Source organism: Triticum aestivum, chromosome 6B, assembly GCF_018294505.1.
Source record: "Triticum aestivum cultivar Chinese Spring chromosome 6B, IWGSC CS RefSeq v2.1, whole genome shotgun sequence".
Classification (NCBI taxonomy): Eukaryota; Viridiplantae; Streptophyta; class Magnoliopsida; order Poales; family Poaceae; genus Triticum; species Triticum aestivum.
In genome coordinates, this window is record NC_057810.1 from 420678960 (window position 1) to 420967317 (window position 288358).

The window sequence follows — 288358 nt, forward strand, 5'->3', positions numbered from 1 at the left end:
AGGCGGTCGAAGCTTGTCCATGACCCTTCGACCGAACGTGGTAAGGGGGTTGCGACCGCGACCCAGTTGACCAAGCGCCCTCGGACCACCTCTCCGGTGCCGACTGAAAAGGCGCCGAAGCAGCCCAGGGCGGCCCCGTCGAAGACGATCAAGCTCCTACCGAAGATGAAGGTGTCCATCCCTACCATATCAGGGTAATCGTGTTGTTTGAATCTTCTCATTTTGTGTGAACTTTGTCTCTGGTCGACGCTGAAATTAGTCGACTGATCCTTTGGAGTTGCAGTGCTGCTACTTCTGAAACCTCGGCCCGGGCTGATGACCACGAGATGGAGGACGCAGCAACTTCGAACCCAGGTACTGTATTCTTAACGCCGTTCTTAGTCGACTGACTCGCGATCTCTAATCATGATTCTTCTCCGCAGCTCCACCCAATACTGTTATTAATCTTCCTGATGATGATGAGGACGAAGAGCCGCTGAAGCGCAGGAGGAGTCGGAAAGCGTCCGCCAGTAAGGTGCCTCAGGATGTGACGGCGCCTGAGATTCTGACTGTGGAGGAAGAGAACACCACTCGACACACGGTGTCCTTCGCAAATCCGCTGACGAGTGCTCAGCAACCCTCCCTCTTCACGACGCACCACGTCCCAGAGGACCAAGCTGGAGCAGCGAAGGAGGCGATACGCCAGGCGGGAATCATGATGGAGCAGCTGAAGACCATCCGGGACGCGAGCCAGGCAGCTTATGACGCCAGTTCTGCCCTCCAAAGCAATGTTCAGGTCAGTCGACCACCGTTTGTTCTGTTGGATATGCTGCCACAAACTTTTCCTTTCCGGGATTTATAGTAGTCACCCGCTGGGTGTTGTCGATTGAGCTCCGTATTAGCGGGGGCACGCTGAGTGCACCCGCTGGGTGTAGTCCCCAAGGCTAAGGTCGACTGCTGGCAGTCGGCCTTAGGCTTTATAATTTCAGTCTTTCTGTCATTGGACCAAGTCGACTGGATTTCGCAAACCGGTGGGGGCACGCTGAGTGCACCCACTGGGTGTAGTCCCCGAGACTGTGGTCGACTGCTTGCAGTTGATCACAGTCTTAGAGAATGCATCTCGCACTTTTTTTTTGAGGTCGACTGGTCGACTTTGTCTTCAACAGGATTAGTGGGGGCACGCTGAGTGCACCCACTGGGTGTAGTCCCCGAGACTACGGTCGAATGCTTGTATTCGGCTGTAGTCTTAGAAACGTGTGTTTTTCCCTTTTTCACTCGGAAGTGGATTATATTTGACATTTAGTCGATTGGTTCTTCGCAGAACTCTTGTGATCTTGTGGCTCGCTACTCAGAGCTGGAACACAAGCATACTCAAGTCGAGCTGAGCTTGAAGCTGGTTCAGGAGAAGCTGACAAAGGCAAAGGAGGAGACCGAAGGTATGTTTTGTGAGACCCTGACGACTGCTTTTCCCCTTGCTTGTTTCAAAATCTGATCTTGCTGTAACTTGCAGGTAAGGTAAGGGAGGCCCAACAGAAGAAAGACCTTGAGCTAGCTGAGAAGATCAAGCTTGCTGACGAGAAGTTAGCTTCAGTCACCAAGCTTGAACAAGACAATACCAATCTGAAAGCTGCTCTTGGGATTGCCAACAAGGAGATCAGTCGACTGAAAACTGATAAAGCTTCCCTGACCGACCAAGTCAGCAAATTGACCGGGAAGAAAACTGATCTGGAGGCCTTCCTGAGTGGACTTGCCAAGAAGCTGTTTCTTATGCTTGAAGGTAAACCTCTATGCTTGGCAGACATTTCCAATTGTGATTATTCCATTCGACCATCCCCTTGACTTAGTGATCATCCTTGCAGAATTTTGTCAAAACTTTGAAGAAGAAACTAGCCGGCTGGAGCCAAACCTCGACCCCGTCAATTCTCCGGTGAACGACGAAGTTGCCATGGAAGTTTTCCGACTGGAGTCCCGTGTTGCAGCTGTCGTGGACTATCTTGCAAGGCTGAAGGCCTCCACATCGCGCATCGACTCGACGCTCTGGCCTGAGGAGACACTTCAGAATGACCTTGAGTCGCTGATGGACCGCTTGAACACGATCCCTGGTCGAGTGCAGGAGTGGAAGAAGTCCTCGGCTCGGTGTGGCGCAGATGTCGCTCTGTGTCTGGCCCGAGTCCACTGCAAAGATGCACGAGAAGAGAAGCTGGCGGCCCTTCGGGTGGCCAATACCAAGAAGCACGACTTCAGGTCCTTTATGGAAACTTTCCTTGCAGCTGCCACTCGGATCGCCGACGGGAATTGACCTTGATGAATTCGTTGCACCTTCCAGCCCTCCACAGGAGGGGTAAAAAACTTCTTCTGGCTCGACGCTTTAAATTTGCCTTGGTATGCCGAGTGGAATTGTAACTGACAAACCTTAACGGGCTTAACGCCTGAGCACTTTCGGTTCCTTTAGATATCGATTCAAACTTGAATTTGGTGCTTGAATACGATTGCCTTTGGCTTGAAATGTCTTTTGCAGGTTCAAAGCAAGGCGCCTTTATTGCAATCGACTTATTCTTCAGTCCACTTAGGCGAGCACTGGGCCGCAGCTAAGCCTCCGAGTGGAAGTCTGGCTTACCACTCGGTAGGATTTTTATAACTTAGGCGAGCACAGGGCTGCAGCTAAGCCTCCGAGTGAGAGGGTCGCTCTCCACTTGGTAGGATTTTTATAACTTAGGCGAGCACGGGGCTGCAGCTAAGCCTCCGAGTGAGAGGGTTGCTCCTCACTCGGTAGGATTTTTATAACTTAGGCGAGCACAGGGCTGCAGCTAAGCCTCCGAGTGAGAGGGTTGCTCTTCACTCGGTAGGATTTTTATAACTTAGGCGAGTGCTTGGACTGCAGCTAAGCCCCCGAGTGAGAGGGTTGCTCTTCACTCGGTAGGATTTTTATAACTTAGGCGAGTGCTTGGACTGCAGCTAAGCCCCCGAGTGAGAGGGTTGCTCCTCACTTGGTAGGATTTTTATAACTTAGGCGAGCACAGGGCTGCAGCTAAGCCTCCGAGTGAGAGGGTTGCTCCTCACTCGGTAGGATTTTTATAACTTAGGCGAGTCCTTGGACTGCAGCTAAGCCTCCGAGTGAGAGGGTTGCTCCTCACTCGGTAGGATTTTTATAACTTAGGCGAGTGCTTGGACTGCAGCTAAGCCCCCGAGTGTGAGGGTTGCTCTTCACTCGGTAGGATTTTGATAAACTTAGGCGAGTGCTTGCACTGCAGCTAAGCCCCCGAGTGGAAGGCTGGCTTACCACTCGGTAGGATTTTGATAAACTTAGGCGAGTCCTTGGACTGCAGCTAAGCCCCCGAGTGGAAGGCTGGCTTACCACTCGGTAGGATTTTGATAAACTTAGGCGAAACGGATTCGCGGCTAAGCCTCCGAGTGGGAGTCTGGCTCACCACTCGGTAGGATTTTTACAAACTTAGGCGAAACGGATTCGCAGCTAAGTCACCCACTGAGGGGGAATTTTATGTGGACAAAAATAAAAAGTGACAGAAATTATGGAGGGACTATGACACTATTATTTTGAGGTCCATGAACTACAAAAGTGCTTTATTGCAACTCATCCGAGTGATAAAACTTAAGTGTAGAATGGGCGGAGTAGCTCCGCGTTCCAAGCTCGGGGCTCGTCGATATTATGCTCGACGTTGTAAAGACGGTACGCCCCATTGTGGAGGACCTTGGTGACGATGAAGGGGCCTTCCCAAGAAGGAGCAAGCTTGTGTGGTTTGTGCTGATCCACTCGGAGAACCAAATCCCTTCCTGGAAGGCTCGACCTCTCACATTTCTGGCGTGGAAACGGCGCAAATCTTGTTGGTAGATGGTCGACCGGATCAGAGCCATCTCCCTTTCTTCCTCTAAAAGGTCGACTGCATCCTGCCGCGCTTGTTCAGCTTCTGCTTCGTTGTAGATTTCAACTCGGGGAGCATTATGGAGAAGATCACTCGGCAAGACTGCTTCAGCTCCGTAGACCAAGAAGAATGGAGTTCTTCCGGTCGACCGATTAGGTGTGGTCCGCAGTCCCCAGAGTACAGAGGGAAGTTCGTCGACCCAAGCTCCAGCCGCGTGTTTGAGATCACGCATCAGTCGAGGCTTCAATCCCTTAAGAATCAGTCCATTAGCTCGCTCTGCTTGTCCATTCGACTGCGGATGGGCGACTGATGCGTAGTCGACCCGTGTGCCCTGGGAGTCGCAGAAAGCTCTGAATTCCTCTGAGTCAAAGTTCGACCCATTATCCGTAATGATGCTGTGCGGGACTCCATATCTGAATATTAGTTCCCTGATGAAGCTAACAGCAGTACCGGTGTCAAGGCTCTTGATTGGTTTAGCCTCGATCCACTTGGTGAACTTGTCGACTGCCACCAGTACATGCGTGAAGCCACTTCGTCCTGTTCTCAAAGGGCCGACCATGTCCAATCCCCATACTGCGAAAGGCCAGACGAGTGGGATGGTCTTCAGAGCCGACGCAGGCTTGTGTGACATATTCGAGTAGAATTGACATCCCTCGCACTTATCCACTATCTCTTTTGCCATCTCATTCGCCTTTGGCCAGTAAAATCCGGCTCGGTATGCTTTGGCCACGATGGTCCGAGAGGACGCATGATGACCACAGGTCCCCGAGTGAATATCATTGAGGATGAGTCGACCTTCTTCTGGTGTTATGCACTTCTGACCGACTCCAGTCGCGCTTTCTCTGTATAATTGTCCTTTGATTACGGTAAAGGCCTTAGATCGACGGACGATCTGTCGAGCCTCTTCCTCATCCTCCGGAAGCTCTTTCCTCAAGATATATGCGACATACGGAATCGTCCAGTCGGGAATGACCACCAAAACTCCATGATCAAGTCGACCACCGCTGGGACTTCAACTTCAGTCGGATCTGTGGCACTCTTGGGCTGCGGAGTTTCTTCGGTGAAAGGATCTTCTTTGACTGACGGAGTGTGTATATGCTCCAAGAACACACCACTCGGAATGGCTTCTCTCTTGGAACCTATCTTTGCTAGATCATCAGCTGCTTGATTTTTCAGTCGGGGTATATGATGGAGCTCCAACCCCTCGAACTTCTTTTCCAGCTTCCTCACTGCACTGCAGTATCCAGTCATGGCTGGGCTTCTCACGTCCCACTCTTTCATCACCTGATTGACCACTAAATCCGAGTCGCCATAGACCATTAGGCGACGGACGCCGAGTGAAATGGCCATGCGCAACCCATATAAGAGGGCCTCATATTCTGCCTCATTGTTGGAGGAATCAAAGTGAATCTGGAGCACATATCTGAGCTTATCTCCTCTGGGGGAAACCAGGACAACCCCAGCACCGGAACCATTCAACATCTTAGAGCCATCAAAGAACATGGTCCAATGCTCCGAGTGAACTTCAGTCGGCTGCTGCTGTTCAATCCACTCGGCGAGGAAATCTGCTATTGCCTGGGACTTAATGGCTTTCTTTGCCTCAAACTTGATATCAAGGGGAAGAAGTTCAATCGCCCATTTGGCCACTCGACCAGTTGCATCTCTGTTGTGCAAAATCTCTGATAGTGGAGCGTCGCTGACGACTGTGATGGAATGGTCAGAGAAATAATGAGCAACCTTCTTTGTGGTCATGTATATTCCATACACAAGCTTCTGATAATGAGGATATCTCTGCTTGGATGGAGTCAAGACTTCAGACAAATAATACACTGGGCGCTGAACTTTGAGAGCTTTTCCTTCTTCTTCCCGCTCGACCGTTAGCACAGTACTGACGACTTGTCCTGTGGCTGCGATGTAGAGCAACAGAGGCTCTTTGCTGATTGGAGCAGCAAGCACCGGCTGGGTGGAGAGCAGAGCTTTTAGCTCGGCAAACGCTGCATCAGCTTCTGGAGTCCACTCGAACTTGTCTGCCTTCTTCATCAGTCGGTAAAGAGGCAATGCCTTTTCACCGAGTCGTGAGATGAATCGACTTAATGCGGCCAAGCATCCAGTAAGCTTCTGGACATCGTGCACTCGCACAGGGCGTTTCATTCGGAGAATAGTGCCAATCTTCTCTGGGTTAGCGTCGATTCCCCGTTCGGAAACGAGAAAACCGAGTAACTTGCCACCAGGAACTCCAAATGTGCACTTTGATGGATTGAGCTTGATATCATACCTTCTGAGGTTGGCAAATGTTTCGGCGAGGTCAGCGAGCAGGTCGGAACCTTTTCGTGACTTGACAACAATATCATCCATATAAGCTTCCACATTCCGACTGATTTGAGTGAGTAGACACTTCTGAATCATTCGCATGAATGTGGCGCCGGCATTCTTGAGGCCGAATGGCATGGTGATATAGCAGAAGCACCCGAATGGAGTGATGAAAGCTGTTTTTACCTCGTCGGGTCCGTACAGACGGATCTGGTGGTACCCGGAGTAGGCATCTAAAAAAGATAGCCTCTCACATCCCGCGGTCGAGTCAACAATTTGATCTATGCGAGGGAGAGGAAAATGATCTTTCGGGCAGGCCCGGTTGATGTGCTTGAAATCAATGCACATTCGGAGCGACTTGTCCTTCTTAGGAACCATGACGACATTAGCGAGCCACTCGGAGTGGTATATCTCTCAGATAAATCCTGCCGCCAACAGTCGAGCCACTTCTTCACCAATGGCTTTTCTCTTTTGGACGGCGGACCGCCGAAGATGCTCTTTGACTGGTTTGGCAGATGCGTCGACTCTTAGGCGATGCTCAGCCAGTCCCCTGGGAACACCTGGCATGTCAGCGGGCTTCCATGCAAAAATGTCCCAGTTCTCACGGAGGAACTGGATGAGCGCTTCTTCCTATTTTGGGTCGAGTGTTGCGGAGATGCGGGTCGGAGCTGCTTCGGGGTCGGTCGGATGAATGTGAACAGGCTTCGTCTCACCGGACAACTGGAAAGCAGACTCTGTGGCGGGCTTCTTGGATCGCAGCAAGTCACTCGGATCTGCGTTTTGCTTGTATTCTTCGAACTCGACTGCTGTCACCTGGGAATCGGCAATCTTGGAGCCCTTCTGAAAGCACTCTTCTGCCTTTTTCCTATCACCGGTGACAGTGATCACTCCTTTGGGACCGGGCATCTTCAATTTGAGGTATACGTAGCATGGTCGAGCCATGAACCGCGCGTAAGCTGGTCTCCCCAAAATGGCATGATATGCACTCTGAAAATCCACGACCTCAAACGTCAACTTTTCTTTGCGAAAATGCTTCGAATCACCAAACACCACGTCCAAAGCTATCTGGCCGAGTGACTCGGCCTTCTTCCCTGGTATAACTCCATGAAAGCTCATGTTACTAGTGCTCAGTCGGGACATCGGAATGCCCATACCTTTCAATGTGTCTGCATACAATAAGTTCAGCCCACTTCCACCATCCATCAGCACCTTTGTCAGTCGAGTGCCTTCGACAACTGGATCGACCACCAAAGCTTGCCTCCCAGGGGTGGCAATATGAGTCGGGTGATCAGATTGGTCGAATGTGATGGGTGTTTGAGACCACTTCAGATAATTTGCTTTTGCTGGGGCAACCATGTTCACCTCTCGGTTAATCACTTTCAGTCGACTTCTGCTTTCCACATCTGCAAAGATCATCAGAGTGGAATTAATATGCGGATATCCTCCCTCACTGTCCTCCTTGTCTTCGGCCTTGTCCGACTCCTTCTCCTTGTCCTTAGACTGTTTTCCCTGAAACTGCTGGATCAGGAGTCGACATTGGCGAGTGGTGTGCTTCGGGTAGATGATATTCCCCTCTTCGTCTTTCTTCGTATGAATGTGACATGGCATATCCATTACGTCGTTCCCCTCTTTATCCTTTACCTTCTTGGGGTTCCAGGATCCTTTTGGTTTCCCCTTAAACTTTCCTTGAGTCACGGCCAGAGCCTCTCCAGGAGCTGCCGGTTCAGCCTTCCGCTTCTGTTTCCGACTGGTGTTTCCTTTTTCCGACTGACTCGGCTTGTGCTTGCCGCTTCGGAGTCGGTCTTCTTCTTCGCCGTTGGCGTACTTGGTAGCAATCTCCATCATCCGACTCAAGGTCATGTCACCGATTCGACCAAACTTCAAACTCAGTTCTCTGTTCTTGACGCCATCTTTGAAGGCGCAGACTGCCTGATGATCAGACACATTCTCCACAGTGTGGTGCAAAGTGATCCACCTCTGAATATATTCTCTGAGAGTCTCATTGGCCTTCTGCACGCAGACTTGCAACTCTGTTAATCCAGCTGGTCGCTTGCAAGTTCCTTCAAACGTTCTGATGAACACTCGGGACAGATCTTCCCAAGTGTAAATGCTGCTAGGAGGTAATTGAGTCAACCATGCCCTGGCAGAACCTTCCAGCATGAGAGGCAAGTGCTTCATGGCCACCTCGTCGTTCCCACCACCGATCTGAACTGCCACTCGGTAGTCTTCAAGCCAAGTTTCAGGCTTAGACTCACCAGTGAACTTGCTGACTCCTGTCGCCAACCTGAAATTGGGAGGGATAACTGCGGCTCTGATAGCTCTGCTGAAGCATTCAGGACCAGAAACATGCACTCGACTGCTTGTGGGTACATCTCTGTCGAGTCCACCTCGATGGGCTCTGTTCCGGTCGACCAACCCTTGTACGATAATGGATCGCGCGTCGAAGCCTGGTTCTCTGGGGTCGACTGGAACCCTACGCCCTGTACTGTACTGACGCCTATCATCTGGCTGCCGAGGAGCGTAAGACCCTCCCCTCGGAGGGGAATTGGGCACTCGACGCCTGTCATCTCGGTCGAGTCTGTCGTCATATTGATCTCGCCGATTCCCGCGTCCTTCACGCCGCAGAGGCGATCGGGGGCTGTGCGCCGACTGAACCGTATTCACAGTGACGGATCGACTGTGAATTCTGTTGCGCGACTGAGACACGGCTGAATTCTGATCTCCTGCTGCCCGGAGCAAATCCCTGATCTGCAGCAAACCTCTGCCAGCTTCCAACTGCGAAGGCTGGATGGACTCTGCTATACGGGTCGCAGCTGCTAAATTCTGAATTGGGGTTCGATATACCTGAGTCAGCGGGAAGAGTTGACGTCGATTGGTGTCGGGAACTCGTTGCCGCGCGCGCTCGTCGAGTGCTCGCTGAAGGTTCTCCAGCCGAGTGCGCTCGGCCAAATTGGCCAGACGCGCCTCCTCCAAGGCACGAGCCTCGGGGGTTTCTCCTGCGATGGGAGTATGCAGGGCATCCACGTTCCTGCGACGAAGTTCCTCTCTTTGCAGAGAGTCGAGTGGCTCGGGCTAGTACTCTTCGTAGCCTCGTGCGGGGTCGTCTCCGTCACCTGCTCCACCGTAATGGGCGAAGCCAGGGGAACCGCGGGGCCCGTCGACCATCAAGATTTCTGCCGCTGGATCACTGCTACCGCACTCGGATGCAGTCTCTACGGAGCCAGTCGACAGGTCGAACAAGCCGTAGAGATATTCGTCGGGCTCGATTGCCGCGACTTGGGTGGTGGCTGATTGGCGAGCCACCGCGTGCCTCACCCATCGCTGAAGCCTCGACCGGCCCGAGCGCTTGCGCTGGCGGGAGACCGGGAGGGTGGACGATGGAGGAGCCGACCGATACTGGGTCGACGGTTGCCGCAGCAGAACGCCGCGGACACATGCGCGAAAATGCGTCGCACCGCGGACGGGGAGCGCATCTACGTCGAGTGGAGCCTCCTGGAGCCATGCGGAGTCGTCGGCGATGAAGGTGAGAGTGCCGAGACGGATCTCTTGACCCTCGACCAAAACTCCAGCCGGCACCACGATGAAAGTACTCGGAAGAATCGCAACTTCTCCACAAAATCGCTAAAACACCTGCCCCACGGTGGGCGCCAACTGTCGTGGTTCTAAGCCTGACAGTAGAGTGGGGCGTAGGTATGGAGAGGCAAGGTCCTAGCTATGGAGAGGTTGTAAACACAAAGGATGTACGAGTTCAGGCCCTTCTCGGAGGAAGTAATAGCCCTACGTCTCGGAGCCCGGAGGCGGTCGAGTGGATTATGAGTATATGTGCTACAAGGTGCCGAACCCTTCTGCCTGTGGAGGGGGGTGGCTTATATAGAGTGCGCCAGGACCCCAGCCAGCCCACGTAGGAGAGGGTTTAAGGTGAGTTAAGTCTGGGGCGTTACTGATAACGCCCCACATAAAGTGTCTTTACTATCATAAAGCCTACTTAATTACAGGCCGTTGCAGTGCAGAGTGCCTCTTGACCTCCTGGTGGTCGAGTGAGTCTTCGTGGTCGAGTCCTTCAGTCGGTCGAGTGAGTTCCTCGTTGGTCGACTGGAAGGTGACCTCTTCTAAGGGTGTCCTTGGGTAAGGTACTTAGATCAGGTCCATGACCCTACCTTAGGTACATGACCCCATCACACGATTCTTGTCTCTAGCCCGATATATTTGATTAAAGTCTCCGTTGACCAGCCATTTGGTCCCCGAGGCTGGCTTTTGCGAGGTGAGTTCCTGGAAGAAAGCCTCCTTATGGTTGCTGCGAGTGGGGCCATAGACTGTAGTTAGCTTGAAAGTTTTGTTATCAGTGGAGTTGTTGAGATTCACAGTCGCGGAGAGGAAGTACGCCCCAGTTTGTACATTGGTGACGGTAACAACTTCATTGTCCCATAATAACAGGATGCCACCTTTAGTGCCATCAGCCGGTCTATGAGCAAAGCTTTTGAGGCATTGACCGCCTAGATAAGAAGCGATGGACGGATCAATGGTCTGCAACTTTGATTCTTGGATGCAAACCAGATTACAGGAGGATGTAGCAATGGTTTCGTGAACAGCAGCGCGTCGGTCTGGACAGTTAAGTCCACGCACGTTCCAGCAAAGTATGGATAAATTGTTGTCTAACATAACTGAACCAGTGATACATCAAGCAGCAGAGACACAAAGATCATGCGTCGCTCATGGCCGCGTCGTTCGCGTCCAGACCTCCTTGTCCCCCATGTTGGACCAGAGCGTCTTCAACAACAGCAGAGAGATCGCAGTCAAGCCTGAAGAGGGCTCGAAGAGCAGCAATTGCAATGTCAGGAAGGCGCCCCTTGAACAGTGAGGCAAATTTTACTATTGCCGCCTCGGTGATCGGCTCTCCCTCGGCCACGATGCCCATTCGGTGACACAAGAGTTTCTCCGCAAGCTTGGCGATCGGCATGCTCCTGTTCTTCGCTTGAAGCCGCGGGCTGTGTCGAATTAGCTGGAGGCCAGAAACCCCTGCAAGAGTTTTTCTTCTTGCCTTCGGCGCCCTTGGCGGCGTGGAGCTTGCAATAGGGGAAGGTAGAAGCGCTGGCATGCGCGGGATGAAGATGGGCGTGCCCTCCTAGCCCTCCGTCCGCGCATTCAAGGAGGGAATGTGGATCGGTGTTGTCGCTTCCTGGACAGAGAGATCAGCATCCTCTTCAATGGCAGACCTTGTGGGCAACGACGATGGTGTGGTGAGGACGAGTTCTGGCGTATCGTCCGTCGGGTCAAGAGTGGCAACGACGATCTCCCTTGTTGTGCTTGATGAGACAATGGCCCCCTCCGTCGATCCAGGAGGGGAGGTTGCAGGGCCCTGGCGCGTCTCCGTACGCGGCACGATGGATTTGGGTGCCTCGCTATCATCTTGCATGAGGGACGCCTGGATCCTGGCATCCAGGCAAGCAGCGGATTCACAGAGCCGGTCCATGGCAGAGTTGGTGGTGTCGATCTCGATGATGTCCAGAGAAGTGGTGCGAGGCGATGGTGGAGGTGTGACCATGGAAAAACCGATAGTCACGATCTCAATGATGTCCCGAGAGGTGGTGCGCGGTGATGGCGGTGGCGAGCGAGCACAAGAGTTGGCATCATCATCTGGTTGTCGATGCAGGGTACACGAGCGACATGAAGATCTCCAGTCACCATCCCGGCCATGACGCGCGCCTCTCCCCCGGTCACCACCATCACGGACATAATTTTCATGGCGTTCGTTGACGTCGTCGCGGCGACACGGCGCCTCGAAGGGTCGGGGTTCGCCGTCGGTCGATCTCCAGTCGACCGCTAGCGACCGCGGGATTTGTAGAGAAGCAGGCGGGCGTTGCACGGCGGCCGCAGGCGACGATGATGCTGGCGTGTGTCTCTGCACGTCGCGAGGCCTCAAGTGGATCGACAGCGAGCGCATCCATGACTCCGCATAACATTTCCCAAGAAAAAGAAAACAAGCAATCCACTTAATCGGGAGACAGCGAGCAGCAAGCAGAGAGCTAGCGGTGGCGCGAGGAAGAGGAGACAGCGGCTGGGCACTTTCCGGCAGGGGCTTCCTCGTGTCCGGTGGGCTCAGAACGCCACCGACATCCCGTCTAGTCGTAGCCGCACGGACACAGGCCGCGAGCGCGTGCATGCACGGCCAGTCGGGTACGGGGCACGTTGCCGCTACACTGTGTGTGTGGAGGCGCGTCGCGTCGCGTTCCAGTCCAGTCCTGTCCTGTACCCGGCGCGCACCGCGATCACGTCGTCGGATCCGTTAGGTTTGACCCAGCTGAGCTGACTGCCTCTCCCTCCTGGCTCGCTGTCGCGGTACGTCTCGCTATGACGGCCTGGCAGGCCGGTTCTGTCGGGCGGCCTCCCAATGTTGTGACGCAGTACGAGTGTATGTTGCGTGCGCGCGTGTGTACCTGTACACAGTCCAGGTGCGATTCTAGGAGTACTCGCATGTGATTTTTTTAAAAATAATTTTATTATTTTTGTACGAAATCCGGAAACTATGATCCCGAACTGAGAACTTTCAAAAGTATGACCCCATCGGTTGCACCTGACCCGAACAAATTACTCTTTGGAAGGGTCACTTTTCGGTCGCGCCCGGGCCGAAGAGTCACCCTCTGGTCGCGCCGAGGCCGAAGAGTTAGGGGTTGTTTGGTTCCCAGCCACAGTTTGCCAAGCCAAAATTTGGCAGCCACAATTTAGTTGGCATGTGTTTGGTTTTTGCCACACTTTGGCTTGCCATAATTTATTGCCTCTATGACCTACTTGTCATAGAGATAATTTTTTTGCCAACTTTTGCCAAAGTTTGGCGTCCAATTTCTCAGCCACACTTGTGTGGCTTGCCATACTTGTGTGGCTAGCCACACTTTGGCTTAGTCACACTAGTCTCCAACCAAACATACCCTTAGTCTTTGGCCGAGGCCGGGCCGAGGAGCCACTCTTTGGTTTCATCGGAGCAGAAAAGCCATTTTTCGATCAAGGCACGAATGAAGATAAGGGCAACTCCAACGGACCGACGCATTTCGTCTTCCCGTATCATTTTCGTCCGCGCGAACAAAAATCACGGGCAAACGAGGTGATGCGAACGGACCAATGTACGTATTGCTGCCCGTTTTGACCCATTTCCAACACAAAATTTGGTCGGGCCTCCATTCGCACGGACACCCGCTGCGATGCAAACGGATATCTACTGTCCGTTTTGATCCATTTCTACCATAAATATGGGTTGGTTTGCGTCCACGCGGACACGCTATGGACACTCACAACGATGCAAACGGACCAATGTTTGTTTTGCTGTCCACTTTGACCCATTTCTAACACAAATTTTGATTGGATTTGCGCTCGTGCGGACACGCCTCTAGTGATGCAAATGGACCAATATTAGTTTTGATGTCTGCTTTGACCCATTTCTAGCACAAATTTGGGTTGTTTTTTCGTCCGCGCGGACATGTCGTGGACGCCTGCGGCGTCCTCCTCTGTCCCGCCCGTCAGTGGCACACAGGTCAGTTCTCCACCCATTCCACCGAGTTCGACCTCCCTCCCCGACCTCTTCATCACCCTCAAGGATCATGTTGGCCCGTTGGAGTTGTGTCCGCTTGCGCCATCCTATTGGAATTGCCCTAATTCTTCGCGTAATGTGGCAACCGAAGTTGCATGTCGGTCCTGGTGAGCCGAAGACCACTCTTCGGTTTAGGTGCGACCAAATTCAAAAATAACTTTTCTACAAAACTAATATGAGGACCACATTATGGTAATTGATATTTTAGATTCCATTTGGTTATTCCATAGGGTCATCCTTCCAATGTTGTTTTTATTGCTATTAGTAATTTGCAGTGGCACCCTCGAAGAGTGGCTCTTCTGCCCCGATGAAACCAAAGAGTGGCTCCTCGGCCCGGCCTCGACCAAGATTAACTCTCGGCTCGAGTGCATTTTACTGACTCTTCGACCCGAGCGTGAACAAAGTGTAGTGCGACGGACGGAGTCATACTTTTGAAATTTCCCAGTTCTAGACCATAGTTTCAGGATTCCATACAAAAATAATAATATTAAAAAAAATCCACTAGCATGTGACCTCTTTCTTATGACTACAACCCCTTACTACCATAAAACTTGTTGATAACTTTAAATTACTGATAGGGTAATGCTTCTCTTTCGAAAAAGAGGGTAACACCTCCGGCCTCTGCGTCAATGGATGTACATTTTTTGATAAAAGACGCTTTTATTAACTCAAAATTTAGTACAAATCATGATGAGTAACACGGTCTCTTCATAATCAAGATGCACATAGTCAAACACCAAAAGTTTTACAAAAAAAATAAACGAGAAACTGAAATATCTGCAATAGTAGAGTCATGTAGGACCGACATTTCCCATGTTGAAGAAGGTGGTGGACCGATCCAGAGATTATACTGCCACCCATATTGGGTAAAAACGTCCTTGCCCATTTGCTTCAATCGCGTACACACTGCCTTGAACAATGGTTGGTATTCCGTTCGATGTAGTGTGGACCACATAGAAAGCGAGTGTGTACAACAGAAAATAACCTGCAAAGGAGAAGAGTTTATTCTATTAAAAAACCAAATTAGTTCTACATAGCCAAAGTGACTATAATAAGGCATACACTCCCACCCTTAATAACGTTCTAAACTTATTTTGAATGCCATCCAACCAATGACCAAAATATTGGCAACACTTGTGGGCGGATATAAATTAGACGCTATTTGGATGATTGACTATGTAGAACACGAAGCTTGCACCGGAAAAAAGAGTTTTTGATTGTCTCGACGTGAGTACAAAACTACACTTCTTACTTCTGTGCAAGTTGCGACCGGCGAGATCCTCTTTGGTAAGCACAACTCCCCTCTGAAGATACCACATAAAGATTTTTAACTTTTAGTGTAATCTTCGACTTCTAAATTTTCTTGTTATTGTCCACTCGGATCTGTGAGTGCGTGAGCGCATGGTACATAGAGTTGACTGTGAAGGATCTAGATGTAGTGAGGTTCCAGCGAAACACATCTTGTCCTTGTGTCAGGTTATTCAAATCCAATCTAGATAAAAGATTTTGCCATGACATAAGATGAGGCCCGATCAAATCCTGCCTGGGAGAAATATCTAGCAGGGATGAATCGAGGACCTACGCAAGAGTAACATTCTTACTGCGAACAATGCGGTACAAAGCTGGATACTATTCTTGGAGGCTAGCATTGCTTAGGCTCTTGTCCTCCCAGAAACAAAATTTTGACCCATCATTTGTCGCGAAGGATCCAAAACAGAAAAGATGTTTCTTTACCGTTGTTAGACTAACCCCAAAGTGTGAGTAACCATGTTTCCAAGAGGCTAGAGACGCAGCCTTTTGACCTAGATACTTAATCTATGGATCTACATAGCCATATATTATTGATCATTTAGCAAAGCGAAGCGAAACAACACGTCAATATTGAACAAATTGGCTTATAGAAAAAGGAAAGAAAAAATGAATGCAAGTGCCACACCGCCCCCTGCTTCTGGTGAATGTCGCACCTCCCTTGATCTCGATCGATGGAGGGGAAGGAAAATTGGACAAAATCTGGTATTCAATCCAACCACCATTGTACCCATCTCGTAGATCACCATAGTTGGAGCAACCACGCGGATATGCCTCCCATGTTCTTGGGGCCACCACCTCGATGTTGTCAATCATGCCCCTCGTCGACGGGATCATGGTCTACATCATCCAATCCAGTATGCGCTAGCGCTGATGCATCACCACCAAAAAACGACACACACCATTTGAGTTGACCCGCGCCTTTGGAAGTTGGATTTGGCATCCCTCGGGATGTTTACATGAACGATCTCGCAAACGGGCAGCACCGTACGACCCTTGAGGACAATTATCCAGAGTGCCTTCTCTGAGTTGGGCGCCATGCACCCTCACCCATTGATTCTCCAGGCAGCATCAACTCTGGATCAACATGCACCACGACCGTCGATCACCAGCGAGTCGGTGGAGGCAGCAGGTGAGATGGAGTGCATCCTCCTTGGCCATGGCAAGAAAGCCACTTTGGTCCAACCCTTCTTGCTAGGACCGCCTCATATGCCTCCCTTGTGTGGACGATTAATTTTGCAAGCCCGATCTCATGGTTGTACTTTTTGATCTCGCAGGTGGAGAGGATGGTGAGGTCATCCTTGGAGAAGTGGAGGGTTTTCCCATTGACGGATTGGAAATCCGTCAGATCCTTGCATAGGGTTCCTCATGGGATGGAGCGCATAAAGGATCAGATTGGGTACACATAGGACACAGATTTACCCATGTTTAGGCATCCATGGTAGAGTAATACCCTACATCCCGCAACTCGGCCGTGTTTACCAGCTTTGAGCGCATGCTACGTTCTAATGCAAAAAACTTTCAAATTGCAACCTTGATAAAAAATGCCATCATGTGCCAAACAAGTATCTCACCAATCATACCATGTCGTTTGCACTAAAAAAAGACACAATAGTGACAGTATGGCCTGAACGAAAACATTTTCTATCATGGAAGTGACACTTTCATGCGATAATTATGACAAAAACATGTATCATCATGGATGTGGTGGGCTTCTACTTCTATGACAAAAGAATATGACAGAAAATGGGCCTTTTGTCTTGGGCAGGGTGAAGGCAGACCTGCATGACATTCTTTGTGCCGTCCATGACGTAAAATTTTTTGGTATAAGTGAGGGCGTGAAATATTTCAGGGATTTCCCTCTATGCGTGGGTTGTCGGGCCCGAGCGATCCAGTGGTGGTTGCGCGTTTTTTCTCGTACGCGCGGGCATGTGTGAGCCCTTCGCTTACTGAACCTGAGTGAGCCCGTCGCTCGCTTACTGAACCCGATCGATCGATCCCTTGACCACCTTATTGAACCCGAGCAATCGATCGCTCGCACTAAGCAATCCATTAGCTGCTTACTGAACCTGAGCGATCCCTTCGCTGTGTACTGAACCCGAGTGATCAATCACTCGCATTATATTGAACCCGAGTAATCGATCCCTCACACTATTGAACTTGAGTGATCCCTTAGCTGCTAACCGAACCCGAGCGGTCCCTTCGATGTGTACTGAAGCCGAGTGATCAATGCGAGACTCATGCACGTACATAGTTTGTTAGCCCGATTTTCACGCAAGACATGAGGTTACCTAGCGAGCAGTAGGTTGGCTGCTCTCGATGAATAGTCCGCTTTGCTACCACGCGTGATGTATAGATTGAGTTGAGACCAGCAGCTGGTTGCATTGGTCGAGCCCCTTGCACGAGACACGTTGACCTAGCCTGTTGGTTGGTTGTGGATGAACATTCCCCATTGCTGCCGCACGTGTGTACCCTCCATGCACCCCAGCCAGTGGGGGTTGGATGAACAGGACCCTGGTTGTGTAGTAGGCGGTTGCGTTGGATAAACAGGACCCCGACCGAGGAGGCCGTTTTGTGGTATACCACACCTAGCCGATGGGGGTTGGATGACCAGAACTCCGTGCTAGTAGGCGGTTGGCAGTGGTTGAAGAGGACCACAATCGATCGAGGAGGCTGTGCCATGGTACGCCACACCCACTAAAAAAGAGACACATTCGTGACATTTTGGCCCGAACGAAAAGTTTTCCTATCATGCTTATGACACTTCTATGACGATAATTGTGACAAAAGCATGCATCATCACAGATGTGGTGGGCTCCTACTTCTATGACAAAAAATCATGACAAAAAATGGGATTTTCGTCCTGGGCGGGCTGGGGACGCACCTGCATGACATTCTTTGGGCCGTCCATGACGGAAAAAATCGTGGTAGAAGCGAGGGCGAGGAAAATATCAGGGAGTTCTCGGTAACGGTGGGTGGTCGGGCCCGAAGGATGCACCAAGGTTTGCGTGTCTCTCTCATACACGTATGCGTGTGTGTGCGAGGCATTGGGCTCTAACTAAACCCGAGCGAGGCGTTCGCTTACTAAACCCGAGCGATTGAACTAGCTACGTCACTGAACCCGAGTGATCGATCCCTTGGCTGTGAACTAAACCCGAGCGATTCCTTCGCTACTGCTGCTAACTGAAGTCGATCGAACCAGATGCCTCTCAATGAACAGTGACCGTTGTTGGGGGTTGGATGAACAGTTCCCGGTGGGGGTTGGATGAACAGGACCCCATGGTAGTAGAGGTCATTGCCGCTGGATGAACAGGATCCGATCGAGGAGGCTGCCACACCCGAGCAGGTTGGGGGTGGATGAATAGGACCCCGTGGAGGGCTAGTTGAATAATAGCCGGTGGAGGCTAGATGAATAGTAGCCCATGGATGAACAGTTGCCCGTGGAGGCAGGAGGAAGACGCGGTGGATGAACAATAGCAGGTCGAGGCTAGAGGAAGTCGATGGTGGATGAGCAGTAGGCCGTGGGGGGGTGGGTGAGGTAGTAGATGGTGGATGAACAGTAGCTCGTGGAGTCCCATTTTGCGGTACGCCACACCCCTCCCAATGAACAGGACCCCGTTTCGACTGTAGGCTCTCCAACACAAGTCCATTTCCTCCATTTTGCGGTACGCCACACCCCTCCCGATCAACAGGACCCCATTCCGACCGTAGGAGCTCAAACAGAAGTCTGTTTCCTCTGTTTTGCGGTACACCGGACCCCTCCCGATGAATAGGATCCTATTTCTACCATAGCTAGTGGAACAGATGGCCGTTTCCTCCGTTCCGTTGTATGCTAGGCTCCGATTCGGTTGTTCTGTCCAAGCTGGTTGGCTCCCGATGAGCACGACGCAATCTGTTGCCTCCTGATGAACACGACACAGTTTCTCAGTTCTGACCCAGCCGGTTGGCTGCCGATGAACAGGATGCCATTGCTGCCGTCTGTTGCCTCTCCATGTACACGAGCCCTGGCCGTACGTATGCGCGAGTTGGCGTTCGAGACCCCGTCCGTATGTACGTATGTGGCCGTATTTTTTGGCATCTGGTTGTATGTACATGTAAACGGTTTAGACTGGACTGCCTGAACTGCTACGTCGGGGGCTCTACTACTATATGTGCCGCTGCTTGCTCGGCCACGGTTCATAGTTGCAGAGAGACCGATCTATCAGTATGTACATACATGTCGGTGCAACAAACCCTGGGTCTGTTGCCCAGACTGTGCACAGGCACGGGAACAAGGTCAAGTCACCAACCCAAGCCAGAGTACAAGGAACCAAAAGCATTGAAGGGCCAACATGCAGATGAAGAGGACCAAAGTCAACCCAAGGAAGCAAGATGCCACCAAGAGAAAAGCCTCCCTTGCCGGGCAGGCGAGCTCCACAAGGGCGGGATCACCCCCAGAAGCAGACGACCAAGACATCCCGGCAGGGCCTGCCGGGTCTCACAGAGGCGAAACCACCTCACCAACTACCCCGCCACAACCCATGTCATCAATCAATGCGGTGTCAAGCCGCAAAGTAACTAAGTGGCAGCCATTCTCCACATGGCTGCCTCTTTCTATCGAAGATACCTATAGATGACACCCGTCTTGTGACGTGCCAAGTGAGCAGGTGTGGAGCTGGCAAGATAGCCCCACAAGGCTTGCTGGGCAAGTGACGATGTCATGCTAAGTGGTGCATTTAATGCACCCTGTCAGCCTACAGTTAGGTATGATAGCACTATTTGCTATCTTATCAGTGCATAATGACTACTTTGCCATTGTGGTGACCCCTTAATCTATAAAAGGAGGCCCATGGCAACCGGAAAGGGTTAGAAGGTTGGTTAACTCACACCCCCATACGCGCGTAGCCACTGCCGCCCCTGCCGGGCAAGTGTACTACGCTCCACCACCACCTTTCCACCATCAATCCACCAAAGCAGGAGTAGGGTTTTACGCCTCACGGCGGCCCGTACCTGGGTAAAATTGCCTGTGTGATCTCTGCCGTGCTGCCCCACGCTCGTCTGCTCTTTCTGTAACATGACGCCCCCCTGCTGAACCAGCAAGGGGCCCTCTGGTCCCATAGGTGGCCGTGGTTTTCCCGTGACATCTTTGGCGCGCCAGGTAGGGGGATCCCTTGCGTGAACCTGAAGGCGTGTCCGATGACCCACAAGTGTAGGGGATCTATCGTAGTCCTTTTCATAAGTAAGAGTGTCGAACCCAACGAGGAGCAGAAGGACATGACAAGCGGTTTTCAGTAAGGTATTCTCTGCAAGCACTGAAATTATCGGTAACAGATAGTTTTGTGATAAGGTAATTTTTAACGGGTAACAAGCAATGAAAGTAAATAAGGTGCAGCAAGGTGCACTACAGGAATCAGCTACTTTGCCGCTAGCAGACGGCAAAGAGCTGGCAGATGGCAAAGTAGCTGATTCCAGTAGTGGTGGCCCAATCCTTTTTGTAGCAAAGGACAAGCCTGGACACATTCTTATATAGAGAAAAGCGCTCCCGAGGACACATGGGAATTATCGTCAAGCTAGTTTTCATCACGCTCATATGATTCGCGTTCGTTACTTTCATAATTTGATATGTGGGTGGACTGGTGCTTGGGTACTGCCCTTTCTTGGACAAGCATCCCACTTATGATTAACCCCTATTGCAAGCATCCGCAACTACAAAAGAAGCATTAAGCTAAACCTAACCATAGCATGAAACATATGGATCCAAATCAGCCCCTTACGAAGCAACTCATAAACTAGGGTTTAAGCTTCTGTCACTCTAGCAACCCATCATCTAGTTATTACTTCCCAATGCCTTCCTCTAGGCCCAAATAATGGTGAAGTGTCATGTAGTCGACGTTCACATAACACCACTAGAGGAGAGACAACATACATCCAATCAAAATATCGAACGAATACCAAATTCACATGACTACTAATAGCAAGACTTCACCCATGTCCTCAGGAACAAACGTAACTACACAAAGCATATTCATGTTCATGATCAGAGGGGTATTAATATGCATTAAGGATCTGAAGAAATAATCTTCCACCGAATAAGCCAACTAGCATCAACTACAAGGAGTAACCAACACTACTAGCAACCCACAGGTACCAATCTGAGGTTTTGGTACAAAGATTGGATACAAGAGATGAACTAGGGTTTGAGAGGAGATGGCGCTAGTGAAGCTGTTGATGGAGATTGACCCCCTCCCGATGAGATGATCGTTGGTGATGATTTCCCCCTCCCGGAGGGAAGTTTCTCTGGCAGAACAGCTCCGCCGGAGCCCTAGATTGGTTCCGCCAAGGTTCCGCCTCCTGCCGGCGGAGTTTCGTCCCTAAAGCTTGCTTATGATTTTTTCCAGGGTAAAAGACTTCATATAGCAGAAGATGGTCACCAGAGGGCTGCCAGGGGGCCCATGAGAAAGGGGGCGCCCCTAGGGGGTAGGGCGCGCCCCCACCCTCATGGCCAGGGGGTGGGCCCCCTCTGGTACTTCTTTCGCTCAATATTTATTATTAATTCCAAAAATGACTTTCATGGAGTTTTAGGACTTTTGGAGCTGTGCAGAATAGGTCCCCAATATTTGCTCCTTTTCCAGCCCAGAATCCCAGCTGTCGGCATTCTCCCTCTTCATGTAAACCTTGTAAAATAAGAGAGAATAGCCATACATATTGTGGCATAACGTGTAATAACAGCCCATAATGCAATAAACATCGATATAAAAGCATGATCCAAAATGGACGTATCAACTCCCCCAAGCTTAGACCTCGCTGTCCTCAAGCGGAGGCCGGTATCGAAAAATATGTCCACATGTTTAGAGATAGAGGTGTCAATAAAATAAAATACGGACATGAGGGCATCATGATCATTCTTATAACAACAACATTAATATATTTTGTCAAATGATTTCTTATGCTCAAGTAACAATCTATTCACAATATCAAGTATGAATCATAAACTTCGTTGAGAACCAACAAACTATGATCTCGGTCATTGAAGCGATTGCAATTTATCATAACATCGGAAAGAGTCAATATAAGAGCTTTTCAGCAAGTCCACATACTCAACTATCATTTAGTCTTTCACAATTGCTAACACTCACGCAATACTTATGGTTATAGGATTTTAATCGGACACAGAGGAAGATAGTGGCTTATTGCTGCCTCCCAACCTTTTACCTCAAGGGTAATGTCAACAATAATAGTTCATGCTAACTTACATCCAATTGGATATATATATCAGGATCTTTCCAACATGAGGTGCTTGCCAAAGGATAAAATGTAAAAAGGAAAGGTGAAGATCACCATGACTCTTAATGTAAGACAAGAAGTAAAAATAGGCCCTTCGCAGAGGGAAGCAGAGGTTGTCATGTGCTTTTATGGTTGGATGCACGAAATCTTAATGCAAAAGAACGTCACTTTATATGGCCACTTGTGATATGAACCTTTATTATCCAGTCCGTCACTTTTATTATGTCCATATCACAAGATCATATAAAGCTTATTTTCTCCATACTAATAAGTCATACATATTTACAGAGCAATTTTTATTGCATGCAACATGACAACTTACTTGAAGGATCTTACTCAATCCCTAGGTAGATATGGTGGACTCTCATGGCAAAACTGTGTTTAAGGATGTTTTTGAGCACAAGTAGTATCTCTACTTGGTGTAAGGAATTTGGCTAGCATGAGGGGGAAAGGAAAACTCAATATAACGCCCCGGATTCGATGCGCCGGGTGTTCGCCAGTTATTCGCCGTCATTGCCATGTCATTTGCTTGCGTGTTACACTTTGCCATGTCATCATATGCATTTCATATCATGTCATCATGTGCATTGCATTGCATACGTGTTCGTCTCATGCATCCGAGCATTTTCCCCGTTGTCCGTTTTGCAATCCGGCACTCCTATGTCCTCCGGCGTTCCCCCTTCTTGTCTCCTATTGTGAGCGGGTGTTAAAATTTCTCGGAATGGACCGTGATTTGCCAAGCGGCCTTGGTATACCACCGGTAGACCACCTATCAAGTTTCGTTCCATTTGGAGGTCGTTTGATACTCCAATGGTTAACCGGGGAACCGTAAAGCCTCTTTTGTGTGCAGCCCAACATCCCTCCAAAGTGGCCCAACAACCCATCCAAACTCCCTCCATGCTCTCGGTCGTTCGATCACGATCGTGTGGGCGAAAACCATGCCTCATTTGGACTCTCCTAACTCCCTCTACTTATAAATTAGCCCCTCCCCCCGAAATTTCGCGGATGAATCCCCCCGGAACCCTAGCCTCCTTCTTCCTTCCGCCGCCGAACGCGTCCGCCCGACGGCCGGACATGTACGTCCGCCCCCGCGCCCAATCCAGGCCTGCCACGTGTCCCGCGCCGCCATCCCCCGCCCGCGGCCACCGCGGCCCGCCCGAGCCCGTCTTGGGCCCGCGCAGGCCCGGCCAGCCGCCGTCCGCGCCCGTCGCCCGCCGCCGCGCCGGACCGCCCGCTCCCCGCCGGATCCGCCAACCCCCGCTGCCGGATCTCCTCCACCGTCCGCCGCCCGGTCGCCGGTCCCCGCCGCCGTCGACCTCTGCCTCCGCCGCCCGAAGCCAGCCGGCGCCGCCCCTCCTCGCCCCCGGCCGCCTGCGCCCGCCTCCGCCCCTCGTCGCCCCGCGCCGAAGGCCGCCGGTCGCCGCCGCCGTCGGCTCGCGCCGCCCCGGCCGAGCTCGCCGCCCGCGCGCCCCGGCCGAGCTCGCCGCCCGCGTGCCCTGGATCCGGTCGGGCCGGACCGGATCCGGCCGCCTCGACCTCGCCGGCCGCCTCCCCGCGCCTCCTCGTGCCTCCCCGGCTCTCTCGACCTCACCGGAGGCTCCCTCCGTCCACTCCGGCGAACTACTCCGGCGAACTCCAGATCTGGATCCCGAAGGTTGACCCCGTTTTTCGTCTAAGTCCCGAAATTATTTACATTATCATGTCATGTTCATCACATCATAACTTGTTACATGCTGCTCCGTTTTGGGCGTGTAGCGCATCAAATTGTTCGTCTCAACGAGTACTTCATTTCATTCCATTGCATCATATTCATTTGAGTCCATCTTGATTTCTGAATCATTGTTGCAAGTGTGCTATATAATATTATCTGCTGTCTGTTAACAGTACATGCTCATTTGTCATTTTTGCCATGTTTGATGTGTGCATCCTATGAGGTTGATGTATACATGAGTTTTGATCTATGTCATGCCATCTTTACAGAGGTGCTATCCATGTATTTTTGTGAGTTGCGTGGTGAGTGCATCAAGCTTATTAAGTAGAGTACTTGCTGTTGCTGTTTTGCTAGGCTGATTCTGTTATAATATGATGCTATGTTAACCTGCTGCTACAAGTCATTCCATGCATAATCTGGAGATGTTCACTAAGGATGTTTTGTTATACATGTCATGCTCTATCCATTAATGCCCCCGGTTGCATTTATAGCCGGCTTTAACATGTTGTTATCTTGCTCCAAACTTGCTAAATAATGTTGCTGTCAGCCTGTTAACATTAAGTTCAATGTTGCCATGATTGTTGTTAGTTATCCATGCACCCTATGAACTTTCTATTGACATGCTTAGCTTCATAAGCATGTCTTCTTACTGTTGGTTGCCTTGCCATGCCATGTATTGCTCTGTGGTGAGTTGTTCAAGCTCACCAACATGCCTACTTGTTGTTGTTCCTACCATGTATGAATCTGTCATATAACTTGCTATGTTTACATGGGTGCCATCATATCTTCTGATCCTTTTTGGCTCATGGTCGGTAAGGGACTTTTGTTATATGCAATTAGTAGATTCATGCCATGCCTTTTTTTGCCATGTTAAGTTCCTGTAACATGTTGTTTGATAGCTCTAAACATTGTAACCTGATATTATTTCCGCAAAGTCTGAAACTGTTAATATATGCAATCTTGCCATGTGTGTTTGAGCATGTTCTAGTGATTTCTGGAGTTAGCTCAGTGTTCATGTTTTGTCATGCTTTACCTGTACTTCATGCCCATGCCTTTTGTTCTTACGTTGGGATGCTTTAGCATATTGTTTTGACACTTGCAAGATGCCTAGTTGCTGTTTTGGACAGCTTGTCCTTTAAACTTGTATAGTCTATGTGTTGAACCGTTGCTCCGTTTTGAGTGTGCTCTATATGAAACTTGCTTGATTTTGCATATAGTTTCATATTATCATGTTGCATCCTTGCTTTGAGGTGTTTTCTTGATGTTTGGATGCATTTTGCATCAATGCAATGTTTAACTTGTTTTTCTCATATCTTCTAGGCCGTAGCTCCAAATCTAATGAACTTTATATGTAACTTGACTAGAATCTCGTGTAGATCATCTTGGTGCATCTTAACTTGCTGTTTAACAACTAGAACATAATGTTTATTCAGATCTGGACCAACTTCGAAATTTACATATGAGGACTTACCGGAATTGTTATATGTTGTTCCCGGCCTCATTTAAACTTGTTTTGATGTGTTGCTCTTGTATGCATTATCTCTTGCCATGAGTAGCTTCATGTAGCTGTTTCATGCATCATGCTTGGTTGTGCATCATGTAATGTATATGTGTGGTGTGTTTTGTTGCGATCGTGAGGATTCGTTCGTCTACGCTTGGTTCGTCTTCGTGGCTCCATCTTCTTCATGGACTCGTTCTTCTTCCTTGCGGGATTTCAGGCAAGATGACCGCTACCCTGGATCTCACTACTATCATTGCTATGCTAGTTTCTTCGTTCTATCGCTATGCTGCGCTTCCTATCACTTGTTCTTCAAGCCTGCCCAAATTGCCATGAACCTCTGACCTTTGACACCCTTCCTAGCAAACCGTTGTTTGGCTATGTTACCGCATTGCTCAGCCCCTCTTATAGCATTGTTAGTTGCAGGTGAAGTTGAAGATTGCTCCATGATGGACAAGATTATGTTGGGATATCACAATATCTCTTATTTAATTAATGCATCTATATACTTGGTAAAGGGTGGAAGGCTCGGCCTTATGCCTGGTGTTTTGTTCCACTCTTGCCGCCCTAGTTTCCGTCATATCGGGATTATGTTCCCGGATTTTTGCGTTCCTTACACGGTCGGGTGATTTATGGGACCCCCTTGACGGTTCGCTTTGAATAAAACTCCTCCAGCAAGGCCCAACCTTGGTTTTACCATTTGCCTCATCACCACGTACCTTTCCCTTGGGAGTAATTAACCCAAGGGTCATCTTTATTTTAGCCTCCCTGTCGGGGAAACTGATCCACGAACACCTATGGGACCGGCGGACCGAGCCCCTTTCGGTTCGGCGGGGGGCGGAGGTCGCACGAAGAGCGGATCGATGCAATGCACACGAACAGTTTACCCAGCTTTGGAGCTCTCCGGAGAGATAACACTCCTACAGCTGCATCTAAGTGTATATTCAGTTCTTGCTCAGGAGCGATCAGCGCTACCAAACTGAGCGTGAGAATGTTGCTAGCTTCGAATGAGTTGAACCCCTTCTACGTTGCACATGGGCCTCCTTTTATATGCTCAAGGGGTCACCGACAGGTGGCAACACAGACAGAAAGGGTAAAAATGGAAAAAGAGTGTGGTAGGTACAACTACCTCTACTGTAGCCATAGTGTATCATACCTAACCCTGACGGCAGGGGACAAGGGCATTAAATTCCCGTCTGTGTCGTCTAAACAGTGTAAGAAGAGACCGTCAGGGGCGCCACCGATCGCCACGATGGCCTTCTTGTCAGCGCCGCTTGCCACCGCGCACCGCTGGCTGCACAGCCTCCCGCCATGCGTGTCTGGAAGGGTCCCAGGGCGACACGTTGGTGGATGTGCTGGAGCCTGGGCGCGGAGCGACCGCTTGCCGCGGCAAGTGCCTTGCCGCGGCTGTCGTCTTGTCGGGCCCGGGAGCTTGTCGCTCACCGAGCCTTGCCGGGGCGCGTGGTGCGTCGCGGCAAGCTTTCTTGTGATGCCTTGGTTGGCCTTCCCGGCAAGCTCCTCTTGCCGGGGCCTTGTCTTCTTGACTTGAATACTTTGTTCTTGAATGGCTTCCCGGCAAGCTCCTCTTGCCGGGGTCTTGTTTCTTAAGGAGTCACGGAGGGTCTTGGCGGTGACCCGGCGAGCCTTGCCGCGGGGTGCTGCCACTGCCCGTGCACAAGTTCGGGATACTAGGGTACCCCTACTCTAGTACACCGACAGGAGCCCCCGGGCCTGGGCCACACACGATGCCGAGCGCTGTTGGGCCAGGCCCAAAACAGGGCACGGGCACACGCGGCCTGGGTTGTGCCATTTCCTACTCCGCATCCACCGCGCCCTCCCGAACGGCACACGTTGATTGCGGCATCATGGGAGAGATCGTGGGTGAATTGTTTATTCGAAAAATCGTAACGTCTGCCTCCTCCCTCTTTATAAGCAGAGGAAACAGAGGCCGTTGCTCACTTTGCCGATTACTACTCCAGAATCTCCGCCGCTCCCCCCTTCTCTGAGAGAGCAGTGCTCCGCCCCCCCATCTTCGCCGCCGCCACCAATGCCTTCAACCTCCTTCACCACCTTCGCCATGGCCCCGAAGACCGGGAAGGTCGCGAAATAGGCCGAGGCGCTGCGGCTCGAGGCGCTGCGAAAGGAGCGGGGCACTTTCCCCGCCGAGCTCGACGCGGCGGGGCTGAGGCAGTGGTTCTACCTGTTCTGGTCGACGGAGACGCATGCGCATCCGCACACGAGGGTACTCTCCGCCGCTGCTTCGAGACGGGCTCCATACGGGTATCCTTTCTTCCCGCTGTTCTTCTATTGTGGTCTCTGTTCGCCCTTCTCGGAATTCTTCTGCGACATCATGAACACCTACGAGTTTCATCTCCTTGATTTCACCCCCAACGCCGTCTTGACCATGTCGGTTTTCGCCCATCTTTGCGAAAATTTTGTCGGAGTCCACCCAAACGTAGCCCTTTTCCGCCATTACTTCATGCCCCGGGTCGAGAGAGGAGAGCCACTTTCCGGCGGAATCGCCTGGATCTCCAGGGCCGGCAAGAAGGAGGCGTATCTGGAAGGGGAGCTCCGTAGCAAGTGGGAGGAGTGGAGAGCTGAGTGGTGCTGGATCATGGAGGAGGACCCGCAGCCATTCACCGCCCTGCGCCAAGTCCCAGTGGTTCGCGGCAACGATTGGAGCAGCCTGGCCCCGGAGGATGCGAGGCTGAAGATTGCCACCACCAGAATCTTGCGTCTTAGGCTTGCCGGGCTGACTGTGGGCGCCGTAGGCGCAGATTTTCTCCGCCGCTGCATCGCCCCCCTGCAAGATAGGAGGAGACCCGCTTGGGAGTTTGGCGGGCCGGCAGATATCACGAGGTTGCGCCCGGGCCTCAATTTCAACTTCACCGTGCTGGAGCTGGACGCGATGCTCAAGGAGCTGTTCAAGCATGACCCCCAGCATCCAGAGTGGTTTAGGTTGCCGGCGGGAGTCGTTCCGCTGTGCAACAATTCTTCCCTCGACCGCATCCGCGCGATGATGCCGCTGTGCGACTCGCACGGCCTTGTCCCGACGTGGCAAGAGCCGGCGGACGATGTCGTGCAGCAATTCTTCGACGGATTGGTGGAGGTTGCGGTCCGCGCTTACGAGCAGAGGAGCCTCACCCGCTACACCACTGATGAGGAGCTGCGATGCATCGCCACCAGGGCGGAAGAGGCGGAGGCGGCCGCTACCGCGGGTGAGTTCGACTTCACTGTGGAAGAGGCAGAGGCAGAGGCGGCGGCAAGCATTGCCGAGCGAGAGTGGTTTGACGGCAAGGAAGAGCTTGCCGTGCCGGAGGTCGAGTCGAGCGAGCCCGCCGAGGGTGAGCCCGCCGAGGGTGCGAGCGGCCCGCCATCTCCAGGCCACTTGCCGCAGGCGGAGCCCACAGCGCAGCCCCCAGCTCAACCAAGAAGGCGCCTTCGCAGCGGCGGGGACGCAGCGGGGCGGCAAAGGAGTCAGCAGCCGACGCGCCGCGCGACACGCTCCACCGCGACAAGCGAAGTTGCCACGGGGGCGCCTCGTGCTGCCGCGGCAACTGGAGCTGAATCTTCCCGCGCCGCCGCCACCGCGCCTGCCAAGCGGACAAGGGATCCTAGTCCTCCGCCTCGTCGCACCGCAGGTGGGCCGGACTTCGACCTCTCTGCGCTCAGCTCCGACGAGGAGGAAGAAGAGTAAGATTTTTCTGCGTACTTGTATTTCTTAGATTTTGTTGCTTTATCTTGTATCTGACTTGCTTCGATCTGAACCTGTTCCTTTTCAGGACGCTGGCTCAAAGAGCGGCGAAGAGGGGCAAGGTACCGGTGGTTATCATTGAGGACGAGCCCACCGAAGCAACATGGGGAGCGCCCGAGACCACCTTGCCGGACCCGGCAACCACTCCGCGAAGCAGCCCCCAGCGCAGCCCCCAGCGTAAGTACATGATTCACTTTCTGCTTTTTGGGCACACACGGGTGCTCTTTTCCTTGCTGAAATCTGATCGCTGATTTGCTTGTGTAGGAGCAGGACAGATTCACCCGGAGGGCTCGGAAACTGCCTCCGACGTGCCTTCCGCTTCCACCACATCGCCAAGGGATGATTCCCTGGCAAGGGAGCGTTCCCCGGCAAGGGAACAATCTCCTGCAAGAGAGGAGTCTCCGGCAAGGGGCAGCACCAGCAAGCCTCCAGTGGTGGAGCCCATGGTCATGGATCCCAGTGCAGGTAATCCCTTGCTTGAAATCTCCCTTGTATTCTTCTGATCTTTCTTTTTGGATCTTGAGTTCTTGTCCTTCTCCGTTCGCCAGATCCACCTTCCACAGAGCCAATGGAGACCGAGGCGGGTGGCGAGGAGAATGTGCGCGGCGATGCTGACGATGCCGTCGCCGCCGAAGAAGAAGCCAGTGCTGATGACCCCGCCGGCGAGGAGGCCGCCAGGGCTGCTGGCGCGGGAGCTGGCGAAGGGTCCGGCGGTCGCACTGACGGCCCTGGGGCCGCAGGAGCGCCAGGCGCTGCACCAACTGCCGATCGCTCCGCCGCCGCCGCAGTGCCAGGCTCCGAGGAGCCCCAGCCCGGCGCCTATCTGAAGGCCGGCGAGGGTGTCTTCATCAAGCTCCCCTGGGCGTCGAGCTCCAGGGTGCCTGTTGAAGGAGAAGCTTTCGACGAGGAGGTGCTCGCCTCCGCTGGGCTATCACTGGTTGACGCGCCAAGCAGCAGCAGCGGCGAGTCTGAGGAGGAGCGGCTACTCCGGAAGCTGGTGTCGCTATACCGCGCCCGCCAAGCCAAGGTGGAGTCCCGGGAAGCGCTTGTCGCACAGGCGGGGGCGGACATTGAGAAGCGTGCGGAGGAGCTCCGGGAGCGCAACCAGGAGGCCCTCCGGGCCATCGCAGAGGAGCGCGCGCAGCTTGTCGAGGCCCGGAAGGCATTTATCCTTGAGAAGGCCGAAGCCGAAGAGCAGCAGCGGCTTGCCGCCGAGGAGTTTTCTGCGTGGGAAGGGGAGCTGACTCAGAGGAAAGTGAACCTCGACAGCCAGGAGGAGGATCTTGCCGCGCGCGAGCAGTCATTTGGCGGGGCGCAGCTGCCGAGGCCGCCAAGGAGGGATTGGAGGCAAAGGTGGCGCGGCTAGAGGCTGATCTGAAAGCAAGCGGCGAGGGGCTTGCCACGCTCAAGCTCGAGCGCGAGAAGGATGCCCTCGCCCATGGTGAGCTACAGGGTCAATTTGTCGAGAAGGGCGAGGAGCTGAGCGCCGCCAAGGATTCCAACGCCGATCTGGAGCTAAAGCTGGCCACCCTGACGAAGACGCTGGACGCCGCCAGGAAGCGGGAGGCGGATTTGAAGGAGGAGATCAAGGGCAACGAAGCGTTGCTGGCAAGGGCCGCCGAGACCCAGAACACCTTCAAGGATATCGTGGAGCTCTGGACGGAGGGCCTCGTGAACATCGCTGCTGTCATTGACGGGGAGCTGGCGCAGCTGGGGGTGGAGGACTTTGGGTACTCCTCCGATGAGAATCTCCCCCCAGCGCCAAGCTCACTATATTCTTCAAAGGCGTGGCGACAGCCCTTCAGCAGCTCCGAGAGAGGATCCCGAAGCAGCTGGCCGACGAGTCGCGCACGATCTGCGCCCGAGTCTTGGAGAAAGTGTTGGTGAAGGTGGCTTTCCGCAATCCAGGCCTCAATCTCGCCAACGTCCTCAAGAAGCTGCCGGCCGATGCTGATCTTGACGCGCTCAAAGCCCTTGTCGCACCCATTGTGGACAAGGTGAATGAAGTCAACAGGGTCGATGGCGGCCGCGTAGATTAGGCCACCCGTTTTCTTCTTTGCTTGCCGCTGATAGTCATGTCATGAGAACATTTCATTAGAGCCGCGACAAGTTACTTTTGTAATATAACTCTATCTTAGGTAATGAATGCCATGTTACTTCCTTTACTTGACTCTTGGCTGTGTATGTTTCTGCCCTACGCTTTTTAGGAAAACTTGCCGGCGCAGGCACCCTTGCCGCGAGCACTGAGTGCGGAACTTCAGCAGCCTGCTGGCGGTACCGCTACCGACAAGTAACCTTGCCGCAACTAGTCGCAGCTCACTTAAGTTGTTGAGCGGACTCGAAACAAAGTAAGGGCGCAACTAGCTGCGAGTTGGTTCCTTCGCGCACAGGTTTTTCATACAAAGCACGGTCGTTCAAGGAAAATAACTTAAAAACTTAAAAACCTAATTGCTCAAACTTTGGCAACTTAGCTTTTCTGTCGTTTGCTTCCCGGCAAGGCGAAACTTTCTTGAACGGCCCGGTCCACACCATTATCTTCTCCTTTCCCCCCGGCAAACCTTGTGTGCGAGGGAACCTTTCTTCCTTTGAGAAAGAGACAGAATGGAAAATAATGATATGGAGCCTTACGACTCGTTATCGCTTACCGGAGGCAGGTGTTGCACAAGATGTCAGATAACACATTCGAAAAAAGAGAGAATGTATGAAATTGACAAGATGTGCGAAGCACATGAGCTTTATTTATGCACGGGGTCTGCGCCCGGCTTTGTACAAAGGATTACATGCAACAGTGGCAAGACTTGTACAAAAGGTGGTTGCTGGAAAAGCTCCCGGCAACCGCGCCCTATGGGTAAAACTTACGAAGATGTTCAATGTTCCAGGAGTTGCTCACCGAAATGCCATCTTCGGTCTCAAGGCGGACAGCGCCAGGCCTAGTGACTCGTTTTACCCGATAAGGGCCTTCCCACTTCGGCGTCAACTTGTTGGAATTCTTGGCGGACTGAATGCACCGAAGAACAAGGTCGCCTTCCTCGAAACTCCTGGCCTTAACTTTGCGGCTATGGCAGTGACACAAAGCTTGCTGGTAGCGAGCGGCTCGCACAGCAGCCTGGAGACGGTCTTCCTCAAGGAGCAGCGCGTCATTTTGTCGCAGCTGCTCTTGCTCGAGCTCATCATAAGCGAGCACTCGAGGCGACCCGTAAACGAGTTCCGTGGGGAGAACTGCCTCTGCTCCATAGACTAGAGAGAAAGGTGTCTGGCCAGTGGCTCGATTTTGCGTCGTTCTGATCGACCAAAGAACCACTGGCATCTCCTCGGTCCAGTTGCTTCCGCACTTGCGCAGCCTATCGAAAGTTCTGGTCTTGAGTCCTCGCAGCACTTCAGTGTTTGCCCTCTCCGCTTGACCGTTGCTTCTTGGGTGAGCAACAGAAGCGAAGCAGACCTTGGCGCTAAGATCTTGGACATACTGCATGAAGGTGCGGCTCGTGAATTGCGTGCCGTTGTCGGTGATAATCCTGTTAGGGATCCCGAAACGGCAAACAATCGACCTGAAGAACTTGACTGCTGACTGTGCTGTCACCTTTCTCATTGGTTCCACTTCCGACCACTTTGTGAACTTGTCGATGGCGACGTACAAGAACTCAAAGCCCCCGACAGCTCGGGGGAAAGGGCCGAGGATGTCGAGCCCCCAGACCGAAAATGGCCAGGATAAAGGGATCGTCTGGAGAGCTTGAGCTGGCTGGTGTATCTGCTTGGAATGGAACTGGCACGCTTCACACTTGGTTACTTGTGCAGTTGCATCCTGGAGGGCTGTCGGCCAAAAGAAACCTTGCCGGAACGCTTTGCCGGCAAGTGCTCTTGCGCCAATGTGGTGACCACATATGCCTCCATGTATCTCTGCCAACAGCCGCTGTCCATCTTCCCAGCGAATACACTTCAATTTCACACCGTTGAGTCTTATTCTGTACAGTGTGTTGTCGACAAACTTGTACATACTTGACTGCCGGGCTACTCTTTCCGCTTCTTCTTGTTCTTCGGGAAGCTCTCCTGTCTGAAGGAAACGGACAAGCTGCTGTGCCCATGCTGGAGCTTGCGGCTCGACAAGAAGGACTAAAGGCATATTTGCTGCTGCGGGAACATCCGCTTCTACGGCAAGAACCTGCGGCTCAGCCGGAGCGTGATGTTCCCCGGCAAGGTTGCCGGAGCAAAAATTGTCGGGAGCGTCTGCTTCAACGGAACAAACCGTAAGGTTCGCCGGAGCAGACTGCTCCTCAGCACTCTTGGCATTGATCTTGGGGACCTTTTTGGTGGCGGCTTCGGGAAGCTCTGCCGGAAAGTAGTCACCAGAAATCAACTTTCTCTTCTTGCTCTGTCCAGTTGATGGTGTTACGGATGGTTGAGTCAGCTTGAGCACAAAGATCCCTGGTTCCACAGGTAACTTTAGTGCGGCGCACTTTGACAGGCCATCAGCAATATCGTTCTGAGCTCGTGGAACATGCTCCATTTGCAGGCTGTCAAAGTGTTCTTCTAGCTTTCTCACTTCATCAACGTAAGCTTCCATTAATGGACTCTGATAGCTCTTGTTCACTTGGCGAACGACAGGCTGTGAGTCACCCCTGACAATGAGCTTCTTGATCCCAAGGTCCGTCGCGATCCTGAGACCGGCAAGCAAGCCTTCATACTCTGCAGTATTGTTCGTTTCTTGCAACTTGGGAAAGTGCATCTGGACTACGTACTTGAGGTGCTCTCCGGTGGGTGCGATAAGCAGCACGCCAGCACCGGCGCCTTGCAGCGAGAAGGCACCATCAAAGTACATCAACCACTCTTTGCTTGCTTCCTTGACGGGGATGCTCGTTTCTGGAATTTCTTCGTCTGGTGTTGGCATCCATTCTGCTATGAACTCTGCCAATGCTCTGCTCTGGATAGTTGAAGTGCTCTCAAACTTGAGACCAAAGCTTGACAGTTCCAGTGCCCACTTGACAATCCTTCCTGTTGCTTCTGGATTCTGCAGTATCCTCTTCAGCGGAAAGCGAGTGACAACTATTATCTCATGTGCTTGGAAGTAATGGTGCAGCTTTCTCGAGGCCATGAGAAGGCCGAAAAGCAACTTATGCACACCAGAGTACCTTGATCTAGCCCCCTGCAGAAGGGAACTGACAAAGTAAACTGGGTGCTGCACCATTTTCTTCTGCACCTCCTTGCATGCCTGCGCAGATCTATCTTCGTCGGGACCAGAGCTTGTCGGCGAAGCCCCCTGCTTGTCGCTGGATTCACTTGCCGCGGTTGCTGGCTCATCGTCCGCCTCCCTCTCCGCTACTAACGCAGCGCTAACCACTTGATTGGTTGCTGCTAGATACAACAGCAACTTCTCTTGTGGCCTAGGTGCGACAAGTATTGGAGTGGAGGACAGGTACCTCTTCAAGTCCTGCAGCGCAGCCTCCGCTTCCGGAGTCCATTTCATCGGACCTGCCTTTTTCAATATTTTGAAAAACGGCAGGGCGCGCTCAGCAGACTTAGAGATAAACCCGCTGAGAGCAGCCACACAACCGGCAAGCCTTTGTACGTCCTTGACGCGCTTCAGTGCTTCGATCTGCTCGATGGCCTTGATCTTGTCGGGATTGGCTTCAATTCCCCGCTGAGACACAAAGAACCCGAGAAGCTTGCCGGAAGGGACTCCAAACACACACTTCTCGGGGTTGATATTGAGGTTGATCTTGCGCAAATTTGCAAAGGTTTCATCTAAATCTTGAATCAGGGTTGCCTTGTCTTTGCTCTTGACCACTATATCATCCATGTAGGCTTCCACATTTCTGTGTATCTGGGGCTCAAAAGCGACATGGACTACCCTTGCAAATGTCGAACCAGCATTCTTCAACCCGAAGGGCATCCGTACAAAGCAGTATGTGCCACATGGTGTGATGAATGCAGTTTTCTCCTCATCCTCTTCTGCCATGAAGATCTGATGGTATCGTGAGTATGCATCAAGAAATGAAAGCAAATCACATCCGGTTGTGGAGTCAACAATCTGGTCAATGCGCGGCAAGGGAAATGGATCTTTGGGACAAGCTTTATTGACATCAGTGAAGTCTATACAAAGCCTCCATTTCCCGTTGGCCTTGCGCACAACTACAGGATTGGCCAACCACGTGGGATGGAGCACTCCTCTGACAAGGCCTGCTGCTTCCAGCTTCTTGATTTCTTCTGCAATAAACTCTTGGCGCTCCACTGCTTGCTTCCTGACTTTCTGCTTGACGGGCCGTGCATGAGGACAAACGGCTAGGTGGTGATCAATTACTTTCCTGGGAACACCATGGATATCAGACGGTTGCCACGCAAACACGTCGACATTCGCCCGCAGGAAAGCAATGAGCGCGCTTTCCTATTTCGGGTCGAGAGTGGCACTGATGGTGAAGATACCACCAGTGCCGTCCTCCTTGGCGGATACTTTCTTGGTGTCTGGTGGAGCTGCCATCATCTTCTTGCACTTGCCGGTGGAGCTCGATGGTGCGTCCTCGACGGTAGCGCAGCACTCCGAAGAGGTGCGCTTGCCGGAATGGGCATCAGAACTCTTGCCGGACTTGGTCTTCTTCTTCCCCCTGGGAGCTTCAGCGGCAAGTGACTTGCGATCGGCTGCGGCTGCTGCTTCCCGGTAAATCTTGTCGGCGCAGATAAGGGCATCTTTCTTGTTGCCAGGGATAGAAATGACACTTATCGGGCCTGGCATCTTGAGCATGTTGTATGCATAATGAGAGGCTGCCATGAACTTGGCGAGTGCTGGACGGCCAAGGATCCCATTGTAGGGCAATGGAAAGTCGGCAACGTCAAAAGTGACCCTCTCAGTTCTGAAGTTCAGCTCACTGCCAAATGTGACCGGCAGCGCGATCTTTCCCTTCGGCTTGCTCCTTCCCGGGTTGATTCCTTGGAATGTGCTGGTTTCTTCGAGCTCGCTGTCAGGGATCTGGAGTTTCTGGAGGACCGCGGAGGAGATCAAGTTCAAGCCGGCCCCGCCGTCAACTAGCATCTTTGTGACTTTGAGGTTGAGGATAGTTGGAGAAACCAACATCGGCAAGCACCCGACCGCAGCTATGCGATCAGGGTGGTCCTCAGTATCAAAGATGATAGGCGTGCCGGACCATTTCAGGGGTTTGCGTGACTCTACGGATGGTTCTGCTGCATTAACTTCCCGCATCCACTGCTTGAGTTGGCGATGCGAAGTATGCAGAGAAGCACCACCGTCAACGCACAGGACCTCTGCGGCTTTCTGAAATTCCTGCTCATCGGCCTCGTCATCATCCATGTCTTCGTCGTCGTCGTCATCTTCATCCTTGTCGCGGCCGCGGGGAGGTCTGTCTCCTTGCCGCTGCTTGGCCTTGCCGCGGCGTCCTCCCCGGCCGGGGCGTTTCTTGCTAGCTCCTCCAGCACCTTCCTGGGCCTTCTCCTTGTCTCGTCGCTCGTATTTAGCTTTCTGCTGCTCAACAAGCTGCTCAACCTTCTTACAGCTCTGGAGGTCGTGGCCCTTGGTGCGGTGGATCTTGCAATACTGCTTGCCGGAGCTGTCCTGCTTGTCGGCGGCTGCCACAGCCTGGGCCTCCTTGCCGGAGCCACCATCCTTAACTTCCTTGGCGCCACTTCCGTTGCTAGTCTGCTCGACAGCTAGCACTTCCTTGCCCTTCTTCCTTCTGTTGTTCCGCCGCCAGCCTTTCCTTGCCGGGGCGGCATCCTCACTGTCGGATCCTACTGCTCCTGTATTCTCTCCGGGGAGCCTCCTCCCCTCTTCAGCGCGTGCACACTTGTCGGCCAGGGCATAAAGCTCGCTGACGTCCCTGATCTTGCACATCGCCATCTCCTCCCTCATCCTGCGGTTTCGCACGTTCTGATGGAACGCGCTGATGACCGCGGCAGGGTGGACGTCTGGGATGTTGTGCTGTACACGGCTGAATGTCTGAATGTACTTGCGCAGGGACTCTCCTTCCTTCTGGGCGAGCAGATGAAGGTCGCTCTCTTGGCCATGTGGCTTGTGGCCGCCTGTAAAGGCGCCGCCAAACTGATGGCATAGATCTGCCCAAGAGGAAATGGAGTTTTCTGGCAAGTGAATGAGCCAAGATCTGACGTTAGGCTTGAGCACTAGCGGGAAGTAGTTGGCAAGGATCTTATCGTCTCGTCCCCCGGCAGCCTGCACCGCGATGGTGTAGATGCTGAGGAACTCCGACGGATGCGACTTGCTGTCGTACTTCTCCGGTACATCTGGTTTGAAGTTTTTCTTGCTGGGCCACTGGACTTGCCGCAGCTCATGGGTGAACGCAGGGCAACCTACCGCGTACGGCAAGTCACCTGGTTCCCCCGGCGCATGCATGTCGACAGAGGGCCCAGCGCGCTGGTCAGATTGACGTCGCGCTTCCCTTCGGCGCTCGATGCGGGTACGAGCGTCCTCTTGCTGTCGTTCGTGGAGAACTTGGCGCTGATCACGACGAGCTCGTGGATTCGATGACGCGGTGGAGCCGCTGTCGGGGTGGATCCGGCGAGTCGACGATCTTGGCCTTCGAGGTGGAGAGTGCATGGAAGTCGCACCTCCATCGGTCTTGTTGCCATCGGCTCGCGTCCGGCAGTCTTGCCGCGGCAGCGAGGTGCTTGGTTGCCGCGCAGTGTCGCCGTTGGCGAAGCCGATGAGGCTCTGGATAGTGGCCCTCCACTCGTCAGTCTTGTCCGTCGTCGGAGGGTAATCTAGAAGCAGTTGAGCTCGCGCCAAGGCTTCCGCTGGAGTGGTGGGCGGCAGAGGTGACCGGTGCGAGGAGCGGGACATGCTCGGACTCCTAACCACGTTAGAAGGAGCAGTATCCCGTCCAGGCGACCGTATCTTGCTCGGGCCAGCATGTTGACGTGCATGCTGGTCTTGGACGCCACGAGAACCACCAGCTTGATCTTGGCCCAACGAACGTATGGCGCTGCGAACGCCATGACGCTGTTGGTCCTGCGCCTCCTGAGATGGGCGCGGCGCGCGTACGGACGTCGAGGTCTGCGCGGCCTTGTCCTTGGACTTGGCAGCGCTGTGAGCCCCCTCGTCGACGCCCGTTCTTCCGCCGGCGTCTACTCCACCGCCGTTTGCTCCCATGGCGGCGGAATCGACGCAGATGGAAGGGCTGCCTCCGAAGCCTTCTTCTTCGGTGGCATGTCGATGAAGACGATGAAGATTTAGCTCGTGTGCACGCCGGATCGGGTTCACACAATCTCGACGCCCCCTACCTAGCGCGCCAAAGATGTCGGGGAAACTGATCCACGAACACCTATGGGACCGGCGGACCTAGCCCCTTTCGGTTCGGCAGGGGGCGGAGGTCGCACGAAGAGCGGATCGAGGCAATGCACACGAACAGTTTACCCAGCTTCGGAGCTCTCCGGAGAGATAACACTCCTACTGCTGCATCTAAGTGTATATTCAGTTCTTGCTCAGGAGCGATCAGCGCTACCAAACTGAGCGTGAGAATGTTGCTAGCTTCGAATGAGTCGAACCCCTTCTACGTTGCGCATGGGCCTCCTTTTATATGCTCAAGGGGTCACCGACAGGTGGCAACGCAGACAGAAAGGGTAAAAATGGAAAAAGAGTGTGGTAGGTACAGCTACCTCTACTGTAGCCACAGTGTATCATACCTAACCCTGACGGCAGGGGACAAGGGCATTAAATGCCCGTCTGTGTCGTCTAAACAGTGTAAGAAGAGACTGTCAGGGGCGCCACCGATCGCCATGATGGCCTTCTTGTCAGCGCCGCTTGCCATCGCGCACCGCTGGCTGCACAGCCTCCTGCCACGCGTGTCTGGAAGGGTCCCAGGGCGACACGTTGGTGGATGTGCTGGAGCCTGGGCGCGGAGGTACCGCTTGCCGCGGCAAGTGCCTTGCCGCGGCTGTCGTCTTGTCGGGCCCGGGAGCTTGTCGCTCACCGAGCCTTGCCGGGGCGCGTGGTGCGTCGTGGCAAGCTTTCTTGTGATGCCTTGGTTGGCCTTCCCAGCAAGCTCCTCTTGCCGGGGCCTTGTCTTCTTGACTTGAATACTTTGTTCTTGAATGGCTTCCCGGCAAGCTCCTCTTGCCGGGGTCTTGTTTCTTAAGGAGTCACGGAGGGTCTTGGCGGTGACCCGGCGAGCCTTGCCGCTGGGTGCTGCCACTGCCCGTGCACAAGTTCGGGATACTAGGGTACCCCTACTCTAGTACACCGACACCCCCCTAGGCCAGTGCTTCTCTAAGTGTTGGTCCAAACTGAGATGCTTGCGGGGCCACCTCGGGGCAACTTGAGGGTTGGTTTTACTCGTAGCTAGTCTCATCCGGTGTTGCCCTGAGAACGAGATATGTGCAGCTCCTATCGGGCTTGTCGGGGCATCGGGCGGCTTTTCTGGTCTTGTTTTACCATTGTCGAAATGTCTTGTAAACCGGGATTCCGAGACTGATCGGGTCTTCCTGGGAGAAGGTATATCCTTCATTGATCACAAGAGCTTATCATGGGCTAAGTTGGGACACCCTGCAGGGTTTAAACTTTCGAAAGCCGTGCCCGCGGTTATGTGGCAGATGGGAATTTGTTAATGCCGGTTGTAGATAACTTGACACCAGATCCGAATTAAAACGCATCAACCGCGTGTGTAGCCGTGATGGTATCTTCTCGGCGGAGTCCGGGAAGTGAACACGGTCTTTGGGTTATGTTTGACGTAAGTAGGAGTTCAGGATCACTTCTTGATCATTGCTAGCTTCATGACCGTTCCTTTGCTTCTCTTCTCGCTCTTATTTGCGTATGTTAGCCACCATACTTGCTTAGCCGCTGCTGCAACCTCACCACTTTACCCCTTCCTTACCCATTAAGCTTTGCTAGTCTTGATACCCATGGTAATGGGATTGCTGAGTCCTCGTGGCTCACAGATTACTACAACAACAGTTGCAGGTACAGGTTATGCGATGATCATGACGCGAGAGCGATGTGTGTTTGTTTTTGAGTTCTTCTTCTGCTTCTTCTTCGATCAGGGGATAGGTTCCAGGTCGGCAGCTTGGGCTAGCAGGGTGGATGTCGTTTGAGTTTCTGTTTGTGTTTCATCCATAGTCGGATGGTGCCCTTATGTAAGATGATGTTGTATTCGTGTGGCATTGTATGCCTCTCGTATGTATCCCTATCTATTATGTAATGTTGATGTAATGATATCAACCTTGCAAAAGCGTATCGGTATGCGGTTCTATCCTTGGTGGGACCTTCGAGTCTCTTTAGGATAGTATCGCATATTGGGCGTGACACACAACATGTTGGACGATCCATGATAATATACTTTAATTAAGATGTGAGAAAACATAACCCATTACGTTGTCTTCCTTGTCCAACATCAACTCTTTAGCATGTCATACTTTAATGTGTGCTCACAATCATAAAAGATGTCTAAGATAGTATATTTATATGTGAAAACCTCTCTTTCTTTATTACTTCCTATTAATTGCAGCGATGACCAAAACTTTGTTTGCCAACTCTCAACAACTTTTAATCATCACACTCTTTATATGTGAAGTCATTACTCTCCATAAGGTCAATATGATCTCTTTTATTTCTTTTATTCTTTTATTCCCTTAAGATCAAAGCAATATAGAAAAGCCCTTGACTCAACAGTAATCTTTATTATATATAGCTCACGGACCCGATTACATAGAGGGGTCATAAAGCAAAACTCAAAACTAAATCATACCAAAACTTTATTCTACTAGATCAAGATATTACTAAAAGGATTGAACTAAGTAAAACGGTAAAGATAGAAGTGTGATGGTGATACGATATCGGGGCACCTCCCCCAAGCTTGACAGTTGCCAAGGGCAGTGCCCATACCCATGTGATTAATTCCTCGGAGGTGGTGATGATGGGGTTGTTGATGATGTAGGATTCTTCCTTAATTTGCACTTGAGGATGGAATTTTGCTCCCTTAGATCATCAATCTCGTGCTCAAGGCTTAATATCATTTTGCATAGTTCCTGTGTGTTCTCCTGCAAGAGACAAAAAGGAATAAACTCGATCTTTGGTTTCTTTGCTCTGTCAGGGAGGCTTGACTTTTAAAACTCCACATGCATGTCCCCAGGTTGAGGTAATGGGGCTTCATATTCATCTGAGCTCGTCTCCTCCTTTCCTTTATGCTCATAATCTTCTTATTATTCAGTAGTCCATCCATGATGCTCCAAGTCCCTGTAGATCTTAGGGTCTGCTAGGTAATCCACCACATAGCTTTCTCCCTCCGAATCCTGGGATGGCATATTGCTCTTATCTGCGGCAGAAATAGCTCAAGACAAAAAAAGAGGATTTTTGCGTGATATGGTGGACAAAACCTTTGGGAGATTATATAATGAATTTTTACTGACCAAAAGAAGTATCGCGCAATAAAACGGAGTCCGGAGAGCACACGAGGTGCCCACGAGGCAGGGGGCGCGCCCAGGGGGTAGGGCGCGCCCTCCACCCTCATGGATGCCTCGTGTCCTTCCCGGACTACTCTTATTTACCTATTTTCTTAAATATTACAAAACGGAGAAAAATTGCTATTAGAACTGTTTTGGAGTCGGTTTACTTACTGTACCACATACCCATTCCTTTTCGGAGTCTGAAACATTCTGGAAAGTGTCCCTTATGTATTCCTCTGGGTTTACAGTTTCAACAATAACATTAGTTTCAACATTTATAGGATTAACTGAGATATAATGTTTGATTTTTTGACCGTTCACCACCTTTGGATTTGTGCCTTCGAAGTTGTTGATTTTTATGGCACTGGAACGATAGACCTCCTCGATAACATAAGGGCCCTTCCCATTTAGAGAGAATTTTTCCTACAAAAAAAATCTTAAACGAGAGTTGAATAGCAACACATAATCACCTACGTTAAACTCATGCTTTTGTATCCTTTTGTCATGCCAGCTTTTAACTTTTTCTTTAAACAATTTGGCATTCTCATAGGCTTGGGTTATCCATTCATCAAGTGAGCTAATGTCAAACAACCTATTCTCACCTGCAAGTTTGAAATAATAACTGAGCTCTTTAATGGCCCAATATGCCTTATGTTCTAGTTCGAGAGGTAAATGACATGCTTTTCCATAAACCATTTTATACAGAGACATACCCATAGGATTCTTATATGCAGTCCTATAAGCCCACAATGCATCATCACGTTTCTTGGACCAATTCTTTCTAGATCTATTAACAGTCTTTTGCAAAATTAATTTGAGCTCTCTATTACTCAATTCTACTTGACCACTAGACTGTGGCTGATATGGAGATGCAATTCTATGATTAACATCATACTTAGCAAGCATTTTACGAAAAGTACCATGAATGAAATGTGAACCATCATCAGTCATTAAGTATCTAGGGACACCAAACCTAAAAAAATAACTTCTTTAAGCATCTTAATAGAGGTGTTATGATCATCACTACTAGTTGGAATAGCTTCTACCCACTTAGTAACGTAATCAACATCGACCAACATATGTGTATATCCATTAGAGGAAGGAAACGGCCCCATATAATCAAAGCCCAATCAAATGGTTCAATAACAAGAGAATAGTCCATAGGCATTTCTTGACGTCTACTAATATTACCAATTCTTTGAGATTCATCACAAGACAAGAAAAACTTACGGGCATCTATGAAGAGAGTAGGCCAATAAAAACCGGATTGCAATACCTTATGTGCAGTTCTATCTCCAGCGTGGTGTCCTCCATATGCCTCGTAGTGACACTTGTGTAGGTTCTGTTCCTGTTCATGCTCAGGTACACAATGTCTAATGACACCATCTACTCCTTCTTTACAAAGGTGTGGGTCATCCCAGAAGTAATGTATTAAATCATAGAAAACCTTTTTCTTTTGCTCGTATGTGAAACTAGGTGGTATAAATTTAGCAACAATGTAATTAACATAATCAGCACACCATGGAGCAGTATGAGAAGTATTTATGACAACTAATTGTTCATCAGGAAAGCTATCATCAATAGGTAGTGGGTCATCAAGAACATTCTCTAACCTAGACAAGTTGCTGCAATGGAGTTCTTAGCTCCCTTTCTATCAATAATATGCAAATCAAATTCTTGTAGAAAGAGAACCCATCTAATAATTCTAGGTTTAACATCTTTCTTTTCCATAAGATATTTAATAGCAGCATGATTAGTGTGAATAGTTACTTTAGAATCAACAATATAAGGTCTAAACTTATCATAAGCAAATACAACTGCTAAGAATTCTTTTTCAGTAGTAACATATGGGCAGTGTCTAAAGTTTTACGAGCATATTGAATAACATTTAGTTTCTTATCAACTCTTTGTCCTAGAACATCACCTACAGTATAATCACTAGCATCACACATAATTTCAAAGGGTAAATTCCAATCAGATAGCTGAACAATAGGTGCCGAAATCAAAGCTTTCTTAAGTATTTCAAATGCTTCTACACAATCATCATCGAAGACAAAAGGAATATCTTTTTGTAAGAGATTAGTCAGAGGCCTAGAAATTTTAGAGAAATCCTTAATGAACCTCCTATAAAACCGGCATTACCAAGGAAACTTCTTATACCTTTGATGTCATTAGGACACGACATGTTTTCAATAGCATCAACCTTAGCTTTATCAACTTCAATACCTTTTTCAGAAATTTTATGCCCCAAGACAATGCCTTCATTAACCATAAAGTGGCACTTCTCCCAATTCAAGACAAGACTAGTATCTTCGCATCTCTGCAAAACTCATCCAAGGTTGCTCAAGCAATCATCAAAAGAGGATCCATAAACGGAGAAATCATCCATGAATACCTCACAAATCTTTTCACAAAAGTCAGAGAATATAGCCATCATACATCTTTGAAAGGTAGCAGGTGCATTACATAAACCAAAAGGCATACGCCTATAAGCAAAAGTACCGAAAGGGCAAGTAAAAGTGGTCTTTTCTTGATCCTCTGCTGACACAGGTATTTGAGAGAAACCAGAGTAACCATCTAGAAAGCAAAAATGTGTATGTTTGGATAGTCTTTCTAGCATTTGATCAATAAAACGTAAAGGGTAATGATCCTTTTTAGTAGCTTTATTTAATTTGCGGAAATCAATTACCATCCTATAACATGTAATAATTCTTTGCAGGATCAATTCATCTTTATCATTAGGAACTACAGTAATACCTCCCTCTTAGGGACACAATGGACATGACTTACCCACTTACTATGAGCAACGGGATAAATTATACCTGCCTCAAGGAGCTTTAGTATTTCCTTTGTTACCACTTCTTTCATCTTAGAATTTAACCGTCATTGGTGATTAATAACTAGTTTGGCGCCTTCCTCCAATTTTATTTTGTGTTGACATAAAGTGGGACTAATCCCTTAAGATCATCAAGAGTATATCTAATAGCAGCACTGTGCTTCTTCAGAGTTTTCAATAATCTCTCCTCTTCCTGCTCTGAAAGGTTAGCACTAATAATAACAAGATATATCTTCTTTTCATCAAGATAAGCATATTTAAGAGTATCAGGTAATGGTTTAAGCTCAAACACGGGATCACCCTTGGGTGGTGGAGGATCCCCTAGGATTTCAACATGCAAGTTGTGTTTCAAAATAGGTCCCTGTGTAAAGAATCATTCATCTATTTCCCTTCTTTCATTCATAAACATATAATTTTCATGGTCTAACAAATATTGTTCTAAAGGATTAGTAGGAGGCACGACAATAGAAGCAAGACCAATAATTTCATCCTTACTAGGCAATTCCTTATCATGGGGTAGTCTACGAATTTAGCAAAATTAAACTCATGAGACATATCTCCCAAACCAATAGTAACAACATCCTTTTCGCAGTCTATCTTAGCATTACCAATGTTTAGGGAGGGTCTACCAAATATAATGGGACAAAAGTCATCTTGTGGGGAACCAAGAACTAGAAAATCAGCAGGATATTTAACTTTCCCACACAAGACTTCAACATCTCTAACAATCTCAATTGGTGAAATAGTATCTCTATTGGCAAGCTTAATTGTAACATCGATTTCTTCTATCTCAGCAGGTGCGATGTCATGCATAATTTCTTTGTATAAGGAATGAGGTATTGCACTAGCACTAACACCCATATCACATAAGCCATGATAACAATGATCTCCTATTTTAACAGAAATAACAGGCATGCCTATAATAGGTCTATGTTTCTTAGCATCGGCTCTAGCAATTTTAGCAGCTGCATCACAGAAATAAATAACATGCCCATCAAAATTATCAGCCAAGAGATCTTTAACCATAGCAATACTAGGTTCAACTTTAATTTGCTCAGGTGGTGTATATGTTCTAGTATTACTTTTACAAACCCACAGTTGAAGCTTTAGCATGATCCTTTATCCTAACAGGGAAAGGCGGTTTCTCAATATAAGTGGTAGGAACAATAGGATCATTATAAGTGATAGTCTTTTCTTCAACTTTAATAGGTGCAACTACTTTTACTTCAGTGGGAGGATTATATTTAAACCACTTCTCCTTAGGGAGGTCAACATGAGTAGCAAATGATTCATAGAAAGAAGCTACTATCTTAGAGTCAAGTCCATATTTAGTTCTAACTCCACGAAAAGCATCGGTATCCATAAAAGATTTAACACAATCAAACTTAGGTGTCATACCTGACTCCTTACCTTCGTCGGAATCCCAATCTTCAGAGTTGCATTTAATTCTTTCCAGTACATCCCATTTGAATTCAATAGTATTCATCATAAAAGAACCAGCACAAGAAGTATCGAGCATGGAGCGATTGTTGAGAGAAAGCCGAGCATAATTTTTTTGAATAATCATTTCTCTTGAGAGGTCATGAATATAACATTGACTTAATACTCCCCCAAGATTGAGAGATGCTTTCTCCTTCGCGAGGCCAAAAATTATATATATATAATTACGATCACGATGAACAAGATACATAGGATAAAACTTCTGGTGAAATTCCAATTTCAATCGTTTGTAGTCCCATGATCCCATATCATCACATAGCCTATACCATGTCATTGCATATCCCTTCAAAGATAAAGGGAAGACCTTCTTCTTGATAACATCATCGGGCATACCTGCAAGCTTAAATAATCCACAAACTTCATCCACATAGATTAGGTGTAAATCAGGATGCAACGTTCCATCTCCTGCAAAGGGATTAGCTAGCAGTTTCTCTACCATACCCGAAGGAATTTCAAAGTAAAATTTTTCAGTAGGTTCAGTAGGTTGAGGAGCAACTCTTTGCTCTACTGGTCGGGATGAAGATACCCCGAACAAGCCCCTCAAAGGATTATGTTCCATAGTAACAAGTGACAGTAAATTTCAGCACACTATATAAATTTTTCCTTACCAAGTTCCACTTACCAAAGGCGCTTCACTCCCCGACAATGGCGCTAGAAAAGAGTCTTGATGACCCAAAAGTGTAGGGAATCTATTGTAGTCCTTTTGATAAGTAAGAGTGTCGAACCCAACGAGGGGCAGAAGGAAATGACAAGCGGTTTTCAGTAAGGTATTTGCTGCAAGCACTGAAATTATCGATAACAGATAGTTTTGTCATAAGGTAATTTGTAACGGGTAACAAGCAATGAAAGTAAATAAGGTGCAGCAAGGTGGCCCAATCCTTTTTCTAGCAAAGGACAAGCCTGGACAAGTTCTTATATAGAGAAAAGCGCTCCCGAGGACACATGGGAATTATCGTCGAGCTAGTTTTCATCACACTCATATGATTCGCGTTCGTTACTTTGATAATTTGATATATGGGTGGACCAGTGCTTGGGTACTGCCCTTTCTTGGACATGCATCCCACTTATGATTAACCCCTATTGCAAGCATCCGCAACTACAAAAGAAGTATTAAGCTAAACCTAACCATAGCATGAAACATATGGATCCAAATCAGCCCCTTACGAAGCAACTCATAAACTAGGGTTTAAGCTTCTGTCACTCTAGCAACCCATCATCTACTTATTACTTACCAATGCCTTCCTCTAGGCCCAAATAATGGTGAAGTGTCATGTAGTCGACGTTCACATAACACCACTAGAGGAGAGACAACATACATCCAATCAAAATATCGAACGAATACCAAATTCACATGACTACTAATAGCAAGACTTCATCCATGTCCTCAGGAACAAACGTAACTACTCACAAAGCATATTCATGTTTGTGATCAGAGGGGTATTAATATGCATTAAGGATCTGAACAAATAATCTTCCACCGAATAAACCAACTAGCATCAACTACAAAGAGTAATCAACACTACTAGCAATCCATAGGTACCAATCTAAGGTTTTGGTACAAAGATTGGATACAAGAGATGAACTAGGGTTTGAGAGGAAATGGTGCTGGTGAAGATGTTGATGGAGATTGACCCCCTCCCGATGAGAGGATTGTTGGTGATGACGATGGTGATGATTTCCCCCTCCCGGAGGGAAGTTTCCCCGGCAGAACAGGTCCGCCAGAGCCCTAGATTGGTTCTGCCAAGGTTCCGCCTCGTGGCGGCGGAGTTCATCCCGAAATCCTGCTTATGATTTTCTCCAGGGTAAAAGACTTCATATAGCAGAAGATGGTCACCGGAGGGCTGCCAGGGGGCCCACGAGGCAGGTGGTGCGCCCAGGGGGGGGGGGGGGGGGTAGGGCGCGCCGCCCACCCTCATGGCCAGGGTGTGGGCCCCCTCTGGTACTTCTTCCACTCAATATTTATTATTAATTCCAAAAATGACTTTCGTGGAGTTTCAGGACTTTTGGAGCTGTGAAGAATAGGTCTCCAATATTTGCTCCTTTTCCAGCCCAGAATCCCAGCTGTCGGCATTCTCCCTCTTCATGTAAACCTTGTAAAATAAGAGAGAATAGCCATAAGTATTGTGACATAAGGTGTAATGACAGCCCATAATGCAATATATATCGATACAAAAGCATGATGCAAAATGGACGTATCAACTCCCCCAAGCTTAGACCTCGCTTGTCCTCAAGCGGAAGCCGATATCGAAAAATATGTCCACATGTTTAGAGATAGAGGTGTCGATAAAAAAATACAGACATGAGGGCATCATGATCATTCTTATAACAGCAACATAAATATATTTTGTCATATGATTTCTTATGCTCAAGTAACAATTTATTCACAATATCAAGTATGAATCAGAAACTTTGTTGAGAACTAACAAACTATGATCTCGGTCATTGAAGCAATTACAATTTATCATAACATCGGAAAGAGTCAATATAAGAGATTTTCAGCAAGTCCACATACTCAAGTATCGTTTAGTCTTTCACAATTGCTAACACTCACGCAATACTTATGGTTATAGAGTTTTAGTCGGACACAGAGAAAGATAGGGGCTTATTGTGTTGCCTCCCAACCTTTTACCTCAAGGGTAATGTCAACAATAATAGTTCATGCTAACTTACATCCAATTGGATATATATATCAGGATCTTTCCAACACGAGGTGCTTGCCAAAGGATAAAATGTAAAAAGGAAAGGTCAAGATCACCATGACTCTTAATGTAAGACAAGAAGTAAAAGATAGGCCCTTCGCATAGGGAAGCAGAGGTTGTCATGTGCTTTTATGGTTGGATGCACGAAATCTTAATGCAAAAGAACATCACTTTATATTGCCACTTGTGATACGGACCTTTATTATGCAGTCCGTCGCTTTTATTACTTCCATATCACAAGATCGTATAAAGCTTATTTTCTCCACACTAATAAGTCATACATATTTAAAGAGCAATTTTTATTGCATGCAACATGACAACTTACTTGAAGGATCTTACTCAATCCATAGGTAGATATGGTGGACTCTCATGGCAAAACTGGGTTTAAGGATGTTTGGAAGCACAAGTAGTATCTCTACTTGGTGTAAGGAATTCGGCTAGCATGAGGGGGAAAGGCAAACTCAACATGTTGGACGATCCATGACAATATACTTTAATTAAGATGTGAGAAAACATAACCCATTACGTTGTCTTCCTTGTCCAACATCAACTATTTAGCATGTCATACTTTAATGAGTGCTCACAATCATAAAAGATGTCCAAGATAGTATATTTATATGTGAAAACATTGCTTTCTTTATTACTTCCTATTATTTGCAACGATGACCAAAACTATGTTTGCCAACTCTCAACAACTTTTCATCACCATACTATTTATATGTGAAGTCATTACTCTCCGTAAGGTCAATATGATCTCTTTTATTTCTTTTATTCTTTTATTCCCTTAAGATCATAGCAAGATAGAAAAGCCCTTGACTCAACACTAATCTTTATTATATATAGCTCACGGACCCAATTACATAGAGGGATCATAAAGCAAAACTCAAAACTAAATCATACCAAAACTTTATTCTACTAGATCAAGATATTACTAAAAGGATCGAAATAAGTAAAACGGAAAAGATAGGAGTGTGATGGTGATACGATGCTGGGGCACCTCCCCCAAGCTTGGCAGTTGCCAAGGGGAGTTCCCATACCCATGTGATTAATTCCTCAGAGGTGGTGATGATGGGGTTGTTGATGATGTAGGATTCTTCCTTAATTTGCGCTTGAGGATTGAATTTTGCTCCCTTAGAGCATCGATCTCCTGCTCAAGGCTTAATATCCTTTTGCATAGTTCCTGTTTGTTCTCCTGCAAGAGATGAAAAGGAATAAACTCGATCTTTGGTTTCTTTGCTCTGTCAGGGAGGCTTGACTTTTTAAACTCCACATGCATGTCCCCAGGTTGAGGTAATGGGGCTTCATCTTCATCTGAGCTTGTTTCCTCCTTTCCTTTAGGCTCATAGTCTTCTTCTTCTTCAGTAGTCCAGCCATGATGCTCCAAGTCCCCGTAGATCTTAGGGTCTGCTAGGTAATCAACCACATAGCTTTCTCCCTCTGAATCCTGGGATGACATATTGCTCTTATCTGTGGCAGAATCACCTCAAGACAAAAACAGAGGATTTTTGCGTGATACGATGGACAAAACCTTCGGGAGATTATATAATGAATTTTTACCGACCAAAAGTAGTATCGTGCAAGAAAACGGAGTCCAGAGAGCACACGAGGTGCCACGAGGTAGGGGGCGCGCCCAGGGAGTAGGGCGCGCCCTCCACCCTCGTGGATGCCTCGTGTCCTTCCCAGATTACTTCTTATTTTCCTATTTTCTTAAATATTCCAAAATAGAGAAAAATTGCTGTTAGAACTGTTTTGGAGTCGGTTTACTTACCGTACCACATACCCATTCCTTTTTGGAGTCTGAGATGTTCTGGAAAGTGTCCCTTATGTATTCCTCTGGGGTTACGGTTTCAACAATAACATTAGTTTCAACATTATAGGATTACATGACATATAATGTTTGATTCTTTGACCGTTCACCACCTTTGGATTTGTGCCTTCTAAGTTGTTGATTTTTATGGCACCGGAACGGTAGACCTCCTTGATAACGTAAGGGCCTTCCCATTTAGAGAGAAGTTTTCCTGCAAAAAATCTTAAACGAGAGTTGAATAGCAACACAGAATCACCTACGTTAAACTCACGCTTTTGTATCCTTTTTTCATGCCATCTTTTAACTTTTTCTTTAAACAGTTTAACATTCTCATAGGCTTGGGTTCTCCATTCATCAAGTGAGCTAATGTCAAATAACCTCTTCTCACAGGCAAGTTTGAAATCATAATTGAGCTCCTTAATGGCCCAATATGCCTTATGTTCTAGTTCGAGAGGTAAATGACATGCTTTTCCATAAACCATTTTATACAGAGACATACCCATAGGATTCTTATATGCAGTTCTATAAGCCCACAATGCATCATCAAGTTTCTTGGACCAATTCTTTCTAGATCTATTAACAGTCTTTTGCAAAATTAATTTGAGCTCTCTGTTACTCAATTCTACTTGACCACTAGACTGTGGGTGATATGGAGATGCAATTCTATGATTAACATCATACTTAGCAAGCATTTTGCGAAAATCATCATGAATGAAATGTGAACCATCATCAGTCATTAAGTATCTAGGGACACCAAACCTCGGAAAAATAACTTCTTTAAGCATCTTAATAGAAGTGTTATGATCAACACTACTAGTTGGAATAACTTCTACCCACTTAGTAACGTTATCAACAACAACTAAAATATGTGTATATCCATTAGAGGAAGGAAATGGTCCCATATAATCAAAGCCCCAAACATCAAATGGCCCAATAACAAGAGAATAGTTCATAGGCATTTCTTGACGTCTACTAATATTACCAATTCTTTGACATTCATCACAAGACAAGACAAACTTACGGGCATCTTTGAAGAGAGTAGGCCAATAAAAACTGGATTGCAATACCTTATGTGCAATTCTATCTCCAGCGTGGTGTCCTCCATATGCCTCGGAGTGACACTTGCATAGGATCTGTTCCTATTCATGCTCAGGTAGACAACGTCTAATGACACCATCTACTCCTTTATAAAGGTGCGGGTCAACCCAGAAGTAATGTCTTAAATCATAGAAAAACTTTTTCTTTTGCTGGTATGTGAAACTAGGTGGTATAAATTTAGCAACAATGTAATTAGCATAATCAGCATACCATGGAGCAGTACGAGAAGTATTTATGACAGCTAATTGTTCATCAGGAAAGCTATCATCAATAGGTAGTGGGTCATCAAGAACATTCTCTAACCTAGACAAGTTGTCTACAACGCTGTTCTCAGCTCCCTTTCTATCAATAATATGCAAATCAAATTCTTGTAGAAAGAGAACCCATCTAATAAGTCTAGGCTTAGCATCTTTCTTTTCAATAAGAAATTTAATAGCAGCATGATCAGTGCGAATAGTTACTTTAGAATCAACAATATAAGGTCTAAACTTATCACAAGCAAATACAACTGCTAAGAATTCTTTTTCAGTAGTAGCATAATTTCTCTGGGCAGTCTCTAGAGTTTTACTAGCATATTGAATAACATTTAGTTTCTTATCAACTCTTTATCCTAGAACAACACCTACAACATAATCACTAGCATCACACATAATTTCAAAGGGTAAATTCCAATCAGGTGGCTGAACAATAGGTGCAGAAATCAAAGCTTTCTTAAGTATTTCAAATACTTCTACACAATCATCATCGAAGACAAAAGGAATATCTTTTTGTAATAGATTAGTCGGAGGCCTAGAAATTTTAGAGAAATCTTTAATGAACCTCCTACAAAAACTGGCATGGCTAAGGAAACTTCTTATACCTTTGATGTCCTTAGGACACGGCATCTTTTCAATAGCATCAACCTTAGCTTTATCAACTTCAATACCTCTTTCAGAAATTTTATGCCCCAAGACAATGCCTTCATTAACCATAAAGTAGCAATTCTCCCAATTCAAGACAAGACTAGTATCTTCGCATCTCTGCAAAACTCGTTCAAGGTTGCTCAAGCAATCATCAAAAGAGGATCCATAAACAAAGAAATCATCCATGAATACCTCACAAATCTTTTCATAGAAGTCAGAGAATATAGCCATCCTATAACCTATTATAATTCTTTGCGGGATCAATTCATCTTTATCATTAGGAATGACAGTAATACCTCCCTTCTTAGGGACACAATGGACAGGACTTACCCACTTACTATCAGCAATGGGATAAATTATACCTGCCTCAAGGAGCTTTAGTATTTCCTTTCTTACCACTTCTTTCATCTTAGGATTTAACCGTCATTGGTGATTAATAACTAGTTTGGCGCCTTCCTCCAATTTTATTTTGTGTTCACATAAAGTGGGACTAATGCCCTTAAGATCATCAAGAGTATATCTAATAGCAGCATGGTGCTTCTTCAGAGTTTTCAATAATCTCTCCTCTTCCTGCTCTAAAAGGTTAGCACTAATAATAACAAGATATATCTTCTTTTCATCAAGATAAGCATATTTAAGAGTATCGGGTAATGGTTTAAGCTCAAACACGGGATCACCCTTGGGTGGTGGAGGATCCCCTAGGATTTCAACATGCAAGTTGTGTTTCAAAATAGGTCCCTGTTTAAAGAATAGTTCATCTATTTCCCTTCTTTCATTCATAAACACATCATTTTCATGGTCTAACAAATATTGTTCTAAAGGATTAGTAGGAGGAACGGCAATAGAAGCAAGACCAATAATTTCATCCTTACTAGGCAATTCCTTATCATGGGGTAGTCTATGAAATTTAGCAAAATTAAACTCATGAGACATATCTCCCAAACCAATAGTAACAACATCCTTTTCGCAGTCTATCTTAGCATTAACAATGTTTAGGGAGGGTCTACCAAATATAATGGGACAAAAGTCATCTTGTGGGGAACCAAGAACTAGAAAATCAGCAGGATATTTAACTTTCCCACACAAGACTTCAACATCTCTAACAATCCCAATTGGTGAAATAGTATCTCTATTGGCAAGCTTAATTGTAACATCGATTTCTTCTATCTCAGCAGGTGCGATGTCATGCATAATTTCTTTGTATAAGGAATGAGGTATTGCACTAGCACTAGCACCCATATCACATAAGCCATGATAACAATGATCTCCTATTTTAACAGAAATAACAGGCATGCCTACAACAGGTCTATGTTTCTTAGCATCGGCTCTAGCAATTTTAGCAGCTGCATCACAGAAATAAATAACATGCCCATCAAAATTATCAGCCAAGAGATCTTTAACCATAGCAATACTAGGTTCAACTTTAATTTGCTCAGGTGGTGTATATGTTCTAGTATTACTTTTACGAACCACAGTTGAAGCTTTAGCATGATCCTTTATCCTAACAGGGAAAGGTGGTTTCTCAATATAAGTGGTAGGAACAATAGGATCATTATAAGTGATAGTCTTTTCTTCAACTTTAATAGGTGGAACTACTTTTACTTCAGTGGGAGGATTATATTTAAACCACTTCTCCTTAGGGAGGTCAACATGAGTAGCAAATGATTCATAGAAAGAAGCTACTATCTCAGAGTCAAGTCCATATTTAGTTCTAAATCCATGAAAAGCATCGGTATCCATAAAAGATTTAACACAATCAAACTTAGGTGTCATACCTGACTCCTTACCTTCGTAGGAATCCCAATCTTCAGAGTTGCATTTAATTCTTTCCAGTACATCCCATTTGAATTCAATAGTCTTCATCATAAAATAACCAGCACAAGAAGTATCGAGCATGGAGCAATTGTTGAGAGAAAGCCTAGCATAAATTTTTTGAATAATCATTTCTCTTGAGAGCTCATGAATATAACATTGACTTAATACTCCCCCAAGCTTGAGCGATGCTTTCTCCTTCGCGAGGCCAAAAATTATATATATAATTAAGATCATGATGAACAAGATGCATAGGATAAAACTTCTGGTAAAATTTCAATTTCAATCGTTTGTAGTCCCATGATCCCATATCATCACATAGCCTATACCATGTCAATGCATATCCCTTCAAATATAAAGGGAAGACCTTCTTATTGATAACATCATCGGGTATACCTGCAAGCTTAAATAATCCACAAACTTCATCCACATAGATTAGGTGTAAATTGGGATGCAACGTTCCATCTCCTCCAAAGGGATTAGCTAGCAGTTTCTCTACCATACCCAAAGGAATTTCAAAGTAAACATTTTCAGTAGGTTCAGTAGGTTGAGGAGCAACTATTTGCGCTACTGGTCGGGGTGAATATACCCCGAACAAGCTCCTCAAAGGATTATGTTCCATAGTAACAAGTGACAGTAAATTTCAGCACACTATATAAATTTTTCCTTACCAAGTTCCACTTACCAAAGGCGCTTCACTCCCCGGAAAAGGTGCCAGAAAAGAGTCTTGATGACCCACAGGTGTAGGGGATTTATCGTTGTCCTTTCGATAAGTAAGAGTGTCGAACCCAACGAGGGGCAGAAGGAAATGACAAGCGGTTTTCAGTAAGGTATTTGTTGCAAGCACTGAAATTATCGGTAACAAATAGTTTTCTGATAAGGTAATTTGTAATAGGTAACAAGAAATGAAAGTAAATAAGGTGCAGCAAGGTGGCCCAATCCTTTTTCTAGCAAAGGACAAGCCTGGACAAGTTCATATATAGAGAAAAGCGCTCCCGAGGACACATGGGAATTATCGTCAAGCTAGTTTTCATCACGCTCATATGATTCGCGTTCGTTACTTTGATAATTTGATATGTGGGTGGACCGGTGCTTGGGGTACTGCCCTTTCTTGGACAAGCATCCCACTTATGATTAACCCCTATTGCAAGCATCCGCAACTACAAAAAAAGTATTAAGGTAAACCTAACCATAGCATGAAACATATGGATCCAAATCAGCCCCTTACGAAGCAACTCATAAACTAGTGTTTAAGCTTCTGTCACTCTAGCAACCCATCATCTACTTATTACTTCCCAATGCCTTCCTCTAGGCCCAAATAATTGTGAAGTGTCATGTAGTCGATGTTCACATAACACCACTAGAGGAGAGACAACCTACATCCAATCAAAATATCGAACGAATACCAAATTCACACGACTACTAATAGCAAGACTTCACCCATGTCCTCAGGAACAAACGTAACTACTCACAAAGCATATTCATGTTCATGATCAGAGGGGTATTAATATGCATTAAGGATCTGAACAAATAATCTTCCACTGAATAAACTAACTAGCATCAACTACAAGGAGTAATAAACACTACTAGCAACCCATAGGTACCAATCTAAGGTTTGGGTACAAAGATTGGATACAAGAGATGAACTAGGGTTTGAGAGGAGATGGTGCTGGTGAAGATGTTGATGGAGATTGACCCCCTCCCTATGAGATGATCGTCGGTGATGATTTCCCCCTCCCGGAGGGAAGTTTCCCCGGCAGAACAGGTCCGCCAGAGCCCTAGATTGGTTCTGCCAAGGTTCCGCCTCGTGGCGGCGGAGTTTCGTCCCGAAAGCTTGCTTATGATTTGTTCCAGGGTAAAAGACTTCATATAGGAGAAGATTTTCATCGGAGGCTGCCAGGGGGCGCGCCCAGGGGGTAGGGCACGCCCCCACCCTTGTGGCCAGGGTGTGGGCCCTCTCTGGTACTTCTTCCGCTCAATATTTATTATTAATTCCAAAAATGACTTTCGTGGAGTTTGAGGACTTTTGGAGCTGTGCAGAATAGGTCTCCAATATTTGCTCCTTTTCTAGCCCAGAATCCCAGGTGCCGGCAGTCTCCCTCTTCATGTAAACCTTGTAAAATAAGAGAGAATAGCCATAAGTATTGTGACATAACGTGTAATAACAGCCCATAATGCAATAAATATCGATATAAAAGCATGATGCAAAATGGACGTATCAGCGTGCAGCGCGTCATCTTCGTCACCGCCTTCGCCTTCGATGGCGCCATCGACCATGGCTCCCAAGAAGAAACCCGGTGCTTCGGCTCATCTATCCACCTTGAAGGCTCCGCCGCCCGCGGCCTCTAATGACACGGGGGATGCGGAGGCTCGCGAGGACATGGACGCTGTTGAGGATGTGGTTGGAGCAGGTGGCACCGTCACCACTTCCCCCGTGGCCGACATGGGAGCAGGTTACAACAGAGGAGAACAATATCAGCAGCGCCTCGATGGCCATGCTCCGCAAGGTACGGGTGAGGGGGTTTCTCCATCCGTGCCCCCTCCTCTTGCCGATGGGCACAGCCGTAGCAAAAACGCTTGGACCGGGGAAAACCGCCGCCCTCCGGCCGCCCCCACCACAGGAATGACTGCAGCGCGTGCGCCTCCCCTGGGATGGGTCGACCAAGTCGATGTGCCCGACGGAGCCGCTGACCCTCGAGCGCTATCACCGCACCCCCTATCGTCCAGGTCGCCACCCTGTAGTAGTGGGGGTGCGGTGCCACCACCGCCAGCACCATGAGGAGCCGAGCGACGGTGTGCTCGACTTCATCATCACCCATGCCAAGTACAGCCATGGAGGCCATGGCGTGGGCTCAGCTGCTACTGAGGTTTCCGCCAGCGGCCGGGCAGATGGACGAGTGGAGTGCCACAATCCAAAGTCTGCTCGGTTTCTTTGAAGCTGGGGGCTCACAGCGAGCTGGCCCGCCACAGCCTCCCCAGGCGACGACAACAACTCGTGCTGCTGGCTGCACGGGAGGGGCCAATCCCACTATGCAGTCCCCGCCATGACAGCCAGCGCGAGCGCAGCAGAATCCAGACCCCGACAACGTCTCGATGGCCTCTTCTGACCCTCGAGCACGTCCAAGCCGACGACGAGCCCCAAATGATAGACGGATTGGAGACACGCGCGTCATTGTTGACCAACACCGCGGTGACCCCCCACCGAACCGATGGGTGCGATGGCCCCGACATCGACGAACCCGCGCTCGGTATTGGCGGGTGCCTACCTTTCGAGGTTGGCCGCCCTGCCTTTACTCGTGAGCTGCGGCAAGTCCGTTGGCCGTCCGTTCGCACGTTCAAGCCAGAGATACCTGAGAAGTGCGATGGGAGGCTGAAGCCGGCAGAGTTCCTGAGCATCTACACCATCGCTGTTCAAGCTGCCGGGGGAAGAGATGAGAAGGTGTTTGCCAATTACTTCCCTTTGGCTCTTAAGTCCAATGTGAGGTCTTGGCTGATGCACCTACCAGAGAACTCCATTTCATCATGGGCTGGCCTGTGCCATGAGTTCATTGGCTCCTTCACTGGCGGGCATCAAGAGCCCGGCAGGCCCAGCAACTTGCAGCTTCTCCAACAGAAGGAAGGAGAAACCCTCCGTAAGTATTTACAGAGATTTAGCAAAGTTCATAGAAATATCCAAATATCCATCCATCAGTTGTGATAGCTTCCAATGTGCGCAACCGCTAGATTCATTCCAAGATGAACGTGCGGTTGCCCAAGACTGTGAAGGAGCTCTACACCTTGGTGGATAAGTGTGCTTGGATGGAGGAAGGAAGGAAGTTGCCCGGAGAAGAAGATTGCATTAACGTCGATTCAGAGGATGATGATGAATCAACCATTCAGAAGAAGATCAAGAAGCGGAGAGATAAGGCAGTGATAACCATTGAAGGATCGGGTACACCTAGTACTGGAAAGAAGGCCAAGGCTGAGGCCCCCGGCAAGGAAGCTACCATGTGCACTGACTGCCAGGACGCCGTGGCTGCTGAGAAGGCCGGGAAGGGTGATGGGCTACACTGCAAGATTCATCGGACCAAAGGCCACAATCTTCATGAGTGTTATCAGGTTGAGCAGCTTGCCAAGAGACAGAAAGCAGAGTATGAGAAGAGTGACAAGGAAAAGGTTCAAAATGTTACTGGCGGTAAGGGCCGAGGTGGTGAAGTAAATCGCCCCGGCAAACCCTTTCGGAACCAAGGAAAGCCCGCTAGAGGTCAAGAGAAGGAAGTCTATGATGATGAGAGTGATAGAGGGGATGAAGAGGAAACCAGTGAGCAGGAGTTTCAGAAGGCCACTGACGCCCTGTGCATTGATGGGGGTGCATCTTTTCACACCTCTCACCGCCAGCTCAAGCGATGGGCATGAGAAGTCAATGTCGTGGAACCAGCGCCAGAGGCCCCGAAGCTGCTCAAATGGTCCCGCACACTCATCATCTTTGACGAAGAGGATCATCCTAACCGCACCACAGCGGTAGGGTGTTTGCCATTATTGGTCTCCCCAACAATTCGCAACCTCAAGGTCACAAAGATGTTGGTGGACAGCAGGGCCGGGTTGAATCTGATCTCCCCAGCAGTTATCAGCAGGCTTCAGATAGCATAGGAAGAACTAGAGGTTACCGGCACATTTCAAGGAGTTAATCCCATCAGGAGTCATCCTAAGGGAAAGATCACGTTGTCGGTAACGTTCGGGGGAGAGCTGAACTACCAGATTGCGAAGATTGTATCTGATGTGGTTGACCTGCCACTGGTACAGCGAGGTGCTATACAAACGGTTTTTAACCCCTTTCCAAGACGACTTTTGGAACCGTCGCCAAGTGAGTGTGGGTGATAGGGGGGGGTCCTTCCCACACAACCCAGAAACCGTCGGGGATATGCCCTCCTGGCACACACGCTCGGCAAAATGAGGTCATGTGCGACCGGCGAGCGAGCAAATAAGGTTATACGTACAATAGTGCTCAAAAAATAAAATTATACAAGCGAAATCGTTTTTGGTCGTAAGTACATCCCACACAGTCAGTCCCCGCGAAACGTTTCTGTTTGTATATACATCCCACAGAGTTGCTCCAAGGAAAAGGTTTCCATTCGCAGGTACATCACACACAATTTTCCCTGTCAAATCAATTTGTGATAGCGTGGCCATCACACACGATATTAACAATTTTATCTTTTGCATTATTGAATGCATCACACATGGTGCGTAGAAGAAATTGTGTGGCAAAGGCTGTCCATCACACACAGTTTTTATGTGGTACACGTTTGCACAAGGTGGCCTAACGCAAACAGTTTTGAAGAGAATGTCGTGTGTGATTGTTCATCGATCCAACACGGTTTATTCCTAAAAATTGTGTGCGTTGCCTTAGGTCATCGGCCACGGTATTTTCTCAATAACCGTTTGCAATAGTAAAAACCAATTAGCAGGCTAATTCAACATTAGCAGGCTAATTGCCATATTATTAATAATCCATTTATTAATATAATTGACATTCATATTAAACACATAATATATGTCATTCCCATATTAAGGAAGCAGATTTCATAATTGAAATACATCAGAGTACAACATGATATAGCTTCATCACTCAGCCACCCCATTACACAACTGCACCAGCACCAAGTTCCACATGCAACATCTAGAACCTTTCGAAATTAGTATCATAGATGGTACATAGACAGATGCATCTCATCAGGTAAACCGCTGAAGCGGAAGGCCTATATTGAGCCTTCATTCATGTTGAAGGTCTTTGCAACTTTAGGCCAGTGCCTGTAGATGATTGACCGTCCATACTTCATCCTCTTCAGGAACACTTCAATATTGAACCATGGGTGTTGTATGAAAAGCTTCCTCGCCTCCTGACCATAGAGGTGGTTTGAGAGGTAATCATCAGTGAACTACTTTGGAAAGGCCTGAAAACAAGGATGTGCATAAATATCTTCTCTATATTGGAAATGGGGCAAAGGAATAAAAAAAGGTATGGTGTAATAGTTATTACCATCTTGTAGTGAACTGATGTCTTCTTCATTGTGCAGACAAAGATCTAGTTATTTTTTGTCGCTAATTTCTTTATCCTAACAATCTTTCTGAGTTTCTTGACTTGATTGATATTCATGGACAACTCATTTCCCCATATGCAAAAAGGGTTAAACAGTGAGTCAAAACCTACGGCAGTAGGATCTACATGTGCAAGACCAAATTGTTAAAAACCTAAATATTAGAATGGTTCCTGCAAATGCACAATAATGTGCTATTAGACAACGGACCATGCACGTGCTAACCTTGATTGTAAACCTCAGTGCTTCCCATTGTTTCCCTGCAACACATTTAAGGTAGTTAGTCATCAGGTTAAGTAAGGGTTCTCATGATATAAGTAAAATATGTTGATGAAAAATAAGCACATTGTAGATTCATCAGATTAATTCAAGCCACATGTAGAACCCATTTATCCAAACCAAACATGATTAAGAACTAGGAAATATAGCACTTGTATATGTTCTCATGTATTAAGTGCAGCCAAATTTGATTTATTCCTCACATGCACAACAATACAAAATTCTACCCACGACAATTGGACATTGCATTATAGAATTGAACCAAGCAGTTAACTAAACACCACATTAACTGAGCACCACATTGCACAATATAACATACTCCTAATAGAAGATCAGACAGTTAACCAAACCAAGCATGCTTAACAACTTGGAAATATAGCAATTGTGTTTCTCATGTATTTAGTACAGCCAAATTCGATTTACTTCTCACATGGTATATAATAACAGAATGCACCCACAACTATTGAAGATCGCATTGCAGAATTGAACCAAACAGTTCACTAAACACCACAACACAAATGAACCAAACATTAACCGAGCACCACATTGCACAATGTATAACCAAACCAAGCATGCTTGACAACTTGGAAATATAGCAATTGTATTAGTTTCTCATGTATTTTGTAAAGATGAATTCGATTTCTCACATCGAAGACAATACAAAATTGCATCCTGAAGCATTGAACATCACATTTTCAAAATTGAACCAAGCATTTAACTGAAGACGACAACTAATTAACCAAATAGTTAATAAGTGAGCACCACACTGCATGACATATAGAACATATACACAGAAGCAACAGATTGCATGGTAAAATTAGATAGCACAATTCACTAGAATTTGTTAAGGAAAGGCAGGGGCAGCACACGCAAGAGGTAAACCGAGCATGCTTAACCAGCGCATCTAGCAAATGGCAAGGTGCTCCTCCAAGATCTAGGGGTTGGCACGAATGGTAGCCATCGCGACCTCATCCGCGTGTGCGACCGCGATTTGCTTCTCCGCTGCCAAATTCTCCTTGAGCTCCTGGCTATACTGCATGCACCATGGCTTAGGGCGGCGCTTATTTGGTGGAGGGGTCGGTGATTTGGATGGAAGGTGTCACGCCGGCGGTCGGGGCATGTGGGATGTGGAAGGAGGAGGAGGATGGGGGTCTAGTGTGGATTATCTGCCTAGATAGACGAGGCCGAGCAGCGTGAAAGAGGGTCGCCGGCGAGGGGGGCGGTGCTTCAAGCAAGGAGTGATGGGAATCATGCACGGGCCCACACCCATGCACGACCGTACGTAGAGAGCGCAACTGCACAGCAAGAGGGGATGCTTGATCGGACCGGCACACATGCACGTACGATTCCGGAGGATACTTCGGCGCAGTCTGAGCTTGGGCGCGCCACGGTCACTGAGACTGAGCAGGTGGGGATGGGTGAGCTCGCGCTCAGCTTGGCTGATATTGCGGATGAAGCGGAGGATGGGACAACAGCGAAGGAAGTGGAGCTCGCAGCGCTAACCGAAGGTATGACAAGACAAGAGGCAGCGGCGTTCGCCAAATTCAAGACCTTTTGCTCCAACATTGTCAAGCGACTCGCCCCACCTCTACTCAAGGAAGTCCAGGCCTTGGCGCTAAGGGTGGAGCCAAAGCCATGCACTCCTAGGCGCACCACGAGAGCCTCAAAGAGATCTTCAACAGTGTCGGTGACGAAAGCCACCCCGGCTGAAAATGTGCTACTATGGGCTCTTGGATTAGTCCCGGCTGATCTAGTGCCTCATGAGGAAGACGTGCAAGAGCTCAAGGACCTATTCGACTCGCCTTTGCATGATCAACATGTTTGGATCATTGCGGCTTTGTTTGGCAATCCGGTGCCATCCTTTGAGATGGAAGAGGAGACAAGGGTGATGGTGGAGGCTCGGTGAGCTGCGCTGTGTCTAGGCGTTGGAGTGCTTATGGTTTCCATGGATACACACCCATCTATTGTATGTTGGAACATGCGAGGGTTGAACAATCCGGCGAAAAGGAAGGCGGTTAAGGAGTTCCTAGATACCACTAAAGCTAGCTTAGTTTGTCTTCAAGAAACCAAGATGGATGTAATAGATTCCTTTGTAGTAATGCAACGCATGGGGCCGTCGTTTGACGGATTTGCGTACTTGCCGGCGATGGAGACTCATGGTGGCATTCTTTTAGCATGGAACTCTTCGGTGATTGACGTGCAAAACCTACAAATGGACATGATCTCACTCACTGGTATGGTTTGCCCAAGGGTGGGAGTGGCGTGGTGGGTTACTGTTGTGTATGGACCACAAGGAGATGCTAGAAAAACTAGCTTTCTCGCAGAGTTGGCGCAGAGAAGGATGTTTTGCCTAGGGCCGTGGATGGTGCTTGGCAATTTTAACATGATCTTGAGAGCTTCGGAGAAGAATAAGGCGAACATCAACAGGAACATGATGAACAGGTTCCGACAGTTTGTGGACGATCAGGAGCTTAAGGAGTTGTACATGCACGAACGCTTATTCACGTGGATGAATGAAAGGGCCAGCCCGACATTAACTAAAATCAACAGAGTACTCGTAACAGTCGACTGGGAGTTGGAATACCCGGACTGCTTACTTCAAGCGCTGTCCACTGGCATCTCCGATCATGCACCTCTCTTTCTAACAACATGTGCGCCTTTTGCCTAGAAAAAGAGGTTCAGGTTCGAGCTCTATTGGACGAAACTAGAGGGTTTTGAAGAGGCTGTCCAGAGTGCTTGCAGATGCGACGAGGCGATCACTGATCCCTTTAAGAGACTGGATGCACTTTACAGGAATGCGGGTGCGGCCTTGCAAGCGTGGGGCAGAGGAAAACAGGGAACATCAAGTTGTCTATGGCGGTGGCCACATGGGTGATCTTCCGGTTAGACAAGGCCATGGACCATCACCAGCTTTCGCCTATGGAAACCTGGCTGCGGCGTACGCTGAAACTTTGCCTGGTTGGGTTGGCCTCGCTAGAAAGAACCATCGACAGACAAAGATCTCGCTTCCGATGGCTCAAAGAACACTACTAGAAAAACCCCTACTAATGGCGCACCTATTATGGCTATTAATGGCGCATCTGTGGTGCGCCATTGATAGCACGCCATTAGTAATTTTTACTAATGGCGCACCACCTGGTGCGCCATTAGTATCTGGTATACTAATGGCGCACCTCGGGTGCGCCATTAGTATATGCCAGGGTGCGCCATTAGTATGCCTCCCAGGGGCCATGTATACCCAGGTGCTTTGGCATACTAATGGCGCACCACCTCTGGATGCGCCATTAGTAACCGCGGCATACTAATGGCGCACTGCCCAGTGATGCGCCATTAGTATGCACTGTCATACTAATGGCGCACTGTCATGTGATGCGCCATTAGTATGAATATTAGGTTTTTTTTATTTTTTTATTTTCTGTTTTTTGCACAGGTTACAAAATGTATAGTTTGACAAAATATAGACAGCACACATCAACAACAGATTCATCAAATGTATAGTCTTTGAATACAATTCATCATATTAGTCTCCGAATACAATTCATCATATTAGTCTCCGAATTGAAAAGACCGAACAAAGATAGAACATTATATTACAAGTCTCGAGACCGCGAGTAGCGAGTCTGTCTTCACATTACAAGTCGATATCGATCATCTAAACTACCATCACATAGAAGAGAGCTGCGGTCATCACGATGAGCATCATCACGATGAAACTCGTCTTCATCCGGTTCCTCCAACGCTCCCTCCCCTCTCCCGCTAGATAGCGGGCGTATCTAGATTCGGCCTCGGCCCTAGTGGTGTACCCTTTGTAACTGTTACCGCTGAATCGGTGAACCTGTCTCCGACACTCCTCCCAGTCATCGTAGACTCCGGGAACCTTACCCTTGTACACGACATACGTCGGCATCGCTATGCACTAGCCAAACGAAACGTTAGTACCAATTCACAGACAATACATAAGCAATATATAAGTATGCAACAGAACGATCGGAAGAGAAAAGCAAGACATTAATAGCATCGATTACATCTAAGTTGAACGACTCTCGAAACCAAAGAGACATACTACAAGTTCATTAAAGTTTAATTACAACATGAGCCAATCGATGTTTCAGAACTAGACAACTCGACTCAAGGGACCGGAGCGTGGATGAAGCCGCCGTCTATCGTGGGAGTCATGAAAGAACGGGCGTTGTCATCCTGCATTTGTAGCATTGTGTCGATGTCACTGTTGGACGGTTGATTTCTGAGGTAGAACTGCCCCGAGGTACGAAGGACATCTTGATGGATGATTTCCGCAAACTCCGACTGGATGCGAAAGAATTCTTGTCGGAGGTCCGCGTCCTGGATTGCCGACACGCTCGCGGCCCAATCTTTGAGTTTACTCGGTAGAAGAAGTTGATGATGGTCCCGTACGATCGCCCGCATGTGATGGATGGCGTAGTAGGCACCCTTCTGACCGCCAGGCGGCTGCTTGACGCAGCAGAACGTCGTATTGTGGGAGAACACGTGCTTGCCGTACTTACGAATAGGCCTGGTGAAGGTGCCTCCAGATTGGGCGTAGCCGGGGAGAACATCATCAAGAACCTTCTTGACATTTGTGTAGTCTACGTTCGACTGACGGTCCGGGTCGAAATACGTGGCCATAGAATATTTGGGGCTTAGGAGGATGAGCGTGCAACGTGTGTCACTGCAGAAAACACGGAATGTTAAAAGAAAAACGATCGAAATGTAAGAATTCATATGTTACGGGCCGGTTGAGGGGAGGACTTACTCGGGAAAGTAAGGCACGAGGAAGTTATCCTTATCTTGGTTTGCCAGAATGACGCCTTCGAGGTAAGAACTCGCGACTTGCCGGTCCCCAGCGCTGCCCAAGATCTTGGCACGCATGTAGAAGGGGTCGACTATCACGATGTCCGGGGTCTTGTCGCGAATGATCCGCATCTCCATACTCAGCGAAAATAGCCGAACGAAGGTGTAGTGCAGCGGATGAAGGTTCAACATAGCGTGGATGTCATCAAAACGCAGGACGATCGTACGCCCGATGGAGTTATCCACAAAGCCCTTGCCCTCTGGCACCTTGGCCGCGAAAACCGGGTATGCCACATCCTTCTCTCTGAGACGCCGCTTCTCCAAAGCAAGAACACTGTCATGCAGACTCCGCATAGCACCGGTTGCAGCATTGAGCATATTTGTCGGTAGCATCGCCCTACCCGCCACATGCACCCTCCTCGAGATATCCTGCGGTGAAGGTGGCCCGTCCTGAGCACGGATCGTACTCGGTGCCGGCTGGCTCGCACCCTTCTTAGTCTTTCTTTTGCGTGCCTTCTTCTTCTCCTGTAATGGGACCGAGTTCTGCTCACAGACCGCCTTCTTGAGTGTGTTGGGGCTGATAATATTTCGCACCTCGCCTATCTGAGGCTCGGTGAAGTCGGCAGCTGGAGGCGTCTCCTGAGAGCTGAACGCCAGACGGCGCCTGTTGCAACTTGGCTTCTCCGCGGTACGAGCTAGATCGCACACGTCTTTTGTTGGGTTTGGTTCTTGAGAAGGAGGCCCCATGAAGTCGCCATCGTACCCATGCTCGGCAAAGTACTGATCGACATTGCCAAATGTATCATCGTCGTCGTCGTCGTCGTTCTGATCCTGTGCCATATGCATGTTTGGATCCAGTGGCATAGGGATGTCCGGCACCGTTACGGCGGTCTTGCCATGGGGCCGACTTGGCGCCGGCACGACTGGCGGTGTTGTCTTTGGGGTGGTGTCCCCCGCCCCCAAACGAATCTGGCTCTTCGGCCAAAGCAGGGGCCAGCTCAGGCAGGCGCTGAGGGTCATCACGTCTTCATCGTCGGCCCCGACGGGTCGAATCGGAGGTAACAAGTCGTCGCAGCCTGGCAGCACCCGAACCAGTTGAACCCTAAACAAGTTGGGTGGCATCTGGGTACCGTGGAACAAGGGGTTGCCCGGTTGAACGATTTTGCCCTTGGCGACATCGACCAACTCGTTGTTCACGAAGTGGAGGAGAGTGCACGGAACGTCGGCGGCGCCCTGCGAAAACATGTAGGGCGTCAGGGATGCCCAGTCAAAGGCAAGGAGATGAAGTCCTCGGCCGAGAGAGGCTTAATTAGTTACCGTGATGATGGCGTCGAGCTCGGCTAATGTCGAGGCACCGCCAACGGCGGGCGTGCAGTTGACGGAGGGGCCGCTTGCTGAAGAGGTGCCGGCCGGCGTACACCCGGGTGCATTAAGCTCCCGTGCCGGCGTCGGAGACACCAATGCCGCCTCCGCCGGAGGCACCAATGGCCCCGCCATCGCATTATGCGAGTTGCTGGCCGTGAAGCTAGGAATCGGGGGCGGCCCCTGTTGGCCGCCCGCAATCCACGCACTCAACCCCGAGATCAAGGTAGGCACAAGGGCGGTGATCGTCGCTCCGAGTCGTTGTTCCACTTGCTCTTGGACAATCTCCGGAATCCGCGCCACCTGTGCCTTGAGTTCTTGAACCTCTCGCGCCTGGCTTTCCGAGCTGGTCTTTTTCTCCTTCCGCACACCAGCGGTATAGTATGACCCCCATTTTGTCGACAAGCCTTTGCCGGCCACACGACCAGCTGACGTCGGCTTACTGAGCTTATCCTTGTTCTTCATTACATTCAACCCCCTATTTAGAGTGGTGTCCCAAGGGTTGCTCTTAGTCGACTCCGCGCTACTGCTTTCAGTCGCCTGCGGAAGGAATGTGAACCATTTAGAAATTTGGCTTCATTAATTAGAATGCAACCATATGGAGCTAATTACGCGGGGGTGTATTCCTTACCAGAACAAGCTCAAGCGCCCTGGTCTTCGGATCCGTGGTAAGCTCCTTTGTTATCGGGTCCTCCTTGTACCGGGCCCTGACATAGTTCCTAGTCTGCTTGTTACCGCTGTATTTCTCGAAGCGGGGCGGTAGGCCTTGCTCGGCACGGTCCGCGTCCTCCTTGTCCCATATAGGCTCCGCCACTCTGTAACCGCCGGGACCGAGTGTGTGTTCCCCTATGTTCAGCTCCCGCATTTGTTTCCCCCACTCACTTGATTGGGAGCTTGCGGTGCTCGAGCAATTGATCTTGAAGTCGTTGTAGTCATCTTCGGTGATCGAAGGATTTTTCTCCTTGATCTTCTGATAACTCTCACCTTTCTCGATCATTCTCTTCACATTGCTTTTCCAAGTAGACAGGGCCTTGCTCATCTTCGTGAGGGCAGCATTGTTCACTTTATTCCCTTTGAGGCTTGTGTTTTCAAATTCAGCGGGGAACTTGTATCGTTCGTGCAGCTTCGTGAAGAGGAGGTTGCGCAAATTCCCTCGGTCAGGATGCCTCAGGTTCTCGGTGTTGATCGAGACGGTGCTCCGGACAATGCACCCGAGCTGAAGCGAGTACCCCTTGACTATTCGTTCGGGCGCCGTTGGATTCCCGTTGGAGTCCACTTCAGTAACTTCCTCCTTGAGGGTGCGGAGCACGATCGGGCGCCGGTCCTTCCGTTGCCTCTTCGGTTGGCTGCCATCTGTGCGTGCGCCGCCATCATCAGTGGTGGCATCCTCGGCGGCACCATCAGTGGTGGCATCAGTGTGGTCATCCTCGGCGGCACCATCCGTGGTCTCAGGATCGGTGGGGAAGGCGGCGGCCTCATACAAGTGAGGTTGTTCCTCCATCTCCTGGGACAGCTCCCAGAATGCCTTGCCGCCCGAACCCCCGGCCTCATCGTTGTGGGCCATGTTTCTCTCTAAATAGAAACAAAGTTTGGTCAAAAAGTTGGTTATTGTCAAGGAACAAGATCTCTAAGTTGACCAAATAACCTAATTCTCGAGGAATGTCGCCAAAAAGTTGGTTATTGTCAAGGAACAATTGAGAGATGTTTGTGATATTGCCTAGGTGTTTTGGGATAGAACCTGTTAGTGTGTTGTTGCTAAGGTCCAAGTCCACGTTCTCAGGGTAACCTAGTTCTTGAGGGGTGTGTCTAGAAAGTTCACTCTTCTTTTTAGAAGACAAGCGTCTGAAATGGTATTGCCTTTCCTTAATTTGTACTATTTTTTCATTGTGTTGAATACTTATGTGGGTGAGTGTATCTGTAATTACTTTTTACTACACCGCAGGGTGTTCAAACACGCGGAGAGGATAAACGCTAGCAGGCTGATCATTGCATATCATTCATAACCATGAATGAAGGCTCAATGGACCAAGGAAAGAAAACCTACACAAACACAAGGATGACTATTGGAGACACTCAGGCCTGCTGCTTTGTGTTGATTGTTCAGAAGCTAGGGAATGTCCATTATATATAGATGCAGAGAAGCTTCGGCCGTGGTGAAGGTCAACCCCTATATTTTAATTGGAGGGCCAAGAGATAAGCTAAGCTGCAAATTATGAATCTGCGTCGAAAATTGCACCACATTCAGCATAGGGCAGGAGACGCCTACCCTAATGAATATGTTATTCTCACACCTCATCACTTGCTGAACTTGTAAATCATTTCCGTGAAAACAATCAAACGGTTTTCAGCGACAAGTGATACAAGGAACTAAACTGGGTTTCAGCTCTACATGGGCCAGAGTGGACTTGAGCAAATGTGTGTATGTGATGTGCCCCAACAGGGTAAACTTATTAAGATATACTCCAATCTTCATCAAGTTGCAGTTTTGAAACGTTGGCAGTTTTTCTAGCTGATGAAAGGAAACGATTTCCTTCCTGGACCATCGAGTCATGCACACGTTGGGTTAATGCGCAGTCGAACTCCGATGAAGAAAAATAGAAAGTATATGGCATAAAGGGGTCTAGACTTGTGCAATTTTGACATTTAGGGTTACCCAAATGCATGTGTTATGACTTCTGAAGCCAGACAGAAACTCCGATTATTTTTGGTTCTGTACATGATGCAAAATGGATGGATGGATGAATATAATGAAGCAAGTAATTGTCCTGCCTTGGAAATTAAGCTGGTGCCTACAGGTATATGTATGTATTGTTCGGTTGGTCCTGAAAAACAAAAGCTATCTAGCTAGTATGCAATGCAAATTAAGCTGCAGATAGCTTATTGTCTCCTCTCACTATCTCTCTATCACACATGGCAAGCAAGGGTGTCTGAGTGTGTGAATAAAATACTAAACTAATCCAACCACTAAAGCAAATTAATTTTTATTTCGGTTGAGAATCGGGCACCTTCTAGGTCAAGAAAATTGGGCATGACCTTTGCTAATTTTCTTGACCTAGGAGTGCCCCATTTCTCAACCGAAACGGAAATTAATCAACGTTTCAGGAGAAAGGGGTTATTTTAGAAGATCACAAGTAGCAGCAGCATCACTTGACAAAATCACAACTAGCAGCAACAACTCGCAGATAGCAGCAGCAGCATCACTTGACAAGTAGTACAGCAGCAGCATGCATGCACTGGTCCATGGCACAAAGTCCATGACCCAGAATAGAGCACTTTACTAAAAATGAAGAAGAAAAAAGGCATGCATGCACTGGTTGTAGCAAATCATCAGTTAATTAAGAATAGTTTTAGAGGTAACTAACTGAAACTATTTATCATGTTGACAACAGTAGCATGTGGACCTATCATGGTGATTTCATATCAAAATAGAGGAGTACTCCTGTTCATTTGGAGAACTCATACAACAATTGTTATGCATCAAACTTGGGATCAACAGTAGCATGTGACAAACAAATTATACATCAGGAATAAAGCATCAACTTTGTCAAGCGTATGAAATTGCTTAGGTTCAACAGAAAACAAAAATGCCCTGTCAATTTTCAATGCCCTGTTTAATTGACCGAACAAGTGTTTTTATAGGCATAATACAGCAGCACAGCCCCATAATGATACCACGGGCCCCCTGTCTCATTGTAAATAGACAAGTAGTACTGTCCATCATGTATTATCTAATACTGTATATTCTTGCTAGGAGGAAGACCAACTTTCTGGGTAACTAGTGTATAAACTAAACAGTATAGTCAATATCAGCCTGACAAAACAGAACTGAAAGCATTCTGAGGTTGAACAGAAACCTAATCAGGCAGTTTTACTAGACAAAGACGGCAGCAAACAAAATAACAGGCCAACCAATGAAACCTAAAGAAGAATGATCCAATTGACATCAAAGTACGCATTGACACCCACATTCCACAAGAAAATTGACAGCATGACCAATGAAACCTAAAGAAGCATGATCCAATTGACAGCAAGTATACATCAGCACACCTAGCATCACCATCTAGTCATAAAGCGCGTCCAGTTCATAATTACACCTAGTCAAGAGTCAAGACAAGCTTAACTTTCAGGAAAGTTGATGCACATTTCCACGAAAGCCCACCAAACAAATTGCATCAGTTTCATAATTTGTAACGCAAAGGTGCAATGGATCCAAATAAATTCAGATGCAAAATGAGTACATAGGTGCCGAGGGGAGGAGAGGAGGAGAATTCAGATGCAAAAGCTCACCTTAGCAGCAGCTTGGATTCAATGGAGCTTGGAGGGGAGGAGACGGTGCCGAGGCCGTGCGGGAAATGACGGCGCTGCGCGGGTTTCTCCTCTCCTCTCCTCCTCGAGAGGAGTGTGGCGGGCTGCTGCAATGGAGAAGGGGCTAGGGTTAGGATGGATAGAAGCAAGCAGCCGAGGGGGGAGGGGGCAGCTCACCTGGCTTGGCGTCGAGGGAGAGGAGGAGCCGCTCTGCTTGCTTGGCGTCGAAGGGGAGGAGGAGCCGCTCTGCTTGCTTGCTGTCATGCATTGTTGTCATAACACTTTAATCAATCAACACATATACTAATATAGGCTAATCTGACCATATATTTGACATACATCAACACAGTTTGTATTATTGCAGCAAGAATTCACACAAATATGGCAGCAATAATTCACACAAACACAACAACAATACGGTATCTATCTCACATATGGAAGCAAGCACAAACAGGGATTTGTACATCAGAAAAGTAGATTTTTTACCTCACAGAGAGCTGCCGGGACGGAGCTTTGGCGAGGTAGGTGGTGCAGCTTGGATTAGCAGCAGCAGCAAGTTCCCGGAGTGAAGAGGCTCGTCGGGCGAAGGAGGAAGGGGGGATGGAGGCGTCCGTCGGTGGTGGCTGGCCGGTGCTCCTCTCCTCTTGTAGCTGCAGCGGCAGGAGAAGAGCCCCTGCCCGCGGAGTGGAGGGGATCTTCACTCGGACGGGGATAGAGCTCGAGGTGGTCCGCGGACGGCGGCGCCTAGTCGTCGCGGCGGAGGAGGGCCGGTGGTCGCGGGGACGACGGTGGTCGCGGGGACGATGTCGGGGTCGCGGGGTCGCGGGAGAGAAGAAGCACGCGAGCAGCGGCGTGGTCGATGGGTGCAGCTCGAGCAGAGGTGGCGGCGGATCTGGCCGGCGTCGAGGGCGGCGGGCGGTGGGCGGCGGCGTCGGGAGAGGAGAGGGGAAGGGGATCGAGGGCGAGGGCTCGGGCGAGGGAGAGGAGAGGGGAAGGGGAACGAGGGCGAGGGCTCGGCCGAAGTAGGGGGGCACAATACTAATGGCGCACCACCCCTCGGTGCGCCATAAGTATATACATGCTAATGGCGCACCTCGGCCTGGTGCGCCATTAGTATTTTTTTTATTTCCGCTCGAGCCAACAGGTTATCACCCACGTGACCTCATCCACATCAACTCCCCTCTACTAGCTCGACTGGTCAGGTGCCAGTTCTCACACCAGGAGGTCCTGGGTTCGATTCCTAGGCTCCACAAATTTTTTTTATGCATTTTAAAATGCTGTTTGATACTTATTTGTTTTTAAATATGTTCAAACTTGTTTAAATCATAACAGTAATTTTTTTTATAAGACAGTAATATTTTTTTATAAGACAGTAATTTTTTTATAAGACAGTAATTTTTTTATAAGACAGTAATATTTTTTTAAAAATATCATCAAACAGTAATGCCGGTGGAGCGGGGGAGGGTGCGGGGGGTCGGTGGCGGCGGTTGAGTAGGGGAGGGGTGCGGGGGGTCGGCGGCGGCGGTTGAGTAGGGGAATCGAGGGTGCGGGGGGTGCTCGGCGGCGAGGGGGACCGGATCTGGCGAGGTGGGATAGCGATCGAGATGGAGGGGGATCGAGATCGAGTGTCCATGAAATTTAAAAATATTCATGATAGTTCAAAAAGTGCCCATGAAATACAATCGAGAAATGAAGGCTGCGATTTAAATACAATCGATCTTAGCTAGCTATCTGTTAACAATCTTCTTGCCCTTCTTTTTCGCAAATGGAGTTCTTCTGTGGAACGGACGTCCTTTAGGTAGGGTGGTCCTGCTTCTTCTTGTGGTGTATGCTGCTACTTCATCATCGTCGTCATGTTCGATCCTCGGGTCGCCGTACTTGTCGAAGTCTTGCTCATTGGCTACTCCATCCATTCCGATGATCTTCCTTTTGCCTCTCCTCACGACAACACGACTGGGCTTTGGCGGGTCGGTAATGAAGAAGCATTGGTCCACTTGGGAAGCCAGTACCCATGGCTCATTTTTCGCGGTGACGTTTGCGCCCGCGGTCTTGGATTTGGCTTCGGGTATAACCATGGTGGTGAAATATCGGTCTTCTTTTATGACGTTCTTGGCCCATCTGACACGGAACATCGGGACCTTCTCTCCAGCGTAGCTCAGCTCCCAGATCTCCTCGATCCTTCCGTAGTATCTGTCCTTGTCGTTACCGGTGTAGGATTCCATCGTTACCCCGGAGTTCTGATAACCATCGCTCTTCATGTCCTTGGCCTCGGTGTAGAATGTGTAGCCGTTGATATCGTACGCCTCATAGGTCATCAGGTTGTGCTCGGCGCCCTGTGACAAGGCGAATATGAGTTGTTCTTCCGCGGAAGAATCCTCATGTAAAGGGTACGACAGAAGCTTCTGCTTGAACCAACGCGTGAAACATGAGTTGTGCTCTTTGAGTATATCTCCGTCCGTCCTCTGTTGGCCTCGGTCATTGTACGTCTTCTTAATAAAGGTTTTGTGCTCTACCACCCAAGGATCGACCACGTCTATGTGTTGTAGCGCGACTAGGTTTGCTCTTTCAAAGTCGGCGAGTCGACCCTCGAAGTCGACATGCATTTCGCGGCGACCCTCACGGTGACCCCATCCAGCGAGCCTGCCGAGGTGCCTGTTGACGGGCAGACCAACGGGGTTCTCGATGCCTAGATAATTCGTGCAGTAGGAGATGCACTCTTCGGTCAGAAAGCCCCTGGCTATGCTTCCCTCTGGACGTGACATGTTGCGAACGTATCCTTTGATGACACCATTCATCCTTTCGAATGGCATCATGCTGTGCAGGAACGTCGGCCCGAGTTGGATGATATCCTCCACTATATGGACCAGCAGATGCACCATAACGTCGAAGAATGCGGGCGGGAAGTACATCTCAAGCTCGCATAGTATCACCACGATCTCTTCCTGTAGCCTTCTGAGTTGCCTCACGCCAATCGACTTCCGAGAGATGACGTCGAAGAAGTTGCATAGGCCAAATAGCGTTTCACGGACGTGCGCGTCCATGATCCCACGGATTGCAACTGGAAGTATCTGCGTCATCAGCACGTGACAGTCGTGAGACTTCATCCCGCTGAACTTCTGCTTCGCTGGGTCTAGGTATCTGCTTATCTTCCCCGCGTAACCGTAAGGAAGTTTTACTCCTAGGAGGCAGGTGAAAAACTGCTCGATCTCCTCCTGACTTAGAGTGAAGCACGCGGGAGGGTAGTCATTTCCGGTCTTCTTGGCCTTTTTGCCTTTGCGACGACTTTCTGTGTCCTGCTTCGCCTCATCATCATCATCATCATCATCATCATCATATATAGCGTGAAGCTCCTGCCTGATGCCCATTGATTTCAAGTCTGCCCTTGCTTTCGGCCCATCTTTGGTCCTCTCTGGCATGTTGAGCAGGGTACCAAGCAGACTCTCGCACACGTTCTTCGTGATATGCATGACATCAAGGCTGTGAGGCACACGGTGGATCTTCCAGTACGGCAAGTCCCAGAAAACAGACCTCGTTTTCCATACCTTCAGCAGCGGCTCTGGCGCCTTTTGCTTCTTTCCCGGCAGTGGGCAGTCTTTCCAATTTTTCAACAGCTTGTCTATTTCCTCGCCGCTCCTCGTACACGGGCGTTTTCGGGGTTCGGTTTCACCATCGAACAGATCCTTGCGTTTCCTCCACGGGTCATCGTCGCGAAGCCACCTTCGATGTCCCATGAACACGGTTTTCGAAGACCCGGGATCTCTATCTAGCTGGCGATACGTTGTGTCATCCATGCACCTTACGCATCCAGAAAATCCGTGGACTACCTGCCCCGCAAGATATCCGTAACCGAGATAGTCGTGCACCGTCGTGAGCAGTGCGGCTCTCATAGGGAAATATTCTTTCTCTGCGGCGTCCCACGTATTGGCTGGCGTTTTCCACAGCGTGTCAATCTCCTCTTTCAGCAGCCCCAGATACAGATTGATGTCGTTCCCTGGTTGTTTCGGCCCTTCAATTAGCATACTCATGTGAATGTACTTCCTCTTCATGCACAACCAGGGGGAAGGTTGTACATCCACACGAACACAGGCCAGGTGCTATGTGTGCTTCTCTGGCTGCCAAATGGATTGACTCCATCGGTGCTCGCGCCCAGCATGATGTTCCTTGGATCGTTCCCAAATTCTGGGTATTCGAAGTTCAACGCTTGCCACTGGCTCGCATCCTTAGGGTGACTCAGCATCTTGTCTTTTTTATCTATCTCCGGATCATTTGCGTCATCTTCTCGCTTCTTCTCCTCCCTATCCGCGTGCCAACGCAGGAGCTTTGCTACCTTAGGGTCCGCGAAATACCGCTGCAGACGAGGAGTGATCGGAAAGTACCACACCACTTTTCGAGGAGCTTTCTTCCTCTTCTTGTATCGAGTGACACCGCACACCGGACATATGGTAGACTCCGCGTGCTCATCCCGATAAATGATGCAATTGTTCATGCACACATGGTATTTCACGTGCGGTAAATCCAGAGGACACACGATTTTCTTTGCCTCCTCCAAACTAGTCGGGCACTTGTTCCCCTTGGGAAGACGTTCGTGCCAGAATGACATGTTCTCGTCGAAGCATGCGTCGGTCATTTTGTGTTTTACCTTCATCTCCAGAGCCATGAGCGTTACTTTCAGGCGGGTATCCTCGGGCCTGCATCCTTCATACAATGGAGTAACCGCGTCTAACTCAAGTTGATCCATCTTGGCTTTCTCTCGGGCGGCAGCTCTTGCGTTATCCGTCTGCTTGAGAAGCAGCTCTTGAATATGAGGGTCCTGCACCCAGCCCATCGATGGTCCAGCGTCGTCTGCTCCGCCGGCATCATCATCATGTCCTGCATCTTCTACATGATGACTGTGTACAGCATCACCGTCGTGATCATCTCCTGGGGATTCTTCGTCTTCTCGCCCCCCCCCCCCGAGCCGCGGTGGTTGTCTTGTTGCCCTTCCTCATTTCTTGCCCGGCCCCCATGGACGACTTCGTAGTCATCTTCATCACCTTGCCACCGATAGCCATCCATGAAACCACGCAAGAGCAGGTGGTCCCGCACCTGCCCGGAATCCGGGTCCGCAATAAGGCTATTCAGCTTGCATCTTCGACACGGACATCTTATCTCCGTCTCGTTCTTTTGAAGCATCTCGGCCTTCGCGGACCTCAAAAACCTATTCACGATGCCTTCGGTCATCGTGCGGACCATGGTCGCCTGCGGGGTAGAGCAAAACGATATTTTAGAACCAAGAAAAAAATTTGGCATGACTTTCCCTAAAAATAGGACCAAAAAGAATGCTTAATGCCAAAATTCTCGCCGAAACGGAAATGAATCAACATTCCGGCAAAATATTGGCAACTATCGCATTTCAAATACCGGTACACCTCCAAACACAAACACATATGCAACACCACAAACATATGCAACACCACGAACATACATAGATCTAGCTAGGCCATAAAAAGTGCATGTGCACATTGTTGTAGGGAGAACAACATAAATATAGCTTCCCCCCTTACTTACCTAGCAAAACAAGGTAACTTAACCACTTAATTTGAATGAATCTATGGTGGAAATGAGGTGAAAAAGAGGAGGCACCCGAGACAAGGAGGAGGCGGTGGAGAGAATGAAGTGGGGAGAAAGTGAGTGTGGGAGGAGAGGCTGTCCAAAATATCTTGTTGCTGCCCACTTACTAATGGCGCACCAGCAACAAATGCGCCATTTGTAATCCAGGTTACTAATGGCGCACCCCCAGATGGTGCGCCATTAGTACTTTTGCAAAAAAAGGAATAAATACAATAATAAAAAAATAACATTAGTGGCGCACCTTCCGGCCGGTGCGCCATTACTAGTTACAACTAGTAATGGCGCACCACCAGAGGATGCGCCATTAGTATGTTTGGACAGGCGCACTAGTTAAAAAAAATTCGGTACTAATGGCGCACCGTGAGCAGGGTGCGCCATTAGTAGTTTCAACACTAATGGCACATCAGGGTGTGGTGCGCCATTAGTATATACTAATGGCGCACCACATGTCTGGTGCGCCATTAGTGTCAATTCCATCTATAGCCCTTTTCCTAGTAGTGGAAGGTGATGCGAACTCTAAATTATTTCAAGCTGTGGCGAATGGGCGGAGAGCTAAAAACTTCATTCCACACATCAAATGGGAGGATGAAATCATAACAGAGCAAAGTAGAATGGAAGAGGTTTTCTCTGATGCTTTTCATGCTCTCATTGGCACGGCCCAGGCCAGACCCTATACGCTAGACATGGACTTCTTGGGCATGGAGGCGCAGGATTTACAAAACTTGGAGGCCATTTTCACCGAGGATGAAGTGTGGGCTGTGATCAAGGAGCTTCACCCTGACCGCGCCCCTGGACCGGATGGTTTCATTGGGAAATTTTACCAGTGTGCTTGGCCTGTCATTAAACACGACATCATGGCTGCGATCATGAAGCTCTATGTGGGAGATGGGAGAGGCTTTGCCAAACTAAACAGAGCGCTAACCGTGCTGATTCCCAAGAGGCCAAATGCAGAGCAGGTGAATGATTTCCGCCCGATCAGTCTTCCTCACAGCCTATCGAAGTTCTTCGCGAAGCTCTTGGCTGTCCGAGTCAGGCCATTCATGAAGGACTTGGTCACTTTCAACCAGTTGGCTTTCATCAAAGGACGATGCCTTCATGACAATTTTCTCCTTGTTAGACAAGTGGCCAAAAAGATCACGTCACGGAAATGCAAGGGAGTCTTCCTCAAATTGGATATCTCGCGGGCGTTCGACTCCCTTTCCTGGCCATTCTTATTTGAAGTGCTCAAGGCGAAAGGTTTCAGGCACAAGATGATCAAATGGCTGTCCATACTTCTGCATATAGCGTCCACGCGCATCCTTGTCAATGGCAGGCCGGGAAGAAGCATCATACATGCGCAAGGTCTTAGGCAAGGTGATCCTATCTCCCCGCCGCTGTTTGTTATTGCAATGGACGCTCTCACAGCCACAGTCTCTAGAGCATCGGAGGAGGGAGTGCTCAGTTCTTTTAGAGGAATCTCTGCGGCTCAACGCATCTCTATCTACGCCGATGATGTCGCTTCTTCATTCGCCCCACGCTCCAAGACCTTCTTTTCGTCAGGGAGGCGCTACTTGTGTTTGGGTCGGCCTCGGGCCTGAAGGTGAACTATGGCAAGTCGACGGCGACGGTGATCAGAGGGAATCAGGAAGACAAAGCCAGGGTGACCAATCTACTGCAATGCTCGCTGGTGGAGTTTCCTATAAGATATCTTGGATTCTAGCTGGCCACTAGACAGTTAACGAGAAATGAGTGGCAGCCGCTGCTCGACATGGTGAGGAAAATGGTCCCTGACTGGTAGAGAGGGTTCATTCAGAGATCGGGGAGACTGGTGTTGATCAAGTCTGTGGTCCCTGCCAGGCCTGTACATCAACTTCTTATCATGGATGCTCCAGATTGGGTATTTGAAGAGACTGATGCATGGATGAGATCTTTCTTCTGGGCGGGCAAAGACAAAACAAATGGAGGTCAATGTTTGGTGGCATGGAACACCATATGCAGGCTTACTTGCTTCGGTGGGTTGGGAGTTAAAAACTTGAAACTCCAAGCCCTTGCGCTTCGAGTCAGATGGGAATGGTTGAGAAGAGTTGATAATGACAGGCCATGGAGCAACCTTGCGCTCTCGGTGGGCGACGATGCCACAAGGGTGTTTGATAGCCTGGTTGGAATTGAGGTCGGGCGTGGAGATCGCGTCCTCTTCTGGAAGGATAGATGGATACAAGGCTTCAAAACTCAGGATTTTTCCCCATCCATACAAGCCATGGTGGCAACTAGAGTGATCAACACGAGGACCGTGCAGGAGGCATTGGCGGACAACAGGTGGGAGCAGGACATACAAGGTGATATGTCCTTCATGGCACAACTACAACTTATGCATCTCAGGCATGCGGTAGCCACACTCCGGAGAGATCCCGTGGAGGAGGACAAGTTCACGTGGCCTTGTGCTGGTGAGGAAGGCACTTATTCGGCTAAGGCCACCTACGGAAGGCTCTATCAAGGTCTAGTCAGAGCTCCAGTAGCCACCGCCATTGGGAGAAGTTATGCGCTGTTAAAGCTTAAGATCTTTGCTTGGCTGGCATCGCAACATAGGATCTGGACTTCGGATCGGAGAGCTCGACATGGTTTACAAGAGCTCCCCTCGCCTTGTTTTACCTGTCTGCAAGAGGAAGACAATGTGGAGCACATCCTTGCTTGCTGTGTGTATGCCCAAGAAGTCTGGTTCACGTGCATGGACAGGTTGCAGTTGCCAACCACGGCTCCATCGACGGAGGACACGATCGTGGAATGGTGGCTACTGAAGCGCAGAAGCTTTCATGGCAAGGAGAAGCGAGGTTTCGATAGTTTGGTCATATGCACGGCGTGGGCATTGTGGAAGCAACGAAACGCGAGAGTCTTCAACAGAAGAGAGTAGCAAATGGTGGCTAAAGATCTAGCTGGCGTTATCTTAGAGGAGATTAGAGAGTGGAACTTAGCGGTTAGCGGAGTAGGAGGTTTGCAACATTTTGTGAGACATTAGCCTAGATAGCCGCGTGGAGAGGGTGCCCCACGATGATGTTTGCATTGTCATGCGGGATCTTGTAAATCTTGATTCTCCTTCTTCTATAAAACTATGGTACGCAATTGCGTACTCTCGAAAAAAAAGGTTTCAACTTGGAAAGGAAGGCGGTAACAGGGGAAATGTGGCTTTTGGTAAGGGGGAGCGGGCTGGGAGGTACATATTTCTGCGAAAGCCGAAAATTTTGAATCGGTTCAGTGAAAAAACTGGCACGCAAAGTGTCATCAGACACGGTCCCTTATTTAGAACTGTGTACGATATGTGAACATCACAAACAAATCAGATAGCTTAACCCGTCTGTGATGAGTTTGAACGTCAAAATTTTTGGTTCCAATTTCCCTGGTTACAGTGGTCATCCACGTCATTGTATAATTTGGGTACACAAAGGAGACTACAACACACCCACACTTCTTAATCAATGCGTTTATGTGCATAATTCAAATTTGAACACATGCTCTAATGCATATAAATTGGTTGAAAATTCAAATCTGTGTCCTTGGTTGCATGCTTAGGTCCCAAGCAAGAAATGGGAATGAATGTCAAATACTCTGCCACCGTCACTCGGCCGCAAACATTGAGATTCCTGGTTTTTAAATTCTAGTAAATCCAAAACTCGTCTGAAATCCATGAAACTTGGCATGCTATCATGGAGCGCTATCAGCATGTCGTGGTAAATTTTTTGTCCCATTTGGGGCAGGTTCGGGTATAAGCTTCTCACAACAAGCTTGATGGTTCCGGTAGGGAACGTCCCACCATTGGGGACGAAACGATATCCGCTGCCTCTTATTGCTTTCAAAAATTTTCTAGTGTCAACATAGTACAACAGGAGTGTTGTGTCAATTTTTGGGATTTTTCAGGGTTCATTTGGACATTTTTATGCATTAATTGAGTTTATAATCCAAATTTGAACTACATGCACATGCTCTAATGCATATAAATTGGTTGAAAATTAAAATATGTGTCCTTGGTTGCATGCTTAGGTCCCATGCAGGAAATAGGAATGAATGTCAAACACCCTACAACCGTCACTCGGCCGCAAACATTGAGATTCCTGGTTTTTAAATTCTAGTAAATCCAAAACTCGTCTAAAATTCATGGAACTTGGAATGCTATCATGGAGCAGCATCAACATGTCGTGGTAATTTTTTATCCCATTTGGGGCAGGTTTGAGTATAAGCTTCTCACAAACCAGAGCTTCTCACAACAAGCCTGATGATTTCGGTAGGGAACGTCCCACCTTTGGGGACGAAATGATATCTGCTGCCTCTTATTGCTTTCAAAAAATTTCTAGTGTCAACAGAGAACAACATGAGTGTTGTGTCAATTTTTGGAATTTTTCAAGGTTCGTTTGGACATTTTTATGGATTAATTGAGTTTTCAATGCATTTATATGCATAATTCAAATTTGAACTACATGCACATGCTCCATTTCATATAAATTGGTTGAAAATTCAAATCTGTGTCCTTGGTTGCATGCTTAGGTCCCAAGCAAGAAATGGGAATGAATGTCAAATACTCTACCACCGTCACTCGGCCGCAAACATTGAGATTCCTAGTTTTTAAATTCTAGCAAATCCAAAACTCGTCATAAATCCATGAAACTTGGCATGCTATCATGGAGCGGTATCAACATGCCGTGGTAAATTTTTTGTCCCATTTGGGGAAGGTTTGATAAGCTTATCACAACAAGCCTGATGGTTTCGGTAGGGAACGTCCCACCATTGGGGACGAAACGATATCCACTGCCTCTTATTGCCTTCAAAAATTTTCTAGTGTCAACATAGTACAACAGGAGTGTTGTGTCAATTTTTGGGATTTTTCAGGGTTCATTTGGACATTTTTATGCATTAATTGAGTTTATAATCCAAATTTGAACTACATGCACATGCTCTAATGCATATAAACTGGTTGAAAATTTAAATATGTGTCCTTGGTTGCATGCTTAGGTCCCATGCAGGAAATGGAAATGAATGTCAAAAACCCTGCAACCGTCACTCGGCCGCAAACATTGAGATTCCTGGTTTTTAACTTCTAGTAAATCCAAAACTCGTCTAAAATTCATGAAACTTGGCATGCTATCATGGAGCAGCATCAACATGTCATGGTAATTTTTTATCCCATTTGGGGCAGGTTTGGGTATAAGCTTCTCACAAACCAGAGCTTCTCACAACAAGCCTGATGGTTTCGGTAGGGAACGTCCCACCTTTGGGGACGAAATGATATCCGCTGCCTCTTATTGCTTTCAAAAATTTTCTAGTGTCAACAGAGTACAACAGGAGTATTGTGTCAATTTTTGGAATTTTTCAAGGTTCGTATGGATATTTTTATGCATTAATTCAGTTTTCAATGCATTTATGTGCATAATACAAATTGGAACTACATGCACATTCTCTAATTCATATAAATTGGTTGAAAATTCAAATCTCTGTCCTTGGTTGCTTGCTAAGGTCCCATGCAAGAAATGGGAACGAATGTCAAACACCCTGCCACCGTCACTCGGCCGCAAACATCGGGATTCCTGGTTTTTAAATTCTAGTAAGTCCAAAACTCGTCTGAAAATCATGAAACTTGGCATGCTATCATGGAGCAGTATCAACATGCTGTGGTAAATTTTTTGTCCCATTTGGGGCAGGTTTGGGTATAAGCTTATCACAACCCAGAGCTTCTCACAACAAGCCTGATGGTTTCGGTAGGGAACGCCCCACCTTTGGGGACGAAATGATATACGTTGCCTCTTATTGCTTTCAAGAAATTTCTAGTGTCAACAGAGAACAACAGGAGTGTTGTGTTAAATTTTGGATTTTTTGGGGTTCATTTCAACATTTGTATACATTAACTGAGCTTTATAGGCATTTTATGTGCATAATTCAAATTTGAACTACATGCACATGCTCCAGTACATATAAATTGGTTAAAGAATCAAATATTTTTCCTTGGGTGCATGCTTAGGTCACATACAAGAAATGGGAATTAATTTCAAACACCAGGGCACTGTTGATTGCCGGCAAAACGTTGAGATACTTTGTTTTTAAATTCTAGCAAATCCAAAACTCGTCTGAAATTCATGAAACTTGGCATGCTATCATGGAATGGCACCGACATGCTGTGGTATTTTTCGTGTCCATTTTGAGAGAAGAAGCACTCGAATAACTGCCAACAAAGGCATTTTGAAACAAATAATTGCCACTCTAACATCGCAAATGTTTCTATAATTCAAATCGTGTGCGTTATGTTATCCATTCACGTGACACACCATGTGTCTTGGTTTTAATGGCCATAGGAGGTGCCATGCGGAAAACTACTTGACTGAATGGGAGGCGTGCGAGCGCACCTGACCAAGAGGCGTGCAAGCTGTCCTCCAATGCGCAGGCTCACCGGGAAGCGTGTGAGCTGTACGCTGCGCAGGCTCATTGGGAATTGAGCCCTTTGACTTCCATGGCCGCCTTCCTCTCCATTAATGGCGCCCGAGCCGCTGCATAATACGGGCCGCCTTACTGTTCGCCTCCCATTCCCTTTCCTCCCGCAGACCTCCAACAATGCCATGATGCAGAAGAATCATCTGCCACTAGTCTTCAAGTTTGGTGAAGTCGACTCCGAGCCGGAGGACATAGAAAATAAGGAGGAATGGGGCCTCATGGACATGGCCCAGAACGAGCTGGCCGCGGCGGTTGTTGCTGCCGCTCCGGTCCCAGCTCCCATCCCCGCGCCCGCGCCAGCGACCATCCCCGTGGCATTGACTGGTTGGTCGCCGAGCACTATCGCATAGCTGGAAGCCGCGGGCGTCAGCGAGGTCTCCGCGGACCCGCGCAAGCTCGTGTACATGCCAGCGCCCATGCCCGTGCCCGTGCGCGCCCCTCCACCCACCTCGGCGCCGGTCCCCGTGCGTTTGGCTGCACCCGCCGCGCCCGTGCCTGTGCGCGCGCCCCCTCAGCGGCATGGGATGCCATCATCGTCCGCTACCTGTCAGCGCCGCCAACCGCCATCCTCCCGCGCCCCGCCCGTCTATCGCGCGACGACATGATGTTTGATTTACAAGTGAAGAACATTCTGTGCTGCCTTGAAGACTTCAACAATGGCGTCCCAGAGGACGGCACGACACGCCGCCTCCGCCGCCTTCGGAAATAGTTTTTTTCTTGGGTTTAATATTGTATCTCGATCATATGAATATAAATTCGCAGTGTGAGTGAATGAAATATATGGTTTGAGCAAACTTGCGTTTTCTCTCTCTTAATGTACAGACTTATCTAACGATTTTCTTTTGAAAAAAGTCAATGATTTTTAAATATAAAACACTCATCGCAAACATTTTAGTTAGAACACCCGTATGCAAACCGACAGCTTCCCTAGGAAGCCAAGGGAAAATGGGCCGAGCAGGATTTGTGCAGCTCTTGGTCACAAACGTTTTAGATAGAACACCCGTATGCAAACAGTTTTTCTTGATTAACCGTTTTCCACTCGTCCAATGGAGGGAAGCTTCTACATTTGTGGGGGACGTGGCATTGACCATTGGGCGGCAACAGTCGGTCATCCGGGTGCGCAATAAAGGATGCAAAGAGGGATCCTACAACAGCAAGGACCAGCTTCCCTATCGATAGCTCATCTAACAGAACTTCCAAATTAACTGTGCTGAGGCTGGAGTAGTAATGAGATGGGTGACCAGATGGGAAGTGGACTCGACATTGACTAGATGGATTATAAACCTTTGCAGTGACCCATCCATCTAGTTAATATCGAGGTCTTTGTTTTGTAATTTTTGACATTTTTTATTTTTTGAACACATGTTGATTGGCTTGAAGAAGGTCTATCTCGTTATTTTTTGATAATTTTTGTTTTTTGAACATATGTTGATTGGCTTGAATGATGGTCTATCCCGTTACTTTATGACATGTTTCCAAAACATAGACCTCGAGGTTAATTCAACTAATAGGACGAAGCACTATATACATTCAACGCAATTAAATGTTTTCCAAAAAAGTGATATGATTTCTGTGTAACTTATAAGTCATGTATGTCAAATTAACCTTTGTGTACTTGTTCTCAAATTAACCTCCAGGCTTGTTTGCCGTGTATCACACACATCTTGTGAAGTTGAACCGTTGATGTTCTCTTACCTACTACAAAACATTTCATTCGAGTGAACCGTATGCCGTATATCACTCACACCTTGATTTGGCTGACTGTTTCTGTTGCTTTCCCTAATAGCAAACAGTTCATCGGAGCAAACTATATGCTATATATCGCACACACATTGATATGGCTGCCCATTTCTGTTGTTCTATCTAATCGCAAACAGTTCGTCTGGATCAACCGTATGCCCATCATCGCACACGCAAGTAAAATCTGAACCATGTTTGATGTACCTACCATCACAAACGTTTTGCACCTTTTTTGACGGTTATTTTACATCACCATTTTGTGATTAATGAATCACACAATATCGTCAAAGGGTCTCTGATCGTAGTGTCGCGTTAGCAGCATCCTGCAGTAGTGTCCCCCTGCCACACAATGGGATTCTTGGGTGCCCAGCCCTGGCTGGATTCATGGCGGCATCACACTATGCCTACAACACCTTGAAGATGCCTGGGCCCTTGGGGTTTATTACCATCCCATCAGATGAGAAGCATGCAATCATTTGTATGGACAAGATGTACCGGGATGCGGTCATGGCAGAGGCAGCGGCAGCAACAGTTCCCACCAAGGAGGACAAAGGAAGGAAGAAAGGTTGTAGGGACTCCGACAAAGAGTACGGGAAGCATGCCCCCACTGAGTGCACAACACCCATTGACGACGTGCCGGAGTGTTCCAACAACAAGAAATCCAAGGTCACTGCACCCCAAGTAAAGAAGGTCCCAATAGGGCTGGCTGGCGTTGATGGTACTTTCACTATCAGCGCCACCCTTGATGGCAAATAGGAAAGCGCGCTCGCTGCCTTCATGCAGGCGAATATCGATGTGTTTGCCTGGCAACCATCTGATATCGCTGGTGTTCCCAGGGAGGTAATCGAGCACCACCTTGCTGTCTGCCCACACGCCCGACCTATCAAGTAGAAAGTCCATAAGCAGGCCTTAGAGAGGCAGCAGTTCATTGGAGAAGAGATCAAGAAACTTGAGGCAGCTGGTTTGGTCAGAGGAGTGTTACACCCCACGTGGTTGGAAAATCAAGTGGTAGTCCGTAAGGCTAACGGGAAGTGGAGGCTTTGCATAGATTTCACAGATCTCAACAAAGCTTGCCCAAAAGGACCCGTTTCCCTTGCCGTGTATCGATCAGATTGTGGATTCTACTTCAGGTTGTGATTTGCTCTCCTTTCTGGACGCATATTCTGGGTATCATCAGATCTTCATGTCCAAGGAAGATGAAGAGAAGACATCGTTCATCACTCCATGTGGTACGTATTGTTTTGTCTACATGCCACTCGGATTAAAGGGTGCCGGGTCCACTTTTGCAAGGGTAGTCTAGATTGGTTTTGAGCCATAGCTGCACAGAAACATAAAATCTTATATGGATGATATTGTGGTCAAGACCAAGGATAGGGCCACCCTTATTCAGGATTTGGAGGAAACATTTGCTAACTTGCGCAAGGTCAACTTGAAGCTTCACCCGGAGAAGTGTGTGTTTGGTGTTCCCTCCGACAAGCTACTTGGGTTCTTCATGTCCCATCACGGGATCGAAGCCAACCCCGACAAGATCAAATCCATCAAGCAGATTCAAGCACCAAGGACAGTCAAGGACGTGAGGCGTCTGACAGGGTGCGTTGCCACGCTTAGCAGATTCATCTCCAAGTGTGTCGAGCGTGACCTGTCGTTCTTAATTTTTTTAAGAAGGAAGGGCCCATAAAGTGGACCCCGGAAGTAGATGCAGCTTTGCAAGAGTTGAAGACCTACTTGTCCTCTGTGCCTACCCTGGTTGCCCCCAAACCGCATGATCCATTGTTGCTATACTTAGTGGCAACCAACCAAGTGCTTAGTGCGGCCTTGGTGGCGCAGCAGGAAGTGGATGAGGCAGAGAATGAACAAGGACCGGCAGAGTCATAAAAAGATTAGGACAGTCATGGGCACGGCAGCGAGAGAAACCCCAAGGACTCGGCAAGGAAGAAAGTGGTGCAGCGCCCAGTGTACTTCGTTGATAACCCACAAGTATAGGGGATCAGTTGTAGCCTCTTTCGATAAGTAAGAGTGTCGAGCCCAACGTGGAGCTAAAGTTAGAACAAATATTCCCTCAAGTTCTATCGACCACCGATACAACTCTACGCACGCTTGATGTTCGCTTTACCTAGAACAAGTATGAACCTAGAAGTACTTTGCAGGTGTGATAGGATAGGTTTGCAAGATAATAAATAGCACGTAAATAAAAGCTAGGGGCTGTTTAGATAAAGAAGTAATAAAGTAAGTATAGAGAGTGTGGAAAAGTGGTGGTAGGAGTTGTGAAATTGTCCCTAAGAAATTGACTACTTTACTAGACCGATAGCAAGTTTTATGTGGGAGAGGCATAAGCTAACATACTGTCTCTTCTTGGATCATATGCACTTATGATTGGAACTCTAGCAAGCATCCGCAATTACTAAAGATCATTAAGGCAAAACCCAACCATAGCATTAAAGCATCAAGTCCCCTTTATCCCATACGCCACAACCCCCTTACTCGGGTTTATGCTTCTGTCACTCAAGCAACCCACTATAAGCGAATCATGAACGTATTGCAACACCCTACAGCGGGAATCCCTCACGCTTGCGTGACACGGAGGGCGCAATAGGACAGCAACATAACCACAAGCAAATTAAACCAATCATAGCAATTCATCAATCACCTATAGGACAACAAAAATCTACTCAGACATCATAGGATGGCAACACATCATTGGATAATAATATGAAGCATAAAGCACCATGTTCAAGTAGAGGGTACAGAGGGTTGCGGGAGAGTGGACCGCTGAATATAGATGGGGGAAGGTCATGGAGATGTTGGTGAATATGGCGGAGGTGTTGGTAAAGATCGCGATGATGATGATGGCCCCCGGCGGTGTTCCGGCGCCACCAGAAGCAAGGGGGAGAGAGCCCCCTTCTTCTTCTTCTTCCTTGACCTTCTTCCTAGATGGGAGAAGGGTTTCCCCTTTGGTCCTTGGCTCCCATGGCATGGGAGGGGCGAGAGCTCTCCGAGATTGGATCTATCTCTCTGTCTCTCTTTGTTTCTGCATTCTGGGATTCTGCCCTTTCACCGTTTCTTTTATATCCGGAGATCTGTAACTCTGATTGGACTGAAACCTTCGCCAGGATTTTTTTCCGAAATTAGGTTTCTTGCAGAAAAAGAATAGCAGCAACCACCTTACGAGGGGCCCAAGAGGGTCAGGGGCGCGCCCAGTATAAGTGGGCGCGTGGGCCACCCTTGTGGGCACCTCGTGCACCGTCTCGTGTTGATTCTTCCTCCCATATTTCCCAAATATTCCAAAAATAAGCTCTGTACATTTTTATCCCATTTGGACTCAGTTTGATATGGGGTTTCTGCGAAACATAAAACATGCCACAAACAGGAACTGACACTGGGCACTAGATCAATATGTTAGTCCCAAAAAATAGTATAAAAAGTTGCCAAAAGTATATGAAAGTTGAATAATATTGCCATGGAATAATCAAAAATTATAGATAGGACGGAGACGTATCAGCATCCCCAACCTTAATTCCTGCTCGTCCTCGAGTAGGTAAATGATAAAAAAGATAATTTTTGATGTGGAATGCTACCTAGCATAATCTTGATCATATATCTAATCATGGTATGAATATTAAGACACGAGTGATTCAAAGCAATAGTCTATCATTTGACATAAAAGCAATAACACTTAGGGCATCCCAACAAACAATCATGTATTTCAAAATATCAATGCTTCCTTTTCTTAACACAAGGTACCCCTCATGCCTATCCCAGTGTCAGCCAAGCAATTGTTTCATACTTTAGTATTCTCAAACTTTTTCAACTTTCACGCAATACATGAGCGTGAGCCATGGATATAGCACTATAGGTGGAATAGAGTATGATGGTGGAGGTTGGGTGGAGACGACAAAAAGGGAGAAAGTCTCACATTGACGATGCTAATCAACGGGCTATGGAGATGCCCATCAATTGATGTCAATGCGAGGAGTAGGGATTGCCATGCAACGGATGCACTAAGAGCTATAAGTGTATGAAATCTCAAACTGAAACTAAGTGGGTGTGCATCCAACTTGCTTGCTCATGAAGACCTAGGGCATTTGAGGAAGCCCATCGTTGGAATATACAAGCCAAGTTCTATAATGAAAATTCCCACTAGTATATAAAAGTGACAATATAGGAGACTCTCTATATGAAGAACATGGTGCTACTCTGAAGCACAAGTGTGGTAAAAAGGTTAGTAACATTGCCCCTTCTCTCTTTTTCTCTCATTTTTTATTTTCTCTCTATTTTTGAATGGGCTTCTTTGGCCCCCTTTTTTATTTGGCTTGTTTGGCCTTTCTTTTTTTTTTGTCATTAAGTCCGGAGTCTCATCCCGAGGGGGAATCATAGTCTCCATCATACTTTGCTCACTAGGGCTGTCACACTTTTATTTACTTATAACTCAATATTACAACTCGATATCTAGAACAAAGATATGACTCTATATGAATGCCTCCGGTGGTGTACCAGGATGTGCAATGATCTAGTGTAGCAATGACATCAAAATGGACAAGCCATGAAAACATCATGCTAGCTGTCTTACGATCATGCAAAGCATTATGACAATGAATGCTCAAGTCATGTATATGATGATGATGGAAGTTGCATGGCAATATATCTCGGAATGGCTATGGAAATGCCATGATAGGTAGGTATGGTGGCTGTTTTGAGGAAGATATAAGGAGGCTTATGTGTGATAGAGAGTATCGTATCACGGGTTTTGGATGCACCGACGAAGTTTGCACCAACTCTCGAGGCGAGAAAGGGCAATGCACGGTACCGAAGAGGCTAGCAATGATGGAAGGGTGAGAGTGCGTATAATCCATGGACTCAACATTAGTCATAAAGAACTCACATACTTATTGCAAAAATCTATTAGTCATCGAAACAAAGTACTACGCACATACTCCTAGGGGGATAGATTGGTAGGAAAAGACCATCGCTCGTCCCCGACTGCCACTCATAAGGAAGACAATCAATAAATAAATCATGCTCCGACTTCATCACATAACGGTTCACCATACGTGCATGCTACGGGAATCACAAACCTCAACACAATTATTTATACTAATCCACAGTCGCCCACTAGCATGACTCTAATATCACCACCTTTGTATCACAAAACTATTGCAAGGAATCAAACATATCATATTCAACGATCTACAAGTTTATGTAGGATTTTATGACTAACCATGTGTATGGCCAATTCCTGTCATCTCTCTAAATAGATATAAGTGAAGCAAGAGAGTTTAATTCTTTCTACAAAAGATATGCCCATGCTCTAACAAATATAAGTGAAGCAAAAGAGCATTCTACAAATGGCGGTTTTCTATGTGAAGAGAAACAGGCAATCCAAACTTCAAATGATATAAGTGAAGCAAATGAAGCATTCTATAAAGCCATACTCAAAATATTTAAGTGAACTGCAATGAGCATTCTATAAATTAACCAAGGACTATCTCATACGAGCATGGTGCATAAAATAAAAGTGAAAACTAAATGCAAAAGACGCTCCAAGACTTGCACATATCGCATGAACGAAACGAATCCGAAAACATTCCGATACTTGTTGAAGAAAGAGGGGATGCCTTCCGGGGCATCCCCAAGCTTAGACGCTTGAGTCTCCTCGAATATTTACTTGGGGTGCCTTGGTCATCCCCAAGCTTGAGCTCTTGCCTCTCTTCCTTTTCCTCATATCGAGACCTCCTCGATCAAACACTTCATCCACACAAAACTTCAACAGAAAACTCGATAAGATCCGTTAGTATAATAAAGCAAATCACTACTCTAAGTACTGTTGCAAACCAATTCATATTTTGTTTTTTCATTGTGTCTACTGTAATATAAATTTTTCATGGCTTAATCCACTAATAGAAATTGATAGTTTCATCAAAACAAGTAAACTATGCATCAAAAACAGAATCTATCAAAAACAGAACAATATGTAGCAATCTGAACATTCACCATACTTCGTTTACCCCAAAAATTCTACCAAATTTAGGAAAAATAAAAAATTTGTATAGCAAGACAGTGCAAAAAGAATCAGAACCGTTTGACGTTCCAGTAAAAAAATGTGAAATCGCGCACTATAGCCAAAGTTTCTGTCCTGCACCGTACAAACCAACAAGCATTGTAATCCTAAAGGCAAACCTTAGCGCATTATTTTTATGATACAATGGAATTGTACAAGGGGATAATTATTTTTGATGAAAAGTTTCTGTAATTAAGATTCACAAAGTTTCCATGAGCATGAACAAAGTTCAAGGCTAGCTCCCACTTTCACAATGGTTGTCTCTCTCACTTTCACTTTCCTTTTTAAAAAGTGTTGGGTTCCCCTCTTTGTTTTTTTGTTTTTAAACTATATAAAATCACTCAACAGAAATAAACGACTCTCTAAAACTTCCGGGTTGTCTCCCTGGCAGCGCTTTCTTTAAAGCCATTAAGCTAGGCATATAGTGCTCAAGTAATGGATCCACCCGGATCCCAAGGTATATCAAAGCCAATTCTAATTAACAATGATTTATAATTTAGTAGTGAGCACAAAGTAACATATGTCAAGCAATAACGAAGTCTAACTCTCTTCCTATGCATCGGCATGTCATAAAAGAACAATTCATGCACATATAGTAAAGGCCAATGCATAGTCTAAGCAGTTTCTTGCAATTTTATCATATTGGAAACATAGAGAGGTGGAGATATAGTTCCTCTCTCATAATAATTGAAAGTAGGAGCAGCAAGCACATACATTTAATATCTATCAAAATTATCATGTGCAATGGTAAAAGGCAACCCATCTATATAATCCTTAATAAGCACAAACTTCTCCGATATGGTGTAGTTTGGAGAATTCAAAAAGATAATAGGACTATCATGCGTGGGTGCAATAGCAACAATTCATGTTTATCATAAGGAACTATAGCAAGTTCATCTCCATAAGTATAATTCATATTGGCATCTTGGCCACAAGCATAGCAAGCATCATCAAAAAGGGATATTTCAAGAGAATCAATGGGATCATAGCAATTATCATAGCAATCATCCTTCGATAAGCACGAAGGGAAATTAAACAATGTATGAGTTGAAGTGTTACACTCATTAGAAGGTGGGCACGGGTAGCTAATACGCCCTTCCTCCTTTTGTTCTTCGCTCTCCTCCTCTTCTTTTTCATCCAATGAGCTCACGGTTTCATCAATTACTTCTTCCATAGACTCCTGCAAAATATTAATCTCTTCTTGGACAGCGGAGGAGTCTTCAATATATGGTTTAACATAGGCATTAGAAGCATAATTATCATAGAAATATTCAAGTATGACTAAATTTTCAGATTTGTAAAGAGTGGCATCATACTTTTCAATCAAAGAAGCAATTTCATAAGCACCCTTAAAAGCAACAAATTCTTCAATTTGTTGAACATCATAGTAATTATAAACACACTTAGCATACGAAGATACGATCCCATTATCAATAAACTCACATTGGTAGGGAAGGTGTTTCTTAGGGTTTTCAGAACAACAGGTAACATCATAAATTTCACATAAATTCCAAGCATAGCATTGCAAACGATGAATTTAATCCAGTAAAAGTTTCCCTTTTTCAGATATACAATGTTGCACATAACAAGCATGCTCATCTAAATATTTGCCCTCAACTAAGCTAGTGGGGGTTTCAGCACGAGAACAAAGGGATCGAAGATGGTCCAAGTAAAAAGCTTTGGGAGTGTGATAGATTTTGAGTGGTTCTTCAACCATTGGTGTAGTAGGTACAACTAAATTTTTTGGTATTTTGCGTTTCCTACCCATAACTAAAGATAGAAAACAACTAAGAACAGCAAATAAAAATTACTTAGTGATAAAGCAAACAAGCACACACGAGAATATTCAGCCCACGCTATGACTCCCCGGCAACGGTGCCAGAAAAAGGTCTTGATAACCCACAAGTATAGGGGATCAGTTGTAGCCTCTTTCGGTAAGTAAGAGTGTCAAACCCAACGAGGAGATAAAGGTAGAACAAATATTCCCTCAAGTTCTATCGACCACCGATACAACTCTACGCACGCTTGACGTTCGCTTTACCTAGAACAAGTATGAAACTGGAAGTACTTTGCAGGTGTGATAGGATAGGTTTGCAAGATAATAAAGAGCACGTAAATAAAAGCTAGGGGCTGTTTAGATAAAGAAGTAATAAAGTAAGTATAGAGAGTGTGGAAAAGTGTTGGTAGGAGTTGTGAAATTGTCCCTAAGCAATTGACTACTTTACTAGACCGATATCAAGTTTTATGTGGGCGAGGCATAAGCTAACATACTTTCTCTTCTTGGATCATATGCAATTATGATTGGAAGTCTAGCAAGCATCCGCAATTACTAAAGATCATTAAGGTAAAACCCAACCATAGCATTAAAGCATCAAGTCCCCTTTATCCCATACGCCACAACCCCCTTACTCGGGTTTATGCTTCTGTCACTCAAGCAACCCACTATAAGCGAATCATGAACGTATTGCAACAACCTACAACAGGAATCCCTCACGCTTGCGCGACATGGAGGGCACAATAGGACAGCAACATAAGCACAAGCAAATTAAACCAATCATAGAAATTCATCAATCACCGATAGGACAACAAAAATCTACTCAGACATCATAGGATGGCAACACATCATTGGATAATAATATGAAGCATAAAGCACCATGTTCAAGTAGAGGGTACAGCGGATTGCGGGATAGTGGACCGTTGAATATAGATGGGGGAAGGTGATGGAGATGTTGGTGAAGATGGCGGAGGTGTTGGTGAAAATCGCGGTGATGATGATGGCCCCTGACGGTGTTCCGGTGCCACCGGAAGCAAGGGGGAGAGAGCCCCCCCCCCCTTCTTCTTCTTCTTCTTCCTTGACCTTCTCCCTAGATGGGAGAAGGGTTTCCCCTCTGGTCCTTGGTTCCCATGGCATGGGAGGGGCGAGAGCCCCTCCGAGATTTGATCTATCTCTCTGTCTCTCTCTGTTTCTGCGTTCTGGGATTCTGCCCTTTCACCGTTTCTTTTATATCCGGAGATCCGTAACTCCGATTGGACTGAAACCTTCGCCAGGATTTTTTTCCTGAAAATTAGCTTTCTTGCGGCAAAATAATAGCAGCAACTGCCTTACGAGGGGCCCACGAGGGTTAGGGGCGCACCCAGTATAAGTGGGCGTGTGGGCCACCCTCGTGGGCACCTCGGGCACCGTCTCGCGTTGATTCTTCCTCCCATATTTCCCAAATATTCCAAAAAATAAGCTCCGTCTATTTTTATCCCGTTTGGACTCTGTTTGATATGGGGTTTCTGCGAAACATAAAACATGCAAAAAACAGGAACTGACACTGGGCACTGGATCAATATGTTAGTCCCAAAAGTAGTATAAAAAGTTGCCAAAAGTATATGAAAGTGGAATAATATTCGCATGGAACAATAAAAAATTATAGATATGACAGAGACATATCATTCGTCAGCTCCTTGTTACAGGGTCTAGATCAAGGTACTCTGGCATGCAAAAGTTGATCTTTGTCTCATTATGGCCTCAAGGAAAATGCGGCACTACTTCCAAGTCCATGAGATCATGGTTGTCACTCGCTTCCCTTTGCAAAGGATACTCCAAAACCCTGAGGCTACCGCAGAATAGTGGAATGGGCTTTGGAGCTATCTAGTTTTGGTTTGAAGTTTGAGAGCACATCAACAATCCAGAGCAGGGCATCGGCAGAGTTTATTGCAGAATGGATGCCAACCCTTGATGAGGAAGTGACAGAGACAGTTATCCCCGGCAAGGAATCACCCCAAGAATGGATCATGTATTTCGATGGTGCCTTTTACCTGTAAGGTGCATGGCCTAGTGTGCTTCTTGTCGCCCCCTCCGGAGAGGACTTGAAGTACGTCATCCAAATGCATTTTGCTCGGGAAGAGGCAACCAACAATACAACAGAGTATGAAGGGCTCCTTGCCGGGCTCAGGATTGTAGCAGAATTGGGAATTAAGAAGTTGATCATTCGAGGAGACTCACAGTTTGTGGTGAGACCAGTCAACAAGTATTACCAAAGTCCATTGATGGAGGCATACATTGAGGAAGTGAGGAGATTGGAGGAACGCTTTGACGGATTGCAAACAAAGCACGTACCCTGTGTGGGATACAGCATAGCTGATCATTTGTCAAAGTATGCTGCACAGAAGCTTCCTATGGAACCAGGGACTTTTGTTCTCCATCTCACTCAGCCCTCCGTATCCCTGGCAACAATGCCCCAGAAAAGGAGAAAGTTGGACACCGGTAAGCCTCTCCCGGTAGAGCCATCCGCTCCTGGCAGAGACCCTGCCGAAAATAACTCCTCGCGGCCTGCTGGACCACACCCTCCAGCCGGGCCCATGGACCCCATGAATGAGGCATGTGCTCCCGCAAAAGAGGAGATGTCCCTAGTCCTTGTTGTCGGGCCCCATGCTCCAACTTGGGCGAGGCACATTGTCCACTTCTTCCAAACCGGAGAGCTTCCCGGCGACCCAGATGAAGCTAAAAAAGTAGCCCGGAGGGCCAGTATGTATCAGTTTTTTGATGGCACTCTGTACAGAAGGAGGCCCAACGATGTGACATTGAAATGCGTCTATCGGGAAGAAGGAAAGGAACTACTGGCTGAGATACACAAAAGCATGTGCGGCTCCCACATTGGATCAAGGGCATTAGTTGGGAAAGCATTTTAGCATGGATTCCATTGGCCCACAGCCCTCCAAGATGCGGTTGAGCTAGCCACCAAGTGTGAAGCCTGTCAGTTCAATTCCAAGAAAACCCACCTGCCTGCCCAAGTTCTTCAGACAGTCCCTCTATCATGGCCATTTTCGGTCTGGGGGCTGATATCCTCGCCCCTTCCCCCAAGCAATCGGGGGCTTTGAATTCTTGTTCATTGCCAACGACAAGTTTACAAAGTGGCCAGAAGTGACTGTCGTGAAAAGCGTGACTGCTTAGTCAGCTATCAAGTTCTTGAAAGAATTGGTGTGTCGTTTTGGAGTTCCGGCAAGGTTCATTACCGACAATGGCACCTAGTTCATGAGCCGCGCCTTCATGCAATATGTTAATGCCCTCGGATGCAAGATCTCATTTGCCTCTGTGGCACCCCCCGAGCAACGGACAAGCTGAGAGGGCGAATGCTGAAATGCTGCGAGGACTCAAGACAAGAACCTTTGATACACCACAGAAGCACGACAGGCGGTGGATTGAGGAGCTTCCGGTAGTTCTCTGGTCCCTCAGAACGACACCAAACCGAGCTACCGGGCAGACTCCCTTCTCCCTGGTCTACTGGGCGGAAGCAGTTATCCCCACAGAACTCATTTACGTGTGACAGCCTGGTTTTTGCCTTCTCTCTTTTTCCGGACTTCATTTGCTTCTGCTTTTAATTTGGAATTTTTGAATCAATTCAAATGGACTTATACACTTGGGCATGTCCTTGATTTTGACCCAAGTGACTCATCCACCTCTAACTCCTGATTCTTTCTCTGAAAAATCCCAAAAAGAAAAATATTCATTTTCTACTTTGAAACCCACTTCAGAAACTTGTGCTCCAAAGCAACCCTCATTTTTATTGCTCCAAACATCCTGAGAAAATTCCCAAATATTCTTTGAACCCTAGGGCACCTCCCTGAGAAAAAATATTGCATAACTTTTTGGGATATTTTTGCTATAGAAAATCATTTCTGTTCTGGACAAAAAAGTCACTTTGCACAGAAAGTATACTTTTCCTTGATCCAATGAGGCTGATTTTTCTTGAGCTTCATTACATTCCTAAGAGACTACTAAACCCGAAAGCTCAACCCTAAACTCTTACCGGATCTCTCATAGTTAACCTCACAAGTTACTGTCCAGAAACTTACCATGAAGTAAACCACGCCCACAAAGCTCTTGGGTTCAACTCAAAGCTTTGGAACAACTCAAACCACCAAGGACTACACGCCAGACATGAAGTTTATGCTTAGCGCGGCCTGATGTCATAGTTCACACAGTGACCGCGTTCGTCCACACGTGCTGGCATGCCGATGACGTGCTCTGCGTCGCGCCTAAGCCTCTGTTGAGCTCGTGCTCGCTTCCCCGATCGCCGCACCTTGCGAAACTGCACCACAATCATTGTCCCAACTCCCTTAACTTGCCTCTGCCGCTTGCTAATGCCGAAGCTCGCGCAGTGGGCATGGGCACGACGCGACCAAGCGTACAGTGCACTCGTGCCACTGTGCTTGTCGCCACCCGCGCTCATGTGCTCGTCTCCACCCTCCCATAGTGGCCGCATGAGTTGCACAGCCATCTCCCCCTCTCGCTATTGCTGTTCGTCGCCGGGTGATGTCTGCTAGAACTATGTCGTATTTCCCCAAAGAGGAAGGGATGATGCAGTATAGCGACGGTAGGTATTTCCCTCATTGATGAGACCAATGTTATCAAACCATTAGGAGAACCTCCTCACACCACGTAAACAACACCTGCACACAAATAACAAATACTCGCAACCCGACGTGTTAAAGGGGTTGTCAATCCCTTCCGGGTATGGTGCCTCAAGATAGGCAAATAACGTGAGGTAAAAGTGGTAGATAGGATAAATAGTTCGCGGAACAAATAAATTGCAGCAAGGTATTTTTGTGTTTTTGGTTTAATAGATCTGCAAATAAATGCAAGGGAAAATAGATCGCAAAGGCAAATATGATGGAAAGAGACCCGAGGGCCGTAGGTTTCGCTAGTGGCTTCTCTCGAGAAAAATAGCAAATGGTGGGAAAATAATTACTATTGGGCAATTGATAGAACTTCAAATAATCATGACGATATCCAGGCAATGATAATTATATAGGCATCACGTCCAAGATTAGTAGACCGACTCTTGCCTGCCTCTACTACTATTACTCCACACATCGACCGCTATCCAGCATGCATCTAGTGTATTAAGTTCATGGGAAAATGTAGTAATGCAATAAGAATGATGACGTGATGTAGACAGGATCCATTTATCTATTGCGGAGATATAGATCTCATCTTGTTATCCTTAGTAGCAACGATACATACGTGTCCGTCCCCCTTCTGTCACTGGGATCAAGCACCGTAAGATCAAACCCACTACAAAGCTCCTCTTCCCATTGCAAGATAAATAGATCAAGTTGTCCAAACAAAACCCAAATATCGGAGAATAAATACGAGGCTATACACAATCATGCATATAAGAGATCAAAGAAGACTCAAATAACTTTCATGGATAAAAAGATAGATCTGATCATAAACCCAAAGTTCATCGGATCCCAACAAACACACCACAAAAAGGCTTACATCATATGGATCTCCCAGAGACCATTGTATTGATAATCAAGAGAGAGAGAGAGAGAGAGAGAGAGAGAGAGAGAGAGAGAGGAAGCCATCTAGCTACTAACTACAGACCCATAGGTCTACAAAGAACTACTCATGCATCATAGTAGAGGCACCAATGGAAGTGGTGAACCCCTCCATGATGGTGTCTAGATTGGATCTAGTGGTTCTGGACTCTGTGGCGGCTGGAATTGATTTTTGTCGACCCCCTAGGGTTTCTAGAATATTGGGGTATTTATAGAGCAAAGAGGCAGTTCAGGGGGCACAAGAGGTGGGCACAACCCAGCAGGGCGCGCTTGGGCCTCCTGGCACGCCCTGGTGGGTGCTGCTCCCATCAAGCCACCCGTAGGTGCTTCCTTGGCCCACTGGATGTCTTCTGGCCCAAAAAATCCTCCAAGAGTTTCGTTGCATTTGGACTCTGTTTGGTATTGATTTCCTGCGATGTAAAAAACATGCAGAAAATAGCAACTGGCACTGGGCACTATGTCAACAGGTTAGTACCAAAAAATGATATGAAATGACTATAAAATGATTTTAAAACATCCAAGAATATAATATAATAGAATGGAACAATAAAAAATTATAGATACGTTGGAGCCGCCCCGACCCGAGCTCGCCAGCGATTCCCCGTAGGTCCTCCACCTCACTCTAGTTCCTCTCGAGCTCCACCCACTCCTCTGGCGACTTGCTGGTGGGGAACTGGTGCAACCCCACGTCACCGTCGTTCCCAACTCCGACGAACCCCACATTCTGCAGCCGTAGGAGAGGCTAGTTCGATCCACGTCCGACCACCCCTGGCCAAACCACGGGTACGGGAAGGTGCTCCTCAACCCCCTCTCTCTTCCTATCCCTCCGGTTCCAACCACCGGGCACTCCTTGCCAGAGACCGCGCCGGTGAAGCGCCGCCCGCCTCTGTTTCTCTCTCTCTCTCCCCCTAACTTGACGCGTGGGGCCCGCTGTCAGCCCCACAGCTCACACGCGAAGCGGTATGAGTGGTGGCGTATTCTAGGAATACGCCATCGATGTCACCCCCTGGTTTTCTTTTTATTCAAATTAATTCAAATTTTGACCAAAAACTTTGACCCGCTGTAACTTTTTAACCATAAGTCCAAATGAGTTGATTCTTTTTGCATTGTGTTCTTATCGAAAAGATCTAGCAACACAACAAAAATGATAATTTTCTCTGCGGTCTAGATTTTCTAGTAATTTTCAGAAGTGTTCTTGATATTTTCTTTTTGAGATATTAATTGTTTTTAGAAGGAGAAGCTTGTCTTGAAGAGACCCAGGAGGAGTGTGAAGCTCCTCTAAACTAAGGCAAGCCACACCAACATTTTTATGGTGTCATTGCAATATTCATGAATTTTCCAACTTGAAAATGAGTTATTTCTGCATATAATCATTTAATGAATAATGCTTGTTTTAGTTATTTTGTCATGGGTAAAATGTTTAGTTTACATAAGTGAGTACATAGACTAATGTGAGAAAGCATGAGTAGTGACTATGTGATTTTTGCTATGGCTACTAGTGTTGGTATTATTTTCTTATGTGAATACTTGGTTTCATATGGTAATGATAAAACTAAAAATGATGAGTGATAATAACCAGTGAGAAAGAACCAGTAGAGTTTAATGATGACTTGTGCAAGAAGAACTTTTGATGATGTTGATCTGTTTATTCTAAGTGATATGTGATGCATGTTGTACGGTTGCATGATCATGGCATATGGTGACTCGATTATTTTCATTTCAAGTTTAACCTGATATTAATTGAACTTGAACATAAAGTTGATCGGGTCATGGTGCCACTGAATCGAGTTTCCCCGGTGCAACCACATTTGCCTTTGTGGGAAGGCCTTTAGTCGGTCCGTTGTCATGCCTCTGGTCCGTGCCTCCAACGAGGGAAGGTTATGGGCGTGCGGGACCATGGACCGGTAAGCAGACATAACCTTGTGTGCCCGTTGTTGTTGATGTTATGGTACCTTGTTCCCGTTTGGTACCGTTTGAGTTTTTCCACGACGGTGGCCATTGATGCCTTTGGTAGGCACGGGGCCAGCCATGACTTAGCCCAGTGGAGAGTTAGTCAGAGTGGACGAGAGAGTGTCATGGCAATGGGGGAGTTTTGTCGGAATGCCGTTGGTCCACCCGAATGGGAGTGAGAGGCTATGGGTTCCGTGGTGTGGGTATAGTGTGCTACCTCTATAGAGTGTATTTAAATCTATCGATAGCTGCGTCCTCAGTTATGGACACAACTCATGAGTAAGTCACACCATAGATCAACATTAATAAGTAATCTTGCACTCTAAGTTATATGTTTGGCACTGGTTAAGTGATGATGAGATTAGTGAGACTGATGTGGTGGAAACCAAAGTGTTGGTTTTATTTGTGATCTGCAAATTATCACCGTTTGGTTACGAGGTAACCCGTTGGTAAGAGAGTCCGATGGACTTGGTGCACAAGTTTGGTTGCATGGCATGAGTAGTATGCGGTTATCTGCATTCAACTTGATTAAATGTCTTGATATTTCTTGCCATTATGTTTATGCTTGTTGTGAGCTTGCAAGTACATTCAATGTACTGACCTAGCGTGTTATGCCAGCTTTCAGGAAAGTCTAACATTATCGGAGTGCTGCCGTGTCTAGATCGTTTCCACATCGGTGTCCCTGTGCTATGGAGTCCCACTTCATCGTCGTTCTGCTGCCGCATAGTTGTCGTGATCGAGGTCCCTTTATGTTCACTAAATTATGTACATATTGTTCAGCCACACCGTGTGTGCCGCTTGGCCTCGCTACTTGATGTAATATCGCACTATGTTTACGCTAGCATCAATAAAGCGATTGTTTTCTGTACCAAGATGTTGTGTGTTGCCAGAAGACTTGATCTCTGGGCTAGCAATGCACAGTAAACCGGTTGCTCTGAGCCAGGGTGCCACAATGCTTGGTATCAGAGCCGCACTGACTGTAGGACACGCTAGACTCCCGACACGTTAGTTGAACATTAGCTAGCTTGCTAATTGAGTGCCGGTAGTGTTTGCATCTGGTTGCTGCATTGCATGCACTTGGTTTATTGTTGTTTCTAACCGGCTAATGGTTGTGAGTGTAGATGACTCCAGTGCCGTATCCGCGCCAGTGGGAGCTGTTGCCATACACTTCACCGCATCTTCTTCGGAATGTATGGCGTTGACTTTACCCTCATGGTGATGACCCAACATATCGGATGTACCGGGAGCATCTAGTCGACTCAGTGTACGAGTATCACGTTGCGGTTACTCTGCGCACCAGTTCGCCATCACGCTCTTAAACTCATACCTCTTGGAGCCGTTATGCTTCCACCGCCGCTCTGGCCGTTCAGTTTGCAGTGTTCGAGGTCCTCATTGAGCTACGCTATACCGAGGTCCAGATGCAGACCCACCTAGGTTTTCGCTACTATCCATCCCTGCACGATGATGGTCGTGTCCATTTTCCTGTCATTGATCCAGCGTCCGATAGTGATACTAGCCACCTTTCTCGATACATCACTGCTAGTTATCTTCTGATTCACGAGCTCGCTCGAGAGTTGACTTGTGCTCGCACTGCTTTAGTAGCCGCTAGGTCCTATCCTACTCCCCCTTCTTTGGGATTTACTCCTTATATTGTGCCCGGTTCTAGCTCGCCTATTTCCCCGGTTACTCCTCCAAGTAGCTCGGGCACCTCGACCGTGACTCCACACAGTGCCCCTGCTGAGTGGGCGTCTCTTCTCGCTACCCCCGCATCCCCCATGCTCCCTTTTCATCCTACGGCTACCCCTGAGGGAGAGCCCTCGAGGCAGCGCCGTCGTGTTACCTTTAACCCGAAGATCTTAGTTAATGCCGTAGTTCAGGTTCTGAGTCCGACCCAGGAGATGACCCAGCAGCGCCGGCAGAGCCATAGAGCATCGGAGTATCCGCAGTTGTCATGTGATGTAAGGATGTAGTTGTATGAGCCATGATGTATCGTTTCATGTATGAGAGTAGTCGTACCCGTCATGATGTCTACCTTTCATGAACGAGTCTATGTATAATTATGTTGGAACTTTTTATTATTTGTTGTGTTTCTCGATATTTTGTTTCACTTCTTTCGGGTTTGTCGCTGGCTTTTCTTCCCATTTTTGGATGTTGCTTAGCGCGGTTGCTTTCTATTGGGAAAAACAAACAGTAGGATGACACTGGGAGGCAGCAGCACGCAGGCTTGTGAGGATGTCCCAGTTCGTCGCTCAGCAAGACAACAAGGACATTCTCCCGAGCCATATTGCCAACCACCGCCTCCACCGCCACATCCGCCCTCCATTGAACAAATTTTATGCGCATGTTTGAAGAAAGAAGGAACAACGATCTGATTGAGTTGTTAAAAAGTTTGCAAGGTATGGTTGGGCAGAACGGAAATCATAATGGCCATCACTCAAAGCTGTCAGATTTTCAAACGACTAAGCGTCCCAGTTTCAGTCAAGTGGTTGACCTTTGGAAGCCGATGATTGGTTGCGAACTATTGTGAAGAAGCTTGAGATTGCTGGTACTGAAGAAGCTGACAAGGTTCCATTTGCTACACACTATCTTGAAGGAGCTATTGCTATATGGTGGGATAATGCTAAAGCTATGTTGCCTGCGGGCGAAGAAATCACTTGAACTAATTTCAAGGACCATTTCCGCAAGTACCATATTCCCGCCGGTATTATGAAGGTCAAGCAACATGAATTCCTCACTCTCACTCAAGGAAATCTGTCAATAAGTGAATGTTTGCACAAGTTCAACTATTTGGCCTGTTATTCTCTCTATGATGTGGCCACGGAAGAAAGGAAGATCGACAGGTTTCTTGGAGGATTAAACCAACACCTCAGGTGCACTCTCAGTATGCTCGACTTTCCAGACTTCTAGACTTTGGTAAAAATATCCCTCATTGCAGAAAGGGAGTACAAGCCTGTGCATGACAACCAACCCGCGAATAATGACCACAAGCGTAAATTTGAGCCTAAAAGGACGGACAACTAGTGCAGAAGGCTCGTACCTGGCAGTAGATGCAAGTTGAATACAAACCAAATTGGCAACAAAATGTGAACAAGACCACTACTCAAGTCAAGAACGCCATGACCAATCCAATGCGCAAAGAGTGTCAGAGCAACAACTCTTGCTTCAATTGTGGAAAAACCGGACATTATGCCGGACAGTGCCCCAAGAACAACAAGTCAAATGTGTCATTCCAGCAGCAAGTCAACCACATGGGACCATACCCTGCCCAGAGGATCATCCAAGGGCAAGTTCATCACCTCTCCACAGACGAAGCCCAACAAGACCCATAAGTCATCATTGGTATGTTTCCTGTTAATAACATACCTGCAATAATTTTATTTGACTCTAGGGCTTCCCACTCTTTTGTTTCTTGGAGTTTCGTTGCCCAAAACAAATTTCCTTATTCAATTTTGGGAAAAAGTATGATGGTTCAATCCCTGGGATCCGTGCTTAGAAGCAATCTGGTCTGCCGTAATTTGGAAATTGATATCAAGGGAGTCTGTTTTCCAACTTCTTTGATAGTCATCGAGTCTGCCAAGCTGGATGTTATTTTCGGAATGAACTGGTTGACCCAATATCAAGTATGCATCAACTGTGCGAACCGAGAAGTCACCTTGACAACTCAGGAAGGGCGATCCACAAAATTCTATGCCCATAGAAGCATACCCAAGAGAGAATTTGTCTTTACCGCTGTAGTTGAAGTATTGGATTTAATTCCTATGGTCAGTGAGTTCCCCGATGTATTCCCTGAAGAATTACCAGGAATGCCACCAGACCGAGAGGTCGAGTTTGCAATTGACCTTGTGCCCGGGACAACACCATTATACAAGAAGTATTATTGAATGCCTTCGTCCGAACTCGTGGAATTAAAGAAACAACTTGATAAGATGCTCCAGAATGGATATATCCGTCCGAGCTCTTCACCATGGGGATCAACCACAATATTTGTGGACAAGAAAGACGGCAGTCTCAGAATGTGTGTGGACTACCGTCGGTTGAATGATGTCACCATAAAGAACAAATATCCACTTCCAAGATTTGATGATTTCTTCGATCAACTCAGTGGGGCAAAAGTATTTTCCAAGATTGATTTAAGGACCGGATACCATCAACTCAAGATCAAAAAGGAAGATATTCCTAAGACCGCGTTCACTACCCGATACGGTCTTTACGAATATATAGGGATGTCTTTCCATCTCACAAATGCCCCTGTCTTTTTCATGCATATGATTAATAAGGTATTCATGGATTTCTTGGATAAGTTGTTGGTGGTCTTCCTCGATGATATTCTCATATACTCAAAAAGTGAAGAAGAGCACAAGGAACATCTCAGAGCAGTCTTGCAGAGACTCCATGACCATTAGCTATATGGAAAATTCAGCAAGTGTGAGTTTTGGCTCAAGCAAGTCAGATTTTTTGGCCATGTTCTATCAGCGGAAGACATAGCTGTGGATCCCAGCAAGGTGAAAGACATGCTTGATTGGGCAGCACCCACGACCGTATCCGAAATCCGAAGTTTTCAGGGATTAGCCGGAAACTACTACCATTTTATCAAAGGCTTTTCCAAGATTGCCAAGCCAATGACAGAACTCCTCAAGAAAGATAAGAAGTTTGAATGGACTGAGGACTGTGAGAAGAGCTTTAACGAGCTAAAGACCAGATTAACATCAGCACCAGTATTGACTCTCCCAGACATCTATTGCAGCTTTGATGTGTACTGTGACGCATCCAGGAAAGGTATTGGATGCGTACTCATGCAAGATGGCAAGGTTGTAGCCTACGCATCTTGCCAGCTACGACCACACGAAGGAAATTATCCTACGCATGATTTGGAGTAGGCCATAGTTGTGCACGCTCTAAAAATTTGGAGACATTACCTTATTGGAAAAAGCTGTCAGATATTTACCGACCACAAGAGTCTCAATTATATATTTACTCAGCAAGATTTGAACCTTCGACAACGAAGATGGCTTGAGTTGGTCAAGGACTATGATCTGGGAATAAATTACCATCCGGGTAAGGCCAACTTGGTTGCTGATGCTCTAGGTCGCAAGTCTGCCAGTTTAAATGCCATGATGGAGTCCTTGCCTCCTGAACTCCAACAAGAGATTGCTCAGCTTAACTTGGTAATTGTAGATGTCGGCCTTGCAAATATATTGGAAATAGCTCCTACCCTCGAGGATGAGATTCGCATGGCCCAGGCAGACGACTCAATTCTACAAGGTCATATCAAACGTGTGCAAGAAGGCAAGACCCATGATTTCTCTAAGGATCCGCAAGGTACACTAAGGTTTCGAGGACAGATATGTGTACCTGAGCAAGCAGACTTGAGAAAGAAGATTTTGGTAGAAGCACATGAATCCTTGTATTCAATTCACCCCGGAGGTACCAAAATGTACGAAGACCTTCGACAGATATTTTTGTGGGATGGAATGAAAAAGGACATCGCATACTTTGTCGCTTGTTGTGACGTATGCAACAAAGTGAAGGCGGAACACCAGAAACCCGCCGGACTTCTTCAACCCCTACCCGTCCCGCAGTGGAAATGGGATGATGTCTGCATGGACTTTGTCACCAGTCTACCCAGGACTCACCAAGGCAACGATGGAGTATGGGTCATAGTGGACACACTCACTAAGGTAGCTCATTTTATTCTCATCCGCACCACATATCGCGCCAATCAACTCGCACAATTATATGTGTCCAGAATAGTCAGTCTGCATGGAGTGCCAAGAACAATCACTTTAGACTGAGGTTCACTCTTTACCTCCGCATTTTGGTCACGCCTTCATCATGCGTTGGGGACCGCCCTCAAATACATCACAACCTATCACCCACAGACAGACGGTCAAACTGAGCGAGTAAGTCAAATACTTGAAGATATGCTTCGAGCATGTGCATTAGCCCACGGACCCAAGTGGGAAGATTGTCTGCCATATGCGGAGTTCTCATACAACAACAGTTTTCAGACCAGTCTGAAGATGTCCCCATATGAAGCTTTGTACGACCGCAAGTGCCGCACTCCGTTAAACTGGTCCCAAACTAGAGATAGCCGCATTTTCGGAACTGATTTAATATTAGAGGCTGAAAAACAACTCAAGGAGATCCGCGATAGACCGCAATTGGCTAAGTCACGACAGAAGAGTTATTATGATGCCAAACACCAACAAGTCAATTTTGAACCTGGAGAGCATGTGTATCTCCGAATCACACCCATGAAGGGAATCAAGAGATTTCAGACCCGAGGAAAATTAGCACCAAGATATATTGGTCCGTTCCCAGTTATGACCAGAGTTGGCATAGTTGCTTATCAGTTGGAATTGCCACCGGAATTGTCAGAAGTATGCAATGTGTTCCATGTTTCACAGCTGAGAAGGTGTATTTTACCACCCGAGAAAAAGGACTGATATGTCAGAAATAGAGCTTGCCAAGGATTTAACCTATGAATAGAGGCCGTTCAGAATATTAAATGAGATAGAAAGAGTCACTCGCTGTAAAGTGATCAAGTTTTATAAGGTTCAGTGGGAGCATCACACCGAAGAAGAAGCAACCTGGGAAAGAGAGGAATTTTGAAGGACAGCCTACCCAGAATTGTTTTCCCGAGCAACCAAATCTCGAGGATGAGATTCATCCTAAGTGGGGGAGGTTTGTGACAGCCTGGTTTTTGCCTTCTCTCTTTTTTCGGACTTCATTTGCTTCTGCTTTGAATTTGGAGTTTTTGAATCAATTAAAATGTACTTATACACTTGGGCATGTCCTTGATTTTCACCCAAGTGACTCATCTACCTCTAACTCCTCATTCTTTCTCTGAAAAATCCCTAAATGACCCAAGGAATATTTTTCATAAAAGAAAAACTTTCAGTTTCTTCTCTGAAACCCACTTCAGAAACTTGTGCTCCAAAGCAACCCTCATTTTTATTGCTCCAAAAATCCTGAGAAAATTTCCAAATATTCTTTGAACCCTAGGGCACCTCCCTGAGGAAGAATATTGCATAACTTTTTGGGATATTTTTGCTACATACAGTCATTTCTGTTCTCGACAGAAAAGTCACTTTGCACAACAAGTATACTTTTCCTTGATCCAATGAGGCTGATTTTTCTTGAGCTTCATTACCTTCCTAAGAGATTACTAAACCCCAAAGCTCAGCCCTAAACTCTTACTGGATCACTCACAGTTAACCTCACAAGTTATTGTCCATAAACTTACCATGAAGTAAACCACGCCCACAAAGCTCCTGGGTTCAACTCAAAGCTTTGGAACAACTCAAACCACCAAGGACTACACGCCAGACATGAAGTTTATGCTTAGCGCGGCAAGATGTCATAGTTCACACGGTGACCGCATTCGCCCACGCGTGCTGGCATGCTGACAATGCGCTCTGCGTCACGCCCAAGCTCGTGCTCGCTTCCCCGACCGCTGCACCTTGCCAAACTGCGCCACAATCATCGTCCCGACTCCCTTAACTCGCATCTGCCGCTCGCCGACGTCGGAGCTTGTCGCAGCGGGCACGGGCACGACGCTTCCAAGCGTACAGTGCCACTGTGTTCATCGCCGCCCGTGCTCCTGTGCTCGTCTCTGCCCTTCCACAGTGGCTGCATGAGCTACGTCGCCTTCTCCCCCTCTCGTTGACGCTTTTCATCACTGGGCACCATGTCCAGAAGATCTCCGGCGGAGCCTGATCCCCCTATTCGCTCGCCTATAAATACAGCCCCCTCCCGCCTCCTCGAGCATCACTGCACACCCACCCAACCTCCATGAACACGTAGCTAAGCCACAGCCCAGTCGGACAGGCCTCTGGTCGCCACCCTGACCCGAGCTCGCCGAGATTCCCCGTAGCTCCTCCATCTCACTCCGGTGCCTCTCGAGCTCCAACCACTTCTTAGGCGACTTGCTGGGGGGGCACTGGTGCTGGCTGACCACGTTGGAGCCCTGGTGCAGCCCCACGTTGCCGTCATCCCCAACTCCGGTGAACCCCACGTTCTGCAGCCGTTGGAGAGGCTAGTTCCAGCCACGTCTGACCACCCGTGGCCAAGCCACGCATATAGGTAGGTGCGCCTCGACTCCCTCTCTCTTCATGTCCCTCTAGTTCTGGTCGTCGGGCACTCCTCGCTGGAGCGCGCCGGCAAAGCGCTGCCCGCTTATGTTTCTCTCTCTCCCCCCCCTGACCTGATGCGCGGGGCCTGCTATTAGCCCCATAGCTCACACCTGAAGCGATATGAGTGGTAGCATATTACATGAATATGCCATCGACGTCACCCCTTGGTTTTCTTTTTATTCAAATTAATTCAAATATTGACCAGAAACTTTGACCTGCTTTAACTCTTTAACCATAAGTCCAAATGAGTTGATTCTTTTTGCATTGTGTTCTTACTAAAAACATCTAGCAGCAAACCAAAAACGAGAATTTTCTCTGCTGTCTAGATTTTCTGGTAATTTTCAGAAGTGTTCTTGATATTTTCTTTTTGTGATTTTAATTGTTTTCATAAGGTGAAGCTTGTCTTGAAGAGACCCATGAGGAGTGTGAATCGCCTCTAAACTAAGGCAAGCCACACCAACATTTTCATGGTGTCATTGCAATATTCATGAATTTTCCAACATGAAAATGAGCTATTTCTTGCATATAATCATTTAATGAATAATGCTTGTGTTAGTTATTATGTCATGGGTAAAAATTTTAGTTTACAGAAGTGAGTACATAGACTAATGTGAGCAAGCATGAGTAGTGACCATGTGACTTTTGCTATGGCTATGATATGACTAGTGTCAGTATTATTTTCTTATGTGAATACTTGGTTTCATATGGTAATTATAAAACTAAAGATGATGAGTGATAATAACCAGTGAGAAAGAATTGGTATTGTTTAATGATGACTTGTGCAAGAAAAACTTTTGATGGTGTTGATCTGTTTATTGTAAGTGATATGTGATGCATGTCATACGGTTGCATGATCATGGCATATGGTGACTCGAGTATTTTCATTTAAGTTTAACCCAATATTTATTGAACTTGAATATAAAGTTGATCGGGTCATGGTGCCACTGAATCGACTTTTTCCCAGTGCAACCACATTTGCCTTTATGGAAAGGCCTTTAGTCGGTCCGTTGTTATGCCTCTGGTCGGTGCCTCCAACAAGGGAAGGTTATGGGCGTGCGGTACCCTGGCCCGGTAAGCAGACATAACCTTGTGTTCCCATTGTTGTTGATGTTATGGTACCTTGTCCCTGTTTGGGATCGTTTGAGTTTTGCCATGACGGTGGCCGTTGATGCCTTTGGTAGGCACGGGGCCACCCATGACTTAGCCCAGTGGGGAGTTAGTCGGAGTGGTCGAGAGAGTGTCATGGCAATGGGGGAGTTCTGTCAGAATGCCATTGGTCCACCCGAATGGGTGAGAGGCCATGGGTTCCGTGGTGTGGGTACAGTGTGCTACCTCTGTAGAGTGTATTTAAATCTATCGATGGCCGCGTCCTCGGTTACGGTCGCAACTCGTGAGTAAGTCACAGCATGGATCAACATTAATAAGTAATCTTGCACACTAAGTTATATGTTTGGCACTGGTTAAGTGATGATGAGATCAGTGAGACTGATGTGGTGGAAACCAAAGTGTTGGTTTTGTTTGTGATCTGGGAATGATTACCGTTTGGTTACGAGGTAACCCGTTGGTTAGAGAGTCCGAGGGACTCAGTGCACACGTTTTGTTGCATGGCATGAGTAGTATGTTGTTATCTGCATTCAACTTGATTAAATGTCATGATATTGTTTGCCATTATGTTTATGCTTGTTGTGAGCATACAAGTACATTCAATGTATTGACCTGGTGTGTTATGCCAGCTTTTAGGAAAGTCTAATTGGATCAGAGTGCTGCCATGTCTAGATCGTGTCCACATCGGTGTCCCTCTACTATGGAGTCCCGCTTCTTCGTTGTTCCGCTGTCGCTTAGTTGTCGTGATCGAGGCCCCTTTATGTTCACTAAATAATGTACATATTGTTCAGCCACACTGTGTGTGCCGCTTGGCCTCGCTACTTGATGTAATATCGCACTATGTTTCTTCTAGCATCAATAAAGCGGTTTTTTTCTGTACCAAGATGTTGTGTGTTGCCAGAATACTTGATCTCTGGGCTGGCAATGTAAGGTAAACCGGTTGCTCTGAGCCATGGTGCCACAACGCTTGGTATCAGAGCCGCACTGACTGTAGGACACGCTAGACCCCCGACACGTTAGTTGAACGTTAGCTAGCTTGCTAATTGAGTGCCGGTAGTGTTTGCCGGAGTCAGGGTAGTCGCCCTCCCGCCCGCTGCCATCATCATCACCGTCACTGTCCTCCTCGTCACTTTCGCTCGAGGAGGAGCTTTCATTGTCGGTAGAGCTCTCCGGGCAGCACCCTAAGCGACCTCCCGAGCACCTGAAGATCTTGACGGAGAGCAGGCCGGTCTCCATTAATTTGAATTGGAGAACGTGCCCCTCCGAAAAGCCATGGGCACGGGCAAAAGTCTTCCAACCACGACGGAGATACATCACGTGAAGGGCAGGGAAATCAGCATCAACCCACATGATGTCGTTCCCACAACCCCTCATGTGCAATCTCAGAGCACGTGGTTGTTCGACCTCCATCTCCCGCGCAAAGGGAGTTGGAAGGAGAAGATGACCACCCAAAGGCTTGTACAGCCTAATGATGAACTCCCTTGGCTGGTCCCCGACATGGCATTCCGCCGGGGGAGGGGCCGCCGGTGGGGACGCAGCCAAGGCGCCGCCCCGCCCTCCTCTTCCCCGGGCACCGCAGCGACCTCGGCCTCGCCCCTCCCTCCTCCTCTCACAGCGGGCTCCGCCACCGCAGGCTCCGGAGGAGGATGGATGCACTGTCGAGTAGAAGCCCTCATCGCCGCCGCTGGGTCACCGCTGCACCCTCGCCCCCTCACCATGGCTAGAAGGGAAGGATTGCAGAGGAAAAGAGGAAGAAGTGTGGGTAGAGAGGCGCTGCCCCTGCCCCCTTTTAAAGGAGGGCGAAGCAGGAGGCTGGCTCCTCACACAAGAAATGGCCGCCTCGCTCCTCCAATGCGGCCTCTCTGCACCCTCCGTGGCTCTAAGAATCAAGGCCGACCCTCTGCTCCAACCATCGGCGCCCAGTTTTCGGCCATGACACTCCTCCCAGTGCCCTCCGCATCCACCACCTACCATGCCCAATGCATGCAAAACACGTGGCAGGTGCATGCAAAATGGGAGGCAAATGGCATGGCAGTTTCCGCCCTATGATCGTGGGGTGAGGCGAATCCATAGGTCATGATCGAAGTTCTTCCATAGCATTACGCACAACACACAGGGAAATCAGAAACTGGCCTGAAATCAAGATTAATGAAGAAGCAATGAAGACCTCAAGAGACCAACCCCTTCAGCACCCTCTCATGTGCACTTATTAGGCCCTACCCCGACGACGCTCGGCAGCGCGTTTGGGGCAGGCCGCGGGGCTTCTGTCGGTGCAACAAACCCTAGGTCTGTTGCCCTGACTGTGCACAGTCACGGGAACAAGGTCAAGTCACCAACCCAAGCCAGAGTACAAGGAACCAAAAGCATTGAAGGGCCAACATGCGGATCAAGAGGACCAAAGTCAAGCCAGGGATGCAAGATGCCACCAATAGAAAATCATCCCTTACCGGACAGGCGAGCTCAACAAGGGCGAGATCACCCTCGGAAGCAGACGACCAAGACGTCCCGGCAGGGCCTGCCAGGACTCACAGAGGCAAAACCACCTCACCAACTACCCCACCACGACCCATGTCGTCAATCAGTGCGGTATCAAGCCGCAAAGTGGCTAAGTGGCAACCATTCGCCACATGATGGCGTCTTTCTACAGAAGATACCTACAGTTGACACCCGTCCTGCGATGTGCCAAGCAAGCAAGTGTGGAGCTGGCAAGATAGCCTGACAAGTCTTGCTGGGCAAGTGACGATGTGTGACGCTAAGTGGTGCATTTAATGCGCCCTGTCAGCCTGTAGAGTTAGGTATGATAGCACTGTTTGCTATCCTATCGGTGCATAATGACTACTTTGCCATTGTGGTGACCCCTTAATCTATAAAAGGATGCCCATGGCAACCATAGAAAGGGTTAGAAGGTTGGATAACTCACACCCCCATACGCGCGTAGCCACTGTCGCCCCTGCCGGGCAAGTGTACTACGCTCCACCACCACCTTTCCACCATCAATCCACCAAAGTAGGAGTAAGGTTTTACACCTCACAGCGGCCTGAACCTGGGTAAAATTGCCTGCGTTATCTCTGCGGTGCTGCCCCATGCTCGTCTGCTCTTTGTGCATCACGAGGCCCCCTGCCGTACCAGCAAGGGGACCTCTGGTCCCATAGGTGGCCATCATTTTCCCGTGACATCTTTGGCGCGCCGGGTAGGGGGATCGCTTGCGCGAACCTGAAGGTGTGTGCAGCGCGTCATCTTCGTCACCACCTTCGCCTTCGACGGCGCCATCGACCATGGCGCCAAGAAGAAACCCTGTGCTTCGGCTCATCCATCCACCTCGAAGGTTGTGCCAGCCGCGGCCTCTAATGCCACGGGAGATGCGGAGGCTCGCGAGGACGTGGACGCTGCTGGGGACGTGGTCGGAGCAGGTGGCACTGTCACCACTTCCCCCGTGGCCGACATGGGAGCAGGAGACATCGGAGGAGAACATCATCATCAGCGCCTCGACGGCCACGTCCGCAAGGTACGGGTGAGGGAGTTACTCCATCAGTGTCCCCTCCTCTCACCGACGGGCACAGTCGCATCAACGACGCTTGGACCAGGGCAAATCGCTGCCCTCTGGCCGCCCCCACCATGGGAGCGACTGCGGCGCGTGTGCCTTGATGACCCACAAGTATAGGGGATCTATCGTAGTCCTTTTGATAAGTAAGAGTTTCGAACGCAACAAGGAGCAGAAGGAAATGACAAGCGGTTTTCAGTAAGGTATTCTCTGCAAGCACTAAAATTATCGGTAACAGATAGTTTTATGATAAGGTAATTTGTGACGGGTAAAAAGTAACAAAACTAAACAAGGTGCAGCAAGGTGGCCCAATCCTTTTTGTAGCAAAGGACAAGCCTGGACAAACTCTTATATAAAGCAAAGCGCTCCCGAGGACACATGGGAATTATCGTCAAGCTAGTTTTCATCATGCTCATATGATTCGCGTTGTTACTTTGATAATTTGGTATGTGGGTGGACCGGTGCTTGGGTACTGCCCTTCCTTGGACAAGCATCCCACTTATGATTAACCCCTCTCGCAAGCATCCGCAACTACGAAAGAAGAATTAAGGTAAACCTAACCATAGCATGAAACATGTGGATCCAAATCAGCCCCTTACGAAGCTACACATAAACTAGGGTTTAAGCTTCTGTCACTCTAGCAACCCATCATATACTTATTACTTCCCAATGCCTTCCCCTAGGCCCAAACAATGGTGAAGTGTCATGTAGTGGATGTTCACATAACACCATTAGAGGAAAGATAACATAGTACTCATCAAAATATCGAACGAATACCAAATTCACATGACTACTTATAACAAGACTTCTCCCATGTCCTTAGGAACAAAGGTAACTACTCACAAATCATATTCATGTTCATAATAAGAGGGGTATTAATATGCATAAAGGATCTGAAGATATAATCTTGCATCGAATAAACCAACTAGCATCAACTACAAGGAGTAATCAACACTACCAGCAACCCACAGGTACCAATCTGAGGTTTTGAGACAAAGATCGGATACAAGAGATGAATTAGGGTTTGAGAGGAGATGGTGCCGGTGAAGATGTTGATGGATATTAACCCCCTCTTGATGAGAGGATTGATGTTGATGAGTATGGTGACGATTTCCCCCTCCCGGAGGGATGTTTCCCCGACAGAACAGCTCCGCCGGAGCCCTAGATTAGTTCTGCCAAGATTCCGCCTCGAGACGGCGGTGCTTCATCCCGAAAGCTTCCTTATGATTTTTTCCAGTGAAAAACACCATATACCAGAATGTGGGCATTGGGGGGCTGCCAGATGGCCCACGAGGCAGGGGGTGGGCCTAGGGGGTAGGGCGCGCCCTCCATCCTCATGGACAGTGGGTGGCCCCTCTGGTTATTTCTTTGCCCAATATTTTATATTCCAAAACTGACTTTCATGGAGTTTCAGGACTTTTGGATTTGTGCAGAATAGGACTCTAATATTTTCTCCTTTTCCAGCCCAGAATTCCAGCTGCCGTCATTCTCCATCTTCATGTAAACCTTGTAAAATAAGAGAGAAAAGGCATAAGTATTGTGACATAATGTGTAGTAACAACCCATAATGCAATAAATAACGATATAAAAGCATGATGCAAAATGAACGTATCAACTCCCCCAAGCTTAGACCTCGCTTGTCCTCAAGCGAAAGACGATATCGAAAAATATGTCCACATGTTTAGAGATAGAGGTGGCGATAAAATAAAATACGGACATGAAGGCATCATGATCATTCATAGAACAATAACATATATATTGTCATATGATTTCTTATGATAAAGTGAAACTCTATTCACAATGTAAAGTATGAATCAGAAACTTCATTGAAAACTAGCTAACTATAATCTCAGTCATTGAAGTAATTGCAATTTATCATAAGATCAGAAAGAGTCAATATATAAGAGCTTTTCAGCAAGTCCACATACTCAACTATCATTTAGTCTTTCACAATTTCTAACACTCACGCGATATTTATGGGTATGAAGTTTCAATCGGACACAGAGAAAGATAGGGGCTTAGAGTTTTGCCTCCCAACCTTTTACCTCAAGGGTAAAGTCAGCAATAATACTTTACGAAAACCTACATCTAATTGGATATATATATATCAGGATCTTTCCAACACATATCACTTGCCAAAGGATAAAGTGTAAAAAGGAAAGGTGAAGATCACCATGACTCTTGTATAAGGTAGAAGACAAAAATAAAAGATATTCCCTTCACAGAGGGAAGCAGAGGTTGTCATGTGCTTTTATGGTTGGATGCACAAAATCTTAATGCAAAAGAACGTCACTTTATATTTCCACTTGTCATAGGGACCTTTATTATGTAGTCCGTTGCTTTTATTTCTTCCATATCACAAGCTCGTAAATCTTATTTTCTCCACACTAATAGACCATACATATTTAGAGAGCAATTTTTATTGCTTGCAACAATGTCAACTTACTTGAAGGATCTTACTCAATCCATAGGCAGATATGGTGGACTCTCATGGCAAAATTGGGTTTAGGGATGTTTGGAAGCACAAGTAGTATCTCTACTTGGTGCAAAGAATTTGGCTAGCATGAGGAGGAAAGGCAAGCTCAACAAGTTGGATGATCCATGACAATATAATTTATTTCAGATATAAGAAAACATAACCCATTATGTTGTCTTCCTTGACCAACATCAACCTTTTAGCATGTCATATTTTAATGAGTGCTCACAATCATAAAATATGTCCAAGATAGTATATTTATATGTGAGAAACTCTCTTTCTTTATTACTTCCTATTAATTGCAACGATGACCAAAACTATGTTTGTCAACTCTCAACAACTTTTATTCATCATACTCTTTATATGTGAAGTCATTACTCTCCATAAGATCAATATGATCTTTTTATTCTTTCTTATTATTTTATTCCCTCAAGATCATAGCAAGATAGCCAAGCCCTCGACTCATAACTAATCTTTATTATATAATATATATAGCTCACGGACTTGATTACATAGATAGGGATCAACACAAAAACTCAAAGCTAGATCATACTAAACTTTATTCTACTAGATAAAGATATAACCAAAAGGATCGAACTAAGAAGAATGGTAAAGATAGAAGTGTGATGGTGATACGATACCGAGGCACCTCCCCCAAGCTTGGTAATTGCCAAGGGGAGTGCCCATACCCATGTGTTTATGTTTCTTTCTTCGGGGGTGGTGATGATGGAGTTGTTGATGATGTAGGCTTGTCGTCCATCTTCCAAGGCATAGGCTCACCATCATATAAGGATGATCGAGTCTCTGGGATCCTCACATCTGCAGCCAAACTCATCTTCTTGAATCTATATTCATACTCACAGTTTTTGTTTTGCAGGTTCATAGATCTGGGCTTGGAGGTGCTCGATTTTCTCGTGAAGCTTGAAGATGGTATTCCCAATGTTCTTGGCATCTAGCTTGTGGTTGTTGGTGAACTCCGCGATCATCATGTGGTTAGCGTTGAGTCCGTGTTCCACCATCCCTTGGCACTTGAAAACTTGTTGCTCCATTGCTTCGAGTCTTGTCTCCATGCTTCCGGTCCTCCTTGGTCCCTCAACATCGCGGATGTGTAGCACCCCCTCACGCATCTCAATGGTTTGAGGGTGTTGCAGCACCTCCGCGAGGTAGGGGTTGATGACCTTCTTGAAAAACTTGTCCTTGGGGGCGCTTGAAGACGTCATGGTGATCTAGATCTGTCAGAAAAACAGCTCGAAACAAAAGCAGAAGATTTTGTCCTGTTACGGTGGTCAAGACCTTCGGGAGATTATATAATGAATTTTTACTGACCAAAAGAAGTATCATGCAAGAAAATGGAGTCCAGAGGGCACATGAGGTGTCCACGAGGCAAGGGGCACGCTCAGGGGGGTAGGGCGCGCCCTCCACCCTCGTGGATGCCTCGTGTCCCTTTCGGACTACTTCTTAATTTCCTATTTTTTTAAATATTCCAAAACGGAGAAAAAATGTTATTAGAATTGTTTTGGAGTCGGTTTACTTACCGTACCACGTACCTATTCCTTTTCAGAGTCTGAAACATTTTGGAAATACTCCTCCAGGGATACGGTGTCAATAACACTGGTTTCAACATTTATGGGATTACCTGAGATATAATGTTTGATACTTTGACCGTTTACCACCTTCGGATTTGTGCCTTCGGCTTTGTTGATTTTTATGGCACCAGAACAATAGACCTCCTCAACAATGTAAGGACCTTCCCATTTAGAGAGAAGTTTTCCTACAAAAAAATTTAAACGAGAGTTGTGTAGCAAAACATAATCACGTACATTAAACTCACACTTTTGTATCCTTTTGTCATGCCATCTTTTATCTTTTTCTTTAAACAGTTTGGCGTTCTCATAGGCCCGGGTTCTCCATTCATCAAGTGAGCTAATGTCAAAAAGCCTCTTCTCACCGGCAAGTTTGAAATCATAATTGAGCTCTTTAATGGCCCAATATGCCTTATGTTCCAGTTCGAGAGGTAAGTGACATGCTTTTCCATAAACCATTTTATATGGAGACATACCCATATGATTTTTATATGCAGTTCTATAGGCCCATAATGCATCATCAAGTTTCTTGGACCAATTCTTTCTAGATCTATTAACAGTCTTTTGTAAAATTACACAATTCTACTTGACCACTAGACTGTGGATGGTATGGAGATGCAATTCTATGATTAACATCATACTTAACAAGAATTTTAGGAAAGCACCATGAATAAAATGTGAACCACCATCAGCCATTAAGTATCTAGGGACTCCAAACCTCGGAAAAATAACTTCTTTAAGCATCTTAATAGAAGTGTTATGATAAACACTACTAGTTGGAATAGCTTCTACCCACTTAGTACCGTAATCAACAACAACTAAAATATGTGTATACCCATTAGAGGAAGGAAAAGGTCCCATATAATCAAAGCCCCAAACATCAAATGGTTCAATAACAAGTGAATAGTTCATAGGCATTTCTTGACGTCTACTAATATTACCAATTCTTTGACATTCAACACAAGACAAGACAAACTTACGGGCATCTTTGAAGAGAGTAGGCCAATAAAACCAGATTGTAATACCTTATGTGCAGTCCTATCTCCCGTGTGGTGTCCTCCATATGCCTCAGAGTGACACTTGCGTAGGATCTGTTCCTGTTCATTCTCAGGTACACAACCTCTAATAACACCATCTACTCCTTCTTTACAAAGGTGTGGGTCATCCCAAAAGTAACGTCTTAAATCATAGACAAACTTTTTCTTTTGCTGGTATGTGAAACTAGGTGGTATAAATTTATCAAAAATGTAATTAGCATAATCAGCATACCGTGGAGCAGTACGAGAAGCATTTATGACAGCTAATTGTTCATCAGGAAAGATATCATCAATAGGTAGTGGGTCATCAAGAACATTCTCTAACCTAGACAATTTGTCTGCAACGGGGTTCTTGGCTCCCTTTCTATCAATAATATGCAAATCAAATTCTTGTAGCAAGAGAACCCATCTAATAAGTCTAGGTTTAGCATCTTTATTTTCCATAAGGTATTTAATAGAAGCATGATCAGTGTGAACAGTTACTTTGGAATCAACAATATAAGGTCTGAACTTATCACAAGAAAATACAACCGCTAAACTTTTTCAGTAGTAGCATAATTTCTCTGGGCACTGTCTAGAGTTTTACTAGCATATTGGATAACATTTACTTCCTTATCAACTCTTTGTCCCAGAACACCACCTACAACATAATCACTAGCATCACACATAATTTCAAAGGGTTAATTCCAATCGGGTGGTTGAACAATAGGTGCAGAAATCAAGGATTTCTTAAGTATTTCGAATGCTTCTACACAATCATCATCAAAGACAAAAGGAACATATTTTTGTAAGAGATTAGTCGGAGGCCTAGAAATTTTTGAGAAGTCTTTAATGAACCTCCTATAAAAACCGGCACGACCAAGGAAACTTCTTATACCTTTGATGTCCTTAGGACACGACATCTTTTCAATAGCATCAACTTTAGCTTTGTCAACTTCAATACCTCTTTCAGAAATTTTATGCCGCAAGACAATACCTTCATTAACCATAAAGTGGCACTTTTCCCAATTCAAGACAAGATTAGTTTCTTCGCATCTCTACAAGGCTCGATCAAGGTTGCTTAAGCAATCATCAAAAGAAGTTCCATAGACGGAGAAATCATCCATGAAAACCTCAACAATCTTTTCACAGAAGTCAGAGAATATAGCAGTCATACATCTTTCAAAGGTAGCAGGTGCATGACATAGACCAAAAGGCATACGTCTATAAGAAAAGGTACCGAAAGGGAAGTAAAAGTGGTCTTATCCTGATCCTCTTTTAACACAGATATTTGAGAGAAACCAGAATAACCATCTAGAAAGCAAAAATGTGTATGTTTGGATAATCTTTCTAGCATTTGATCAATAAAAGGTAGAGGGTAATGATCTTTTCTCGTAGCTTTATTTACTTTGCGGAAATCAATTACCATTCTATAACCTGTAACAATTCTTTGTGGGATCAATTCATCCTTATCATTAGGAACAATAGTAATGCCTCCCTTCTTAGGGACACAATGGACAGGACTTACCCACTGACTATCAGCAACAGGATAAATTATACCTGCCTCCAGAAGCTTTAATATCTCATTTCTTACCACTTCTTTGATTTAACCGTCGTTGGTGATCAACAACTAGTTTAGCATCTTTCTCTAGCTTTATTTTGTGCTGGCATAGAGTGGAACTAATGCCCTTAAGATCATCAAGAGTATATCCAATCGCAACACGGTGCTTCTTCAGAGTTTTCAATAATTTCTCTTCTTCATGCTCTGAAAGGTTAGCACTAATAATAACAGGATATATCTTTTTTTCATCAAGATAAGCATATTTAAGAGTATCAGGTAAAGGTTTAAGCTCAAACACAGGATCACCCTTGGGTGGAGGAGGATCCCCCTAGGATTTCAACAGGCAAGTAGTGTTTCAATATAGGTCCCTGTTTATAGAGTACTTCATCTATTTCCCTTCTTTCATTCATAAACATATCATTTTCATGGTCTAGCAAATATTGTTCTAAAAGGATCATTAGGAGGCATGGCAATAGAAGCAAGACAAATAATTTCATCTTACTAGGCAATTCTTTATCATGGGGTTCTCTACGAAATTTAGCAAAATTAAAGTCGTGAGACATATCCCCTAAACCAACAGTAACAATATCCTTTTCATAGTCTATCCTAGCATTAACAGTATTCAAGAAGGGTCTACTAAATATAATGCGACAAAAGTCATCTTGTGGGGAACCAAGAACAAGAAAATCAGTAGGATATTTAATCTTCTCACACAAGACTTCAACATCTCTAACAATCCCAACTGGTGAAATAGTATCTCTATTGCCAAGTTTAATAGTAACATCAATACCTTCTATTTCAGCGGGTGCGATATCATGCATAATTTCTTCGTATAAGGAATGAGGTATTGCACTCGCACTAGCACCCATATCACATAAGCAATGATAACAATGATCTCCTATTTTAACAGAAACAACAGGCATGCCAAAAACAGGTCTATGTTTATTTTTAGTATCGGGTCTAGCAATTCTAGCAGCTTCATCATAGAAGTAAAAAACATGCCCAACAATATTATCGACCAAGAGATCTTTACCCATAGCAATAGCATGGTCAACTTTAATTTGCTCAGGGGGTGTAGGTGTTCTAGCATTACTCTTATGAACCACTGTTGAATCTTTAGCATGATCCTTTATTCTAAAAGGGGAAGGTGGTTTCTCAATATAAGCAGTAGGAACAGTAGGATCAACATTATAAGTGATAGTCTTTTCTTCAACTTTAATAGGTTCTACTGCTTTAACTTCAACAGGAGGATGATATTTAAACCACTTCTCCTTAGGGATATAAACATGAGTATCAAATGATTCACAGAAAGAAGCTACTATCTCAGGGTCAAGTCCATATTTAGTGCTAAATTCGAGAAAAGCATCGATATCCATAAAAGATTTAACAAAATCAAACTTAGGTGTTATACCTGACTCCTTACCTTCGTCGAGTTCCCAATCTTCAGAGTTGCGTTTAATTCTTTCCAATAAATCCCATCTGAATTCAATAGTCTTCATCATAAAAGAACCAGTACAAGAAGTATCGAGCATGGAGCGATTATTGAGAGAAACCCAAGCATAAATAATTTGAATAATAATTTCTCTTGAGAGCTCATGATTGGGGCATGAATAACATTCACTTAAGCCTGCCCCAAGCTTGAGCGATACTTTCTCCTTCGTGAGGCCAAAAATTATATATATAATTATGATCACGATGAACCAGATTCATAGGATAAAACTTCTGATGAAATTCCAATTTCAATCAGTTGTAGTTCCATGATCCAATATCATCACATAGCCTAAACCATGTCAATGCCTTTCCCTTCAAAGATAAATGGAAGACCTCTTCTTGATAACATCCTCGGGCATACCTGCAAGCTTAAATAATCCACAAACTTCATCCACATAGATTAGGTGCATATCGGGATGTAATGTTCCATCTCCTGTAAAAGGATTAGCTAGCTGTTTCTCTATCATACCCGAAGGAATTTCAAAGTAAACATTTTCAGTAGGTTCAGTAGGTGGAAAAGCAACTCTTTGCTCTACTGGTTGGGGTGAAGATACCCTGAACAAGCCCTCAAAGGATTATTTTCCATAGTAACAAGTGATAGTAAATTTCAGCACACTATATAAATTTTTCCTTACCAAATTCCACCTACCAAAGGCGCTTCACTCCCCGGCAATGGCGCCAGAAAAGAGTCTTGATGACCCACAAGTATAGGGGGTCTATCATAGTCCTTTCAATAAGTAAGAGCGTCGAACCCACGAGGAGCAGAAGGAAATGACAAGCGGTTTTCAGTAAGGTATTCTTTGCAAGCACTGAAATTATCGGTAACAGATAGTTTTGTGATAAGGTAATTTGTGACGGGTAACAAGTAACAAAAGAAAACAAGGTGCAGCAAGGTGGCCCAATCCTTTTTATAGCAAAGGCCAAGACTGGACAAACTCTTATATAAAGCAAAGCGCTCCCGAGGACACGTGGGAATTATCGTCAAGGTAGTTTTCATCATGCTCATATGGTTCACGTTCGTTACTTTGATAATTTGGTATGTGGGTGGACCGGTGCTTGGGTATTGCCCTTCCTTGGACAAGCATCCCACTTATGATTAACCCCTCTCGCAAGCATCCACAACTACGAAAGAAGAATTAAGGTAAACCTAACCATAGCATGAAACATGTGGATCCAAATCAGCCCCTTACGAAGCAACGCATATACTAGGGTTTAAGCTTCTGTCACTCTAGCAACCCATCATGTACTTATTACTTCCCAATGCCTTCCCCTAGGCCCAAACAATGGTGAAGTGTCATGTAGTCGATGTTCACATAACACCACTAGAGGAAAGACAACATACTACTCATAAAAATATCGAACGAATACCAAATTCACATGACTACTTATAACAATACTTCTCCCATGTCCTCAATAAGAAACGTTACTACTCACAAATCATATTCATGTTCATAATCAGAGGGGTATTAATATGCATAAAGGATCTGAACATATGATCTTCCACGGAATAAACCAACTAGCATCAACTACAAGGAGTAATCAACACTACTAGCAACCCATAGGTACCAATCTGAGGTTTTGAGAAAAAGATCGGATACAAGAGATGAATTAGGGTTTTAGAGGAGATGGTGCTGATGAAGATTTGATGGAGATTGACCTCCTCTCGATGAGAGGATCGATGGTGATGATGATGGTGACGATTTCCCCCTCCCGGAAGGATGTTTCCCCGACAGAACAGCTCCGTCGGAGCCCTAGATTGGTTCCGCCAAGGTTCTGCCTCGAGACGGCAGCGCTTCCTCCTGAAAGCTTCCTTATGATTTTTTCCAGGGGAAAAGACACCATATACCAGAAGATGGGCATCGGGGGGCTGCCAGGTGGCCCACGAGGCAGGGGGCGCGCCCTCCACCCTTGTGAACAGTGGGTGGCCCCTGTCTGGTGCTTTCTTCACCCAATATTTTTAATATATTCCAAAATTGACTTTCGTGGAGTTTCAGGACTTTTGGAGTTGTGCAGAATAGGTCTCTAATATTTGCTCCTTTTCCAGCCCAGAATTCCAGCTGTCGGCATTCTCCCTCTTCATGTAAACCTTGTAAAATAAGAGAGAAAAGGCATAGGTATTGTGATATAATGTGTAGTAACAACCCATAATGCAATAAATATCGATATAAAAGCATGATGCCAAATGGACGTATCACGCCTCCCCTGGGACGGGTCGACCAAGTCGCTGCACCCGAGGGCGCCGCTGACCCTCGAGTGCCATCACCGCACCACCCTATTGTCCAAGTGACCTCCCCACAGCAGCAGGGGCGCGGTGCCACCGCCGCCGTCACCATCAGGAGCCGAGTGACGGTGCGGTCAACTTCATCATCACCCATGCCAACTACAGCCAAGGAGGACATGGCGCGGGCTCAGCTGCTGCTGAGGTTTCCGCCAGCGGCCGAGTAGATGGACGAGTGGCGTGCCACCATCCAAAGTCTTCTCGGTTTCGCCGAAGCTGGGGGCTCACAACGAGTTGGCCCGCCACGGCCTCCCCAATCGACGACAACAACTCATGCTGCTACCTGCTACAGCTAGTGCGAGCGCAACAGAATCAAGACCCCGACGACGTCTTGATGACCTCTTCTGACCCTCGAGCACTTCTAGGATGATGGCGAGCCCCAAAGGATAGGCGGAGGGGAGACACGCGCGTCATTGTCTAGCAACACCGTGATAACCCCCGCCTAACCGATGGGTGCGACGGCCTCGACATCGACGAATGCGCTCTCGGTATTGACTAGTGCCTACCTTTCGAGGTTGATTGCCCTGCCATTACTCGTGTGCTGCGGGAAGTGTGTTGGCTGTCCGTTCGCACGTTCAAGCCAGAGATACCTGGGAAGTACGATGGGAGGCTGAACCCGGCAGAGTTCTTGAGCATCTACACCATTGCTGTTCAGGCTGTCGGGGGAATAGATGAGAAGGTGTTTGCCAATTACTTCCCTTTGGCTCTCAAGTCCAATGTGAGTTCTTTGCCGATGCACCTACCAGAGAGCTCCATTTCATCGTGGGCTGACCTGTGCCATGAGTTCATTGGCACCTACACTGGCGGCAATCAAGAGCCCGGCAGGCCCAGCAACTTGCAGCTTCTCCAATAGAAGGAAGGAGAAACCCTCTGTAAGTATTTACAGAGATTCAACAAAGTTCATAGAAATATCCCAAATATCCATCCAGCAGCTGTGATAGGTGCCTTCCAGTCCAATGTGCGCAACCGCCGGATTCATTCCAGGATAAACGTGCAGTTGCCCAAGACTATGAAAGAGCTCTACACCTTGGTGGATAAGTGTGCTCGGATGGAGGAAGGAAGGAAGTTGCTCGGAGAGGAAGATTGCACTAATATCGATTCAGAGGAGGATGATGAATCAACCAGTCAGAAGAAGAGAAAGAAGCGCAAGAAGCAGAGAGATAAGGCAGTGATGACCGTTGAAGGATCGGGTACACCTAGTACCGGCAAGAAGGCCAAGGCCGAGGCCCCCGGCAAGGAAGCTGCCGTGTGCGCTGATTGCCGGGACGCCGCGGCTATCGAGAAGGCCGGGAACGGTGATGGGACGTACTGCAAGATTCATCAGACCAAAGGCCACGACCTTCATGAGTGTTATCAGGTTGAGCAGCTTGTCAAGAGATAGAAAGCAGAGTATGAGAAGCATGACAAGGAAAAGGGTCAGAATGTTACTAGCGGTAAGGGTCGAGGTGGTGAAGTAAATGGCCCCGGCAAAACCTTTCGGAACCAAGGAAAGCCCGCCAGAGATCGAGAGAAGGAAGTCTGTGAAGATGAGAGTGATAGAGGGGATGAAGAGGAAACTAGTGAGCAAGAGTTTCAGAAGGCCACTGATGCCCTGTGCATTGACGGGGGTGCATCTTTGCATAGCTCTCACCGCTAGCTCAAGCGATGGGCACGAGAAGTCAATCGCGCCCTGCGTCTGCCTCAACTTCATAGGCCCACAAGTCAGCCTCCAAATAAGGTGGGTCCCAACTAGTAGTGGGGTATTCATTTTTGTGTGCATAATAAGGAGGCACTTCCTTGCGTGCGAAGATATAGCTGGTGGGTCCGGACTGTCAGCGGGGGAATGTTTCTGATGAAATATAGAGGCCCTTCCGGTGGGTCCCCACTGTTAGGTGGAGGAATCAATATTTTGCACGTAATAATGAGGCACTTCCTACTCGCAAAAAAGGAGGCACTTCCTTGCGTGCGACCGTGGACCCAGCTGTCAGCCTCTCCACGTACAGTCCTCTTCTGATGGAAGTCTTGCCTTGACCACGTTGACCATGCCGCGCCGAGAGCACCAAGGTGGTGGACGACGGCAAGGCCTAGGAAGGGGATGATGCGGCACTGGGGAAGATACGGTAGTGGATGCCCACGCGGAAGGGAGTACAAGGCTTGACTGGTTCGGCTACGGTGTGAGGTTGCGGTCGCCGTATAATAACAGGGGTTGTGGGTGAGTAGAGGGATGACCTGGCCAGTGGTTGGAGTAGGAGGGGCGGTGAGGCCTGCGCGGCAGCGTAGCCGGCCACGGGAGGCAGGAGCAGGTGGCATGGCCGGTGCTGGTTTGGGCGGCTGGAGCAAGAAGACTAGAGCTTGAAGAAGCACGAGGGTCGTTGGACGAACATCTTATGGTCACCGCAACTAGAATCATTGATATTATAAGTTGACAATGCCGTCCGTCCGCATCAACTTAGTAGGCCCATAAGTCAGCCTCCAAATATGGTGTGTCCCACCTAGCAGCGTGGGTATTCACTTTTCTTTTCTATGTAATAAGGATGCACTTCCTAGCTGGTGGGTCCGAGCTATCAGCGGGGGGGATGTTTTTTCACAAAATACAGAGGACCTTCCGGTGGGTCCCCATCAGGTGGAGGAATCATTATTTTGTGCGTAATAAGGAGGCACTTCCTACTCGCAAAAAAGGAGGCACTTCCTTCCGTGCGGCCATGGACCCAGCTGTCAGCCTCTCCATGTACAGTCCTCTTCCGATGGATGTCGTTCATTGGCTACGCCATGACGATAGCACCAAGGCAGTGGATGACGGTGAGGCCAAGTAAGGGAATGACCCAGAGCCGAGGAAGACTCAGCAGTTGTTTCCCACACCGAGTGGGTACGAGGGTTTACTAGTTCTACTACAGTGTGAGGCTACCGTCGCTGGAGAATAACAAGAGGTGTTGCTGAGTAGAGGGATGGCCAGGCCAGGGATGAGAGTAGGTTGGGGCCATGAGGCCTACCCAGCGGCACAGCCGGCCACGGGAGGCAGGAGCAGGCGGTTTCATCGGCGCTGGTTTGCGTGGCTGGAGCAGGAAGATCAGACACTAAAGAAACATGATAGCCGTTGGATTGACATCTAACGGTGTGACGCTGGTAGAGTTGATTGTTGACTAAGTTTCTTTTTTTGAGAAACCTTGTGTACGCATGAACATAGTAGGTCCATAGGCCAGCCTCCAAATCTGCGCCCAGTTGGTACTTTTTTAATAATTTGCAACCCGTTTGCTAATTCTTAAGGAATTTATTACAACCCATTTTCTGCCCAGGACCACGGTCAAAAATTCAAACCTAATTTTGCATATTTTGGTGGAGTTTGAACTCTTTTAATCCAGAAATGATAAACATTTATTTTTATGAAATTATTGATTTGCCAAATAAAATATTGTTTTATTTTTGTAAGCCAATAAGACATGGGACAATTGAGTTGCTTTTAGGGGAAACCAGTGGTATAAAATTAGCGCTGGGAGGGAAAACAACAACAAAATATAAGGATGTAAATCTGAAAAGGGAACTTTACATATTTTCAATATATAATACATGTATATGAAGTAGTAAAACTATAGGTAGAGATTACAAAATTAAAGTAGGACATGGCGTTTCAAGAGGAAAATAGAACTAGGTTGTGTGTTTTCTTTAGTAAAAAAACTGTCTGCGGATGTTCTAAGAGAAAATATAACTAAGGCTGGCAGGCCACAGGCTAGTTGATACCTGCTAGATCTTTGTGCCCCATTGTCTTCATGGCTGGGCTTGTTAAAAACAAAACCAAGCTTGGGAAGTCTACAGCCAGTTGAAACTTGCTTGACCTAAAAAAACAATAGACCTACTGGATCCTAGTTATCAGTCTGTACTTGAAGAATTCTCTGGTTTATTGACTACGTTGAAAATTTCATGGGTGTCTCAGACGTTAGCATTATTTTTCCATCGTGATAATAAGTGCATGCACTTGTTTGCATACGGCCATGGACCTGGTGGTTCCGTACGGCTAGGCTCCGTATGGACAGCCGTCTTGTGGTTCCACAGACAAATTTCATGCAAATTAGATAGTTTTGAGTGAAATCGGACTAAATTCATTGCAGTTTACATACTTATTTTTATTATGGAATATTCTACATATTTCAACAAATAATAACCGACTAGACCTTTTTTAGTCCATGGGAGGCGCTTCACGCGATCGAGGTCGTGACACTTAACTATTCTGGAAGGCCCAAATCCATCGCTCCTCTCTTTTAACAATTTGCAGCTAGGCTTGGCATGCCACAACCCAGTTCGGACGTGCTGCGTCCAACTATCAGCCTATGAAACTGGATGGATCCCGTGCGTACTTCGAAGATGTAAAAAATTTGGAGAACTGGGAATTTGAACGGCAGGTGCTTATGCTACCCATCAAATAAAAACCAGGTGCCTGAAAATTCATTTCGAAACAAATGATTCAACTTTATATCCACGTCGACCCTCGACATGATGGTTGGCAGCAAATGCCAAGTTCATACCGAAAGATCCTTAACAACAATACCAACATGCAGACGACTACGTAGTACGAGTATACCAATACCAAACTAACTTATAATATTTTTAGTCTTGGCCCTAATGTTCGTGTGGTAGAAAATCTTGTAGACGACCAGCTCCCGCTCCTTCTCTTGCTCCAGGTCCCCGAGGTGATACTTGTGCATCACCCAGTTGGTCCTCTGCTGGTCGAAGTTCTTGTTGGTGTGAAGCACCAAAACCTTTTTGCTGCCCATCTGCCGGCCGTTGACCATCACCGGCAAGATATTGTCGGTCTTGTGCCATATCGCGTGCATGCCACACTCCGACTGTATCTTGTGATGCGTCCGCATGCCCTGATAAATCTCCAATGTATCTATAATTTATGAAGTATTCATGCCATGTTTACAATAATTTTATATGGTTTTGGTATGATTTGCATGGAACTAACCCAGCCTGACGCTTTTTCAGCATAACTACCGTGGTGTTGTTTTTTGTGCAGAAATGAAAGTTCTCCAAATGAGTTGAAACTTTTTGACGATTTTTTTGGAACAAAAGAGACCCCCGAAGCTTTGTGGAAGGACCAGAAGGTGAAGGAGTAGGGCACAAGACACCGGGGTGCGCCTGGTGGGCCAGGCTTGCCCCGGTGGGTTGTGTTCACCTCGAGGCCCATCTTAGCGTGAAACCAACACCAAAAAATCCTATAAATAGAGAAACCATCAGAAATAACCTTAGATCAGAAGTTCCGCCGCTGCAGTCCTCTGTAGCCATGAAAAATCAATCTAGACCCCATTACGGTACTTCATCGGAGGGGGAAATCATCACCGGTGGCCATCTTCATCATCCCGGCGGCCACCGTGATAAGGAGGGAGTAGTCCACCCTCGGGGATGAGGGTTTGTACCAGTAGCTATGTATTTAATCTCTCTATATATCTCTCTCTCTCTCTCGTGTTCTTGAGATGTCACAATCTTGATGTATCACGGGCTTTGTTAATATAGTCGGATCATATGGTGTTTCCCCCTCTCTACCTTGTTGTGATGAATTGAGTTTTCCCTTTGAGATTTTTGTTTTATCGGATTGAATACTTCTACGGATTTGAGAGCACTTGACATATGTCTTGCATAAGAATACCCATGGTGACAATGTGGTGTTATATTGATTCACTTGATATATGTTTTGGCACTCAACTCACAGATTCCTGAGGTGACATTGGGGTAACATATGCATAGGGGTTGATGCACGTTCTCATCTTTGTTTCTCCGATAGAAATCTTGGGGCACTCTCTGAGGTTATTTGTGTTGGATTGAGTATTATGAATCTGAAATTGTTTGATGCATGTCGCATAATCAACTCACGGATACTCGCGGTGACATTGGAGTATCTAGGTGACATTAGAGTAGGTTGATGTGTATCATATGTTGTTATTTTAGTATGAACTCTTGGTTAGATCGATCGGAAAGAATAGTTTTGAGGTGGTTCCGTACCCTCCAAAAAATTTCTAATTATGTTCTCCGCTAGATAAGAACTTCGGAGTGATTCTTCATCGCACACTGAGGGCGATGGTTATATGATCCAATTAGATTAGCATTATTGAGAGATTGCACTAGCGAAAGTATGGACCCTAGGCCTTGTTTTCAAGCATTGCAATACCATTTGTGCTCTGTTTTATCAATACCCTAGGCCTTGTATCTTAAAATTTCTAATAGGCACAAGCTGTGCCTATATAACGAGGCTAGATCTTCAAAACGCCATCTCGCACCGCAACAAGAGCAACAGAGCAACCCACGAAAAAAATTCAAACCATGGCTAGTGTCTCTGGCTCCTCCACGCATCGTCATGGCCCTCAGGAGGGGGATTGGCAGAGTTGCTCCATATCCCATCTCCAGCTCAATCGGCTCCAGAAGCAAGGATATCCCCCCCCCCCCCCCCGCGCGGATCTAGTCCCCGTACGGGTAGGGTTGACTTCTATGGGCGATGACGCATTGGCAGAAAATTTCCCCAATCCCAGCCAAGGAGAGAGGGTGTGCTTCATCTCGTTCCTTCTGAGGGGCATGGGATTCTGAATCACCCCTTCCTCAGGGGTCTACTGGAATACTACAGGGTCCAACTGCACAACCTCACACCAGGTTCTATTTTGCACATCCGGTTTTGTCACCCTTCGCGAGCTATTTTTAGGCTGCGAGGCTCATTTTAAACCTTGGAGGAAGTTCTTCTGCCTCGTTCATATTTCAAGTGGGCAGCGCCGAAGTATGGCGCATAGAATGGTCTTCGGAATGGTTCTACATTGATGATGTTCCTCTTCCGGACCCTGTTCGGTGCGGGCTTCCCGAATTCTCTAGCGCTCCTTTAAACAAGCTGTTCAGCTGGCACCCCAAGTCTCCTAGACAAGAGGATAGTCCGGAAGTAAAGAGATTGGTCAGCAATGTCAGATTATTGACCCATTCCGGACTCTCCATTGTTGAAGTCATGGCTATCGGAATAAAGCGATGTATCCAGCCTCTTCAGTCCAGAGTGGGTCCTTTGTGGAACAACAACAAGGAGGACGATGCATCTTGCTATAAGCGAAAGGGTCTGGATAATCAAGCCGCATTGGCCGCCATGATTATGGACCTTTATAAGGGAGAGGAAGAAGACTTCGTCGGCCTACAATGCTGGGACGGCTTCTCCAAGTACAACCCTGTTGACTGGGTAAGTTTAGTCATTCAGCACCTTTTTTTGTATCATTGAGGAGCGTTAACTGAATATTCTGGTTGTTTCAAAAATAGCATGGAGGAAGGTAGTCGAGAACATCTATTGCCCTCCTTCATAACCAAAAGACCATGCACGTCACAAAGACCACGGATTCCGTGAAGATCCAGAAATATTTGTTGAATTTCAAGACGGAGTCTACTACCAGGCGAGCCTTGACTGCTCGGAGGTAGCCATTATGGTTGATTACCCTGATCTCTACCCCTTCGTCAAGGTAAGTGTCCGGAAATAAAAAAGGAGTGTCATTTCCGCACATAAATTATTCTCCGCACTGGGCCGCACTTCACAGGATCGACACTCAGCGAACCGTACCCAAGGACGGGCAACAAGAAGAAGAAGGACACCTTCAATGGGTGGTCGTGCGAAGAAAAAGGAAGCCGGGAGCGCCACTGAGCCTGCTCCATCACCCAAAAGGTATGTTCCTTATTTCATATTTAGGCACGAAGCCAAATTGTCATTTTTATCCTCCTATTATCTTAGGAGGGGTACCCGGCGGACCGTAAACAAAATTCCAGCCAGCCGGGCCGCAACCAATCCGGCGCCGGAGACATCAACTAGGACCGGGGCGCACACTGACATGGCGTAGACCCATCTGCCCTAGAGCCGACTGCCTGTAGGAATCCCCTTTCCAACTCCTTGGCCGAAGTCGAGTCTAGACGTTGCAAAAACTTTTACTAACTTGGCTGTGCGGCCCATGGGCCCACGTCGCCAATTGGGTGGTATTAGGATCTTTTATTTCTCGACCTATACTCTAGGACTCTAATCTCTCCTCTATTCGGGTTAAATGATTTTACTAAATCTGACTCTAGGTTCTCGTAAATACTTTCTCCCGAAGAGCCCCTCACTCTAGATGATCGCTTGCTGCACCAGAAGATTCCGAAGATACGCTTCGAGGTTTTTCCGAGACCCTTGTGCCCATCGACTTTACAATCCCCTACCACCGATATGCCCTTATGGATAAGTACCTACAATTGTCATTCATACCTTCATCCCCAGTTGTTCGTATGCTTCATAAGATACTCTGAAATACTATCCGACCTTCCGAGCATCCTCTTCAAACTATTGCTCTGCAAATACTTGTATGCTTACATTATGGATGCTCCCATATCACTAGCAATATTCACCAGTATCTTTTGACACTGTCATTTTGATCCTATTGATTCAACATGTGTGCGAATGCACACAATCATCAATTGATTCTTTTAAAATTATCCTTCCGGCTGAGATGTCATTTTGAATATGATCTGCTTATCAACCAACCAAATTGTCATCGATTGTACCCCTAAGTCTATTCAGTTTACCCATCCTTAATCAGAGCGTTTGTTTCCGATCCCTTGAATTTGAAATCATAATTCATTTGCATTGAGTTTTGAATTATCCATTTGCTTCTATAATCCAATGCCTTCGCATTGTTTCTTCCTCTGGTTGTGTGCTAATACTCACATCAGCTTTGCTATGGACCGTCAGATCCTTTGTTGAAATATCATCCGACAGTGTCCTTCGTATACAAAACCTCGAGAAGTTCTTTTCCTGATACATAATGCCTTCGGTAAATTGTATCTTCTTGTTTTGTCACCCATGCTCTACTATCGAGCTTGTGTTAATTACTATCGAAGTTTGTAGTATATATTCCTAAGATGCCCTGGTGGGTTGAACCTACGCGTTCCCTAATCCGTGCGAACCCGAAAGATTTCACGGGTCATACTTATCTGGTATTGCACCAGGTAAAACTTTCAACAACTAATAACATTTTTATCTAGAGTAGTGAATGAATGGTCATGCATTGGAGAAGTGGGAGTCGACCTTGGACATTGTGTTCATGCCCATGGACACGATGTAGAAAAGCTTCTCTTAAATTAAGTATTCCCTTGGTATAAGTTCATCTTATATCTGGGATCTGGCCTTTTGCAATCATGGTTCCGACCATGTCCTCCTTTAAATACCTTTTCTTGTGCAAGTTTAAGTACTTGTCTTCTGCAGATCATTTCATGTGTCCACCATCTACTCTGCTCTACCCTCGAGTATTACCCCCCTAGTATCTTGAGATTATCTTGGAACTGCATAACTTCTTATGAGTTCTTCATCAAGTACTACATTCTCACTGATTACAATTTTTCACGGGCTTCGAGTTATTAAACACTCAAAGACACCGATAACTGAACCGAGTCCGCACTATGGTTCAACAACTCTTCAGTAAGCTTCTATAAGTACGAGTTTGTACCCAATCACGCCATTCCTAGCCTGTTTGGCTATATCATTGTCGTGATGATTCTAACTGTGCTACCTGGTCCTTATTCTCAGAGCACGAATTTGCGTCGATAGCTAAGCTTACATCGATTTTCCTCATCATACCTTTCACCTTAAACAACAAGCTTGAGTTTGAGTTGTGTCGTAACTGTGGTTCCAATAACCTCTTGCTTCATCATTCCTTTGACTTGATGTCATCGCTGATTGATTACATCTTCATGAAATCTCTCGACAAATGTGTCGTGATCATCATCAACATTATGAGCTCTTCCAGGATATCAACCGGATTCATGAAGAGAAATACCATCCTTGCCCTCGATGAGTTGTGTTATCATTGGCCACTTTATTGCCTTCCCTCCAACACAAACTTGTTCGTGTTTTGCGTTATGCCATAAGTTCCTTGCTACCCAGCATTGTTCTTCTTTACCTTGGAGAATCACCACCTTTTATGTCAAGAATGTTGTGGGAATTTCACCACCTCTTAAGAATTCTTGGTATAGTGATACCTCTCACCATCACCATTCTTTCATGCTCCTCGTGTTGATTCCAACCGGGGTACCAACAAGTGAACGGTGCTGTTTGGATCCTGCACTTCTAGCAACCCTATTACTTTGAAGTTAATGGTCGGCCTTTCATTCTTAGTCTTGATTATTGAATCACCATTCTGACATTGGTCGTGCAACCCAACCCATATTTCGGGTGCACCCTTCAACCAATGTTTAATTGTGTATGTTCTCCTCGAGCATACTTCCTTATATCATTTGGTCTGACAAATGTTATTTCCTTGTTCATTTAATTGTGGAAATCCATCTTTCTAAATATTTTGATGGGTTGTCGCTGAGTCCATCAGCCACCTCCTTATCCTCTCCTTGGTTTAATGATGAACTCTTGTTTCGGAACTCACTTCCATAGTTCAATTCCCAAGAATATTACAATATCATCTTGACAACTTGTGTTGCACCTTTCTTCTCAGGCATCCCGTGTCTGAGGTATCTTGACACCAATCAGATCTGAATCTCGGTCAGATATGATGGTTGGGACATATTTCCAAGACTAATAACATTGGTCTTTATATGACCCGGTAAGGTGATATCGTGCCTAGCACACCTGGCCGGAGGAACTATGGTTATAGTTTCCTTTTGGCAAGGTTAGTCATTCTTCCGTGAGGAAATTGTAAGACTTATTCTACAAGTTGTCCCTGATGGTCCTTTGGGTATCCAAAGTCTGATCTTTACCCAGTGACCATGTCATGCTATCTCGAAGCATGTATGTGGTACTCCGATTTTCAACAAGAGCATTTGAAGCACAATGCTAAATTTTCTTTATCATTTATCCTAACACCGTTGTATGGGTAATGTCATGATATTTCTCTCCCCTTTCCTAAAAGGGTTTTCCATGTTATATCCTGTCATGGATATCATGCTCTGCTTGTCTTTGGGAAGGATATACCCCCTGAAATATGTGTTTAATCACATTTTTTCTTTCCATTGTTCTGTTTAACCAATGATCACATTTTCCTTTCCATTGGTTTGTTTGACCTTTCTTGTGATCTATATAAACTAAGTAGTAATAATTCACTACTTATGTAAACTCTGTCAGTAAGACCCTGTTACTATTGTTGATGACATTCCGGTAACCACCGATGGACGAGAACTTTGCCTATTGGTCCACCTCGTTCCACGAGCAGGAAGATGGTTCTCTTCGTCCCTCGCCCTTGGTACCGACGTTGTTGCCGACATAACTGACAAGCTATCCGCTGACACGTCTTGCCTACATGGTCATCCAAGACGTCATGCCCTTCCTACTTTAACCACGTGGTGGGCCCATAACCCACAGTTCCACAGGATCGAAACCCGACTCTCCTATAGAACCTATTGCCAAAGATATTCCTTGAGCTTGGCTTCGTTTGCAATTCACGAGCCACATTCCTAGTGATCTATTCTGGTAACAAACGCAATACTTAGTCACGTTGCCCTGAAACCCTTTCACCTTCTGACTAGGCATTGAACGATTGCCTGGCTGCTTGGAACTTCTTATTGGACCTTCGAACTCTTCTCTCGATGTGTTTTAATTACTCTACTCGAGAGGTACTCATATGCTCATTCTTGGGTTAATCCCATATTACTACCCATATAGCATTCTTTCATTGTCGATCTGCCCCGTTACCAATTCGTAAGTACAATGGAACCCCCGAAGAAAGGAAGACGACTTCATAATGATGACCTGAAGCAGTGGATTGAAGACATCAATACAATGGATCAATCTCTTCGAGAAGAGGAACCAACACCGAGAAGATCTGTTAGAATTTCGTAACTAGACCTCCCCCCTTCTTTACCTCTTAAATCTCAGGACGAGATTTCTAGTAGTGGAGGAGAATTGTGACGCCCGGATAATCAAGCTACAGTAACCTCTGCTAATAACGCCACATCACCTCCGTTACTGTCGCGAATCTCGCGTCGAAACCGATTCAAAAATCAATTCAAAAAATTGGTAAAACAGCAAAAGTTTTCAAAAATTGAAACAAAAGTGTTCGGTGGTTGCCGAATATTACAAGGGTAATTATGGTGCAACAAACACATTTTTATAAAATGCCTAAAATGATTTAAAATGGTTTAAAACAGAAAAGAAAATAAATAAAAGGAAAAGAAATTGCAAAAACAAAAAACAAACAAAAAAGGAAAGGAGAGAAAGACCCCCCCCGGGCCAGCCGACCCAACTGGCCGGCCCATTCGGCACAGGCCCAACCGGCCACCCCCCCCTTATCCACCGAAACCCTAACCTACCTCACCCCCACCACTCCCACTCGCTTCCCCCCACTCCCCTCGATTGGATCTGGATCGGGAGGAGAACCCGATCCCCTCGCCCCTCCACCCCCGACGCCGGCGGCCGGAGCGCTCCATCACCGGCCTGCCTCCTCCAACGTCGACGTCGAACCCGTCCTCCTCCACGACGGACCTCCCCGAACTCCCCCGCACCCACTGCCCCATTCCCTATAGACACCCGGTGAGGTCCCGGCCTCCTCTCTCTCCCTCGCCTCGACGTGCACCCCGCGCCACGCGCGCTCACCGTGAGCGCCGCATCTGCCGCCGCATGCGGGAAGCCCGCGCTGGCTCATTGCCCGCGACCCCCCTTGCTCCGACCGGCTCCGGCCGCTCCTAAGCCATTCTGCGCGCGCGACCCGCGCCCTCCTGGCCTGCCCGGTCCTGGCCTCCACCGCACCCCCACTCTGGCGGCGCCTCCTACTGCCGCCGCGGCCAAGCCGGCGCCGTCCCTTGCCCGCTGACGCTGCTCCACTCGAAGCGGCGGCTATGCCGAGCCCACCCACCGTCCAGCCATCGCCGGAGATGGGCGCGCCGGCTTGCCCCGCTCGGGTGCCCAGCCGGGTCCCGGCGCCCACCCGCGCCCGTGTGCCTGCAAGGCCCTGGACCACTTACACGCGGGCCCCAGCGCCAGAACATTTGTAAAAAAAGGATTTTAAAAAAAGAATAATAAACAGATAAATAGTAAATAAAATTAAACTTAATTAATTAATTAATTAATTAAATTAATTAAGTTAATTAATCCTAGTTAATTAATCTAATTAATCTATTAGTTTAATTAACCAGTAGTTTGTTTAGCCTAGACCCTAATTAAGTCTAAACAGTGGATGACACGTGGGTCCCACTAGACCCACTCGTCAGGTTGACCAGTCAACCCTATTGACTGCTAACGACAGCATGACATCATGCTGATGTCATAAATACATTTTCGAATTAAATTAAATAATTAATTAAATTCCAGAAATTATTAAAACCTTTAGAAAATCATATCTTTTAATCCGTAACTCGGATTAAATTAGTTTTAACATGAAAATTGCTTAGCACGACGAGACGATTTCGGATACGCAACCCGTTCGTCCGCCACACCCCCCTAACCTATTGAATCTGCAACATTTCACCTCTGGTTCATCTGTTCGAAAACGCGAAAGACCGGGAATACTTTCCCGGATGTTTCCCCCCTTCACCGGTATCACCTCCTACTGCGTTAGGGCACACCTGGCACCGTTACTTGTTATGTCATGCATCATTATGCATCTGTTTGCATTGTATTCATTGTTTCTTCCCCCTCTTCTCTCCGGTAGACTACGAGACCGACGCAGCTGCTACCCAGTACGACTGCGGTGTTGACGACCCCTCCTTCTCAGCTGAGCTTCCAGGCAAGCCCCCCCTTGATCACTAGATATCGCCTATTCTTCTCTATACTGCTTGCATTAGAGTAGTGTAGCATGTTATTATTGAGATTACTACTATTCTGTTGCATAGCCTGTCATTTTTGCTATAGTCATTGATACCCTACCCGCAATCCTAAATGCTTAGTATAGGATGCTAGTTTATCATCATTGGCCCTACATTCTTGTCAGTCTGCCTTGCTATACTATTGGACCGTGATCACTCGGGAGGTGATCACGGGTATATACTATACATACATACATATTATACAGATGGTGACTAAAGTTGGGTCAGCTCGTTGAGTACCCCGCAAGTGATCCCGATGTGGGGGCTGAAAGGAGAGGTGGCTCCATCCCGGTAGAGGTGGGCCTGGGTTCCCGATGGCCCCCGACTGTTACTTTGTGGCGGAGCGACAGGGCAGGTTGAGACCGCCTAGGAGAGAGGTGGGCGTAGCCCTGTTCGGCATTCGCGGATACTTAACACGCTTAACGAGATCTTGGTATTTGATCTGAGTCTAGCTACTGGCCTATGCTCACTAACCAACTACGGGAACAGTTATGGGCACTCGGCATCGTGGTATCAGCCGAAGCCTTCGTGACGTCAGCGACTGAGCGGCGCGCGCTAGATTGGATCGTGTAACGTGACTTCCTTAGTAATGGAGGTTGCTAGGTCTGCTTCCGGCCGCCCACGCAACATGCAGGTGTGCAATGGGCGATGGGCCCAGACACCTGCGCGCATAGGATTTAGACCGGCGTGCTGACCTCTCTGTTGTGCCTAGGTGAGGCTGCGACGTGTTGATCTTCCAAGGCCGGGCATGACCCAGGAAAGTGTGTCCGGCCAAATGGGATCGAGCGTGTTGGGTTATGTGGTGCACCCCTGCAGGGAAGTTAATCTATTCGAATAGCCGTGATCTTCGGTAACAGGACGACTTGGAGTTGTACCTTGACCTTATGACAACTAGAACCAGATACTTAATAAAACACACCCTTCCAAGTGCCAGATACAACCCGGTGATTGCTCTCTAACAGGGCGACGAGGAGAGGATCGTCGGGTAGGATTATGCTATGCGATGCTACTTGGAGGGCTTCAATCTACTCTCTTCTACATGCTGCACGATGGAGGCTGCCAGAAGCGTAGTCTTCGACAGGATTAGCTATCCCCCTCTTATTCTGGCATTCTGCAGTTCAGTCCACTGATATGGCCCCTTTACACATATACCCATGCATATGTAGTGTAGCTCCTTGCTTGCGAGTACTTTGGATGAGTACTCACGGTTGCTTTCTCCCCCCTTTTCCCCCTTTCCTTTCTTTCTGGTTGTCGCAACCAGATGCTGGAGTCCAGGAGCCAGACGCCACCGTCGATGACGACTCCTACTACACCGGAGGTGCCTACTACTACGTGCAGCCCGCTGACGACGACCAGGAGTAGTTAGGAGGATCACAGGCAGGAGGCATGCGCCTCTTTCGATCTGTATCCCAGTTTGTGCTAGCCTTCTTAAGGCAAACTTGTTTAACTTATGTCTGTACTCAGATATTGTTGCTTCCGCTGACTCGTCTATGATCGAGCACTTGTATTCGAGCCCTCGAGGCCCCTGGCTTGTATTATGATGCTTCTATGACTTATTTATGTTTTTAGAGTTGTGTTGTGATATCTTCCCGTGAGTCCCTGATCTTGATCGTACACGTTTGCGTGCATGATTAGTGTACGATTGAATCGGGGGCGTCACAAGGTCGAGAAGACCCGTTAGAATTTCGTAACTAGACCTTCCCCCCCTCTCGACCTCCTAAATCTTGGGACAAGATTTCTTGTAGTGGAGGAGAATTGTGACGCCCGGATAATTAAGCTACAGCAACCCCTGCTAATGATGCCACGTCACTTCGATTATTGTTGCTAATCACGTGTTAGTTCGACACCGATTCAAATTTAAATCTAAAATCAAGCAAATAATAAAAGTTTTCAAGTTTAATAACTAAAATGATCGGGTTGTGCCAGATAAATCATAAGTAGTAATGGTGGAGAAACCCCATTTTTATAAAATGTTTAAATACTCTAAAAATAAATAAACTGCAGCATAAGCAATTATTTAAATACCTTTGGTAGTTAATAAAATGTTAAACTATTTTATTTGGGGGTTAAACTTTTTCGTGGCGGTGATGTATTTAATAAAACTAATTTAGGTACTACCATAACTGAAGTAAATTAAAAACAAACAAAGAAACAAAACAAAAATAAAAGGTTAATAGAACCCCCCCACCCCACTAGGTCGTGGCCCAACTGGCTACTCAAGCCGGCCGGCCCAGGCGGCCCATCCGCTACCCACTGGCCTATATGGCCTAACCCCCCACACCCCAAACCCTAACTACCCCCACGACCCACCCCACATTCTCCCCCGATCCCCCACTCTCTCCTCGCGCCCCCTCCTCTTGGTCCCGATCTGGATCGGGGGCAGGCGACCCCGTCGCCTCGTCTCTACCTCACCGGCGCCGCCTCCTCGTCCTCCTCCCCGCCGGAAACGCCCCGAGCCCGGGGCCGCTCGACCCCGACGCCAGCACCTCCCCCCGAACGACGCCGCCCCGTGCTGGGCTTCCTCCTCAGCCCCGCCGTCGCCGGCCATCGTCGCCGCCCGGAGCCCCACACCTTGCTGGGACCTTACCGCCGGCATGCTTCCCCTCTGTTGCATCGTCTCCGTCCTCCTCCTCGCCCCCCGTTGCCCTGGACCCTACACGCCCCTCGTGGGCACCTCTCCTCCTCTTCCCTTGGGTTCCCGCTCGACGACCGCGGCCATAGCTGCCGTGCGCATGCGCGCTCGCACTCCCGCTGTGTGCCTCGCCTCACCTGCCCTCCCTGTGAGCCGCTGCGGCCAGCCTCGCCACTACCTCCACCACCGCGCCACCCGCGGCCCTCCGCCCCCTCTCCTGGCCGGCGTCGTGGGCGCAGGCGGCTTCGTCCATGGCCTCGCCCGAGCACCCTCTGGGCTTGCCTCGCGCTAGGCGCCCCTGCTCCCGTTAGCCCGCACGCCCGCAAGCCCTTGCGCCCGCTTAGGCCCCTGGGGCCAATGACAGCCGGGGCCCAGCCCCCAGAACTATTAAAAATAAAAAATGAATCAATAAAATTTATATTTAATTAATTAATTAATTAGTGAATTACTTTAGTTAATTAATCCTATTTAATTAATCTGATTAACTTGTTAGTTGAATTAAACAGTAATTGGTTTAGCTAATCCCTAATTAAACTAATTAGAGTATGACAGGTGGGTCCCACTGGACCCACACGTCAGTTTTGACCAGTCAACACCTATGTTGACTGCTGATGTCATGCTGACGTCATGATGATGTTAGCATGCACTATTCTGGATAATGTTGAATTAAATAAATTAAATAAATTCTAAAAATGATTTAAAACTTTAGAAATCATATAAAATAAACCGTAGCTCAGATGAAAATACTTTCTACATGAAAGTTACTCAGAACGACGAGATGAATCCGGATACATAGCCCGTTCGTCCGCCACACATACCAATCCTATCGAACTCGCAACTTTCCTCCTTCGGTTAATCTGTTCGAAAACGCGGAACACCAGGAATACTTTCCCGGATGTTCCTCCTTCACTGGTACAACCTCCCACCGCGTTAGGGCACACCTAGCACCGCACTTTGTCATGTCATGCATCGTCATGCATTTGTTTGCATTGTATTTATTGTTTCTTCCCCCTCTTCTCTCGCTAGACACCGAGACCAACGCCGCTGCTACCCAGTACGACTACGGTGTTGACGACCCCTCCTTGCCAGAGCAACCAGGCAAGCCCCCCCTGATCACCAGATATCGCCTATTCTTCTCTATACTGCTTGGATTAGAGTAGTGTAGCATGTTAATGTTCGGTTACTCCTATTCTGTTGCATAGCCTGTCATTGTTGCTACAGTCATTGATACCCTACCCGCAATCCTAAATGCTTAGTATAGGATGCTATTTTATCATCATTGGCCCTACATTCTTGTCAGTCTGCCGTGCTATACTATTGGGCCGTGATCACTCGGGAGGTGATCACGGGTATATACTATACATACATACATATTATACAGATGGTGACTAAAGTCGGGTCAGCTCGTTGAGTACCCGCAAGTGATCCCGATGTGGGGGCTGAAAGGACAGGTGGCTCCATCCTGGTAGAGGTGGACCTGGGTTCCCGACGGCCCCCACTGTTACTTTGTGGCGGAGCGACAGGGCAGGTTGAGACCACCTAGGAGACAGGTGGGCCTGGCCCTGGTCGGCGTTCGCGGTTGCTTCATAATAACACGCTTAACGAGATCTTGGTATTTGATCTGAGTCTGGCTACTGGCCTATACGCACTAACCAACTACGCGGGAATAGTTATGGGCACTCGGCGTCGTGGTATCAGCCGAAGCCTTCCTGACGTTAGCGACTGAGCGACGCGCGCCAGATTGGACCGCGTAACATGACTTCCTTAGTAATGGAGGTTGCTAGGTCTACTTCCGGCTGCCCACGCAACGTGCAGGTGTGCAATGGGCGATGGGCCCAGACCCCTGCGCGCATAGGATTTAGACCGGCGTGCTGACCTCTCTGTTGTGCCTAGGTGGGGCTGCGACGTGTTAATCTTCCGAGGCCGGGCATGACCCAGGAAAGTGTGTCTGGCCAAATGGGATCGAGCGTGTTGGTTTATGTGGTGCACCCCTGCAAGGAAGTTAATCTATTCTAATAGCCGTGATCTTCGGTAACAGGACGACTTGGAGTTGTACCTTGACCTTATGACAACTAGAACTGGATACGTAATAAAATATACCTTTCCAAGTGCCAGATACAACCCGGTGATCGCTCTCTAATAGGGCGACGAGGAGAGGATCGCCGGGTAGGATTATGCTATGCGATGCTACTTGGAGGACTTCAATCTACTCTCTTCTATGTGCTGCAAGACGGAGGCTGCCAGATGCGTAGTCTTCGATAGGACTAGCTATCCCCCTCTTATTCTGGCATTCTGTAGTTCAGTCCACCGATATTGCCTCTTTACACATATACCCATGCATATGTAGTGTAGATCCTTGCTTGCGAGTACTTTGGATGAGTACTCATCGTTGCTTTTCTCCCGCTTTTCCCCCCTTTCCTTTCTCCCTGGTTGTCGCAACCAGATGTTGGAGCCCAGGAGCCAGACGCCACCGTCGACGACGACTACTACACTAGAGGTGCCTACTACTACGTGCAGGCCGCTGACGGCGACCAAGAGTAGGTTAGGAGGATCCTAGGCAGGAGGCCTGCGCCTCTTTCGATTGTATCCGAGTTTGTGCTAGCCATCTTATGGCAAACTTGTTTATCTTTTGTCTGTACTCGGATTTTTTTGCTTCCGCTAACTCGTCTATGATCGAGCACTTGTATTCGAGCCCTCGAGGCCCCTGGCTTGTATTATGATGCTTGTATGACTTATTTATGTTTTTTGCTTCCGCTAACTCGTCTATGATCGAGCACTTGTATCCCATGAGTCCCTGATCTTAATCGTACACGTTTGCGTGCATGATTAGTGTACGATTGAATCAGGGGCGTCACATGTCCCTCACCAACTCCTAAGTAGAAAGTGTGATGAATCATCGGTACTTTAAAGAAGCTCTGAGCACTCCTGCTTTGGCAGAGCCGGAGTTTACCGCTCTTAGCACCATGGGCGCATACATCTGAGCTGCCCAGGACAGATTTACAGGAGTTGCTCACCTATTCTCAAAAGATATACAGGTATAAATTTATATAAACTTAGTAGATAGACAACAGTAGCCCCCGAGACTTAAAGCGACTGGAAAAATCCGATTTGAGGATCGTTTATGACCGCAAGTTCTCAAGGAGAAGAACAGTGCATTTCCCAGGAGCTCGAGACAAGCCGGACACAACTAAATGCCGCTGTCTCCGAGCTTCAAGAAATGAAGAGTGCCACAATGTATTTTGGCAAAGATAAAAATACTAGAAGAAGAAGTGAAGAAACAGGCCGAAGAGATGAAGAGCTTACATGCTCAACTCTTGGAGGCACAACAGGAAAACCAAAAGCTAAAGGGCGGCATATTCGGTATGACTTGTGAACCGTCTGGATTATTAATATAATCATATAATGTGGAATGTTATAGTTCAGTTGATGCAGGTATGTTGACCGGCTACCCCGAGGAGGAAGTGTCCGGGATGCAAAGCGACGTTCTAAAGGAACTGGCGAAGCTGCATGAGCATGCGCGGAAGGCCATGAAGGATATGGCCAAAGCCTTATGGCCCTCCGACGTCCCTCCAGAAAGTATGGAGGGGTTGGTAGACCTGTTCAAGGGCGCTTGGCGCCGCTTCGAGCTGTGGAAGACATCCGCATGCCATGAAGGTGCACGAGAGGCATGGGCCATGGTGAAGACACGCTACACCAGACTTGATCCGAACCATATGGCCCGAGTTGGACCGCAAGGACCTGACGAGAAGGTAATTCCTGTAAGCATGGTATACGACCAAGTAATGACTGCGGCAAAAATTTTGCGCCAAGATTGCAAATTAGATAGTCTACTAGATGGCATAGAAAGAGAGTAGGCATCCAATTCTATGTAACAATGTACTTTATGACCGAACTTATCTCATGCGAACTTATAAATTTTTTGTCATCGCAGACCTTCAGCTTCCACCTCCGAACCAAGAAGTTTGAGTGTTTCCATATGCCACGTCTAACTAAGAAATGTTTAGTATTTGGAAACAAGGCAATCCGGTCATATTGCTCGAATAGACAAAAGTGTTTGGGGGGTTATGTTATATTACTTTTTAACATAAGAAACATCTTCCAAGGAAAATAGTTCCGTTAGGGGTTCCTTTCCTTGGGTTAGGCTCGTACCCGAAGTACAGGCAGCCAATTTCATAGTTTTTTCCACAAACAGTCTGTTGTATATGTGGCGACCAATTATTCCCTTAAGAACGCTAGCTTTCGGCTTCACCCGTCTGAGGTACAGGTCCGGATAACCCGGTTGTAGCAATTGCAGAGGTACTCCCTTTACACCCTAGCCGAACAATCGGGAACGCAGGGTATAAACACAGGAGCAAGGTAACCCAGCTTGGCAAAAACTTAACTCATAGAGGTGCATAAAATGGCAGAAACAACAACCATTATGGACGAAATAAGCTTGTAAGCTTTTCAATAAAATGCTTCTTTAAAAGAAGCCCCCATGTATGGTGGGGTGTATACATTTAAATATGTGTACCCCGAACAATGCGGGTGCTCTGAACATACATTTGAGAAGAAAAGGGAAAACATTAAAAAGGGAGAGAAAAAAACTAGTTTAAAATGAAACCTATGGAGGCCGAACTATGCGTAAAATCTTTGAAGCCGGGCGACGTTCCATGGGTTCGGCTCAAGGCGCTTATCCTCTGCATTGCGAAGTCGATAGGATCCTCCAGTAAGGACTTCATCTATGACAATGGGGCGCTCCCATTTGGGTTTGAGCTTATCCTTTTTCTTCTCCGGGAGGCGTAGAACAAGTTCTCCGACATTGTATGTTTTAGCCCGCACTTCTTGTCGGTGTTCTGGGAACGGGGGTCCCCAGACTTGCCTGCCTGCGGCCTGTGGCGTGGCTCAAGTGGGGGCCCAATGCAGCCCAGCTTCATCAGCTCAAGTTCAAGACCCTCGCGAGGGGCCAAGCCTCGCAGGGCGGACGACAAGGAGCTTCCTGAGGAGCAGCCTCCTCAGGCGGGCTCCCGAGGAGGCGGAGAGATCAAGGCGGGGCACCTCCCGAGGGGACCGTGACGCAAGCCATGGCGATCGGAGGCCAGGCGGGTGCCAGGCGGGTGCCGGCCTGCGCAGTGTCCTTGTTTCCCTTTTGGTGCTAAGGGGGCAAGCACAGGCCAAGGCATCATGCAAAGGTTACCTTTTTGGTGCAACAAGACCAAGACCAGCAGAACGGCAGGATGGAGGTCATCGTGGAGCCCAGGGCGGCGTCACCATCAGAGCCTTTGGCAGCCAAAGACCAACTTTAGTCAGGATAAGTGTACCAGATGTTCCCCTTCAAAATGGCCAATTCTTGGCACCCTTCCCACTCATTATTTGGGGAGAGGCCCAGAGCCTCGCTCTATAAATAGGACTAGCCACCACAAGGTAGAGGTATCTGGAGATCAACCAGAGAGAGAGAGAGAGAAGTGACTGAACTCACCCAAGCAGTTCATCGCACCAGCTCAAGAACAGCCCCTCGCGAGGCTGTTCTCCCTTTGTACTGTTCATCATCAGCCCCTGAGGCAATCCACCACACCACACACAGGAGTAGGGTATTACACCACAATGGTGGCCTGAACCAGTATAAATCTCGTGTCCTCTGTGTGTTCATCTTTCTTGCCTAGATCTTTGCGAGACTTCGAGATGTGAGCTGGTAGGGGAGAGATCTTCGTGCACACCCTAGTGTTCGAACCTCAAGGGTCTGCCGGAACCCGAAATCCGACATTTGGCGCGCCGGGTAGGGGTGCGCCGGAATCTTTTCTTCCGCTAGCCGCAACTGATCTTCCGCCGTGACCATGGCTGACGCTCGCCGAGCTCGCGCCCAGTGTCGGGCTGCTCTCGCCATCCGCGTCGCCCAGACGGCGCCCGTCGGCGGACGCCCCCGTTGTAGGACCTTGAGAAGAGGTGTCTAGAGGGGGGGGGGGTGATTAGACACTAAGTACCAAAGTTGCAGTTTTTAAGTTCTTTAAGTTTAAGTGGAGTTTAGGCACAATTTCAACATTCACAATACATATCAAGCAACCATCCAAAGAGTATATGAGCAGCGGAAAGTAAAGCATGCAACTTGCAAGAAAGTAAAGGGAAGGGTTTGGAGGATTCAAACGCAATTGGAGAGACGGATGTTTTTGGCGTGGTTCCGATAGGTGGTGCTATCGTACATCCACGTCGATGAAGACTTCAACCCACGAAGGGTAACAGTTGCGCGAGTCCACGGAGGCTCCACCCACGAAGGGTCCACGAAGAAGCAACCTTGTCTATCCCACCATGGCCGTCGCCCACGAAGGACTTGCCTCACTAGCGGTAGATCTTCACGAAGTAGGCGATCTCCTTGCCCTTACAAACTCCTTGGTTCAACTCCACAATCTTGTCGGAGGCTCCCAAGTGACACCTAGCCAATCTAGGAGACACCACTCTCCAAGAAGTAACAAATGGTGCATTGATGATGAACTCCTTGCTCTTGTGCTTCAAATGATAGTCTCCCCAACACTCAACTCTCTCTCATAGGATTTGGATCTGGTGGAAAGAAGATTTGAGTGGAAAGCAACTTGGGGAGGGCTAGAGATCAAGATTAATATGGTAGGAATGGAATATCTTGGCCTCAACACATGAGTAGGTAGTTCTCTCCCAGAAAATGTGTGCTGGAAGTGTAGGTTCAGTCTGATGGCTCTCTCCACGAATGAAGAGGAGGTGGAGGGGTATATATAGCCTCCACACAAAATCTAACCGTTACACACAATCTACCAAACTCGGTGGGACCGAATCGTTAAACTCGGTCAGACCGATTTAGCAAATAATGTGACCGTTAGGGTTTTCGATGGGACCGAAATGCAACTCGGTGAGACCGATCCGATTAGGGTTAGGGCATAACGTAATCTCGGTAAGACCGATTACACAAACCCGGTGAGACCGATTTTGGTAATAAGCTTTCTAGAGAGTTGGTCAGGGAAACTCGGTGGGACCGATTACTCAAACTCGGTGGGACCGATTTTGGTAATAAGTTATCCAGAGAGTTTGCATTGTAATCTCGGTAGTACCGATTGCTCAAACTCGGTGCGACCGATTTTGATAATGGACATACACAGAGAGATTACAATCCCATCCCGGTGAGACCGAGATACCTATTGGTAAGACCGATTTGCTTAGGGTTTGTGGCAGTGGCTATGACTTTTGGAATCGGTGGCGCCGGATAGGAAGAATCGGTGTGACCGATTTTGGCTTTGGGTTTAGGACATTTGTGGAAGTGGGAAAGTAGCTGAGGGTTTTGGAGCATATCACAAAGCACATGAAGCAAGAGGCTCATTAAGCAACACCTCATCCCTCCTTGATAGTATTGGCTTTTCCTATAGACTCAATGTGATCTTGGACCACTAAAATATAAAATGAAGAGTCTTGAGCTTGAAGCTTGAGCCAATCCTTTGTCCTTAGCATCTTGAAGGAGTTCCCACATCCTTTAGTCCATGCCACTCCATTGTTGAACTTATCTGAAACATACTAGATAAAAGTGTTAGTCCAACAAGAGATATGTTGACATTAATTACCAAAACCACCTAGGGAGCACTTGTGCTTTCAATCTCCCCCTTTTTGGTAATTGATGGCAACATACATCAAAGCTTTTAGATAATGATATAAAGAGTAGCAAGTAAAGCTTTGGAAAGACATCTAACAAACATAGGCTCCCCCTACATGTATGCAATCATGTGAATGTGGAATAGAGAGGCATGTGAGAGCATAAACATGATAGAGCAGGCAATGTGTTACATGTATCTTGGCCATATGCATCAGAGCAAATAATATTAAGGAAAATACCTTCATGCTCATGAGTCCTTCTTGCAAAGAATATGTACATCAGCAAGAATTCCTCATACACATGATTGTGATGCATACACTTACCTTGTAGTCTTGAGTTGGCTTAGGATGGCATGAACCTGCGCAAATAATGTTAGATAACACAGATGCACCTACTAGCTAGAGCAAACAAAAGAAACTACAAGAATACCAAGACTGGGATGACATGTAGGGAGTGAGTACTAAGTACCACATTGGATTAGACATGTCCCCAAGAGTAAAGATATGCAATGAATTTAAATGATTTCTTTCCCTTAGATGTCTTGCTCCCCCTGAATCTAACATGGGATACTGGGAGAAGATAGGGAAAAGAAAATCAGAGCTGAAAAAAAACAGAGCTGAAAGATATGAATGATGATCAGAGCTATATGAATGCTAATGCAAAAGATCATATGGACATGTCTCTCCCCTCAAGAAGACATGTGAGCATCTCTCCTCTTGAATACCAAGCATCTGGGATCCTTGAGAAATACTTTTCTGCTAAGTATTCTCTCCCCCTGGAGATCTCTCTCTCCTTTGAGGGTCTCTCCCCCTAGAAGATCTCTCTCCCCTTAAGCAGGTGATAAACTCTTTCTTCTTTGATGTGATCTCTTTCTAAATGATAAGCTTTGATGTTCTCTTTCTCCCCCTTTGACATCAATTTCCAAGAAGGGTCTTATGGAATCCGTCTAATAGGTTTGGTCCTTGAGACAGAGCACAAAACAAAGATAAAAATGTGATGCTTGTAGAGGACAAGATTCATTGAGTGGAGCTGGATTAGAAGAAACATAGAATATGTGGCAAACTGTTTTTCCTGATGTGAAATCGGTGGCACCGAGTGGTATGCTTCGGTTGTACCGAAAGGATTCGGTTGGACCGAAAGCAACAAATCGGTGAAACCGAGTTCATCGCAGGAAAAACACTTGTCACCTCAGCTCACTAGACTAGTAAGATCTCACAAAGATTTGCAAGGAATTTACCGAAAGATGTGCAATGAATCGGAATGCAGAAAATGCAGAGCAAACAAAAAGAAATCTAGATGAAGTTTTTTTTGAAAGGGGAAACAAATATGCATGTTGCAAATGCAAAAGCACAGAAAAGAACACAAGAGAACTTCATCTAGAGATGGTCGGCGACAAAGTCACCTATGTTAGAGTATATTGACTTAGGAGTCAAGTGAGATCACTTGATCATAGGTCATGCTCATTGTTTAAGCTCAAAATGAGGTTGCCATTTTTCGTTTAAGCGTCTTGATGTATTCACATCTTGTCAAGTTGCTTTAGCTCATGACTTGGTGTAAAGCTTCTCTAAGATGGAATGACATACCTTGGTTGGTGGTGTTGTCCATGTAGTTGAACTTGTGTGGGTTGCGCAAGGTTCATGTAGCTCATCAAGAATTGGAGCACCACTTGGAATTTGAGTCCATCTACCTACATGGGTTAGTTCTTGCAAGGAAGAGCACTTGTGTATCCAAAAATGACAATCATGAAGGTCAACATAGAATTTGTCAAAGGACATGTTTGAGTGGTTCCGTGCTTCCTTGTATTCAACCACCATAGTGTAGAGACTTGGTGATGTAGAGATTGCTCAAGATATGAGTAGATTACAATCTCATGGAATGTGATTCCACCAAGTACCTGCATGGGTTAGATAACATGCAAGATACAAATATATCCAAGACATAAGATTTCCATCATAAGAGAAATATCAAGGATTAGTCATAAGCTCATGTCTTGCATGTATCCAATGGAGTTTCTACTCCAAGTTTGAAGCATCAATGATGTTCAATTCTCCTCTTAGTCTGCAAAACACTTTCTCATCAAGAGGTTTAGTGAATATATCCACTAATTGCTTTTTGGTGCGAACATGTTTAAGATCAATGTCACCCTTAGCAACATGATCTCGAATGAAATGATGACGAACTTCAATATGCTTAGTTCGAGAATGTTGCACATGATTATGACCAATTTGGATAGCACTTTCATTGTCACAATGCAATGGAACATGTCTCACATATACCCAATAATCCTTAAGAGTTTGGGTCATCCAAAGTAATTGAGAACAACATGAAGCAGCGGCAATATATTCAGCTTCAGCGGTGGATAAGGATACCGAGTTTTGTTTCTTGGAGGACCAAGACACAAGAGATCTACCAAGAAATTGACAAGTACCCGAAGTGGACTTTCTATCAACCTTGTCTCCGGCATAGTCCGAGTCGGAATAGGCAACGAGATCGAAAGAGGCCCTCTTAGGATACCAAATGCCAAAGTTTGGTGTATGGATTAAGTATCTCACTATCCTTTTCACGGCCTTAAGATGACATTCCTTAGGAGCAGCTTGATATCGTGCACACATGCACACACTTAACATGATATCGGGACGTGAAGCACATAGATATAACAATGAACCAATCATAGAGCGATAAACCTTTTGATCAACCGGTTTACCATCTTTGGTCAAGTCATTATGTCCACTAGTAGGCATGGGTGTAGACATACCTTTGCAGTCTTGCATATTGAACTTCTTGAATAAGTCCTTGGTGTACTTCGTTTGAGAAACAAAGGTGCCTTCCTTAGTTTGCTTGATTTGCAACCGAAGAAAGAATTTGAGTTCACTCATCATAGACATCTCAAACTTCTCTGACATTAGCTTCCCAAACTTTTCACTAAAATGAGGGTTAGTTGAACCAAATATAATATCATCAACATAAATTTGGCACACAAATAGTTCTCCATTAACCCTTTTAGTAAAAAGAGTAGAATCAATTTTCCCAATTTCAAAGCCTTTTTCTATAAGAAACTTGGTCAAGTATTTATAACAAGCTCTAGGACCTTGTTTAAGTGTAATGCCCCGGACACACCCGCCGGTGGTCGTTACTCCTGGCGGGATCTAGAGTGCCCTTTTCGACATGTCATAACTCCATGCATACTGCTCCATTTCATGCGTGTAATATGTCAAATTGTTCGTCTCGACGAGTACTTCATTTCATTCCATTGCATCATGTTCATTTGAGTCCATCTTGATGCCTGAATCATCGTTGCAAGAGTGCATGTTGCTGTTAACCTGCTGAAACTGTTATAACATGCTTATTTGTCATTTTTGTCATGTTTGATGTGTGCATCCTATGAGGTTGATGTCTACATGTGTTTTGATCTATGCCATGACATCTTTCCAGTCGTGCCATCCATGCATTTTTGTGATTCTTTTACTGAGTGCATCAAGCTTGTTAATTAGGGTACTTGTTGTTGCTGTTTTCCTGACTGATTCTGTTACATTTTGTTGCCATGTAAACCTGCTGCTACAAGTCATTGTATGCATAATCTGGAGATGTTCACTAAGGATGATTTGTGATACATGTCATGCTCTATCCATTCATGCCCCTGGTTGCATTTATAGCCTACTGTAACTTGTTGTTATGTTGCTCCAAACTTGCTAAATAATGTTGCTATCAGCCTGTTAACATTAAGTTCAGTTTTGTCCATGTGTTCTACTAGTGATCCATGCTCCCTATGAAATTGTTCTTGCCATTCTTAGCTTCATAAACATGTCTTCTTGCTGATGGTTACCTTGCCATGCCATGTATTGCTCTGTGGTGAGTGATTTAAGCTCACAAACATGCTTACTTATTATTGCTCCTGCCATGTATGAATCTATCATATAACTTGCCATGTTTACATGGATGCCATCATTTCTTCTGATCCTTTTTGGCTCATGGTCAATAAGGGACTTTTGTTCTATGTAATTAGTAGATTCATGCCATGCCTTTGGTTGCCATGATAAGTTCCTGTAACATATTGTTTGATAGCTCTAAACGTTGCAACCTGATGTTATTTCTGCTAAACCTGAAACTGTTATAATTTGCAATCTTCCCATGTCCTTTTGAGCATGTTCTAGTCTTTTCTGGAGATAGCTCAGTGTTCATGTTTTGTCATGCTTTACCTGTACTTCATGCCCATGCCTTTTGTTATTACGTTGAGATATGGTAGCATGTTGTTTTGATGCTTGCAATATGCCTAGTTGCTGTTATGGACAGATTGTTGCCATATCTTGTATAGTGTGTGTGTGTTGAACCGTTGCTCCGTTTTGGGTGTGCTCTATATGAAACTTGCTTGATTTTGCATGTAGTTTCATATTATCATGCTGCATCCTTGTTTTGAGGTGTTTGCTTGATGTTTGTATGCATTTTGCATCAATGCCATGTTTAACTTGTTTTGCTCATATCTTCTAGGCCGTAGCTCCGAATTAAATGAACTTTATATGTAACTTGACTAGAATTTCGTGTAGATCCTCTTGGTGCTCTTTAACTTCATGTTTAACAACTTCAACTTAATGGTTGTTCAGTTCTGGACCAATTTCTAAATATGCATATGAGGACTTACCGGAATTGTTATATGTTGTTTCCGGCCTCATTTAACCTTGCTTTGATGTGTTGTTCTTGTTTGCATCATCTCTTGCCATGAGTAGCTTCATGTAGTCTTGTCTTGCATCATACTTGTTGTGCATCATGTCTTGTCTATGTGTGGTGTGTTTACTATGTTGTGTGCTTCTTATCGATAGTTCCTGTTTCGTTGCGATCGTGAGGATGCGTTCGTCTACGTGTGGTTTGTCTTCGTGGCTTCATCTTCTTCATGGACTCGTTCTTCTTCCTTGCGGGATTTCAGGCAAGATGACCGCTACCCTGGATCTCACTACTATCATTGCTATGCTAGTTGCTTTGTTCTATCGCTTTGTTGCGCTACCTATCTTTTGCTCTTCAAGCCTCCCAAATTGCGATGAACCTCTAACCTTTGACACCCTTTGTAGCAAACCGTTGTTTGGCTATGTTACCGCTTTTCTCAGCCCCTCTTATAGTGTTGTTAGTTGCAGGTGAAGTTGAAGATTGCTCCATGGTGGACAGGGTTATGTTGGGATATCACAATATCTCTTATATTATTAATGCATCTATATATTTGGTAAAGGGTGGAAGGCTCGGCCTTATGCCTGGTGTTCTGTTCCACTCTTGCCGCCCTAGTTTCTGTCATACCAATGTTATATTCCCGGATTTTGCGTTCCTTATGCGGTCGGGTGATTTATGGGACCCCCTTGATAGTTCGCTTTGGATAAAACTCCTCCAGCAAGGCCCAACCTTGGTTTTTCCATTTGCCTCACCACCACCTACTTTTCCCTTTGGATTCGCTCTCTCGAGGGTCATCTTTATTTTAGCCCCCCCCCCCGGGCCAATGCTTGTCTAAGTGTTGGTCCGAACCGAGCCGCCTGCGGGGCCCCCTCGGGGCAACTCGAGGTCTGGTTTTACTCGTAGCCTGTCTCATCCGGTGTTGCCCTGAGAACAAGATATGTGCAGCTCCTATCGGGATTGTCGGCGCATCGGGCGGTCTTGCTGGTTTTGTTTTACCATTGTCGAAATGTCTTGTAAACCGGGATTCCGAGACTGATCGGGTCTTCCTGGGAGAAGGAATATCCTTTGTTGATCGCGAGAGCTTATCATGGGCTAAGTTGGGACACCCCTGCAGGGTTATAAACTTTGGAGAGCCGTGCCCGCGGTTATGTGGCAGATGGGAATTTGTTAATGTCCGGTTGTAGACAACTTGACACCTGATCCGAATTGAAATGCATCAACCGCGTGTGTAGCCGTGATGGTCTCTTCTCGGCGGAGTCCGGGAAGTGAACACGGTCTTTGGGTTATGTTTGACGTAAGTAGGAGTTCAGGATCACCTCTTGATCATTGCTAGCTTCACGACCGTTCCTTTGTTTCTCTTCTCGCTCTCTTTTGCGTATGTTAGCCACCATATATGCTTAGTCGCTGCTGCAACCCCACCACTTTACCCCTTCCTTTCCCATTAAGCTTTGCTAGTCTTGATACCCATGGTAATGGGATTGCTGAGTCCTCGTGGCTCACAGATTACTACAACAACAGTTGCAGGTATAGGTTGTGATGATCTTGACGCGAGAGTGATGTTTGCTTGTTTTGGAGTTCTTCTTCTGCTTCTTCTTCGATCAGGGGATAGGTTCCAGGCCGGCAGCCTGGGCTAGCAGGGTGGATGTCGTTTGAGTTTCTGTTTGTGTTTTCACCCGTAGTCGGATGGTGCTCTTATGTATGATGATGTTGTATTTGTGTGGCATTGTATGCCTTATGTATGTATCCCCATCTATTATGAAATGTTGATGTAATGATATCCACCTTGCAAAAGCGTTCCAATATGTGGGTCTATCCTTGGTGTGACCTTCGAGTTCCTTTTGGATAGGGTCACATATTGGGCGTGACATTAAGACCATAGAGAGCTTTGTGAAGTTTGTAAACATGGTTGGGTTTCTTAGGATTGACAAAGCCGGGAGGTTGCTTAACATAAACTTCCTTCTCTATTTCACCATTTAGAAAAGCACTTTTAATGTCCATTTGGTACAAGGTGATGTCATGATGATTAGCATAGGCAAGTAAGATGCAGATGGACTCAAGTCTAGCAACGGGGGCGTAAGTCTCACCATAGTCCTTACCTTCGACTTGTGTGTAGCCTTGGGCGACGAGACGTGCTTTGTTGTGAACTACTTGTCCATCTTCATCTTGCTTGTTGCGAAACACCCATTTGGTACCGATGATGTTGTGGTTGTTGTCAGGCTTCTCAACCAATGTCGAGACTTGATTCCTCTCAAAGTTATGTAGCTCTTCATGCATAGCATTTATCCAATCCGGATCTTCCAATTCTTCTTCAACCTTCATAGGTTCAATGCTAGAGATGAAAGAATAGTTTTCACAAAAGTTAGCTAAACGAGTTTTAGAGCGAGTGATTCTCCCGGTTTGAATGTCATGTAGATTTTCTCGACGGGATGATCTTTAGCAATTCTTGCTCGAACTCGTGAAAGCTTTTGCTTGGGTCTTCGTTGAACATCTTCATCTTGTTCTTCTTCTCCTTGGCCTTCTTCATTGTTGGCATTGTCATTCTCTTGTCGTGGTGGAGGAGGCTGTTGACGTTCATCTTGATGCACTTCCTCATTTTCTTCATCTTGGTGTGTCCCGCTTGTGGATGCTTCTGTATCAACTCTTGGTTCACCTTGTTGTGAAGTTGAAGCTTCCACTTGGACGGACGAGGTACTCTCCTTCACCTCCGTTGGACGAACCTTGCCAATAGCCAAGTCTTGAATTGCTTCCGAAGGATCTTTGTCACCTACATCAATTGGCAATTGTTGTACTTGCGAGCCGTTACATTCATCAAACTTCACATCTACCATCTCTTCAACCTTCCGAGTGAAATTGTTGTAGACACGGTAAGTGCGAGAGTTTGAGCCATAACCTAGTAGGAAACCTTCATGAGATTTAGGAGCAAATTTAGAGCGACGATGCTTATCAAGAATGTAGCACTTTGAGCCGAATACTCGAAAGTATCCAAATTGGGGTTTGTTACCGGTGAGGAGCTCGTATGCCGTCTTGCCGAGTAGCATGTGAGGATACAAGCGATTTGTTGCATGACAAGCTGTCTCAACCGCTTCCGCCTAAAAGTGCTTCGGCGTCTTGTACTCATCAAGCATCGTTCTCGCCATTTCGATGAGCGTGCGGTTCTTCATCTCAACAACTCCGTTTTGTTGAGGTGTGTACGTAGCCGAGAACTCGTGTGAAATCCCTTCTTCATCAAGAAAGGTGTCCACATTTGCGTTCTTGAACTCCATTTTGTTGTCGCTACAAACCTTCTTGATCTTCACTTCAAAAGTATTTTGGGCCTTCCTAGCGAAGTTTTTGAAGATCTTTTGGACCTGTGATTTATCATCGAGAAAGAACACCCACGTAAATCTTGAAAAATCATCAACTATAACTAGACCAAAAGAATTTCCACCGAGACTCTTGTAAGAGTTGGGACCAAAGAGATCCATGTGAAGTAGCTCGAGTGGCCTCCTTGTGGTCATGATGTTCTTCACGGGATGCCTTCCTCCAACCTGTTTACCTGCCTGACAAGCGCCGCAAAGTCTATCCTTATCAAATATGACAGCGCAAAGTCTATCCTTATCAAATATGACATCGTTAAGTCCAAGGATATGATTTCCTTTAATAAGCTTGTCAAGGTTTCGCATACCAACATGACATAATCGTCTATGCCATAACCAACCTTTTGAGGATTTAGCAATGAAGCAAGTTTTAGGTTGAGCCTTTTTAGTGAAATCAACAATGTATAGATCACCTCTATGCACATCGGTAAAGACCATTTTATGATTATCTCGACGAAACACTTGGCAGTCTACTTCAGTAAATAGAACATTGAAACCGAAATCAGCAAGTCTAGATACTGAAAGTAAGTTGTAACCAAGAGATTCAACGAGCATGACATTTTGTATGGAGCTTTCATGTGATATGGCCACCTTACCGTGGCCAACCACCTTACCCTTTGAGTTGTCACTGAAAGTGACATACTTTCGAGGACTATCATTATCAGCAAGCTCACGAAACATGTCTTTATCTCCGGTCATGTGATCGGTACATCCACTATCAAGAACCCATTCCTTTCCTCCTGACATATATCCCCGAAAATTTTCCATAAGACCAAAATGTCTCATTGCATCATCAAGATCGAAGTCACTATCATCATCCTCATCATAGTATCCATGTTCAACATCGTCATGTGGTGGAGCAAGTCCTAGAGAGGGTGATTCATTAGAGTGAGTTTGACAATGATCTTGCTTATGAATTTTTATAGCTTCGGAAATAATATCACTAATAATACCAAAATTTCCTTTGGCACGCATAAGGTTTGTAAGCTCAAATAGACGATCACCAAACATAGGATCACTAGTATTCATCTTACTCAAGGCAATAGACTTATGGAGAATTTCATCAAGATTCTTCAAGGAATAATCTAGAAATCGTTCCTCAAGAAATTTCCATATGGTCTAGGCACACTTAAAAGTAGGCAAACATCCAATCAAGTTTCTTGGCAATCCTCTAATGATAAGTTCGGCAGTTCTAAATTCCTAATCATGTCAATTGACTCATCATGGGTAGGATGGATAGGATCAACATAAGGTGCACAAGGGCTAGCAATGTACTTGTTCAAATGATATTGATTAAAAATAACAAGCATCTCATTTTTCCACTCATGAAAATACTCCATCAAGAATAGGCACTCTATGTCTAAGACTCTCAATAGTAGACTCATCCATCTTCCTCCAATGGTGATTAAACCAAAGCAATGGAGACCAATGCTCTGATACCACTTGTAGGACCTTGAGAAGAGGTGTCTAGAGGGGGGGTGATTAGACACTAAGTACCAAAGTTGCAGTTTTTAAGTTCTTTAAGTTTAAGTGGAGTTTAGGCACAATTTCAACATTCACAATACATATCAAGCAAGAATGCAAAGAGTATATGAGCAGCGGAAAGTAAAGCATGCAACTTGCAAGAAAGTAAAGGGAAGGGTTTGGAGGATTCAAACGCAATTGGAGACACAGATGTTTTTGGCGTGGTTCTGATAGGTGGTGCTATCGTACATCCACGTTGATGGAGACTTCAACCCACGAAGGGTAACGGTTGCGCGAGTCCACGGAGGGCTCCACCCACGAAGGGTCCACGAAGAAGCAACCTTCTCTATCCCACCATGGTCGTTGCCCACGAAGGACTTTCCTCACTAGCGGTAGATCTTCACGAAGTAGGCGATCTCCTTGCCCTTACAGACTCCTTGGTTCAACTCCACAATCTTGTCGGAGGATCCCAAGTGACACCTAGCTAATCTAGGAGACACCACTCTCCAAGAAGTAACAAATGGTGCGTTGATGGTGAACTCCTCGCTCTTGTGCTTCAAATGATAGTCTTCCCAACACTCAACTCTCTCTCTCTCTCTCATAGGATTTGGATCTAGTGGAAACAAGATTTGAGTGGAAAGCAACTTGGGGAGGGCTAGAGATCAAGATTCATATGGTAGGAATGGAATATCTTGGCCTCAACACATGAGTAGGTAGTTCTCTCTCAGAAAATGTGTGCTGGAAGTGTAGGTTCAGTCTGATGGCTCTCTCCACGAATGAAGAGGAGGTGGAGGGGTATATATAGCCTCCACACAAAATCTAACCCTTACACACAATCTACAAAACTCGGTGGGACCGAATCGTTAAACTCGGTCAGACCGATTTAGCAAATAATATGACTGTTAGGGTTTTCGGTGGGACCGAAATGCAACTCGGTGAGACCGATCCGATTAGGGTTAGGGCATAATGTAATCTCGGTAAGACCGATTACACAAACTCGGTGAGACCAATTTTGGTAATAACCTTTCCAGTGAGTTGGTCAGGCAAACTCAGTGGGACCGATTACTCAAACTCGGTGGGACCGATTTTGGTAATAAGTTATCCAGAGAGTTTGCATTGTAATCTCGGTAGTATCGATTGCTCAAACTCAGTGCGACCGATTTTGATAATGGACATACACAGAGAGATTACAATCCCATCTCGGTGAGACCGAGAATCCTATCGGTAAGACCGATCTTCTTAGGGTTTGTGGCAGTGGCTATGACTTTTGGAATCGGTGGCGCCGGATAGGAAGAATCGGTGTGACCGATTTTGGCTTTGGGTTTAGGACATTTGTGGAAGTGGGAAAGTAGCTGAGGGTTTTGGAGCATATCACAAAGCACATGAAGCAAGAGGCTCATTAAGCAACACCTCATCCCTCCTTGATAGTATTGGCTTTTCCTATAGACTCAATGTGATCTTGGACCACTAAAATATAAAATGAAGAGTCTTGAGCTTGAAGCTTGAGCCAATCCTTTGTCATTAGCATCTTGAAGGAGTTCCCACATCCTTTAGTCCATGCCACTCCATTGTTGAACTTATCTGAAACATACTAGATAAAAGTGTTAGTCCAATAAGAGATATGTTGCCAAAACCCCCTAGGGAGCACTTGTGCTTTCACCCGTTGTTCCCCGTCGCCGGCTGCCAACGCCGCCACCGGCCCGGCGGGGAACGAGCAGCAGGCCTCATCCCTGCATCCTTCGGTGCGGCTTGATGGCCGCACCGCCACCCCGTCACCGACTCCTCCCGGATTGTCGTCTCGCGCCCGTCGCGCCTACGGAAGCGCCGCCCGCTCCAACAACCAACGCCGATGCTGGGGCCAGGGGGCTCCGAGCCTTGGCCCCCGCCTTGCGGCAGGTGCGGTGGCCGCCCAAGTTCAGCCCAAGATGCGGCCGTGCTACAACAGTGCGGTGGACCCGCTAGTTTTCCTACTGGCATACAAGGAGGCTATCCTCAATGCTGGGGGCGACGACAGGGTGATGGCCAACTGGTTTCCCATGGCCCTCAACGGCGTCCCGCGCCAGCACCCCCGGTCATCGCAGCTCTCCTGGGCAGCTCGTAGGCGCCGCCCGCGAGCCGCCACGTCAAGCCATTCACCTGCCAGATCGGTGTCACCTCCAAGCGCCAGGGAGCTCCCCCAGGTTGGGTGGCGCCCGAGGCCAATCTGACCTTCAACTCGGACGATCACCCCACCAACCCCGCCAGTTCGGGTGCGCTCCCGATGCTGTGCACCCCCACCATCTGCCAAGTGGCTATCACCAGGACCCTCATCGACAGCGGAGCTGGCCTCAACGTGCTCCCAGCGAAGGCCTTTAGCCTCGTCCACGTGCCACTCGAGCGGCTTCAGCCCAGCAGGCCCTTCTCGGGTGTCGAAGCCGGTTCCACTATCTCCTTAGGGCAAATCCGCCTCCAGGTGACCTTCGGCACCTACGACAACTTCCACACAGAGCTGATCGACTTCGGCATCGCTCCCATCGGCCTCCCCTACAACGCCATCCTTGGCTACCCGGCCTTGGCCTGGTTCATGGCAGCAACTCACCCGGCTTACAACCTCATGAAGATGCCCGGGAGCAGCGGCGTCCTCACCATGTCAGGAGACACAAGAGATGCGCTGCAGACACTCAAGCTTGTCTTCAAGACAGCCGCGGCGGCACAGCCTGCCAGCTCCGACGACGCCACTGAGCCCAAGGGGGCCGCACTAGCCAAGAAGAGGCAGCTATTCACCGAAGACAAGGCGAAAACCAAGCAGGTACCGGTCGATGAGGACGGGTCCACTAATGCCACCTTCACCATAGGCGCCAACCTTGAACCCGAGGAGGAGGAGGCCTTGGTGCAGTTCCTGCATGCGAACAAGAAGGTGTTTGTGTGGGAACCTGATCAGCTAGCAGGGGTCCCGAGGGGCGTGATTGAGCATCACCTCAACGTGTGCCCCAACGTGCGCCCCGTGAAGCAGAAAGCGAGGCGGCAGTCCACTGAGAAGCAAGCTTTCATCGTCCAAGAGACCCATAAGCTAGAGGCGGCAGGGGTTATTCGTGAGGTCCGCTACCCAGATTGGTTGGCTAACCCGGTTGTCGTGCCAAAGAAGGGGGGAAAGGAACGCATGTGTCTCGACTTCACCAACCTCAAGAAGGCCTGCCCGCAGGACCCATTTCCGCTTCCTCGCATCGACCAGATCATCGACTCCACCACTGAGTGTGACCTGTTATGCTTCCTGGATGCCTTCTCGGGCTATCACCAGATCAAGATGGCGGTAGAAGACGTGGAAAAAACGGCTTTCCTGACCCCGTGTGGAGTGTACTGCTATACATGCATGCCGTTTGGGCTACGCAATGCAGGTGCGACCTTTCAGCGGCTGATGCACATCGCCTTGGGTCGGCAGCTCGGGAGGAATGCTGAGGCTTACGTCGATGACATTGTGGTGAAGTATTGGGAGGCAAAAACCCTGATACAGGACTTGGAGGAAACCTTCGCGAGCCTCAATGAGTTGGACCTACGGCTCAACCCGGAGAAGTGCGTGTTTGGAGTCCCCTCGGGCAAGCTCCTAGGTTTCCTCGTATCTCACAGGGGCATCGAGGCCAACCCGGAGAAGGTCAAAGCATTCGAGGACATGAGCCCGCCGAAGACCCTCAGAGAGATGTAGAAGCTCACCGGGTGTGTGACCGCGCTAGGACGCTTCATCTCCAAGCTGGGGGAACGAGCACTGCCCTTCTTCAAGCTGATGAAGAAGAAGGGCCCCTTTGAATGGACTGAAGAGGCCAACAAGGCGTTCCAGGACTCAAGAGGTACTTAACCAGCCCTCCGGTGATGGTAGCCCCGCGTCCTCGAGAGCCCCTGGTGCTCTACCTTGCAGCCACCCCCTACTCCGCCAGCGCAGCCCTGGTGGCAGTTAGGGAGGAGCGTCAGACCAAGGCCGCAGCAACCGTCCGGGTCGAGGCAAAGCAGAGCCAAGAAGGCTTAACGAAGACCACGACTGCAGCCGAAAAGGTTCAGCCGTAGCAGGGGAGCACACCCAGAATAGAAGAGGCCCCTCCAAGCGATCAATCGCTGGGGGCTCCATCGTCTCAGGAGGCACCCCAACCTCCGGAGGACGCAAGCAGCGCCAACACTCTCAACCTCGTCAAGCACCCCGTGTACTTCGTCAGCATGGTGCTACGAGACGTAAGGGCGTAGTACCCCATGCCTCAAAAACTCCTCCTCGCACTGCTGGTGGCCTCACGCAAGATGCGGCACTACTTCCAAGGCCATACCATCAAGGTCGTCTCAGCATACCCCTTGGAAAGGGTACTCAGGAGCCCCAACTCAGCTGGGAGAGTCGATGAGTGGAACATTGAGCTGCAAGCGTTTCAGCTAGAGTTTAGCACGACCAGAGTCATCAACGGGGCTGCACTTGCGTACTTCATGGCGGAATGGGCAGAGGCGCCAGGCCTCGAGGCTGGTGAGGATCGATCGCTTTCCCCAGCAAGTGAGGCACCGGATGGCTGGGTCATGTACTTCAACGGGGCGTTCTCCCGACACGGCGCGGGGGCTGGCGCGGTGCTCGTATCTCCCACTCAAGACAAGCTCTACTACGCCGTACAACTTTGTTTCCAGCACGGAGAAAAGGTCTCCAACAACATAGCAGAGTACGAAGGCCTGATAGCAGCCTGAAAGCTGCAGTCACCTTGGGGGTAAAGCGCCTCACCATCAAGGGCGATTCACAGCTCCTCGTCAACTTCTCCAACAAAGTATATGAGCCGAAGGACGAGCACATGGAAGCCTACCTCGCGGAGGTCTGCAGGATGGAGAAGCAGTTCTGGGGGCTGGAGTTGCAGCATGTGCCTTGCGGCACCAATCAAGAGGTTGATGACATCGCCAAGAGGGCATCCAGGCGGCTGCCTCAGGAGCCTGGCGTCATCAAGGAGAGACTCTTCAAGCCCTCGGCGGCGCCATCACTACCAAGCACGGCGCAGCCTCCGGAAGAGCTCCCTCAGCCGCCTGCCTCAGGAGCCCCGGTCTGCGTCCTGGCCTCAGGGGCACACCTGCTCCTGGCGTTGGAGCCTTAGGAAGGATGCTGGATCGCAGAGCTCAGGAACTACCTGACACAAGGGACCATACCGGAGAAGGAGGAGGAAGCAGAGCGCGTGGCGCGGCAGGCCATGGCCTACTGCATCAAGGAAGGAGAGCTCTACCAGAGGCGACCAAATGATGTGTCCCTGCTTTGCATTTCCAGAGAGCAAGGGAAGGAGCTGCTGGCAGACATGCGCGGTGGAGATTGTGGGTGAGGGAGTCCTGGATTAGGGGGTGTCCGGATAGCCGAACTATCACCTTTGGCCGGACTCCTGGACTATGAAGATACAAGATTGAAGACTTCGTCCCGTGTCCAGATGGGACTTTCCTTGGCGTGGAAGGCAAGCTTGGCGATACGGATATGTAGATCTTCTACCATTGTAACCGACTCTATGTAACCCGAACCCTCTTTGGTGCCTATATAAACCGGAGGGTTTTAGTCCGTAGGACGAACAACAATCATACCATAGGCTAGCTTCTAGGGTTTAGCCTCTCTGATCTCATGGTAGATCTACTCTTGAACTACCCATATCATCAAAATCAATCAAGCAGGAGTAGGGTTTTACCTCCGTCAAGAGGGCCCGAACCTGGGTAAAAGCATTGTGTCCCTTGTCTCCTGTTACCATCCGCCTAGACGCACAGTTCGGGACCCCCTACCCGAGATCCGCCGGTTTTGACACCGACATTGGTGCTTTCATTGAGAGTTCCTCTATGTCGTCATATTTAGGCCCGATGGCTCCTCCGATCATCAACAACGATGTGGTCCAGGGTGAGACTTTTCTCCCCGGACAGATCTTCGTATTCGGCGGCTTCGCACTGCGGGCCAATTCGCTTGGCCATCTGGAGCAGATTGAAACCTACGCCCCTGGCCATCAGGTCAGATTTGGAAGTTTGAATTACACGGCTGACGTCCGCGGAGACTTGATCTTCGACAGGTTCGAGCCATAGCCAAGCGCATCGCACTGTCACGAGGGGCATGATATAGCTCTGCCGCTGAATAGTGCCCTGGAGACCGCACCGGTGTCTGCTCCGACCCTTAGCTCGGAGCCGACTGCGCCGCTCGAGGACAGGTGGTTGGACACTGCCTTGGGGGCTGCTATCTCAACGACGATTGAGCCGAACATCAACCCTGCCCTTTGCGAAGCTCGTGACTCCAAGGTGCCGGACTCCTCTCCGGACTCCGAACCTTCCGCGCCCCTGCCAATCGAATCCGATTGGGCGCTGATCATGGAGTTCACTGCCGCAGACATCTTTCAGCATTCGCCCTTTGGCGACATCCTGAATTGACTAAAGTCTCTCTCTTTATCAGGAGAGCCCTGGCCGGACTATGGTCAGGAAGGTTGGGATGCGGACGGCGAAGAAATTCAAAGCCCACCCACCACCCACTTCGTAGCCACTGTCGATGATTTAACCGACATGCTCGACTTCGACTCCGAAGACATCGACGGTATAGACGACGATGCAGGAGACGACCAAGAACCAGCGCCTACAGGGCACTGGAAGGCCACCTTGTCATACGACATTTACATGATGGACATCCCAAAAGATGGGAATGGCGATGGAACAACCTAGGATGACCCCTCCAAGAAACAGCCTAAGCGCCGGCGTCAGCGGCGCCGCTCTAAATCCCACCACAGCAAAAACAGTGATTCCGGCAGGGGAGACAATAACACCCCGGACAGTGCCGAAGACAACCCCCTCCAGCAAGATTCAGTGCAGGAGGATGGAGAAGCCAGCCCTCATGAGAGAGCGGCGGGCAGAGAGGTAGAGGACGATAATTACATGCCTCCCTCCGAAGACGAGGCAAGCCTCGACGACGATGAATTTCTCGTGCCTGAGGATCCCATCGAAAAAGAGCGTTTCAAACGCAGGCTTATGGCCACGGCAAGCAGCCTCCATAAAAAGCAGCAACAGCTTAGAGCTGACCAAGACTTGCTAGCCAACAGATGGACTGAAGTCCTTGTGTCCAAAGAGTATGAACTCGAACGCCCCTCCAAGAGCTACACAAAACGCAGGCTGCTACCCCGATTAGAGGAGGAAGCACCTAAACTTACATCACCAGTGCACGATAGGGCCGACCGGCCACCTCGTGGCCGCGACAGAGAGGCCTCTCGGCCCTCCACTCAAGCCGCACCCTGGTGCCGCTCAAAAAATACCAAGGCGCGGGAAAATGCGCCAGACCTGCGGGATATACTAGAGGACAAGGCAAGGCAAACAAGATCGATCTACGGATCGCGTGGGCGCCCCACGATACGTGATGATAACCGTCACGCCGGATATGGTAATTTCGGCTGGGCTGAACACATTAGACAAAGCTCATTTGAGCTGCGTCGTGATATAGCCCAATACAGAGATGCCGCACACCCACTATGCTTCACAGACGAAGTGATGGATCATCAAATCCCTGAGGGTTTCAAACCCGTAAACATTGAATCATACGATGGCACAACAAATCCTGCAGTCTGGATCGAGGACTATCTCCTTCATATCCACATGGCCCGCGGTGATGATCTACACGCCATCAAATACCTCCCACTCAAGCTTAAAGGACCAGCTCGGTGTTGGCTTAACAGCTTGCCAGCGGAGTCAATTCGTTGTTGGGAAGACCTGAAAGCCGCATTCCTCGACAACTTCCAAGGCACCTATGTGCGACCACCAGACGCCGATGACCTAAGCCACATAATTCAGCAGCCAGAGGAGTCAGCCAGACAATTCTGGACACGGTTCCTAACCAAGAAAAACCAGATCATCGACTATCCGGATGCAGAGGACCTTGCGGCCTTCAAACATAACATCCGCGACGAGTGGCTTGCCCGATACCTAGGACAGAAAAAGCCGAAATCCATGGCAGCCCTCACAACACTCATGACCCGCTTTTGCGTGGGAGAGGACATCTGGCTAGCTCGTAGTAACAACATGACCAAGAGCCCTGGTAATTCGGATACCAAGGACAGCAACGGCAGGTTGCGTCGCAACAAGCACAAGCGCCGCATTAATGGCGATAATACTGAGGATACGGCAGTCAATGCTGGATTCAGAGGCTCTAAACCCGGTCAGCGGAAAAAGCCATTCAAAAGAAATACTCCGGGCCCGTCCAATTTGGACCGAATAGTCGATCGCTCGTGCCAGATACACGGCACCCACAAAAAACCAGCCAACCACAACAACAGGGATTGTTGGGTGTTCAAGCAGGCAGGCAAGTTAAATGCCGAAAACAATGAAAAGGGGCTGCATAGTGACAATTAGGAGGAGCTCCGGCCGCCGAACAATAGAGGACAGAAGGGCTTCCCCCTACAAGTGCGGGGCGGTAAACATGATATACGCAACCCACATACCCAAAAGGGAGCGGAAGCGTGCACTAAGGGACGTATATGCGATGGTGCCAGTCGCCCCAAAGTTCAATCCGTAGTCCTCCTGCCCGATCACTTTTGATCGAAGGGACCACCCCACTAGCATCCGCCATGGCAGATTCGCTGCATTGGTTCTAGACCCAATCGTTGACGGATTTCACCTCACTAGAGTCCTGATGGACGGCGGCAACAGCCTGAACCTGCTTTATCAGGATACAATGCGCAAAATGGGCATAGACCCCTCAAGGATTAAACCCACAAAGACGACCTTTAAAGGCGTCATACCAGGTGTAGAGGCCAACTGTACAGGCTCAGTTACACTTGAAGTGGTCTTCGGATCCCCGGATAACTATCGAAGCGTGGAGTTAATCTTCGACATAGTCCCGTTCCGCAGCGGCTATCATGCACTGCTCGGACGAACCGCATTTGCAAAGTTCAATGCGGTGCCGCACTACGCATACCTCAAGCTCAAGATGCCAGGCCCTCGAGGAGTCATTCCGGTCAACGAAAACACTGAACGCTCTCTCCGAACAGAGGAGCATACGGCGGCTCTCGCGGCGGAAGTACAAAGCAGCCTCTCAAGGCAATTCTCGAGTCCGGTTATTAAACTCCGGACATCGTCAAGCGCGCCCGGAGTAACCTACAACAAGGCCGCCTGGCACGTCCAGAGCACGCGTAGCAATGCGGCCCCAACCCCAGCCCTCGCAAAATTGCGAAACCAATACTACGGGTACATAATTACGCTCTGGAAATACCATGGGCATAGGGGGAGGGGCACGATCACGGCAGGCCCAGAATGCGGCTCAACCGCACCAGGGGCTCCCGATTGTGTAATTCTTTTTTCTTATTTTCAGGACTCCTTTATCAAGAAGCCCTTTCCAGAAGTAGAATCGCCGAACATACGATGCAATAGCCAGGGAAGCAGAGAGCTACGTCGAGTATCCAGGTGGTCTCTATAACGAGCAGTATACTTGTTTTACATATCATCCCGCAGCTCGCTCCTGGAGGGGGACATGTCAAATAGTCCCGTCCCTTGCTTATCGCACTATTTGTATCGTTCTGCTTTTACCGCACCTTTTTTAATAAACAATGCACAACTTTTGCCTATTATTGCATTCCTTTTTCTTATATATATATGTTCACTCATGACATGTTGCATCCGTACGCTTTGGTACGGCCAAATACACCAGGGGCTTAAGTACCCAAAAATATGGTGTGATAAGTCCGAACACTTTCACAAGTGCGGCACCCCGAACTTATAGCATTATATTCATCAGCTCCGAATCATGTCTTGGGTCAATAGTTGGGTTTGCCCGGCTCCCATGTTTTGGTACCTTACGTTCCATTATATTGGCTAAGGTAGCGCTGGGAGAACCACTACGATTGTGCCCCGGTTGAGCTGGGTTAAGCACCTCAGTGGAGAAAGCTAAAACTGACAGTCATGATAGGCAGAGCCGATCGCTGTTCGAGAGGTTTTTCGAGTCCCTAAAGACTTATGCCGCTTAGAGCGAGGAGTCGGCTTTTTCGGGCCCAGGCATGGATAGCGCCCCGAACTCGGTCTTCCGAATACTAGGGGCTTCGCCGAAATTTAAAATTATAGAATTCTATGGCTAAGTGAGAGTGTTCAAGCATTATAGTCCGGTTGCCTCGTTCATTGCGTTGAGCGCCTCCCTCGAAGGACCCATGAATGGGAAAAAGAGCGCTCAAGTTTATCCCGAACACCCCAGCACTCACGGCATGGGGGCAGAAGCCGACGACTCGCCATCTCTCAAATTTAATGAACGGTCACACAGAAGGAAATATTTTAAATTCACAAGCGTTGCTTAGCGCATATGAACAAGTTTTCAAGCGTACAAGATAACAAATGCGAGTTTACTCAAAAATTACATCTTTGGAGCATTCACCCGCTATAAGGAGGGCACCCTTCAGGACGCCCGGATAATACATCTCGGGCTTGCGATACTCCCTGCCCGGCGGTGGAGCGTCCGCCACAAGCTTATCAGCGTCCATCTTGCCCCAGTGCACTTTAGCACGGGCAAGGGGCCTACGGGCACCTTCGATACAGACGGAGTGCTTGACGACTTCAATCCATGGACAGGCGTCCAGCAGCCGCCTCACCAGCCCGAAGTAGCTCCCAGGCATGGCTTCCTTAGGCCACAGCCAAACTATGAGGCACATCATGGCCTGTTCGGCCACCTTATGGAGCTCGACCAGCTGCTTCAGCTGGTCGCTCAAGGGCACCGGGTGTCCGGTCTCAGCATACTGAGACCAGAACACCTTCTCCGTCGAGCTCCCCTCCTCGGCCCGGTAGAATGCGGCAGCGTCGGACACACTGCAGGGCAGATCTGCGAATGCTCCTGGAGAGCTCTGGATTCGGGTAAGTAACAAGTAATTCACTTTCACGTGCTTGCATTGCATGAAGAATGCCTTACCCGCCGCTATCTTCTTCATCGCCTCAATTTCCTGGAGGGCTTTCTGGGCTTTGGCCTTAGCGGCTTTGGCGCTCTCAAGAGCCGAGGCAAGCTCAGACTCTCGAGTCTTTGAGTCACGCTCCCTCTCGTGTTTTTCCACGAGAGCCTGGAGCTCTTGCCGCACCTCCGCCACCCGCGCCTCCTGCTTCTCTCACTCGGTGCGCTCCGCGGCCGCATTTCTTTCAGCCTTGGACAAGCCTCCTTCAGGGTCGCCACCTCGTTCGTGGCCCCTGCAATTCTTATGTTATTCCTGTCATTTTTTGCAACCACATCTTTAATATACTTCCATAAGGTATTACTTACCTTCCTTGTCCTCGAGCTGCTTATTGGCAAGGCCGAGATAGTTCTTGGACCGCTCGAGGCTCTGCTTCAATGCATTGACCCTCGCAGCTAGTGCGGCAGAGGTCAGCAGCGCAGCCTGCATCCCCCATATTGACATACTCCCTCCGTCCGGGAAAAGTTGTCCCCAATGACATTTTGCGAAAATCACCTCCCCTTTCTTCCGACAAACTATGCAGCCCTCCCACTGTCTGCTTCTCTGCTCCATCGCCTCACCACGTGTCGGCCGCCTGCTCCGTCACCTCGCCGCCTACTCTGTCGCCTCGCCGCCTGCTCCGTCGCCTCGCCGCATGTCGGTCGCCTTCTCCCCCTCGTCTCGCCGCTTCTCTCCGTCCGCACTAGGAGATCAAGAGGGAAGGGATCCCCTTTTTTGTAAAGCTCGCGCCTTGACGGCTCCATCGGCGGCGCTCGATGACCCGCTCCTCGTCCTCGAGCACCTCCTCCAGACCTCCAGCTCCGGCGGCGGCGCTCTATGACCCGCTCCTCGTCCTCGAGCACCTCCTCCAGACCTCCAGCTCCGGCGGCGGCGCTCGATGACCCGCTCCTCGTCCTCGAGCACCTCCTCCAAACCTCGAGCTCCGGCGATGGTGGCGTGGGAAACATGACCCGGGCATGGGGAAGACGAAGACTTGCTCCAGCAGCTTGTCTTGCTCCTCGAGCTGGTGGGATGATGATGAAGGACCTGCACTCTTGGCTCCACCAGCGCCGCCGCTGCCGCTTCTGCTTTTGCTCCCCGCTCTCCCACAGTGCAGGTTTGTCTTCTGAATTTACAGGTGATGTCTGTCTGTTGAAGCAAGCAGGTGAGCTTATTTTTTGCAGCGATTGGTTTGTGCAGCGATTGGAGGAGGAATAGAGTATTGCAGAGGAATGGATGCTGCTTCTTTTGGTGCAGGTGAGCCATAGAGTATTGGGAATACGAGTAAAGTACTGACAAAATTCTGTTAGCCATGGAGTGCAATAGATGAACATACAGTATAGATTCAGTTAGCCTTGCACTTTGCATGCTTCCAGTATTGGTGAACATAAAGTAGATAGGCATACAGTATAAATTCAGTACAAACAGTATTGGTGATAATTGAATTCAGTTGGTGACAAAATCACTACTTTGTGTACACATTGACTGAATTTAACTTGGGAGTACAGTCACTACATTGCTTCTCTGCTTACAAAATTCAGATTGAATTTCACTATCAAAAGAAAAGAAGTGGAGATTAAATGCACAAGCACTTCAATTGTGTGCTCAGTAAAATTACCAAGTTCAGTAAAATTCAGTCTATGAATTCAGTTTACTGTGTGCTCAATTGTGTGCATCATTGAGACAGTTACTGTTCATGAATTGGAGTAGATCTCTAGTTTCATGTTTTAGGTAGCATCATCCATGGATGCATTCACTATTTCAATCAACTCCTGTAGATTGGATTCAGTAGAAAATTCAGTTAACTCCTATAGAAAAGAGAGATTCCAACTTAATCAATTTAATTCAGTAGAATTTATTTCCACCTAGTCCCCTGTTTCCAGGTCAAAATTGAATGTTGACACTAGTAGTAAGAGTAGAAGAAGAATAATTCCAAATAAACTCAAATAAAGTTAGTCAAAAGTGGCTACACAAAAATTTAGTCACAAGTTTACTTTAGTATATGCAATTTGTAATGTTAACTAATTCAAATAAGCTAAGATCAATACCAGAACATGCCAATTATTGATGCTTATTTTTTGTTTTCCTCTCTGTAGGAGCAGATTTGCTCCTGATCTTTATTCTACAGGAGCAGCTTCTTGTTAGTCCTTGTAGTATCCCTGTTGATATTATTCCAAATAAATTTAAATAAAATCAAAAATTCAGTCACTAGTGATGGATTATGCTCAGTAAAATTACCAAGTTCACTAAAGTCAGTCTAAAATTGACAGCAAACTGCTGTTAAAACATCCACATTTTGTTATTTTGGTTAATTGAAAACAAAAGCTATGTGATGCAGGTTTGCATGTGAAGACCTTCACTCTGTGCTCATCATGTAAGCCACTTTGTACTCTTATTGTGTTGTCTTTTCTCCGTCTTTCTGTCTGGAAGGATTTGGGGATGTTTTCAGAGATGTTGTCCTTCTCTCATTTTAGACCATGATCATTTTAGTGATACAGTTCAGAAACAAGGAAATTTAGTTGATGAAAGCACATTCCATGAACATCAAGGAAATTTTAGTAAACTGCAGTAGGGTTTTTCCAAGTTAGTGCTTGCAAAATTTGTCACTGTCAACTGAAACATGAGTTTATGTTTTCATTTTCCAAGCTAGTGCTTGCAAAATTTGCAAGCATTATTGTTTTTTTTTCTTTGTACAATATGGCAGTAGAGACCATGACAGTACTGAACATATACTCCCATGAATTTTTTATGCTCCTACTCCACTTTATGAGTTTTTTTAAACTGCCAAATGACAATTTACTGAAGATGCAGAGAAGATGCTAGTAGTATCTCTCACAAGTTAACTTAATCTTGGAAAGTTCACTTTATGTGCTCACATTCGATCGTGTGTAATAGTTCTACGAAGGTAATCTTGTAGAGAATAAGCTTAACAACCCTGCTTTTATGTGCTCATATTTTGAAAGCTTTTCCTCCTGTGGGCGCTCTAACAGCTCAAAAAAAAGTGATCACATATTAAATTCCTGAATAATGTTCTTTTATCTTGAGGAAATTACATAATCAATATTAGTACCCGCCTAAAGGGGAAGTACTATGGGGTAAACATTTAGCCAAATGCAATTTAGAGCCGACTTGAATGTTGTTGCTTTAGACTTCAGAGTTATGTTTACATCTTTGACATAGGATAAATGATTATAAATGCAGAGCCCACCTGAATGTTGTTGCTTTAGACTTCAGAGTTGCTTTATTTTTTACATAATCAATCTTCAGAATTTAGCCAGGCTTATCGAGCCTTAATCATCATCCAACCACTTAGCCATCATTCCTTATAGCGTTATAATCTACTGCAATTTGATCTTGATGCAGAGAAGATTCTAGTAGTATCTCTCACAAGTTAACTAGAACAATTGACAGCAAATTGACAGCAACAGTAGATCAGAAATTGCTTCTACTCTAGGTGAGGTTCAGAAATTATCCAAAGATTCAGTTAACTTTTGTTAACATTCAGTTAACTGATGAACTTTGGACATTGAGGGACACATTCAGTTTACTTCTGTGTTAACTGAATCTTTTTTGCAACATTTCTGCAGAGTACTCTGACCGGCAGCATGATCAATTGTGTTTGAAATTAATGAACAAGTGCAAGGATCAGAAATTGGATCTTCTTCTCACCGGCAGCATGATCGACTGTGTTTGACATTAATGAACAAGTGCAAGGATCGGAAATTGGAGCTTCCTCTCACCGGCAGCAACACAAGCAGGGTAGCTCCAGGCAGCAGCACGAGCAGGCCCGCCTGGGAGGAGCAGCAACTTGCAGACGAGCAGCAGGTCAAGGAGAGGAGTGGGGGAGACGACAGGGGCCTCGAAGTTGAGGATGAGCTTCAATTCCAGGCCCGCCAGGAGCTCAAGGGCTAGGTGCTCGAGACCCAGGCGCGCGCAGGTCCTGGCGGCAACGCAGGCCCTGGCTTGCGGGAGGGGATAGCAGCGCAGCCTTGGGCGGCGGAAGGGGTGAAGACGGGAGAGGATGGCGGCGGTGCATCGCCATTCAGCCGTGGAGCCGCCGCCCGTCGAGGTTGTCGCCGTGGAGGAGTAGGTGGATGGCGCAGCTCGCCTCGGGCGGCGCAGGTGGGCGCGGGCGGCGTTGGTTCACAGCGGTGGTGCAGCTTGCCTCGGACGACGTAGGTGGGCAAGGGCGGCGGTGGTTCACAGCGGCGGCGCAGGTCGTGGCCGTCGTCAACGGGTGCCGACGGTGGCTTGGGCGATGGATGGAGAAAGGAGGAAGAAGCAACCGGGGGCTGATTAGCAAGAGATTTGAAGATGGAAGGTTTTTTTGCAAATTTAAAAATGAACTAAGCGCTGGACAACTTTTCTCGGACGGAGGGAGTACTTATGTTAGACTCCTGCATACATCTTTTTAGATCCTCAATTCGTTTTTTTTTCGAACACCAAACTGAGCATCAGGGGCTACTGTCTATGCGGTAATATTTTTACATATCTTAAATACATACCTCAAAGCCTGTTAGAAGGCTGGCACAGGCTTCAGTCAGCCCGCTCTTGGCGGACTGAACTTTCTGGATCACCACACTCATAACAGTGCGGTGCTCCTCGTCGATGGAGGCGCCGTTAAGCGCCTCCAGCAAATTATCCGGTGCCTCCGGTTGGACGGACGTCACCGGTGTCACAGTCTTTCCCTTCTTACGAAGGGGCCGCCTACCGGACTCCGGAACCACTGAAGGTTCTGGTGCGGAGTCCGGCCCAGGGCCGGACTTAGAGCCCTTTGGGGTTTGATCCCCCTTGTGCCCAGAGTCCGGGAGGTTGCCTTGCGGCCCCTCCGGGACCCCCTCCTCCTGGCTGGGCCCCTTTTTGGACCCCACCTCGGCGTCATCCGCAGCGCGAGGAGAGGAGGTGGCCAGAAGCGAAGTGCTATTCACGTTCGACGAAGCCAGGGAGCCGCTCGTTGAAGTGTCGAGCCCGTCCTTGGGTGGGTTGCAGGGTTATATTCGGCGTTAGAAGATTCTGTGCGACAAATGAAACGCCATGAGTGATTCTGGTATCCGGACACTTACGATTTCTCCAGGGGCTTAGCCCTCGTGGCCACTCCTCTTCGTCGTCGGCGGCGTTGGTGGAGTAGTCCGGAGGAAGGGTCCTTCCCTTCTTGGACCCTTCGGCCTCCCCAGTTGGGGCGGCCTTCCTTTTCTTCTCTTCCCCCGCTGGGGGAGAGGCCTCTTTTTCCTCCTCCTCGTCTTCGTGGGAGGAGTCCGCCTCGGAGTCATCGGACGATGAGTCCGATAACACCTGACGCCGGGAACTCTTTCAGGTTCCCGTGGCCTTCTTCTTGGCCTTCTTCTCCGGCACCACATGAGGTGCCGGAGCCAGCAGCCCCGTCAATCGAGCGTCCGCTGGGTCTTCTGGCAAGGGAGCCGGACAGTCAACCTGCCCGAACGTCTTCTGCCAGGCCTGTCAAAGGTAAGGGAGTTTAGATCCTGCATAGAGTCAAACTATGGAAAACAAGTGTCCTGTAAAGGGTAAAATAGCTTACCTCGCCAGCTTGACACTGCGAGCTAAATCCGCGATCTTCGGTAGCGGATGCGGGAGCCTCGGCACCCTTGAACAACACCTTCCAGGCATCTTCATACGTAGTGTCAAAGAGCCTGCTCAAGGTTTGGTGCTGTGCCGGATCAAACTCCCACAAGCTGAAGGCCCGTTGTTAGCATGGGAGGATCCGGCGGATCAGCATGACCTGGACTACGTTGACGAGCTTGAGCTTCTTGTTCACCAGGCTTTGGACGCGGGGTTGGAGTCCGGTCAGCTCTTCCGAATTACCCCATGTTAGGCCCGTCTCTTTCCAAGAGGTGAGCTGTGTAGGGAAGCCAGATCAGAATTTGGGGGCCGCTGCCCAGTTAGGGTCACGCGGCTCGGTGATGTAGAACCACCCCGATTGCCACCCCTTTATGGTCTCCACGAAGGAGCCCTCGAGCCATAGGACGTTGGGCATCTTGCCCACCATGGCACCTCCGCACTCCGCTTGGCGGCTGCCCACTACCTTCGGCTTGACATTGAAGATCTTTAGCCATAAGCCGAAGTGGGGCTGGATGCAGAGGAAGGCCTCGCACACGACGATGAACGCCGAGATGTTGAGGATGAAATTCGGGGCCAGATCATGGAAATCCAGGCCGTAGTAGAACATGAGCCCTCGGACAAATGGGTGAAGTGGAAAACCTAGTCCGCTGAGTAAGTGGGGGAGGAACACCACCCTCTGATGGGGCCTGGGGGTGGGGATAAGCTGCCCCTTGTCGGGGAGACGATGCGCGATGTCACTGGACAAGTATCCGGCCTTCCACAACCTCTTGATGTGCCCATCCGTGCGGAGGAGGCCATCCACTTGCCTCCCGCTCCGGACATGGCTGGGGAAGGTTGAGGCGAGATGTGCGGACTTGGGCGCTGGAACTCGAGTGCACGGAAATGGATAAGCAAAGGAGGAAGAAGGCGTAAGTAAAAAGGTGGATCCTTATCCCCTTATATGGACGGACGAAGCTATGCATCCCCACCAGCCTGGTAAAACTCGCTTATCTCCCAAGCGTCGTAATCAATGGCACGCCCGTATTGATGAGAATCCTGAAATAAGGGGACACGATCTCTGCTTTGACAAGGCGTGCCAAGGAAACCGCCTCGCTAAACGCGCTGAGGAGGGACAGTAAAAATGATTCGAATAAAGGCTTGGCCGTGGTGTGATGTCACGCCATGGAATACGTCAGCAGATTGAATTTGTGTAAATGTTATTCTCTCTACGGTGGTATGTGGAACTTATTTTGCAGAGCCGGACACTATCCTTGTGTTCAAAATCTTCTATGAAGTATTCATAGGAGGAACCCTCCTTGCAATGCCGAAGACAATATGCGCGCCGGACTCGTCGTCATTGAAGCCTGGTTCAGCGGCTACTGAGGGAGTCCTGGATTAGGGGGTGTCCGGATAGCCAAACTATCACCTTTGGCCGGACTCCTGGTGAGGGAGTCCTGGACTAGGGGGTGTCCGGATAGCCGGATCACCATCATCGGCCGAACTATCATCGGCCGGACTATCATCATCGGCCGGACTCCAAGACTATGAAGATACAAGATTGAAGACTTCATCCCGTGTCCGGAGGGGACTTTACTTGGCATGGAAGGCAAGCTTGGCGATATGGATATGTAGATCTCCTACCATTGTAACCGACTCTATGTAACCCTAGCCCTCTCCGGTGTCTATATAAACCGGATGGCTTTAGTCCGTAGGACACAACAACAACCATTACAATCATACCATAGGCTAGCTTCTAGGGTTTAGCCTCCTTGATCTCGTGGTAGATCTACTCTTGTAACATCCACATTATCAATATCAATCAAGCAGGACGTAGGGTTTTACCTCCATCAAGAGGGCCCGAACCTGGGTAAAACATCGTGTCCCTTGTCTCCTGTTACCATCCGCCTAGACGCACAGTTCGGGACCCCCTACCCGAGATCCGCCGGTTTTGACACCGGCATTGGTGCTTTCATTGAGAGTTCCTCTGTGTCATCACCGATAGGCTTGATGGCCTCTTCAATCAACAACGACGCAGTCCTGGGTGAGACTTTTCTCCCCGGATAGATCTTCGTATTCGGCGGCTTCGCACTGCGGGCCAACTCACTTGGCCATCTGGAGCAGATCGAAAGCTACGCCCCTGGCCGTCTGGTCAGGTTTGGAAGCCTAAACTTCACGGCAGATATCCGCGGAGACTTGATCTTCGATGGATCCGAGCCGCCGCCAAGTGTGCCGCACTGTCACGATGGGCACGACCTAACTCTGCCGCCAGACAGTACCTTGGAGGCCGCACATGAATCCGCTCCGACCCATAGTCCGGAGCCGATCGCGCAGATCGAGGATGGGTGGCTGGACACCGCCTCGGGAGCCGCAACTTCCACGGTGATGGAGCCGAACACTGACCTTGTCCCTTATAAAGCTCATGACTCCGAGGTGCCGGACTCCCTTCCGGACTCCAAACCTCCTACGCCCCTGCCAATCGAATCTGATCGGGCGCCGATCATGGAGTCCACCGCTGCGGACATCTTTTAGCACTCACCCTTCGGCGACATCTTAAATTCGCTGAAGCATCTCTCGCTATCCAGAGAGCCCTGGCCGGACTACGGTCAGGATGGTTGGGACGCGGACGACGAAGAAATTCAAAGCCCACCCACCACCCACTTTGTAGCCACCGTCGACGATCTAACCGATGTACTCGACTACGACTCCGAAGACATCGACGGTATGGACGACGATGCCGGAGACTATCAAGAACCAGCGCCTACATGACACTGGAAGACCACCTCGTCATACAACATATACATGGTGGACACCCCAAAAGATGGGGACGGCGAAGAAGCAGCGGAGGCAGATTCCTTAAAGAAACAGCCCAAGCGCCGACGTCAGCGGTGCCGCTCTAAATCCCGCCACAGCAAGAATGGAGATTCCGGCACAGGAGATAACAACACCCCAGAAAGTGCCGAAGACAACCCCCTCCAGCAAGAGTCAGCGCAGGAGGATGCAGAAGCAAGCCCTCACAAGAGAGCCGCAGATGAACAGGTCGAGGATGATAATTACATACCTCCCTCTGGAGACGAGGCAAGCCTCGACGACGACGAATTCGTCGTGCCTGAGGATCCCGTCGATCAAGAGCGTTTCAGACGCAGGCTAATGGCCACAGCAAATAGTCTAAAGAAAAAGCAGCAACAACTTCAAGCTGATCAAGACCTGCTGGCCGACAGATGGACCGAGGTCCTCGCGGCCGAAGAGTATGAACTCGAACGCCCCTCCAAAAGCTACCCAAAATGCAAGTTGCTCCCCCGACTAGAGGAGGAAGCATACAAACCTTCATCACCAACGCACAATACGGCAGACCGACCACCTCGTGGCCACGACAGAGAGGCATGTAAGCCCTCCACCAAAACCGTACCTCGGCACCACTCAAAAAGTGCGAAGCCACGGGGGAACGCGCTGGACTTGTGGGATATATTGGAGGACAAGGCAAGACAATCCAGATCTATCTACGGATCATGTGGGCGCCCCAAGACCCACAACGAATACCGTCGTGCTGGATACAACTACTCCGGCCGGGCCGGACACAGCAGACAACGCTCTCTTGAGCTACGTCGTGATATTGCTCAATACAGAGGCGCCGCACACCCACTATGCTTCACTGACGAAGTAATGGATCATCAAATCCCTGAAGGGTTTAAACCCGTTAACATCGAATCCTACGATGGCACAACAGACCCCGCGGTTTGGATCGAGGACTATCTCCTTCATATCCATATGGCCCGTGGCGACGATCTTCACGCCATCAAATATCTCCCGCTCAAGCTTAAAGGACCAGCTCGGCATTGGCTTAACAGCCTGCCCACAGAGTCAATTGGGTGCTGGGAAGACCTGGAAGCTGCATTCATCGACAACTTCCAGGGCACGTATGTGTGACCACCGGACGCAGATGACCTAAGCCACATAATCCAGCAGCCAGACAAATCGGCCAGACAATTCTGGACACGGTTCTTAACAAAGAAAAATCAAATCGTCGACTGTCCGGATGCAGAGGTCCTCGCTGCCTTCAAACATAACATCCGCGACGAGTGGCTGGCCCGGCACCTAGGACAGGAAAAGCCGAAATCCATGGCAGCCCTCACATCACTCATGACCCGCTTCTGTGCGGGAGAGGATAGCTGGCTAGCTCGTAGCAACAACCTCAGTAAAAACGCTGGCAGTCTGGATACCAAGGACCGCAATGGCAGGTCGCATCGAAACAAAAACAAACGCCGCATTAACGGCGACAGCAATGAGGATACGGCAGTCAACGTCGGATTCCGAGGCTCTAAACCCGGTCAACGGAAGAAGCCATTTAAAAGAACCACTCCGGGCCCATCCAATTTGGACCGAATACTCGACCGCTCTTGTTAAATACATGGAACCCCCGAAAAGCCAGCTAACCACACCAACAGAGATTGTTGGGTATTCAAGCAGGCAGGCAAATTAATTGCCGAAAACAATGACAAGGGGCTACACAGCGATGACGAGGAAGAGACCCGGCCGCCGAACAACAGAGGACAGAAGGGATTCCCCCCTCAAGTTCGGACGGTAAATATGATATACGCAACGCATATACCCAAGAGGGAGCGGAAGCATGCACTAAGGGACGTATACGCGATGGAGCCAGTCGCCCCAAAATTCAACCCATGGTCCTCTTGCCCGATCACTTTCGATCGAAGAGACCATCCGACCAGTATCCACCATGGCGGATTCGCCGCATTGGTTTTAGACCCAATCGTCGATGGATTTCACCTCACGAGAGTGTTGATGGACGGCAGCAGTAGCCTGAACCTGCTTTATCAGGATACAGTGCGCAAGATGGGCATAGACCCTTCAAGGATTAAACCTACAAAGACGACCTTCAAAGGCGTCATACCAGGTGTTGAGGCCAATTGTACAGGCTCAGTCACACTGGAAGTGGTCTTCGGATCCCCGGATAATTTCCGAAGCGAGGAGTTAATCTTCGACATAGTCCCGTTCCGTAGTGACTATCACGCTCTGCTCGGACGGACCGCGTTCGCAAAATTCAACGCAGTGCCGCATTACGCATACCTCAAGCTCAAGATGCCAGGCCCTCGTGGAGTCATCATGGTCAATGGAAACACGGAACGCTCCCTCCGAACGGAGGAACATACAGCGGCTCTCGCGGCAGAAGTACAGAGCAGCCTTTTAAGGCAATTTTCGAGTCCGGCCGTTAAACGACCGGACACGGCCAAACGCGCCCGGTGCAACATCAACCAAGACCACCTGGCATGTTCCAAGCATGCGTAGCAATGCGGCCCCAACCCCAGCCCTCGCACAATTGCAAGACAAACTCTCCGCGTACATAATTACGCCCTGGAGATACCATGGGCATAGGGGGAGAGGCACGACCACAACAGACCCAGAGTGCGGTTCGACCACACCAGGGGCTCCCAAGTGTGTCGCTCTTTTTATCTTTTATTTTTCTCCTTTTTTATACAGGACTCTGTCCGGCGGCGAACCTGCCGAACTAATGATGCAACAGCCAGGGAGGGATAAAGGTTGCGACGAACACTCAGGTGGTCTCCATTGCGGGCATTAAATTTGTTAAATACACCATTCCGCGGCCTACCCCTGGAGGGAGACGCCTTTAATTAGTCCAATCCCTTGATTTCCGCACTATTTGTATCATTCCGCACTCATAGCAGATCTTCTTGAATAAATAATGCAGCATTTTTTGCCCATAATTGCATTACTTTATATATGTTCATTTACGACATGTTGCATCCGTATATTTTGGTACGACCGAATACACTAGGGGCTTATGTTCCCCGCATTATGGTGTGATAAGTCTGAACACTTTCACAAGTGCGGCACCCCGAACTTATAGCATTATATGAATCGGCTCCGAATCATGTCTTGGGTCAATAGTTGGGTTTGCCCGGCTCCCATGTTTGGCACCTTACGTTCCGTTATATCGGCTAAGGTAGCACTGGGAGAACCACTGCGATTGCGCCCCGGTTAGGCCGGGTTAACGCCTTAGTGGAGAAAGCTAAAACTGACTGTGATGATAAGGCGAGAGACTGGTCGCTGTTCGAGAGGTCCTTTCGAGTCCCTAAAGACTCATGCCGCTTCGAGCGAAGAACCGGATAATGTCCGGCCAAGGCGTGGATAGCGCCCCGAACTCGGTCTTCCGAATACTAGGGGCTTCGCCGAAATTTAAAATTATAGAATTCTATGGCTAAGTGAGTGTGTTCAAGAATTATAGGTCCGGTTGCCTTGTTCGTTGTGTTGAGCGCCTCCCTAGATGGACCCAAAAATGGGAACAAGAGTGCTCAAGTTTATCCCGAACACCCCAGCACTCGTGGCATGGGGGCTGAAGCCGACGACTTGCCATCTCTCAGATTTAATAAACGGCCGCACAGAAGGTAATATTTTAAATCAATAAGCGTTGCTTAGCGCATATGAACGAAGTTTTCAGTGCACAGGATAACACATTGCGAATTCACTCAATAATTACATCCCGGGGGCACTCATCTGCAATCTTGCAGGCACCCTTCAGGATAGTGTTATATTACATCTCGGGCGTACGATACTCCTTGCCCGTTGGTGGCGCGTCAGTGATAAGCTTCTCCGCATCCAGCTTGCCCCAATGCACCTTTGCGCGGGCAAGGGCCCGACGAGCACCTTCAATACAGGCGGAGCGCTTGATAACCTCCACCCAGGGGCACGCATCCACCAACCGCCGCACGAGGCCGAAGTAGCTCCCAGGCATGGCCTCTCCAGGCCACAGCCAGACTATGAGGCCCTTCATGGCCTGCTCGGCTACCTTGTGGAGCTCGACCAGCTGCTTCAGCTGGTCGCTAGGGGGCACCGGATGGCCAGCCTCAGCGTACTGAGACCAGAAGACCTTGTCCGTTGAGCTCCCCTCCTCGGCTTGGTAGAATGCGGCGGCATCAAATACACTGCAAGGCAGATCTACAAACGCCCCTGGAGAGCTCCGAATTCGGGTAAGTAACACGTAATTTACATTCACATGCTTGCTTTGCATGAAAATTGCCTTACCCGCTGCTATCTTCTACACCGACTCAATCTCCTGAAGGGACTTATGGGCCTCGGCCTTGGCGGCTTTGGCACTTTCGAGAGCCGAGGCAAGCTCGGACTCTCGAGTCTTTAAGTCACGCTCCAAACTCTCATGCTTTTCCATGAGAGCCTGGAGCTCTTGCCGAACCGCCGCCACCCGCGCCTCCTGCTTTTCTCGCTCTGCCCGTTCCGCGGCCACGTTGCGTTCGGCCGCGGACACGGCCTCCTTCAGGTTTGCCACCTCGTTCGTGGCCCCTGCAGTACCCATGTTATCCTTGTTATTTTTTGTCGCAACCTAAATCCTTTTTTGTAAGGTACAAATTCAAAGTGGTGTTACTCACCTTCTTTGTCCTGGAGCTGCTTCTTGGCACGGCCGAGCTCTTTCTCGGACCGCTCGAGCTCCTGCTTCAAAGCACCGACCTCCACAGTCAGTGCGGCAGAGGTTAACAGCGCAGCCTCCAACCCATATTGACATAATTTTTTAGCAACTTTGCGTATATCTTTTTTAGATCCTCAGTCCGGCTTTTCTTTCCGAACACCGAACCGAGCATCAGGGGCTACTGTCTATGCGGTATTACATTGCATATTTTTAACTTCTTACCTCAAAGCCTGATAGAAGGCTACTGCAGGCTTCGGTCAGCCCGCTCTTGGCGAGCTGTACCTTCTGAATCACCGCACTCATAATAGTGCAGTGTTCTTCCTCGATGGAAGCGCCTTGGAGCGCCTCCAACAAATTGTCCGGCGTCTCCGGTTGGACGGAGGCCGCCGGCGTCACGGTCTTGCCCTTCTTGTGAAGGGGCCACCGGCCGGACTCCGGAACCACTGCAGGTTCCGACGTAGAGTCCGGCGCAAAGTCCGGGAGGCCGCCTTGTGGCGCCTCCGGAGCCTCCCCCTGATGGGTCCCTTCTTGGGATCCCACCTCGGCGTCCTCGGCGTCGCGAGGGGTGGAGGCGTTCGGGATGGAATCTACAATCGACGGAGCCAACGACCCGCTCGATGAAGTGGGGAGATCATCATTGGCCGGACTACAGGCAGCATGCGGCATTAGAATGACACTATGTGACGCAAAAGAGAAATTATAAATCATTCAGGAATCCGGATACTTACGATCTCGCCGGAGGCCTGGCCCTTGAGGGCCATTCTTCGTCGCCAACGTTGACGTTGGCGGAGCTGTCCGGGGGAATAGTCCTTCCCCTCTTGGACCCTTCGGCGTCAACTGATGGGGAAGCCTTCCTCTTCCTCTCTCCCGCCTCTGGGAGAGAGTCCTCTTTCTCCTCCTCGTTTTCGAGGGAGGAGTCCGCCTCGGAGTCATCGGACACCTGAAAACGGGAACTCTTTCGAGTACCCGTGGCCTCCTTCTTGGCCTTCTTCTCCGGCACCACGTGCGGTGCCGGAACCAGCAGCCCCGCTAGGCGGGCGTCTACTGGGCTTTCTGGCATAGGAGCCGGACAGATGATCTGCTCCGCCTTCCTCATCCAGTCCTGTCAAAAGAACAGGGGAAATTGAAACCCGCATAGAGTCAAACTATGAATAGCAAGTGTCCCGTAAAGGGGTAGAATCGCTTACCTCGTCAGCTTGGTGCTGCGAGCGAAATCCACGATCTTCGGTGGCGGATGCGGGGGCTTCGGCGCCCTTAAAGAGCACTTTCCAGGCATCTTCGTACCTAGTGTCGAAGAGCCTGCTCAAGGTCTGGTGCTGTGCCGGATTGAACTCCCACAATTTAAATGCCCGTTCTTGGCACGGGAGGATCCGGCGGATGAGCATGACCTGGACCACGTTGACAAGCTTGAGCTTCTTGTTCACCAGCCTATGGATACAGGCTTGTAGTCTGGTCAGCTCCTCCGAATTACCCCAAGTCAGGCCACTCTCCTTCCAAGAGGAGATCCGCATGGGGATCCCAGATCTAAACTCGGGGGGCTGCTGCCCATTTAGGGTCACGCGGCTCGGTGATGTAGAACCACCCCGATTGCCATCCCTTGATGGTTTCCATGAAGGTACCCTTGAGCCAGACGATGTTGGGTATCTTATCCAACATGGCGCCTCCGCACTCCGCCTGAGTGCCCTTCACCACCTTCGGCTTGACGTTGAAGGTCTTGAGCCACAAGCCGAAGTGAGGCTGGATGCAGAGGAAGGCCTCGCACACGACGATAAACGCCGAGATGTTGAGGATGAAGTTTGGCGCTAGATCGTGGAAATCCAGGCCGTAATAGTACATGAGCCCTCGGACGAAGGGATGCAGTGGGAAGCCCAGTCCACGGAGGAAGTGGGGAAGGAATACGACCCTCTCATGGGGCCTGGGGGTGGGGATGAGCTGCCCCTCGTCGGGCAGCCGGTGCGCGATGTCGCCGGATAGATATCCGGCGCTGCGCAGTCTTTCGATGTGCCCCTCCGTAACGGAGGAGATCATCCATTTGCCTCCCGCTCCAGACATGACTGGAGAAGGTCGAGACGAGATGAGCGGGCTTGGGCACTGGAGCTCGAGTTTGCGGAGATGGATAAGCAAAGGAGGAAGAAGGCGTAGGTGAAAGGGTGGATCCTAATCCCCTTATATGGGCGGGCGAAGTCTACGCGTCCCCCACCGGCCTGGTAAAACTCGCTTATCCCCCAAGCGTCACCATCAATGGCGCGGTTGGGTTACCCACGTCCGTATTGATGAGAATCCCGGATTAAGGGGAACACGATCTCTGCTTCGACAAGACGTGCCAAGGAAACCGCTTCGCTAAATGCGCTGAGGTGGTAGAGTAAAAAACGATTCAAGTAATGGCTTGGTAGTGGCGTGACGTCATGCCGCAAAAAACGTCAGCAGATTGAACTTGTGTATATATTATTCTCTCTACGGTGGAATGTGGAATTTATTTTGCAGAGCCGGACACTATCCTGGTGTTCACAATCTTCTATCATTCGGAGGAGGAACCCGCCTTGCAATGCCAAGCAATATACGCGCCGGACTTATCGTCATTGAAGCCTGGTTCAGGGGCTACTGAGGGAGTCCTGGATTAGGGGGTGTCCGGATAGCCGGACTACCATCATCAGCCGAACTATCATCGGCCGAACTATCATCATCGGCCGGACTCCAAGACTATGAAGATACAAGATTGAAGACTTCGTCCCGTGTCCGGAGGGGACTTTCCTTGGCGTGGAAGTCAAGCTTGGCGATACAGATATGTAGATCTCCTACCGTTGTAACCGACTCTATGTAACCCTAGCCCTCTCCGGTGTCTATATAAACTGGATGGCTTTAGTCCGTAGGACACAACAACAACCATTACAATCATACCATAGGCTAGCTTCTAGGGTTTAGCCTCCTTGATCTCGTGGTAGATCTACTCTTGTAACATCCACATTATCAATATCAATCAAGCAGGACGTAGGGTTTTACCTCCATCAAGAGGGCCCGAACCTGGGTAAAACATCGTGTCCCTTGTCTCCTGTTACCATCCGCCTAGACGCACAGTTCGAGACCCCCTACTCGAGATCCGCCAGTTTTGACACCGACACCTGGACTATGAAGATACAAGATTGAAGACTTCGTCCCGTGTCCGGATGGGACTTTCCTTAGCGTGGAAGGCAAGCTCGGCGATACTGATATGTAGATCTCCTACCATTGTAACCGACTCTGTGTAACCCTAACCCTCTTCGGTGCCTATATAAACCGGAGGGTTTTAGTCCATAGGACGAACAACAATCATACCATAGGCTAGCTTCTAGGGTTTAGCCTCTCTGATCTCGTGGTAGATCTACTCTTGTACTACCCATATCATCAATATCAATCAAGCAGGAGTAGGGTTTTACCTCCATCGAGAGGGTCCGAACCTGGGTAAAAGCATCGTGTCCCTTGTCTCCTGTTACCATCCGCCTAGACGCACAGTTCGGGACCCCCTACCCGAGATCCGCCGGTTTTGACACCGACAGTGGGCATCACTCATCATCATGGACCCTCATTGGCAAGGCGTTCCGTAGCGGATTCTATTGGCCCACGGCACTCAGTGACGCCGTGAAGCTAGTGAAGGCTTGTGAGGCCTGCCAATTCCATGCCAAGCAGATCCATCAGCCGGCGGGGGGTCTGCAGACTATACCCCTTTCATGGCCGTTTGCAGTCTGGGGGCTGGACATCCTGGGCCCGTTCCCTCGGGCGCCGGGGTGCTATCGCTATCTCTACGTCGTCGTGGACAAGTTCACCAAGTGGGCTGAGGTGGAAGCTGTCCGCACCATCCCCACAGGCTCCACGGTCAAGTTCATCAAGGGCCTCGTGAGCCGATTCGGAGTGCCTAACCGCATCATCACCGACAATGGTTCGCAATTCACCAGTAACCTCTTCAAAACATATTGTGCTAACCTTGGAACACAGATATGCTACGCTTCAGTAGCGCACCCCCGGAGCAACGGTCAGGCTAACCGAGCCAACGCAGAGGTCCTGAGGGGCCTCAAAACTAGGACCTTCAAGAAGAAGCTGGAGGCCTGCGGCATGGGCTGGCACGACGAGCTCCAGTCCGTGTTGTGGTCCATCCGCACGACCGCGGCCAAACCAACTGGCGAGACTCCGTTCTTCCTCGTCTACGGAGCTGAGGCAGTCCTCCCTCACTAGGTCAGGCGTCATTCCGCACGGGTCCTGGCGTTCGACGAGGCACAGCAGGATGCCATGCGGGGGACGGATCTCGTGCTGCGGGAGGAACACCATCGAGAGGCTGCACTGCAAGCGGCAAGGTATCAATAGGCGCTGCGGCGGTACCACTGCCGCAACATCCGCCCCAGGACTCTTGAGGTAGGGGACCTCGTGCTTAGGCGGGTCCTCTCCAGGGAAGGGTTGCACAAGCCCTCTCCCATGTGGGAGGGCCCATTCAAGGTTGTTCATGTTTCCAGGCCCGGCTCCACGCGCTTAGAGACCCAAGAGGGAGTACCCATCCAAAACGCGTGGAACATTCAACATCTCCAGAGATTCTACCCCTGAGCGAGACCCAATGCCTGTGGAAAAGGCCTGATGCCTGTGAAGAAGGCCAACGCATGTGAAGCTACCCTATTTTGGAGAAGGCCCGGTGCCTGTGAAGAAGGCCAACGCCTATGAAGCTACCGCGTTTTGGAGAAGGCCCGGTGCCTGTGAAGAAGGCCAACGCCTGTGAAGCTACCGCGTTTTGGAGAAGGCCCGGTGCCTGTGAAGAAGGCCAACGCCTGTGAAGCTACCGCGTTTTGGAGAAGGCCCGGTGCCTGTGAAGAAGGCCAATGCTTGTGAAGCTCGCCGCCCGTGACACTCTCACGTAATAATGAGTGGGGCTGTACACGCCCCAGAGTCTGCAGAGTGCCGCCCTCGGGCCTCGGGGGCTCCCGCCCATGCCCTGTGGTAGCACTTAGCTCCGCGCTGGTGAGAAGACGTCGAAGACTAGATTAGGTGCCGGACGCGGCTTTTTCATTTTCTTTCTGCAGTTGGCTTGCTCTTTCCTATTTGGAGTTTTATCGAAGCTATCCCTGCCTCTGGCTCGAGCCCCCCTTTCTCCTTTTTTGCTCACCTGCTTTGGTGTTCCCTCGCGCAAGTCTCGCGAGGGAGGTGCGCAGGTGCCCTCGCGAGCGTTTTCTACCTTGGTCGCCTAAAGATCTCCTATCCGGGTCCGCTGACGGAGCACCACTCCCAGTCCTTGCCCCCACGAACATCGCGACGCGAGCACGGGACCTGGGTTGGTCGTCCCTGCAATCGAACCAAAAGCTACCCCTCTTGACTAATCCCTGCAGGACATAAAGGGCACGGCAAGGCCTCGACCTCTGGAGGCAAAGACCGCTACAAGCCTCCACGGGTTAAGTAACTCCCGGACACGGGTACACGGCACGTAAACGTAGCACGGAAATAGCAGAAACAACACGATAATTAGCAATGACGGTTCAACATGCCCCCGCGGGGCCCTACACTACTTCCTCTTTTTGCAGGAAAGGAAGAAAGGCAAAACATGCATGACTAGCTCGGCACCAGCCCACGACAAGGGCTCGTACTGCCTCCGGAGCTCGGTCAGATTCCCTCTTCTCGCTTCACCGGGACATGACGGCGGACCGGCCTGCTACATTCCCCCAGGCGGGCGTAACGACGCGGGGGATGGTTGTGACCCCCGCTGGAGGAGCTGCTGCCTGAAGGAGAGTCGCCAAAGCTCGGCGAGCCCCGGGCGCTGCAACCCACGCGCCTGCCGTCATCCTCACCCTGATCAAAGCCAAGGCTGGGCGCCCTGCCATGGTCATCGTTTTCGGGGCAGCACCTAGCACGGCGACTGTCGTCCCCGAACACCCTCACATAGAGGGTGGCGTCGACGTCGAACCTGAAGTGCAGGGTGCTGCACCGGCCCAGGCCACTCGCGCGGGCAAAAGTTTGCCAGCCGCGGGTCAGGGCCAAACCCCCGGCGGCGGAAACCTCCAGTGAAGTCCAGGAGGCCCTGCTGCAGCAGCCGTCCGCCTGAAGCTAGAGGCCGCCCAGAGCGCCAGCCGGAAGCTCACCTATGAAGAAGCGAGGAAGCTGGAGCCAAGTGTTGGTCGGGTCCGCCGACCACACGACGAACTCTGGCAGCACTTCCGTCGAGCAGAAGCATGGTCTGGGGGGCCGCGCAGCCGCAGCATGCTTCCCGTCGACGACCGGGCGCTCGTCGCCATGCAGGGAGCCACCTTTGCGACCGCGGGAAGCCACCACGGGGGATGCAGGGTGCTTGCAGGGGCGGCCCCGACCGCGCTTGGTTGGAGGGGAGTCAGGCCCTTCCTGGCGAGCCTTTCCCTTCTCCGCGGCCGAGAACCTCTTTGGCGGAGCCATGGAGATAGCGAGTAGTCAGGGTGAAGAAGAGGAGGAGCAGCAGAGGGAGACGAACTGGAGTGGCTTGCGCCGTTCCGCACTTATAGCCGGAGGAGGCCAACCGTCGGCCTCCACGATGCAGGTAATCATGACCCGTCTTTGCATGCAGGGACATGTCGAGTCGTGCGGTCACCGAGGCGCCATGGGGAAGCGGAGACGCCCACGTCCAATCAACCGCCATGCGGCGCCCAAGGCTGCAGGCTGTTGGGGCCCGCGGCGCTTCGCACTTGCCCCTTCGCTTCTCTACTAAGCCAAGTCCGGGAGCGCCTTGGGCCCGGGGGCTACTGTCGGCGTTCTGGGAACGGGGGTCCCTAGACTTTCCTTCCTGCGGCCTGCGGCATGGCTCAAGTGGGGGCCCAATGCAGCCCAGCTTTATCAGCTCAAGCTCAAGACCCTCGCGAGGGGCCAAGCCTCGCGGGGTGGATGACAGGGACCTTCCTCAGGAGCAGCCTCCTCAGGCGGGCACGCGAGGAGGCAGAGAGATCAAGGCGGGGCACCTCCCGAGGGGCCCGTGACGCAAGCCATGACGATCGGAGGCCAAGCGGGTGCCAGGCGGGCGCCGGCCTACACGGTGTCCTTGTTTCCCTTTTGGTGCTAAGGGGGCAAGCACAGGCCAAGGCATCAGGCAAAGGTTACCATTTCGGTGCAACAAGACCAAGACCAGCAGAACGGCAGGATGCAGATCGTTGTGGAGCCCAGGGCGGCGTCACCGTCAGAGCCTTTGGCAGCCGAAGACCAACTTTAGTCAGGATAAGTGTACCAGATGTTCCCCTTCAAAATGGCCAATTGTTGGCGCCCTTCCCGCTCATTATTTGGGGAGAGGCCCAGGGCCTCGCTCTATAAATAGGACTAGCCACCACAAGGTAGAGGTATCTGGAGATCGACCAGAGAGAGAGAGAGAGAAGCGACTGAACTCACCCAAGCAGTTCATCGCACAAGCTCAAGAACAGCCCCTTGCGAGGCTGTTCTCCCTTTGTACTGTTCATCATCAGCCCCTGAGGCAATCCACCACACCACACACAGGAGTAGGGTATTACACCACAATGGTGGCCTGAACCAGTATAAATCGCGTGTCCTCTGTGTGTTCATCTTTCTTGCCTAGATCTTTGCGAGACTTCGAGACGTGAGCTGGTAGGGGAGAGATCTTCATGCGCAACCCAGTGTTCGAACCTCAAGGGTCTGCCGGAACCCGAAATCCGACACTTCTCTGCTTTGGTAACGCCTAGCATGTTGTTGATAGAATGCGGAATGGGTCTTAGCAATGTCGCGCTCCTCTTCGAGTCCACCTAGGTTGTCCTGCCGATCTAGTTCGGCTTCTTTCTCTTCGTACATGCACACTCTAGGTGAGTCATGAAAAATATCACAGGGCAACACGGCCTCTATGCCGTACACCATAAAGAAAGGTGTGTATTGATGACCCACAAGTATAGGGGATCTATCATAGTCCTTTCGATAAGTAAGAGTGTCGAACCCAACGAGGAACAGAAGGAAATGATAAGCGGTTTTCAGCAAGGTATTCTCTGCAAGTACTGAAATAAGTGGTAACAGATAGTTTTGTGATAGGATAAATTCTAACGAGCAACAAGTAACAAAAGTAAATAAAGTGCAGCAAGGTGGCCCAATCCTTTTTGTAGCAAAGGACAAGCCTGGACAAACTCTTATAATAGGAAAAGCGCTCCCGAGGACACATGGGAATATCGTCAAGCTAGTTTTCATCACGCTCATATGATTCGTGTTTGGTACTTTGATAATTTGATATGTGGGTGGACCGGTGCTTGGGTGCTGTTCTTACTTGAACAAACATCCCACTTATGATTAACCTCTATTGCAAGCATCCGCAACTACAACAAAAGTATTAAGGTAAACCTAACCATAGCATGAAACATATGGATCCAAATCAGCCCCTTACGAAGCAACGCATAAACTAGGGTTTAAGCTTCTGTCACTCTAGCAACCCATCATATACTTATTACTTCCCAATGCCTTCCCCTAGGCCCAAATAATGGGGAAGTGTTATGTAGTCGATGTTCACATAACACCACTAGAGGTTAGACAACATACATCTTATCAAAATATCGAACGAATACCAAATTCACAAGACTACTAATAGCAAGACTTCTCCCTTGTCCTCAGGAACAAACGTAATTACTCACAAAGCATATTCATGTTCATAATCAGAGGGGTAATAATATAAATAAAGGATCTGAACATATGATCTTCCACCAAATAAACCAACTAGCATCAACTACAAGGAGTAATCAACACTACTAGCAACCTACTAGCACCAATCCCGGACTTGGAGACAAGAATTGGATACAAGAGATGAACTAGGGTTTGGAGATGAGATGGTGCTAGTGAAGATGTTGATGGAGATTGCCCTCTCCCGATGAGAGGAGCGTTGGTTGTAACACACGATGCTGCTATATCTCCCACGTGTCGAAGCACGACTTAGAGGCATAACCGCATTGTGGTTTGTCGCAAGAAGGGTCATCTTCACACAATCCCATGTAATGAACAAGACTGGGATAAAGGGTTGGCTTACAATCGCCACTTCACACAAGTACTTAAATAAATCATACATCAATCAGAGTACACACATAGTCCGACTACGGACGAAGCCAAAAGAAAAGAAGATAACCCAACTACTAGATCCCCGATCGTCCCAACTGGGCTCCACTACTAATCAACATGAAATGAAACATAGCAACGACCAAGATCTTCATTGAGCTCCCATCTGAGCTTAGTTGCATCGCCTGCACTGGTATCATCGGCACCTGCAACTGTTGTGATAGTATCTAGTGAGTCACGAGGACTCAGCAATCTCAAAACCCGCGAGATCAAGACTATTTAAGCTTAAGGGTAGGAAAGGGTAATGAGGTGGAGTTGCAGCAAGCACTAAGCAAATATGGTGGCGAACATACGCAAATAAGAGCGAGAAGAGAAGCAACGGAACGGTCGAGAAGCTAGAAGTGATCAAGAAGTGATCCTGAAACTACTTACGTCAAACATAACCCAAAACCGTGTTCACTTCCTGGACTCCACCGAAAAGAGACCATCACGGCTACACACGCGGTTGATGCGTTTTAATTAAGTCAAGTGTCAAGTTCTCTACAATCGAATATTAACAAATTCCCATCTGCCACATAACCGCGGGCACGGCTCTCGAAAGTTTATACCCTACAGGGGTGTCCCAACTTAGCCCATCACAAGCTCGCACGGTCAACGAAGGATATTCCTTCTCCCAGGAAGACCCGATCAGTCTTGGAATCCCGGTTTACAAGACATTTCGACAATGGTAAAACAAGACCAGCAAGACCACCCGACTGTGCTGACAAATCCTGATAGGAGCTGCACATATCTCGTTCTCAGGGCACAACGGATGAGCAATCCGTACAACTAAAACCAGACCTGAAGTTTCCTTGAGGGGGCGCTGCAAAGGGCTCTAGTTTGGACCAACACTCAGAGGAGCATTGGCCCGGGGGGTTAAAATAAATATGACCCTTGAGTCTGCAGAACCCAAGCGAAAAAAGGCTTAGGTGGCAAATGTTAAAACCAATGTTGGGCCTTGCTGGAGGAGTTTTATTCAAAGCGAACTGTCAAGGGGGTCCCATAAATCACCCAACCGCGTAAGGAACGCAAAATCAAGGAACATAACACCGGTATGACGGAAACTAGGGCGGCAAGAGTGAAACAAAACGCCAGGCATGAGGCCGAGCCTTCCACCCTTTACCAAGTATATAGATGCATTAATTAAATAAGACATATTGTGATATCCCAACATAATCCTGTCCATCATGAAGCAATCTTCAACTTCACCTGCAACTAACAACGCTATAAGAGGGGCTGAGCAAAGCGGTAACATAGTCAAGCAACGGTTTGCTAGGAAGGGTGAAAAGGTTAGAGGCTGACATGGCAATATGGGAGGCATGGTAAACAAGTGATAGGTAGCGGAGCATAGCGATAGAACGAAGCAACTAGCAAGCAAAGATAGAAGTGATATCGAGGGTAATGGTCATCTTGCCTGAAATCCTGCTAGGAACAAGAACGAGTCCATGAAGTAGACGAACCAACGTAGTCGAACTATCAAGTTACCGGAACGTTACCGGAACTATCAAGTAGAAGTGCAACCGGAAAGAAGCAAACAACATGGTAAACACACAAGCATAAACATGTCATGATGCACAAGCAAGTATGATGCATGTCCAGTTTAATGAGGCATGGCATGGCAATATGCACAAACAACACTACAAGTTAAGTGGAGCTCAATATGCAACGATTTGCATATTGACTGAACACCACATTGACATATTTAGTTTAATCTCGTTTAAGCTACCAAACAATATTAACTATTGTTAAACATGGCAAGAGGTGAAGCATAATTAAACTATCTATTTAGGAAAGTTTAAATGAGGCCGGAAACAACAAACAACAATTCCGGAAAATCCCCATATGTCATTTAGCAATTTAAAGCAAACAATATTTTAACATTTTAAATGTTGTTATCATGATGCGGATGACATGCACAAGATTTATGCAATTTTATGAAAACGTTGACATGAGCATGTTATGAAGCATTTGTCACCATGGCGGAACAAAAAGGGTGCCACGACAACTACAACGGAAATGGTGCCATGGCAACATTCCGATGATCCGACAACTCATTGAGATACCGGTGCAAAAGAGCAAGTGTGCGGATGTGCGGAACATGCAAAAGATGGTGGGGTGATCCCGGTTACCGGGTTCCCACGGGTCGACGGCACGGCAAACGAGGAGGAACGTGCATGAAGCAAACGGGCACGGTGCAAACACGAGCATCTCATACAACACATGCATTCGGTCCACGGGCGTCGTCTCGGGTTTATAACGTTGAAGCGTGCGTTTCGGGCGGATCGAGTTTGTAGTGGAAGTAGTCGTTCACGGGTCGTCGTGGGAAGTAGTTGTTCACGTGGCGACAGTAGTGGAAGCAGTCGTTCTCGCGACGGTAGTGGAAGTAGTTGTACACGTTCGTTTCGGAGAGGTACTTGACGAATCCAACGTCTTCGGGGTGACGGTAGTGGTACACGTTATCTTGTGGAACTGCACAGTTCGTTGTGTAGTCGTACACGCGGTCTTTGGCGAAGATGGTCGTACACGCATGTAGATGAACTTGACGGGTCATCAACCTCCTTCTACTGGGCGTCATCTCGGCCTTGACAAAGATGGAACGAAACGCGACGGTTGTGGTACGTGGCGAAAATCTCGAAGATGACCTTGGAGTTCCTGGTTGGGTGGTTGTGGAGTCGGGGTCAAGGACCTTCTGGTGGAGCAGTGGTGCCGCGTGGCGCATGGTAGCATGCAGATGGGGCGGTTGTGGTAGAAGATGCAGAGGCACGCGAGCGATGATGATGCTGAGCAGGAACTTGGGCGAACTGCCTTGGCCGAAATGGAAGGTGGAGGTCGGCTTGTAGCAGAGGGACGGCAGGAGCGGAGGAGCGTCGTGGTCAGGTGAGCGACGGGGCACAGCAGCGATGCGGCAAGGAGCTCCAGCTCTTGTCTATAACGGGCAGAGGAGCTCCAACAGGGACCGAGGCACGGCAGGGAAGGACCCTGGCGAGGCACAGCCAGATCCAGTGGTGGCGAATGGGCGCGACGGCGATGGGGCCCCTGGTAGTCGTAGAGGAAGCAGAGGACAGCGCAGGTCCGGCGACGATGGAGAACAGCAGGATGCGGCGAGGCTGCGCTGGCACTTGGCGAAGGCGTGGCCATGGATGACGGCGAGGTGGGTTGAGGGCGGCGGCGCTCCTGGTCGCAGCGACCGGACTCCGGCGACGAGGAGAAGGCAGAGGGGAACGAGACGAGGGTGCGGCGCTGCTCTCTCTCTCTCTCTCTGCAACGATGCATCGAGGGAGGAGGGGATCGAGCAAGGCTCTCCCTGGTGATGTGCGCGAGTGGCGGCGGTCAGGAGGGAGATGGGGATCGAGAGGAGAGATGAGGGTCGGGCTAGCTAGGGTTATCGAGCTGGTGGGGGCGGCTGGGCCTCCAGGGGCAAATGAGACGGCCTGGTTTGTGGGCTGACGGGCAACCAAAGAAAAGAAGTGAAAAAAAAGAGAGTTGTTTGGACCGGGGAAAAAAGGTTTGAATTTATTTGAAGGATCAAATAAATTCTAGTCGAGCCCAAGCTTTGGAATGTGGCTACTTGACATAATTTCGAAGCGCCATCACTTGATTTCGAATAAAAGGAGAAGGGCCAACGATTAGAATAGTTGGAAAGGAGAGAGATTAAAATGCAAGTTTGTTTTTTGTGATTCCACATTAATGAAATATTTTATAATAGCTCCCTAATATTGGGAGGATATGTTATAAAGAGAAGTCACCCTTCCCTCGATTTAAATGGATCAAAAAAATCCATACAATTTATTTAAAAGAGTTATAAAATTAATGATATGATGACATGATGCAATGTAAGATACGGCATGATGAATGCACAAACAAAACAAATCGCACGACAAAACTCGGAATAGCTGGAAGTCTTCTGGAGCGTCGGTCTCGGGGCGTTACAGGTGATGATGATGGTGATGATTTCCCCCTCTCGGAGGGAAGTGTCCCTAGCAGAACAGCTCTGCCGGAGCCCTAGATTGGTTCCGCCCAGGTTCCGCCTCGTGGCGGCGGAGTCTATTCCCGAAAGGTTGCCTTCTATTTTTTTCTCATCGAAAAACTTCATATAGGAGAATATGGGCGTCGGAGAGCCACCAGGGGGGCCATGAGGTAGGGGGCGCGCCCAGGGGGGAGGGCGCGCCCCCACCCTCGTGAGCAGGGTGTGGGGCCCATGGCCTTCATCTTTGGCGATGATTTTTCTTTATTTATTTTAGGATATTCTGTGGAGTTTCAGGACTTTTGGAGTTGTGCAGAATAGGCCTCCAATATTGGCTCCTTTTCTAGCCCAGAATTCCAGCTGCCGGCATTCTCCCTTTTCAGGTAAACCTTGTAAAATAAGAGAGGATAGCCATAAGTATTGTGACATAACGTGAAATAACAGCCCATAATGCAATAAATATTGATATAAAAGCATGATACAAAATGGACGTATCAACTCCCCCAAGCTTAGACCACGCCTGCCCTCAAGTGAAAAGCCGATAACAATAAATATGTCCTCATGTTTAGAGGGAGAGGCGTCGATAAAAATAAAATATGGGCATGAAGGCATCATGATTATTTCATAACAGCGACATATATAGATTTTGTCATATGATTACTCATGTTCAAGTGATGATCTTTTCACAAAGCCAAAGTATGAATCAGAAACCTTATTGAGCTCCAACAAATTATAACCTCGGTCATTGAAGCAATTGCAATTTATCATAACATCGGAAAGAGTCTATGTCAGAGCTTAAAAGCAAGTCCATGTACTCAACTATCACTTAGTCCTTCATAATTGCTAGCACTCATGCAATACTTGTGGTTACGGAGTTTTAATCAGAGACAGAGAAAGATAGGGGCTTATAAATTTGCCCCACAACCTTTTACCTCAAGGGTAATGTCAACAATAATAATTCATGCTCCCCTACATCCAATTAGGTATATATATCATGTTCTTTCCAACATGTTGAGCTTGCCAAGGATAAAATAAAAAGGGAAAGATGAAGATCACCATGACTCTTGCATAAGGTAGAGGATAATAATAAAAGATAGGCCCTTCGCAGAGGGAAGCAGAGGTTGTCATGCGCGTTTAGGGTTGATGCACAAAATCTTAATGCAAAAGAACGTCACTTTATATTGCCCCTTGTATGTGGACCTTTATTATGCAGTCCGTCGCTTTTATTGTGTCCACAACAAGTTCGTACAAAGTTTATTTTCTCCGCACTAATAAGTCATGCATATTTAGAGAGCAATTTTTATTGCTTGCACCGATGACAACTTACTTGAAGGATCTTACTCAATCCATAGGTAGATATGGTGGACTCTCATGGCAAAACAGGTTTAAGGGTATTTGGAAGCACAAGTAGTATTTCTACTTGGTGCTGAGAATTTGGCTAGCATGAGGGAGAAAGGCAAGCTCAACACGGTAGAGGATCTATGACAACATACTTTATCTCAAATGTAAGAAAACATAACCCATTATGTTGTCTTCCTTGTCCAACCTCAACTCTTTAGCATGTCATATTTTAATGAGTGCTCCCAATCATAAAAGATGTCAATGATAATATATCTATATGTGAAACCTCTCTTTCCTTAGTACTTCCTATTAATTGCAACGATGACCAAAGCTATATTTGCCAACTCCCAACAACTTTTAATCATCATACACTTTCTATGTGAAGTCATTACTTTCAATAAGATCAATATGAACTCTTTGATTCTTTTTATTCTTTTTCTTCTAATCACCCAATATCATGGCAAAATAATCAAGCCCTTGACTCAACACTAATCTTTATTATATAGCTCACGGACTCGATTACAAAGAAGGATCATAAAGCAAAACTCAAAACTAGATCATGCCAAGACTTCATTCTACTAAATCAAGATACTACTAAAAGGATCGAACTAAGAAAAATGGTAAAGATAGGAGTTGTGATGGTGATACGATACCAGGGCACCTCCCCCAAGCTTGGCAGTTGCCGAGGGGAGTGCCCATACCCATGTGATTATTTCTCCTTCTTTGTTGTTGGCGTAATATTCTTGGCGATGATTCCCCTCAGAATACGGTTCTCCTCCTCGAGCTTATTGACTTGCTGCTTGAGGTCCATTATTTCCTTGCGAAGCTTTCCTGTAATGGCTAACGCTCCTTGCACCCAAGGGTGTTGCATAGCTGCGGGAGAACAAGAGACACTCCTCCTCATATTTTCATAGGAAAGAAATTTAACATTGGAAAGGATAACCGAGTTTGGAATAGCTGAGCTCTATAGTTACCCCATCCTAAACCCAGCTCGAAGGCGAGAGGTCACTTCTTGATCTTCCATGGCATCTACCCTTATCAGGTTAGCCTCCATCTCTTCCTCCGTTGCTGGCCCAAAGTGGTCAGCATCGCTGTTTGCCCTTGGTTCCGGTGCCGAGTTAGATACCCGACTCTCCCCGACTAACTCTTGAGAAGACATCTTGATCTAATCTGCAGTAGCAACAGCTCGAAACAAAAACAGAGGATATTTGCGTGATACGAGAGTCAAAACCTTCGGGAGTATATATAATGAATTTTTACCGAGCAAAATACATACTATGCAAGGAAACGGAGTCCGGAGGGCACACGAGGTGCTCATGAGGTAGGGGCGCAACCTCCACCCTCGTGGAGGCCTCGTGTCCTCCCCGGACTGCTACTTATTTTTCTATTTTTCTAAATATTCCAAAATGGAGAAATATTGCCTTAAAAATTGTTTTGGAGTCGGTTTACTTACCGCACCACATACCTATTCCTTTTCAGAGTCTGGAACGTTCTGGAAAGTGTCCCTTATGTATTCCTCAGGGGTTACGGTTTCAATAATATTGGTTTCAACATTTATAGGATTACCTGAGATATAGTGTTTGATCCTTTGACCATTTACCACCTTCGGATTTGTGCCTGCAAAGTTGTTGATTTTTATGGCATCGGAACGATAGACCTCCTCGATAACGTAGGGACCTTCCCATTTGGAGAGAAGTTCTCCTGCAAAAAATCTTAAACGAGAGTTGTATAGCAATACATAATCACCTACATTAAACTCACGCTTTTGTATCCTTTTGTCATGCCACCTTTTAACTTTTTCTTTAAACAACTTGGCATTTTCATAAGCTTGGGTTCTCCATTCATCAAGTGAGCTAGTATCAAATAACCTCTTCTCACCGGCAAGTTTGAAATCATAGTTGAGCTCTTTAATAGCTCAATATGCCTTATGTTCTAGTTCAAGAGGTAAGTGACATGCTTTTCCATCAACCATTTTATACGGAGACATACCCATAGGATTCTTATATGCAGTTCTATAGGCCCATAATGCGTCATCAAGTTTCTTGGAAAAATTCTTCCTAGACCTATTGACAGTCTTTTGCAAAATTAATTTGAGCTCTCTATTGCTCAATTCTACTTGACCACTAGACTTCGGGTGATAAGGAGATGCAATTCTATGATTAACATCATATTTAGCAAGCATCTTACGGAAAGCACCATGAATAAAGTGTGAACCACCATCAGTCGTTAAATATACAGGGACTCCAAACGTCGGAAAAATAACTTCCTTAAGCATTTTAATAGAGGTGTTATGATCAGCACTACTAGTTGGGATAGCTCCTACCCACTTAGTAACATAATCAACAGCAACTAAAATATGTGTAAAACCATTAGAGACAGGAAAAGGTCCCATATAATCAAAGCCCCAAACATCAAATGGTTCAATAACAAGTGAATAATTCATAGGGATTTCTTGACGTCTACTAATATTACCAATTCTTTGACATTCATCGCAAGACAAAACAAACTTACGGGCATCCTTGAAGAGAGTAGGCCAATAAAAACCGGATTGCAATATCTTATCTGCAGTTCTGTCTCCAGCGTGGTGTCCTCCATAAGCTACGAAGTGACACTTGTGTAGGATCTGTTCCTGTTCATGCTCAGGTACACAATGTCTAATAACACCATCTACACCTTCTTTATAAAGGTGTGGGTCATCCCAAAAGTAATGTCGCCAGTCATAGAAAAACTTTTTCTTTTGCTGGTATGTGAAGCTAGGTGGTATAAATTTAGCAACAATATAATTAGCATAATCAGCATACCATGGGGTGCTACGAGAAGTGCTTATGACATTTAATTGTTCATCAGGAAAGCTATCGTCAATAGGTAGTGGGTCATCAAGAACATTCTCGAACCTAGATAAGTTGTCTGCAACAGGGTTCTCAACTCCTTTTCTATCAACAATATGCAAATCAAATCCTTGCAACAAGAGAACCCATCTAATGAGTCTAGGTTTTGCATCTTTCTTTTCCATAAGATATTTAATAGCAGCATGGTCAGTGTGAATAGTTACTTTAGAATCAACAATATAGGTCTGAATTTATCACAAGCAAATACAACCGCCAAAAGTTCCTTTTCGGTAGTAGCATAGTTTCTTTGAGCATTGTCTAGAGTCTTACTAGCATAATGGATAACATTTAATTTCTTATCAACTCTTTGCCCTAGAACAGCACCTACAGCATAATCACTAGCATCACACATAATTTCGAAGGGTAAATTCCAATCAGGTGGCTGAACAACAGGTGCATAGACTAATGCTTTGTTAAGTATTTCAAATGCTTCTACACAATCATCATCAAAGACAAATGGTACATCTTTTTGTAATAAATTAGTCAGAGGCCGAGAGATTTTTGAGAAGTCCTGAATGAACCTCCTATAAAATCCGGCATGACCAAGGAAACTTCTTATACCTTTGATGTCCTTGGGACATGGCATCTTTTCAATAGCATCAACCTTGGCTTTATCAACTTCAATAACTCTTTCAGAAACTTTGTGCCCCAAGACAATACCTTCATTAACCATTAAAGTGGCACTTTTCCCAATTCAGGACAAGATTAGTTTCTTCACATCTCTGCAAAACTCGAGCAAGATTGCTCAAGCAATCATCAAAAGAGGAACCATAGACGGAAAAGTCATCCATGAAAACCTCACAAATCTTTTCGCAAAAGTCAGAGAATATAGCCATCATGCATCTTTGAAAGGTAGCAGGTGCATTACATAAACCAAAAGGCATACGTCTATAAGCAAAAGTACCAAAAGGGCATGTAAAAGTAGTCTTTGATTGATCTTTAGCCGACACAGGTATTTGAGAGAAACCAGAATAACCATCTAGAAAGCAATAATGTGTATGTTTGCATAATCTTTCTAGCATTTCATCAATAAAAGGTAAGGGGTAATGATCTCTCTTAGTAGCCTTATTTAATTTGCGGAAATCAATTACCATCCTATAACCTGTGATAATTCTTTGCGAAATCAATTCATCTTTATCATTAGGGACAACAGTAATACCTCCCTTCTTAGGGACACAATGGACAGGACTTACCCACTGACTATCAGCAACGGGATAATTTATACCTGCCTCCAGAAGCTTGAGTATTTCTTTTCTTACCACTTCTTTCATTTTAGGATTCAAACGTCGTTGAGGATCACAAACTGGTTTGGCATCCGCTTCCAAATTTATTTTATGTTGACATAGAGTGGGACTGATGCCTTTAAGATCATCCAGAGTATATCCAATAGCGGCACGGTGCTTTTTCAGAGTTTTCAATAATCTTTCTTCTTCATGCTCTGAAAGATTAGTGCTAATAATGACAGGATATATTTTCTTTTCATCAAGATAAGCATATTTAAGATTATCAGGCAACGGTTTAAGCTCAAACACGGGATCACCCTTGGGTGGAGGAGGATCCCCTAGGATTTCAACAGGCAAATTGTGTTGCAGAATAGGTTCCTGTTTAAAGAATACTTCATCTATTTCCCTTCTTTCATTCATAAACATATCATTTTCATGGTCTAGCAAATAGTGTTCTAAAGGATCACTAGGGGGTACGGCAATAGAAGCAAGACCAATAATTTCATCCTTACTAGGCAATTCTTCCTCATGATGTTGTTTACTAAATTTAGAGAAATTAAACTCATGAACCATATCATCCAAGCCAATAGTAAAAACATTCTTTTCGCAGTCTATCTTAGCGTTAACAGTATTCAAGAAGGGTCTACCAAATATAATAGGACAAAAGCTATCTTGTGGAGAACCAAGACAAGAAAATCAGCGGGATATTTGGTTTTTCCACACAAGACTCCAACATCTCTAACAATTCCTATTGCAGATATAGTATCTCTATTGGCAAGTTTAATTGTAACATCAATATCTTCTAACTCAGCAGGTGCAATATCATGCATAATTTCTTCATACAAGGTAATAGGTATAACACTAGCACTGGCACCCATATCACATAAGCCATGATAACAATGATCTCCTATTTTAACAGAAATAACAGGCACGCCTACCACAGGTCTATGTTTATCTCTTGCACAAGGTTTAGCAATTCTAGCAGTTTCACCAGAGAATTGAATAACATGCCCATCAATATTATCAGACAAGAGATCTTTAACAATAGCAATATTGGGTTCTACTTGGACTTGCTCAGGAGGTGTATAAGTTCTAATATTGCTTTTACGAACAACAGTTGAAGCTTTAGCATGATCCTTCATTCTGACAAGGAAAGGTGGTTTCTCAACATAAGAAGTGGGAACAATAGGATCATTATAAGTTACAGTATTTTCTTCAACTTTAATAGGTGCAGCTACTTTTACTTCTATGGGAGGATGATATTTAAACCACTTCTCCTTGGGGAGATCAACATAAGTAGCAAAAGATTCACAGAAAGAAGCTACTATCTCAGAGTCAAGTCCATATTTAGTGCTAAACTTACGGGAAATATCGGTATCCATAAAAGATTTAACACAATCAAACTTAGGTGTCATACCTGACTCCTTACCTTCATCAAGGTCCCAATCTTCAGAGTTGTGTTTAATTATATCCAATAAATTCCATCTAAATTCAATAGTCTTCATCATAAAAGAGCCAGCACAAGAAGTATCGAGCATGGTGCGATTGTTATCAGAAAGCTGAGCATAAAAACTTTGCATAATTATTTCTCTTGGGAGCTCATGATTGGGGCATGAATATAACATTGATTTAAGCCTCCCCCAAGCTTGAGCGATGCTTTCTCCTTCGTGAGGCCAAAAATTATATATATAATTGCAATCACGATGAACAAGATGCATAGGGTAATACTTTTGATGAAATTCCAATTTCAATCTTTTATAGTTCCATGATCTCATATCATCACATAGCCTATACCATGGCAATGCGTCTCCCTTCAAAGATAAAGGGAAGGCCTTCTTCTTAACAACATCATCGGGTATACGTGCAAGCTTAAATAGTCCACAAACATCATCCACATAACGTAGATGTTCATCAGGATGCTTTGTTCCATCTCGTGTAAAAGTGTTAGCTAGCAGTTTTTCCATCAAACCCGAAGGAATCTGAAAAGGAGTTTCATTTTCAATAGGTTCAGTAGGTTCAGTAGGTTGAGGAGCAACTCTTTGCTCTACTGGACGGGGTGAAGATACACCAAACAAGCCCCTCAGACAATTACTTTCCATAGTAACAAGTGACAGAAAATTTCAGCACACTAAATAAATTTTTCCTTACCAAATTCCACCTACCAAAGGCGCTTCACTCCCCGGCAATGGTGCCAGAAAAGAGTCTTGATGACCCACAAATATAGGGGATCTATCGTAGTCCTTTCGATAAGTAAGAGTGTCAAACCCAACGAGGAGCAGAAGGAAATGATAAGCGGTTTTCAGCAAGGTATTCTCTGCAAGTACTGAAATAAGTGGTAACAAATAGTTTTGTGATAGGATAAATTGTAACGAGCAACAAGTAAAAAAAGTAAATAAAGTGCAGAAAGGTGGCCCAATCCTTTTTGTAGCAAAGGACAAGCCTGGACAAACTCTTATAATAGGAAAAGCGCTCTTGAGGACACATGGGAATATCGTCAAGCTAGTTTTCATCACGCTCATATGATTCGCGTTCGGTACTTTGATAATTTGATATGTGGGTGGACCGGTGCTTGGGTGATGTTCTTACTTGAACAAACATACCACTTATGATTAACCTCTATTGCAAGCATCCGCAACTACAACAAAAGTATTAAGGTAAACCTAACCATAGCATGAAACATATGGATCCAAATCAGCCCCTTACGAAGCAACGCATAAACTAGGGTTTAAGCTTCTGTCACTCTAGCAACCCATCATCTACTTATTACTTCCCAATGCCTTCCTCTAGGCCCAAATAATGGTGAAGTGTTATGTAGTCGACATTCACATAACACCACTAGAGGTTAGACAACATACATCTTATCAAAATATCAAACGAATACCAAATTCACATGACTACTAATAGCAAGATTTTTCCCTTGTCCTCAGGAACAAACGTAATTACTCACAAAGCATATTCATGTTCATAATCAGAGGAGTAATAATATAAATAAAGGATCTGAACATATGATCTTCCACCAAATAAACCAACTAGCATCAACTACAAGGAGTAATCAACACTACTAGCAACCTACTAGCACCAATCCCGGACTTGGAGACAAGAATTGGATACAAGAGATGAACTAGGGTTTGGAGATGAGATGGTGCTGGTGAAGATGTTGATGGAGAATGCCCTCTCCCGATGAGAGGAGCGTTGGTGATGACGATGGTGATGATATCCCCCTCCCGGAGGGAAGTGTCCCCGGCAGAACAGCTCTGCCGGAGCCCTAGATTGGTTCCGCCAAGGTTCTGCCTCGTGGCGGCGGAGTCTCGTCCCGAAAGGTTGCCTTCTATATTTTTCTCATCGAAAGACTTCATATAGGAGAAGATGGGCGTCGGAGAGCCACCAGGGGGGGAGGGCGCGCCCCCACCCTCGTGAGTAGGGTGTGGGCCCCCTGGCCTTCATCTTTGGCGACGATTTTTCTTTATTTATTTTAAGATATTCCGTGGAGTTTCAGGACTTTTGGAGTTGCGCAGAATAGGCCTCCAATATTTGCTCCTTTTCCAGCCCAGAATTCTAGCTGCCGGCATTCTCCCTTTTCATGTAAACCTTGTAAAATAAGAGAGAATAGCCATAAGTATTGTTACATAACGTGAAATAAGATCCCATAATGCAATAAATATTGATACAAAAGCATGATGCAAAATGGACGTATCATGTATCCGGTCATTCGATTGGGCGTGGTCCGGAGTCCCCAAAGTACGGAATCGAGTTCCTCAACCTAGTGCTTGTCTGATTCCCGTAAAGGTGCACTAGTCTGCGCTTAATACCACTCATGATCAGACCATTGGCCCGTTTGACTTGGCTGTTTTTTTGAGGGCGGTATACGGATGCATAGTTGAGATTAATGCCCAACTTAGTGCACAAAGTTTTCACCTCATTAGCTATGAAGTTAGAGCCGTTATCAGTGATGATACTGTGCGAGACACCATAATGGTGGACTATGCCGGATATAAAGTCAATCACTGGTCCGGCCTCCGCTATTTTTACTGGTTTGGCCTCTATCCTTTTAGTGAATTTATCAACCATGACCAGCAAGTATTTCTTTTTGTGGCTTCCCCCATTAAGGGGTCCAACCTTGTCAAGCCCCCGGACCGCAAAGTTCCAAGTAATGGGGATTGTTCCAAATGCGGTTGGAGGCATGTGGCTTTGATTGGCGAAAAGCTGACAGCCCACGCAACATTGGACAAGGGCTTGAGCATCTGCTCAAGACGTGGGCCAGAAAACCCCTGCCTGGAACGCCTTGCTTACGAGGGGTCGAGCTGCGGCATGATGACCGCCGAGGCCAGTATGTATTTCTACCAAGAGTTGCCTTCCCTCTTCTTCGTAGATACACCTTTGAAGGACTCCGGTAGTACTTCTTTTATACAGTTCACCCTCATGTACTTTAAAGGCTTTAGAGCGCCGAACTATGCATCGAGCCTCATTTTGATCGTCTAGGAGCTCTTGCCTATTAAGGTTGGCTAGGAATGGTTTGGTCCAGGGAGCGATAACCACCATGATCTCATGAGCAGAGGGTGTTATCTCGATATCCAGACCATCGATGGTGTCTGCATTATGTTCGGCGGCTGGGGGTGTGATCAGGTCCGTATTGCCTTCTCCGCTCTCACCCTACAACACAACAGATGGCTTAAAGAGCCTTTCCACAAAGGTGTTAGGTGGCATAGGGTCGCGCTTAGCGCCCATACGAGCGAGGATGTCGGCTGCCTGATTACTCTCTTGAGCGATGTGATGAAATTTCAGTCCTTCAAACCGGGCTGATATTTTTAATATGGCGTTTTGATATGCCGCCATTTTTGGTCATTTGCATCGAACTCTCCGTTGACCTGGAAAATTGCGAGGTTGGAGTCACCACGCACCTCCAGGCATTGTATACCCATGGAGACAGCCATGCGAAGACCATGTAGCAGCGCCTCGTATTCGGCTGCATTATTGGAATCCGTATACATAATTTGTAGTACATAGCGGACTGTGTCCCTAGTGGGGGATGTTAGGATGACGCCAGCCCCCAGTCCGGCCAGCATTTTAGAGCCGTCGAAGTACATAATCTAATTGGAGTATGAGCTGTACTCTTTAGGGAGTTTGGCTTCCGTCCATTCAGCGACAAAATCAGCCAATACCTAGGATTTAATAGACCAATGTGGCTTGTATACGATTTCGAACGGTAAAAGCTCGATGGCCCATTTGGCTATGCGCCCAGTGGCGTCCCTGTTATTGATAATCTCATTGAGTGGTACTTCAGATGCCACTGTGATCGATCACTCTTGAAAGTAGTGTTGCAGTTTACGGGATGCCATGAAGACTGTGTAGGCTATCTTCTGGTAGTGGGGGTATCAAGATATGCAAGGTGTAAGGACCTCCGATACATAATAGACTGGTTTTTGGGTGGGGAATTTATGTCCCTCTTCCCCTCGTTCGACGATGAGCACATCACTAACCACTTGGTTAGTCGCCGAAATATATAACAACATGGCCTCTCCAACACCTGGTGCAGCTAGGATTGGGTTGCTTGCAAGGGTTTTAATCTCTTCATGTCCGGTTGTGGCAGCATCCGTCCATTTGAAGTTGTTAGTGTGTCGTAATAGATTGTAGAGTGGTAGCGCTTTTTCTCCCAATTTGGAGATGAAGCGTCTTAAGGCCGCGACGCAACCCGCTAGCTTCTGGACTTGCTTTAGGTCTGTTGGTATGGCCAATTGTGACAATGCTCGGATCTTGGCTGGGTTTGCTTCAATTCCTCTACGGGAAACAATGAACCCAAGCAGCTTTCCGGCCGGAACTCCGAAGACACATTTTTCTGGATTAAGCCGTATGTTGTATGTTCGAAGGTTGTTGAAGGTGAGGCGAAGATCGTCCACCAGTGTCTCGACATGCTTTGTCTTGATGACCACCTCTTCCACATATGCTTCGACCGTTTTGCCTATTTGCTTTTCCAGGCAAGTTTGAATCATGCGCTGGTAGGTAGCCCCAGCGTTTTTGAGTCCGAAGGGCATAGTGTTGAAGCAGAAGGGACCATAAGGAGTGATGAACGCGGTTGCCGCCTGGTCCGATTCCTTCATCTTAATCTGATGGTATCTGCAATAAGCATCGAGGAAACACAAAGAGTCGTGCCCTGTAGTTGCGTCAATAATTTGGTCAATGCGAGGCAATGGGAAGGGATCTTTAGGGCAGGCTTTGTTGAGGTCCTTGAAATTGACACACAGGCGCCATGATTTGTACTTCTTTGGTACCATAACCAAGTTGGCTAACCAATCCGGATGTTTAATTTCCCTAAGAAATCCATCCTCTAACAATTTTGCCAGCTCTTCTCCCATGGCTTGACGCTTGGATTCGGAGAATCACCGTAGTGTCTGCTTCACAGGTTTGAATCCCTTGATTATATTAAGAATGTGTTCGGCCAGTCTTCATGGGATGTCGGGCATGTCTGAAGGGTGCCAGGCAAAGATATCCCAACTCTCTCGCAGGAATGTGCGTAGGGCGGCGTCCACTACCGGATCCAGCTGTGCTCCGATGGATGCTGTTTTATTAGGGTCTGTCGGGTGCACTTGGAATTTCACTCTTTCCTCGGCTGGCTTGAAAGAGGTGGATTTGGATCTCTTATCGAGGATCACATCATCCCTATCCACCATGCACTGTAAGGTAGTTAATTCCTCCGCCCCTAGGGCTTCGGATAGTGCCTCGAGGGCCAAGGATGCAGTTTTGTTTTCGGCACGAAGGGCTTTGCCCGGGTCACTCGAGATTGTGATAATTTCATTAGAACTGGGCATTTTGTGTTTCATATACCCATAATGGGGTATATCTTGAAAGCATGAGAAAGTTTCATGGCCGAGGATGGCGTGATACCCACTATTGAAGGGGACCACATGAAAGAGCAATTCTTTGGATCTATAGTTCTCAGGCGTGCCGAACACCACATCCAGTTTAATTTTTCCCCAGCAGTGTGCCTATCGACTAGGGATAATACCCCAAAAGGTGGTATTGCTTTGCTCGGTGTGTGATCTATCCATCTGCATTTTGTCAAGCGTGTCCTCATAGATGAGGTTAAGTCCACTGCCGCCATCCATGAGCACTTTAGTAAGCCGAAAACCATCAATGATGGGGTTTAGTACTAAAGCGGCGGGTGCTCGGACTGACCGAGCCTTTGGTTCATCTTCGGCCGTAAATGCTATTGTCGTGTCGTTGGGCTCAGTGCAGTAACTTGATAGACTTCGGCAAGGTCGCGGAGCGCCCGTTTGCATCGATTGTTCAAAGAAAAGGTCTCGAAGACTGTTAGGACGTTAAAGTTGTCCTTCTCCGGTGAGTATCTCTCTGGAGTTGTGGTGAGGATGGCCTCTCCACTTTTTGCTACTTGTCGAAAGTACCCATCATGCTCGGAGGCTATGGGTTGGGGCTGTTGTGGAGTGGCGTGAATCGGGCAGGGCTTGTCCAGTAGTTCGTCAAGAACGAACCTGTATCCTGTGAAGGTTTTGTTCTTCCTTCCCGTAGACTGGTGATCGGGTAACCCGCCAGGATGTATTCGTTTGGCCCGGGCCGCACACTGTGTCAAGGCAGCAGGCTCTAGTTGAGTTTTCTGGGCCTTCCATGTGCTTTCCATTGCACAGTACTTTTGTACTACTTGCGATAATTCCGTGAAACTCTGTATGTGGCGATGGTCGAGGGCATTCAATATTCCTTTGTAGGTGCAGTTATGGTGGAAAACCGAAACTACGTCATCGTCCGGGCAGTCTTTGGTCCTGTTTTTAACAAGCAGGAATCTGGCCCAAAAGTGGTGGACCGATTCCTGAGGCTGCTGCCGCACATACATCAGGTCGTATATATCTGGAGGACCCGAGTTTCTTGGAGAATATAGACTGTGGTGGGTGGGTGGATTAAATTTTGGATCCTGTCCCACATCTATGTTTGGAGCCATACTGGTTTCCGAAGTGACCGGTTTGGGTCCGATTAAGTGCAAAGGCTCCGGCAATCCTACACTTGAACCAGAGTCTAGAGGGCATAAGCTCCCGTCCGAAGGGGAAGTATTCAGCTTGGGGACCCGAACATACTTGCTTTTCAATATGGGAAGGGAAGTGTCTGTGGTCGGTTCCTCAATGACCGCCATGAAGTGGGTGATCGGCGGGTGATTAATTTCCCTCTGGTCGGGCTTGAGCCCAATCCGATCATAGTCCGTTGAGACCCCCAGAGCGGTGATGCGATCTAGCAATTCGTTTAAAGACGAAACATCCGCCGGATCCAATTTTTCAGAGTATTGTGGGCCAATGCGAGGACGGTATCCGGCGGCCATTGGGAGAGTTGCGGGCTCGACGGCCGCGTGGGCCCTTATGGTGAAACCGCCAAACTGGAGGGTCTGCCCCGAAGCTAGGTACCCTCCAAAAGTGATATTGTTGTTGATGACTAGGTGAGACATAGATCACTTTTTGTAGATAGCACGACAGAGCACTCAATGAAGGCACCAATGTTGGTGTCAAAACCGGCAGATCTCGGGTAGGGGGCCCAAGATGTGCATCTAAGGATTGATGGTAACAGGAAGCCAGGGGACACGGTGTTTACCCAAGTTAGGGCCCTCTTAAGGGAGGTAAAACCCAACTCCTGCATGATTATATTCAACGAGTATGAAGATTACAAGAGTTGATCTACCTCGAGATCGTAATGGGTAACCCTAGATGTCTAGTCTATGAGAATTCCAATGATGGTGAAGAAGATAGCCTCTACGTACTAACCCCTCCAGTTTATATACACACCGGAGGGGCCTAGGGTTTGTACAAGGTCGTTTTATCAGGAAAGGAAGCTTTCGGACTCTATTCTTGCCGTCTACATATTGAGAAGTCCCATCCAGACACGGTGGATAATCTTCAGCTTGATCTCGTACGGCCCATCCAACCCGGCCCATACTCCTAGGTCGGACACTTGAGGACCCCCGAATCCAGGACTCCCTCAATGCTTGTTTTTCCTTGCTATGCTAGTTGATTCTTGCTCCCATGAATTGTTTGCTCACAAAATCCCTATGCATAGGAAGTGGGTTAGGATTAAATATGCTTTCCATGTGTTTCATTATGCTCTCTTTATGTTTCAATTCTTATCTTTTATGCGACCATCATTGAAATCATCGTGCCTAGCTTAAAAGGCATTAAAGAAAAGCACTTGTTGGGAGACAACCCAACATTTACCACTAATGTTTTTGTGTGTTCACATGATTATGCTACTATAGTAATCATGTTTTATAGCTTTTGTTTCAATAAAATGCCAAGTAAAGCCTTTGGGATAGTGTGGATGGTAGTTGACTTGATTCTGTGCAAAAACAGAAACTTTTGCGCTCAGTCCAGGAATATTGAAAATTTACTGGAATCTGCTTTTGATCTGAATTTCTTTAAAGGTGATAGATATACAAATTTCCTATGTTGTCCTAATCTTTTAGCATTTATGTGTAACAAAAGTATGGTTCGAGTACAGATTACTACAGACAGTTCTGTTTTTGACAAATTCTGTTTTCAATGCGTAGTTTGCTTGTTTTCTAGTTTCTATGGCTTATATTGCCCAATATAAATTGTAGAAATGATATGCTAAAGTAGGCATAGTGTGGAAACAATTATGAATCTTGTCTTTGACAGTGCCAAAGTGAAATGGTTATGCTCTTTATCATACTAACCTATCTCACGAAGTTCCATTAAGTTTTGTGTGATTGAAGTTTTCAAGTTTTGGGTGAGATATCGATATGGGGAGAATAAGGAGTGACAATACCCTAAGCTTGGGGATGACCAAGGCACCCCAAGGTAATACTCAAGGAAGATCCAAGCAACTAAGCTTGGGATGCCCCGGAAGGCATCTCCTCTTTCGTCTCCAACATTATCGGTAACCTCATTTGCAGCTATATTTTTATTCATCACATGATATGAGTTTTGATTGGAGCATAATTTTATTTTGTTTTTATTTGCTTGATGTTATTTAAAATAATGTTTTGCATCTTTTATTTCAATAAAAGTGGCAAGGTTAGCCTTTACCGTGCTTATCTTGCAAGCATATGAGTTGTTGTTTCAAAACAGAAAGTTTATCGTTGTTGCAAACATTCCTGAGAAAAGTCACGATGTGATAAAATGTTGAAACTTTTTGCAGAATAAGATATGATAAATTTTCTATAGTGTGGTAAATTTTCATAATCTTTGGAGTTAAAGAAGTATTGATACTCTTGCATTCTTTACAGCCTGTACTGTTTTGACAGATTGCTATTATGTTTGCATTGTTTGCATTTGTTTGCTTGTTTAATAGTTCTATTTGAGGATAGGACTATTAAATAAGCAGAGGAATTTAGTATGCAATGTTAAATTAATAATTTTAGTGATTTGGTACAGTAGAGAATGATAAGGTTTTTGCATTGGTTTATACTAACTTATGTCACGAGTTCTTGTTGAGTTTTATGTGGATGAAGTTTTTAAGATTAGGGAAACCGTGGTATAAAAGGAATTAAGAAGACACAAAAGCACAAGTGTGGGGATGCCCAAGGCATTCCAAGATAATATTTCAAGAACTCTCAAGCATCTAAGCTTGGGGTTGTCCCGGTAGGCATCCCACGTTTCTTCATCAACAATTATCGGTTAATGTCGGTTGAGCGTAAGTTTTTGCTTCTTCACATGAGTGGTGCTGTTCTTGGATTGTCATTTTTTGTTTTGCTTGCTGTTTTAATAAAATACTTAGATCTGAAAGTTTCAAAATAAGAGAGAGTCCTCAAATAGCTACCCATTTACTTAACTACTCGTTTGATCTTCACTTATATCTTTTTGGAGCAGTTTGTCATTCACTCTCATGCTTCACTTAGATTATTTTGAGAGATGCAAATTTGTTTGCTCATGTTCTTCACTTAAGTTTATTTGAGCTTGTTAAAAGCAATTGCAACATATGAAACTAGTCCCAGAGTGATAGATATTCAAGAGGGATATAATAAAAACTTTCATGAAGATCATTGGACAAATTAAACTTGTTTCTTTGTAATAGTTTTGATATATGAGGATAGTGATATGTGAGTCATGTTGGTGAGTAATTATGCTTTAGTAATAATATTGATGTTAAGGTTTGTGATTCCCTATGCAAGCATGAAAGTCAATAGTTATGCAATGACATTACATCCTACTTGTGGTGCATTACTCGATGTTAGTTATGCTTAATGCTCGCTTATGAGATTTTTCGTTTCTTGGTTGGATGCTTCTCAACCTTTATGCTAGCCTTTGCTTGTACTAAGTAGGAATACTTCTTGTGCATCCAAATTCCTTAAACCCAGTTTTGCCATATGAGTCCACTATACCTACCTATATGCGGTATTCTCGTGCCGTTCTTAGCAAATTTGTATGTGCCATCTCTAAAATTTCAAAATAATTTCCTTTCTGTGCTCGTACCACTCATGAAACAGTAGGGGGTGGCTGATATTTTCCCATGCTGGATGTGTTATTCTCAAGATGAGTGCTTATTCACTTGTCATTGCACGTGAGTACGGCGAAGGTATTAGGGATGCCCAGTCCTAGAATGGAAAATGAATTTACATTATGTTATCAAATAATAAATTCCTTGGAAAGTGTTGATATGGACGGTACCCGTGGATACGGCTAGCAGTGGAATGTGAAAGAATGGTAGAAAAGGAATAAACATTATTTTCTATTTGGGAACCGCCTATGATATATCTAGCATGGAAAGTATCGGGAACTACTCGATCGTTTTCGTTGACAGGAAAAGCGTGCCACCCAAAATGTTTTTTATGTCTCTTTTTCGCTTTGAGCTCTGGCACCTCTATAAAACCCTACTTCCCTCTGCGAAGGGACTATCTATTTACTTTATGCATTTTTTATTTTTATTTGAGTCTCCATCTTCTGTTATAAAGCACCAACTAAGGGGCACTATGATCGTACTTGAGCATTGGATGTAGCTAATATGCGAGTGTGTTTCATGAATGGATCAATGATTGAGCATGATGTGCTATGATAACTTTCTTTAGTGTTGATATTTTGAAAGACATGGTTACTTCTTGATATGCTTGAGTATTGAAATCTTCATGTCAAAACTAGACTATTGCTTTGAACCAGATAAAAGTCCAAATGTTCATACTACAAAAGAAAAGAATATGTGATGAATATGATAGGTAGCTTTCCATAACAAATATTCTATTTTCAATTGCAACTTTATGATGATAAGTTTTATGACAAAGAGTTGTTGTTATGATGCTAGGAAAAGTGATTGAAATTATCATTGATCAAACTTGTGCACTTTGCTAGCATTCACACTTCATAAATTATTTCTTTTATCATTTATCTACTCGAGGACGAGTAGGAATTAAGCTTGAGGATGCTGATACGTCGCCAACATATCTATAATTTATGAAGTATTCATGCCATGTTTACAATAATTTTATATGGTTTTGGTATGATTTGCATGGAACTATCCCGGACTGACGTTGTTTTAGTAGAACTACCGTGGTGTTGTTTTTTGTGCAGAAAGGGAAGTTCTCCAAATGAACTGAAACTTTTTGACGATTTTTTTGGAACAAAAGAGACCCCCGAAGTTTTGTGGAAGGACCAGAAGGTGAAGGAGTAGGGCATAAGACACCGGAGCGCGCGTGGTGGGCTCGGCTTGCCCTAGTGGGTTGTGCTCACCTCGAGGCCCATCTTAGCGTGAAACTAACGCCAAAAAATCCTATAAATAGAGAAACCATCAGAAATAACCCTAGATCAAAAGTTCCGCCGCCGAAGGCCTCTATAGCCATGAAAAACCAATCTAGACCCCGTTCCGGCACTCCGCCGGAGGGGGAAATCATCACCAGTGGCCATCTTCATCATCCCGGTGGCCACCATGATGAGGAGGGAGTACTCCACCCTCGGGGCTGAGGGTTTGTATGAGTATCTATGTGTTTAATCTCTCTCTCTCTCTCTCTCTCGTGTTCTTGAGATGTCATGATCTTGATGTATCGTGGCCTTTGTTAATATAGTCGGATCATATGGTGTTTTCCCCTCTCTATCTTGTTGTGATGAATTGAGATTTCCCTTTGAGATTTTGTTTTATTGGATTGAATACTTTTACGGATTTGAGAGCACTTGATATATGTATTGCATATGAATACCCGTGGTGATAATGGGGTGTTATATTGATTCACTTGATATATGTTTTGACACTCAACTCGCGGATTCCGGAGGTGACATTGGGGTAATCTATGCATAGGGGTTGATCCATGTTCTTGTCTTTGTTTCTCCGGTAGAAATCTTGGGGCACTCTTTGAGGTTCTTTGTGTTGGATTTAGTATTATCAAACTGAAATTGTTTGATGCATATCGTATAATCAACTCACGGATACTTGCAGTGACATTGGAGTATCAAGGTGACATTAGAATTGGTTGATGTGTGTCATATGGTGTTATTTTAGTACGAACTCTTGGTTAGATCGATCGGAAAGAATAGTTTGGCGTTATTTTAGTACGAACTCTAGGATAAATTGATCCGAAAGAATAGCTTTGAGGTGGTTTCATACCCTACAAACAATTTCTTCTTATGTTCTCCGCTAGATAAGAACTTTGGAGTGATTCTTCATCACACGCTAAGGGGTGGTTATATGATCCAATTAGATTAGCATTGTTGAGATATTGCACTAGCGAAAGTACGGACCCTAGGCCTTTTTTTCAAGCATTGCAATACCGTTTGTGCTCCGTTTTATCAATTGCTACCTTGCTGTTTTTATTTATTCAGATTATAAAAATATATTTCTACCATCCATATTACACTTTTATCACCATCTCTTCACCGAACTAGTGCACCTATACAACTTGCCATTGTTTTGGATGTGTTGGGGACACAAGAGATTTCTTGTATTTGGTTGCAGGGTAGTTTGAGAGAGACCATCTTCATCCTATGCCTTTCACGGATTGATAAACCTTAGGTCATCCACTTGAGGGAAAATTGCTACTGTCCTACAAAACTCTGCGCTTGGAGGCCCAACACGAGTCTACAAGAATAAAGTTGCGTAGTTGACATCATGCCCCTTTTGAACGCCCTGGAGTTGCGTTGGAAGAAATGCTTTCTTAGGCCACTCAGTGTGATACCTACAGTATTGGCGAATACAAGTTTTAGGGTACGTAGTTGGCATTTTCTTAACATCTTTGGCATGTTGTAGTCACTTGCTTCACTAGGTCTGTGTTTAAAAACAAAAATAGAGGTACAAAGAAAGGAATATGTTTGTGCAAGTAGATGGCTGATAAGTGTCTCACCTAGAAGTTTCTCAGGATGGGTGTAGCATATGTCGTGCTCGCTGTCGATGGTTGGTATGAACAAATCGATGAGAGCGTGAGATCTCGCGCTATAAGCGCTCACTTTGGCCTCAAGGTACTCAATCAGCTCCTGATACATGGGATCGAACTTGACGCCAGCTGGCAGCACCAGCCAATCACAATTTGCCTATTGAATCTCTAGGAGGACCTCGTCCACCTAAAGGTCATCCTGTATTTGAATTACAACAATTGCTAGACACTTTGAAATATGCTAATCTTGATGAGAAAAAGATATATCCTGTTATTATTAGTGCTAACCTTTCAGAACATCAAGAAGAAATATTATTAAAAATTCTCAAGAAGCACCGTGGTACTATTGGATATACTATGATGATCTTAAGGGCATTAGTTCCACTCTCTGTCAGCACAAGATTAATATGAAACCTGACGCTAAACCTGTTGTTGATCACCAATGACGATTGAATCCCGAGATGAAAGAAGTGGTAAGAACTGAAATACTAAAACTTCCGGAAGCAGGTATAATCTATCCCATAACTGATAGTAGATGGGTATTGTGTTCCTAAGAAAGGAGGTATTACTATTTTTTCTAATGATAAAAATGAACTTATCCCAGAAAGAATTGTTACTGGCTATAGAATGGTGATTTATTTTAGAAAATTAAATAAAGCTACTAGAAAAGACCATAACTCTCTACCTTTTATCGATCAAATGCTTGAAAGATTATCTAAGCACACACACATTTGTTTCCTTGCTGGATATTCTTGTTTGTCTCGAATACATGTTTCACAACCTGATCAAGAGAAAACCACCTTTACCTGTCCTTTTGGAACTTATGCTTATAGATGTACGCCCTTTGGTTTAGGTAATGCACCTGCTACCTTTCAAAGATGTATGACTGCTATATTCTCTGATTTTTGTGAAAAGATTGTTGAGGTTTTCATGGATGATTTCTCCGTTTACAGAACTTTTTTGATGATTGCTTAAGCAACCTTGATCAAGTCTTGCAGAGATGTGAACAAACTAATCTTGTCTTGAACTGGGAGAAGTTCCACTTTATGGTTAATGAAGGCATTGTCTTGGGGCACAAAATTTCTGAACGAGGTATTGAGGTGGATAAAGCTAAGATTGATGCAATTGAAAAAATGCCATGTCCTAACGATGTCAAAGGTATTCATAGTTTCCTTGGTCATGCTGGTTTCTATAGGAGTTTTTTAAAGACTTCTCTAAAATTTCTAGGCCTCTTACTAATCTTTTACAGAAGGATGTTCCATTTTTTCATGATGATTATGTAGAAGCCTTTGGAACACTTAAGAAAGCCTTAATATCTGCGCCTATTGTTCAACCACTTGCTTGGAACTTGCCTTTTGAAATTATGTGTGATGCTAGTGATTATGTTGTTGGTGTTGTTCTAGGACAAAGAGTTGATATGAAATTAAATGTTATTCATTATGCTAGCAAAACTCCAGACAGTGCCCAAAGAAATTATGCTACTACTAAGAAAGAATTTTTAGCACTTGTGTTTGCTTGTGATAAATTCAGATCTTACATTGTTGATTCCAAAGTAATTGTTCACACCAATCATGTTGCTATAAAATATCTTATGGAAAAGAAAGATGCTAAACCTAGACTCATTAGGTGAGTTCTCTTGCTACAAGAATTTGACTTACATATCACTCATAGGAAGGGAGCTGAGAACACTGTAGCTGATAACCTGTCTAGGTTAGAAAATATTCTTGATGGCCCACTACATATTGATGATAGCTTTCCTGATGAACAACTACCTGTAATAAATGCTTCTCATAACACCCCTTGGTATGCTGACTATGCTAATTATATAGTTGCTAAATTTATTCCACCTAGTTTCACATACCAACAAAATAAAAAAATCCTTCTATGATTTAAGACATTACTTTTGGGATGACCCACATCTTTATAAAGAGGGAGTAGATGGTATTATTAGATGTTGTGTACCTGAGCATGGATAGGAACAAATCCTATGGAAATGTCACTCCGAAGCTTATGGAGGACATCATGTGGGAGATAGAACTGCTCTAAAGGCATTACAATCTAGTTTTTATTGGCCTACTCTTTTCAAGGATGCCCATAAGTTTGTCTTGTCTTGTGATGAATGTCAAATAATAGGTAATATTGGTAAGCATCGAGAAATGCCTATGAAGTATTCACTTGTTGTTGAACCATTTGATGTTTGGGGTTTTGATTATATCGGACCTTTTCCTTCCCCTAATGGGTATACACATATTTTGGTTGTTGATTATGGCACTAAGTGGTTAGAAGCTATTCCGACTAATAGTGTTGCTCATAATACCTCCATTAAAATGCTTAAGAAGTTATCTTCCTAAGGTTTGGAGTCCCTAGATATTTAATGACTAACGGTGGTTCAAATTTTATTCATGGTGTAAAATGCTTGCTAAATATGATGTTAACCATAGAATTGCATCACCCTATCATCCTCAATCTAGTGGTCAAGCTGAACTTTGCAATAGAGAAATAAAATTAATATTACAAAAAACTGTCAATAGGCCTCGAAAGAATTGGTCTAAGAAATTAGATGATGCACTTAGGGACTACGGAAGAACTTATGAAAATCCTATGGGTATGTCTCCATATAAAATGGTCTATGGAAAAGCCTGTCATTTGCCTCTTGAGTTAGAACATAAATCATATTGGGAAATTAAAGAACTCAATTATGACTTCAAACTTGCCGGTGAAAAGAGGTTATTTAATATTAGCTCACTAGATGAATGGACAACCCAAGCTTATGAAAATGCCAAACTATTCAAAGAAAAAGTTAAAAGATGGCATGACAAAAGAATACAAAAGCGGGAATCAAAGTTGGAGAATATGTTGTTTTGTACAACTCTCATTTTAGAATTTTGGAGTAAAACTTCTTTCCAAATGGGAAGTACCATATATTATCGAAGTGGTTTATCGCTCTAGAGCTATCAAGATTAATAATGCCTAAGGTACTATCTTGAAGGTGGTCAATGGGCAAAGAATTAAACACTATATCTCAGGTACGCTTGTTAATGTTGAAACCAATATTATTCAAACCATGACACTAGAGGAACACATAAAAGAAACCTTCCAGAACACTCCAGAACCCTGAAAGGAAGAGGTATGTGATCCGGTAAGTAAACAGACTCCAAAAAATCCGCAAAAATATTTTGTGTCAGTTTTGGAATATTAGAAAGAAATAGGAAAATAATAAACAACCAGGAGGTGACCATGATACACCAGTGCGCGCCTGCCCTCCCTGGCGTGCCCTGGTGGGTGGTGGGCCGTTCGGGCACCTTCCCTACTCTATTTTCCTTCCTTATGCTTGTTTCCAAGATAAAAAAATATTTATATATACTCCCGGACGATTTGACCACCGTATCACGGAGAAATGCTTTGTTCCTGTTTCGCATTGTTTCTCTGTTAGATCTATCAAGCCAGGCATCATGTCTTCTCCCTCCTCCAACAATGTAGAAGAAGATGCTTGGTTGATGAAGATGGAACTGAAAAGAGAGGGACCAACGGAATCCATCAAGCAGGACAAGGGCAAGGAAGATACAGGAGATAAAGATCAAGCAGGAGGGCATGCCATGCTAATGGAGGAGGAAGAAGATACCTTCAACCATACTACAACCATCTCATCCCTACTGAAATTGAAGCATTTAGGGCCTGTGAAACGGCTCGTGTTCAGAATATATATCTCACTCGTGAGAATATTTTGTTGCAACAGCAAATCTTTGCCCTCTGGAGCATCATTCATAGATTGGAGTACCTATTGCTTGAAGTGTGACACTACTACCTCCTCATCTAAACCACCACCATCATCATCTTCCCCACCAAAGGAGACTTTAGTACACAGGAATGGACACTCCCCTTGGCTTGTGCCAAGCTTGGGGGAGATTCCTGATAACCCACAAGTATAGGGGATCGCAACAGTTTTTGAGGGTAGAGTATTCAACCCAAATTTATAGATTCGACACAAGGGGAGCCAAAGAATATTTGTAAGTGTTAGCAACTGAGTTGTCAATTCAACCACACCTGGAGATTAATTATCTGCAGCAAAGTGATCAATAGCAAAGTAGTATGATAGTTTTGACAGTAGTAGCAACAGCAATAGTAACGGTAACAGTGATAGCAGTGATTTTGTAGCAAGTGCAATAGTAACAATAGCAGTAGTAACTTGGCAAGAACAATATGTAGGAAAATCATAGGCATTGGATCGGCGATTTGTTGGATGATATTCATCATGTGACAGTTATAACCTAGGGCGATACAGCACTAGCTCCAGTTCATAAATATAATGTAGGCATGTATTCCGTAAATTGTCATACGTGCTTATGGAAAGAACTTGCATGACATCTTTTGTCCTACCCTCCCGTGCCAGAGGGGTCCTATTGGAAACTAAGGGATATTAAGGTCTCCTTTTAATAGGGAACCGGAACAAAGCATTAACACATGGTGAATACATGAACTCCTCAAACTACGGTCATCATCGGGAAGTATCCCGACTATTGTCACTCCGGGGTTGCCGGATCATAACATGTAGTAGGTGAATATAACTTGCAAGATTGGATCTATAAACATTGATATAATGGTGATAACATAAATGGTTCAGATCTGAAATCATGGCACCCAGACCCAAAGTGACAAGCATTAAGCATGTCAAAGTCATAGCAACATCAATCTCAGAACACAGTGGATACTAGGGATCAAGCCCTAACAAAACTAACTCGATCACATGATGAATCTCATCCAACTCCTCACCGACCAGCGAGCCTACGAAGGAATTACTCACTCCCGGTGGGGAGCATCCTTGAATTGGCGATGGAGAAGGGTTGGTGATGATGAAGATCAAAGATCCCCCTCTCTGGAGCCACAAACGGACTCCAGATCTAGCTTCCCGATGAAAAAAGGAGACTGCGGCGGCTCTGTCTCGTGAAATGCGATTATTCTTTCTCCCTATTTTTTCTGGAAAAATAGGATTTTATAGCGTCGGTTTTGGGGTCTGCGGGGCCACCAGCTGGGGACAACCCACCTGGGAGCGTCTGGAGGGGGTGGCGCGCCCTGGTGGGTTGTGCCCACCCAGGTGCCCGCCTCCGGTGGTTCTTGGCTCCAGTATTTTTCTTTATTCATATAAAAATTCCTTGCAAACTTTCATTCCAATCCGAGAACTTTTATTTCTGCACAAAAACAACACCATGGTAGTTCTACTGAAAACAGCGTCAGTCCGGGTTAGTTTCATTCAAATCATGCAAATTAGAGTCCAAAACAAGAGGAAAAGCGTTAGGAAAAGTAGATACGACGGACACGTATCAACTCCCCCAGGCTTAAACCTTTGCTTTTCCTCAAGCAATTCAGTTGATAAACTGAAAGTGAAAAAGAAAAAACTTTTACAAACTCTTTTGCTCTTATCTGCGTAAATAAGCTTAAACAGCACTCGGGTTTTCAGCCAAGATTATAACTAACCATGTCAACAATAACTCCTAAAATTATATTAACTCATATCAATGACATAATCAGTTAGCGAGCAATAATAAAATGTCTCAAACAACAACACGTTGTCAAAACAACCATGATATAATATGACAATAGTGGTATCTCGTTAGCCCTTTCTGAGACCGCAAAACATAAATGCAGAACACCTCCAAAGTTCAAGCAGCGACTAAACATTGTAACTCATGGTAGAAAAGATCTAGTCATGATGCACCCAACATTAGCTACACATAATGCATGAGCATGACAACAGTACTCTCAGGTTCTGGCGCTTATTTTAGAAGGTGATGACACAACATAAAAGTAAATAGACAGTCCCTTCGCAGAGGGAAGCAGTGATTTGTAGATGTGCCAGAGCTCAAGTTTTTAAAACAGAGGTAAACAAAATTTTGAGAGGTGCACCCTTCTTGTTTACCTTGCGACCATCAGTTATCAATATCTTCCATGCTAAACACATTAGAGGCGGTTCCCAAGCGATAAAAGTAAAGGTTATGACTCCGCAGGAGTTTTTGTTTGATTATTTGTAAGCTCCTTTTGCAATTTGGGACTAGGAATCCCTATTACCGCCCCTCTCGTGCAATGACGAGTGAATAAACACTCCTATTGAGATTAATCCGCTTAGCACAGAAGATACTGACTACCTCCTGCCGTTCTATGAACAATCCAGACACACAAAAAGCATATTTATTTGAAGTTTTTAGAGGTGGCACATGCAAATTTACTTAGGACGGCAGGGTAATACCGCATATAGGTAGGTATGGTGGACTCATCTGGAATAACTTGGGTTCAAGGTTTTTTATGCACAAGCATAATTCCCGCTTAGTATAGGCGAAGGCTAGCAAATAGGTTGAGAAGCGGCCAGGTAGAGAGCAACAACGGTCATGAACATGCATTATGCATAAGTAACATTGGATACTAGCATGAGTAGGATATCAACACCATGAACATAAATATCATAGAGGCTATGTTGGTTTTGATTCAACTACATGCATGAACATGTGCCAAGTCAAGCCACTCGAACATTCAGAGGAGGATACCATATCATCATACTACATCACAATCATTTTAACGCAATGTTGACATCCAAAATAAATCATTATCCACTCCTAGCTACTTATGAATGGCAAGAGAAACTATAATCTCTAATTGTCAATGCAAACATGTTTGATAATAATAGGCTGAATCATGGATACTAGGTTAAACATATTTACAAAAACAGAACAAGTTGAGTTCATACCCATTTCTCTCTGCCACGGCCAGTTCATCAAATATCATCATTATTGCTTTTCACTTGCACGACCGAACGATATGAAAATAATAATAGTGCAAGAGTGTCGTGGACTAAGCTAGAATCTGCAAACATTTTATTCAAAAGGAAAAGACAAGGTAAAATGGGATCTTTGTTAGATCAACAATAATGCATATGAGAGCCACACAACATTTTCATCGTGGTCCTCTCCTCTGTATGACTCAATAAAAGAAATTAAGAGAAACACACAGACATATTTTTGGAGTTTTTGGTTTTTCTTGAACAAGCAAATAAAAGGGAAAAGCAAAAACGAGAAAAACTATTTACACGGGAAAACTCCCAACAAGTAAAAGAAGATCAATGAAATCTTTTTGGGTTTTCTTTTTAGATACTACGACTAACTACACTAGAAAGAAAAATCAAAAGGAAGCAGGAAATAATTTTGTATTTTCTCAAAGTTTTTCAAACACAGAAGAAGAAAGCGAGAAAAAAATTTAACATGGATAATACAATGAAAAAGTGTGGACACCGACAACTGGAATGAAATGTGTGAATATGAATGTAATGTCGGTGGAAACACGTACTCCCCCAAGCTTAGGCTTTTGGCCTAACTTGGTAATCAGTCAGTAGCCTGCATAATGGTCGGAGTGACAGCTCACGGAGGCTCTCGGTGCAGATGCCTCGGCCCGCCGTACAACTACAACTGCCGCATTATGAGCTCGGGCCTCGCTCTCAAGAACAAAATATCTTCCCCTAATCTGAACATCAAAGAGACCAGGCGCTGGCAAATATGTGTGCACAATGGAACTTTCATTAAACAAAAGTTTATAAGTGAAATTATGGGGTTCGCCACTAAGGATCTTATGACGTTTCATAGCATCAAAATCTAAGTACTGTGTAGGTAAAATAGGTTCATAAGGCCAAGGTGAAACCCCCATCTCTCTCGCCAAACGTGTGGCATATGTTCCACCATGAAAATATCCACTACAAGCGTTGTGTTGCAACCTATGTGCAACAATCGCTCCAAGGTTATAACTCTTGTCACCAGTGAGAGCGGTGCGTATGAGGCTCTAGTCTGGAGCACAAAGTGTACTACAATCTTGTTTGCCTACAATGCATTTTCCATTAAATAAAGCAAAGTACTGGATTGCGGGAAAATGAATGCTTATTATTCTACCTTGCGTCACTCCCCTAGTCTCACCATATCAAAGACTACTCAAGAATATCTCAAACTCAGACCTTGGCAGTTCATCAAGCGAACCCCAAAATGGGATTTTGCAGTGGTGAGAAAATCTCTCTAAGGATATGGTGAAAGGATTTTCATACAATTTAAATGACACCCTAGACCCATGGGGATGGAATTTAAATCCTTTGACAAATGATTCGGTGAGAGTGAGGTGTTGGTTGCACTTATCTTAAATGTAGGGACCGAGTTCGGCACTGTGAACATACTGCTCAAATTCTTCCTTAATGCCCACACTCGCCATATAATCGTCACATGGCCATAAACATGTTTTAGTGGCGGCATCTCGTATGGAACTTTCAGTTGGTTCAGCATAAGACCGACGAGCGGAGCTGCTACTAGAAGATGCCTTTGAGGATCTCCTCCTGGAAGAACTCCTTCCAAAGAGGTTCATCATATTCACGTACTATTTTCTGGAAAAAAATTGGCTACAAAAATTTGTTAACTAAACTTCACAAGATTGAAAGAACCTACTCATACGGATACATAGAGGCCATAGCGAGCATTCAAACTACTTAGACCTCTAAGAATTCAACATGCAATCTCATCTACAGTAGAACCAAGAGTAACTATTTATTCAAAATATAAACCACTAGAGCAAACACTAATTGGACAAATGGAGGAGTCACATACCAAGCAACAATCCCCCGAAACAGTTTCGGAAATGGAGCATCGAGCAAAGAGATTGAAATCCGTGGGTTTGAGAGCAAGAACACGAGAGAGAGAGAGAGAGAGAGAGAGAGAGCGCAATGGTATTTTTTTCTTGAGGTAGGTGGTGATGTGGTATGGAGAGATAAGTGAGGGGGCCCATGTGGGGGGCACAACCCATCAGGGAGCGCATGGGGGTCTTGGCGCGCCCAAGTGGGTTGTGCCCACCTGGTGCACCTCCCTCTGATGTTATTTGCACCAAAAATTCTTAAATATTTAGAAACAAATAGTATTAAATTTTCAGAGCATTCTAAGAACTTTTATTGTTGGGTATTTTTTTTGTTGTACGGGAAATTCAGAAAGTAGGCAAAACATGTCATTTTATTTTAATTAACTAATAAAAATAGAAAACAAAAGGTAGGGACAGAAGATAGTGCTCACTAAATTCATCAACTTCATACCTCTAAAAAAGATCCATTAATAAGGTTGATCAAGTCTTATTAACAACCACTTTCGATTAGCATGAAACTAAAGAACTTTCATAAATCACTAAGTTACCTCAATGGGGATATGAATGTCCCCAACAATAAGCATTTCATATTTCTTTTTAACAGTAGGTAGAGGTAGTTGAAAACTTTTAAAGTGATTGTTGGAGATTTTTCAACAACATTAATACCAATCACTTGGAATTGTTTCTTCGGAAAGTGCACCGTATGCTCATTACCATTGATATGACAAGTGACCTTGCTTTTATTGCAATCAATAACAGCCCCTGCAGTATTCAAGAAGGGTCTACCAAGGATAATTGACATGTTGTCGTCCTTGGGCATCTCAAGTATACAAAGTCAGTCAAAATAGTAATATTAGCAACAACAACGGGCACATCCTCACAAATACCGATAGGTATGGCAGTTGATTTGTTAGCCATTTGCAAAGATATTTTAGTAGGTGTGGGTTTATCCAAATCAAGTATTCTATATAAAGATAAATGCATAACACTAATACCAGCTCCCAAATCACATAAAGCAATTTTCACATAATTTCTTTTGATGGAGCAAGGTATAGTTGGTATTCCCGGATCTCCAAGATTTTTAGGTACTCCATCTTTAAAAGTACAATTAGCAAGCATGATGGATATTTCAGCTTACGGTATTTTTCTCTTATTGGTGATGATGTCTTTCATGTACTTTGCATAAGGAGGCACTCTCAAGATATCGGTCAAGCGAGTATGCAAAAAGACTGGCCTCAGCATTTCAGCAAAGCGTTCAAATTATTCATCATCTTTCTTTTTAGTTGACTTAGGTGGAAAGGGCATAGTTTTTTGAACCCACGGTTCTCTTTCCTTATCGTGTTTCCTAGCAACAAAGTCTCTTTTATCATATCTTTTATTTTTAGATTGTGGGTTATCAAGATCAACAGCTGGTTCTATTTCAACATCATTATCTGGTTCTTTTTCATTGTCTAGTTGAGTATATTCATGAACATTATAATTATCTTTTTCATTATCACTAGGTTGATGTTCATTACCAGATTGAGTTTCAGCATCAGAGATAAAAATTTCATTATCATTATCAGGAGGTTTTTCTACTTCAGGTTCACTAGAAGCATGCAAAGTCCTATCATTTTTCTTTTTCTTCTTCTTTTTAGATGGACTAGGTGCATCAGTGTTAACTCTTTGAGAGTCTTGTTCAACTCTTTTTGGGTGTCCTTCGGGATAAAGTGGTTCTTGAGTCATTTTACCTCCTCTAGTTTCTACTCTAACGTCAAAGTCACTTATATTGTTATTCATTTGATCAAGCAACTCTCTTTGAGATTTAGCAACTTGTTCTAACTGAGTTTGAACCATAGAAGCATGCTTCCCCACACCTCTAACATCATTTTAGATTCTAAATAACAAGTCACTCAAGCGAGCAATCATATCAGAATTGTATTTCAATTGTTTCATAACATTTGCATTGAAGCGATCTTGTTTTCTAATGTAATTTTCAAACTCATAAAGGCATTGGCTAGGGTGCATATTGTGAGGATTATCATTGTCATTGAATTTCATTATATAATTTACTTCTACCACCTTAGGTGGTGGTGGTGTATCAAGCCCATGTATTTCTTCAATAGGAGGTAAATTTTTGACATCCTCAGCCTTAATACCTTTTTCTCTCATAGATTTCTTTGCCTCTTGCATATCTTCAGGACTGAGATATATGATACCCATCTTCTTCGGAGTGGGTTTAGGCGGTGGTTCAGGAAGAGTCCAATCATCATTAGTTTTCAATATGTTATTTAATAATTCTTCAGCTTGCCCAATAATTCGTCGTTCCCTGAAAACACAACCAGCACAACTATCTAGGAAATCCCTAGAAGCATCGGTTAGTCCATTATAGAAGATATCAAGCATTTCATTTTTCTTAAGAGGATGATCAGGCAAAGGATTAAGCATTTGGAGAAGCCTTCCCCAAGTTTGTGGGAGACTCTCTTCTTCAATTTGCACAAAGTTAAATATTTCATGTAAGGCAGCTTGTTTCTTATGAGCAGGAAAATATTTTTCAGAGAAGTAATAAATCATATCCTGGGGACTACGCACACAACCAGGAGCAAGAGTATTGTACCAAGCTTTAGCATCACACAATAATGAGAATGGAAATAATTTGAGAATATAGTAATAGCAAATTTTCTCTTCATGAGCAAAAAGGGTGGCTATATCATTCAACTTAGTAAGATGTGCCACAACAGTTTTAGTTTCGTAACCATAGAAAGGATTAGATTCAACAAAAGTAATCAACTCTGGGTCGACAGAGAATTCAAAATACTTACGATCGATAAAGATAGGTGAAGTAGCAAACTGAGGATGACATTTCATTTTAGCATTCAAAGTCCTTTCTTTATACTTGCATAATAATTTTTCTAGATCTTCTCTATCCTTACAAGCAAGAATATGTTTAGTTGTCTCCTCATTCATAACATAACCTTCTGGTACCTTAGGAAATTCATATCTAGGAGGGCTAGTTCTAATAAGTGCTTCAAGATTTTCAGTTTCAAGCTCTTCATCAGTTTCAACAATTTCATCAGTTTCAGCATTCTCAAAAGCTTTAGTTCTAGCAAATTGTTCATCAAGAAATTCACCCACTAGCACATTATCATCAAGCAAGGTACTAGCATCATCATGAGTAGCATTCATAGTAGAAGTAGCATCATCAATAACTTGTAACATATCAGAATTAATAGCATGTGGTGGTGTTGCAAGTTAACTTATAATAGAAGGTGAATCTAAAGCAGAGGTAAATGGTAGTTCCTTACCTCCCCTCGTCTTAGAGGGAAAATATTTAGTCTTAGCATCCTTCAGATTCTTTATAGTGATAAATTGATAATAATCCTAAGTGACTCAACAAATATAGCTATGCTCCCTCGCAACAGTGCTAGAAAAAGGTCTGGATAACCCACAAGTGTAGGGGATCGCAACAGTTTTGGAGGGTAGAGTATTCAACCCAAATTTATAGATTCGACACAAGGGGAGCCAAAGAATATTTGTAAGTATTAACAGCTGAGTTGTCAATTCAACCACACTTGGAGATTAATTATCTACAGCAAAGTGATCAGTAGCAAAGTAGTATGATAGTTTTGACAGTAGTAGCAACAACAATAGTAATGGTAACAGTGATAGCAGTGATTTTGTAGCAAGTGCAATAGTAACAATAGCAGTAGTAACTTAGAAAAAACAATATATACGTAAGAAAATCGTAGGCATTGGATCGGTGATTTGTTGGATGATATTCATCATGTGACAATTATAACCTAGGGCGATGCGGCACTAGCTCCAGTTCATAAATATAATGTAGGCATGTATTCCGTAAATAGTCATACGTGCTTATGGAAAGAACTTGCATGACATCTTTTGTACTACCCTCCCGTGGAAGCGGGGTCCTATTGGAAATTAAGGGATATTAAGGCCTCCTTTTAATAGAGAACCGGAACAAAGCATTAACACACTGTGAATACATGAACTCCTCAAACTACGGTCATCACCAGGAAGTGTCCCGACTATTGTCACTCCGGGGTTGCCGGATCATAACATGTACTAGGTGACTATAACTTGTAAGATCAGATCTAGAACATAGATATAATGGTGATAACATAAACAGTTAAGATCTGAAATCATGGCACCCGGGCCCAAGTGACAAGCATTAAGCATGGCAAAGTCATAGCAACATCAATCTCAGAACATAGTGGATACTAGGGATCAAGCCCTAACAAAACTAACTCGATTACATGATGAATATCATGCATCCAACTCCTCACCGACCAACGAGCCTACGAAGGAATTACTTATTCCTAGTGGGGAGCATCATGGACTTGGCGATGGAGAAGGGTTGGTGATGACGAAGATCGAATATTCCCCTCTCTGGAGCCCCACACGGACTCCAGATCTCGCGATAATACTTTCTCCCTGATTTTTTCTGGAAAAATAGGATTTTAGAGCATCTGTTTCCGGGTCTGTGGGGCCACCAGGTGGGGACAACCCACCTGAGTGCACCTAGAGGGGGTGGCGCGCCCTGGTGGGTTGTGCCCACCCAGGTGCCCCCCTCCGGTGGTTCTTGGCTCCAGTATTTTTCTTTATTCATATAAAAAATCCTCGCAAAGTTTCTTTCTAATCCGAGAACTTTTATTTCTGCACAAAAACAACACCATTGTAGTTCTGCTGAAAACAGCGTCCGTCCGGGTTAGTTTCATTCAATTCATGCAAATTAGAGTCCAAAACAATAGGAAAAGCATTAGGAAAAGTAGATGCGACAGAGATGTATCAATGCCCCGGTATCGTATAACCATCACTTTTATTAGCTCTACCAATTTTTAGTTCGATCCTTAGTTTTTTCGTGATCTATTTGAATAAAAGTTTAGTATGATCTATTTTCGAGTGCTAGTCTTGTTATCTATCTATATAATCGAGTGAGAGTTATATAATAAAGTTTAGTTTGAGTTTTTGCTTCTTTACTTTTATGTTTCAATCAAAATAAAAGGAAATAATAAAAAAGATCATATGCTAATCTTATGGTAAGTAATGGCATCACATAAGGAAAAGTATAAGTGGTAAAATTTGTTGAAAAGTTGACAAACATATCATTGGTCAATAATGCAATTCAAGAAAGAATTAATAAGGGAAGAGAAGATACACATGCAAATACACTATCTTGGACATCTTTTATGATTGTGAGCCCCCACTATATATCTTATGCCAAACAGTTGATGTTGTACAAGGAAGACAATGTAATGATTTATGGTTGTTCAATTCAAATAGAAGTTATATAGTCATAGATCCTTCAACACGTGGTGCTTGCTCAATATCTTTGCTAGCCAAAATTCTGCACTAAGTAGAGATAGTACTTGTGCATCCAAAAACCCTTAAATCCAAACTCTAACTTTGAGAGTCCACCATACCTACCTATGGATTGAGTAAGATCCTTCAAGTAAGTTATCATCGGTGCAATAAAGCAATAAAAATTGCTTCTAAATGTGTTTGATCATTTAGTGTAAGAGAAATTAAGCGTTGTATGAACTTGTGATGGCAAAGTAATAAAAGCAATGGATTGCATAATAAAGGTTGCTACCATAAGGGGCAATATAACGTGATGTTATTTTGCATTAAGAGAGTGTGCATACAACCAAAAATCGCATGACAACCTCTGCTTCCCTCTGCGAAGGGCATGTCTTTTAGTTTTATGTATTTACTTTTTATGCAAGAGTCAAAGTATTTTCCTCTATTCCTTTTTATATTTTTCTCTTTGGCAAGCATCATGTGGTGAGGAAAGATCTAAGTACATGTATCCAATTGGATGTGAGTGATCATGAGTTATTATTGTTGATATCACCCTTGAGGTGAATAAGTTGGGAGGCGAAACTATAAGCCCCTATCTTTTTATGTGTCCGGTTTAAACTTTTTGCTCATTTATATGTTGTGAGTGTTAGCAATCATAGAAGGTTAAATGATGGTTGAGTATGTGGACTTGCCAAAAGGCTCCAACATGAGACCCTTCCTGAAAATATGATGAATTGTAGTTGCAAAGTTGACCGAGAACATAGTTTGTTTGTTTTCAATAAAGTTTATGCTTTCTACTTCGTTGTTTTGATGAATTGTTACTTATTCATGAGAAGTTATATGATAAGAGTTATATGATGAAGTTTGTTGTTGTTATAATAATAAGCATGATGCTACTATGTCTGTATTTTGGTTTTATCGACACCTCTCTCTCTCTCTCTAAACATGTGGAGATGATTTTCGATATCTGTTTTCGCTTGAGGACAAGCAAGGTCTAAGCTTGGGGGAGTTGACACGTCCATTTTGCATCATGTTTTCCTATTGTTATTTATAATGTTTTTATGCATAATAATGCTTTATGGAGTAATTCTAATGCCTTTTCTCTCATAATATGCAAGGTTTACACTGAGGGGGAGAATACCGACAGCTAGAATTGTGGACCTGAAAAGCTACGCCACAGATACCTATTCTCCACATCTCCAAATGAGCTGAAATTTTACAGAGAATTATTGGAGAAAAGAACCACCGGAGGGTGGCCACCTAGTGCACAATACACTAGGGCACGCCAGGCCCACTAGGCGCGCCCTGGTGGGTTGTGGGCAGCCCAGCCCACCTCCGGTGCCCATCTTCTAGTACATAATGTCTTTGGACCTGGGAAAAAAAGGAGGCTACTTTCGGGACGGAGCGCCGTAGTCTCGAGGCAGAACTTGGGCAGGAGCACTTTCGCCCTCCGTTGGAGCGATTCTGTTGGGGGAACTTCCCTTATGGAGGGGGAAATCAAAGCCATCATCATCACCAACAACCCTCTCATCTTTGGGAGGCCAATCTTCATCAACATCTTTAACAACACCATCTCATCTCAAACCCTAGTTCATCTCTTGTGTTCAATCTTTGTACCGGAACCTCATATTGGTACCTTTGGGTGACTAGTAGTGTTGATTACATCTTGTAGTTGATTACTATATGGTTTATTTGGTGGAAGATTATATGTTCAGATCCATTATGATATTTAATACCCCTCTGATATTGAGCATGAATATCATTTGTGAGTAGTCAGTTTTCTTCTTGAGGTCACGTGAGAAGTCATGTTGGAAGTAATCATGTGAACTTGATATGTGTTCGATATTTTGATGATATGTATGTTGTGATTCCCTTAGTGGTGTCATGTGAACATCGACTACATGACACTTCACCATATTTGGGCCTAAGGGAATGCATTGTTGAGTAGTTATTAGATGATGGGTTGCTAGAGTGACAGAAGCTTAAACCCTAGTTTATGCGCTACTTCGTAAGGGGCTGATTTGGATTCATATGTTTACTGCTATGGTTAGATTTTATCTTAATACTTTTCTCGTAGTTGTGGATGCTTGTGAGGGGGTTAATCATAAGTGTGAGGTTTGTTCAAGTAAGAATAGCACCCAAGCACCGGTCCACCCACATATCAAATTATCAAAGTAGTGAACGCGAATCAAACCAACATGATGAAAGTGACTCGATGAAATTCCCTTGTGCCCTCAAGAACGCTTTGCTTATTATAAGAGACCATTTGGGCCTGTCCTTTGCCACAAAGGATTGGGCTACCTTGCTGCACTTCATTTACCGTTACCATTACTTGTCCGTTACAAATTATCTTGCTATCAAACTACCTGTTACCAACAATTTTAGTGCTTGCAGAAATTACCTTGCTGAAAACCACTTGTCATTTCCTTCTGCTCCTCGTTGGGTTCGACACTCATACTTATCGAAAGGACTATGATTGATCCCTTATACTTGTGGTCATCACGCCTCTCCCGCACTTCTTATCGAATGCACGTGCCACTTGCCGCGCCACATTCATGCCAAAGCATGCAACGTCTGGCATTGATGTTGCGATTTGACTGGATAGGAGGGCAGCGTTGAAAGACATGACCTCTCTGGCATTGCCTCAATGCGGACCGCGTCCTGAGGAACCAACTTCGGTCGTTGCGCCGCATGAAAGCAGGCTGACCGCTCCTTCGCGTAGCCTAGCCGCGACTATTTAAGTTGTGTGTCAGCAACACATGGAGCCACACTCCCCCTCTTCGAGCATCGTCCCCTCCACTCCCCCTTCTCCGTGCCCAAGCCCCTTGTCCTCTAAGAGCCTAGCAACAGCGATGCCGAAGTCATGGTGCTCCGTGCTGGCAGGCGGAGTAGGTGGAAGCTCTTGCTCCGGTGGTTCTTGGTGCCGCCGCCCACACTCTCCGGGCCCGTCGACGTCCATGATACATCTCCAACGTATCTACAATTTTTGATTGTTCCATGCTGTTATATTATCATTCTTGGATGTTTTACAATCATTTTATAGCAACTTTATATCAATTTTGGGACTAACCTATTGACAGAGTACCCGGTGCCAGTTGCTATTTTTTTGCTTGGTTTTTACTTCGCAGGAAATCAATACCAAACGGAGTCCAAACACAGCAAAACTTTTTGGTGATTTTTTTCTGGACCAGAAGACACACGATGGGCGAAGAAAGTACCTGAGGGCTGCTCCGAGGGGAGCACAACCCACCAAGGCGCGCCTGGTGGTTCAGGCGCGCCCGGGTGGGTTGTGCCCACCTCGGTGGCCTTCCGCACCGCCTCTTTGCTGTATAAATACCCCAATATTCCAGAAACCCTAGGGGAGTCGATGAAAATCAATTTCAGCCGCCGCAAGTTCCAGAAACCACATATCCAACCTAGACACCATCACGGAGGGGTTCATTAGCCTCATTGATGCCTCTCCGATAATGCGTCAGTAGTTCATTGTAGACCTACGGGTCCGTAGTTAGTAGTTAGATGGCTTCCTCTCTCTCTTTTGATTCTCAATACAATGGTCTCTTGGAAATCTAATTGATGTAACTGTTTTTGCGATGTGTTTGTTGGGATCCGATGAACTTTGAGTTTATGAGCATATATATGTTTTTATCCATGAAAGTTATTTGAGTTTTTTGATCTCTTATATGCATGATTACTTATAGCCTCGTATTTCTTCTTTGAACCTTTGGTTTAGTTAGGCCAACTAGTTCGTTTTTTCTTGCGATGGGAAGATGTGCTTTGTGATAGGTTCGAACTTACGGTGCTTGATCCCAGTGACAGAAGGCGTGTCGACACGTATGTGTCATTTCCATTAAGGATAACAAGATGGGGTCTATTTCTACATAAATAGATCTTGTCTACATCATGTCATCGTTCTTATTGCATTACTCCATTTTTCCATGAACTTAATACACTAGATGCATGCTGGATACCGGTCATTGTATGGAGTAATACTAGTAGATGCATGCAAGAGTCAGTCTACTAATCTTGGACGTGATGCGTATATAATAATCATTGCCTGGATATCGTCATGATTATTTGAAGTTCTATCAATTGCCCAACAGTAATTTGTTTACCCGCCGTATGCAATTTTTCTCGAGAGAAGCCACTAGTGAAATCTATGGCCCCCAGGGCTCTTCTTTATTATATTTGCCTTCAAGATCTATTTTTATTTGCTTTTATTTCCAGATCTATTGATCCAAAAACACAAAAATACCTTGCTGCAATTTTTATTTATTTATCCCACGTTCCCACGAGATCTATTTATCCAATCTACTACGATTTTATCTATCCTTTACCCGTGAGGGATTGACAACCCCTCTCTTACATCGGGTTGCAAGTATTTGTTCTTTGTGTGCAGGAGTTGTTTATGTGGTGTTGCGTGGTTCTCCTACTGGTTCGATAACCTTGGTCTCATCACTGAGGGAAATACGTACCGTAGCTGTATTGCATCATCCCTTCCTCTTTGGGGAAATACCGACATAATTAAGGCCGCATCAAAAGGAATTTCCGGCACCGTTGCCGGGGAGACATCATCAACATCTACCAGGTTCCTAATCACAAATCTCATCTCCTTCAAATTTACATTAGTTGCCATTTGCCTCTCGTTTTCCTCTTCCCCACTTCACAAAAATTTGTCGTTTTATCGCTCTCTTTTTTCGTTTGCCGTTTTCTCGTCAGATCTCTTATTTGCTTGAACTTTTCATCATGAGTGACTTTGGCATGGCAGAAATAGATGATGGTTTAACTCCTAAAATTGGACGATCTGGCAATCTGGATGCTAAAACTTTTGTTTTAGGGCAAGGGAATATTATGGGAAAAGAACATACCCAAGAATTTTTCAATTGTATCAGAAATTTAACTCTTGATGATGCTCCTATACTTAAACGAACAAAATCTTATGCAGAAGCTATTTCAGCACTAGTTCTGAAACTTGAAAATAAATTCATCTGTACCCATCCTACCTTGCAAAGATTGTTTTATGAGTTACCTGTTATAAAGAATCCCAAAGCTAAAAAGTTGGCTACCCTCGTTCTTATGAATGAATTTGACTATATAATACGGGAAGCTAGGGAAATCTTTGATTTTTATGGTATGAGCCATGAAAAACCAGTAATAGATGAGATCCTTTATAATAGTGATTATATGTTAAGACACGTGCTTAGAAATAATCAATTTTTTATGAGAATCTTAAAAAGGCAGTCCCTGATTTAGACATAATCCAACAAGTTTTCAATGATGTTAATCAACACTATTCTTGGATTGTTGCCGGAAATCAAAGGGGATACGATGATAAGCAACTTGATAGTGCTAAAGTCCCTATGGATGAGGTGTTTTATGTTGTCTTTGCAAAACCACCTGACAAAAACACTTCCAAGGGAAAGGAAAAATAAAGATGAAAACACTTAGATCATTGCATTATGCTTAGCTAGGGGCATAAAACGATAGCGCTTGTTGGGAGGCAGTCCAATCTTTATCGTTTTTGCTTTTTGGTTTTCTTGTTGTTTTGCAATAAATATATAAAGATGCCTCTGATTATATGTGTTTTATGTTTTAATTAGTGTTTGTGCCAATCAAAGCCTTTGGGATCATGTTGGGTGATAGTTGATTTGATCTTGTTGAAAAACAGAAACATTTGCGCTCAGTAAAATAATTTTCATAAATCACATAAAAATTCTTTTGCTCTGAATTTTTAACACAAGATTTATATACAAATTTCCCACATTTTCATATTTTTTTAGAATTTTTGGAGTTACAAAAGTATACGAAGTTCCCTTATTACTACGGACTATTCTGTTTTTGACAGATTATGTTTTCTTTGTGGTGTTTGCTTGTTTTGATGATTCTATGGTTTCCTTTGAAGAGTTTTTGCCATAGAAAAATTGTAATACAGTAGATATAATGCAAAAATAAAATATGAATTGGTTTGCAATAGTACTTAGAGTAGTGATTTGCTTTGTTATACTAACGGATCTTACGAAGATTTTGTTAAGTTTTGTGTGATTGAAGTTTTTAAGTTTTGGGTGAGATCTCGATGGATGAAGGGATAAGGAGAAAGAAGAGCCTAAGATTGGGTATGCCCCATGTCATCCCAAGATATTATCTAAAACAGAAGCAAGCAACTAAGCTGGGGGATGCCCCGAGTGGCTTCCCCTCTTTCTTCTAGCGACCATCGGTATCTTATTTGGAGCTATATTTTAATTCATCACATATCATGAGTTTTGCTAGGAGAATCTTGTATGATTTGAGTCTTTGCTTGATTTGTTTTTATTTTGTGTCATCTATCCTTACTGGACACACCCTTTTGAGAGGGCCAAAATTATGCTATGACTTGTTAGAATTGCTCTCTATGCTTCTCTTAAATCTTTTTGAGCTTGGAATTGCTCTAGTACTTCACTGATATCTTTTTGAGCATGGTGTACTTTAGTATTTTTGAAGAAATGCTCTCATGATTCACTTAGATTTATTTGAGAGTTAGTATTTTTTTAGAAATTCTCTCTTGCTTCAGTTAAATTAGTTTGAGAGAAGAAAATTTTATGCTCCTGTTCTTCACTTAGATTTGTTTGAGCTATCAAAAGCACCATATGAAATTAGTCCCAAAGTGATAGATATTCAAGAGGGATATAATAAAAACTTTCATGAAGATCATTGGCAAAATAAACTTGATTCCTTGTAATAGTTTTGTGATATGTTGATATAATATGTGAGTCATTTTGATGAGTAATTATGCTTTAGTAAGAATATTTGTTAAGGTTTGTGATTCCCTATTGAAAGTGCTAAGTGGCACTTATGCTTTATTTTGGTGTGATGACAATGTGGTTAGTTGAACTAATATCAGTTGCTAAAGTTTATCTCAGGTTATTGGTTCTAAGTGCCCGCGATGGAGATGTGCGACCCCCCCATTTCAAAAAGGACAAAGGCGTTGTCTTTCGATGCTTCGAAGGTTTAGTTTTGGTTTGCTTCAAGTCGTAGGAAAGACCGCACTATCAAGAGGGGTCTGTGTGGATAAATGTCGTGCGGGAATGCCATTGCCAAGCCACACTCTCTTACCCTTCCCACTCCGAGCACCTAATAAGGGCCTAGTGTGTATGCTGTGGTACTCAGAAAGTTGCAACAGAAAGTTACTGGGTACCCCGTGCGCACGGGGTCTGTTGACCCCCGTGCGCACGGGGTACTGCGTAACTCTCTAGGTACCCCGTGCGCACGGGGTCTTTTGACCCCCGTGCGCACGGGGTGGTGTGATTGTCTCTGAGTACCCCGTGCGCACGGGGCTGACTTAGCCCGTGCGCACGGGGTCCAACAGGCAGAAATCCCCACCAGCCCCTGCACACTATATAAAGGTTCTTCTTCCACCTCCAACCCTTAACCCTAATGTCTTGTTCAGCTCCACCATTGCTACACCTCCTTTTGCTCAATACTCTCAATCCCTCCACCCAAACTTGTTGAAACTTTGGGGATTGGGAGAGCAAGGCCCGATCTACATCTTGACCAAACCAAATCGCGTTCCCCGCAACATTTCTTCCCCATTGACTTGTTACTCTTGGAGCTTGGGCTCCTAGGCGGCTAGAGGTTCCTTCGGAAGCTTCCTTGCTTGTGGTGTGCTCCGGAGAAGTTTGTAAAGGTGTGGTGGTCGCCTTCAAGACCAACCCCGAGTGATTCGAGGCTCATCCGTTGGGGGTGACTCGAAGGAGAATACGGTGAGCCTTCGGTGGCGTTCCGCAAGCTTTGGCTCCGGCACCGCTCCAAACGGAGATTAGCTCTTCCCCAAGGAAGAGTGAACTTCGGGTTAAAATCTGCGTCCTCGTCTCACTTGTGGTTAATCCTTTCCCGCACCTTTCCTTGTTGTTGTATGCTTGTTGGCTTGCTAAGTAGTTTGTTGCCTAGCATATTTATCTTGGAGCTTACTTGTAATATAGGTTGCATTCACCTAGTTGCATATCTAGTGAACTCTTTTATCCGCTAAGCCTTAAAATCTACAAGAAAGATTAAAATTTGTAGTCTCCTATTCACTCCCCCCCCCTCTAGTCGACCGTATCGATCCTTTCAATTGGTATCAGAGCCTCGTGCTCTAATATAAGGTTTTACAACCTTAGAGGATATGGTCGATCTAGGGAATGAGGGAGGTGGCTTACCCGTTGCGGAGGATGGTCAAAACCAACCCCCCGCCGCGACCGAGCCACTTGGTGCTCCTGTCGTTGCTCCCGCCACTCCTCCTAACCCGAATGTTCCCTTGACCGCGGCCGATCTTCTTTCAATGTTTGCGGACCTCAAAGTCTCTATGATGAAAGAGGTTCGGGCCTCGGTCAAGGAGGAAATTAAGGCCCGCTTAAAGCCATCAACGTCCGCATCAAACTCGTTTAATCCAAATGAAGTTCATGATGCGGATGACTCGAGGGAACCTCTTGCTTCTCCGGCTCGTACTCAAGTTCCCAAGTACAATGCCGTGGAACCCTTTTACTCTCCTCAACCCTTGCAGCATCCCCGCATTAATCCTGTTGGGCCTCCGCCCCCTTTGAAAGCTAATGCCTTTGCTAAGTGGAAGCTAGATATGGAGTCTCACATGCGCAGTGCTTCAACTCAATTGTGGTGGATTGTGGTCAATGTATTCAACCCAAGGACCCAATGAACCTCACTCCAAGAGAAGTAGTTGACGATCAACTCAATGCTACCGCACACAACATGCTTCGCAACGCTGTGACTGAAGACTATAGTGATTCCATTGCTCTTCTCAAAACCGCAAAGGAAATTTGGGATTGCCTTGAGGAGGCTCTTGAAGGAGATGAAGCAATTCGAAGATCTCGGTTGGCCTTGCTCAAACAAGAAGTCAATCTCTTTGTGAGGAATGAGGGTGAGTCCGCAGAAGAGGTTTACCGAAGGTTGAAGTCTCTTGTGCTCAACTTGAGAACCTTTGGGTGCACTTGGGCAAATGATGACTTCATCAAGGACAAGTTCATAGATGCTATGGTTCTCACGGAACATACCATGGTCATGATGGTTCATCAACGTCCGGACTATCACAAGCTGACTTCGGCTCAAGTTGTTTCCACCTTCTCTACCCATGTTCTTTTGGAAACCAAGTCCAAGAAAACATTCGCAATAGCTAAAGCAACCAAGAACTCCAATCTTGCCTTGAAGGCCAAGAAAGTTGTGAGCCAACCCTCGAGGGAGGAAGAAGTGAGTGAAGAGATTGGTGAGGAGGATATTGACACCTCGTGTCCGGCAAATGATTTTGCGGAAGACTTGGCTCTCTTAGTCAAAAAGTACTCCGGGACCATGGCAAACAAAGGAAGAAATCTTCAAGGAAGATCTTTTGGACGAAGGAAATGCTACAATTGTGATAGCCCAAGACACTTTGTTCATGATTGTCCATATGAGAGACGTGAAGACAAGTCCGAGAAGCTTGTGCTTAAGAAGAAGAAGTTCACCAAGTTTGCAAAGAGGAAGGATGACAAGGCTCTTGTTCATGAAGAATACATGTCTGGAGATGAAGATGACGGTGATGATGATCAAGTGGGCACGGCCGCCTTTGCCATGCATGCCACTACCTCCTCCACCACCGGCCTCTTCGACTCTCCAAACGAGGACAAGCCATTCACTCATCGGTGCCTCATGGCCAAAGAGGTAAAAACAAAGTCCGAACCCAAGAAACCCGACAACTACACTCCCAATGTCTCATGTGAGATAGTGGAGGATGAGTGTGAGGAGGGTGTGGATAATGATGAGGAATCCTTAATGGCTTTCATGAAAACTCTTCATGGTGAAGCTCGTGCTCGTTTTGGCGATCTCCTTAAGTCACTTGCCGAACGCGATGACTTTATTGAGAACGTTGAGAACCTCCTTATAGAGGAAAAGAGAGAGTGGATCTCCTCGAGCACGAACTTAATGAAGAGAGTGTCATGAGAGCATCACTTGAGGAAGCCTTATCTGCTCATCAAATTGACTTTGTTAAAACCAACGATGCTTTGCAACTTGCTCTTGAGAATAAAGATGCTCTTAACGTTAGAGTTGAAAAGCTTCTAGTTGACCATACAAAACTTGTTGAGGAGCATGAGTTCCTTGTGATTAGTTCCAAGGTTGTCAAAGGTGACCTCATTGCCCTCACCGAGTCTTATGCCCAACTAAAAGCTACAACCATTAAGGCTCTCACTTGCGCACCTCATATTGATTTAAATGATGATGCTTGTACTGCTAACTTTGCTCATGATTGCACTTTCCTTCAAGAGGAAAATAAGAAGTTGAAAGCTCAAATTGAGAAAGGGCTTGTGTCATGCATCCAAGGGGAGAAAAATCTAAACGACCTCTTGAGCAACCAAAAGGAGTGTGTTGCCAAGGAGGGAGTTGGGTTTAATCCCGCATCCAAGAGTGGTAAGAAAAAGAAGAAGAAGACCAACAAGAAAATCGGTCCGACTCCTTCCCTCCCCAAAAGGTAGTGTTTGTGCATGAAGGGCACAAGGAGAAGGAGAAGGAATTAAAGGGTGTTGGGAATGGAAAGGTCATTAGGGACAAGGCCATTCCCAAGAATTTTGCCGGCAAGAACAATCCATCATACGTTCTCATGAGAGGAGATGATGGCCATACCTTTGCAAAATTTGTTGGAACTAACTATGATGATTATGCTTGGACTATTTGGGTTCCCAAGATCCTTGTTGCTAACTCACCAGGACCCATTGCAAAATGGGTACCTATAACCAAAGCTTGATTATTGTAGGACTATGTCTCCGGTGGAACTCAATGGGTGATCGACAGTGGATGCACAAATCATATGACCGGAGAAAGGGAGATGCTCGTGGAGTTCGTTGATTCACTCAAGGCCTCTTCGAACATCTCCTTCGGTGACAATAGCAAGGGCAAGGTATTAGGGTTGGGCAAGGCGGTAATCTCTAATGATTCATCTCTTTCAAATGTCATGCTTGTCCAATCCCTTCACTACAATTTACTTTCAACTATTCAATTGGCTCGTGCCGGATATGATTCACATTTTGGTGAATTCCATGTGACCGTCTTTAAGAGAAGCAATCTCAAAGTGGTCTTCGTTGGGCATGTTGAAGACAACCTTTACGTGGTTGATTTCTCGAAAGAGAAAACTCATCTTGCAACATGCCTAATGGCCAAGGCCGACGTGGGGTGGCTATGGCACCGTAGACTAGCCCACGTGGGCATGAGAAATCTACAAGCTCTCTTAAAGGGGGAGCACATTCTTGGACTAACCAATGTGTCTTTTGCCAAAGATCGTCCTTGTAGTGCTTGCATTGCCGGAAAGCTTCATGAAAAAGCTCACAAGGTGAAGACTATCATCACCACCTTGAGGCCCCTCGAGCTTATCCATTTGGATCTTTTTGGGCCTCCCACATATGATAGTTTGGGAGGAAGGAGATATTGCCTTGTCATTGTTGATGACTTCACAAGATATACTTGGGTGTTCTTTCTCAAGACTAAAGATGAAACTCAAGAAACCTTCATCAACTTTGCCAAAGAAGCTCAACGTCAACATAACTGTGAGATCAAGGCAATCCGGAGTGACAATGGCACCGAGTTCAAAAACTATACAATGGATGATTTCTTGAGTGAAGAGGGGATAAAGCACCAATATGCCTCACCATATACTCCCCAACAAAATGGGGTTGCGGAGAGGAAGAATCGGACTCTTATTGAGATGGCTAGGACCATGCTTGATGAGTACAAATCACCATACAAGCTTTGGGCAGAAGCCATCAACACCGCGTGCCATGCTTCAAACCGGCTTTATCTTCGCAAGCTCAAGAACAAGACCCCTTATGAGCTCCTAATCGGGAGAAAGCCCAACGTCAAATACTTTCGGGTATTCGGTTGTAAGTGTTTCATTTTAAACAAAAAATCCCGGTTAGCTAAATTTGAGTCTAGAACTTATGAGGGCATATTTGTTGGATATGCATCAAACTCTCATGCTTACCGAGTTCTCAATAAATCCACCGGATGCATTGAGGAAACGGTAAATGTGGAGTTTGATGAAGATAACGGCTCCCGCATGGAGCAAATTGTTCCTAGTGTTGTAGGTGATGAGGCTCCTTCACAAGCTATAAGGACAATGGGGATAGGCCACATTCTCCCACAAGAAACACCCCATGTCCAAGTAGAAGAAGAAGGAGTAAGAGCCCCTCTTGAGGATTCTCCACAAGGGAAGTCATCACCAACGCCACTTGTCCAAGATGCTTCGGGAAATAATGAACCTATCCAAGAACAAGATCAAGACCCTCATATTCCTGAGCAAGATCAAGAGCAAACTCATCCGAATAATGAAGAACCAATCGTTGAGGCTCAAGATCAAGCTCAAAGTCATGATCATGATCAAGATCAACCCCAACCACATGTGTCTTCATCGACATCACTTCCTACAGAGCAAGAACCTGTGGTTGCAAAGAGAAGAGTGTCTCCAAGGTTAAAGCAATCTCAAGGGCAAGCCTCCTCATCAAGTCCAAAACCAAGTGAAGAAGAGCTTGACCGCAAAGAGCAAAAAGTGGCCGCCAAGCTGAAACATCTTCAACACCTCACCGAGAACATCTACGGAAGCATCAAAAAGGGGGTAACTACTCGTAGACGTTTGGCAAACTTTTGTGAACATCACTCGTTTGTCTCTTGTGTTGAACCCCTTAAGGTGGAAGATGCACTTGACGATCCGGATTGGATAGATGCCATGCATGAAGAACTCAACAACTTCACACGCAACAAAGTATGGACCCTTGTAGAAAGACCCAAGGAATTTCATAATGTCATTGGAACAAAGTGGATTTTCAAGAACAAACAAGATGAATATGGACAAGTAATAAGGAACAAGGCAAGGTTAGTGGCACAAGGTTTCACCCAAGTTGAAGGTTTGGACTTTGGTGAAACTTTTGCCCCCGTTGCCCGTCTCGAATCCATTCGCATCTTACTTGCTTATGCCTCTCATCATGATTTCAAATTATATCAAATGGATGTTAAGAGCGCTTTTCTTAATGGTCCTCTTAAGGAGTTAGTGTATGTCAAGCAACCTCCCGGTTTTGAAGACCCCGATCATCCCTCTCACGTTTATGAACTCCATAAGGCACTCTATGGACTCAAACAAGCACCTCGTGCTTGGTATGATCACCTTACGGCGTTCCTAAGCGAGAAAGGGTTCCAGATTGGGGTAATAGATTCCACTCTCTTTACAAAGAGGGTAAAAGGAGAGTTGTTTGTCTGCCAAATATATGTTGATGATATTATCTTTGGGTCAACTAACCATGCTATTAACGTTGAGTTTGAGAATCTTATGACTAAGGAATTTGCGATGAGCATGATGGGAGAGTTGAAGTTCTTTCTCGGTTTTCAAGTGAAGCAATTAAGAGGCGGAACCTTCATCAATCAATCTCGTTATATCCAAGACATGCTCAAGAGATTCAAAATGCAAGATATCCAGCCAAAGAAGACACCCATGGCCACAAATGGTCAACTTCATCTTGATCCAAATGGTAAAGAAGTGGATCAAAAGGTATATCGCTCTATGATCGGTTCCCTGCTTTACCTTTGTGCATCTAGGCCAGATATTATGTTGAGTGTGTGTATGTGTGCAAGATTTCAATCTGCTCCTAAGGAGAGCCACTATTCGGCAGTGAAAAGGATCCTTCGATATTTGGTTCATACCCCAAACTTAGGCCTTTGGTATCCCAAGGGATCTTCATTTGAGTTAATGGGTTACTCGGATTCGGATTGGGCCGGAGACAAGGTTGATCGCAAGTCCACCTCTGGTTCATGTCAATTTTTAGGAAGGTCGTTGGTAAGTTGGTCTTCAAAGAAGCAAAATTGTATATCTCTCTCCACAGCCGAAGCCGAGTATATTGCTGCCGGAAGTTGTTGTGCCCAATTATTATGGATGAGGCAAACTTTGATGGATTATGGTGTCAAATGTGACAAAGTGCCTCTTTGGTGTGACAATGAGAGTGCCATCAAGATCGCCGAGAATCCGGTTCAACATAGCAAGACCAAGCATATTGAGATTCGTCATCATTTCATTAGAGATCATGTGGCCAAGGGAAACATTGAGTTACTCCATGTCAACACCGAGAATCAACTTGCAGACATTTTCACCAAGCCTCTTGACGAAGCAAGATTCCGGGAGTTAAGGAATGAGCTAAATATCGTGGATATTAGTAACTTCAGATGAAACTCTTGCTCATACACACATACTCATGTACTATCTTGCTTAGATGTAGGCACATGTCTAGGGGGAGCTAGCTCAACCCATGAGCTATCTTATCCTGGAAGTGCATAAATCAAACTCAATCTTTCACATTAGCCACTTTAGGTGGTACTTGTGCTTCAAAGATGAGTATTGGTCTTGGGCCCAAGGTTCATATCTTCGCGGTGCCATACCAAGTAAACTCAAACATGGTGGCCTTGGCCACCGCCCTCGCTTGAGGGTTGTGTCCGTGTTTGTTTCGCCTGTGTGGTGTGTTGTTTCTTTTCTTTTTGTGTTTTGTTCTTCCTACTTCTCTTTTGGTACAAGTGCTCCACATATTCCCTTTCCATAGTGATAGGTCTTTCCTCGCGGCGTATTCAGAAATATTGATCGAGTGCTTTGTGAAGTAGGGGTAAGAGTATACACTCAGCCCTGTATTTAAAACAAAACCACTCATGTCAAAGTTCCTGAGTACCCCGTGCGCACGGGCCTGTACCGTGCACACGGGGCCCCCGTGCCCACGGGCTCTGTACCGTGCGCACGGGACCCCGTGCCCACGGGGATCTCTTAGGCCGTGCGCACGGGGTCTGCGGTTTTCTGGTCCTGAAGGTGGGGCGTGGGGGTCGGGCTCTTTTCCACCCATTCGCCCCATCCACTCCCCAGAAAGCCTCCAGCGCCGCCGCCGTCGCCTCCCCTCGCCGGAGCTCCTTCGGGCTTCGTCGGGGTTCTTCCTCGTTGGATTTGCATCCAGATGGGGTCCTCCTCCAGTTGGTCCTGCCTCCTTGGTCCTTTTCCTTGTATTTCTTTCTTTTTCTCTAGCTTTAGGGTTTCTTTGCTCCCTAGATTCGTTTGGCCTCACATGTTGGTAGATAGAAGTCTAGTGCTTAGATCATCTGGTCTCTCTACTTCACCCACTCCCGAAGGTAATTTTGGTAGTGGCTGCTGCTGGGAGACCCCCGTGTCCACGGAGTGTTTGACCCCCGTGCGCACGGGGCCCCGTGTCCACGGTCCTGTACCATGCGCATGGGACCCCCGTGCCCACGGGGTCTAAACCCCCGTGTGCACGGGCTATCCAGGAACTTTTGCCTAGATTTCTGTCTATCCCCTTGCCATTTATCTTGCACTTGTAATCATTTGTGGTTCGTGCTTTGTGTTGTTGGGTGTTTGCGTGTGTTTCAGACTCCGCTGACAAGAGGTCTGAGCTTTGTCGCAAGCGTGGAAAAAGAGGATCACAGGACTTCACCATTGCTCGTCGTCAGCCGTCTGAAGGCATGGGTCAGGGGTCTGGATCTGGTCAGGGCCGTGTTCGACGTGCTGCCTCAAAGCGGCCCGTTGTAGAGGCTTTCGATAATTCTGAGGAAGAATATGACTCGCAAGATGATGTTTACTATGCCAATCCCAATAATGATGATGAGATAGAAGAAGAAGATGATCATGGTGAGGAAAGTGAAGAAGAGGATGAGGAGTCTAGTCCAGAGCAAGCCATTCCGGGCTGGCGTGACCTCCGGAATTTGCCTCTTGTCAAGTGGACCAAGCCAGAGATCTGGGCTGAGAGACAGAGCCATCCTTATGTTGCTGCCACTGGTATGGGAGTGGATCCCCGGTTCAAGAATGAGTTTCAGCAAAGGGTCTATCATGAGCTTCTTATGACCAAGTCCAAGAAGTTTGCCCCTCACAAGCAAGTCAACACTGAGAGTTTGCGCGACAATGACCATCTGTATCCCGGTGTGTACTCCGCTCTTGGACGACTGGGTCAGATTCCGTTTGTCACCTTCAACCACCCCTAAAATGAAGACTAGTGATGCAGTTCTTTGCCACTCTGTACTTCTCCAATGATTCTGCTCGCACCCTCACCTGGATGTCCGGAACGCATCAGTGCTCAGCTCCTATGGCAAAGTTCTCCGAGATCAATCCCTAACCGTTCATGGATGAAGAGACCGTTTTTGATGAGTTTGGCGTTGTTCGGGAAAGTGGGCAGCGCACTAAAGATCAGATTGCCTTTGCTTACAAACAAGAGAAGTCTTTGTCACTGGGTCAATCAAAGACCTCTTGCCCCTCTATGATACCATGCGCCATATCCTGAGGTATACCCTCACTCCAAAGGCCGGGGATTCCCATAACATTCGGAGCTCCATGATTGATGTCTTTGTGTATCTTCATCAAAAGAAGAAAGTGGATGTTCTGGACTTCATGTACTACGAGTTGCGTCAGTGTGTACAAGAGAACAAGTCCTTGATCTATGCTCCTTTCATACATGCATTGATTGAGACCGTCTGTCCAGCAAAGTACATTGCCAGCTTCAAGACTTCTGTTCCCAAGCGCAACTCCAACTGGACCCCTGCTGCTCCTGCTCCCTATGTGCCTATCAAGAAGGGGTGCAACCCTAGGCCTGAGGATCGTACTACATACACTCTAGGCATGTCCTCTGCTGCACGGATTCCTCATGGTCGGGCCAAGTCTGTTGGTTCTGAGGCCATCTTTGCCAAGGGAGAGAAGAAGTCACTGTTCAAGACCTTGAGCAACATGTTCAAGATGTGTTAGTCCATTCAGCGTCGTCAGATCAAGGAAATCAACAAGGAGAAGCTTGTTCGGCGTGAGCAGAAGGCAGCAAGGGCTGCTGCTGGTGAGGAGGTCGGTCCAGGTTCAGAGGACGTCGACAGTGAGGCCACTGCTCGGTCTTTCCCAATGGCCGGGTGGCGTTTTGATGATGATGATGATGCCTCGAGTGCTCCTCCTCTTGTCTAATGGGTCTCGTGTCGCCATTTGTCTCCTTTTTGTTGTCTTGATGACAAAGGGGGAGAAGTGGTGTGTGGTGTGCGTTCGTGGTGTGTGTTGAGATCTCAAGCCTCGTGTTTCTCGCTGTTGGTTGGTTTTAGTTGGCTTGAGATACTCTTATTTACCTTCTGTCTGTGTGGTTGTGAGACTCTAGCTTTATTATTGAACCTTGCCATTATCCTCTTATGCTTATTGGGTCTCACATTATTTGCTCACCACACTGTGTCATGAGTTCTAGGCACCGTTATAGGTTTATTTTGTTGAACTCATGACGTTTCAATAATGATCTTGGTCGAACCTCCTATGGGTGTTCTAGATGCATTCTTGTTTTCGGGCACACATATAGGGGGAGCTATCATGATCATTATTTGTTCCATGGCTTTCTATCTATTTATCCTCTATGCCATGCTCTAACCACGTTGTCATCAATGCACCAAAAAAGGGGAGATTGAAAGTGCTAAGTGGCACTTATGCTTTGATGACAATGTGGTTAGTTGAACTAATATCGGTTGCTAAAGTTTATCTCAGGTTATTGGTTCTAAGTGCCCGCGATGGAGATGTGCGACCCCCCCATTTTAAAAAGGACAAAGGCGTTGTCTTTCGACGCTTCGAAGGTTTAGTTTTGGTTTGCTTCGAGTCGTAGGAAAGACCGCACTATCAAGAGGGGTCTGTGTGGATAAATGTCATGTGGGAATGCCATTGCCAAGCCTCACTCTCTTACCCTTCCCACTCCGAGCACCTAATAAGGGCCTAGTGTGTATGCTGTGGTACTCAGAAAGTTGCAACAGAAAGTTACTGGGTACCCCGTGCGCATGGGGTCTGTTGACCCCCATGCGCATGGGGTACTGCGTAACTCTCTGGGTACCCCATGCGCACGGGGTCTTTTGACCCCCGTGCGCACGGGGTACTGCGTAACTCTCTGGGTACCCCGTGCGCACGGGGTCTTTTGACCCCCGTGCGCACGGGGTGGTGTGATTGTCTCTGAGTACCCCGTGCGCACGGGGCTGACTTAGCCCGTGCGCACGGGGTCCAACGGGCAGAAATCCCCACCAGCCCCTGCACACTATATAAAGGCCTTCTTCCACCTCCAACCCTTAACCCTAATGTCTTGTTGAGCTCCACCATTGCTACACCCCTTTTGCTCAATACTCTCAATCCCTCCACCCAAACTTGTTGAAACTTTGGGGATTGGGAGAGCAAGACCCGATCTACATCTTGACCAAACCAAATCGCGTTCCCCGCAACATTTCTTCCCCATTGACTTGTTACTCTTGGAGCTTGGGCTCCTAGGCGGCTAGAGGTTCCTCCGGAAGCTTCCTTGCTTGTGGTGTGCTCCGGAGAAGTTTGTAAAGGTGTGGTGGTCGCCTTCAAGACCAACCCCGAGTGATTCGAGGCTCATCCGTTGGGGGTGACTCGAAGGAGAATACGGTGAGCCTTCGGTGGCGTTCCGCAAGCTTTGGCTCCGGCACCGCTCCAAACGGAGATTAGCTCTTCCCCAAGGAAGAGTGAACTTATGGTTAAAATCTGCGTCCTCGTCTCACTTGTGGTTAATCCTTTCCCGCACCTTTCCTTGTTGTTGTATGCTTGTTGGCTTGCTAAGTAGTTTGTTGCCTAGCATATTTATCTTGGAGCTTACTTGTAATATAGGTTGCATTCACCTAGTTGCATATCTAGTGAACTCTTTTATCCGCTAAGCCTTAAAATCTACATAAAGATTAAAATTTGTAGTCTCCTATTCACCCCCCCCCTCTAGTCGACCGTATCGATCCTTTCACCTATGCAAGCACGAAAGTCAATAGTTATGAAATGAAATTACATCCTACTTGTGGTGCATTATTCGATGTTAGTTATGCTTAATGCTCTCTTATGAGATTTTTCGTTTCTTGGTTGGATGCTTCTCAATCTTTTGCTAGCCTTCATTTGCACTAAGTATGATAACTACTTGTGCATCCAAAATCGTTAAACCGGTTTTACCAAATGAGTCCACTATACCTACCTATATGTGGTATTATTGTATGTGCCATCTCTAATTTTCAAAATAAATCTCTCTTTTCTGTGCTCGTACCGCTCATGAAATGGTAGGGGGTGGCTGATATTTTTCCATGCTAGATGTGTTATTCTAAAGATGAGTGTTTATTCACTTGTCATTGCACGAGAGTACGGCAAAGGTATTAGGGATGCCCAGTCCCGAAATGAAAAATGAATTTACTTTATGTTGTCACATAATAAATTCCTTGGGAAGTGTTGATATGGACGGCACCCGTGGATTTGGTTAGCCGTGGAATGTGAAAGTATGGTGGAAAAAGGAATGAACTTTATTTTCTCTTTGGGAACCGCCTATGATATATCTAGCATGGAAAGTATTGGGAAGTACTCGATCGTTTTCGTTGACAGGAAAGGCATGCCACCCAAAATGTTTTATCTCTACTTTTTTTGCTTTGAGCTCTCGAACCTCTACAAATCCCTACTTCCCTCTACGAAGGGCATTTCTTTTACTTTATGCAATTTTATTTTTATTTGAGTCTCCATCTTCTCTTTTAAAGCACCAACTAAGGGGCACTATGATCGTACTTGAGCATTGGGTGTAGCTAATATGCGAGTGTGTTTCATGAATGGATCAATGATTCAGCATAATGGGCTAGGGATAACTTGCTTTAGTGTTGATATTGTGGAAGACATGGTTGCTTGTTGATATGCTTGAGTATTGAAATCTTCATGTCAAAACTAGACTATTGCTTTGAATCATATAAAGTCCAAATTTCCATGCTACAAAGAAAATAATATGCGATGAAATGGTTAGGCAGTATTCGTTATCAAAAATTCTGTTTTTATCATTTACGTACTCAAGGACGAGCATGAATTAAGCTTGGGGATGCTGATACGTCTCCAAAGTATCTTTAGTTTTTGATTGGTCTGTGTTGTTAAATTATCATTCTTGGATGTTTTACAATCATTTTATAGCAACTTTATATCATTTTTTGGGACTAACCTATTGACATAGTGCCCAATGTCAGTTGCTGTTTTTTGCTTGTTTTTTTACTTCACAGGAAATCAATACCAAACGGAGTACAAACGCAGTGAAACTTTTTGGTGACTTTTTCTGGACTAGAAGACATACGATGGGCCAAGAAAGTACCTAAGGGGTGCTCCGAGGGGAGCACAATCCACCAGGGCGCACCTGGGGGCCCAGGCGCGCCCAGGTGGGTTCTGCCCACCTCGGTGGCCTCCTGCACCGCCTCTTTGCTCTATAAATACTCCAATATTCCAGAAACCCTAGGGGAGTCGACGAAAATCAATTCCAGCCGCCGCAAGTTCCAGAAACCATAGATCCAATCTAGACACCATCATGAAGGGTTTCATCACCCTCATTGGTGCCTCTCCGATGATGCGTGAGTAGTTCATTGTAGACCTACGGGTTCGTAGTTAGTAGCTAGATGGCTTCCTCTCTCTCTTTTGATTCTCAATACAATGGTCTCTTGGAGATCTATTTGATGTAACTCTTTTTGCAGTGTGTCTGTTGGGATCCGATGAACTTTGAGTTTATGATCATATCTATGTTTTTACCCATGAAAGTTATTTGAGTCTTTTGATCTCTTATATGCATGATTGCTTATAGCCTCGTATTTCTTCTTCGAATCTTTGGTTTAGTTAGGCCAACGAGATCAATTTTTCTTGCCATGGGAAGAGGTTCTTTGTGATGGGTTCGATCTTACGGTGCTTGATTCCAGTGATAGAAGGGGACACTACTAGGAAAAGGCCTACTAATGGCGCACTGGTTTTGCCTACTAATGGCGCATTACCAGTGCGCCATTAGTAGCACGCCACTAGTATTTTTTTACTAATGGCGCACCACTGGTGCGCCATTAGTATCTGGTATACTAATGGCGCACCAAGCAGTGCGCCATTAGTATGTAACACCATGCGCCATTAGTGTGCCTCCCGGGGGGCCATACGTAAGCATGTGCTTTGTCATACTAATGGCGCATTCTGTGTTGATGCGCCATTAGTATCCTTTGGCATACTAATGGCGCACCTGGTGGTGATGCGCCATTAGTATGAATATTTGGTTTTCTTTTACTTTTCTGATTTTTGCACAGGTTACAAAATATATTATTGGACAGAATTTAGATAGCAGCACACAGCAACATCAGATTCATCGAATACAATAGAAGATTAGTCTCCAAATACAATTCATCATATTAGTCTCCGAATTCAAAAGACCGAACAAAGATAAAACATTACAAGTCTCAAGACCGCGAGTATCGAGTTTGTCTTCACATAACAAGTCAATATCGATCATCTAAACTACCATCACATAGAAGAGAGTTGTGGTCATCACGATGAGCATCATCGCGATCAAACTGGTCTTCATCCGGTTCCTCCAACGCTCCCTCCTCTTTCCCGCTAGATAGCGGGCGTATCTAGATTCGGCCTCCGCCCTAGTGATGTACCCTTTGTAACTGTTATCGCTGAAACGGTGAACCTGTCTCCGACACTCCTCCCAGTCACCGTAGACTCCGGGAACCTTACCCTTGTACACGACATACGACGGCATCTCTATGCACAAGCCAAACAACAGACAATACATAAGCAATATGTAAATATGCAACAAAAGGATCGGAAGAGAAAAGCAAGACATTAATAGCACGATTCATGGTCCTACTAATCAATAGCATTGATTACATCTAAGTTGAACGACTATCCAAACCAAAGAGACATAAGAATTCATTAAAGTTTAATTACAACATGAGCCAATCAATGTTTCAGAACTACACATCACTACTTTCGACTCGACTCATCGGACAGGAGCGTGGATGAAGCCGCCGTCTGTCGTGATGGTTATGAAATCGTGGTCGTTGTCACCCTGCATTTGTAGCATTCCATCTATCTCATTGTTGGACGGTTGATATCTGAGGAAGAACTGCCTGAGGTATGAAGGACATCTTGATGGATGATGTCCTCAATCTCCGACTGGATGCGAAAGAATTCTTGTCTGAGGTCCGCGTCCTGGATTGCCAACAAGTTCGCGGCCCAATCTTTGAGATTATCTGGTAGCAGAAGTTGATGATGGTCCCTTATGATCGCCCGCATGTGATGGAGGGCGTAGTAGGCATCCTTCTGACTGCCAGGCGGCTGCTTGACGCAGCAGAACTTCGTATTGTGTGAGAACATGTGCTTGCCGTACTTACGAACTGCCCTGGTGAAGGTGCCTCCAGATTTGGCGTAGCCGGGGAGAACATCATCAAGAACTTTCTTGACATTTGTGTAGTCTATCTTGGAGTTACGGTTCGGGTCGAAATACGTGGCCATGGAATATTTCGGGCTTAAGAGGATGAGTGTGCAATGTGTGTCACTGCACAGAACACGGAATGTTAGAAAAAAAAGAACGATCAAAATCTAAGAAATCATATGTTACGGGGCGGTTAAGGGATGACTTACTCGGGAAAGTAAGCCACAAGGAAATTATCCTTATCTGGGTTTGCCAGAATGACGCCTTCGAGGTGTGAACTCGCAACTTGGCGGTCCCCAGCGCTGCTCAAGTGCTTGGCACGCATGTAGAAGGGGTCGACTATCACGATGTCTGGGGTCTTGTCTCTAATGATCCGCATCTCCATACTCAGCGAAAACAGCCAAACGAAGATGTAGTGCAGCGGATGAAGGTTAAACATAGCAAAGATGTCATCAAACCGCAGGACGATCGTACCCCCGATGTCGCCATCCACAAAGCCCTTGCCCTCTCGCACCTTGGCCATGAAAACCGGGTATGCCACATCCTTCTCTCTGAGATGCTGCTTCTCCAAAGAAAGAACACTATCGTGCAGACTCCGTATAGCACCGGTTGCAACATTCAGCATATTTGGCGGTAGCATCGCCCTACCCGCCACATGCACCCTCCTCGAGATATCCTTAGGTGAAGGTGGCCCGTCCTGAGCATGGATCGAACTCGGTGCCGGCTGGCTCGCACCGGCGCCCTTGTTAGTCTTTCGTTTCCGTCCCTTCTTCTTGATCTCCTGTAATGGGACCGAGTTCTGCTCATAGACCGCCTTCTTGAGCGTGGTGGGGCTGATAATATTCGCACCTCAGCTGTCTGAGGCTCGGTGAAGGCGGGAGCTAGAGGCGTCTCCTGAGAACTGAACGCCAGACGACGCCTGTTGCAATTGGATTTCTCCGCCGTACCAGCTAGATTGCGGTCGTCTTGGTTGGGTTCTTGAGAAAGAGGCCCGCAGAACTCGTCAGCGTACCCATGTTCGGCAAAGTACTTATCGACTTTGGTAAATGTACCGTCGTCGTTGTCGTCGTTGTCCGAATTCTGTGCCATAGGACTGTCCGGATCCTGTGCCATAGGGATGTCTGGCAGGTCCGGTAGCGTTGCGGCGTTCTTGCCATGGCTTGGCGCTGGCACGACTGGCGGTCTTGTCTGTGGGGTGGTGTCCCCCGCCCCCAAACGAATCTGGCTCTTCGGCCAAAGAAGGGGCCAGTTTATGTAGGCGCTGAGGGTCATCTCATCTTCTTCGTCGGCCCTAGCGAGTCGAATTGGAGGTAATAGCTCGTCGCAGCCTGGCAGCACCCGAACCACTTCAACCCTATACACTGTGGGTGGCATCGGATTACCGTGGAACATGGAGTTGCCCGGTTGAACGATTCTGCCCTTGGCGACATCGACCAACTCGGCGCCCACGAAGTGCAGAAGAGTGCAAGGAATGTCGGCGGTGCCCTGCGAAAACATGTACAGGGCGTCAGGGATGCCTAGTCAATGGCAAGGAGATGAAGTCATCGGCCAAGAGGCTCAGTTACCATGATGCCGTCGAGCTCGGCTAATGTCGAGGCACCGCCAACGGCGGGCGTGCAACTGACGGAGGGGGCGCTTGCTGGCAAGGTGTCGGCCGGCGTACACCCAGGTGCATTAAGCTCCAATGCCCGTGCCGGCGCAGAAGACACGAATACCGCCTCCGCCGGAGACACCAATGGCGCCACCGCCGGAGACACCAATGGCGCCGCCGGAGACACCAATGGTGCCGCCTGCGCGCAGTGCGAGTTGCTGGCCGTGAAGCTGGGAACCGGGGGAGGCCCCTGTTGGCCGCCCGCAATCCACGTCGTCAGCCCATGAATCAACGTAGGCACCATCGCGTTGAGCTTCGTTCCCAGTTGTTGTTCCACTTGCTCTTGGACAAGCTCCGGAATCTGTGCCACTTGTGCCTTGAGTGCTTCAACCTCGCGCGTCTGGCTTTCCGAGCTGGTCTTTTTCTCCTTCCGCACACCAGCGGTATAGTATGATCCCCATTTTGTGGACAAGCCTTTGCCGTCCACACGACCAGCTGACGTCGGCTTAGTGAGCTTATCCTTGTTTTTCATTACGTTCAACGCCCTATTTAAAGGGGTGTCGAAAGGGGAGCTCTGATACGACCCCGCGCTACTGCTTTCAGTGTCCTGCGAAAGGAACATGAACCATTTAGAAATATTGGAGATTAATTAGAGTGCAACCATATGGAGCTAATTACGCGGGGGTGTATTCCTTACCAGAACAAGCTCAAGCGCCCTGGTCTTCGGATCCGTGGTAAGCTCCTTTGTTATCGGGTCCTCCTTGTACCGGGCCCTGACGTAGTTCCAGGTCTACCTGTCACCGCTATATTTCTTGAAGCGGGGCGGTAGGCCTTGCTCGGCATGCTCCGCATCCTCCTTGTCCCATATAGGCTCTGCCACTCTGTAACCGCCGAGACCGAGTTTGTGTTCCCCTAAGTTCAACTCCCGCATTTCTTTCCCCCACTAACTTGATTCAGAGGTTGGGCTGCTCTCGCACTTGATCTTGAACTCCTTGTACTCATCTTCGCTCATCAAAGGATATTTCGCCTTGATCTTCTCATAACTATCACCTTTATCAATCATTCTCTTCACCGCGCTTCTCCAAGTAGACAGGGTCGTGCTCATCTTCGTGAGGGCGGCACTGTTCACTTTTATTCCCTGAGAGGTGTGTGTTTTCAAATTCGGCGGGGAACTTGTATCGTTCGTGCAGCTCGTGAAGAGGAGGTTGCGCAAATTCCCGTGGTCCTTATACCTAAGGTTATCGGTGTTGATCGAGACGGTGCTCCGGAGAATGCACCCGAGCTGAAGCGAGTACCCCTTGACTATATGTTTGGGCTCCGTTGGATTCCCGTCGGAGTCCACTTGAGTGAATTCCTCCTTGAGGGTGCGGAGCGCATTCGGGCGCCGGTCCTTCCTTTGCTTCTTCGGTTGGCTGCCATCTGTGTGTGCGCCGCCATCATCAGTGGTGGCATCCTCGGCGGCACCATCAGTGGTGTCATCCCCGACGCCACTAGGGGTTGTGTAGTCAGGATCGGTGTCTTCCGCGGCGTCCTCATAGCGGTGAGGTTGTTCCTCCATCTCCTGGGACAGCTCCCAGAATTGCTTGCCGCCCGAACCACCGGCCTCATCGTTGTGGGCCATGTTTCGCTCTAAATAGGAAAAAAGTTTGGTCAAAAAGTTGGTTATTGTCAAGGAACAAGATCATGGTCTCATCATTTAGGGTTTGTCGACGCTGAGGCACCCTAAAAGCCTAAGCTTTCATCATTTAGGGTTTGTCGACGCCGAGGCACCCTAAAAGCCTAAGCGTACATCATTTAGGTTCTCATCGACACCGAGGCATCCGGGGCAGCCAAGTTAAGTTTTCATCATTTAGGGTTTATCGATGCCGAGGCACCCTAGGTTGGGCCTAATCACTTGCACTAATCACTTGGCTCTATTGCCACCTATGTTGGGTTTATCATCTAGGGTTTATCGATGCTAAGGAGAATTCTAAGTTGGGCCTAATCACTTGGCTCTATTGCCACCTATGGTTTAATGCAGCAAGAATAAAGGGGCAGTTGATCCTACTTAATTAAGTACTAAGATACCCCGGCCCATGCATTAGTCGCAAGTACCCCATATGTCCTATTTTTAGCAAAGTCATGCTAAAATTCATGGAAAATTTTAGCATGACCTTTGCTGAAAATAGGACATATGGAGTACCCGAATTTGCCGGAACGGAAGTTAATCAACATTCTGGCAAACTCAAGGGCCTCTCGGGGTACCTGCAAAATCATCACGACACGATGGTCGGAGACAAAACCCAGCAAACTAGCACCACAATGTGCCTCTACTTTCATATGGATGAAAAGGCCACAGACCATATGGTCCTCCGCTTTCATATGGACAAAAATCAGCTCAACTTATGTGAGCTTCCATTCCAGATCTAATAGCAGCAAGTTGTTCACTTGTACTTGCAGGCTAAGAGCTTTGAGATTTTAGTTGGCCAGGTAAACAGCGAATTGTCCCCTAAAGTTCATATATGCTACTATAAAACAGTTTCAATAGAGGTTGTGAATTTCAGTGTCTTAAAATTATCATCATTTTCATGTGGGGAAAATCTTAAAGTTATATGGTGAGATGCTTAATTAAGAGCAAACTCAATTTTGATGGTATCTGTGGCAGAGCTTGTCGAATTGTGTAGTCCAAGTAGCTAGCTGCCTTCAAGAAAAGAAATCTGTAGTGGCACATCTGCTCTCTGAATACATTGGCAAGAAAAAACAACACCTAGTACCATCCATCTGCTATGGCGTATCATGCAGTTAACTAAGCACTAACAGGTAATTATATAACAGAAAACTTGGCGCGTGTCACTTAGCTTGGGCAAGCAACAAACCTCGTCCTCTTGGTTAGTCCAAACAAGCTGTATGCTGAGCCTCAACTCACCACCTGCACATTTTACAGCACCCATGAAATGAAAAACTAAACATAATTGTCAACCAACAAAACCAAAACACAAACAGGACTTCAAATTTTCACGATCAGGAAGAAAAACAGGGTTTTCAACTACTATATTCAGTTTCATGGCATCAGTTGAACAGTTGAAAAAGAACAAGCTTCATTTAAATATCTTGCTGCTAACAAACATAACTAATGTCAGTACTCAAAAAATAGAGTGACCACACAGGGAACAAACAAACTATTCACTTTTTATTTCTTCAGAATTGGACCAGACAGAGAACAACTCCTTGGAAGCAAACTGAAACCATGCTGAAACTATACTGAAACCATGCTGAAACTTTACTGAAACTACTCCTTGCAAGCAAACTGAAACTACTCCTTGGAAGCAAATTGTCTTGGAAGGAGTATTGTGTGCACAAATCTACTCCAACTAGTTGCTTTCACTTAGAGATTGTTAGCACAAACAGCATGAGTCATTCTTCAGACCGTTACAAATAGAAACAATGGCAACCAAGGTTAAAAACCAACAATCCTATATATTATTCTGAAACTTGATATATTGAAATCACTTAGCACTCTCTTTATGTGTTCATTCAACACTTAAAATTGAGGAAAATAATACCAACTAGGATCGGTATGACCTTCGTTTTTCATTTTCTGTATGATCAATTAAATCTTCTGCAAGCTTATATGAAAAGGTTCAGCAACTTGAAACGTAACTCTTGCTTGGTGTTCCAAATCATTTCATTTATATTTTAAATAACAGTAGGAATTATTTCATAATAGAATTTACCCCAAAAACAAATTCCTTTAATGCCATTTTCAAACTCTGAGTTGCCTGTGTTGCACTAAAACTAATTCAAATAATTTTTATAAAATTGCCACAAAATTTTTGGGAGACCCTATAATTCCTATAAATCATTTTTGAACAAAGACCCATCCTACTCTTTTGAAATTTTTGAGAGAAACACCCACTTTTCCATTTTGATCCATTTTCAGTTTACAACAACAACCCTATTTCCCCTAGCTCCTAAAAATCTACAAAATTATCCCAACACAAGAACAGTACCTACACTCCTTTTTCCCAAACATCTCCTGATCACAAGTTCTAAATTTTCAATAGGCCACATGGATTTGCTGAATCAGCATAAACCTTTCAAGTACCAAAAATGCAGCATTTTCTTGGCACGACCAAGCTACTTCACGGTAATTCATCTTTTAAGAATTCTCACATTTCATATATCGTCTTTTTCAAAACAAAAAAGTATCTATGGGGGTTGCGGCTGCATGTTATTCACTTCTGGCCTGTTGTCCTCGTCAATATGCCAGCAGCAGCAGCAGCACGCAGCATGCACAAGGGAAGGCAGTAGGCGATGGGGCAGCAGGGCGGACGGTGCGCCGGCTTGCAGAGGAGGGCGCTGGCGTGGCGCGAGGCCAGGACGCGCAGGACACGGGCAGCTGTATGAGGACAGGCAGCAACGCAGTAGAGCAAGCAGCGTCAGCAGTGGCGGCAAAACAACAGAGCAGTGGCAGCAAAACCATCAGCGATGGGAGCAACATGGGGAAGGGGCGGCCGATGGGGGCGACGGGTGCATGCGACAGAGGGGGGAACGGGCGGGGGTGGAGGAGGCTCACCACGGGGAGGGCCGAAGGAGAGCTCGATGAGGCCGGGGTGACGAGATGTGGGCGGACGAACGAAGAAGGCGGCGACGGCGGCGGCTACGCGAGACCCCGGCTCGAGCTGGTTCCCTGAACGGAAGAAGCCAAACGCGGTGATCCTCCTGGACGTCTTCCCGCGCGACAACGACGACGGTGGTCGCGGCAACGACGAGGGGGCCGCGGTCACCGCATGATCTGATGAGTTCAAATCGAACTAGAGGGATGCTCGGGAGTGGCGGTGGCTTGCAGTGGTGAGGGGTGGCAGAGCTGCGGTGGTGATGGGTGGAGGAGCGCTGGATGTGGGGACGGGGTGCACTGGAAAGGGGTCGTCGGCGGCGAGGGGGAAAGGGATCTGGCGCGGGGGGCGAGGGGGCTAGGGTTTTGATCTAGCGCGGGGGCGAGGGGGGAAAGGGATATAGGGGGGGAAGGGATAGCAATGGCGCACCACCCAGGGGTGCGCCATAAGTACATCCATAGCAATGGCGCACCACCGAGGGGTGCGCCATAAGTTATTTTTTTTATTGATAACAATGGCCCACCCTCTCCTGGTGCGCCATTAGTAACTTTTATTTTTTATTTTTTATTGATAAAAATTATTACACTATATACAGGAGATGAGTAGAGGAGGGAGGGAGGGAGGGAGCATTTACATTCGTTGACGGGTGCGGGGGGTCGTGAAAAAATATTTAGTTTCATCTAATTTTTTTTAGAAAATGAGAAATCAAATCTGAAAACATTTATGAATGTGAAAAAATATCATCAAATTTCTTATTTGAAATTATTTATGATTATTAAAAAATATCATCAAATTTGTTATTTGAAATATTTGAAAAATATCATAAAAATTTAAAAATATTAATGAGTTCACAAAGTATTAACAAATTCAATACTTTTTGTGAGTTAGAAATTCAATACCATAATAAACATAATTCAATATTCATGAGGACTAGAACAGAAGAAATATCATTTCAAAATGTCAAAATACAATCGAGAAATGAAGACTACGATTTAAATACAATCGATCTTAGCTAGCTATCTGTTCACAATCTTCATGCCCTTCTTTTTCGCAAATGGAGTTCTTCTATGGAATGGACGTCCTTTAGGTAGGGTGGTCCTGCTTCTTCTTGTGGTGTGTGCTGCTACTTCATCGTCGTCATCATGTTCGATCTTCGGGTCGCCGTACTTGTCGAAGTCTTGCTCATTGGCTACTCCATCCATTCCGATGATCTTCCTTTTGCCTCTCCTCACGACAACACGACTGGGCTTTGACGGGTCGGTAATGAAGAAGCATTGGTCCACTTGGGAAGCCAGTACCCATGGCTCATTTTTCGCGGTGACGTTTGCGCCCGCGGTCTTGGATTTGGCTTCGGGTATAACCATGGTGGTGAAATACCGGTCTTATTTAAGGACACTCTTGGCCCATCTGACACGGAACATCGGGACCTTCTCTCCAGCGTAGCTCAGCTCCCAGATCTCCTCGATCCTTCCGTAGTATCTGCCCTTGTCGTTGCTGGTGTAGGATTCCATCATTACCCTGGAGTTCTGATAACCATCGCTCTTCATGTCCTGGTTCTCGGTGTAGAATGTGTAGCCGTTGATATCGTACGCCTCATAGGTCATCAGGTTGTGCTCGGCGCCCTGTGACAAGGCGAATATGACAATCCTCATGTAAACGGTACGACAGAAGCTTCTGCTTGAACCAACGCGTGAAACATGAGTTGTGCTCTTTGATTATATCTCCGTCCGTCCTCTGTTGGCCTCGGTCATTGTACGCCTTCTCAATAAATGTTTTGTGCTCTACCACCCAAGGATCGACCACGTCTATGTGTTGTAGCGCGACTAGGTTTTCTCTTTCAAAGTCGGCGAGTCGACCCTCGAAGTCGACATGCATTTCGCGGCGACCCTCACGGTGACCCCATCCAGCGAGCCTCCCGAGGTGCCTGTTGACGGGCAGACCAATGGGGTTCTCGATGCCTAGATAATTCGTGCAGTAGGAGATGCACTCTTCGGTCAGAAAGCCCCTGGCTATACTTCCCTCTCGACGTGACATGTTGCGAACGTATCCTTTGATGACAGCATTCATCCTTTCGAACGGCATCATGCTGTGCAGGAACGTCGGGCCGAGTTGGATGATATCCTCCACGATATGGACCAGCAAATGCACCATAACGTCGAAGAATGCGGGCGGCAAGTACATCTCAAGCTCGCATAGTATCACCACGATCTCTTCCTGTAGCCTTCTGAGTTGCCTCACGCCAATCGACTTCCGAGAGATGACGTCGAAAATGTTGCATAGGCCAAATAGCATTTCACGGACATGCGCGTCCATTATCCCACGGATTGCAACTGGAAGTATCTGCGTCATCAGCACGTGACAGTCGTGAGACTTCATCCTGCTGAGCTTCTGCTTCGCTGGGTCTAGGTATCTGCTTATCTTCCCTGTGTAACCGTAAGGAAGTTTTACTCCTAGGAGGCAGGTGAAATACTGCTCGATCTCCTCCTGACTTAGAGTGAAGCACGCGGGAGGGTAGTCATTTCCGGTCTTCTTGGCCTTTTGCCTTTGCGACGACTTTCTGTGTCCTGCTTCACCTCATCATCATCATCATCATCATCATCATCATCATCATCATCATCATCATCATCATTAGCGTGAAGCTCCTGCCTGATGCCCATTGATTTCAAGTCTGCCCTTGCTTTCGGCCCATCTTTGGTCCTCTCTGGCATGTTGAGCAGGGTACCAAGCAGACTCTCGCACACGTTCTTCGTGATATGCATGACATCAAGGCTGTGAGGCACACGGTGGATCTTCCAGTATGGCAAGTCCTAGAAAACAGACCTCGTTTTCCATACCTTCAGCAGCGGCTCTGGCGCCTTTCGCTTCTTTCCCAGCTCTGGCGCCTTTTGCTTCTTTCTCGGCAGTGGGCAGTCTTTCCAATTTTTCAACAGCTCGTCTATTTCCTCGCCGCTCCTCGTACACGGGCGTTTTCGGGGTTCGGATTCACCATCGAACAGATCCTTGCGTTTCCTCCATGGGTCATCGTCGCAAAGCCACCTTCGATGTCCCATGAACACGGTTTTCGAAGACCCGGGATCTCTATCTATCTGGCGATACGTTGTGTCATCCATGCACCTTACGCATCTAGAAAATCCGTGGACTACCTGCCCCGCGAGATATCCGTAACCGAGATAGTCATGCACCGTCGTGAGCAGTGCGGCTCTCATAGGGAAATATTCTTTCTCTGCGGCGTCCCACGTATTGGCTGGCGTTTTCCACAACGTGTCTAGCTCCTCCTTCAGCAGCCCCAGATACAGATTGATGTCGTTCCCTGGTTGTTTCGGCCCTTCAATTAGCATACTCATGTGAATGTACTTCCTCTTCATGCACAACCAAGGGGGAAGGTTGTACATCCACACAAACACAGGCCAGGTGCTATGTGTGCTTCTCTGGCTACCAAACGGATTGACTCCATCGGTGCTCGCGCCCAGCATGATGTTCCTTGGATCCTTCCCAAATTCTGGGTATTCGAAGTTCAACGCTTGCCACTGGCTCGCATCCTTAGGGTGACTCAGCATCTTGTCTTTTTTATTTATCTCCGGATCATTTCCGTCATCTTCCCGCTTCTTCACCTCCCTATCCGTGTGCTAACGCAGGAGATTTGGTACCTTAGGGTCCGCGAAATACCGTTGTAGACGAGGAGTGATCGGAAAGTACCACACCAATTTTCGAGGAGCTTTCTTCCTCTTCTTGTATCGAGTGATGCTCCACACCAGACATATGGTAGACTCCGCATGCTCGTCCCGATAAATGATGCAATTGTTCATGCACACATGGTATTTCAAGTGCGGTAAATCCAGAGGACACACGATTTTCTTCGCCTCCTCGAAACTAGTCGGGCACTTGTTCCCCTTGGGAAGACGTTCGTGCCAGAATGACATGTTCTCGTTGAAGCATGCGTCGGTAATTTTGTGTTTTACCTTCATCTCTAGAGCCATGAGCGTTACTTTCAGGCGGGTATCCTCGGGCCTGCATCCTTCATACAATGGAGTAACCGCGTCTATCTCCAGTTGATCCAGCTTGGCTTTCTCTCGGGCGGCAGCTCTTGCGTTATCCGTCTGCTTGAGAAGCAGCTCTTGAATATGAGGGTCCTGCACCCAGCCTCCATCGTCGTCTGCTCCGGCATCTTCATCTTCATGATCATGCCCTTCGTCTTGATCTTCCTCATCATCATGTACGACATCTTCTACATGATGACTGTGTACAGCATCACCGTCGTGATCATGTCCTGGAGATTCTTCGTCTTCTCACCCGCCCTCGCCGCGGTGGTACTTGTCTTGTTGCCCTTCCTCATTTCTTGCCCGGGCCCCATGGACGACTTCATAGTCATCTTCATCACCTTGCCACCGATAGCCATCCATGAAACCACGCAAGAGCAGGTGGTCCTGCACCTGCCCGGAATCCGGGTCCGCAATAAGGCTCTTCAGCTTGCATCTTCGACACGGACATCTTATCTCCGTCTCATTCTTTTGAAGCATCTCGGCCTTCGCGGAGCTCAAAAACCTATTCACGATGCCTTCGGTCATCGTGCGGACCATGGTTGCCTGCGGGGTAGAGCAAAACGATATTTTAGAACCAAGAAAAAATTGGCATGACCTTCCCTAAAAATAGGACCAAAAAGAATGCATAGTGCCAAAATTCTCGCCGAAACGGAAATGAATCAACATTCCGGCAAAATATTGGCAACTATCGCATTTCAAATACCGGTACCTGCAAACACAAACATATATGCAACACCACAAACACATGCAACACCATAAACATACATAGATCTAGCTAGGCCACAAAAAGTGCATGTGCACGTTGTTGGAGCGAGCCAGGGAGAAAAAAGTAGATCTACATCATGAATATAGCTTTCCCCTTACTTACCTATCAAAAAAAGGTAATTTCACCACTTAATTTTGATGAATCTATGGTGGAAATGAGGTGAGGAGGAGGAGGAGGCAGCCGAAAGCTTGGAGAAGGAGGTGGAGGGAATGAAGTGGGGAAAGTGAGTGGGTAGGTGTGGCTGTCCAAAATATCTTGTTGGGGTCCCAGGTTACTAATGGCGCACCACCTGCAAATGCGCCATTAGTATGCCTGGTTACTAATGGCGCACCTGCAGATGGTGCGCCATTAGTAGTTTTGCAAAAAAGTAAAAATAAATAAATATATATACTAATGGCGCACCAGGTCATAGTGCGCCATTAATAATTTAAACTAGTAATGGCGCACTGTGAAATGGTGCGCCATTAGTAGTTTTGCAAAAAAAAGAATAAAAAAAATACAGTAATGGCGCACTGTCTGCCCGGTGTGCCATTACTAGTTAGAACTAGTAATGGCGCACTTCGACCCGATGCGCCATTAGTATGTATGGAAAAATGGAAAAAAATTAATACTAGTGGTGCACCCTGTTTCTGGTGCGCCATTAGTGTCTTCCACACTAATGGCGCATCATCAACTGGTGCGCCATTAGTATATAGTAGTGGCGCACTACTTCCATGGTGCGCCGTTAGTATCAATCCTATCTATAGCCCTTTTCCTAGTAGTGGGAGCCAACACGTATGTATCGTTGGCATTAAGGATAACAAGATGGGGTCTATTTCTACATAAATAGATCTTGTCTACATCATGTCATCGCTCTTATTGCATTACTCCGTTTTCCATGAACTTAATACACTCTATGCATGCTGGATAGCGGTCGATGTGTGTTGTAATAGTAGTAGATGCAGGTAGGAGTCGGTCTACTAATCTTGGACGTGATGCCTATATAATGATAATTGCCTGGATAACGTCATGGTTATTTGAAGTTCTATCAATTGCCCAACACTAATTTGTTTACCCACCGTATGCTATTTTTCTTGAGAGAAGCTACTAGTGAAATCTACGGGCCCGGGTCTCTTGTTTATTATATTTGCCTTTGAGATCTATTTTTATTTGCTTTTATTTTCGGATCTATTAATACAAAAACACAAAAATACCTTGCTGCAATTTTTATTTATTTATTTTATCTCGCGTTCCTGCGAGATCTATTTATCCAATCTACTATAATTTTATCTATGCTTTACCCATGAGGGATTGACAACCCCTCTCTTACGTCGGGTTGCGAGTATTTGTGCTTTGTGTGCAGGAGCTATTTACGTGGTGTTGCGTGGTTCTCCTACTGGTTTGATAACCTTGAGGAGGAGATCGTCATCTTCTCCGCCGATGAGGAGGACCAGGCACTGCAGCAGCAGTCGCCACAGCCGCCCCGACTCCTCATGAAGGCCAGCCGGCAGACGAAGATTTCGTCCGTCAGATTAAGATAATGACAGAGCGGTCACTCTGTTACCTGGGCCCGTCTCCACAATCACCGGCTCTCGTCAAGCAGGAGTTGGCGTGAAGCGCATGTGAAGCGCATGTTGGGAAACATAGTATAAACAAAAAAATCCACCCTATGATCACCTAGGAACAATATGAAGATGCATAACGGGTTGTGATCAACGATCGTTACCGACTCAGGGAGTGCAGCGGAAGTAGACGAGTCAGTGTAGATCGTACTTGCAGTTCCTAGAACGTCAATGACGGTCCCACGAACCTCTCTCGCACAATCCCTTGAATGGAAGACCGAAAGCACGACCTCTCACTTGGTTACAAGCGTATGGCCTTCACGATCTGTTAGTGCTTCGCCGTCCAGAGATAATCGTCGTCGGGGAATTAGAATGAGGAGATTAGAACCACATGGGGCTTCTAATTATGAGGTTTAGAGGTGGCTAGGGCTAGCTCTAATTAGTCAACTAGGACCAACAAGAACTAGAACTATATCAACTAGAGGAGGCTCCAAAACTTGTGTGTACATAGGGTGGAAATCCTCTAGTATATATAGGTTAGAGGGGAGGGAGAGGGCAGCCACCAAGGGGGGAAAGTCCCCCTTGGTGCGCCGGCTTAGGGAGAGGGAGTAGGACTCCCTCCCTAGCCCAATTTGCCCCCCCCCCCCCCGAAGGAAAGGGAGACGCCTTCCTACTTTGGTAAATATAAAATGTCCTAAATATTTTTAGAGCATTATATATATATAATTAACATCCCCGAAAACATTTTCCACCTATATATAATTAATTGATAATACCCGGTGAGGGAGTCCTGGACTAGGGGGTGTCCGGACAGCCGGACTATCATCGTCCGCCGGACTCCAAGACTACGAAGATACAAGATTGAAGACTCCGTCCCATGTCTGGATGGGACTTTCCTTGGCGTGGAAGGCAAGCTTGGCGATACGGATATGTAGATCTCCTACCATTGTAACCGACTCTGTGTAACCCTAGCCCTCCCCAGTGTCTATATAAACCGGAGGGCTTTAGTCCGTAGGACACAACATCCATTACAACAATCATACCATAGGCTAGTTTCTAGGGTTTAGCCTCCTTGATCTCGTGGTAGATCCACTCTTGTAATACACATCATCAATATTAATCAAGCAGGACGTAGGGTTTTACCTCCATCAAGAGGGCCCGAACCTGGGTAAAACATCGTGTCCCTTGTCTCCTGTTACCATCCGCCTAGATGCATAGTTCGGGACCCCCTACCCGAGATCCGCCGGTTTTGACACCGACATTGGTGCTTTCATTGAGAGTTCCTCTATGTCGTCACTGATAGGCTTGATGGCTTCTTCAATCAACAACAACACTATCCAGGGTGAGACTTTTCTCCCCGGACAGATCTTCGTGTTCGACGGCCTCACACTGCGGGCCAATTCAATTGGCCATCTGGAGCAGATCGAAAGCTACGCCCCTGGCCGTCAGGTCAGATTTGGAAGCCTAAACTTCACGGCAGATATCCGCGGATACTTGATCTTCGATGGATCCGAGCCGCAGCCGAGCGTGCCGCACTGTCACGATGGGCATGATCTAACTCTGCCGCCGGATAGTACCTTGGAGGCCGCACACGAATCCGCTCTGACCTATAGTCCGGAGCCGATTGCGCAGATCGAGGACGGGTGGCTGGACACCGCCTCGGGGGCTGCGACGTCCACGGCGATGGAGCCGAACACTGACCCCGTCCCTTATAAAGCTCGTGACTCCGAGGTGCCGGACTCCCTGCCGGACTCCGAACCTCCTGCGCCCTTGCCGGTCGAATCCGATTGGGCGCCGATCATGGAGTTCACCGCCGCGGACATCTTTCAACACTCGCCCTTTGGCGACATCTTAAATTCGCTAAAGCGTCTCTCGTTATCCGGAGAGCCCTGGCCGGATTATGGCCAGGATGGTTGGGATGCGGACGACGAAGAAATTCAAAGCCCACCCACCACCCACTTTGTAGCCACTGTCGACGATCTAACCGACATGCTAGACTACGACTCCGAAGACATCGACGGTATGGACGACGATGCCGGAGACGATCAAGAACCAGCGCCTACAGGGCACTGGAGGACCACCCCAACACATGACGTATGTATGGTGGATACCCCAAAAGGAAGCGACGACGAGGAACAACGGGGCGCGGCAAAGGATAATCCAGCCGATAAACAACCAAAACGGCGACGCAAGCGCCGCCCTAAGCCCCGCCTCGACAAAAACAGCATTCCCGATGACCCAGCAATAGAGCAGGGCAAACCAGTGGACGACGAACATGCAACCAAGCAACCGTCCGAATAGGACGAATCGGATAATCAATCCATACCCGGCGAAACCAACAGTCCGGACGACTTCACGCCGGACACACCACCGGAGCATAAGAACCTTCACGAAAGACTCGTCGCCACCGCAAGAAGCTTGAAGAAGGAAAAACGGAAGCTCAAAACAGCGGAAGACATACTCAGAATGAGGTGGAACAAAGTACTCAAGACCGCAGACAAATATGGCAATGGCCATCAATCAAAGAGCTACCCGAAGCGCAAGCTGCTGCCAGAATTTGACGAGGAAGCCATAGAGCCACCACAGTCAAAAATTAAAGAAGCTGCCTGGCCGGATAGACGACCAGATGACAGGCCAAAAGCGACAAGGGCGCCTCACTCAAGCCGACTCATGATCCTGGGAAAACAGATGGCCCAGCCAGGTCCATTTACGGGCCAAAAAAGAGGGCCCCAGGAAGCATCACAACACGCCAAGTGTTCGAAGACAGCGGCACACCCAAATACAGGGGCGCCGCACACCCACTATGTTTCACCGATGAGGTGCTGGATCATGAATTTCCAGCAGGGTTCAAACCCATAAACATAGAGGCATACGATGGAACAACAGACCCCGGAGTCTGGATAGAGGATTACATACTACACATACACATGGCTAGAGGAGATGATCTCCACGCCATAAAATATCTACCCCTCAAGCTCAAAGGTCCAGCTCAACATTGGCTCAAAAGCCTCCCAGAAAACACTGTTGGAAGTTGGGAAGAGCTCGAGGACGCGCTTAGAGCAAATTTTCAAGGGACTTATGTCCGCCCTCCGGATGCAGACGATCTAAGTCATATAACTCAACAGCCCGGAGAGTCAATGCGCAAATTCTGGAACATGTTCCTTACCAAAAAGAACCAAATAGTCGACTGTCCGGACGCGGAAGCCTTAGCAGCTTTTAAACACAACGTCTGTGACGAATGGCTCGCAAGACACCTCGGCCAAGAGAAGCCAAGGACAATGGCCACACTAACAAGCCTCATGACCCGCTTTTGCACGGGGGAGGACAGCTGGCTAGCAAGATGCAGCACCAGCAACCCGAGTACATCCGAGATCAGAGATGGAAACGGCAAATCACGGCGCAGAAAGGATCAGCACCGGAATACAGAAAAAAGCCCAAAGAATACGGCGGTCAACGCCGGATTCAAAAGCTCGCGGCCAAGCAACAAAACACTGCCTCTTAAGGACAACAGTGATGAGCTATCCAACTTAAACAAAATTTTGGATCGGATATGTCAAATCCACAGTACCCCCGGAAGGCCTGCAAACCACACCCACCGAGATTGCTGGGTTTTCAAACAGTCCGGCCGACTCAACGCCGAACACAAGGGGCACGACGCATCAAGCGAGGATGATGATAAACCCCACCAGCAAAGCACCGGAAAACAAAAGACTTTCCCACAAGAAGTCAAAATAGTAAACTCACTCCATGTGATATTACGGAAAAACAATGCGGAACCCCGAAGTTGGATGTCAAAACTAGTCACTTTCGACCACCTGGATTATTCCAGAAGCATTCGGAATGCAGGATGGACTGCTCTGATATTGGATCCTATAATCGACGGACTAATAAGTTCTGATGGACGGCGGCAGCGATTTAAACCTGCTATATCCGAACACAATCCGCAAGTTGGGGATAGACCTTACTAAAATTTGACATAGCTGCACTTCCTTTAAAGGAGTGACGCCAGGCCCTTACGCCAAGTGCACAAGCTCCTTATTACTAGAAGTTGTGTTCGGGTCACCGGACAACTTCCGACGCGAGAAGCTAATCTTCCATGTCGCCCCATTCAAAAGTAGCTATCAAGCACTATTGGGGCGTGAAGCTTTTGTCCACTTTAACGCAATACCACATTACGCGTCTCTTACACTCAAAATGCCCGGTCCACGAGGCATCATTTCATTAAGAGGGTCATTAAAAGACCCCGGACACGGCTAGACGAGTCCGGCATAAATAAGCTAGGGGCTCCCTAGCCGCACACCCCTTCACAGGGGGCTGCGCATATAAGCAACAATGGGCTAATATAGGCTCAGCTTTATTAATTTATTAATATTTTAATCTTTATGCACTTTTCGCACGATTTCTTTCTAAGTTCCTCTCTTTTTACAGATGAACACCGTGCACACCCGTCCAGGATAACGGCACAACGGAGACACAGGCGCAGACGTGCAGTAGGGACCCGTTGCTAGGATTCTTTTCAGATTAAGACCCTGCGTAAACCTTTTTTACTATCTCTTGTTGCTATAATCCCCTGGTTTTTCATGATAACCAGAGAGGATACTGACGTTTTGGCATCGGCCGCGTCAGAGGACCTCGCCCGTACCTGGACACAAGGGGCTTAAGGGCATTGTTTCGCCCGTTATCATAAAGACCGAACACCTTAGGGAGTGTTCGGCGTCTCGAGTTAGGCCTTATATGCATCAGCTCCGAATCATGTCTTTGGTCAAATGTTGGGTTTGCCCGGCTCCTGTGTTTTGCTGCCTTACGTTCCGTATCATCGGCTAACGCGGCACCAGGAGAACTACTGCGATTGTGCCCCAGTTCGGCTGGGCGAGCACCTCAGTAGAGAAAGCCGAAAACTGACTGTCATGATACAGCGAGAGACTGGTCAACCACTCGATCGACCACCGGAATGTTTAGAATTCCTCCGCTTTGACGAAGGACCGTTTCCCGGTCAGGCACATACACGCCCCGAATTCGGAGAGCGCGGTGCCCCCAGGGGCTATATCGTAGCCCCACCCTCGAACTCCAATGGCTAAGTGAAAGTGATAAAGCATTATAGTCCGGTTGCCTCGTTTGCTACGCTACCACCTCCTTAACAGGACCGAGACGTCGATTAAGTGTGAAAATGCGCTATTTTTGCGAACACCCCCGCACCTTGTGCGTGGGGGCTGAAGCCGACGACTGCCATCTTTCAGGTTATACACACGTATACATAAACGGCCGCACAGGAGATATTTCAATACTTGAACGCACAAGTACAAAAAGCGCCTATATCATAAACATTGTTTTACAAAATAAAACGTTCATTTGAACGTGACATTTTTCGAGCACTGCGACTCTATTATACGAGCACCACGCAGAACTTCCCCAAAATAGTGCTCGGCGGGTAACCGGCTCTCGTCCGAACCCTGGGTCGCAACAGCGGCGGCATCCATCTCCGTCCAATGTGTCTTCACACGGGCAAGTGCCATCCGTGCACCCTCTATGCAGGCCGACCGCTTCATCGCCTTGATATGCGGCACCGCCCCAAGAAATTGCTGCAACAAGCCAAAATAGCTCTTCGGCTTGGGCCTATCCGGCCAGACATGAGTCACGATATCCGTCATGGCAAGCCCGGACAACCTATTCAGCTCAGCCCATTCGGCCAACCGATCGGTCAGCGGAAGTGAACGATCCGGACTATGGAATTGAGACCAAAACAGCTCTTCCGTCTTGTGATCCTTCTGGCTCCGGAAGTGCACAACGGCATCCGCCGCACTTGCCGCTAAGTCCATATAAGGATCCTCCGGACCCCACAGCTGGCCAAGTTGAGCATACTTAGGATCCGTAAACCTTCGGCGCAGCAGAAAGGGCTTGCCAGCCACAATGTCTCCGGCTTGGCGCAGCTCCTCCTTTATAGCCCGCATTGCAGATCGGGCGTCCTTGGCTTCGGCGGTGGCCTTCCCCAGGTCTTCTCGCTCCGATAGGCGCTCCTTTTCAAGAGCCTCAGTGCGGTCGGTAGCATCTTTTAACTTCACGACCATTTCGGCCATCTCTTCCCTGCTTAAGCAGTGTGCAGCCCTTTCGGCTTCTAACTCCTCAGCCGCCCTCAAAGCCGCTGCATTACTCCTTCTGGCTTGCTCCTTGGCTCGAGCAAGTTCGGCCCGAAGGCTCTCCACAGCAGCAGCACCATCTGCGTCAAGCACAAATATTATAAGAGATGGGCTTCGGCTCCCTTACAAGGTGACTGTAGGGGAAATTTTTTTTACCTTGCGACTCGTCAAGTCGCCTCTTGACTAGCGCGATGTCCGCATCCGCAACGTCGAGTTGCCGCTTTAGTTCGGCAACTCCATCAGTCCGGCCGGCCCCCGGACGATCCGCCACCTGCATAAGAATGACGAAGACTGAAAACCTGTGATTTTGATCCTCGGCATGCTTTCGCTTTCGACACCCTACTGACTCTCAGGGGCTACTATCTATACAGGGCGCACTTCCATGTGCAAAACTGCCAAAAGGTATGTCATTTTTACGTACCTCAAATCCCGCCAGCAAACTCCTGACGGCATTATGCAATCCGCTTTCGGCGGACGAAATCCTTCCAATCACCATATTCATCAATGCATGGTGATCTTCTGAGATGGACGCCCTCTCACGCAGATCCTTCAGCTCCCCCGGCCGAACACTAGTCGGCGCCGAACTCTTCGGCTCTGCCGAGCTCGGGGATACCCTCCATGAGGACACTTCAGGCTCGTCCGCCCTATCTGATGGCGCAGCGGACGGAGGCGTCTTGCTCTCTACCATCTCCGGACGAAGATCCCCCGAAGATGAGCTCATCTGAGAAGGTCGGAGATCCGAACTACAAGGTAAAAATTCGGTTATCCTCAGAAGCACAAATAGGGATGTCTCTTATTGCCGAGCTCTCTTTTTTCTACTTACGGCTCGCTGGAGGGCTGATGCTTTGGGGGAGACTGTGCGGCCGGGGTCTCCCAGGACGCAGGACCCTCTGGTAAAGACTTCTTCCCCCTCTTGGGGGCTTTGGCCTCCGGGTCTCTAGAGGCGGTCCTTTTCTCCCCTTGGAGGGAGGGATTCTCGATCCCCCCTTTTTCAAGAGTCTCCTTAGTCGAGGCGGTAGCTCCCTTATTTTCCCCACCGCCTTCTTCTAAAGGCGCAACTTCCAGCATCCGGACCAGCACGGGATCCACCGCGGTCTCTGGGAGGGGGGCCGGACACCGTATCAGCTTTGCTTGCACTATCCACTCCTGTCGAAGGATAACGGGTTAAAGGGCGAATTATAGAAAGACAAACAGACGGTACGTCCGAACACTGAGCTACTTACTTGAGTATCCGGGCGATTGCAGCTTAGGCCAGCGTCCTCGATCAATTCCGGACATGCCACTTGCGGTCCGAAGAATAATTTGTACATCTCCACGGGTATCATACCCATGAAGTGTTGGAGAATCCGTGGTCCCTCCGGATTAAACTCCCATAGTCAGAGAGGACGACGTTTGCAGGGCAGGAGACACCTAATCAGCATAACCTGCATCACCACGACCAGATCGATCTCCCTCGCCTGGAGGTCTCGAATACGGCCCTGCAATAGGGGCACGTCTTTTGACGGTCCCCAGTTGAGCCCTTGGTTGACCCACGACATCAATCGTCGAGGAGGTCCCGAGCGGAATACGGGCGGCGGCTTCTGCCTGCTGCCCTTCGGAGCGGTGATATAGAACCACTCCTGCTGCCACAAGCCGAGCTCCTCTTGGAAGGAGCCCTCGGGCCACGGGGCATCGGCCCTCCTGCTTATGGCCGCACTCCGCTTAACGCCCCCCGATCATCTTTGGCTCCACATTAAAGGTCTTCAGCCACAGACCGAAGTGGGGGTGACGCGGAGGAAGGCTTCACAGACAACAATAAACGCGGAAATATGGAGGATAGACTCCGGAGCCAGGTCATGGAATTCCAACCCATAGTAGAACATGAGCCCTCTCACAAAAGGATCCATCGGGAAGCCTAAACCCCGACGGAGGTGGGACACAAAGATGACATACTCGCCGGGCTCGGGGGTGGGGATGGCCTGCCCTTCGGCGGGGAGCCTGTGCGAAATCTCGTAGGACAGGTACCTGGCCTCCCGCAGCTTTAGCACGTCTTCCTCCGTGACGGAGGAAGGCATCCACTGGCCCTGAAGGCCGGAACCGGACATTGTTGAAGGTCCGAAGTGCTCGAATCTAGGGCTCTGGGTGTTGGAACTTGGAGCAAGGAGAGGATTCGATGGAGGATTGAAGAAAATAAACAAGCCTTGGTCCAATTATAAAGAGGGAGAATACCGAGAGCCGTCTCCGTGACCGTTCGGGACTCGCCTTCGATAGAGGAGGCATGGCGACGGGCGCGGTTGGGTTACCCACGTCCGTATTGATGAGAATCCCGGAATAAGGGGAACACGATCTCTGCTTCGACAAGACGTGCCAAGGAAACCGCTTCGCTAAACGCGCTGAGGTGGTATAATAAAAAACGATTCAAGTAAAGGCTTGGTAGTGGCGTGACGTCATGCCACGAAATACGTCAGCAGATTGAACTTGTGTACATTTTATTATCTCTACGGTGGAATGTGGAATTTATTTTGCAGAGCCGGACACTATCCTGGTGTTCACAATCTTCTATGGATTATTCGGAGGAGGAACCCGCCTTGCAATGCCGAACATTATGCGCGCCGGACTCATCGTCATTGAAGCCAGGTTCAGGGGCTACTGAGGGAGTCCTGGACTAGGGGGTGTCCGGACAGCCGGACTATCATCGTCCGCCGGACTCCAAGACTATGAAGATACAAGATTGAAGACTTCGTCCCGTGTCCGGATGGGACTTTCCTTGGCGTGGAAGGCAAGCTTGGCAATACGGATATGTAGATCTCCTACCATTGTAACCGACTCTGTGTAACCCTAGCCCCTCCCTGGTGTCTATATAAACCGGAGGGCTTTAGTCCGTAGGACACAACATCCATTACAACAATCATACCATAGGCTAGCTTCTAGGGTTTAGCCTCCTTGATCTCGTGGTAGATCCACTCTTGTAATACACATCATCAATATTAATCAAGCAGGACGTAGGGTTTTACCTCCATCAAGAGGGCCCGAACCTGGGTAAAACATCGTGTCCCTTGTCTCCTGTTACCATCCGCCTAGACGCACAGTTCGGGACCCCCTACCCGAGATCCACCGGTTTTGACACCGACACCCGGTATTACATGATATTCACCGAAACCCTTCGGGTGACCCCGAAACGCTTCTGGAACATCTCAAAACTCTTTTGGACATTAATAAAAAAATCCAAAAATATATTCTCATCACTCCTATCCCACCAACACTCAGCTGATCGTGATTATCTTAATCTTGTGACCCTGTAGGTTCGGTAAACCATAGAGGTCAATCAAACCCCTTCGTTCAATGACTGATAGCGGAACCATGGACATCCATATCGGTCCCTATGATTACACGAATGATATTCGAGTGAACGTTTGGTTATAAAGTGATGTTCCCTTTGCTTCTCGATACTTTACAAAACCTGGTGTGCATCAATATCCTCCTGAGTCATCACCATGCTCATTATACCGTTGCTCTCGTTACCGGTTTTGTTCTTCTTTCTTGTTGACGTGTTCTGGCATCCTCGTGATGTAGTCACCTGTGTCTGGCCAGAAGATGATGGATGTCGTCACACACAGAGGGCCTTAAGAATATCTCTCCATCATCGGAGGAGCAAATCCCACTCTCGAGCCGTCCGGTTACTTGTCAAACTTTCCTATGTGCGTGAAAGTTGTTGTTATGATCACCTTGTTACAGATGACGTTTGAGCAACCTCAAAGCCCACCGTCCGGTAGGAAGTAACCTGAGACACTCTCACGGGCTAAGGAACTAAAATACATACTAACACTTCGTGTTATAACAGATGATTTCAGACGATTTAATCACATAGTATAACAAACAAGTATTTGGTCGATTCAATATGATCGTTCTTCTAACGTCACACCCTCAATGTTGTTTTAGGACTATCGCTACACTTAATGATATCCTAAGATTTGGAAAGCATGATCACCAACAACACTTGAGCCGGTCTTAGAGGCGAGACCGAGAACCTATTGTTTAGCGTTTATCATTTCACACGTGCATATGAGTCTTCCACTGAATCGCATATTCCAGGATCATAGCAATTATAGCATGAAATATAAACTCATAATTATGACTAACGGAGATATATTATACAATATTACTGCCTCTAGGGCATATTTCCAATAGTCTCCCACTTGCACTAGAGTCAATAATCTAGCTGCATGGTTTTACAAACACCTATGGTTAATCTGGTGTTGCTCATGCTTTGCTTGTGGTCGAGCCTTTGTCATTTGTTTTGACATATTAGAAACTCGGTAATATTTGTGTCGGTCTTTACTGTTTTCAAGATCTCAATCCATCTTGCTTTGAGCTATAACATTTTATTCGAAATAAAATATCGCTTAGACTCATTGCACTTAGAATCATATCAACTATATATGTCAAGACTCTTCTTGACTATATATTGTAATCATATTTTGGATTCACCCATTCATGTCATGATTCTTCTTGACTGGCCATATTCATAATATAATGCTTATGTGTTTATTACAACTTTTGTAATATCCAATTATATCAAGACATTTCTTGATTATTGGATCTACCCATTCATATCTAGACTCTTCTTGATTGTCCATATTCATAATGTTTATGGGTTTCTTACAACTTCTGTAATATCCAATAATATCAAGACATTTCTTGATTATTGGATCTTCCCCATTTATGTCAAGACTCTTCTCGAATGGCCATATTCATAATATAATGTTAATGGGTTTCTTACAACTTTTGTAACGTCCAATTGTATCAAGACATTTCTTGATCAGACAACATTAAAACATGTAATATTGTCAGATAGCATTAAAACATCTCATGTTGTCAAAACACAAATTATCGTTATAGAATCAATAATATATTTCATAAAATAAAATTATCATAGCCCGAATTATATCAATCATGAAGTTGATATTCATATATTCTCAGTAATGAACTTTTAACTTCATATACTCAAAATAATACATTTATTCGTTTGAGATCCTTGATATTTGTTACTAACACTTAGTAAAATTCTTGGCACTTTCATATATATTATAACTACCAAGATGAATTTCTTTCACTTAATCATGCTTATTAATTGATTCTCATAAGCATCTAGTTATATGACACTGAGAGAAACAATTTCTCTATTTAAAAATTTTAAATCATTGTCAAAAAATATATATAAACTTTTTATCTCAATCACACATATTGATCTATCTTCATAGATTTTTTATGCCCAATTTTTTGTCTTGCGATTTGATGAAAACATGTTTCAAGACCATTTTATTTTGTGCTAAGAAGTTATATTATTTCCATTCAATAATATGTCATAAACATATGAAATCAGAAACACTATATAGCTCCTACTGAGTTATATGTATACGCAAAGTTCCTTTGATAAAATCAAAATATCAATATCAACTCACTTGTTATAATCTCCAAAAACTCTTTTGAAGTTTGCACTTTTATCGGGTGTCCTGAGGATTTTAAAACTTCTGGTTGTATCATTCATATATCCTTTCCTTTTAGGAAACTAGTTTTAATATCCATTTTCTTCAAAACTCTTTGAAGTATCAATTAAGTTCTAAACTTAATTGTACATGAATTTTCCATTCTGGTGTGCATGGCCATGAGCCATTCCTTTGAGCTGGGCACCACCACTGCTTCCTTGTAGTGTGCTAGTTCATCTCCTTTCCAAGATGAATTGTAGTTCATCTTCTTTCAAATATGAATATCTCATTGTAAAATTTCCAAAATTCAACAATATTCCTAATTTGAATAACATGTTACAAGCTTTATAATTTCTACATCCAATGTAGTAGTTTATGGTTTGTTTTGCACACAAACTATCAGAACAATTTCCGATTTGTTAATTTTGCTTATCACCGTCAGAGATTCAATAATCCTTTCTAAGTTGTAATATCCTCTCACTTATTTCTTTGACAAGAAAACCTTTTCTTGGAAAATGTCCATCTATATCAAACATTTTGTTTTTGAACATTTCAATGGAAGAAACCAATATCATGTTAATTGAGATATCCTACAACATTTATCTGATTAATAATTTGCATAAATCTTATGGTTTCATTAACCAGACTAATATGCGGTGCTCTGTTTAGTGTATATCATGCCGTTTCAATTTATGCCCCAAAGTATAAAAGTAGATCGATAAGAAATAATTCCATAATTATTCGAATGTTTTTGCTAAACTCATGACTCAGATAATTTTCTTCAATCTTGAAGAATCACTTTATCTTTTGTCATAATGGTCCTTATCTTCAATACAAAATATTTGAACTCTTCAAATACATTCTGAAATTCCTTTGAACTATTCAAATATTTCATTTCTATTTATAAGTAAATCATATTCACCTAATCTTTATTGAAGCATTATTATTCGACGAGCTCTAGCTCGTTCATCGGACTTCATACATCACTATGTATTCTTTTATCTGATTTCTCAATTAATAAAATTCAATACTTCATCTATACGAAGATTATTTCCCGATATAGCCAAGCAATGACACATTTAAGTGGATCTCATCGGTCTTCTCAAGACATTTAGCACTAATGTTAAAATATCAAATCAAGATTCATGAATAAACCATAAAAAACGGAGGTAAATCCAAACATATCCTTATAATCACTTTAACAACTATTGTTTAAAACTTCATAAGAATATACGTCGCATGATCCAAAACATAATGTCTTGTACAACTCTGGAATGTAATAACTATTATTCAATCCTAAGATGAATCTTGAAGATAAACTAAAGCCATGATTCCATCGGTCCTGAGTAGCGATCCCATCACCATCCTTGACTAGCATCACATCTTTATTTCTTCTCAACTTGTGAGCTTTCTATAGTCCCTACATCAAATCGCAAACGATAGAAATCGATTAGTATTGAATATTTGTGACTTACAGAAACAAGATAAATAAAATTAACTTTGTATAACTTTTATACCTTTACGAAAGAACCATTCTTCTTATGTACCAGATATTTCTTGTTGCTCCGCTTCTAGTGACCCTTCTGTTTGTAGTAGGAACATTCAGTCTCCTTAGAGGCTCCTCCCTTGTTCTTCTTCTGACAGACAGTCTTCCCGGCACCAGTAGATTTCTTCTTGGACTTTCCCTTCTTTTAGAAACTGGTAGTCTTGTTGACCATCAACACCTCTTTGTTCTTTTGCATTCCAGCTTCCGCAGTTTTGAGAATAACAAACAACTCGTTTGCACTTTTCTCCATTCCGTTCATGTTGTAATTCATGATAAAACCATCATAAGTTGGGGGCAGTGAAGCAAGCACAATATCTGTACTGAGTGTTGGCGGAATTACAAATTCCAGTGAAGTAAGTCTATCAACATAGCCAGCAAGCTTTACTATATGCTCACTCATTGAGGAACCCTCTTTCATCTTGCATTCGATCAGGGCCTTGGTTAATTCAAACCATTTCGTCCTTGCCTGTTTCTTATACAGAACTGCTAGTGACCCAATTATAAATTAACTGGTAGATCGTTCAAAACACTTCAGTAGTTCAAGATCCATGCAAGTTAACATGAGACACTGGACTGCCTCATAGTCATCACTATGAGTAGTATAAGCAACAACTTCTTCTGGTGGTGCATCCTTTGAAGGAGCATCACCTAGGGGCTGATCCAACACATACTCCTTCTTAGCACTTCTGAGAACAAATCTTAGGTTCCGGATCCAATCCACATAGTTTCCACCATTTGCAACCAACTTTTCTTTCTCAAGCATAGGGGCTAAGTTGAACATATTGTGAGCCATTTAATCTACAACGATAAACATAAATAATTTTATACATAATTCATAATTAATTTTGCACTAGTCATTGAAACAAATTTTAATTTTAAAGTGCACTCCTACTCAAATTAATATCTCTCATAATTAATATTGAGTGATTCAAGATCCAAGTCTAGATCTCAGCCATTGATGTGAACATCACTGATGACGAGAATTTTGACCGGTGGGCAAACTCTCGTCGATCATATCTCCATATGACTCTTGTTCACCTTTCGATGCTTTGTGCTCCGAGCTCAAAACGATTCTGCTAGAACTTCAGTACAACCGAGTGCTATCTACATACATGGTCTAACCATCCCCGTCTTACACCTCATGTCCCGTTTGTACTCATATGGGCATGACGCACTCCGAAACACTACGTGTTATAGATGGTTGCAACACTGGGAAGAACAACTTTTAACTTGATATTAACTGTGAGAGATCACCCTAGTAATTGACTACTATGAAATCAAAGGGTGCAAACAACAAAGGGATAAACATCTCAGGAAATTCATAATAGCATTACATGGTATAGCCCTAGGCACAGGGAGTTCTCCATGACCGTCTTCAATCTCTAGTTGAAGCGATGTGACGGCCAATATTTCGTTGCCGTGGCAACCATTTCAAAAACGTTGTCATGGTGGCTATCTCAGAGAACATTGCCGTGGAGACCTTTAAGAAAATGTTGTCGTGGCACCAAAATCTGAAATTCCGCCGTGGCACAAAATTATAGCTCCTCGTCCCGTGCCTTGGTACACCTTCTCCTCGACGAGGTCCTTCGTGTACGTCTTGCCACCGTCACCTATAACCTATCTCTACAATATTTACATTAATGTGGCAATCCCGTGACGTGCAGGCCACTAACATTACAACATATAAACATCTCATACATAAACTCATTGTCATGACGAAGGCTATACCACATCATATGCAAACCCTGCAAAACCAAGTTAGACATCCTCTAATCGGTTTGGCAAATTTTAGTTACGTAGATTCTAGGGTTTTCGGATAAACCTAGCTACCTACGTGCACACCATAAAGTGGTAATCCTTGTTACTAGATTAATTTTCGGGGTGTGTGTGAAAGAAGAGACTTAATTAAAAATCTCGTTCCCCCACACTAAACTTCGTCTAATACACGTGACCCCCTAGAAGATCATCCATATTCATGGCCCTCTTGTATACGGATGGTTCACTATTCTTCAATATGGTGAAGCCCAAGGAACTATTAGCAGATCGTCGATAGCCAGAGCCGAGCAATTGTCAAAACCTTGAAGAAATCGACACCATGCCATCAATGAACAACAGCGAAGCAACACCCTAGGGAAGCATAGCAAGAACATCACCCTCACATACTCATGTGATCAAGATGGCAACCAATATCTACTCATAGAACTGCTCTGATGCCACTGTTGGGAAACATATTAGAAAACAAAAAAATCGCCCTACGATCACCCAGGAACAATACGAAGATGCATAATGGGTTATGATCAACGATCATTACCGACTCCTGGAGTGCAGCAGAAGTAGACGAGTCGGTGTAGATCGTACTTTGATTCCCTTGAACATCGTTGATGATCCCATGAACCACTCTCAAACAATCCCTCGAACGGAAGAACGAAAGCATGGCCTCTCTACTTGGTTGTAAAAGTACGATCTTCACGATCCAACAACGCTTCATCGTCCAGAGCTAATTGTCACTGAAGAATTAGAAGGACGAGATTGGAGCCACTCGGGGCTTCTAATTATGAGGTTTAGAGGAGGCTAGGGCTAGCTCTAATTAGTCAACTAGGACCAACAAGAACTAGAACTAGATCAACTAGAGGAGGCTCCAAAACTTGTGTGTACGTAGGGTGGAAATCCTCTAGTATATATAGGTTAGAGGGGAGGGAGAGGGCAGCCACCAAGGGGGGAAATCCGGCTTGGGGTGCTGGCTTAGGGAGAGGAGTAGGACTCCCTTCCCTAGTCCAATTCGGCCCTCCCACAAGTAAGGGGGGAGCGCCTTCCTGCTTTGGCCCTTGTGGCCCAAGTTGCCTTCCACCTCTTGGCCTTTTAAGGCCCATTGATATTTAAATTAAAAATAAAATGTTATAAATATTTGCAGAGCATTATATATATTTTAACATCCCCCAAAACATTCTCCACATATTTATAATTAATCGGTAATACCCGATATTCACCAAAACCCTTCCGGTGACCTCGAAACGCTTCCGGAACCTCTCAGAACTATTCCAGACATTAATGAAACAATTCCAAAAATATATTATCATCAATCCCATCCCACTAACACTTAGCAGATCGTGATTACCTTAAGATTGTGACCCCGTAGGTTCGGTAAACCATAGACATGAACGAAACCCCTTCGTTCAATGACCGATAGCGGAACCGTGGACATCCATATTGGTCCCTATGATTACACAAATGATATTTGAGTGAAACTTTGGTTATCATGTGATGTTCCCTTTGCTTCGTGATACTTTACAAAACCTAGTGTGCATCGGTATCCTCCTGAGTCATCACCATGCTCACTATAGCGTTGCTCCTGTTAACGATTTTGTTTTTCCTTCTCGTTAACGTGTTCTAGCATCCCTGTAATGTAGTCACATATGTCTGGCCAGACGATGATGGATGCCGTCACACAGAGAGGGCCCTAAGAATACCTCTCCATTGTCGAAGGAGCAAATCCCGCCCTCGAGCTGTCCGGTTACTTGTCAAACTTTCCGATTTGCCTGAAAGTTGTCATTATGATCACCTTGTTACAGATGACGTTTGAGCAACCGCAAAGCCCACAGTCCGGTAGGAATTAACCTGAGACACTCTCATGGTCTGAGGAACTAAAACACATACTAACACTCCGTGTTATAACAGATGATTTCATATGATTTAATCACATAGAATAACACACAAGTATTGGGTCGATTCAATATGATCATTTTCTAACGTCACACGCTCAACATTGTTTTAGGACTATTGTTACACTTAACGATATCCTAAGATCTGGAAAGCGTGATCACCAACAACACTTGAGCCGGTCTTAGAGGCGAGACCAAGAACCTATTGTTTACTATTTATCATTTCACACGTGCATATGTATTTTCCATTGAATTGCATATTCCAGGTTCATAGCAGTTATAGCATGAAATATAAACTCTTAATTTTGAATAATGAAAATATAATAATACAATATTATTGCCTCTAGGGCATATTTCCAACAGCGCAAGCCGATGTCCCTGCTCCGACCTGTGTAGGTCGGGCCGGACTCGCCCCAGGACAACTGCAACATTCAGATCGAACGCCGCGTGAAGGACGAGCCGGCCTCGCCCCCGCACCATCGCGGTGTCCAGATCCGATGTCAGGTCAAAAAGGAGCCGTCGTCCAAGTCGTGCTGCCACCGCCTCACCGTCAAGGAGGAGTTGCCCCCGTGATCAAGAAGTCGCGTGGCCACCTCCTCCAATACCTCGGAGGAGGCAGCTACAGCAGTGCCTCGGGCTCGAGGGTTGTTGTACCCGAGGCGGAGCGCGTGGCGAGGTAGCAGGAGAGGTACAATCGGTGCAATGCGAGTCGCCGCTCCGTGTTCGCCAGGAGTGATGTGGCGCCAGACTGGGTCCGCAACGACCCTGACCTCGCCTCCTCATGGGCGCTCGACCGCTCCATGACCACTGCAGAGACGGCCGCCAGGCGCTGCCGCCGCCTTGACGACGAGCTCGCCAAGATTGCTGAGGAGTGGTTGCTTTGCGACTGCTCCGTCAATGTCGGTCGTGGCAAGGCCGCCGCCAGGGCTCCGAAGGCCACGTCGGTAGCGGCCGCGGAGACACTCCGCACAATGCAATAGGAGGTGGAGCGACTCCTACGCGAGCGGCGGGCAGCTGTTGGACAAGGCTGTCGCGGCCCTCCGGCGCCGTTCCGCCGCTGGAGGGACCACGATGACGAAGATGGCACAGACGAAGACGGCGGTATGGCAAGGCAAGGCGACCATGCATACGAGCTGGTCATCTGGTATAGGTTTTTTTTGTTAAACGATCGAAATATTGACCTTTTATGTAAATTATGTCCGCACTTAAATGAAACCCGTCCAATTTAGACAATTGACGTTCGATTAGTTTGAATTGTTGGCCTGATCTATGCAGGTGAGTTGGATGGCGGCTTCCCACATCTATGTCCGCGGACTAATTAATCCCACTCTATCCACGGTTGGATACGGGAGGAAATTTACGGTTGCCGTTTGAGATGCCCTTACACTTTGAAGGGTTTTGCATCAAAACGGTAGCAAGCGTTGTAAGTTTGTGTACAATGGAGCAAACATATTGGCTTATAAGTATACTTGATGGTGTGGCATTTGGAAAAAGTTCATTTTAAACCTTGAATTTGTAGAGGTTGGGCAAAATGAACCCTTAAATCAAAATCTCCGTCGGCTGCATCCTGAACTATGCAATCCTGGTCTAAATTGAACGATGGCATCGTTTGAGGCATAAAAATTCTAACGTGGCAAATATCAACCGGGATTCATGTGACTGGTGGGCTAGGAAGCCATAGTGTTAGCCACGACGCGCACCCGTCCTCCATGCTGGGCCGGTCCATTTGTCTTTTTCGGTTACACTTATATTCTGGCATTTGTGACATTTAAATACAATCAAGCATTAGAAAAAATGCATGGCATTTAAAAATATATTTAAATATTGTAAAAATATATGTGTGTATTTTAAAATATGTATGTTGCATTTTAAAAAATCAAAATTTTCAAAATAATGTTCATGACATTTCAAAAAATGTATACAATGTACAAAAATGTCACGTGGTTTTAAAAGATGTTTCATACCATCCCAAAAATGTTTAACAGGTATTTGCAAAAAGTTTCATAGACTTGTATTTGAAAAAAGAATGCTAATCATATGTTACATACCCAAACGGTGAATGTGTATGAAAAAATAGACATAAAAATACATATTTAAAAATATCAATCGTGTGTTAAAAAATGTTAAAGTAAAAGTGTGTGAAGAAAATAGGCAACGCTAGTTTGCTGGTCTCACTGCGCGATAAATTTTTGACTGCTGAATCAGAATGACTCCACTCTCTGTGCGATAATATGCATATGTTGTGGCGAGTTCCTATTCCTCAGGTAGTTTTCTTACATAGAACATGATAAATAAAATCATAAACTTTGTTTATCCCTTTATTACGTCATGCTTTTTTTACAATGTTTGAACATTTCTTTAAATGCCCGTGCGTTGCTACATGATATAAATATTATAGTATGTTAGCTTGTAATTTACCTGTCAATAATAATGTGATTGTGTAAGTGAATGTTCATCAGATTCTGACGGTGAATTACCTTATATTTGGATTAGAAGTTTGGTAAGTAGATTAAAGAGAAATTGATTCAAAAGGTAAGTAAATTAAAATGATTGATTATCATATACATAAAAGGTTGGACGAAGGGGTGGTGGAAAGAAAAGTGAAATGGAAACCTTGCGTTCTTTTTAAGTAGTAGAGATTATTTGAGATGCTTCCTAACCCCTTCTTTTTAGAAACACCTGCGACTTTATTGATACTCAGAACAATTACACGTGCACTAATTTAGATTTAAGATCCAAGAAAATATAAAGTAACTCATATCACTAAGAATTACAGTGAAATCTCTTGTAAACACCTTCTTTGCAGTATCAATCTCGGCTCGAAGAAATACTCCAAAGACTTTGATAAAAAGGCTGCAATTAGACTAGAGCAACCATATTGTCACTCTTTCACCCGCACGAGCATTATCAATAATGGTTTTTGAAAGCACCTTGGGTCGCCGATCTAAAGAGATGGAAAGCCTTGATCAGTGAACGTGCTTGGGCCGGGAATGATCCCCTAGAAGTGCAGGCCGTCGAATCACTATGGCTCTTTGTGAAAGTGAAATCTTTCATCGACACTATGATGAAGATATAGTGCGCGTTTGGTTCGTGACTACGCATGCCACAGCTCGCCACAACTCCCTATGCCGAAACTGAGCCGTTGTTTGCTTTTATGCCGGTGTTGTGGCGTGCCGCACCGCTCGCCACAGCTTGCTAGTTCATTTTCACGCCACAACTCGTCAAAAGTGTGGCGCTCGTTTCGTTCGCCGCACCTGCGGCGCGGCCACATCTTCGGCGTGGCGTGTTCTGGTGATAAATCAAACACGCCCATAGTGCTTCCTAACTCGTAAGTATAATAAATAGCCCAAGGGAGCAGACAGTTGCAGCGAGCTGGGCCTCACTGGGTCGAGGCCTAGTCTTTCCCTGCGCCTGCGGCATAACTAATCCCGTCCGCGAACCAACCTGTGGTTGGATGGTTAGAGGGAAATGTGGTATCCTCAGCCCATTAGGGTTCAAATCCTGGTGCTCGCATTTATTCCTGGATTTATTTCGGAATTTCCGGCGATGCGCATTCAGTGGGAGGAGACGTTCCCGTCGACGACGAGGCGCCACGGTGACTTCGTAAATCTCAAGATGATATGCCGGCTCAGTCTTTCGGAGACGCTCATAGGGGTGGGGTGTGCGTTTATAGGGATGAGTGTATGCGCGTGTATATGAGCGCTTATGTCAGTACTGATGTTAAAAAAAACTAATCCCGTCCATACCGCTAAAAAATAATAATCCCCGCCATCCTTTGCCACCTAGACAATTCCCGTTTGAAAAACAAACACATGTTCAATTTAGACCGGGATTACATATTTTAGGGTGCAATCAACAGGGATTTTGACGTGGCCCTGTACGAGTTTAGCGTATAAAATGGACCTTTTCCATGGCGCTCTGACAGTCTGGCACGCGACTGTGTGATGCAAGATGAACAGCGAGACACGTCCACGTCTCCACATACTGTACTGGTCTGCATGCACTGATGCACGTACGTATACGCGTGCGGTAGGTCTGCACATCATGTCGTGCATGCACGCACGTACGGGAAAGAGACGACTCACCCTTGTGCTTACTTAGGTGCGCAGGGTCAATCCTAGATGCCGGCCTCGGCCTGCCTGCATGGCTCACGGCTGGATACATACACGAACACCAGGCAGGCCAGCCAGCACGACGAGTGCTGTAACGCAAAGTAGCAGTGGTACGCGCACTAGTGCTCCTGGAGTAGTCGCCTAGCTGCGTACAGGCGCTATGGCCGCACACCCTACCCATGGAGTAGCGCCATGCAACAATGGCAGACCGCAGACGCACGCACGCAGCGCGCATGCACTGGCTCGAAGCCTTCATCGATCCTGCGCCCGCGGGCTCTTGTCTCCGCCTCATAAATGGACGGGTTGGAGCCTTCTCCTTGTTCTCACATGCAATGCATGGGGATGCACGTATGCATGCATGCACGCCGGAGAGAGCTCAGCTGAGCATGCTCTGTCATTCTCTCTCTGCCGCTCTGAGCGTCGCCGCCCGCACGGGGAACCGCGAAGAGGAAGGGGGGACAAGAAGATCGGGGCTTTGTCCCCATGCACGATCCGAGGGCTGAAAGGTTATGCCCATCTCTGGCAAAATGCTCTCTCTTTTATGTCCTGCCTAGCTACGACGGGCAGCAGATCAACCCGAAGCTCTCCGTACCCCGCTAGCTGCACATTTCCGCATTTTTCTTGCCGCAGGCAAATATGCATGCGTTTTAGCTCCTCCTCCGACTCCGGTGAGCATTGGTCCGGATGCTGGCGAATACCCTACCAATATTTGGCCCTGACCAGATATTTGGTGTTTCTTTACATGGCTAGTTGTTAGGGCATCTGCAACGCCATGATGCAAAACACTCGCATTCGGATCGATATGTTTGGGTGTTTTTTGCTATCCAACACGGTGTCACATTTGTTCACGGACAAGTTCGCTTGTCCGAATTCTGGCAAACCGACATTAAACCTTACAGAGGTTTGCGGGCATTCGGACCTCCGGTACATACCCGTTCAACTATGTTGTCCCACCCAAAAGCCTCTTCGATGGTTCCACTTCTCTCTCCCGAGCGACTTCTCCGACCGTACCTCCGGGAAGAGGTGCCGCATTCATGGCTAATTTTATTTAAATAATACATTTTTTTATTAATTTGCACAAATATTACGCTGAAAAAAAAAATTTTAAAAATAATACACCGTCAGCCCGCGGTAGGCCGACTAGGCCTAATCAGCCCGCAGCGAGCCGAGTGGTGGCAGTCGGCCAGTAGCGGGCCGACAGTTGGCTCGCCTGCCACGTGCCGGCCACGCATTGGGCAGGCCACGCCGCGAGGGGGAGGGAGGGAGCTGTCGGCGCGGGCGGTCACAGGGGGCGCCCCTGTCAGCCTACTGCGGGCCGATCGGCCTGCTGCGGGCCGACAGGGTGCGGCCCCACCTCGCAGCAGCTGGCCCGGCTCCCTCTGGCCTTATCCTCCTCCACTCTCACGCCCCACCTCACCGAGCTTCTCTTCTTCTTCTATTCTTTCCTTCTCCTCTCTCTACACGAAAATGTCTCCAATTTCTTGTCACATCCCTAGTTCTGGCCTGATCTATGCTTGCTTCCATGTTTGCATCATGTTTAAATTTCTGAAACTTGAACTGAGGAAATTTTGGAAGCCTCAAAAACCCTAAATAAAAGAAGGGCAAAAACCCTAAAATCTCATTCATTGTTCCAAAATGCTCTCTTTAGATGTTTAATATTTTTGGCAAGGGTTTTGATCCAAACCAAAAATAATGAACATTTTAAAAGGATTTATTTTTGGGACTTTGAATTTAAATCATTAGCTATTTGAATTTGAATTATATTCATATAATTAGAATATAATTTCAGATACCCCTAAAATATTTTATGAGCTTTTGGAAAAGTCCATCTAGCAAAATAAAAATATTCAGAGGAGTTTTTGGCATTGTTTGAATTATTTTAAATTCAAAACAGTGGCAAAAGAATTAAATAAAAGAAAACAGAACAGAAATATAAAAAAAGAGCAGAAGCCTACCTGGGCCACCTACCTGCAGCCCACCTAGCGCCCCACCTGGCGCCAGCAACCGGCCCAGCTCCCGTGCTGGCAGCCCACCGGTGCGGCCCAGCCCACCAGGCGCCTCCCCCCTGTCGTCTTCCTCCCCTCGCCCCAAAGCTGCTGCTGTCGCCGTGAGAAAGCGCCCGCGCACGCAGGCTCCACCTCCTGCTTCGCGCTGGAGGCTCAACCTCCTCCCTGTCCCCGCGCCTGGAGACGCCTCGACCCCTCTGTTCTTCCCCCCCTCTTTCCTGGCTCTCCCCCTCGCTTGCCCGCAGCCATGGCCGAACACCACCATCGCCACCGACGCCGTTCGCCGCGGCCACAGCCACCGCCTAGCCTTCCCATCTGTCCAGGAGCTCCACCTCCGTCGTCTACACCTCCTCAAGGGCACACGCGCCGCCGGACGCCCCCGAACGCCCACACCGCCGCCTTCTTCAACCTTCGGCCCCGTCGATCGCCGTCGTCGATTCGCCCCCGACAAGTCATCTTCGAGCCCACTAACCCTCCCAACAGACTCGCGGTGAGCCCCTGAGTCGTTTCCCCCTTCTTCCCTGGTCGCTTTTGACCTCTAGGCCATAGCCCCGCCGTGGCCGAGAGCTCCATGCCGCCGCCGCGTAGCTCGTCGTTGTTTGAGCTAGCATCTGTCACGGCCGAGCACATATTTGTGCTCCTCGCGTCGTCAGGAGTCTGCTGAGACCCTCCACTAGTTTCCCCGTGCACCGGAGCTCCATTCTCGTTGAGGTCCGGAACTCCGGCGCCACCGCGAGCTCGTTTCCGGCGAGCTCCGGCCACCACAGCCGCTGCCGCTCGCCCAGTTGGATGCGGCGCATCTTCAGCTGCCCGTAGGAGCAAACCACGCGTCGAATGGTGCTCCGTAGCGAGCACACGTTGCATCTCCGTCGTCGGCCATGGTCGTCGCCGACGAAACTCCGGCGAGAGCTGACGTGGCTCCGTCATTAGGACCTAACCCAGCTAGTTAATCAACCTACAGCCACTGACAGTGGGCCCCACCCCTGGTCAAACCCCAGTCAGCGCTGGGTTTGACCGGGATTAGTTCCCGTGTCACTGACGTGTGGACCCCGCACGTCAGGTTTGACCTGGACCTGGCCGTTGACTCGCTGACATCATGCTGGCGTCAGGCTGACGCAATTAATTCTTTCTGGATTTAAAATAATTCAGAAAATTCCAGAAATTGTATAAACTTCTAAAATTCATAGAAAATTAATCGTAACTCCAAATGAAATAATTTATATATGAAAAATTATCAGAAAAATCCAATCTATCCATCTGTACTATTTTCATGCATGTTTGAACAATGTTTGTCCTCTGTTTTGGACAAAACAAATAAATGGCAATTAAACTCTCACATATGGAGTTTGAATTTGAATCTTGTATTCAAACCAACTTCATTTAACTTTGTTGCTAGCTGCACTAGCTCAAAACACCAGCATGTTGCCATGTCATAATCATGCATCATAATGTGCATTGCATTGATTGTGTTTCTCTCTGTTGCCGGTAATTGTTCCCTCTCGATAGACGTGTACCGGCGATGTGATCGATGACACCGATGAAGAGCTATATTATCTTCAGAAGTGCCAGGCAAGCAAAACCCCCTTGTTCATTCCGATAAAATCCTACTCTCTCGCTCCTGCTCTCTTTTACTGCATTAGAACAACAACGATTCATCTGTTACTTGTTGCGGTAGCTGAACCCCTTTATCCTTTGCATGACCTGTCATTGCCACAGTAAATAGACGAAACCCACTAGCATGGGTAGGAGTTGTTTGAGCCCTGTTGTGCCTACTCATTCATGCTTGTTTGTCATGCCTGCTACTGCTTAGAGTTGAGTCAGGTCTGATTCATTGGGAATGAATCGGAGGTGTGTAAAACATGTCCTACTGTTGAGAGCTAAGTGTGTGAACACGATTTGGTAAAGGTAGCGGTGAGAGGCCATGTAGGAGTACATGGTGGGTTGTCTCATTGCAGCCGTCCTCAGGAACTGAGTTCTGTGTTTGTGATCCATGAACAGCTACTACCACACATTGGGATCCTTAATTGACTCTCTCGACTTATTAATCAACATGATCTCTGTCCAGGAGTTGCAACTAGTTTCTGGTGTTTGTAGGTAGTGTTAGTAGTCTGCCAAGTGGTACCCGGTACAGGTGGGCTTGGGACAGACTAGGCACAGTGGCACGGTGTACCAAGCGTACATCCACCCGTCGAGGTGGGCTTGGGAACCCTACTCGCATTGTTTGGGGCCGTGAGCGACACCCCGGCCGGATCTCCTTGCGGATGGAACCCGAATAGGCGATAAACCTGGACTAGAGACTTGTTCGGTTAGTCAGGTCGTGGCCGACTCCCTCGCCCGGCTTCCGCTTGAAGGTTGCCGAGGTACATGACGTGTACAGGGCAATAAGTGGCGAAAGCGTGTGTGAAGAAGTACACCCCTGCAGGGTTATCATTATCTATTCAAATAGCCGGATTCCTCGGATATGGAAACTTGGACCCCTTGCATAGTTCATAGACAAGTGAAAGTGAATACTCTAAAATACGCAAGATAAGCGTGAGTGCTATGGATGGCGTTCTCGTAGGGAGACGGGAGCGGATCCATATTAGTGTATTGATATGGTGAATATGTGGACTCGTGTGCGCCACCTCAAAAGAGTTACTTGCAGTCGTAGTTCAGGATAGCCACCGAGTCAAAGCTGGCTTGCTGCAGTTAAACCCCACCATCCTCTTGTTGATAATGATGCATATGTAGATAGTTCTGATGTAAGTCTTGCTGGGTATATTTGTACTCACGTTTGCCTATTTTATGTTTTGCAGAGAGACTTCAGTCTCACTAGTAGTTCCACGTGGACTTCGACGTTTAGCTTGTTACCTCAGCTATGATCTTGTGCCTCAACAGGATTTGGTAGATAGTCAGGCTTCTCAGCCTTTCTCATTTATAGATGTCCGTACTCAGGCATGATAGCTTCCGCTTGTGCTTTGATTTGTATGCTCTGAATGTTGGGTCATGAGACCCATGTTTGTAATATCTCGCTCCTCGGAGCCTATGGAACAAAAATACTTGAGTTATAGAGTCATGTTGTGATGCCATGTTGTATCTGCACATATCGAGCATATTGTGTGTATGTTATTGAAATGCTTGGTATGTGTGGGATCTGACTATCTAGTTGTTTATCTTTAGTAGCCTCTTTT

General features: G+C 46.6%; 1 pseudogene; it reads right to left on the minus strand.

The window, feature by feature from the left end:
* Window positions 1-52014: 52014 nt before the first annotated feature.
* On the minus strand, window positions 52015-198163 carry LOC123134183 (uncharacterized; annotated as a pseudogene).
* Between the last annotated feature and the right edge of the window lie 90195 nt (window positions 198164-288358).